The sequence below is a fragment of the Rhipicephalus microplus genome, chromosome 8 (assembly GCF_043290135.1).
Source record: "Rhipicephalus microplus isolate Deutch F79 chromosome 8, USDA_Rmic, whole genome shotgun sequence".
In the NCBI taxonomy this organism is placed as follows: domain Eukaryota; kingdom Metazoa; phylum Arthropoda; class Arachnida; order Ixodida; family Ixodidae; genus Rhipicephalus; species Rhipicephalus microplus.
In genome coordinates this window covers 122,228,914-122,485,668 of record NC_134707.1, presented here as the reverse complement: position 1 = coordinate 122,485,668, position 256,755 = coordinate 122,228,914, and the positions used below count along the sequence as shown (strand labels likewise).

The window sequence follows — 256,755 nt, the reverse complement described above, 5'->3', positions numbered from 1 at the left end:
AATGGAGGTGTATAGAAAGATAACCGATAGCCTAGGAAAGTGTGGTGCTTAATGTAATGCATACAACGATTTACATAAACGAATTTATATTTGGAATAGATCAATAATCTAATTTTATACGTATTTATGTTGTGGAGATGTTAGGATAATGAAAGAGGTTAATCAGCCAACCTATTAGATTCATCAATATAGTCCCGGACGGCCGCGCGTACTAATCAACCGAGAGTGGAAAGAGACAAGGGTTAATCCCCTCTTCTCCCACCTCGCCTGGTAAAACTGCTGGACTTCAAATAAAGTATCTTCATTCATTCATTCGTTTTGAGCATCCCATCGGTGTACAATAAAAATGGCTCCATGTCCGATATACAGCCGGGCTTGGTGGTTGTAAAGTGAAATAAGGTGAATATAAATACATCTATTTATTTAACCTTGTTAGTGCAAGTTATCGTTGTGAAACTAACATACAGCAACCACGTAATAGTTACAGCGCCTAAGCTGTCCAATAGTAAGTCTTTGCGTTCGTGATACACAGCTCCTCATTGCACTTGAAGGGCCACCATCTATCTGCTTATTAACAATTTGTGAGATCCAACATCATAAAAAATTGTCGTATCCTGATTTGCATGCCAGAAGTAAGTCCGCCCATGTTTGAAAGGGCAACCTGACTGAACTAGACTTCATCGTCGTCTTGTTCTAGCTCCATTACGCACCATTAATATATTTCATAAAACAAAATAAAATTCATTACGTACTATCTCGCCTTTGGACACCCCTTGCACACTATCTAAGTGATGTGCACGGGCAGGTTTGTCGACAAAAATAACACGAAATCGGGAGCTTTTACGAGAGTTACACACGTGGATTAGCCTGAATGCATTCAGAAGTTGGACAACCACTAAGCCTGGTGTCCTATATTTAAGACATGGAGGTTCTCCACTGCTGCGGGTGATACGTTAGTGTTAGGGAAGACCCACTCTGTAAATAACAAGTTACACATCTCAGAAATACTATGAAAAAATGCGATAACTGCTGATCTAACAGTTCATGAGTAAGGTGTAATATATTATTTGGTTTTCAGGAGCGTTATCAATATCGCATTCCGCCATTTTGTTTTCCACATTTCAGAGTTTCAAAGAAGGCGACGACGAAAAAATTACTGCATATACTTACGCAGGTGTATGATGGATATTTCGGCCACTTTTTCAATTTCTGACTTTGTTACGTCACATTTGGCCTCAAAATTTTTTCCTGTTTTTTTTTTTTATAAGACGCCATGGCGGAAAAGGTTAATCCAAGCGCTAACATAACTAATCCAAGCACCAACTCCGTTAGGCCACGTGCCAGCAAGTTTAATTACAGTGTCTAGAATTATACTGCTTATATAGTGTGCTGAGCGCGGGCTGGGAGATGGCCCCGCAGCTGATGACTGCTGGCAGCGCCCGCATGGTGCGCTGCTGTGCGAGTGGGTGCATTTGCGTTCAATCCTTGCGCTCCGCAAGCACTGCGAATATTTCAGGAGGCCGAGCCGCACGAGGCCAACTATTATTTTCCTGCATTATCGGAGTATTTTTTTACATAATTCATTACTGTATAAAAACTACTCGATTGCTTTCACAGTACTGGTGCTTTGCAATGCCATTTGAAGATCATTTCGTGGCATACGTTTCGCCATCCTCTACTGCCCGCAAAAAAAAAAAAAAAGATTCAGATCCCACGTAACTTGGGAATCAATGCTATGCAAGGGGACCCTGTTGTAATTTTTTATTAAGTGAAACAACATGAAGGGGTGCTAAATATATGCAAGAAATTGGAGAGTCAACACTTGAAACCAGCATTGGCGTTTCACGAAGATTTGGCTCTTCTTGCAAAGTATTTCGAAGACCCTTAGTTAAGGGGGTGATCGAGAGGGCACCAAGACGTAGGCGATTCGATAGATAAATAGATATATAGATGGACAGATAGATAGATAGATAGATAGATAGATAGATAGATAGATAGATAGATAGATAGATAGATAGATAGATAGATAGATAGATAGATAAATAGATAGATAGATAGATAGATAGATAGATAGATAGATAGATAGATAGATAGATAGATAGATAGATAGATAGATAGATAGATAGATAGATAGATAGATAGATAGATAGATAGATAGATATGGCGTCTCTCATAATCATATAGTGGTTTTGCGACGTTAAACCCCACATATCAATCAATCATTAGATAGATAGATAGATAGATAGATAGATAGATAGATAGATAGATAGATAGATAGATAGATAAATAGATAGATAGATAGATAGATAGATAGATAGATAGATAGATAGATAGATAGATAGATAGATAGATAGATAGATAGATAGATAGATAGATAGATAGATAGATAGATAGATAGATAGATAGATAGATAGATAGATAGATAGATAGATAGATATGGCGTCTCTCATAATCATATAGTGGTTTTGCGACGTTAAACCCCACATATCAATCAATCATTAGATAGATAGATAGATAGATAGATAGATAGATAGATAGATAGATAGATAGATAGATAGATAGATAGATAGATAGATAGATAGATAGATAGATAGATAGATAGATAGATAGATAGATGCTCAAAGTGGTTGCAGTACGCAAATAAATTATTTTCCAAAACCATTGACAGTATAACCACCAGAGTTGTTTTTTTAAATGTGCTTTGTTCTTGAGAGCAAGAATTATCACAGAAGACCCTAAAAGTTTTACCTCTTAGCCTGCATTCCATTAAGATTCGAGTGAAAACAAAGAATGATAACATGTCAATGTTATCATTCTGACACTCGCCGCATATGATACTCAAAACATTGTTGGAAAGGGGGTCCCAAGTTGACATGGAAGAAAAACTGTGTGAATGAAATTCGAAAGGGTATTTTAGATTTTTAGATAAATATATAATATTTGAAATTTTGCTAAACGACGATTTCATTCCCGACACCGTTCAATAATTCGAAAAGATAGTTCGGTGGAATCACTCTCAGAATGCTTTTCTCACACGACAGCCTTCGGATTCAGCCTTCTGTCTGCCCTCTTCATCCTACTTTTTTATTCAGGAAACCATGCTGTGTCCGTTAGTGCGGGGAACAAGACACATTTTCCTTGTTCTACCGATAACTTCTTTGACACAGCGGCACAATACACGTCCTTTGTTTGCATTGTCACTTAGCTTTTAACATTTCAGGGTGTTGCAGTGTACGTATGGCGCGGTTGAACTTCACAGTAAATTAGATGGCAGCTGTCACACACTGATTTTAAACGTGGTGAGGCACCGGCAGCAACAGGACGAGAGGAATTTCGCGCGTTCATGCACCCTCTCGACACGCACCGCCGCTTGTGGCATCTGAGTGCAGTCATCACATGCGCGGCCACCCACTCTCGTACTGAATGGACGCGCTCAGCACACTAGGTGGTATATTTCTAGACACTGTAGTTTAATTCAAGTGCCACCACGTTTAATCCAATTGCCAACGGCTTTAATTCAGGTGCCAGACAGTTTGATGCGTGCACCGGAAACACATGGTTTACCACTTTGTACAGTCTAAATGCCGTAATAATGTAAACATGAAGCGACAGGAAGAATTTTTCGCTCGCCTATACATGCTAGTGCTTACGAAATGAGGTGCAGTGCTGTTTACTCCTTACGTATTGGATTCATAGTTTCAAATAAAAAAAACAGTGCGTATTAATTGGATTTGCGTGTACTAAATGTATTTGCTCACAGAGTACATGTTATTGTATGCTTCTTCGCTACTGCATTATCCCGGCGAATCATCTACACCATTGCATATGCAGAGACTCGTGTCGTCTGCTCAGCAGACGGCATTTGGCTACTTATTCGCTAAGGCATTCGCAGTTGTCTTCTCAGCCCGGTTGAGAACGATGGTGACCGACAGAAGATATTAATCCGTTCTTAAAATCAAATAAACATTTAAAGAACTAAACTTGCACTCATTTGGGTTCATGTGGAATTAACGTTTTTATAAAAGCATCAAAGGAGATACTCTCGTTTTCATGTAACGGACGATGCTAGTGTTGCTGAGGCGTGTTTTCTTTAAACGCGCGTGTTCCGTCGGATACACATAATTTAGTTTGAATGAAAAGATAACAGCTAACATGAATGTAAAATATCACTTTTGTGTTCTGCATCAGGATTATGAGTTTATGTATTATGTGCAATGCACGACGAGAACCATTTCGATTTATCTCTAATTCGCTCTGCCCTGTGAGGGCCTTCTAATTTCTTGACTATGTACCTTCTTTTTACCCATCGCTACCCCTGGCCAGGTTTACCATATTTCTTGGCGAACTTCGGCGACTTTAAGTGTATCTATCATTCAAAGCGCCGGCACCCACATGAACCTCTTGCGGTGAACTTCCGCACCAAGCCGCTGCTGCGCCGGACCCGTGGGCTTTTTGCGCTCGGAAGCGCTCGGAAAGCGAGGAGCGTCTGCTACACGCGGTAGGTTTTGCGCTGTATTTGCACGCAAAGCGCTTGAAGTATGCTTAACTTTAATAATGAGGTGTGGAATGGAGCTCACCCATCGTTAAGAGTTGTGTTAGTGCCTGGGGCAGCCAGGGAACGCAAAAACTGATCTTTGAAATGGCATCAACGTGGTCATGTTCTGGTGCTAGAGTTTGCATTCGCTAACTTGGTAGCTGTGCGCGCGCAAAGACGCATAACATGAAAGGAAAGAACGAAAACAATCTGAATCGCACGGGCAAGCGATTAATAACACCATGCATGCGAGAAATACGAGTAGTGAATAAAGTAAATAACCTTTTCAGTCAGATGAAATACTTGCGTGCAGTGACCACTTGGCTCATCGTTACGGGCTTTTTAGCCATTGTCGCCGGTGGTTCGCAGCCACACACACATGTCCTAGTACATAACTTGCTAGCCTTGACCACCAGTTTTTAAAAACAGAGAAAAGCTAGAAGAGAACACGGCGGTACCACCGCCATATCTTTTAGCTTATTTCACTTTAAACATAGCGTAGAGCAACGAAGTTTGCCATGCGTCAAGCTTGTTTTCGATTCAGAAATTCCAAAGAAGACCAGTGCCCGAATCACAAATTTTATTCCATGTTTACACTATAAATTCGTGATATACAAAAGCGCCTTAAACATATCCACACAATGTTGAAATAAAGATACAAACAGCAGCACTCTCGCTGTGCAAATAAACCTTACTGTAACAAAATACGTAGAGCAACTACAGATGTAAAGATGTTCCATCGCTTCAGGGAATTCTTGAAATACGTGTTTCCACATACCCTAGCCTCACAAAAATGTTCCATGAAGTAACATATATTTTAAACAGGTATAGCAATTCTGTGTGTTTCGGTGCGATCTGAGGTCACTTATTTATTTATTTACTTATTTCTTTATTCAAGTACATTAAAGGCCCACAAGGGGCATTACATAGGGGGGCGGACATAAACAGAACACAATTTTTACAGAGAAGGAGTAATTGCAGGTTAATACAATGCTATGTATATAGTACAGAAATTCGTAGAACTTAGTGACAAGGCAAGCAGGACAACAAGAGGAAACATCAGATAAAGTAATTATGAATGAAAGTAACAGGGCTGCAAATAGGTTAGTAATGCTGAATTAAACAAAGAAAGCTCAGTATTTGTAGCAATCCTGGAAGGTAATTCATTCCATTCCTTTATTTATAAAAGTAAAATCGAATTTTTGAATTTTTCTGTACGGGCGAAGATAGGGTTGACTTTGAAAGAATGATCGCTGCGACTAGAAGTATGAGGTGGCGGTAAAATATGCATTCGCGCAAATGATGTGTTGGAGTGATACAGGGTATGGAAAAAGAGTAATCTGGAAAATTCTCTGCGCACAGCAAGCAGTGGCATATTCAGCTCTGCTTTCAAAGATGAAACGTTTTGAAATCATGAGTGTGATGATAAGATTAACCAAGCTGCTTTATTCTGAACGGCTTCCAGTAGATTAGTAAGTGTGATCTGGTGGGGATGTCAAATGTTGATGCATATTCCAGTGGAGAGCGCACAAGGAAATTATATGCTTGAAGCCTGATGTCCCTATCGGCTAGACATAAACGTCATTTCAGAAAGCCTAGTTTCTTCTGCGCTTTACAAGTAATGTGTTCTATGTGGTCAGTCCATGTTGGTCTTGAATTGATAAGGACGCCAAGGTATTTTACTGTTGTAACTGAGCCTAATGTTTTATCGTTTAGTACATAAGTATTACATTGTGCCTTCGAATGCCAAGTATTTAGTCTTTTCTACATTAATGTGCATCTGCCACCTGCTGCACCATTGTGTTAACTTATGAAGGTCAGATTATAGAGCTATAACGTCGTTAGGACCAGCTACTTTTCTGTATGTAACGGAATCGTCGGCGAAAAGGCGAATGGTTGAACTAATATTCGATGCTATGTCATTATATCTATTAAAAATAAAAGCGGACCTATTACTGTTCTATAAGGGACATCAGACTTGACAAGTGTTGGAGCGGATATATAACCATTTATTTAACCACCTGAGAACGATTTTTTATAAATTCCTAAAGACATCGTGTTGTTTCACAGTCAAGTTCGAGATGACGTGTTTTTAGTGTTAGTCGTTTATGAAGTACGCGGTCGAAGGCCTTTCAAAAGTCAATAAAAATTCCGCAACAATAAGGGACGAGTGCAGTGAGGTGTGAATGTCAGTTACCAATTCGCGTCGGGATTGCGTCGGTATTGTCCTTATCTAGGGGAATCGCATCAGCATAAAGTTTTCAAATGAGGCGAAACATATGAAGAATATTCCCTTGTTATTAGTCATTTATTTTCATAACTCCAACTATTTATTATTGACAGCAAGGTATATTTACGAAACCCAAAACATCGAGTGTATGAAATAAATCAATAAAGTTACTTACACGTTAAAATTCGCCGAGTGTTACGCTTTACTACCACGCGGCGAAAGCCGCGTCAGTAATTAATGCCCCACGTACGCTTGTTTTCCGACATTCGCTCGTAACATGAAGCTCATTTATCTTATTTGTCTTGTTTCTCTGCGTACCTAATATTTTTTGTACAAATTTCACGAATGCTCTCAGCACTTCGAAATCTATGGGTAACTTTGTAAACAAGATAGGTGATGACAACGTTTCCATCATCCGGTGGAGATAAATCAGACCACACATCATATTTTAAGGCCTTAGATTCTCCATGAAACGTGCAAATTGACCGTCGGCATTGGTGTCCCGCTTCAGCGGCGACAGCATGTTCGAGCATAGGCGTGCACACACAGTTACATGGTTACCCGTCAGGGAGGAGGGGGTGAAGATTCATCGCAGCGTGCCCCCCTACATAATAGGTGAACGTTTGGGGCTGGCTTTCAGCCCACCACCCACGTGTCGCAGCCCCCCCTCCATGTATTGTCAATATACGCAGGTGATCACTTTGTGCCCCCCCCCCCTCTTAGGAGACTAGGGAGGTGCCCCCCCCCCCGCTCCACGAGCACAACTGTGCGTACGAGTGATGCAAAAATTTATCACGTGATGACGTCACCATGACACAAACGATGTCAAAGTTTGTGACGCCATCATGTCGCCTCAATATGGCATCGTCACTTTACACTCTCTGTGATCGGCCAACCAATCCCGGATGCACTGCAAAACAAGGTGAAGGGCCGAAGCTTGAATTAAATTACTCAAGACCCTACAGGTGGTGCCACACCACGTTCGATGCAGAAAACTCTCGGGGGGGGGGGGGGGGGGGGGTGAAGTTAAATTTATCGACTGAAGAAAAACAACGTGTGTTCCCCAACGAGCTGTCTAAGGCGACAGCACAATTAACGACCTTGCGAGTTGTTTTTGTTAATGGTGGCGCAAAAGGTAAACATGTCCAGTTATTGATCTCGTCACCGATTAGTCATGTTAGTCATACTATGGTGCCGATGAGGAACCAATCGAACGAGACTCGAGAGTTAGGCCACTTACCTTTTTTTGTACCGCGACCACACCGACGGGCACATACCATTCGTATGAGCTAATTGAGGCTTTCAACTATCCGAGAAAACAGGATAGGGCAGGAGGAAGACTTAGAAAAGAAATCTAACGCACAAATTAAAAGAGATCTCAAACGCATTAGCATGAGCTAGCCAATTACGGCGCACACACCTGCTATGTTCTAATGGTTACTTATGCGATTCCTATCTTATGATCTTCTGTAGCACGTCTACATTTGTCATCCCACACGTAACTGAATTAAGCCTCCTTCGCTTCCTTAGCGTTCCTCAGACGGCCGAGTATGTGTGTACCTTTGCGAAATATACCAGTTAGACGTAAAAAAAAAACAGATCTCCCTTTCGCACCCCAACAAATACGTTCTAAGCGTGGTGAGTCAAAGCCGTATCACGTTGCAGGGACATAGTATTCAATATCGCCAACATTATTGCATGCTTGGCTAACAGCCGCAAAAATATCAGGCGCGTAGCAGACAACTGCCGCTTTGCCGCGGCTTCCATCGTGGGAAAAGCCCACGGATAGATGGATGGATGTATCCAGCTGTGCCCTTTAGATTGGGTGGTGGCTCACGCCACCTAGCCATAAAGTTAAGTGCTATCACTGTGTGTTTAGGGATTGAATTTCACTTGCGCCTCGGTTGTAGCCACCAATCAGTAAGCCTCCTCCTGGTTATTTCTACCCGTTTAAAGTCTATTTTGCCTTCGCTGTTTCTAAACCCCAATGCTTTGAAAACTTTGGCGCCATTATCTTGGACCATAGGCTGGAGCCCTTTACAGAACATTATCAAATGTTCAGTCGTTTCCTCTTCCTCTCCACACGCACTACATACCATGTCTGTGCCTTCGTATTTTGCTTGGTACGTCTTGGTCCGCAATACTCCCGTTCTAGCTTCGAAGAGCAGAGTACTACCCGGAGAAGTACCGTAGATCTTTTCCATTGCAATTTCCTGCTTAAAAGTTCGGTAGGTCTCCAGTGACGATTTCTTAAGCATTCCCATCTTCCACATGCCCCTCTCTGTTCTCTTCACCTTCTCCTTAACCGATGTTTCCTTTCGGCTTGGTATTCTGCTGTTGTCTAAATACTTGCTTGACAGTTTTCGAGTTCGTTTCCTCCAATTACAGTATCGACATTCTTCATGTACAAGTAACTGAAAACTTTCCTAGCCCAACGCTTCTCTCCCATTTACCTCAATCGCTCCTCAAATTCTATCTTGCTGCTAGTTTTCTTTCACTCAAATGATGTCCATCCCATGTCTACCTGTACCCCCTGATTTGGGGTATTTTTGTGTGCTCCCAAAGCAAGTTAACCTATGCCATGTTGCTTAACTTAGAATCTTGCTTGAACTTCTGATTTTATGCACAAAGACCGCATTGCCGAACGTCAAACCCGGGACCATAACACCTTTCCAAATCCCTCTCACAACGTCATACTTACTGTAGTGCCACAGTGCCCTATTTTTCATTACAGCTGCATTCCTGGTGCCCTTAGTCATTACGTATCTTTCGTGAACGCCGAGTGCTTACGGCACACGCGACTGCATAGACTGGACACGTCTCGTCGACTCCGGCCTCCGTCTGGACTCTCTCGACTCGAGACAACGGTGCTTTGCCGACTATGGTTTGGTGTCGCCTTCACCAAAGCTTTCGCCTTCTGAATCGGCATGGAAGACAATGCTGCTTGCGGTCATAGCGGCAGCGATGAATCTATAGAGCACGTTCTCTGTCACTGCCCTCGTTACAGCGAGCAAAGACGGCAACTAGCTGCTGCGTTAGCTCGCCTTGACGACAGACCTTTGTCTGAACAATCAGTGCTGGAAAGACGACATGATTTGTGTGCTCACAGAAAATCAGTGAAGGCCTTACTGAACTTTTTGCGTGGCAGTGGCCTATTGTATAGACTGTAGCACCCCAGCTCCCCCCCCCCCCTTTTTTTTGCGCGCGTCTATTTCCCTCTTCGCTTTCTTTCCAATCTTTCTTCCCCATTCCCCCTTTCCCTAGTGCAGGGTGGCAAAGCGGATGCTCCATTTTCTGGTTAACCTCCCTGCCCTTCCCTCAATTTATTCTCTCTCTCTCTCTCTCGTGCTCCCTTGGATTCTTAGCCCCGTTATTTATCCATACGCCCAAGTATTTGAATTTATTCACTATTTCTAGCGTGACTTCCTGTATCTTATGCTTACTGTTTTTGTTGTCATTAAAAATCATGATTGCCAATTTTTCTCTGCTGAACTTCAAATTTAACCTATCTCCATCATTACCACAGATAACTATCAATCCCTGCAGATCTTCCTTGTTGTCGGCTATTAATACTATATCATCTGCATACATCAATGCTGGCAATGACTGTTCGATGTGTTTTCCTTGCTTGGTCAAATAGAGGCTGAATCCGAGTTGACTCCCCTCTAATTTGGCTTCTAGTCCCTGGAGATACAGCATAAATAACAAAGTTGACAAGAGACATCCCTGTCAAAGCCCACGTTGCATCTCTATAGCTTCGGATACCTGTTCTGCCCATTTGATAACTACCTTGTTACTTCTATAGATATCCTTTAAAAGATTAGTTATTCCATTTTCCACATCTAGTGTGTCCAGTATTCTCCACAAGTCTTCTGGAATCACACTATCGTAAGCTTCCTTAATATCTAGAAATGCTAGCCACGGAGCCCTGTGTTTTTTACGCTATTTCAATACACTGCATCAATGAAAACATATTGTCCTCCAACCTCCTCCATTTATGCAACCCATTTTGTAGTTCTCCCAGCACCCCCTCAATCTCCACCCATGTCTGTAGTCTTTCCTTTATCATCTGCATCACCAGCCTGTAAACTACCGATGTCACTGTTACAGGACGGTAGTTGTTTATATCGGCTTTGTCTCCCTTTCCTTTACGTATCATGCTCATCCTGCTTAGTTTCCACTCATTGGGAGCTTCACCCTCCATTATTGCTTTGCTCACTGCCTCTCTTAATATTTGCTTAAAGTTTGGTTCTAGTTTCTTTATTAGCATGATTGGGATGCCGTCAGGGCCTGTTGATGTGCTGCTATGAACTCTTTTCTCTGCCCTTTCCCACTCTCGTTGTCACAGTGGAGCCACTGTACTGATTGGTTCATCCTCATCTGGCACGGTGCATCAAGCGCTTTCTTAGTGTTTAAATGTTTCTGTCATCATTGTTTTTATATATTCCATTGCCTCATCCCCTTATAGTCGGACCCCTTGAACTGTTGTAGTTATAAACCTCTGTTTCATGCTTGTCTTATTGCTCAGAGAATTGAGATGGTTCTAAAACTTTGCAGGTGCCTTTCTACCCTTTTTGTTTACTTCCGCTATCTATTGGGTCCCCCTTTTTCTTATCTTTTTGCTGATCGAATCGGACGCTTCCCTTCTGCAGCTCAAAAACTTATCCAATTTTCTTTTGACATATTCTTCCGGTCCACTCCTCTGTTTAGCACGCCTGTGTTCCCTGGAGGCTTCCTGACATCTTTCTATGGCTCTCTTAACTTCCTCATCCCACTTGCTCTTGGGTTTGTGTCTATTTCTGCCGGTTGCTTTGACTCATACCGTAGCAACCTCTAAATCAAACAGTCGAGTTAGATTTGTGCATGTCCTTTGTGTTTCAGTACCCTCGATACTTATTTTTTCAATCTTTTTAGTTGCTCTTTCTATCTGCCTTGCTGAATAAATATTTCCACGTGGATACTCACAATGCGTCCTTTTCGTTTTGTTTCTCTCACAAAACTCAGCTTGATACGCTTGTGATCATTACCTAGGCTTCTGAACCCATATTCATCTATGTTCATCATCCTTAGCCGATCATACATCCTATGTAACATCATTGCGTACTTTATCGTCAACTGCAGCCTTCCCACCTCCTTTGTTATCTGCACTTCGCATTTCTCGGTACTGTAATTGCGAATGATTAAATCATGCCTCTCACACACATCCCTTAGCATTCTGCCTGCTGGGTAAGTATATATCCATCAATTTCTTCTATTTGCGCATTCATATCTCCTGATATAATTACCTTCCACTTTTCTCCTAGTTCGTCAATGTAATTCTCTATGCAATACAGAATTTGTTGGTTTTCCTCTCTGCTTTTGCCCCTTTCCTCAAGTATACAAAACCCAAGAGCGTCGTCCGCCTTGCCGCTTTCCCTTTAAGCCCTAAATGTTCCTTGAACTCCTGCTTGACCCATTGCCAGTCTGTACTTTTATGTATGAATGTCCCCAATACCACCTTCTTTTCGCTGCTTTCGGTTCTATTACAATATTCCCACGCGTAGTCTGCATTGTTAGGAGTTTGTTCCATGTCCCTGAGATGTGTTTCTACAAAACCGTAAACCATCGGCCTCTCTTCCCTTAGCTGTTCTTCTATCTCTTCCTACTTCAGCCTGTTCCTACAACCCTGCATGTTAATATACCCTATGTCTGAATTGGCTCGGCGCTCGTGGCTACGTCTATTTCTGCCCCGGACTCTACCTATCTTAGATACTGGTGCCACTTTGGAATCGTATCTGTCCATACCACCTGTCAAAGAGTCTCCCTGGTTGTTTTCCTCGTTACTAGCTATCCTGCACCCCGAAGGGCCCGAGTGCCCCACAGAAAAGCTACTTCACGTCCAGCAAGTCGCCAACCCACCTCATGTTCTTGCCTCCCATCGAAGTGAATTCTATCTTTTTGAGAACCACCCCACCTATGCACCCTTCTGTTTACTTCCACCACCTCAAAGCCTTTCTCTCGACTCATCCGCCATATCTCTTGGTTTGCGTGGACAACTGCTCTTTGCAGGTTGCCGTCACGCACCGGTGCCTCCGGTATCGTGCATATCATTACCTGTACCTGAGGAGAAGTGGCGCGCGTGTCATCGACCCATTTCGCCAGTGTGGTCGCTATTCCTGCCGTATCTTCATTTAAAACATCATTTAAGCCACCTGAAATTATCACAAGGTTCCGTCTATCAGCTGTAGTTTAGAGTTTTTCCAAACAGAAATGCCACTCATAACTGGTTGGGATGAGCTGTCAAAATTCGGGCACGCGCTCTATCGGCAAGCATCAGCGCATGACTAGTAAATTGTTCTATGTGGTGCGCTCGAAACGAGAATAAATTGTGCGATAAGAACGTTTCTCCCTGTAGCGGCCGTACTTATTCTCTTAGACCAGCGCTGTGTAGAGTGTCATGATGTCGGATCCAAAAGAGTTCACTTTTAGCCTTCGTAATGTCACGGGGTCGTGATGTTGACAAACGCCGCAGCCGCTGTTTGCATGAGGGAACTTTATTTGGGGCGAACATCGCCCGGAAAACGGAACGTCACTCTACAAGCAATACACGCTGTAGACTGATAGCAGCAAACTAGAGCGTCGGCCGTCGATAATCTGCTAAGTAGCAAAGTGCTTCGGCATTTACACTTGTGCCATCAAAGATTCCAGCGTTATTGCTAGCAGATGCGTAAGCCCCAGAACAAGCTCTAATATTCGCGTTGTGCACGTAACCTCATCTAAAGGTTCTAAGATTATCTAGGTTGCTAAAAGCAATGGACGCTGTAGACTGATAGCAGCAAACTAGAGCATCAGCCGTTGATAATCTGCCAAAAAGCAAAGTGATTCGACCTCTATACATGTGCCATCGAAGATTCCAGTGTTATCGCTAGCAGCTGCGTAAACCCCAGAAGAAACTCTAATATTCGCGTTGTGCACGTAATCTAATCGGAAGGTCCTAAGATTATCTATGTTGCTACAAGCAATACACGCAGTAGGCTGACTACCGCAAACCAGAGCACCATCCGTCAATAATCTGCCAAGCAGCAAAGTGCGTCGCCATTTATACATGCGCCATCGAAAGTTTCAGCGTTATCGCTAGCAGTTGCGTAAGCCCCAAAACAAACTCGAATGTATGCGTTGTGCGCGTAATCTTATCGGAAGGTTCTAAGATTATCTAGATTGTTCCTAGTCATTCGGGCACAGTTTGCGCGAGGCAGCATTACACGCGTAATGGCGCGGTAGCAAAAATGGAAAGAAAAAAATTCCGCCATATCCACGAAGTGAATGATGATTGGTGGGCGAAGCTCCGGAGGTAAACCTGGTAAATCATGAATCCTCTGTACATTTTGCCCACTCGATTTTATTACATCGCTCCCCCTAGCGTACGTCGCCGTACTAAATCGAACGATTGCCTTCAACCAATGACACGCGCCATATGTGACATCATTCCTATTTTATAAGATCTCGCGTCTTTCATCAACTACAAGTACCGCTTTCTAGTTTATAACATCTTGCATCTTTTCATCATCAGCTACAAGTACCACCATCTAGTAAACACTACAAGAACTAAACGAGAGGTGGCTACATGGATGGATGGATGGATGGATATGGCTGTACCCTTTAGATCGGGCGGTGGCTAGCGCCACCAAGCCGTAATACTTAATGAACTTAAAACTATATTTTGTTTCCTTAAAAAGTGAGTTTGAGGATGGATGGGATGGATAAATGGATGTGGCTGTCCCCTTTAGATAGGGCGGCGGCTAACGCCACCTAGCCGTAATACTTAGTGAACTAACCATTACATTTATCTTTTTTTTCCTTTAAATAATGAAGTTGAGGATTCGTACTTCGCAGTGAAGGGTTTAATTTTCACTCGTGCCTTGACTTTAGCCACCAATCAGATAACCTCCTTCTAGTTAAGTCTACCCGCTTAAAGTCTATTTTGCCCTCGCTGTCCCTAAATCCCAGTGCTTTGAAAAACTCTGCGCCATCATACTGAACTATAGGGTGAAGCCCTTTACAGAACATTATCAAGTGTTCGGCAGTTTCTTCTTCCTCTCCACACGCACTGCATACTGTGTCGACCCCTTCGTATTTGGCCCGATATGTCTTGGTTCGCAGTACTCCCGTTCTGGCCTCAAACAGTAGAGAACTACCCCGAGTATTATCATAGATCCTTTCCTTGGCAATTTCCTGCTTAAAAGTTCGATAGATCTCTAGTGTGGACTTCTTAATCATGCCCAATCTCCACATGTCAATCTCCGTTTCCTTCACTTTTTTTTTCCTTAACCGATAGTTCTTTTTGGTTTGGCCACCTGCTGTTTTCTAAGTATTTACCAGTCAACTTCCTGGTTCGCTTCCTCCATTTTGTATCGACATTCTTCATGTACAAGTAGCTGAAAACCTTCCTAGCCCAACGCTCTTCCCCCATTTCTCTCAATCGCTTCTCAAATTTTATCTTGCTGCTAGCTTCCCTGCCCTCAAATGATGTCCATCCCATATCACCTTGTACTCCCTGATTTGGTGTATTCCCGTGAGCTCCTAAAGCAAGCCTACCTATTCCACGTTGCTTAATTTCTAATCTTGCTTGAACTTCTGATCTCATGCACAAGACCGCATTGCTGAACGTCAGCTCAGCAACCATGACCCCTTTCCATATTCCTCTCACAACATCATACCTATTGTAATTCCACAGTACCCTATTTTTCATGACTGCTGCATTCCTGTTACCTTTAGTCGTCACGTATATTTCGTGTTCCCTCAGATACTCGGTCCCATTGCTTATCCATACGCCCAGATATTTGTATTTATCTGTTATCTCTAGCGTCACCTCCTGTATTCTAAGCTCACTACCTTCGTTGTCATTGAAAATCATGACTGCTGATTTTTCCCTACTGAATCTAAAATCTAACCTATCTCCCTCATTACCGCAGATGTCCATCAATCTCTGCAAATCTTCTTTGTTGTTGGCCATTAGCACTATATCATCTGCGTACATTAATGCTGGTAGTGCCTGATCAATAAGTTTTCCTTGTTTGACTAAAGAGAGGTTGAAGCCCAGTCCACTTCCCTCTAATTTTGCCTCTAATCCTTGTAGGCACATCACGAATAATAAGGGCGACAGGGGCACCCATGCCTAAGCCCCCGTTTTACCTCTGCAGGCTTGGATACCTGTTTTTCCCACTTTATAACTACCTTGTTACCTTTATAGACACCCTTTAAAAGATTAGTGACTACATGTTCCACGCCTAGTGTGTCCAGTATTCCCCACAATTCCTCTTGAACCACGCTATCGTACGCTCCCTTGATATCCAAAAATCCTAGCCACAGGGGCCTGTGTTCTTTTTCTGCTATTTCGATGCACTGCGTCAGTGAGAACAGATTGTCTTCCAACCTCCTGTGTTTCCGAAACCCATTCTGCAGTTCCCCCAGCACCCCCTCATCCTCTATCCACGCCTGCAGTCTTTCCTTTATAATCTGCATCGCCAGCCTGTAGACCACTGATGTCACTGTTATAGGACGGTAGTTGTTTATGTCAGCTTTGTCCCCCTTTCCTTTATAAATCATGCTCATCCTGCTAAGTTTCCATCCATCTGGAACTTCACCATCGATTATTATTGTACTCACTGCCTCTCTCAAAGCCTGCTTAGACTTCGGACCTAATGTTTTCATCAACCTAATTGGAATGCCATCTGGGCCTGTTGATGTACTACTAGGAACCCTTTTCTCAGCCCTTTCCCACTCTTGTTGTGAAAATGGAGCCATTGCACCACTTGATTCGTCTTTGTCTATTGTGGTGCATAAAGTACTTCTTTGTTGAAATTTTTCTGTCACCCTTGTTCTTATATATTCAATAGCTTCGTCCCCTTCTAGCCTAGCACCTTGGGCTGTAGTTATAAAGTTCTGCTCTAGGCTCGTCTCATTTCTTAGGGAGTTTAGATGGTTCCAAAATTTCGCAACTGCCTTTCTATCTTTTTTATGTACTTCTGCCAGCCACTGAGCTCCCTTCCTTCTAATCTTTTCATTGATCAGAAGGGATGCATCCCTTCTACAGCTTAGAAAGGTTGCCCATTTTCTTTCCACATCATCTGTAGGTTCACCCCGCTGCTTAGCATGTCTGTGTTCCCTAGAGGCTTCCTGACGTTTTGCTATGGCTCTCTTAACTTCCTCATCCCACCAACTTTTGGGTTTGTGTCTTCTTTTCCGGGGGTGACTTGTCACGCTACATACAGGAGACGGTACCGCCATCTAGTGAACACTGCAAGAACTAAACTAAACGTGGCTACATACAGGGGACGGTACCGCCATCTAGTGAACACTGCAAGAACTAAACTAGAGGTGGCTACATACAGGCTACAGGGGACGCACAGCCCACGCCCTAAGGAGCTTCGCCCCTAAAAGCGCGTGCGACATTACCATCACAACATTACGAATTCTTGCCTTTGAAGCCATCGCGCTTCGCGGTGAAACTGATTTTTATTTTTTTCAGTTTATATAGTTCGGCTAAGAGCTTAGCTATTAAAACAGTCACATGATGAGGTATGCACACAAACGCCACCTTAACAAGATTCACCGAAATACGACGTGGCGAACTATTTTGATATAGACGCGGTTGCGTCATTTGTGTAGCCCACGCATGTTTGCTCAGTCGATGATAAAACTCGACTAAATTTGGCGTTGCACACGCAAATTGGCGTTTAGGCGCAGCACGTGAGATTAGCACATAATGGCGGAAATAGCACAGCACTTCAAGTTCTGTTCCAAGTAAAATTTCTAACGTTTCCTGCAAGATCTGTTTTCGAAGTAATAAATTCCATTTTGAGACTTCTTATTCGCACTCCCAAGTGTGTTTCACTCGTTCCAGTGAACATACAAGAGCGCCACTAATACTTCAGATTCGTGACCTGCGTGTCATGTATTGTATGTCACATTCCCTACGTGTCCTGCCACATCATCAGTCTGACTAAACCGACATCAGGGCAAAGGCCACGGCCATGTTTCACCAATTCACCAAGTCTCGAGCTTGGTGCAGTCACATTATTCCCGCAAACTTGTTAGCCTAATCTGCGATTCCATTTCACGTATGTTGGCTTCTCTTGGAACATATCTTGGTAATTATGCATTGGCACTATACGGCCTATGCATAGCAATTTTTTCTTCTTGATATCAACTATGTTCTAAATAACCACTCGCTCCCTAGACCCTTTGTTGCTTAAGGTCACACCTACGGTTTTTTTTTTTCTACAACTTGCTGCATTGTCCTCCATTTGCATGAAACCTTTCTTGCGAGCCTCCAGGCTTGTATCCTATAGCATGGTGAGGTTTGAATATCAAGGCTTGTATCAGAATTTCTGTCTATTACCATGAGAAAAAGAAAACACAGAAAGAATGCCACAAATAATAGCACTAGAGTAGCAGAGAAACAGGATGCCTTGTTTATCATAGTTTCCATTTATTTAAAATCTGAGAAACAAACAACACACACTCTTATAGACAAAGCATTTGCGCTTACAAACAAGAAGCAAGCATAACTCCTTCAATCTGCACCGTTTGCAGAAACTTTTCGCAAACTGCATGAGATAGACACAAGTGTCATGCATTTTGCAATTGGGGCAGTAGCAGCATAAAGCAGTGGTCTGAAGCAATTCGAAAGCTGAAAATACGCTTCAATGGCAAAGCGGCAATTAGCGTTCAGTCGGCTACACAGGCAGCCGAGCAGAAAGATTAAGACATTCGCCAAGTGGCACGTACAGCTCGTAAATATTTTGGTGGTCGCAGGCACCAAGCAGCTGAGCCTCGTTCACGCCGAAAATTAGACATTTCACGCGGTCGACTTCCTTAGGTACTCCGCGTGTTTGTTTGTCAGCCATGGTTATATGCCAAAATGCAATGAGATGATCAATTTGGCATCACAACTTCTTAGGTGGAAGCACTTGAACAATGGGTGCCAACAGTGGTATTAAGAAAGAGTGGTTGAAGAAAAGCCTGTAAAAAGCTACACTTTATGAATGACCTGCAATCATAGACATCACAACATGCCCAAAACTAAACAAGGTAGCAGTTTCACACACAAAAATAGATGCATTTAGCCACTCAGACATCCTGTTCAAAATAAGTGTGCATGTTGGTGCATTAGTCTGGTCTCAAGGAACACAAGAAACGAATATGTTGTTTCAAATTTATAATTTTAGAATGCCACAGATTTGCAGAGGCTCTACAGAAAACTAACGTAAGCAGGAGCTTCATAAGCATAGAAATCACGAAACACATTTTCAGAACATTAACTGGAAAGGTTATGCATTTAAAAGGTTATGCATTTAAAGCCATCCATTATGCTTTTGTAAACAAGGTCCATAGCGCATCCAGATGATATAAAAAAACACAGAAAATAATAAACTTTTTGTGGAGAAGGATGGCAAGCATTGAAAACGGGTTGAAGTTAAGGATGGCACAGTAACGTATCGAAAATGAACTTAGGAACTGAACTCAAGAAAAAAAGAAGAATTTTGCATGTTGTGCGAACTAAAAATAAACATTTTTGTCAACTCACAACCGCTCACAGCCTTGGGAAGTATGTTTCTTTGTGCCAGAAAATATATTTTTTAGTGGCTGTTGAAAAGATGCAAGAGAACGCAAAGAATGGACTCTTCAATGTAATAGCTGTCAAAGGTGAACACAGCTAACATAATTTTAGAGTTTTGAGAAAAAAACTTGTGCTTCTGGTTAGCAATAAAAGGTGCATTTATTAAAAATATTTGGAACTATTTATAAAATATTTGCATGTTTCTAGGCTAGTACGACAATGGAATTCTTATCATTGCTGTTCGCCTAACCAGTGAAAGACACCCCAGTATTTTTCAGAGGTAAGATGAGCAGCTCTGTCGATATGATCAGCTCGCGCTAGTCTATCTTCTGTCATCCTCCTCTTCCTGTGTTTTATCACGATGGCACTATCACGTAGCATTGTTATGCCCATGTGCACCTTGACCATTGATGTTGTGCTGATTAAATGATGGTTTTATGTGGAAGTATTGCACCAGAGAGATTTTCAATAAACTCTGTTCTCAATAAACTTATACCTGCTGTTCACTGCTGCATTAAAATGAAGCCAAATAAAGCCTGTCCAATTATGCCAGAAGTGCTCAAACCGCTTTTGGAAGAATATTCAATGATTGTTTAAACGATAGCTGCAAAATGCATTTGCCTCGCCGCGGTGGTCAAGATGCTAAGCTTCTCGGCTGCTGACCTACAGGTCCCGGGATCTAATCCCGGCTGGGGTGGCGGCATTTTCGATGGAGGCAAAAATGCTGTAGGCCTGTGTGCTCAGATTTGGGTGCAGGTTTAAAAACCCCAGGTGGTTGCTATTTCCCGAGCCCTTCACTAGGGCATCTCTCATAATAATATGATGCTTTTGGGACCTTAAACCCCACATATCTATCAATCAAAGTGCATTTGATTACGTGCTAGTGGTTCGGTTGACAGCACACTTTTTTGAAGTACTGCATTGAAGATCACAATACAGTAGTTCCTTGAATACCATATCAAAATCCCATAAAATGTAGAATGTCAGGGGGCTATTAGGTACCGATGGATTAAAAAGACGTCAAGTTCCAGAAACTGTTCTCAAAGCACTATCTACATAGTCGAAGCTTTTTGGAATCTCTTTCGTTAAATAATCGCGCATGTTCCATATGCACTACTAGACTGAGAAAATACTAAAGAATTTGAACTGATCGCTTCATACGCAGAGAACAAGTATGACCACAAGGCACAAAATTTAGGCCTGAGATTGTGAACATAAATTCACTGTGCTCCTGATTGTTTCTTGAATCGATGCTATCAATCAGGAATTTCATGCATAACAGGCAAAATTATGCATTGATATGCAAAAGATTATATTAGGCTCAATACATAAAAAAAATTTACAGTGTATACTGTAGACATTTTGTAGGTAAATACTGCATGTAGTGCACAGTAGTATAGACCATGCAGCGTTTGCTGTATTTATTTGACCATACTTACAGCCACACACACAGCGATTTGTCATCATAAGGTCAGAGCTTAGATTTTTGCACACAACCTAAACACTCATATAAATGTACAAAACTTCTGTAAAGGAATATATGTAAGCTTAAAATACAGTACTGTACCACTATTTCTTCAGAGAATGCTGCATTAGTGAGGAGATTAAAATACAAACACTTTTGACACTATGTAAACAAGGTTTCTACGTTCACCTAATTAGCATTAAATTAAAAGTACAACTTCAAGAAAAATAAAGTCTCTAGAGGAGTTTCATTTTAATTTACTGATGGTTGCATTTTAATCCTTCAGTTGTAAGTTATACCCGATCGATTTGATGCTAACTTTGGCAACCTACCCAATTCCAAAACGCATACCTTAAGCAATGCATCCAAGCACTTTTTGCACACACTGTTAAAATGTGGTTGCCAGGTGACAAATACATTTTTTTTCTACCCTGAAGAATGGAATACAATGGCCAGTGCAGTAAGGTTCTAACTCAATCTAGACAATGACCTGAACAGAGGTGTGATTATTTAAAATGATATAAATGCTTTTGTACAACACAGCACTCTTCCTTGAAAAAGTTCCAGTGAAAGCACTACTGCTGGAATTTAAAGAGTTTAAAGATTCAGCCTACATAGCACACTGATGTGTGGATTATTGTAAAACTTTTCCTACTTTTTTGTTCTGGCTTCTTACAGCTTTCTGAACTGGTCAATATTTTTAGCATGCGCTGCAAATTCAGAAGCTCCCCAAGTTGTAACGGTATGCTTAGGTGCAAAAAGTTATGGCCTTCACGTATTTAGAAAAATATTTGCTGGCAATTCAGAAAGGTATAGGTCATGTTTGACGGCAGAGGGAACGGGGAATATTTTCATATAGAGACCGACTCTTTCAAAGGCTGCCCAAAAAATGTGGCACTCTTGCAACTTTTTGACTCTTGTGGAAATCAGCACATATATGGTTCGTCATAATGGTTTGTAACAGTAAATATTGTTTTAGTGTTTCACATACAGGTCGTAGCCATCATTAGACATAGTTGTGTTTGTCATTGTTGTAGAGTTGGGTAAATAGGTCTACGAGACTCCTGGGAGCATAGAGATTTAAATGCATAATAGTTACCATGACATGGCTCCCTCTGCAAGCAAATGCATTGTTCTCTCAAGTTACAACGAACACGTATGTAACTTCTGTAATAAATGCATGACTTTAGAAAAATTCTGATTATAGAACACAGTCATTAGAAAATACACTGAATTTCAAGTTGGAGTACCATTGCATAGTTCCATATATTAACACGATCCATAGCACTGAACAAATATTCTGGCAAGGGCTGAGCTCACCATTCTAATTGTCAGGCCTTATACTTAACTTAAATGAATTTCATTATTTATTATTTGTTTTTATTGTACACCAGTGTTAATTAGGAAAGGTCTGTGTACGTTGAGGTTCCTAACTCGCACAATTGCTTGTAAGTTGTATATCTATTCATTAGAGATGCTGCGCATGCCTGCTATAAAAGCATACTTGGGAACAACATGAGAACAATCAACAAACAAAAGGGACACCAACGGCAATGTTCATGGCAGAGCTCATTCGTGTCCCTTCTGTTCTCTCCGTCTTAAGTCATTTTTGCGCTGTACCCTGCCGTACTAACAAGCGCAACTTTCACTACTGTTGTAAAACACATCTGCAAGCATGCCTCCAGCATTGCATTTTCTATCCTGCTGTGGTTCGCCAGCATTTAGCAAACTCGGCACTCCAGAATTGTACGAACTAAGCCTACCGAGTGCTGGCCATCACAGCACTGGGCTTTTGTGATCAGCATGGCGAAAGATTATACATATTGACTATCATTCATTAAGAGACTGAGGTTCTATTGTATCAAATGCAGCATTTTCATTCTGTGCCACTTACATTCAGAACAAGTATTCTGCATTTTTCCATTCTGATACTTGAAAACACAGGACTGATCCAGGTCATTGCTAACAACCACCATTTATTTGAAAACGCCCCTTAGTATGACGTGTCAACGAAAACAAAAAGCATGTGTAGTAGTAGTAACTGAACCTCACCAATATATGCAAGCTAATCTATTCCAACTACAGTGAACTCCCCGTAAACGGAAATATGTTAAACAGAACTGCTGCTTAAAGTGAACAAATGCTTCTGGCAAGATTGGTTTCATACTTGCTTGCTGCATCCTTACTAATTTCCCAGTAAACAGAACTCCTGTTAATTGAAACATATGTAACTTTCCTCCTCCTTCTAGGTTTCGTTTATTGAGCATCTACTGTGGAGCTCTAACTCCACATTGTTAATGCAGACTGCCAGTTTGGATGCCATCAAGTCAAGTTACACCGTGTCGGGGTCACCGCGAGTCAGGCACATAGCCAGCAATTTTTCTTAGGGAAAGGGGACACTTGTTGAAGGCCTTGACTATTATCGAAAAACACGTACTTTTTATTCTTTTTAGTTCTGTAAAAAACCACTCCCCTCAAAATTTCAGCAAGAGGGAGCTAGGAAAGAAGAACAGAAGTTACTCAAACGATCAGCTTCAAAGTACGCCCAGCAATTTGCTCAAAGAACCATTCAATTGTGAATTTAAAAAAAAAACTCATAGTAACCATCACCACACTCCTCCATTATCTTCTATTAGAGAAAGTGAAACTAAACCTGAGGGCTCTTAAAAACGAAAAATAACATCTTTTTTTCAAACAAGGCTATGTGGTTCCAGCTTCATATGTAGAACTAATTGATTCTAATTTTTATAAAAAAGCTGCGTCATAACAATGCATTAACACTGGTCATATCAATTAGGGCAGTAAGAATTCTTAGAGAGCTGCGAGCACATAAATGGCATTACTGGTACAATTCACGCAAGTATGTTTATTAATGTAGCATGAGTGCATAATAGAAAAGAACTCTATGGTTACCTTAAAAAAATGTCAGTAAGCAAAATGAGGCAGAATAAAATATCTTCACAGACTTTACTGCAAACAAAAAAAATACAACATAAACATTGGTTTCACTTTTTTTCTAAAAAAAGGCAAGAAAACAGGCTTAAATTTATCAAAACTTTGTCGTTCAGAATTGTAATTTGTAGAAACAAAGAAGCAATAGTTTATAGTTAGAACTGCTTTGCAATTCACTATTTGAAGATTTTATAGCACATAATTAGAGCCAACCATCCAAGCTTGCCATATCAGGGCAACACACCCTGCTTATTCCACATTTCAAAAGTCTAATTCTGGTCCGAGTAAAAAATCTTGAACCGTTGTACAAGACCACAGGTACTGAAGTAAATTACAGACCAGAAAGTGTCCAAATAAAAGTATGTCTAGCCAGTAAATAAAAACAATAACATATATTACTGCATGTTGTTTACCACGATGACAGGGCCGTCAGGCAAAAGAAAAAAACACTATGCTGAAAGAATGAACACTTTAAGCGATTTGTTAAGATCTCAATAAAACTCCCTGAACAAGCTGGAAAACTTGCAAGTAACCAACAACCACTGCAGACTCAAAATGGTTCATGCCACACACAACTATCATCCTAAAAGTATCAAAAGGAAAAAAAAGCTCTACACATCAACAAGAAGCAAAAGTGCGGCTAAAAAGAGGCAGATCAGTGACAGAATGTCCACTTGAAATAGAACAGCTCCTAAAACGATCTGGATCAAGCATACCAAAATAGTAATCTAATAGCTACATCAACACTTCATATATACATAAAACCATTCTTTAATACAACAAGCAACTACTAAAATGCGCATGTTTCCTCGATGCCTAAGTTTTACAGCCAAAACAACACAGCGATTTCATTAAATCTTCACAGATTTCACACGAAAACAGATCAAACAGCTACGTTATGCTAATGACAATGGGATCACTTCTCAATTGCTACTCATTAGTGAGGAAAAGTCTTTAAAGAATACTATCTCACACAGTTCATTAAGCTGCCACATCTAGGTAAGGCAGCAAGCATAGCTACTTTCATGCTGTCTTTACAAGTATAGGCACATAAATAAAAGTTTCTCTTTGGGCATGCAATAAAAATGCGCTGTCATGGCAGTGAACAGAGATATTAAGCAATTGCAGATAAAGTGACAAGCTTCTGTGATGCAGTTTTTAAGTTGGGCAGCACTTTTTTTCACACAACAAGCAAAGCACTCTCGTTTGCAGTCATAAAACAAAAGCTCAAAATACTTGCAGTGCTCAGTTCTCACAAGTGCTGAAATTGTGCCGTGCCATATGCTTAGAGCAATAATCAAAGAAAAAAATGCAGAAGTCTCGTTGCTGTGGAGCATAATGAAGAGCTCTCAAAAGTGTGAATCCAAATAATGAAATAATGATTACCGACTACTAAATGATTTAGGTGTAGCAATGGTGGAGAAAGAAGCAGGTTGCAAAAATAACCTGTAGACAACAGTGATGGGATTAAAAAAAAAGATAAACCAACAGGACAGAGGAGATACCTTATGGCTATTCTGAACAGAAAGTAACGTGCAATGGTAAGCAGAAAAAAAATGTTTTAATTCTGCAATATACTTCTCTAGTCCTAAGTAATGTAAGCTATGCTACGTAAATTTCGTACCTTGACGCTGATACTCACACAGGGTCTGTGACTTGAAAGTACTAGGTAATCAGTGTTAATGAAATGAAATGCGCACAAATCGTCCTTTCAAGTTTAGATTCGAACGTCAATATGCCGTTTGAAAAAATGGTGAGAGTATGTTACGCCTCAAAAGGTTATCGTGATTTGCTACCTTTTGACGGTGATACATAGTAAGATTCTGCTAAAACATAGTGCAAAAGCTTTTGTGCATTAAGCAAAATGAGAGAAGGGATAAAACTAAACTTTACAAAAATGTAAGAAGGGAAATTACAGCAAAAGTTGTTGAATAGAACAGAAGGTACCGACGTCTTCAGACAGCAAGTTGTACACACATTGAATGAGTGCAATAAGTCGTTCTGACATCCATCAACAGCTGAGGGTCATGGTGCACTGAAGACTCAAGAAAATGAGACAGCTCGAAAGAGACAGGATGTCATGCAAAAAAAAGAGTTATGAAACACTTTACAAATTCAATATTTCTAAATCACTGCAAGTACAACCATGGACAGCTGGTCCGTTGCACATTTCGTTAAGAGCACCCGAGTTCTCCCTTCTGAAATTTTCAGGCCAGTGGGCAAAGCGTGGGAACAGCTTTCTTCAAAAGATTGCTGGATGGACCTAGCATACAGCATGAGAACAGAGTGCCCAGCTGAATATTTTCAAAAGTGCTTTTCTTTTCTAGCATTACACCTAGTAAAAGGCAAAATTTCAAAGATAACCAAGTAACCAATTTTAATAGTCACATCTTGTTTATAGTACATGAACATCCACAGTCTGTATCTTGAACTTTATCCTTTCAATAAATGCCTTAAACGTGAGTACAGCAACACACAAAAGGCACACACATCTTTTGTCCTGTGCTACGTAAGTTACGTCAAAGGCATTTAATACAATGCACAAGAATGCCCAAAATACAATCACAACTGGAACATCAAGTATCATATGTAGTTAGGGAGATACACAGATTTCAAATATAATAACCTTAAACTAATATTTGAAGCCTGAAAGTTATCCTGATAACTTCAAAAAGTTGCTTTCTAACAAGTGTGTATTCTATTTAGGTGTTCTTATAATACTTAATGCTACTAAAGGAATGTATTTGTGCATCACCTACTTAATGCAAAATTTGTCTGAGGGTTTTTAAGGTAATTCACAATGATTAAGACTACAGAAGCACTTGATAGAAAAAAATTGAAAGTCTTAAATAATTCAGAATTTCAAAAACAGAATGGAAATTGTGAAGTGTGTGCATATGTAAGTGCTCGCATGATTTACTATCTCCTGTATCCCTTTTAGCTTAAATTATTTGATGGCAAATGAGATGGCCTAAGCAGAGTCTGAAATAAGAACTCTATCAGTCAGTTTCCACTCTCTAGCAAAAGCTTTGAAGTGCTACTTTTTTAATTGATGCAAATTATTCTGATCATTTCAAATGAAAAGCTATTATTACACATAAAAATGAACAGGCACAAATGTGGTTGCATAGCAAGCAATTTCATTCTGAAAACTGTATACAGATTTTCTTTGCAGCTAACTGCTCCAAATGCATGGATGACAGCATATTCACTTTTGTGGATATTTCTCAACCCTGCAGGTTCTTGCTAAACAGATTTGGAAAATATGAGACTGCCAACAGTAATGTCCATCATTTTAATTGTAGCTTGCAAAGATTGCAGTAAAGTTGTCACATTGACAAAGCTGTACTTCTGTGCATACCTTTAGGTGCACGTTATAAAATCATAGGTGGTCAAAATTTCCTGAGCCCTCCTCTACAATGCTGCTCCTGATATCGTGGTTTTGGGACATAAAATGCCAGAGAATATAAAAAAATAATGACAAATGTTAAAAAAGAGAATTGGTGATGACTTCTTAATGACAGAAAATGAGGTGGTCAAATTATAAAAAAAATTGGCTTTGAATGAACAACAGTCGCAAAAGCCTGTTGCTGAGATGACTGAAAAAGCTACATATCTATGAATCAAATGAATGACATCATCAAATGCACTTGTGGGTACATTCCACGCTAACAGCTGGACAAATGAGGATGAATATAAAATGGTGGCATGTCCCTTGCAGCAATTGGACACTGAGCCAGGTTAAGAACCCTCTCCGCAGCAAACACCAATCTAGTTTGACCGAACGAAGTCATTCACATGTACTAACAGGCATTTCCTCTTTAGCCAGATCTCGTGGCATCAAAATATAGCTGGATGTTTGCTGCCTCGCCCATCCATCTAAAGCCACCGAAGAAAGCTGTTCCCATACAGTGTTACTGTGCAATCCTTATGGCCAATGAATGCAAGGAGATTCCCCGCTCACAACTACCCCACTTGCTTGGACAGCGAACTGATGGCACTGAGAGACACGCTGGACGCTGGGCTCCGGTACCTGGGACGCGAGAGGCCCATACCGGCGGGCGTCGAATTTCCCGAGCTCGAGCCCAGAGGCGACGGCGTGCCGCTGAGGAGAGAGCAGGTAGATCCTGAGGAGGGCGAGTGCGAGCCATCCTCCGAGGCACTGGAGGATCGCCGGTTCAGCAGGATGACGTTGCAGGTGTCGTGCCGGGACAGGAAGTGCTCCAGGGTGTCCCAGCCGCCACCCACACGGATCATGACGTGCTTCTCTTTGAGCAGCTGCGATCAGGTGGACACAAGGCACTGACTACCAAATTCTCATAATCCAGTACAAATTCGAAAATGATTTTTTTATTTTATGCTTTCAAGACTGAGTTGGGAAAACATACACCTGAATTTTAAAAAGTGTGCAATGATTCCACTCACGCCCCCTAGAAACAAGAGAAATAATTGCCACAAAGCAATATGTGGGGTAGTTTCTAGCTCCCGTATTTACAGCGTGAGACAACACTGCAAAGAAGAACGCACAAGGGGCACATCACTCCATGTGTCTTGAATGCTTTCTCTACAGTGTTATCTTACGCTATAAATAGGAAAGCATATATTAAAGGTGTTATAAATGAACAAGGTAGATAACAAGTGTATTAGGGTGCCGTATACTGCCCTGTGCAAGCAATAAACGTGCTGTTTACGATTAGCATGATAGCAATGTGCTAAATATTTATGATGGGTTTTAGGTTCTGAATGTAATGGGTGCATTTTCCCTGTTAGCTGACTAGTTAAACGTTGTCATCATTTGCAGTAATAGAGAGGCACATAGTTGTCATTATACAAGGGTAATTGAATATTAAAAAAATGATTTCGAAGTTTTCAACCATTCATGACATATTCACTTCGTCCTTTTTTTAAGATGTTTTTTTCAGCTAAGGAAAAACTTGGTACATGTTTAGTCATTAGAAGGTAAACACAAAAATCTGTCTGGCTGGGTAAAATAAATGAATAAACAGACTCTTCAGCAATGTTTAGTCTCAAGTTTTTAGTGATAACTGGCCCTACATTTCAAGACCCAATCGATCTCCGCTTCAGGGGGCGACAGTCCAGCTGGCTGTGACACTAGCGACATTTTGCAAGGGGTTGTCTTCCTATCTACTGTGGTTCTCGCCATATAATAATGCCGGCATAAATAGTAGCTTTCCGTCACTATGCCAGCAGATGCAGGGTGTATAGTAGAGCTGCCTAACTTGTCACACTGCAGAGCAAGGGGTCCTTGGTTGGCATCTCTAGTACTTTAAAATTTTTTATTTTATTTTTCTTACTGACTTTTATTATAATATATGAATACATATACATGTAGAGAACACGAAGACAACGATGATGGCAAGAATATGCCAACAGTGTTCCTATCTCCCATCTCGACATTCGTGAGCTCTGACTAATTTCTTAAGTGTGCTCTGTGGCACTGATGCAATGGATCTTGGGGGCCACATGGAAGAAAATAGGTTGTTGAAGTGTACCTGCCAGACACCACAACAATTGCAGCTGCTCCAAAAAAGTTATGCGCTCCTTGAATTAACACATTCAGTTAATCTACATTATTTATCCTGACAGGTACATGGCCAATATCTGAAGCAAACTCGTCCTACAATATTATCTGCACTGTAATAAAACTTTTAACTTGAACCAGGACTGTGTATTTCATACTAGATTTAGTTCTTTTTTTAAATTTTGATGAATATCTGGCAAACAGGACAAGGGCAAGCGGAAGTGCTTTGAAAAGGAAGAGAATGTCTCTCATTGCTCATGCCATTAGGTGAAAATTCGGCAGATCCCACATATCATGGCAATAGGTGTCACTCAAAGCTACTAACTGTCTGTGCTGCATATTTTAGCTTTGAGAAAAGCATTTTGAAGTGAATCCATGTTATCAAGTGCAGCAGTTGTGTGCACCTCATGGGTTTACCAGGACGGTTTATTACACTGGCATCTGCTGGCTACTACACTGGGCAACCTTTGGTTAGATATAATGGCAGCACTCGCATTAAAGCACAGACGTCGATATTATTGAAACGAGGTGTGCGTTACGGTAAACAATGGTAATGCCACATTTTGGTCATCATATATTACCCAGGGGTCGAGAAGCGCCTAGAAGTAGGCTGCTAAGTCGCAGGAACCCCAGTGCAATATTTATTAGACTGATATAAATTGGAGCCAACATTGGAACCACAGTTGATGTTAGCTTGGTGTGAGATCTGCATAGTATAATTTTTTAGGTAATGTTTATTGCTTTCTTATAACGTTAAATAGCCACAACTGCAAGCAAAAGCTAAGTTGCTCGAACCTTATGCCTGCATACTACTATATTTTTCCGAAGCTGTCTCAAGCTTTGCCATGGCTCTGTGGTAGAAAGCTTGATTGTCATGCAAAATTCTTGGGTTCAATTTCTTTTGAGATCCTGAATCTCTGTCCTTGAATTCATTGGGTATATGCTGCCAATGTCAGTTTCTCTTAACAATCTCACAATTACGTTATTAACATCCGTCCTCACCGTTCCAGCGTAAGTATAAACTGTCAATCCCATGTGGCACATACATATGTACTGCGGCCCATGTTATTTGGGTATGTGCTACACATGTGTGCAGGAAAGGATTTGACGGCATACACGACAGGATTTTCATGTGATTCATGTCGTGGCCAGAGAGTTGTATATCTCAATTTCTCTTACCCTCCCATACTAATATCGGTATACCCCAAGGTAAACAGGCGATTATGAGAGCACCCGATGTAAGCAGCTAAATATACAGTACGGTGCATGTGTGGATCAAAACGCTCACAGTGCCTTCAGTTCACTAAGCAATCCTTTCGCAGTTAATATTCAATAGTCAGTGCATTCTCGCAGCAGTGAGGCAGGCGGCTTAAAATTGCACCATGTTACACAAAAAAGTGGCTTCACTGCACAATGACTCACCATGTGGCAAAGCCAACTTTCCAAATGAACAACATGGTTGTTGAGTACAGGGAAATCTCAATAAAACGAATCTCAAAGAAACACTAAAAACGTTTATTATTTTGAGAAGTTGTTGTAGTGGAGGTATTGAAAACGTACGTAAAAATCGTAAACCCAAACACATCACTCGCCCACCTGTGTTGTGTATAAGTTTGCGACTGTGTTCTGCTGTATTGAGCAAAAAAAAAAAACAAACATGAAATACACTGCAACCCCGCTACAAGGAACGCCGCTTCAACGAAATTCCCACTACAACGAAAAATTCACGGTTCCCCGTCAGTCCATAAGATCCAATGTATAAATATTGTCACCACAACGAGCACTTCTTCTTCTCCCGTGCTGCTTCAACGAAATTTCACGATGCAATTCTAGGCTCAGATATTTAATGCTATACAGTAAACCCGATCTTTAACATTTTGATGCATTTTCAGAACATGAAAATACGTCCACAAAGTCTAAAACACGCGTTGGCACCACCAGAAAGCACCACTATTCAGCAAGCATCAGTGTCGCCATTGCTCGATAGCGATGGCGGCATCCACGCTTGCTAAACAGCGGTGGTTTCTGGTGGTGCCGATGCGTACATTAGACTTCGTCGACGTATTTTCGTGTTCTGAAAATGCATCAAAATGTTAAAGGTTGGGTTTACTGTATAGCCGCAGACGATCCAAAGCTGAAGCTCAGTTGCTTATTTCATGGTTTTCTTCGCGCCGCTGCTGGGTGCATCTGCCGAACGATGCCTGATGCCTTATCTGATTCCTGTACTTATCACTTTGTTCGCGCTTGGCCAGTAGGGTAACTAATCAGAGCGGCTGTTTGTTCGCATTATCAGTGAAATCAGCTGATAAAATAAGACAATAGTCACCGCTCAACGATACCCTGCTGCCATTTTGATGTTTTGACGGCGGACAGCTGCTCATGGTAACAGGTTAGTGCAACTGTTTGGTTCGTTCACGAAAGCGGTTTAATCATTGTTTCAGCATGCTTTTTACCATGGTCTCGCTATGCATGGGTGAGAATCGCGTCGTAACGTTGCTGGGATAGAATAAAAAGCAGCGGGCACTTTTTTAATATGGAGAATAAACGTTCCTTTGTTTTGCTAGTTCAGATTGGCTATATTTTTTCGATTTCACTACAACGAAATTTTCGCTTCAACAAAAATTGTTCCGCACCCCTTCAGTTTCATTCTAGCGGGGTTCGACTGTATTACGTAACTAGCAAATGTATATACGAGGAAGAGCATGATCATATGTTATGTGGGCAACTTGCAGCTCAACGGCTGAAATTTGAACTCCTAAGTGTGCGCATCCTTCTTAAGCGCGTGCGCCATTGTAACGCCCTGTTTGCACTCATCACCATTTCCTTATCACGAAAAATAGTATGGTCATATCGGTCATCAGCTACGCCCAGGGGCCTGCTTCGTCGTCCCACTGTGCATAGTGTTCGAGCCTTAGTGAAGTTCGCACGGATAATGTTTGGCGACTCCATCTCATAAGTCACTCGCATTGCATTTTTCACTGTCGTAGCATTCCTCTCGTGCTGCTTCCGGAGCTCATTTTGAATGACCAAGCACCAACCAAATGCTTAAAAAAAATGTGTAACAAGCGCGCAGGTAAAGCTGCCCGACACAAACAATGGCAACAGGGCAATGCCGATGGCAATAGAGCTATCATTTATTTGAATAGAACAAGCAAATGGAGAAATTCAGAGTGCTCTGATGATGATGACAATGGCAAATATGAATTCGGAGATTATTTCTAAGCTGTGAACTTTTAAAAATGGCTTTTCCTTATTTTGCAGTGTTGTGGAGATCTCCAGAGGATGAAATTTGATACATTATTTTGTTTCTGAAACACTCAGCACTCTGAAATTAATAGTAGTCATATATTTTTCCATTATACTGGTGGACATTTAGAGTGAAATTTTTAAAAAAGTTATTAATCTGAAAAATCATTAATCTGAAACTCATTATAACAATGTTTTACTGTATCTTCTGCATCATGGTAAAATAATAATGCACAAAAAACAAGCATTTCACTGTGTTATTCATTGCAGGTAACGTCTTTGTATTACATAAAGAAACACCACTTTCATGTTCAGAAAGTGCAACGTGGGTAATCAGAGAAACTGCCATGAACTACTCAATAGCTTGATTGCTCCTCAATCGAGGCCCCTGAAGGTTTTGTAAAAGGGGTCATGACATGGTCGCCCAGCCGTTAGTGATTTTCAGCAGACACTAGAAGTAGATTGTCTATTATGCCTACAAAAATATAAAAAGTGTGCTTTAATACAATAATACAGTGCAAGACAAGTCATATAATTCGCCGGCAGTAAACTCCGCCCACCGCCGATGACCACCATTTTGTCATGGCGCATGTGACATCATGAACTGAAAGTAGCGGGGCCATCGTCTTCTAACGAAGTTTCAGTCGCAGCAAATTGTTCACCTGCTTGTTTGTGAACGCACAAGGATTAATTCACGTAATAGACATTACGATTAAGAATTGGCTGTTATGTCCCCTTTAGGACAAAGTGAAACCACTGGTTGAGAAAGAATTCCTTGTTATAATATTATTAAACCATTTTGCCAAAATGTGCCTCTTCCTTCTCACAACCCAGTCTCTCGTGGCTTCAAACAAGAAATTAATCTTATTAATAATAATCAGTAGGGCTTCACATGATAAATTGACAATATGATTATAAGACACACTTTCGTGGGAGACTCCAGATAATTATAGACCCCCAGAGGTTTATCATCAAGTACAGTGAAAGTTTGCTTATACATCATCCAGTTTCGCCACGACTCACATTGTCCTGGCACCTAAACATTATGCGCGTGTTGAACCATGTTGCCTGTTAAACATAAAGTGTACTCACCCTGACAAAGTAGATGCGACCTCCGATGCAGTATCGTCCCTCTGAGATGCGTTTGATCTGGGTCTCACTTTGGCACACACGACTGGCTATCTTGCGGACCTGCGATTCGCCAAGAACAAGAGCACAATGAGTGAATCTGTCATACTAAATGTATTACACCAATTTAGTTGGAGCTAGAGTTCATGAAATTGTTCAATGCTGGCAAGTCTTTTTCAGCGCATGAACATAGAAAAAAAACGACAGAGTAGACAGAAAGAAGCTCTGTCAGTCTACTCTTTCCTTTTTTTTTTTATGCTCCAACGATGAAAAAAACTTGCCAATATATATTTTATCTATTTATTTATTAAGTACCTGCTTCGCCATAAGGCATTACAGCAGGGAGGGTACAGTATATATGCTCTAGCACATAAAAACATTCATAAAGCATGGAAAAAATCATCACTTGAATCAATAGACACTATTTCCGGTGGCAGAGCGTTTCATTCTCTTGTAGTGCGGACAAAGAAGGAGTAGCGAAAAGCATCAACCCCAAAAGGAATCTCGCATATTTTTAAGTGATGATTGCGTCTTTGAGAAACATGGTTGGGTGGTTCAAAATACAATTGCCTGATGATCCCTGTTCTCGAATGATAAATGCTATGAAAGAATTTTATAATTTGAGGTTTGGACGACAGTTTTCAAGTAGATCCCAATTTAATTTTATTCTGCTCTCTGTCACACTAGGCATCCTGTCGTAATTTCCGAGGACGAATCGAATTGCTCTATTCTGCACTTTTTCAAGTTTATCTGTAAGTTCCTTAGTATATGGGTTCCAGCAGACGCACGCATACTCCAGTATACTGCGGACATGTGTAAAATAGAGCTGCTCTCTAAGTTTTTGTGTAAACCACTGAAGTTACGTTTCAGAAAACTTAATGTTCCTACCGCTTTGTTTCTAACGTAAGTGACATGTTTATTCCACCTCAAATCAGCAGTGAAAAATACGCCTAGATATTTATATTCCATGACATGTTGAAGATTAACGTTATTAATCGCGTAATGATTTCTGCAGTGTGAGTTTTCTGGTAAAGGTGACGTGGACGCTTTTTTCACATTCAATGACATTTTGTATTTTTCACAACATGCGGCAATTAAATCTAAATCACTTTGCAGTGCTTTTTTGTCAAGGTCGCTATTGATGACCCTATATACTATACAGTCATCTGCAAACATTCTAAATGATGATGTGATACCGAAAGTGATGTCATTTATGAACAAAAATAAAAGCCGACCTAAAACTGATCCATGTGGTACACCAGAGGTCACAGCAACATATGTAGAGGAACAACCGTTCAGAGCCACAAACATCTGCCTTCAGCGAAGATACTCAGCTTGCCCTATCATCTAATTTGTCATACCGAAGTTTAGCAATCAAGAGACCATGCTTAACGACGTCAAAAGCTTTCCTGAAATCCAAAAATATACAGTCAACACTTTGCTGCTTGTCGACAGCTGAGGCAAGGTCATGAGTAAATTCTACAAATTGCGTCGTACAAGAAAAGCCCTGTCGGAACCCATGCTGACTAGGATGAAGAAGGTTATTTGCAACGAGGTGAGACATGATGCTGCTATAAATCACATGTTCCATAACTTTGCATACACACCAAGTAGCCCAAGCTCTCACTCCGGTGTAATGTGTTTTGTGTGTACGGACATAACTTGAATCACGCCACACTAAGAGAGCAATACATTACGAGATCCATTAATGCAAGGTGGTGTATCACCGCAAAGAAATCCGAACGAGCATGGCACATTTCAAGTAATCAATAACAAACTAGCAGGATGTTTGAGTTTAGCTTTCAAGAATTGAAGTGAACAGCGCGATTGTGCCTTGTTTGCATCCCCTCTTATTTGCTGCTTCTGAGTGGACGTCATGCTGCGAGAAAAGAAACATCTATGCTAGTAGCACAGGCCATTTCAAGCTATCTTAGAATGAAAGAACAGCTTCGAAGTGCAGTGATGCCATAGTTATCCCTTTTGTGAATTGGCAAAGTACCCGCTAAGCACCTATCGAACAATACGTGTATCTGCACTGCTTCATGTTTTGCTTATCCAGCTGTGGATAATGATAATTCTTTAGGCTTGTGTGCTTTGTAATAGTTGGACCAACTACTGCCTGAGCAATTCACATGTTTGACGGCTGGTGCTATTGTGTAGTTATTCAACATAATATTACATATGTTAAGGAGATTGCTCAGACTACATGACGTTTGTATTGCTTTTTGCCGAGGCACCTTGGAGCACAACTATGGCAGTGTGGTAGAACACCAGCTTGACTGGCAGGTGTTCTGCGTTCAATTCGCATTCGAACCAAAGATTTATATTATTCATTTGCATGTATCTAATCTTTTTTTACTCACAGCTAACGACGACGACACCACCATTTTCGCAAAAACGAATATTCAACACTGTTGCGTTCAAAAGGTGTCTCGTAATGTCGGTTTCCATTCTTTGGTGCCCGTACTTTCAAGTACCCGTGAGAAAAATTAAAGGGCTAGAGGAAGTACTGTTCCCAGTAACGTGGCAAGAGACCAGCGGTAGGCACCTCCGTGCCGGATAACCTCGGCGCATTGCGTAAGCGCGCCGCCGGCGGTCGTTGCAGCGACCACCGGGATTAGCCCATAGGCGGAGGGGATACATGGGTGGCTGGGGAAAGACGCGCGCTCCAGGTCCTCTTCCCTTCCTTCCGTTCTCTTCCCTTTCGCTCTCCCCAAGGTCACTCATCCTGGCGACTGTCTGGCGTCATCGATCGTCGCCCGCGCTACAGCGATCTTCACCGAAGCAGCTGCACAGTGCTCCGCGAGAGAGAATGCCACCTGAGTTTCCTTTTTCCGCAGAGAGATGGCGCCACGGTGCCAACATTCGGGAGCAGCGGAGGAAGACGGGTCGCCGCCATAACAGCTGACCGCGCCAATGCCGCGGGAAGGCCGTGTCCCCAATTTCCTCTTTTAGCATCGCGCATCCCTTTCACCGCGTTCTTCACGCCGTATTTCCTGATGCGACGGCGGACATGCAACAGTCTCATTGATTTACGCACGTTACCGAGAGGAGTATGGGATCACATATAATTGTGGCACATATGGATGCGCAGGCGAGCTAGAGATTTTGGTTATGGTAGAGGATAGACGCAGGATGGTGCTTGCATCCGGTGCAGATGGCCGGGAAGTACACTAGAGCGGCAAATTGGTAGTCGAAAATTCCTCTGAAGGTCAATGCGTGACAAAATACCGGTTTGGCAAAATACGAGTGTTCCTGAAGCTAATGCAACAAATTATGAGATTGCTCTTGCGGGCTGAACAGAACATCAGCCACATTTCACGCCCTTGTTTTGGGGGGAAGCTAATACCAAAATTTCCGGGCTCTGCACACCATAACAACGATCCCATCGTGAGCCACACAGCAGTCGGAGAGTATGGATTGATTTCGACCACCTGGGTTTCTTTGCGATGCAATTAAGGCCAAGTGCACAAACATCTCTACGTTTTGCCCCCATCGATCACACACTGCAGCCCCTGGCAGCCACAAAATTGTATTTCCTAATAAGCAAGTGTATCTAGCATTCTAGGGACGCTATAGCATCGTTCGAATACACCGAGCTAGGCTGAGACAGACTTGAAATAAATATAGCTACATATGCTAATAAGTATTGTACTTATATAAAATTGTTTAGCATTGCAGCTTATGTCTCTTTCGAAAACGTCCAAAGTTCGACTATCACTTTAAATATGTGAGAAAAAAAGTAGCCCAGGCAGAAGCAAAAATGTTCGGGATTGCGGCTTCCCGAACAATGCACTCGCACAAGGAAGGGACGTGCAAAAACGAAATGAGTCCGCGCAGTTCGTTATATTAATCCTGATTGACGACTATATACTCAAAGCAGATAACACATCGAGTTCAGTCTATTTAACATCACCATTTCGATGGGATACTGTTTAATTAAGGCTTGAAACTCAACTGTCTCCTTCATTTCCTTTCGTTCTTTTCCGTTATATTATGTGGTCATTAGACGCGCTCACCCTAATCGTCAAACGATGTCCTTATCTCAAATCGGTAAACCTGAAGATCTTTTTCTAAGAGCTACTGAGAAAAAAATTTGCGAACAAGATAGTTTGTGATACACTGCACCCCAATGACAAAAAAAAAGCCTTTCAAAAAGATGGCAGTGTGTCAACCCTGTGCATATGACGCAAGCGCGTCACACGCCAAACTTACAATATTGTCACAGGTAATGGGTATGAGCCATCAACTGTAGGTGAAATCCCTTGGAAGTGAAAAAAGAAGAGGGCTTTTGCGTCCTGGTCTGAGGGCAAGCAAGACGTCGATTCGTCGCTATCTGTTATTACGTTCACGGCAATATGTCAAGGTACCGTGAATTAAACGCGCTTGGAAGGAAAACCAAAACAAAATACATTGAGCAGGGTGCTGCAAGACACAGATTCCACGATTCAGGGGTCGCACCCATTTATTCAACTTTGAGCATTTTGGTTACTTTGTTTTTTGTAGTGCTTACGTAGAACAGAATGAAAGGCACGCGGACGACGAACAGGCCACCGGAAACGGCCCACATCCGGTGAGGGGCCAATAAATACTGTGTAACAGCACCGGGAGAGTGCGGCGCGATTTCTTCATTCGCAAAGGGAATGCAAAATGCACCGCCGCTGTCCCGGCGTACAGCCAAAAGCACACCGGTTGCCCCCATCAGATCGGTGCACTGGTGTTATGCCCCAATGGAAACACCCGACACATGCTCATGCGCATTACGGGTAGGAATTGCAAGTTAAAACAGATAACAGATGAAGTCAAAACAGATAGCATACATTTTGAAACGCGATTTCGTGAAATAACACTAAGTTCCATTCTGCAGGTTAATTACTTTTGTGCAACTCTTACCTAATTATTAGAACTATTATTATAATTATTATAATGAAATATTTCAAGCATGCTAATGTTATTGCATATAACAGGTTGCAATTTTTCTCATAGACTGTCTTTGTTGCTTATTATAGCGATCTTGTTTTGCACCACGCAACCCGAAGACTTCGCGGTACCTGCTGAGAATGCAAAGTAAACGACTGAATGATGCCTGATTATTATTACCCGTACTTACGATTTGGCACCAAGTGCACGTAATGCATCGATGTTATTTTCTATAGTGACCTGTTTATAGAAAAGCAGTTAAAATTGCAGCAGAACGCCCTTAAACCCAAGAACAATTCAGCACAATATGGTCCAAGATGGCGCCACAAGCAGCATGGCTTTTGCCTCAATAAAAACAAGCTAAGGTGATACACAAGAACGAATGCGGAAGGCTGAGCGCAAAATCGTGTACATAGCCGGACTAGAGCGACCTGCGAGGCCTATGTAAATGCTTTTCTCCAGGCAGACGTAAAGTGCACGGAAATTGTGAATCGTTTCTCATAAACTCATGGAGTCTCTGTAAGGCTCTGGCGCAAACAAGTGGTAAAAAACTGGGGACCCTTAAGCTTCGCCTTTGAGAGTTGAACGCGATAGCGACTCCTGTCTACAGGGGATACTTCAAACACTTAGCGCATGAAATCTTTCGAAACATGCTACGCATCCAACACATGGCCTTAAGGGAATAGGCAATAGGTGCAGTAAACTGCATACCTTTTGTAGTGGGTGACCGGCTTTGAACCACGAAGCTGTTATGACATTCACATGTTCTGGCGCCCACTGGCGATGGGCGCTTGTACCATGCGCTATTACTGCACCATATCATGTTGTATTGTGAAGCATGTACACCGACACGTGTGTTTGTAAAGTATAGAAGTTACTTTCACTGCATTTCCAAGCAGATGAAGTTATCATTGTACCAACAAGCAGGCACGTGGCGTTCTTGTAGAACACTTGCTTGATACGCAAACCACCAGGTTTAGACCCGCCCAGACATGTACAATTGTAAAAAAATCGTTTATTACATTTGTATCTTAATTTTTCGCTCGCACACGACATGATTTTTCACTCGCAACCAATGACACCGACACCGGAATTTCTGCGAAAGAATCTCTAACGTTATCGTGTTAAAACGCAGTAGAATGCGCACATTGCACGCTCTCGGGCCACCTATAGGCGGCCCATCTTCACTCGAGCTGCACGCAACTGTCGTGGACTGACCAATATTGGCGCCCACTGCAGAAATCAACGCCGATAGCGCAGACGAAGTTATGGGGAAACGAAGCGACAACCCCCGAATGGCAAACCAAAGGATGTACACGACTGCATAAAAACAAGGACAAGCAGGACGCCGGACATGACGGCACACACAATCTATACACTTGACCCAAGATCGGGAGAAAGTGCGCGCGCGCACGCTTAGTTTCCATGCACGTCATGAAAAGCACCTTACTTATACTGAAAAAGTTATGCACAAAACAAAGACAAAACAATAATAAAAGTACAATGAATAAAAAACATACAAAAAAATTAATAACTAAGCCCTATAAAAACGGGAGCAAGCGCACGGAGATGATTCACTCCCGGGCTTAGTAATTCCACTTTCCCAGGCATATTCGATCGTCGGCGCGTCATCCTCTTTGTCATCATAGGAGGCACTTCGGTCGGTATCAGGTTGTGGCATGCTTTTTTTTTGCCTGTGACCTGTTTTTTTGTTTGCTTGTCATTCGGTAAAGTAATTTTTTTAAGTATTCTTGTAAAGGAGTGAAAAAATAGGGGAACAGCCTACCAAATTTATGGTCTTTCTTGGGGCAAAAAAATATAAACATAGTTTAGCGCTGTTGCGGTTCGGGTGTGCTGATAACACATCGGCGATAATTGAGTAAAACAGAGAAAAGGACAACAGGACACGCCTATAGATTTTCGCGTGAAGTTGCGCTACACGCACTTTTAATACCCAACCACACAGGCACAGAAAATGGAATTTACCTCTTTATTTCTTCAAATTTAATGTCATTCGCGCGGTGCCACATGAACGGACGAAATGGCATTCGCCCTAATGCCATTCGTCTCCTAATGCATTCGCCAGAAGTTTGGGCGCGTAATCAGAAATTTTTTTCGGCGGGGCACCACCCCCTTGAAATTTTTCGCTCTCTATGGCATGGCAAAAAAATTGGGGGGGGGGGGGGGGGGGGGGAACGTGCTCGGTGTGTTACCCCCTGGCTAAGCTCCTATCCAGACATCATTAGACCGAGAAATGCATACTCTCGATAGCGCAGCTGACGAAGCGCGATATACCCAACGATATCACATTCGGCTGCACACAACTTTTTCGCGTCTAATCACTCAATCAAACGCCTCTAAATTATATTTTTAGCTGATAGACGCTCTTTTTCAGATGCGACAGGCGCCATTTTCTGTTTACGCTGTGGATCTGACAAGCGTTGGCTTAGGTTCGTCGCGAAATAAAGCAACAGGCTAAAGCTAACGGCAGCGACATAGGCTCATTTCTGCATATAATTATTCTCGTTTGCGTGTAAAGCTTGTAAACGCATGTTTATTTTTTATGACTTCTATACAAATGTTCACTAAAGACGATGCTGTGATGGACATCATCAAGTCAAATACCCTTCAACTGCGTAGTGTAGCAGCTCCACCGAAAACAAGAAAGACCGCGTTTAAAGGGACACTCAAATGATAGAATGAATTGGTTTATATTGATAAAGTGTTCGCTGAGAACTTTAGAGCCCCTAATTTCACCGTAATAACATCCATATCAGAGGATAAAGCTTAGGTGAAATAGTATTTTGAAATATGCCACCGAAATTGCGCGCGCGAAGTTACGAAGTTTGAAGTGCTTTTTGTCGTATTTCGCCAATAATGGCAGAACGATATTTTTCCGAAAACTGGTACATTAAGTCTCCGGGTCCATCAGAAGACATTCTGCTTCTTTTTTATCTATATATAGGAGCTAGTAGGTCTTAGTAAACACTGTAAATGTTTATGACGTCACGGCACTTGGTGCCGGTATTTCAAGGTGGCGTCGCCCCACGTTTACTTTTGGGCATTTTTTTTTTACGAACTCTCTTCTCGCGGCGAGCGCGGTGATCTTGGAATTGTGAAAAGGTAACGTACTGATAACCGAAAAAAAAAAGTTTTTCCCTTTTAGTGTCTCTTTAAGTATGCTATAGGCTTACATTAACTGTTGATTTTTGTAGATGATTCCTGCAATGTGCTCGCAAAATATTTTCCAACAAGATACGTCTCCTTCAAAGTTTTGCATTAGTACTAAATTATGCCACTAGAGCTTAGACTTTTTCGGCGTGGCGAATAATCTCAACAGTGTTGTAAATACACACAAAAAAAAAAACTCGAGGAGGCCATTATTAAGCAGAACTCCTTTTAGGGCACAGAGGGAAAAAAAAAAAAAAAACTTGAAGTCGATTTGACGACCGCCGCGTAAATTGTAGCCTATGATAACGATGACCTGAAGTTGAGCGCAAGTTACGCCTACGACAACAAAAACAATGAATATGCTCACTTTGGCCGAAATTTATCCCAATGCCGTTCTTCGACGGAATCGAGCTGTTCCGCGGTATCACAAATGCATCCTAGTCAACATAAGTGACTAGCCTAAAAACACACACACACACACACACACACACACACACACACACACACACACACACACACACACACACACACACGCACGCACGCACGCACGCACGCACGCACGCACGCACGCACGCACGCACGCACGCACGCACGCACGCACACACACACACACACACACACACACACACACACACACACACACACACACACACACACACACAAACGCACGCACGCACGTCTTTTATGCATTCACCTAAGACGACTAGCAGGCAACAGCCACGTTTTTTTGGTCCGATTCGATGCATTGATTCTACCCCGCCCCTTGCGACACATTTCTGAACTAAACGTGGTTGTCCACTGCCTCCACAATCGGAGCATGGCAGGCCTTCTGGAGTTGCCCATTTTTTGCAATGACTCCGTGATCATGACACATATGACCAAGCGACGATATGGTATTGATGTTATCACGTGACAGCACGTCAAGTGGGGTCATGAAGTCACAATGACGTCACAAATGTTGGCGATCTGTGACGTCAGGATGTCTTAATATGTTTACGTCTTCCAGTGATTATGATTTTGTTTTGCATCACTCAAGTTGACGCCGATGGTTAGTTTTAGCGTTTGACGAGATATTCCAGGCTTTTGCCTTAATCAGTTGAAATAGACCATAAGGCTACAAAAAGAAACGTAGGAAGAAAGAAGCTAAAGAAAAAGTTTTTTTTCTCTCTCACATGATGTCACGCGCGCGAGTGACCATCTGAGCGTTTGGAGGAAAAAAAAAATAAAGTGAAACTTTTTACCGATCACCACACTGTGTAGCTACATAAAACTAGAACAGCTGATGATATGACTGATTAGAGCCAATCTATGCGATTGTGTAAACATACCAACACTAACGCCTTCAGTCAGGAATTATGACGCATTATCCAGAGATGCGTCCAATTCGCATGACATGATGCCAAAGCACTCAGTATTACATTAAGAGAAAGGAAATCAAGGAGTGGTTTGTTTTGAGTGAGCTTCAGTAATTATTTTATTTAGCATGCAACTAACTATAACTATTCTGCAATCAGTGAGCTTCCACACTTGCATAAAAAATAAACTATCAGGTCTAAAAAGCACGCAGGCTTTTTTGTTGTTGTTGAATTCACTTCGATTGAAGAAAAAACGCCAGCCCTGCCCGGAAGGCGCCGCACAGTCACAGCGAGAGCTAAAAGCGCGGCCTTTCAGAGCCTTTTTTAAACACTCATTGAGTAACTACTGCGAGTACATTTGCTTGATGCCCACTATGGCATTAATAATAAAAATTTTAGGGCAGTAGGCCGGCATTTTCCCCGCGTTCACGCGTCCTTATCTTTCGCTGATATACCATCACGTACAACACGTATAGTACAGACGCTTTGAACCTTGTACCCTCTAGGGCTCGTTTGGATTGTTTCGAATTCTCTTTTTTCCGCGTGTGGTGGAAATTTGGAACAAGCTTGATGGTGCATTGCGTAGATTGAACACTGCAGAGTTCGGGAAAAAGTTAATGTGTTAGTCACATAAATTTTTGCGCACTATTGTTTGTTTCTGTGCTTTCGTTGATTTTTCTGTACCCGCTCTTGCAATGTCCTAGGCATGGGACAGCAGTACTTGTAAATTAATAAATAAAAGCGTCGTATCCGCTAAACGATTGCGAGGAATTTTATGCCAATTGTTCATGCAGTGGCTGACGACGATGAGGAATTATGCCTGAAGTGGGTATGCACCACAGTTAATAGTTGAGCAAAAAGCAAGCACTTGTAATGTGTTGAGGCTTTGGACGACCCACTTGTTACACTATTCGGATTGTGCGACGACTGCTTGTTCTTTCGCTGTTTTAAAACGCTTTATAAGTCGTATTAACGCGATTGCTTTCCCGACATCAAGCCTACCTAAGGCAAGTTTGCCAACAAGTTCCAAGCACTGGCGTAGTTCAGTGGTCGAATACTTCGCTGGCACCCAACGGACTCGGGTTCGAGCACCACTGCGTCACTAGTACTAGGTTTTTATGCTAATTTCACGCAATGTGGTTACGGACACCGGCGGCGGCAGCGAACAACTACGGCGCTGCGCGAGACCCGAGTTGTGATCTCATAACAGTTTTCGCTGGAAAAGTTTCGTTGTTGGACCTGGAACGCGGCACATTGAAAAATCCAGCAATGCGATCCTCTGCACCAACAGGCAGCAGAATGAAGGTAAACGATCGCTAGTTAGGCACTAAGCACGCCGGCACAATTATGTACGCTAAGTTTCAAGTAATTTGAAGATACACACGGTGCGTGACATGCCAGCAAATTTGGCGCGTACAATTGTACACACTGCGACCGATAGGGCCAAACCATCTTAACTGCCGAGACGATAGAAAAACGAAAAATAAGCGCGTGCTGCTGGGCCCTGACCTTTCGGTCCAGGTCCGAGGGGGCCTTCTTCTTGCCCTCGGCCTTCTTGGCGGCTTTGGCCTGTACCGGCGGCTCGGGCGGCGGCGGACTGGGAGTGGAAGAGGTGCCGTTCAGCGAAGAGCCGTCCAGGGAGTCATCGGCGCCGCCCTCGTGAGGAAGCCCCGAGTCTCTGCCGTCGTCGTCGTCCTCGTCCTTGTTCCTGGAGGACCCGTTGATGGGCACGCCGTCGACGACGTCCGCTACGGCGCCCGGCAGCTGGGGCTCCAGCGAAGTCTCGACGGCGCTGTCAGTGCCGCCGTTCGAGGTCGCCAACCTTTGATGTCAGCCAAAAGGTCAAGGTTATTTATACCGGGCTTATCTATCCGAGGCCAAGAGCAATTAAACATTTCTGCACTCTACAGACAGGAACCCATACCAAGCTAATGGTAAATTTTGCATTCTTGTTGCCTAAACATATACCCTTTTTCACCGAAATATTTTCTACTCCAAATCGTTTTAGTGTAGGCCACATGGCACTCAATAATAATAATAATAATAATAATAATAATAATAATAATAATAATAATAATAATAATAATAATAATAGTAGTAAAATTATCTGTATGTTAACATTCCCGGACCGCGGCGAGGGCGCAGGGAGGCGGGGAACTCACGCGTTGTGTTTTGGCAATGTTTGCTTTAGAGAAGGCGGGAGCGGGCAAAGGGGGGCGGGGTTCAAGAAAAAAGTTTGTGCAGTGTTTGAACTTCTCATAGCCTTTTGATGCCTTCCTCTGAAGCTGCTTTGAGCTTTAGACGACGTGCTGAACGCCTGAATTGAAAGGCACTCAAAGCTGTCACGTCGTGATCACCGCGACTGCCTGACAGCACGCGTGTTAAATGAAGCACTACGCTTTATGCCACAGCTGACCCGGCGCGCAACTCTTCATTGAGAACTCGTCGTACCCTGGCTGGTCACCGGTGCTGGAGGCGACGTCGTCGTCCGACAGGCACGAGTGGGCGCGGGACAGCGCCGGCGACGAGCACGCTGAGGAGGACTCCTCTTCGTCTGCGACTGCGCCCAGGAGGGCCTCTGGCACGTCGTCCTCTTGCTGGAGAAGCTGCTGCTCCTGCTCCTCGATCTCCTTCTCGAGCTGCACGAGGCCCGGCGGCTCGACGCCGAACCGAGACGCGATGCGACCAAGCTCCAACAGGCACAGCACCACGCAACGAGGCTGGTTGTGAAGCACTGCGGCACGTGGTGGCGTGTGTCAGGACAAGCACATTACACCGAAGGAAAAAGAGAGAGAAAGAACATTATACACTTGCAATATTTGAATGGTCATTAAAGTGAAACAATGAGTCACATTGTATTCATAAACTGTTCTCCGAGATATGAACTTCTTTTTTGTCCTGCCGGGCGCGCTTAACGCGTAGCGGGCGTCTACCGGGGGGGGGGGGGGGGGGGAGTGTTTATGTTTATATAAGAAGGAAAAGAAGAAAAAAGTGAGGCCCGTAACTGTCTGCATCAGGGTGCGACACCAACAGTAGCTCACAAGGTATGGGGGTGGGGAGGGATTAAAAGGATAGGAGTAGAGGTGTAGAGAGAGAGAGAAAGAGAGATGCGCTAATCCAGCGAGGGAGGACATATCGAGGGGATAGGAGAGGTAGGAAAAATGGAAACACGGTCACAGGAGTCCGAGGACGGGGCACCACTTGCGAGAGCTCTTGTCGGCCTCAGGAAATGGCGTAGAGCAAGTCCAGTCGGTCAGAGCTACACTGTAGTCGGAGGTCGGCGTCAGGAGACGACGTAGGTTGAGCCTAGTCGGCCAGAGCCACGCTGACGTCGGAGATAGCGAGGGCACAACCGGTCAGCACGGAATCCAGCGAGCGAGTAGGGACCGATAGGGAATACCTGGCGGCCGCTTCGTGCTGGACGGCCCATTGCTTGGTCGGCGAAGAGTGAGCTTCTGAGGGTGGTGGTAGTGGTTAGAAGAGGAAGAAGGTGCCTAATTTCTGCCGCCCGGTAGGGAGCACGGTGCAGCGCCTACTTTACCACTTGCTTCTGGTGTCTATAGAGTCGGGATAGGCGTTTCTACACTCGCATGTATATGCGAGTGTCGCCCTGTTTCCGCAAGAAGGAGCTGTCGCTTGGGCACGCATCGGGATAGAAAACGTGAATATTGGCAAGGTTTGGGTATGTGGCATCTGTAATAAGCGGAAGGTTAGCGACTGCGGTTAGTTACGTTCCGCCACCACATCCCATACTCTGAGGTATCTAATGCCATTATTATTACCTTCACAGGTTTGTTTGTAGAAGAGAAAATCAGTCAAAAATTTGTTTTAAAATTTCGCGCCGAGTTCTCAAGCATTGACGTCAGAGGTATGAGAGTGAATTTCTGGTATTTGAACGACATTAGTTCACAGGATTTTTTAAAGCTCGGTGCGGTAAGTCTGAGTTCCTCTCGGGGAACAATGTAGCTCATGTCTATCGGTTAGGAAGTACGTAGCGGTTAGCAGGCGCCGTCAAAATCTACGACCTAGCGGCGTTTGGTGCGGGTATTTCACGTTGTCACCACCACATTTTCATTTTGCCCCGTTTCTTGTTTGCCAAGCATGTTTCAGCGGCAAGCGCAGCGATGTTGGAATTGCGCAAAAGTGATTTATTACTATAAGACACATTACTTTTTTTTTCGTCTTTATTCTCACTTGGAAAGATATGCCGTTAAGCAGCAAGCAAGAGCCCCCGTACTTTTAGGTGAAGGATAACCGATAAGATTGAGAGGGAGGGGAGACATGTTCCAGCCATGCAACCGAATTCAACAAGGCGACTGGAGACTCACTGAATATAACCGTCGCCCACCCGTCTGAGGGCATGAGGAATAACGAACGGCATGAATCTTCCTCAATTAACGAAAGATACCATGCGTTCACAATTAAAATGCAATTACCAGAGAAGAGGCAATTTACAGCTCTTTGGCAGTACACGGTAACGTTATTTCTGCATTATTTCTTGGAACGCCAGCTGATCACTCAGTTTCTCTAGCAAAGCAAAAAAAAAAATGAAGTGCACAATCTGTTCCGAGGAGCCGTCAGGCAAGTCATCAAGTAACTTGGAGATGATTAACACACGATGAAAAAAACATAACAAAAAGAAAAAGAAAGCGACGTTTAGTGGACCTACTCTTTGACACGCCACTCAATGTGAGCGCGCGTAAAGGCGGTGAAAACGAAAGAACGAAAAAAAATACTAAAAAGTTTGCCTGTGTACTTCGCTTTTGGCAACGTGTGGCCGCTCTTTGAGGTGAAGAAAAAAAAAGACGCATAGAGTAAAAGGAAGAAAGAAAGAGAGGGGGGGGGGGGTGATGCTCTGCGAAACACTTCGAACACTCTGCCAAAAGCTGTTGACAGTTTGCCAGCGTGCCAAAGCACTTGCCCGGACAACTTCGCCAAGGAACGCCTCGTTTCGCGCTCTTCACTTGTAAAGGGTTTTGGAAGATCCTTCAAATCTGTCGCCGAAAGAAGCAGACAACTTGTCCCTATAATGAAGGTCGGCGCGTCGGAGTGAGTCTGCAGCAAGTGACAAAGAATTACGAGTCACGCTAATCTTAGCGCTCGAACAGACCTTTTTTTGAAGCTCACTATAGCCCCGCCAACGGGGGCGCGAGCGATTATGGGAAAAGTTGGCACGCCGCATGCAGCAGCCACCGCGAAGAGCGCGCGGGCCTCGCGCATCAACTCTCCGTTTGCACCGTGCCAGCGCTTATCAGACCAAGTGAACTCGGCAAGGCGAGATGTATTACTGTGTGATTCACTGAGAAACTTCACTGTTTGGTTGAGATGGCCCGTCTACGATTGGCACTTGCCCCCTGTTCAATCAGCTGAGCGTCTGAGATGCATCGGTTAATTATTATCGTCCTTTAGCGTCAGTTTGCCTTCAGTATAAATAAATAAAAAACAGCACAACTTGGTTGCCTAATAGGTGCAAGCACTGTCAATGAGTTCACGGATACATTAGGGATCAATGTCTTTTGACGCTGTTTACGCGTAAATTGTACGGTTCTGGTATATTCAAAGAGTGCTTTAGCAATAAGCTCAATTTCGTGAAATAAGATACATAGACCACTGCGCGACACTCGCCGCATATGCGTCTACCAACTACCCTTGGCACTGTAACTGCAGGTTGGAATAAAGCCTCCAGGGGAAAAAGATAGAAGTAGGACCAGCAAAAGAAAGCACACCAGAAACGCTCACTCACAACTGAAAGGTTATCGCACGTGTGAACAAGCATATATAAGAAAATAGGGGCTGCATCTTGCATGTCACAAAAAGGTACAAAAAGACTAACAACCGAGGCGCGTGTTTGAAGTTGATTAAGAAAGTTGCGTTTCTTGAGTTGTAGCCTAGCAAAGGTTAATTGACTTAAACAAGGTGCGGTGTTCTTCAGGATATGTCTGCGCGAGATTTCTCGCGTGGTCCGGTTAGGGAGACTGCGCAAGATTACCAGGCCTACAAAGATGAAATTGCATTTGCATGAATGAAAATGCGAGGTGCGATGAGATGGCGTTATTCAATGAAAGTTGATGCTCTCTGAGGCGCGTGTTGACCCATCAACAAGTCTGACCGATGTACATATGTGAACACAAAAGGAATTCGGTTAGCAAATCTTGCACAACAATCGAAACAATTGGCATGCCTCTCATAGTATTGTCACGTAAGAGTGAGAGTAGCCCGAAGACAGGAGACCGGGAGGTTAGTAGAAGTAGAAGGAGATCCGTTTATTTGGCGGACTTGCGCCCACTAAAAGAAGAAAAGACACACTGGCTTAGCGGGAGGCGAACAGCGCGTTCGACGGCCGTCGGGTAACAGAAATGTCCCACTGGAACGCAAGGCGCGTTCACCATCCGAGACACAGTCGCCGTAGCGTCTGGTGCTATCTCGGTATCAACGAATGGTCGACGTGCGGGCCATGATCTTCGCAGATGAGTCGCGGTGCATCCTGGACCACGATAAGGCCGCGTGCCGGCGGTATCGGCATGCGCGACACTATCCGCGATACGCCTCGCGGCATTGCTCTCCTCCTCAACGTAAGCATCGACCCCATGCTTTGTTTAAAATAAAACCAAAACAAAAGGAGAGCCTGTGCGAAGGTAAATGTCAAATAAGCACGAATCACGCACACATAAACAAAACAAGAGATGCAAACAGGGAGCCTCCTTTAGCGCGCATGATAGGGCTTCAAACGGGCGACGTGTACCACTTCTTGTCGTGCGCGGCGTCGTTGGGATGAGATAGCCCCATCAGGGACCACTTCATAGTCCACTTCACCCACTTGACGGATGACTTTGTATGGGCCGAAATAACGGCGCATGAGTTTTTCGCTTAATCCTCGGCGGCGAACGGGCGTCCAAGCCCGGATAGTGTTGCGCATGCCGATACCGCCGGCACGCGGCCTTATCGTGGTCCAGGATGCACCGCGACTCATCTGCGAAGATCATGGCCCGCACGATAAGGCCGCGTGCCGGCGGTATCGGCATGCGCAACACTATCCGCAATACGCCTCGCGGCAGTATTATTCTCTGCCCACTGCTGATCCCTGAGAACTTTTGCGCTCTATACGGAAAAAATATTACTAAGCTGATTGTGTGGAAAACACAATTCCCCCATTGTATCGCTTCCCAACTTCCTTTCAAACTGTGCAGAACGTATGCATGGAATACATTAAATATTCCTAGTTTCTTCACGGGTAAAGATCGTCCGTATTAATCTTTGTTTGCAGTGCCAATGAGCTCTTCACGAACCGCTCCTTCTCGCAGCTGGAAACTATTGCTCATATAAGGTGCCCAAGTTTCTTTGTTGTTTTTTTCACCGCCGAGCGTAAGTACGACATCATTATTCTCCAATCAACAATACTTGAATACGCCGATGCAAAATTCAATAGTGGTCTCACCCAATACGAAATACACTGCCGGCAAACTTGCTACACCAAGACACTTAAGCATCTTATAAAAAAAAACGCAAATTATCAGAGCGATGTATCTCGCACGTGAATTATAGTTACATCCCTTCGTCTTTAGACACGTTTAGAATGTGTTTACTTTTCCTTTTTTGAGCGCGTGGCTTGTCATAAAAATTATAAAAGAAACGTATAGCTGTAACACCTCTCTGCAGTCTTGTGTAAACGGCCCAATCAAACTGCGATGGCGATTAGAACCACAGCGCTTTATGAGCAGTTCATCGGTCAACAACTATGAATCAAAGGTTCCATGCAGTTCAAATTCCTCACGATAACATGTTTCGACCACATGTATCGGTACGCTGCAACTAGCATGCCACTCATCTTCTACGTTCAATGTACACCCGTCAAGTGATACCTACACTAACTGCGCTATTCATTTCTCATTTCATGCGTAGATGTAGATGCAGGTGCGTTCGGACCCTATTCAACAAGCGGCAGCATGTTCGTTTTGTGCTCGCACGGCGTCAACGAGCAGCGAGCGGGCGGAGGAAGAGCCGGTTCTCTGGACGTACCAACTTTTCCCACAGTGCACCGCGCGCCCGTGGGGCATTGTGGAATTGCTTCAAAAAGGTCTATTCGCTTCAAAAAGGTCTATTCGCTTCTAGGCAGTATGCTACATAGGTAAGCATCACTTGAGGTCCAGTCCAGCTGTAGTTTCACCCACGCACGTCTTTTTCAGTCTGCGAAAAGACGTGCGTGGGTATCGCACAGCACATGAAATTTTAGATAACACCACCCAAACAAAGAAAAATAAAGAAAGGGGGAGAGGGGGACTTTAAAGTTTCACCTTTATGGGGTAAACGCGACAGAGATGTCCTGTTCCTGGTGCGTACTTCAAACACCTATGGCGCACTTCATTGGGTGAGCAAGAGCACTCAAAAGCACGCTGAAAGTCCTCTCTTCGAAGCCCGCATATTGCGGTGGTCAAACGGGTGCAGGAGCACTGTCCCCCATTGGTAGAGGGAGAGCAGCCAGGAGCAGTTTGCAGTGCTCTCGCCTAAAAAGCGGAATAGGCGCAGAACGACGAGTCACGTAGTCCTTTAACGCCACAGCCTCCAAATTTTTCTTCAGCCGGCGAGCGCGGCGCCAACGTAGCAACCATGTGTAATTTGACACCGTTGTTTTGTACGGGCTGGACGTCTGTCTAATGCGTCGTTAACGTCATTGCGCACACATACTAGGTAGTAGGATAATGAAGAGCGTGTGGCTGACCGGTTTCACGTGTATTTTGCTGCTTCCCCACAGAGAATATGCCGGGGCTTGGAATGTTTCGACCACATGGTATCGCCACTCATCACCCCCTTTACCTGCCCTCCGGGAGCGCACCACATTCCAGTGGCAGGTTGAGTGGCCCTGTTCTCAGTGCTCTGCGCCCCACTGCTCAGTGCCCTGCCCCTCTACTACTGCTCTCTCAATGGAAATCGTCATTGGTGCATGTAACATTTTCTAACTTGCTGTGTACCCACCACATGGCCTTCAGGGAATAGGCGCAATAGCGTGGGTGCCTTTTGTAGTGTGTGACCGGCTTTAAACCACGAAGTCATTATGATGATTACATTTTTTGACACCCACCGGCAATGGGTACTTGTGCCACGCATTATTATTTCAATATTTCATGTTGCACTGTGAAACATGTTTAAAGGACATGTGTGTTCGTTAAGTATGCAGCCTACTTTCATTGCATTTACAAGCAGAGGAAGTTATTTTCTCTGTGTTCACAAGTGGACGCGTGGCCGTGTGGTAGAACACCCGCAAACGACCCGGGTTCGATCCCCACTCAGACCCATCGGTCGCGACTCTGACCAAGGTACTTTTATCATTTATACTTATTTGCGGCGTTCTCAATTTTTTGATCACGCACGAGATGATTTTTCGCTCACAACCAACGACACCGACACTGGCGCCGGAGTTTGTGCGATACGCGCTCTTCACCACTATCGCGGTAATAAAGCAGTGAGCCAGGCTTCAAAAAAGTTTCTAGAGCCTTTTCTCCACGTGTTCTAGAAATACAGTGCAACGTTAACCGAAACTAGCTTTCGAAATCGTATTGTAATTTTTCAGGACGACCTCACGCTTACCAGAACATTTTCGCAGGTTTTGGAGCCTGCTCATACACTGGACGCAAGGAAACGACAATTAAGAGATGCCGAAACATGTATTTTCATGTAATGCGGTACGAATGATATGTGCTCATATTTGAATGTAAACATTCGACAGAAGTCTGTCTGGTGCTTTATTATCCACCCCGCGAGTGTTTTGAAGACGCCGCTACTACGTAGTCTCAGCAGTAACCTCTGAGGAAGGAACCAAATCTGCTTCGAAATGTCGGGTTTCTTCAAAACTTTTGGTAGGAGTCTAAATCAACTCCCAGTGCTCAAATTTTTAAGCGAAGCATCGCTGTAACGACCTGACAGCCTACACTGTGCTGAAATATAACTAACTAACTAACTAACTAACTAACTAACTAACTAACTAACTAAAATAAATAAATAAATAATAAATAAATAAATAAATAAATCCACTCGGTCTACGACGTGCACAAGTTCTCACCTACAGTTGTCACTGTTAAGGTAAAGTGCGAAATATACACGAAATACGTCATCAGGAGGCAGCAGCAAACTAATGATAAAAATGGCGCGAAAGACCAGTGACTATGGCGAAAACTAACGCACAACGTGCTTCACCACAGCGCACACGTAAAACATCTGGAAATCTCAATTTATTTCGTAGAGCGCTAGCTGTTTAACAATGCGGAGGCTGCAGGCCGCTCATACAGCGTCGCCATTTTGCTGATGCGAAAATGAGGCTAACGAACGCTCCTCGAACGTTCGCGATAGTTGTTTGGGGAGGAGAGGATGGAACGAAGTCGCTCACCAAGTCCGTCCGACTCGAACATGACGGATTCGTTGACGCCAAACTTGCGACACCATCGCAGGAAGTTGTCCACGTTGTCGCGCGCGAAGAACGTGCCCGACTTCGCGTTCTCCCAGCACTTGAACTCGAAGCTGGGAACCACCTGCGCAGTATACGACGAAAGGGTGAAAGATATAGTAATGCCAGTGCAAAATATAACGCGACATATTAGGCTTTTATTGACTGACTGAGAATGACAGGAGGAGAGAGAAGGTGAGTGAGTGGTAGACTGTGCGAGTGACTGGTGAGTTGGTCAGTGACAGTGTTTGTGTGTGAATAAATGACTGAGTGGTATAGACTGAGTGAGTGGTTGGCGAGTTCATGCGTGATTAAGCGGCTGAGTGGGTGCATGAGTGATTGAGTATATGGGTGACTGTGAGTGATTGAATGTGTGGGTGACTGTGAGTGAGTGAGTGAATGACTGAGTGTATAGATGACTGAGACTGAGTGAGTGAGCGATGACTGAGTGCATGGGTGATTAAGTGAGTGACTGACTGATCAAGTATATGGGTGAATGTAAGTGACTGATTGAGTGTATGGGAGACAGTGGTTGGTGAGCGAGTGATTGTATAGGGCCATTGATTGAGTGAGTGAGTGACTGATCTGGTGTATGGGTGACTCTGAGTGTCTGATTGATGGAGTAAACAAGTGACGGACTTATTGAGTATGGGTGACTGTGAGTGACTAACTGACTGAGTGGTGATTGAGTGTGTGAGTGACTGTTAGTGAGTGACTGGCTGAGTGTATGGATGACTAAGATTGAGTGAGTGAGTGATGATTGAGTGTATGGATTATTCAGTGAGTGACTGAATGAGTGTATAGGTGACTGTGAGTAACTGATGTGTATGGGTGACAGTGGGTGGGTGCGTGAGTGAGTGTATAGGGTCATTGAGTGAGTGAGTGAGTAAGTGAGTGAGTGACTGAGTGTATGGGTGACTGTAAATGTCTGATCGACTGGGTGTATATATATGATTGAGTGTATGGGTGACTGTGAGTGGGTGACTGTGAGTGATTGACTGAATGACTGACTGAGTGTATGGGTGATTGAGTGAGTGAGTAACTGAGTGCCTGGGTGACCATAAGTGAGCGAGCGAGCGAGAGGTATGCACCCGTGTGTGATTAGCTGACGAAAATGAAATACTATAGAGATCCTCGGGTTGGTATGATCTGCAATAGTGTAGGGTGCTTCAGAGGAAATGAATCACATCAAACTAAGCGTTGAGTGCTTCGCATAACATCGATTCCCAAGGGACGTGGGATCTGCCAAATTTCTTTTAATCTTAAAATACTACTTCAAAGCAAGAAAAACACAAAAATACCATCTCTGAGATGTCAACACTTCAATCACTAAAACTTTCGCTTAACAAATAAACCCTTAAATGCTATAATTGCTGGGCTTTAACATTGCCCCCCCCCCTCAAATAATATCGTAAATGAGGAAGTATTTTAAAGCTTTTCTAATGAATGCACTTTTTCTAGTCATAATGAAGCTTAAGCTAGATTAACTTTCGGCGTAGAACTGCGCAGGCGTTAAGAAATAAATTTACGAGCTGTTTTATTCTCGAACGGCCATCACCACAATTTCCTACGAAGGCACTATACAACTTAACGTTAAGACACCAAACAAGCTTATGATGTTTCCGCTTTATACACGTATAAGCAACTTCAGGCTGAAGTGAGAGGACAGATAACAAGGCTAGTGCGTGGGAATTCAAGTTAAAGCGGCTAGCAGAGAAAAACAACGATGCACAAGCAAGGAACAAGTCGACGGTCTGCCGAAGCATTGTCTGGTCCGGAAGAAGCATGAATTACAAATGAAATGAAAGAGCCGAAACGTATTCTTTGTTTTAAAACTTTGTTCATTTTGGTCGGCGCTCTTTCATTTCATTTGTTCTTGAAGCGAGGAACAAGTGCATAAGGCGGGTGCTATCTTCAAACTAGAGTTTATTCTCATAATTCATGCCTATTCATCAAAAATCGAAACGCGACATCGTAACCAAAGACAATGTCGTGTTTTGACATTGTTTTGTTCCTGGCTTTTGTCATCGTTCCTTTGGCCTACCTGCTTTAGCATAAAGTTAGAGGTTAAGTACTCGTGAAAGTACTAGTGGGAGGTGAAGTACTTGAGAGGTAAAGTGAGGGGCAAGTTACTTTACTTGTACTAGCAGGCACATCCACGAGCACTAATAAAACGAAGTAACAACAATAAGCAATATGAAAATGTCGGATGCTGTTCAGAAAGTGGAAAGCCCGGAAATAGCGACGAGCGAAATGAGGAGCGAGAAACGCCTGGTGATCGTGCAAAGCACTCAGATCGGTTATATTTAACTCCGCGTGCGACGGCAAGCGCTGAAAGCAGAAGTAGCACGCAGGGCACTGAAGCCAAGAACAAGCAAGTAATCACAGCAGCAAAGAACAGAGCGGCACCGACACTAGAAACGAACTTGACAATAAAAGAGGAAGGCAGCGCAAGCGCTACGCGAGGCTGACATCGTAGAGACAGCGACGAAGAAAGGAAGACCAAGCCGGGGCGGTTGAAAAATAAAAAGGTTGGCCTTGCGGTTGGCTGCGGCGGGCGAAAAGTTGCGACAATCATATGACGCGCATCGCTTGCTCCTTCTCGTACGCAGAGGGGGCGGTGAAGATCCTTAGACTCGCTACTACACAACACTTGTGAGACCTATTATGGGACAAGAGCTATAGCTAGACACACGGCCTTGTTTTGGCAGCCTTGAGACCTCCTTACTGACTCGGTAAGGTCTAAAGGGGCCATGTGCACACGAGATTCCGCTTGGTGGCGGTTTGTAGTTACACAGACTAGAGGAAAACTAAAGAGGCCCACGGAAAAAGCAACACGTTTCACTGAATTTTATTCTATTTTATTGACGTGAAAACATTTGTAATAATATTATCTGGGGTTTAACGCTCTACAACCTCGATATGGTTGAGATACGTCGTTGTGGGGGGCCCCGGCCATTCCGACCTCCTGAGCTTCTTATTGAGCACCTAAATCTGAAACATGGGCCTCAAACATTTTCATCTCCATCAAAAATGAAGTCATCACCACCACTGGGATTCAATCCAGCGACCTTCGAGTTAGCAGTTAAGTGTCACATCCACTAACCACCGCAGCGGGGCGTAGAAAAAAAAATCCTAAAAACAGAATTGTAGTCAATGGTATCAGCCTCACTTGCATGCGGCATGCCGATGCATTGCACACATTTAAGAGTACTTTTGAAAAATAGAAGGTTACGTAACAAAACAAAAGTCTGCAAATGTTATAACAGCCGACGACATAGTGCACGAAAGAATGAAAATAGATCAAAGCCTTGTCTTCTCTGTTGGACACAACCAATTGGTTTCATTAGGTTGCGCCTTAAAGAAAATATTACAACACGATTACTTCCCTCTAATGCTATTTCAAGCATTCTTTGCTACTATATTTCATGGCGTTTGTGCACGTATTACTACAGTTTGCACAAGCCGAAACGTTCATGTATGGCCGCACTCGGTAGCCAAAGCGTAATAGCACGACGCTCATAGCCGGGGCAGTGAGTGCAGGGTATTTTTTTTTTAATGCCGTCGCGACGTAGAGCACGTGGACTTAGGAAGCCTAAAAAAAGGAACGGTACAGCTGGGATTAACCCACGCGAAATTCATTGTAGCTTAGCCATGCTGAAATATGCAAAGTATGTAGAAGCGGGCCGGTTTCGGCACAGCCTGAGCCAAATGTACTTGTTTAAAACCGAGGAAGCTACCAACAACTTTGCAGGATTAATATGCCTGTTCTATACAATGACAACAATAAGTGCGGTGCTATGCTATTTCACGCAAGCCTGCGAGAGGAAATCGCTCACTTCTATATTCTGTCTCTTGTAGTACAGTATGCACAACCGATCAATGCTGGCACACTAATATATAGAGCCGTTAAGCAGCGAAAAAGGAGCAAGATATACATACACAGAGAAAGCGTGGAAACATAAGAAGCGCTGGATTGTGGCCAAATGCGAAGGCAGCTGGCAGTGCAGGGGAAAGAGCGCGCGCTCCGCTTTCACCGTTAATGCATCTAACGGATCGCGGGGCGAGGCCAGCGACCTCTGGAGACCCCGGACGGGAGGGAATAAAAACACTGCGAAGAGGAAGGAGCAGATGAGCACAGCTAGCGGTACGGAGTGCGGGACTGGGTGAAGGAGGTGCAGCAATGCGCGAACGACAGCTCGCACACAGTCGACCCATCCGCCCCGTTACTCAGGGGGCGCCCGCACGACCACGGCGTCAAGGAGGTGCAGAGGGAGGGTCGCCCAGAGCAAACAGATACGTCGCCCTCGACGCTGATTCCTCCCGGCCGACTTTCCATTCTCATACCGAGCTCCACGAGTACTTTCTTTCGAACGCCTCCTTCTATAGGCGTGTCGCGGCACTGCATTTGTGGACGCCACTGACGGCGTAGCCTAGTAAACCCCATCACTGAACATACCAGATAAGAAATAGAAAATGCAACCGTCGGCGTCAAGACGAACAACGTAATGAAGTCACATGATCACTGACAATGACGTCTTCATGTCGTAACGGATCGTAAAAAAAAAAAAAATTGGGCAGTCATCGTGGCGCCACCGTCACTTGCTATAACGTGACGTCACATAACGAAGCTGTCATTTGACATGATCGCTTGCTCAATGACGGGTCGGCCATGAAGACTGTGCAGCACCACTGGACGTGCAGAAGAGCTTCAGGGGGAGAATGGAACCATCACTAGAACCAATAGACTGATAAGAAGGAGGTGGCCTTCTTCTCCAAGACCAATACATAGGAAACGATGTGATTTATTCGCCGTTGCCTTGAACGAGACAGTTGACGAGAAGGCATGCGCATTAAGCGAGATTCCTTTGGTATAATGCCGGAGGTTGCCGGTGACGCTAACTACAGTGATCGCACCGGCGGCGTAGGATTGAATGGAGAAAAAGGTCGAGCTACTATTGCCTTAACGAACAGTTCACTCGTCGAACAACTTACAACAGCGCGAATATATGGGCGAACAGTGATTCCAGAGCCTCTGTCTGCAAAAGTCCGCGAATCAACGACCTGCAATGAGCATACACAGTGCAACAACAAAATCTAATAGTGACACAGTGTCAGAACTGTCAATCGATCGAACGGCGCATAGCTTTGCGAACACCCTCAATAGTGCCGCACTAGGCCCGCTGTACAATGACCCCCTCACAGAGAACAATATCCTCGGACACTGGCCAACCCTGTCTGCAAAAAACGAACCGCCCTGACGGCGTTATTGCGCTTTCTGGAAGCAACCAGACGGAGCGAAGAACTGATTGTTCGGGGAGAATGCAGTCACGAGTACTAGAACGATTCCCAAGCCCCCCCCCCCCCCCCCCCTGTTTTCCTATACTACCATGTAATCTTCTTCTTGTCTCTCATTCAGATTCTAACTGTCCACATTGCATGAGCGATATTCTATTTAACGGCGTATAGCAAGGCTCGGAAACCTCCTGTCCACTGCGGTCATCGACTCGATGCCAGTACTCAACCCATTTTCCTTCTTTCTTCGTCACATCTCGAGGCTCATTCGGTATTGAAAAGACATGGCTTCTATGACAGTTCAAATAAGCGTTGTTTCCATTGAAGGTCTGTACATAATGGCCGATTCTCCACACTTTTCTCTCTGAAACGCTCCCTTCGTCACCTAGCACCTCCTGATTAGCCGTCCGACCTTTTCCAAGTGGGTTCCATGCAACTCGGTCGTTCGCTTTAGAAGGTTCGGCCTCTCTCTCTCTCTCCGCGCGCGCGTGTGTGCGTGTGTGTTTGTGTGTGTGTGTGTGTGTGTTTGTGTGTGTGTGTGTGCGCGTGTGTGTTTGTGTGTGTGCGTGTGTGCGTGTGTGTGCGCGCGTGTGTGTATGTGCGTGTGTGTGTGCGTGTGTGTGTGCGTGTGTGCGTGCTTGTGCGTGTGTGTGTGCGTGTGTGTGTGTGTATGTGCGTGTGTGTGTGTGTGTGCGTGTGCATGTGTGTGTGTGTGTGTGTGTGTTTGTGTGTGTGTGTGATTTCCAAACGAATTCGCAGCGTGGAAATTCACTGCAATGGGCTAGTCGCACTAGGCACTCGAGTCGCGGAAGACCCCTTCGCAGACGTCAAGAGGGATGCAGCCAGAAGACGGGGGGACGGACCGGCAGAACGCGCCGCACCCAGGCCGTAAACCGATTGGGGGGGATATTGTTATGAATTTTGCCCTGTCGCGATGGTAGCGGTGGCGAAGAGCGGCGAGCCGTCGAGCGGACTTCGCTAAAGCCTTAGCCCGAAGGCGAAGCAGGGAGGCAATCCGTTTGGAAAACAGCAACAAAAGGAGCGTTTACTGTAGCAGGTTGTCGTTTGTACAGAGCCGGCCAGCACGACAACGTCGGCTGGGGCAAAATCCCTCCAACATGGGGCCGGCACGGCCTTAAATAGCGTTTTGGGACTCTTCTGCGAGACCAGTTCCCCGGAACGGCACAGTGGCTCGGCTGAGGAGACGCAGCCATACCCGGAACTGCAAGGTGGTTCGGTGGAGGAAGCGACGTTATCCCCGGAACTGCACCGTTCTTCTGCACGGAAGGCGGCGCTGGGAGTGGGGGAGACAGTTCGTCGGAACAGCGCTAGATCTCGTGAAACGTGCTCCCGAACGAGGAACATGTCTGTGGCACAACAATATGCATTCCCGAGTCAATATCTTGGAGCCCGCGTAGTTTTTCGGAGGCTCCCGTTAGTGGCAACGCGGAAATCTCGTCCGGAAAGAACTCGACAGGCAGGCGTCGTCTAGGCGAAGATGGTATACGATGGTCCACTCGAATACGTTCGACGTCTCAACGGGAAATAGAAGTAGCTGCGTAATAAGACTAAGGGCAATCACATGGCCCCTCTTGGATTCGCATGAGACGACGTGAAAGCGGAAGCCATCTCCCTTTTCTTCTCAGCCGATGTAGCGCTGACCCCCAGCCCCCTTATGAAAGCTTTGTGAATTTAACGTCATTTTGCACGTCACTTAATTTTCCATTGCCTCCGTGATCGGACCACCCATTACCGAGCTCAGGTGCGATGTGATAACGTTATAATGCGGTGTTACTTACGTCACTGCGACGTCGTTGTGAAGTCAAACACTTCGGCGATGTGTGACGACATCATGGCATCACATAGTAACGTCAACTCGAGACAATTTTCCGCGAAATGCCGCGGGACGCAGCCGATGGTCAAATTTCGCGTTTGATGCGGCATCTCGGACTTTCACCTAAAAACAACCGGGCCTGGGTTGACAATATTATTAGTGATTTGGGTTGGTGCACGTTAAAGAACCTAGTTGGTCGAAATTTTTCGGCACCCTTTACTATGGCGTCTCTCGTAATCATATGGTGGTTTTGAGACGTCAAACCCCACATATAAATCATCCAATCATCGACAGTATTATTAGTTTAGGTTGTTATGCCAGCGAGTCCCCGTCAAACGTCCGTGCCTCGGAAAAAGGCAATCTGGGTCAAGGCCAGCCCGCAGTCCGCCCGACGCGAACATCTCAACGGCGTGAACACGCGCGGCGCCTCTCTCGCCCACGTGCATTGAGTCAGCGGCGCACGTGACAGCGAGCCGGCGTTCTCGTGCCTGGTGGTCTGACGCATGGCGCGGCGGCCCCATTGGCGGAACCTGCCCTGACGACCAGCGGCGCTTCTGATTGGACTTTTTGGTTGGACCCGGTGCAAATAAAAGAAGCCCTGCGGCGCGTCGCGATCGGCAGTCCTAGAGAGAGGAGTCCCCATGTCGGATAGCCGACATGTGTGTGAGTCAGCGGTCTTAGGCGAAAGACTGACCTATGTGTTAGAGAGAAGAGCTCGGCTCTTCGAGTCTCTGTCGGCCCCAGTGCCGAAATTGTAACGCCTCTGTAAATATGCTGTACATAAACCTTGTTTAACTCACCGTCGTCTCGTCCGCTCGTCTTATCAGCTCTGCGCAGAAGCAGTCGCGAGCTGATAAACATACGCTACCAAACGGCTGGTGACCTTCCCGGCAGAGTTGAAAGCAGTGGCGCCTCCGGGGCCGTGTTGGCGTCGCCGTCTTTCGCAACAGTGGTGGCTTCGGCGGGATCGGTCCGTCGTTCGCAACAGTGGAGGTCAGCGGCGGGATTTCAGAGGTGGCTTCGCAACAGTGGTGGCAGCGGTGGGATCGGTCCGTCGTTCGCAACAGTGGTGGCAGCGGTGGGATCGGCCGGCGTCAGCGACATCGATGCGGTGAGTGCCTGATGTTTTCCCCTCAGTTCACCAGACTACTCTAGCTCAGGTTGTAGTAGTTTAGAGAAGGGCTGTGTGAAGCATTAGAGTGAGCTTTGATCGTTTCAAGCAAAGTCGAAGTGCTTTGAAACCAAAGTTAATGCGGAGGGGGTAAACACGGGAGAGTGAAAAGTTGCTTGCGCGTCTTGCTAGTTGACTTATAGTGGGTACGGCAAGTAAATTGTTAACAGGGGCAAACAGCAAGAGGCTAGTGTGAACGATGGAGAACCTTAAAGTGAAGGAACTCATCGAAATTTGTGAGGAACTCGGCATTACTTTGGGCCGTGCGAAACGAAAGCAAGCGATCCTTGAGATCATGAAGGATGAGGGAGTGTCGGCTGAGGAAGTCGATGAGGCCTGGGTGGATATTAAAGCACGCCGCGAAGAGGCTGAAAGGCGCGAACGTCGCGAGCGCGAGGATGCCGAGAGACAAGAGCGCCTAGAGTTGAAACGACTAGAATTGGCAATTCTACAGTGTTCGCAGGCGCCCAGCGCAGCTTCTCCGACGATTCAGGTCAGCGGTATTAGAATTCGGGATCAACTGCCACCGTTCGTAGTAGGCGAGGACATGGCGAAGTATCTCGTCAAGTTTGAACACGTCTGTGAGCGAAACGCTTTGGAGCGGTCTCTTTGGGCGCGGAACCTGCTAGCTCTTCTTCCCGGCGAAGTGTCCGACGCGATAACTTGCTTGTCGAGGGAAGCGTTTGAGAGCTATGACGAGGTTAAGGAAGTGCTCTTGAGACGTTATAAGTTGTCACCCGAGGCTTTCAGGCAAAGGTTCCGGTATGCTAGAAAGGGGAATGAGTCACACGTTGACTTCGCGTTTCGTCTTAAAGCCGATTTGATTGAATGGCTCAAGGGCGAAGGTGTTTATGACGACCGCGATAAAGTGGTGGAATGCGTTGCACTGGAGCAATTCTACCGCTGCATCGAGGAGGATGTCAGACTTTGGCTGCAGGACAGACTTAGTGAAGTACAGCTAAACAAGGCAGCAGAGTTAGCTGAGGAGTATTATACTCGCCGAAAGTTGCACAGCAGGGCAGTGCGCGTTGAAAAAGATGAGAGAAAAGAGGGCTTTTCAAGGAAACCTGATCAACGGAAACCCGTTCCGCACCGTAATTTCAAAAAGGACCCGTCTCTTACGAAGGACAGTGTAGGGGAAGGGCAAACAGAAGCGGAGAAATCGAGTGAGGTTTCTACCACACAGGCATTAGAACCGGAAAACAAACGGAAGCCGCTAATCTGCTACAACTGTAAAAAGGAAGGGCACATCGCGAGAAGCTGTCAGGAAAAGTTTGCCTTCGCAACGATCCGAGAATCAGAAAAAAACATTCGGTTGTTGGAGCCGTATCTCCAAGAAATTAGGGTCAATGAGAAAACGTGCCGAGCACTTAGAGACTCAGCGGCAACCATGGACGTTGTCCATCCTTCATTGGTGTCTCCGGATGACTTCACAGGAGAATGCGCGTGGATTAGGCAAGTCGCCGAGGTGCAGAGTGTTCGCTTACCAATCGCCACGGTTGTCATTGAAGGCCCGTTCGGTAAGCTTCGCACCGAAGCAGCTGTGTCTGCCGCGCTAAATGATCGTTTTCCTTATCTTTTCTCCAACAACTCGGAGCAGCTTCTCAAAGAGCAGGGCAAATCGTTCTTCCCCAACTTAGCGTGCATGGCTCTCACGCGATCGCAAGCGCGAAAGCTTTCGCGGAAGCTTGACCTGGTTCCATGCGGTGAACTCTCAAGTGACCTTGTCGGCGGGTCGACGGAACCCCAGAAAGGAAAGTTTCCGCATGAGTCATGTGAGCAGTCACGCGAGCGGCCCGTCGCCGAACCTAGCTGCGCGGTTTCCGGAGAAAGGGGAGACGACATGGCGCCATTGAGTCAGAGCGAGAGGGTTGCAACGCTCTCGCCTGTAGCGGAAAGTTGGAGCGAGCTGCCGAGAGTTGATCGAGAGACGCTCATTCGAGAGCAACGTGAGGATTTCTCGATTGAAGCGCTAGTGGAAAGCCAAATTGAAGCGCGAGTGGAAAGCCAGAAAAACGCGGCAAAAGTGCTGTCAAAGGAGCACTACGAGAAATCGGGGAAGAAGCGCGCTTTTGAAGTTGATAATCAGGTAACGCTGCTGCAGCCGTCCAAGAGTAACACGCTTGAGGTTGATTGGGAAGGGCCCACCAAAGTATTATCGAAGCCTTGCGATACAACTTATGAGGTGCAAGTAGGAAGGCGGCAGAACAAAATTTACAACTTGATGAAACCCAATGTTCAACATCAAGCGGTCGTAAATCAGCTGTTGAAGGCTTCAGAGGAAGAGGAAGCAGAAAATTTGAGTTCTAGTGAGGTGATCGAAGGGGGATCGAAAGTAATCCGGGAGCAGATAAACCTAGAGCCTAGCTTAAGTGAAGGAGGACCTGAGAAAGAGGACCTGAGAAAGATTGTTTCCGAGTTTGGGTATGTGTTGTCGGACCGTCCCGGAGACACGACGGTGATCGAACACGATATCGAGCTAAGCGGTGAGGAGTCAATCAGTAGCAAGCCGTATCGTTGTTCCCCTGTGCAACGTCGAAAGTGTGAGCCGCTCTTGGTGCCGCATAGGTATCGTCGCCTAAAAGTGGCCGGTTACTGAAGTGGAGCATGTTGCTCCACAGCGCAACTTTGACGTTCGCTATCAAAAAAAAATAAAGGAAAGGTAAACGCTAATGCAGGTGCATTGAGCAGTGCGTTCCAGCTAGTAACTTCTCAACCTTTCGGTTTCTGGCTGGCGATTCGGGGCAAAATTTTGACCTCATCACGACCTGGGCTGAGCGCTCTCGTTCAGAGTGATCTCAAGGGGCCAACTTTGTGGTATTCTAATTCGTTACGTTGTTGTACGTGGAAAAAAAAATTGGAGTTGTCATTTTAAGAGTTTTTTGTCCCACATGTGCCTCTTGATGTAGTGGGAACAAAATTCCAATAGACACGTAGATAGGTATATGTTGTACTATACTTTGTCTGGTGTTCTGTCGGGTGACCGAGGGCACTTGCTTGTGTCGTGTGTTGTCTGTTGTCGAACCGTTCTTAGCAAGTTGCAGAACCATCGACAAGTGCTGAAACCGAAGATGGTCAGAAGAGACGAGTGAAGCTGGTCGACAAGTTGTGGCGACAAGCCAGTGGAGCTGGGATCCGTCGTCAAAATGGGATGTGTTCCCGGAACAGTCTGGAGCTGTATTCTCCCCATGGCCCTGGAGGCGAACCTGGAGGGACCTGGCAAACGAGCGCACCTGACATCCGAGCCCCGTGGAAGCAGCTCGTCTTTCCGGTGCATTGTCTGGCGGCGGGGGTGCTGTTATGCCAGCGAGTCCCCGTCAAACGTCCGTGCCTCGGAAAAAGGCAATCTGGGTCAAGGCCAGCCCGCAGTCCGCCCGACGCGAACATCTCAACGGCGTGAACACGCGCGGCGCCTCTCTCGCCCACGTGCATTGAGTCAGCGGCGCACGTGACAGCGAGCCGGCGTTCTCGTGCCTGGTGGTCTGACGCATGGCGCGGCGGCCCCATTGGCGGAACCTGCCCTGACGACCAGCGGCGCTTCTGATTGGACTTTTTGGTTGGACCCGGTGCAAATAAAAGAAGCCCTGCGGCGCGTCGCGATCGGCAGTCCTAGAGAGAGGAGTCCCCATGTCGGATAGCCGACATGTGTGTGAGTCAGCGGTCTTAGGCGAAAGACTGACCTATGTGTTAGAGAGAAGAGCTCGGCTCTTCGAGTCTCTGTCGGCCCCAGTGCCGAAATTGTAACGCCTCTGTAAATATGCTGTACATAAACCTTGTTTAACTCACCGTCGTCTCGTCCGCTCGTCTTATCAGCTCTGCGCAGAAGCAGTCGCGAGCTGATAAACATACGCTACCAAACGGCTGGTGACCTTCCCGGCGGAGTTGAAAGCAGTGGCGCCTCCGGGGCCGTGTTGGCGTCGCCGTCTTTCGCAACAGTGGTGGCTTCGGCGGGATCGGTCCGTCGTTCGCAACAGTGGAGGTCAGCGGCGGGATTTCGGAGGTGGCTTCGCAACAGTGGTGGCAGCGGTGGGATCGGTCCGTCGTTCGCAACAAGGTGTTTTCTGCGACTATAGCTGCCGCCGCTAGAATGATACACTTATTAGAGGTTCTCAGCAAGCTACGGAAACGCATTACGGAAATGCGACACGGTCCCTTTCGTATGCGCGTACAACGTTCGCGCATGCGCGCTACTCAGCCGGTTCCGTATTGCCTCCTTTCCGTAAAGTGTTCGCGTAGCTTACTGAAAACCTGTACTAAGCCGACTGGCTGCCATGTTGTCCACGTCACGGTAACGTTGTAGATACCAGTCGCATGTTCAAGCCCTCTAGAAAACTATGGCGTCACAAGCACAGCGTCGTACTCTTGTATCTATTTTAAGAAATTCCGATAGAGCGCTTCCAGGTTTCAGAGTATTCGTAGGAAGTCTTCGATAGAGTGCAAACCAACGATATCGAAGCATGATTAATGAAAAGGCCATTCATTGGGCACGCATTTCTCTTCGCCTGATTGGCAGTGTGACCCCGGTCTGCTGCCGAGTAGCCCACCTAATATTCGGGCAGATTTTTTTTTTCTTGGTTGTACTTCATGGTGGTCCTATTTCTATTAGGTATTTCCTTTGTAATGCCGGCGCATCGCGCCGTAAGTGCTACGGTGCTGCAACGAGTCACTCTATATATATATATATATATATATATATATATATATATATATATATATATATATATATATATATATGGGATATGGCACAACGGGAGCGTTGTCAACAAGGATAAATATATTTATTTCCCAACAGTTTCGGGAGGGGACCTCCCTTCATCAGCGGATGAGATGAAGGGAGGTCCCCTCCCGAAACTGTTGGGAAATAAATATATTTATCCTTGTTGACAACGCTCCCGTTGTGCCATATCCCATACCTTCACGAAGACTAACTGGCCCATTGAATTATTACTCCCACTGACTATATATATATATATTTATATATATATATATATATACACACATTTTTTTTGTCGCAGTCCCCACAGCTCGCCGAGACAGCCGCTAGCTCTGCTGAGTTGACCCGTCTTGACGATAGACCCCTGTCAGAACAGTCAGTGCTATAGAATAGCAACCCGAACTGTCGTCGCACCGGAATTCAACTAAGACCTTACTGAACGGTTTGCGTGACAGTGGCCCACTGAATGGCCTACCGCAATCTCGCTCTACACCTTCTTTTTGATTATTTGTTTCTTTTATAGCGGACCTGTGTGCTCTCCGCTGTCCTTTCCATTACACTTTTTCTGTCCCCTTAGTGCAGCGTAGCAAACCAGATGCTATTTTCTGGTTGATCTCCATGCCTACCTCAGTTTATTCTCCCTCTTTCTATTTATTTGTGGGAGTTCGATACATGTCTTTATTTCGTTACCTGTTCATTTTTTTTTCGCAACTCTTTTTCTTTTCTCTGCGGCAGAACTGAGAAATGGAGTAACCGAGAGGATATACACTTCAACCTGTCCACAGCAAACCAGCTGGGACAGAACAGAACTTCGCAAGGCCCGCATGGTTTCTTAATTGAGATAGAGGGATGCAGGGAGAGAAAAAACAACATCGACGGTAGCGCTTGCCGTACTTATGCAACAATTTGCTAGAACAAATTCTAACAAAATCATTATTCCCATACTAGCTACGTTTTCTTGTCGCTATTGCTGACAGATATCTAACTAAATTAAAGGCGAGTAATCGTAGCGCAGCCTCGACGAACGCAATTACTCTTCTTTCCCTTGTGCCTAGTAATAAAGTGTGTCTACAAGAAAGAAAGAAAGAAGGAAGGAAAGAAAGGAAAAAAGAAACTTCTACCACTGTTGTCTTCCTCAGCAGCAGGCAATTAGAGCGAGCGAGCCCTAGCTCCCACGCCACCATATGGCCAGGCCCGGCCGTGTCTGCGCAAACAAGCAGACGTCAGCGTGCATAACTAACACACCGTCCGTCTGCCATAAAGTCAACGTCCGCGAGAAAACACACACACACACGGAAACCTAGCGAAAAGCATCGGCGTGCCAAGAGAAGCTAAGCCTAACGAGTGCACCGCAGCCGATAGAGGAGGACGAGGAGAACTGGAGAACGCGGTAGTCAACGGCGCCAATCTTGGGAGGGGTCCAGGCTAGCAGTGCCCGGAGTGGAAACCATCCGTGTTCGGGGCCACGAGGGTGCCAGACCGCGTGTCGTAGGCTTCCGCAAAGAAAGCAAGAGGAAAAAAAAATGCTGCCATTATGAGCTCGAAGGAAGAGGGAGGGTGCGTGTTTATAAACAGCTAGACGGATGACGCCAAGACTGGGGCGCCGCCATCTGGGAGACGCGGCGGCAGTAGAGAGGAGGGGGCCAGTGTCTGGGAGGATCGTCATCGTAAAAAGAGCGGCTGACGCTACGCGCTCAGCGGAAGTGACGTTGGTGCACGACGGGTCGGCAGCTGCCAGGGCACGCATACGGTTATGCGAACAGGGCACCGCAGCAGTGCGCTATGCGCCGACCAGCTGCTGCCGTCCGTTACTGTCCGCAACGCGAGATAAAGATAGAAGCAGGGATGAAGAGCTATGGCCTTTGAGGCCCAACCGTTAATAGGGAACCAGTACATTTTGATTGACACAAGGACTAACGCAGCTTCGATGAAACCCCAACAGTGCTGTGCTGTCCACGGTCTTTCTGCGTGCCTCTTCCCTCGCGAGCGATATATATCATACCGTATTTTTTTCACATCACAAAACTGCGGTATGATTATGAGAAGGGCTCCAGAAATGTCGACCATGGTGGTATATATATCACCATGGTCGACTTTATATGCAATGACATCGTGCAGTTCAATCGTATCGCTTCCATCAAAATGTGACTGCCAAGGCCGGAATCGAACCTGCACCTTTCGGGTCAACAGCCGAGTGCCGAAACCACGTACCACCGAGGCGGAGACAATGACACGGTCATATAACGAGGGCAAAACGTTATACACTTTACGGCAAGAAGATAACTTTTCTGATGATAAATAAAATCACAGCAATGTTCCTGCGACAAGAAAAAATATTTGTTCGCCGTTAAGACTTCTTTTTAGTTTTTTTTTTCTGCTACATTAAAGCATCCGACCAACACCCTAATGCACTCATTTCTTTTACTTCTCTGTAGATAGCGATCTAATCATAACGACATGCAGGATATGGATACCTTCATTATACATTCCTGTACATTTCGTGCGTCTTATTAAACGACATCAATTGCTAGCTGATCAGAAATCCCGTCAACACAAGCTACAGAAAACTGAGCGCGCTCTCACCCGCAAAGCTTGCTAGGAGAATCAGAACGTGTATGTTATACGCTATAATGCTTTCGCTATCAGTAGCATCTCCGCATTCTCACGTCACCACGATCAACATCTACGCTAATGTTGTTTTTTACCACCTCATACGAAGGTACACACACATGAAGCAATTCTAATTGTTTAGCTAAAACTATTGCCGAATTCTTCATTGACAAATGAGCGTATTTACAATGATATGCCTGATAAATTCAAAACGTTTCGATATATCTAGGAAGAATCAGAAATATTCATACCACGTCTAAACACAGACAACTAAAGCACGCGGCATAACTTTTTTTCGACGCTAAACAAACATAAAGAAGTAAAAATATTTGACTTCGACGGAAACAACTTCTGTACTAAAACAGGAACTTCTCTTCCTGGTGACGTTCCGCAATATCCTCCAAACAATTGCCCCGCCATGGTGGTCTAGTGGCTAAGGGACTCGGCTGCTGACCCGCAGGTCACGGCATGAAATCCCGGCTGCGGCTGCTGCATTCCCGATGGAGGCGGAAGTGTTGTAGGTCCGTGTACTCAGATTTGGGTGTTCCTTAAAGAACCCCAGGTGGTCAAAATTTCCGGAGCCCTCCACTGCGGCGTCTCTCACAATCATATCGTGGTTTTAAGTCGTTAAAACACAACAAATCAATCAAACGCCACGGATGTCGCCGTGCAGATTCGCAAGTTCGCACGATGCATTCGCTTTTTTTTTAACACTAGGACAAAAAAAACAGTATCAACAAAAGCGATTAAAGTTGTGACCTTCTGATTGCTTATGGCATATGAAACGAAGCAAAGATGTCACTGTCATCTAGTCCCCCTTTCCTCACCTACCTTAAATTTGTTTCGCCTTGTGCTGATTCAGGTAACGCTGAAGACTTCGAACGTCTTTGTATAACAAATCGACCAAGCTGCTACTCTTGCGAAGTCATAGGACTCTAAAATGCATAATGAAGGCAGGCGATACCCGTGACAAATGAAATACGATGCCCAGCAGGATGATCCACCAGTTCGCGCAGTGCAGGAAGTGAAGGAAAAATGTGTGGGTCGAGGAGGCGGGGGTGTGGACGATTACTGCGACGATATGTAAACCTTCTTTGGCTCTAGAGAAAACATAGCCCTCTTCCCCCTCTAGCAGGATGACGCGTGGGGTTGGGTTTCTGAAAATGTCAGCTAGCGCCGCGTCGTTTCAAAGATTGATCTTCCCATATCTCATATATGCGTCGTATGAGCAGTAAATTTGGCATACGTTTCGAGAATATCGATACCGGTCTGCAGAATGTATAAAGTTCTGAATAAGATGATTGTTTTGTTTTGCTTTTTTCACAATGATGTTTCAACAAGGAAGCACTGCATGGGGTGCCTCAAGAAGAAAAAAATGCCCGTCTGTGTAACTCCCACGAACAAAGCGCTGTTAACAACAATACGTGGCAAAATAAGACAAATATCATTAAGCTGAATCACAAAAATGTATGCCTTGTGGAGCCGAGGCTCAATGCGGCCCGCGGGGCTACGAGTTAGAGGCCCCTGGCTTTTACTATTTCCATCGCATATTCAAACAAGCAAAAGTAATACAGAACAAAAGAGCATGCACACGCGCACAACCGCACACCGCGGCAGACACACTCGAAAGCAAGCGAAAAGAAACAAACGAGCAAGCCAAGGTCGGGGCAACCGCCGAAAGCAGTAGCTTTTCAACGCCATACAGCGTGCCATATCGAGACGTGCTATATCATGGCAACCATACTCGCTACTCCGGCCATCTGCCTACGAGTTTTGGAGCTCTGAATCTGTCTTTCCTCAAACGCGAAGCCATCGCTGGTTTTCAGGAACAAGCCCGTCACCGAGAAAGTATATGGGCGTGCATGAAAACAGAGCACTTCATTGAGCAGCACACCGCGTGCTTCCGAGATATTTCCTTCTTTTCCTTTACGGACGGAGAACTTTCCCTCTTTCGCCGAGTCGTAAGTCATTTGCCCTGGGCCAGCCTTAGCAAGCTATCGCCTCGCTCCTTTCGCGGTATTGGAACGAGAAACAAGGCCACGCCCCATGCGCCATCTTTCTTGTGCCGTTTGGTACTTCTGAACCTCAGAACAAAAAAAAAACAAAAAAAAACAAGGCCCATTCGTGTATGCATGAAACTTAAAACATCTGCCAGTCTTTGCAGCAGCTTTCTGTATTTGCGTGTACCCCTCTTCCTCCCACCCCATATCATTTTCTCTTGGTCATACCTTATATGATTTTTCTCAGATTTTTTAACAACCAGCAGCGCTGGTGTTCTGTCTTACGTCACAGCACTACGACAGAGGCCATCTGCGCACTTCCCCAGCGGAGATATCCACATACCACCGAAAGTTTACAAAATACTTGACTCATACGCCTGTGCCCTGCGTGGTGTTTACGCAAACGTTCGAGCACGCTTCAATGAAGCGTTCTTAAGCATCGCTTTGTGTTCTGCTCCCGTAACTGCGCATTTATTACAGAAAGTGTTTGCATAATAACGATAGTAGCTAAATAAGGGAGACGGCTGGGGTTGGTGAGAAATGAATCCACCGACGACTCGGTAAATCGACGACTTGTCTATGACTCGGTTCCGAGTGTGATAAACACAATTTTTGATTTAAAAAAACTAATTTCGGAACGAGAACATATTTCTAAACGAAAGCAACGTAATCTGTCATCAGCAGCATGGTGACGTCCACAGCAATTCTGACACTCACGCAATTAATAGATTCCAAAGTTGACAAAAAAAAAAAACTAGTTCTTAGAATATCTTTACATACTACAAAAAGCGTTTGATACAGTTTCTCACTCCATTCCATTGCAAAAACTAGAAAATTGCGGTATCAGAAATGGCTCCCTCGATTTTTTTCCCAACTATTCACTGTCGCAGAAACAAAAGGTAGTAATGGGCGATCATTACTCAAAATACAGCCCACTCACTAGTGCAGCCGCACAAAGATCCGTACTCGGCCCAATCTTACTCTCATTGTACATTAATGACCTCCCCGATGCTCCCCATAGCTCAAATGCTCTAATGTGCGAGGACTACACAGCTTTATTATTCACTGGAGAGACACTCTCGGCACTGAAGAAAGATGCGACGGCTGAGTAGGCCAGAATGTTCCCATGGTTTGCAGAAAAGACATGACCTTTGAACAGCAATAAAACGAAACATGCAGTTTTTCGATCATAGACAACAATCAAATAAATATTGGCCTAAATAACGGTTTCATACAAGAAGTTGCCTCCATTGAACATCTGGGCGTCATATTTGACCAACATTTGCATTGGGAAGAACATATACAAAATTTGTGCAAGAAGCTCGCGTGCAGTTTTTATTACCCCATAAAAGCAACGCAATATTTCTCTCCGGATATACTGAAATCCCTTTACTATACGCATGTTGTCATAGCCATATTGGTATTGTTTAGATTAGTTGGGCGTGACCTACCAGACATACACACAACTTTAAAAATATTACAGAATAGGGTTCTGAAAATAATTAGTAATCAAAAATCACTAATAATATAGATCAAGATATTTGCCAAATACAGCATTTGCTAGGGGTAAATGCTTTATGCAATAAAAAATATCAAGTTAAGGTAACTGGAGCTACAGAGGTGCAACAGCCGAAATACAATTTGGCGCAATTTTTGGAGCAGCAAAATGTAACTTTTGGAGCACTAAAATATTCCGAATTTGGAGCAAAACACGGGGGGGGGGGGGGAACGTGCATTTTTCTTTATCGCGAAAGCCCAAACTTGAAGCAGTATAACAAGGAAGGCTCACATTATATATATATATATATATATATATATATATATATATATATATATATATATATATATATATATATATATATATGTGTGTGTGTGTGTGTGTGTGTGTGTGTGTGTGTGTGTATAAACCATTCAACATCACCTTTATCGTGCAGAGTGAACATGAGCACTGAATGAAAGTGGTGTTTCGAACCACGCCACTTACTGTTCCATAGCAGCCTTTGCTGCACCTGTCAAATCATTTCACAGACTTTGCTGCTTTAGATACAGATCAGCCCAATTCGCGACCTTGAAATTTCAGTCGTATAACCAAGGAGTAGCTAGGTGGGGTGAAAAAAAAAAACTGGCACACAATTTAGCTTGTTATTTTAGGGGAGCAAAAATGTAATACACAGCTACAAAGGATCGCCAGTAGCTTATTTAATCGTCATTGATTATGCTTGTACTCTGAATTATGCGGCGTACAAACGCACGAGTAAGTGAACAAAATCTGCAGTTTTCCGTGGCTAACAGACAGTAACAGACTCTTTGAAAATTTCAAGACGCTTTTTCGCAGGGCACCGGTGTAATGAGGCATATAGGTATCTTAAGCAGCCTCCTCTGCACTCGTTGGAATCCAAAGCCAAGAAATTTTCAAACCGCCACACCTTAACTCCCCCCCCCCCCTTCACGTTAGGCGCCGGTTCGGCCCCAATGCAAGGCGCGTTCGCCCAGGTAAAGTATAACAACAGCGCGCACCCATAGGCCCGGCGACGGTACCGGACATCTCTCGCCAGGAGCGTGGCCGGGACGACGCAAATTGAAGACAAAAAAGAAATGTTTTATGTGCCATTGCTAAGCCGATTAACGGGCATTGCCGGCGTGCGCAACGCGCCGAGCTTGTTTGCGCGAGGAAAACGCGGTGTGCGCTTCCAGCTTGATTTCCTAATAAGCCATATCCGCGTTTTCAGGCTAAAGGTGGCTACAGCCGTATCCACTGCGGTCAGCGGACCGATGGGCACGCAGCATTGTTACTTTATCTGGTCGATCGCGTCTCGCGAGCATAGGGAGGGTGCCTAGAATATTTTAAGTATATTCCAGGCACTAAAGTTAGCGTCTGCGCGCTTTGACTGATGGCGCAAACTGCAGGTGGCCGACGTGGCGTGCATTTCTCGCCGAAATCAGCGCAGCTGAAAAAAATTTTGAGGCAGGCTAAGCATTCTGGCGCAGTGTGCCTTCAATTTAAGCAAATTTCACAGTTTTGGCGCAGCTCGACACAGCGGTCGGAAATTGTATCAAATTGGCGCAATTGGCGCAGCTGTTGCACCCCAGACAACATTGCTTTCCGATTCCTTGCGATTCCCTTCGAACAAGCCGTACTTGACGTGCTCTAAAAGGCAACTTGAACTTACCTAAGTGTTATAATGTATACGGCGAAAAAATACTTTAATTCGGAAGAATTAAAATCTGCAATATTTTAGCCCTAAAGGGTAAAACCACACGGGACTTTAAGCACTTGAGTAAATACAACTTTTATTGCGTAGCAAGATATCAAGCAGACTTACATTGACTACGAAGGTGTACATTATGACCTTATTCACATAAAAACAGCTCCAGAAACGGAGGACAAAAAAAAAAAGAAAAGGAGACAGAAAGCGGCCCTGACAGTGTCTCCTTCTTTTTCTTGTCCTCCGTTTTTGGCGCTGTGTTTGTGAATAATGCAGAAGCTCGCCCATGCAGTCATTTTTGTACATTATGAAAAATTTCGTGTATTAAGAGTATGTCTGTTTTAATTATGATGTTATTGAATACCGTTCTGTTAAAACTCTGCAACTGACCTGTGTTTAATTTTTAGCACTGGACCAGAAACTTGCCTTTCTTCAAAAGCACTTCACTTCAAAAATCGTTACAGCAAAGAAATACATATACCGTTACACATGTTTCTTCAAGAAATATGCGGAACCTAAGCCAGAAAAGAGAGCGATGTATGAGTACTGAAACAGCGACATAGCAATAGCCGTTTGCTTTGGATATTTGCAGGCTTAATGCGCGTGTGCATAAGCGACAAATCTGGAAAGATCAACTTTTGTGCTTACACGTTATACTTTCACGCACGCTCCCATTGCCGCAACTCTCTCTCTCTCACACACACACACACACACACACACGTACGAAACAACAGCCCGTATTCGCCAATCATAACTACACGACACACAGGCAATCAAACTTAAAAAGCCTATAGGGGACATGATCTGTCTTCCTTTAAATGTGCTGTAATAATTGTGGTAAATGTAAATCAATTAAAGTGCACGAGAAAGGTCCATTTCCTGCAATAGAGTCCCTAAAAATCTCGGGCAGCCCTATAAGGCAATAATAGCTGCTGTATCTTAGCATACCAGATTCACGACACGATTACGAGAGACGACGTAGAGGAGGACTTCGAGAATTTCGACCTCAGAGATAAACGCGGGCCTAGATCTATATGCATAAGGCCGTTATACAGCATTTCACCTACACCGACATCCGGAAGCGGCGTAAGCGATTCTACCCAGAGTCTTTCGGATAAGAAGTAAAGTACCAGAACAAGAGTGTGCCTCGTACCAGTAGCCAAACAAAACCGTAGCGGGTAGTATATGATGCGTACCTTCGTTCTTACGCCAATATCGAAATGCTCACTCATATGATTTCAAAATGTCTTTATATCACCACCAACAGCGGATCGAAATACCAGGCGGTGATCCTCAAGTTAACGACTTCTCATACTCAATGAATACCGGAGAAAAGAGACACACACAAAAAAGCAAAAACAAAACAGCTATATCAGAGAAGCGAAGAGTGCGCCAGTTGTGTCGCGCCATTTGAGACACAAAGACCGTAGTACGAAGTCTCACAGTGCGGCGAAACAACCACACTTATCGTGATGGAAGCAGGAAGAAGTAGTATACCGCGAAACGCATGGCAGAGCAACGATGCGAGAGAATGAGAAAGAGAGAGACAGAGCAGTGACAGCGCGTCTGCTTCGCGCCTTTGAAGCTCGCCGCCTCCGCGCCGGGACACGCTGCAGGGTTCTCCGACGCTCCTGTTTGACCGGAGCTGAAAGGAGGAAAACAAACTGGGCGCCTGGGAAATTGGCCGCTCCTGTCCGAGCGTGGGATATATAGTTTGTATACGCCAAGTGCCCATGTGGTACCCAAAGAGAATCGCTTATATAAAAAAAAAAAAAAGAACTCACGGAGAAGAAGCCGCCCGAACGAGCACTGTTTAATGAGTTGCCGAGTGACGGCAGTCTACGAATCAGCGGTTTTACGGTCCTTGTGCGTGCTTATACACAAGGCCAATTTGTGGCGAGCGCATACATGTTGAAGCTAATAGCAGAACTAAGCGGAGCTTTATTTATACCGAAGCAGCTTTTAATAATGTGTTGAGAGACGGAAAGACAGAAAGAGGGCTAGGCGTGTCTGTACGTATTTCCAGAGGCTAAAAAAGGGAATGGGTAGCTCATCAAACATCCCCCTCCCCCCTGCCCTAAGTGACTTAAAGCCCTGTGCATGCGTAGTAAGATAAGCGGAGCTCGAAACGAAACTTAAACAAGACTCAGTGCTTGACGTCCTTTCTTTTTTTTTCTCTCTCTCTCTTTTCGCTGTATTCATCTTCATTGGTTATGGACAGACTCGAAAAGCAGTACCTTTTTAGAAGTAGGCACATAAAGTTGCTTAGCCTATTCGAAGAAACGACCGCGCAGAAGTTAGTGACAGATGCTCACATCTATATGCCGCCCAAGCGGCTAATGCTGATACAGTAAAGCCCATACATGCCGCGTCGCCAGACAAGATCAGCCGCAGGAAGGAAACCCCGACAAAATAACGAGGTGAAGGCCCACAGTGCAAAAGGAAGGCAAGGCCGCTGCTTCACCGGGCCGCGGTGCCGGATTAGGCTAAACTCGATTAGGAACTGCACCGCACGTCACGAGGACTCGCTCACCGCATCATCCGCCAGATGAGGATGGACGGCCGGAAAAAGGACGCGCTCTCGCGTACATACATTAATGCTGCGACGCGCCACTAATTCACCCAGTTATGGTCTGTACGAAGAAGGGGGCGCATCGTCGATTAACCGCGATTGGTGAATGACGTCGGAACGAGAGGACCAGCGCAATGAAGATTGAGACTGACGCACACCAAATGGGCGAATGGGCAAGGCCACCCGATACTGCATGCACCCCATGCGCATGCCGTTAAAAGGGCCAACAACTGATCTTTTTCGGCCCAGTTATTTCCGCAGCAACCGAAAGCTTACCCTTCACAGTGTTAGCAGCTGCAGTACTCTCAAAAGCACGTAGTTATTTTACAAGCAGTATTTTTCGATTTGAAGTGCTCTGAACACGGACGTGCCTTTTTGTCCAGCAGAGCTGAGACCTGATACCAACGCCGGAAGCGCTTCTAGCGACTTGTGCATACTGTCATTGTTCTGCTTTTTTCAGGAGTTCCTGTAACTATGCTTAACCCCGTTTATTCTGAGCTTAACAACTATTTTTGAAAATACCAAGCCGTTACAATGAGGCGATGTGGCTTTATACAGCTTCCCTGTATTTGTACCGCGTTGCATGCGCCTGCACCCATCAAGGTTGTTACGCCTGTGCCATGGATGGCTTGTCCCGTCATCGTTACTCTCCCGACCCGCGAGCCAAGTCACGTGATCGAAAACATCCCTGCGCGTCATTTCTGAGACAAAGTGTAATGATATGTGGGGTTTAACGTCCCGAAACCACCATATGATTATGAGAGACGCCGTAGTGGAGGGCTCCGGAAATTTCGACCACCTGGGGTTCTTTAACGTGCACCCAAATTTCAGCACACGGGCCTACAACATTTCCGCCTCCATCGGAAATGCAGCCGCCGCAGCCGGGATTTGAACCCGCGACCTGCGGGTCAGCAGCCGAGTACCTTAGCCACTAGACCACCGCGGCGGGGCTGAGACAAAGTGTAGGTAACAGGCCCAGTCACTCCAAAATCTCAGCGACCCACGGCTCCATGAGCACGTATAAAAGTGGCTCAAGACGCGCTGACGAGCACGAGATCATTACGTGATGCGAAGGCAGCGCCACTTCATTGCGCACTACTAACGCAGTGCGCAGTAAGTTCATTTTTATGGAGTATACGTAACATATTTTACTACGAAGAAGCAAATAATGTCTATACAAACAGGACAGTTGTTGACCACGTACACTAGATTACGGTCACGTGAGAGGGCAGCTCGAATAATTGAAGTTTCGTCCACCAGGTATCGCCACAGTCTATTTTCGCGGTCTTCAATGAAGAAATAAAAATATAACTCCATTTCTCATTAGAAAATATGGTAGGTTTGAGTCACTATGAGGGACAATCTTCCCATCCATGCAGTCATTAAATTTCATGTTCTGAGCAACTGTCGGTTTATTCACCGAGTGGCGTCTTACGGGAACGCATTACCGTTGCAATGGCGCGGGTTAATCGCGCCAGCCACACTGCAGGGAAGCGCGTGTCAGTGAGTAAGCTGAGCCAACGGAGGGCATACCAGTATGCACACAAAGTGGGAAACGGACGGTCAAACCATCGATACTGCTGAGAAGCGCAGTGGCCTGGATCCCTTTGTTTCGTTCAGTCTTATAACAATATCAACTTCTTGCAAGTAGTCTTACATATATACGTACAGTCCAATCACAATAATTGCTTCATCTCCAAACTAATACTCTTTCACATCGCCAACATTTTATCGCCGCCGTTTCTTATCTGCGCAATGATACTTTATGTGCTTTGTTAGCGTGCATGTTAAAACGTGAATGTCAGCATGCCATGCTAGCGTGCACGTCAAAGCAGAAGTTGCTCTATCGGGGCCCACTTTTAAGCCATTCTCGCCAACTCCGCGCAACAGGCGCTTCTGGTCTGGCCAACAACCCGTACTCTACCACAGGATTTAAGAACTCTACACCGTTCATTGTTAGACTTCACACGTCAAGAAAACTTGCAAGTGTATTTTTGATACCGCGAATTAGCATGCCAAAGGCTACAGGTTTTCGAGGAAAAAAAAGAAACATTTGCTAGTGCCTTTGAAACAGATGATGGGACAGCTGCAAAGAAAATACTTGCACGAAATGGCCGCAACGTCGTTGTCTGTTTCTATTCGTCCCTTGTTTTTAGACCAGCCGCTTGAATCCATATTACTAACGTGACCTTATGTGCTTAGCATATATATTTCTAACGTGTTTTACGTTGGACGTACACAGCCGCTATCGCTTGTGGAACGCATATTTTAGTGCAAACTTTACTTTTTGCATGCAACTGTGTACGGTCAGCCTGAGAAAGGTTCTACATTCTAGAACACTGAGGCACAACCGCGCAGAAAACTGGACAAAGAATATACAGTACATAGCACCGACCATTCAGTGGCTTCTTCATGGGAAAGGCTGAGAATATATAGTAGCGGCCGTGGTGATAGAAACCCCTTTTATTTCAGAAAAGTAACCAGAGAGTGGCGGCATATTGCATGCTTGAGTGGCCAGACCGTATTTTAGGACGTCAATGGTCCCTGCCCGACATCGAAAAATGGCACAAACGCTGTAACGCGCTTTGAAAAATAAATTAGCTACACTGAGCCTCGATTGCGATCACGCAGCTTGGTGGCTCATGCTTACGTCTTCTTGATTTCCTCTTTTTTCTGTTTATGGTTTCAGCTTTCTAGCTTTGTTGACACTTGCTTAAAACCTTTTTTGGTTAGACTGATTCCCTTTTTTTTTGTTGGTTTTCTAATGTCCGGCCTTAGCGGCAACAATCATTTTCGTACCAACCGTCAAGTCATGGTCCTCTTTCGTTCAGTTTACGTTTTCATGATTTGCATCTTGTAAACCCTTATTCACAGTGATAGTAAGGTGAGGCGGCCACGTCCCTCAGCAGCTATGCCATTTTTCGGTTTTTCGTCTGCCTCCCAATAAAGAATGAAGCAGAGAGTGCTGTATGTTCATCGTGCCGCTGTCTGCACTCTGCTGCAGCAATGCAAATTCTTCCACCGTCTCTTCGCTAACCGCCACTTTCCTCTCACTTCATGCTGAGCAAACACAAAAGATCATGCGTAATGGGCTCGCGATGCGAGCGAGAAACACCGGGAAGAGGCAGGCGCGCCGCGCGGCGGTTGTTAAGCCGGGGTGCGTTCCATTGGAGGAGGACTCTCCTCCAGCACGGGCGGCACTCCACATCCCGAGTGATGAACGATTCGAGGACGGAGCAGCGGGAGCCCGGCTATCACGCAACCACATCTCGCGCGCCCAGAGCACAGAGAGACGCCGACGCTGCGGCCCTCGTCCGCAGAGCTCCGGAGAGTGCGCGGGGCACACGTGGCCAGCACACGGAGACGAAGAGCCGAAGGAACCTCCCAGTTTGTCGCCGTCGTCGTGTCAAGGACCTCTCGGCCGAGCGCCAAGACTGGCACTCCCGTTCAGATCGGCAGATTTCCAGCGCGCATACGGCGCATCTGGCGCGGGATTCGCAAACAGGATTTCAACGGAGTTCGCGCAGGTAGCGAGTTGTTTGTTCACCGAAACAAGTGCTACACATTCGACTCGGTTTCAAGAGTATGCGGCGAGAAAGGAAAAGAACAGCCAGACAACTAAATCAGTGGATTGAGGGCGAATGAAGGCCGTGCGGGTTCAGTAACACTTCAGACTCAACACAAGCCGACGCAACCGATCCCCTGGAGAACATTATCCGCCACAACAGATTCTTAACAGTACAGCATTGAAACGAGAGGATCGTCAGGCTAGACCTGCCGGTCCCCACGTGGGAGTAGCCGGGTGGCGCGTGGCAGCCTCAGCGTCTGCACTGGACCATAATAAAGTTGCTCTCACTCACTCTATCAATCAATCAATCAACTAGCCACGTGACTCAGCTGCGGGCCCACGGCCCCTCTTGTGCGGCCTTCGGGATCGGTAAATAATTAAGGTCAGAAATCCGACATCAGGCATTCTTGTCCCCCGTTCGCAGATAGCGAGTACAAGAGCGTTCCTTTTCTTTTTCAAAATTAATTTCTGGGGTTTTCCGTAAACAAACCAGACTGGGTCATTCCATCAAACGTTCAAAATGGCTGGGTTCTAACGGCCCAGCCATTTCGAGACCTGTATCAGAAAAAAAAAAAATATGTACTCATTTATTGCCCTGAAAACAGTCAACTGCTAGAATATATCTGCGAAGGAAAAAAAAATCTCATGGGAGCCATCTGAATTTTTCAGGAAGTCGTCCGAGTGTTGTCAGAAAACTTATTCTGTGAGTACAGTTTCGCGCTTCAATACCGAATGTGGTCTACAATTCTACATAATAAGGAAAGGCGTTTGTGTAAGCATTTTGAAGATCAATATTATTACTATAGTTTTACTGCCACGCCTTTAGAGATATTCCCAGAATGCTCCATGTTTACTACATTTTAATACTTGTCCTACGTATGAATATTTTAGCAATCAATGCTTACTCTTGAGAAGATATAGTTTTAATTACAAGCATTTTCAAATAGCTGAAGGTTTACGAATTTGCGAAAAAACCATCACTGCTATCAGGAATCATTCTTTTGGGAAGCATCGACAAGCACTTTACACCACGTGGTGCTCCAATTAAAAACCATAATAAACCTCAATTGAAAACAAATACTTTTTTCTTATTTGCCAACTCTTATCATTAGAGCTTTTGTTTTATAGAAGATAAAATATAATTCAACATCCCACTGATAGCACTGTTCGCATTGGATCCCACGGCAGCTTCCTCTTTGAAGTTTTCCATGCCATCATGTTTTCAGCAGATTTTATCTTTTTTTTTTCTAATACATCTAGATGGTCGCCTAAATGGTTGGGAGGTCAGGCATGGACTACCCCATTCTGTTTGTGAGGCGCACCGCAGTGGAGAACTCCGTGTTCATTTTCAGCACTCCTTAACGTCGACTTGTATGTAATTACACAATACACTTGCCCTACACGAAAATACGGCCGCCGTGGCCGTACACCGAACCCACGTTCCAAATCTTAGCTGAGTAATGCAGTAAGCTAGCGTCCTATCTGCCCATTGTCTTCATTAGTGCTTGGTAACCACTGCAAACTGCAAACTTGTCCTTGCTGCTTAAGTGGCGAACCGAAATCCTTTGGAAAGCTGACGATGAAGGTGGTGTTTTACGGCGCGAGGGCCAAATTTTAGGAAGAGTGGAACCGTTTGAAGTTACCTTCAATTACGCTAGTTCTATGGACGAGCAGTAGGAGGTCGGAATTAAGCCGTGCTACCGACCTTTGAGGAGCCGCTCAGTTGGCAACAGTGTTCCGCCCTGGCTTGGATCAGCTTGGCTAGCCGACAGACGATCACGCCATTGTCGAGTTTGTCCAGAAAGTTGTCTGCTGTGATGTCCTCAACGTCTGCGCAAAAGACAGAAAAGGACACAAGCTCAGTACACTTTGATACAAGATGACACCTAACCGCGAAAGCTAAAGCGAACAAAATTCACGTTAGCACACACTACTAATCAAATAGCCCTCAACTAGGAAACAGAATAGTTGAACGCTCATTTTTATTACCATGCTGCCAATTTTAAGCGAATAATAAACACGCACTCAAGAAACCCTGCCGCGTCTAGAAGCAAGGCAGATTTTCGCTTCCTCTGCTGTCAAACTTGCCACAGAAACATCGATTATGCTTTGACATTTTGGTTCAGTTATTGGAGCCGCTTGGCGTCGGAATATGCCACCATCAAGAACGAGTAAGTAGCTTAAAGTCAAGGCGCATCAGAAAAATCTGGCTGCAACGGGCTTTTCAAGTGATTTCCGCTACTAGACTTTCACACTTTCTATACTTATTAGTCTTCCGTACTGTAATCATACAGAAACAAAATTGGGAAACCGTTAAGCTTCCCCTTTAAGAGTTAATTGTACGTGATAGCAATATACGCACACCAACACGCATGAACACACACTAACACACGCAATATATCCTTCCCAGTCACTAGATTGTCATCTTTTCTAGGCGGAGACCGAAACTGTGCCGCAAGGAAAGCCAAAGTGCAAACGCACTCCGGCTGCTACCTTTATATGCATCTATCTCAAACTTTCGCTCACGGCCAACGCATGGTTTTTCGCTCACAACCAAAGACGCCGCCGCCAACACCAGAATTTCTAATGGAGGGGATTGAGATAAAGGTTAAGCACGGAGGTCAACCAGAAATATATTAATTCAGTTTGCTACACTGCACTGCTCTTTTCATGTGGATAAGTGTGCTCCACAAATGCGAAGGGTTTCGAATCAGTGGCCCAGCAGAGAGCAGAATAAATCTATACTGTGTTTGTGCCTTGTTACGAAGAGGAATTGACGAGATATTATCGTGTGATGAGCTGAGGTGGTAGGCTTCGATAATAAGGGCCGTATTGATTACCAAACTTCTATTTCGTTTTTCTTATTGTTTTTGCATCCTCAACACGCATAAAGTGCATGAAAACAATAAGTAGAGCAAAAGATAACTGAATTTGATTTGTGAACACCGGCTTCATACTTGTTTATGGGTCACGTTAATGGCCCTAGAAAGATATGCTAAATGGGAGATAATGGTAAGGTTGGTTTGTGAACACGGGTCTAAGTGTTAAGTGCATTCTTTCCCGTGCCCCCCCCCCCACTCTCTTCCCCCTCTCGTCCACACAGTTTTTCGTACTACATTCTTCTCGTATAATGCGCGCATCGGGCGAAAACAAACATTCAAATAAAAAGTAATACTTCCCTGTTGATCACGACCTATTCACGTGGTCTATTCAACGTTTTTTTCTTGCTTTTTTAAATGTAACTTTTTAATGCATGAACGACTAGAGTCTTGTGGGACTTGAAGAAAGTCAGCAAAGGCCCGGAAAGAAATAGGCAGTCGCAAACACCGTGTTACTGTGCTTTTGCTGGCTTTGTTCAAATACCATGAACCAACTGGCCCAGATTTCAACTCCTCTAAATCTTGCACACTTTCGCTAAAATAAATAAATAAAAACAAGTTAAACGGAAAAAAGCAGTCGTCAAGTCACGTGATGGGTATACACGCGTGACTTACGGAGGACATCACGTAGCCACCTAGCGGCGCTTCGCTTGTCCGCCTCGAAGTGCTCCACGTCGTCCTCCTCGTACACCTCGTCCACCGTGCACCACCAGCGCATTGTTGACGGCAACGACTCGAGCGGTTTTCACACAGTTTGTGCAAGGGATAGCGGAAACAATGGCGGAGTAGGTTACGGCAACTAGAGTTGACGCCAACGAAACAGCAATAAGCAGCCGAGAACAGCGCGGGAAGGACTGCGAGAAAGACAAAAGTGTTGCCGCGGTTGATGACATTTCGTTCCGGGCTCTCCGAATATCGCCACGCACGCTTGTTCGTTCATTTTCACGTGATCACGGTCTCCATTCACTAATGACGCGTTACCGATCGGTGACTGCTGACAGAAACTTCCGCGGTGATACACGTATGGCTGTGGTGTTCGACTGCTCACCCGCAGGTCACGGGATCGAATCCCGAACGCGGCGGCTATACAGTTAGAAGGAGGCGAAATGACAGAGGCCCGTGCGCTCACATATCGGTGCACGTTAAACCAACACCAGATGGTCAAAATTTTCACAGCCCTCCCCAACAGCGTTCCTATTATGTGGTTTGGGGACGTTAATTAAGCCCGAACATTTATTATAAACAGCGACAGCCAAACCACAAGATATGGAAACCTTCGCGGTTGTTTTAAATACGCTAAGATTTCGCGCAGGGCGCGATCGAGAGGTCGAGTTGATTCAGGAAGTGACAGCAGTCGTCAGAACGCACGACCACGAATCCATGAAAGACGACGCGTTTCGCCGGCGATCAGGTTATGGACGCCAGGCGACAGTGTTCACCGCTACTTCCCTATAACGCGAGTTCTACTTTGTGATACTGTGAGTGTCACTCCGTTTTCTGAGCAAAATTTCGGCCCATTGACTGCGACCCGTCAAAAGCACGCTGTATTGAGTATTAACCGTATACCGTTCCGGCAAAGTAAACGCGAGTTGTAACTATCCTTAAAGCCCCGCTCCTTAGCGAAGGCGCCCACGAAGCTGCCATTTTTCATTATCAACACGGTGGCTGTACACTTATATCAGCCAGCAAGTGGTCCATTCACCCATCATTATTAGTCTAGTTTTTCTTTTAAGTTCGCTGCACATAATTAATAAAATCGCAAGAATTGGCTCCCTTAAAAAAGTAAATAGAAGAAGATTGTAAAATTTTTTGAGACATGATCACGTGTATCTGCAGCTGTACACTTGTCAATTTCCAGTTTTCATTATCATTTGATGTGTACACGCAGACAAAGAAGGACCAAGAAGAAACAGGGAGCCGGCAGGTTGACAGGCACCACGTCTGCCTGCTCTTGCCAGCGGCCCTAATAGATATACAGATGAAAGCTGAATCGGAAAGAACGAGAAAGCAAGAAACAAAAACTTGGAAGTTAGTGGATGCGAGCTGGTTGGCGCAGGTTCACTTGAAAAAGGAAGCGCTAATTTAAACACGCTTTAAGACGCATCACACGAGGACCAGCGCCCGTCCTCGGTGTGATGTTTTTTAGAGCATGTTCGTGTTAGCACTGTTTTTTTTTTCAAATAGAAACAAACGTAGTAAGTGGCAAAAAGTATAGAATGAACGCTTCGGGAAGAAGTCAACTCAACGCGGACAGGCTGCTATTTAGAGTGAAGCGAGCGACATCGTGACGACGTATATAGACTATTTTACCTAAGACATATGAACGCCGCCATGTTGGGCTATTAGATTGATGTGCTCTCGTTTTTGTACATTGCGATGCGAATTAATGAGGCCACGGAACGTCGCGCACACCAACTCCACCATTTTCATTTTTATGCGTCTACCACAACACAATTCGTTTAGTTATTAAACATGCAAAACACGAAGGCTAACAGCCCAAAATGGCGGCATTGAATCCCCTGCGTAAAATAGTCTATACGGGGGCTCCCCTATTTAAAGGTTCTGCAACGCAGCCCACCCATGAGCAAAATGGCGACAAGATAGGAACCTATATACAGGCTTTCCCATGGGACAACTGCTACTGGAACGTTTCCCGTCAAGCGTATACGTCATAACAGCTTATCGCAGTTGAGGCATCTCCATGTAATCGAGAGCTCCTCGTTAGAGACAAACGGACGCCTTGTGCCTTCTCCGCGCTGAATGCATGCCATTGACGAAATCGGAAGGGAACGGAGTTGTCACTTGTCACGATAAAAGACAGGCGGTATATGCGTCGAAGGGAGATGCCGCCAGAGCCATGTCGGGGTGATCTGACAGTAATGCGATCTACGGTCGCTGATGCGTGGAAGATGGAAGACGCGGTAGACGTCTACCACTTCAGAGACAACAGACAAGGTTAAAGGAACGCGGAAGAGCGAGCGCGGAAACTGTGGGAAACACGTGGCTTTCGAGGGTATCTTTTTATCGAGTGGTATAAACAAGAAAATGTTAATGAGATCAAAAGAGCAACAGGATAGAAAAGGGATAATAACAACAACAGCAATAATAATAATAATAATAATAATAATAATAATAATAATAAACAAGGCTTCACGTGTGAAAACCATGACGCGATTATAGCGCACGCCGTAGTAGACAGCTTTCGAATTGTTTGTTTTTTTTTCTAGCGTGCACCGTAAACCAACTAGCATCCTTAAGGGTGCTTTCAATGTCTACAACTCACATAAGGGTGTTGTTTTGACCAACCAAGACACCCTTACCATAGGTTGTTACAGACATGGCAAGCAACCATAAAGGTGCAAATAGAGTGTCTTACACTGGATTTTAGCGAATCGCCTCCATCGAAATGAGACCGCCAACAATCCACGTTCGGGTCAGCAGCTCCGCTGCGTAACTAATGCACCAAAATGGCGGACCCAAGAGGTAAGAAACAATAAGTCGCGTGAGTGACAAAGATTTATGCTATTCTCCCCCTTTGTCAATTATCTCACAAAGATGTAATAATAAATAACAGAAACCTGATGAAAACAGAAGATCGGAAATCACATAAAAACTGCAGTATACCTGAAAGACTTTGAAGACATGTTAAAACAAACATGTTATGAAAATGAAAATTGAACCATAACGACCCTTCTCTCGAATCTCTGCAGCGAAGTCGAAGTCCACTCGAGAAAGCGCGCGACTTGCGGTATAGACTGACCGTGAAGACCAAAACACACTATTTTTGTCGCATGCGTATATAGTGAACGCCAAATATACGCAACACTTCGCAAAACACTAACTCTCACCCACCCGGGGCACGAACTCCCGCCGTTCGCGAAATAACCTCCGCCCTCGAGCATCAACGTACCGCAGTGCTAGATGCAGATCTATTCTTGGAAAAAGACACACTCGCCAGGAGCCAAAAAGGCAAGGACCGTTACGCGCAGCGGGGAGCAAGAAACATTAGAAAAAAGGGAAAAGTGATCGCGTAGCTGGTTCACAGCTGTTGCCGTCCTGTAACGATATCCCTCTTCCGTGTGCCGGCTCGCCAACGCGCAGGAATGCGACGGACTCCGTGTGTCGGTAGTGGGGACAGAGACGAACTGCCACAGGAGTGGAGGGAAAAACGACGCTGTTTTAGAGGGTCTGCAGTGCGCTTGGAAAGGGCTTAACCGCTGACTATAAGAAGATGGCGGCTGCTGAAGAAACGGAACCGAGTCCACCGAGAGCTAGAACTGCTTTTTGCACGTGTAAGAGCGGAGCACAGTTCGGGTGTTCTTCCGAGCATGAACAGCCTTGAGGGGGCGGGCGGTGATGGATGTGGAGTGTGTAGGCGCAGAAAAAAAAAAGAGTCGAGATATCTCAGCAAGACCATTGGGCCACGGCAAATTGGTACAATGGTCAACAATTATTTACGGGACGGCTTTATGCTCTCCCATAGTAGAGTACCTAGTACTCTAAATCGTTAACTACTTTCTTTAAACACACAATGGAAAATTTCGTCATGTCATTGGATCGAATATAAAAAGAAGTGGTTAGTAATTACAATCACGACTGCGGCAGAACACATAAAGCAGCATTTACAACCAATTTCCAATCACAATGCGTGTTATGTGAGTTGCTCCTTGCGCGTTCAAAAATAGGCTGACGAAATTTTAGCTTACTTGGTCAAGCACCTTATAAATGAACATGTTTGTTACGTAGGTGATTGTGTCGTGGCTCCTTTGAGCTCTACCAGACAAAAAAGTTATCACAGCTTTTTGTACCGATAATAGTGTATACAACAAATCAAAACATGTAGATAAGTTTCAGCGCACCATCGACACGAGTGCTCCGAAACAGGTGTGACGAACCAGCGAACGACAGAATGGCTGACGAGTCTAAATCCTTAAACAACCAACGAGACGGCGCACGTGGAATGCCTATAGAGGGGTTAGTAATGATTATCATTGCTTGAGGACTATTTATAAAACCAAACTTCTTGTTCGTCAAGGCAGCGCTGTTGCACGTCTTAACCGACGCACGGTCCTTATAAAAAAAACGTTAGGTAACGCTAAACTGCACTCCTTTCGAATGTTTACGCTCGAATGAAAGTGCGAAATCATAATTGGAAGAGAGGGAATTGATAGCTATCTTTTGTTATTTTGTAGACACAACGAACACAATTGACACTGAAGCTAAGGAAGCCGTCGCGAACAATATTTGCTGTTCTTGATTTGATTTGATTTGTGGGGCTTAACGTCTCAAAACCACCATATGATTATGAGAGACGCCATCGTGGAGGGCTCCGGAAATTTCGACCACCTGGGTGGTTCTCCACTTTGGGAACCCTGTGTGCTCAAATTTGGGTTCTTTACCGTGCACCCAAATCTGAGCATACAGGCCTACAAGATTTCCGCCTGCATCGCAAATGCACCCGCCGAAGCCGGGATTCGATCCCGCGACCTGTGGGTCAGCAGCCGAGTACCTCAGCCACTAGACCACCAAGGCGGGGAATATTTGTTGTTCTTAACTGCCGTATATTAATGATAACACAAACTGGGGGGAATCGAAGTTGCATCCAAAACCAACTTTCCCTAGGTATAAGAACCACAAGTACATCTAACAGTTCATTTTCATCTGTTTTAACTGGTTTTTATTCATGCCATTATTTACTATACAGGAGTTAAAACATACAACCATAACTTCCTCCATAGTTCTCTTAACTTCTTTGTCTGCTGGTTTCCTTATATACCGTGCCCAGCGAATGATATTTGGGCCACGTAGAGAGAACAAACGATGATAATATTCGCGTCGAACACAGAGGGTTATTGGTAAGAAATGCCGCCGGCTCACAAGCCCCTCAAAAACATCTCAAGAAACAAGAATACCGTCGGCAAAGTCGGCTCGGTGCAGCCACGGCAGCGACCTGGTCGCTAATTCCGGAAGTGTCACCGCGGGACGTGTTCGTGCACTCTCAACGTTACCCGTCTTCTGTTCGCAGCTGTTCCTGTCGCTTATAAAGACAGATATGGGCCGCACGGGCGTTCAAGTGAACGGGGATACTGACTGATGACAGGAGCAAGTGAATGAACAAAAAAATAAGTAATTGAAACAAACAACCGATGAGTTTGTATTTCACACGTCTCTGTTACAGGGGCACTACAGTGAAACAAAGAATCCGTTTAGATTGATAAAGCATTCTGTCAAAACTCTAATGTCATTGATTTCACCATCATCAGTTTCTAATACAAGCGAAAAATCCCCACGGAACTTTCGTTTTTTTTTTCTTTTAATTTCGCGCTGTCTTCTTCGTGTGTGAGGTCACGGGTTTCCAAATGTAATTCTCATAGTTTGGTGATATTGGCTCAGTGAAATATCCCTACACTTGGCATGTCAAGCCTATAGGTTCATAAGAAGTTATTGGAATATTTTTTTTTACCGAATAGGATCAACGTAGGCCTTATTAGACGCCGTTAAACAATGTGACGTCACGGCAGTTGGTGTGGGATTTAAATACCGTGACGTCACCCACATTTCTTTTTCGCCGTGTTCTCGTTTACCATGCGTGTTCTCGCGGCAAGCACGCTGGTTTTGGAATTTTCAAAGAGTAATTAGGCAATAATATAAAAATCGTTTTTGTTTTTCCAATGTGCCTCTAACTTTGACGGCTCCCTCCCAATTGACTTGAAGGAATGACAAAAAGAAAGGTTCGCATTGAAGCACCTAGAGGAATAATGAGAGACATAATTCCTCTAGACCTACAGCGCCAGAGCCTCACTAAGAGCAAGAAGGTGGCTGTAAGTAATGGAAGACCAGTACTCGTGCCCATTGCTCAAAAACTGCCATGCGATGTATGTGATGCATAACCGAGGACCCCGAATAAATTGCAGCGTTTTTTCTTTTTTTTTTCGTACATACGTAAATCCAGCCGCGACCTTGAGGTTATTGTCTCAAAAATTGCGAGAACTTGCGAATAGTTGTCCGCTATTCATTCTATACGTGAACTATAGACGTTCCCCGTTGCTGCGGAGAACGATTCTCCGTTTCAAATCCCAGTTCCAATTTAGGAAGTCAGAACTAGCAAGTCCGAGCAACTTAAAATGTAAGATTTAAGTATTGTTATTTTCTGCCCACTTGTGATGCCACAAAACTATAGGCGTACATTTTACACGAACGCCCATCGACCCCAACCAATTGTGTGTCGTCCTATCATCTTGGAGACGTTGTATACTCCTCAAGTAACATTTTTTTTTTACAAATGCAAGGCACTAAACAAAAGGCAGCGCATTTAACTGCTTTAAAATCTGTTCACTGGCATTACAGTATTAACAAAGTTCCTTCATAACAAACGTAGAATCCGCATTCACCGAACAGAAGTGGACACCAAGGAGGAGGAGGAGGAGGAGGAAAGTGTAAGCGGAAGGACAGGGAGGTTAGCCAGTTCTTAGACCGCCTGGCTACCCTGTGCTGGGGAAATGAGTGAGGGAAATAAAAGATGATAAAAAGAAATGTTGCGAAGACAGAGGAAGTACGCGTAAGGGGCGCAGAGATGACGGGTGAGCGAAGCGGGGCCGAGGCGCCATATGCGGAAATGAATAAAAAGAGCCCCTTCACTAGGCAACTTTTCGTTTCCGCAATGTATATATGTGTACGTAAGCGGGCGGGCGAGTGCATTAGGCAGATACATGCGCGTAACGCGACCCAAGCCATTGGCGCAGACGGACGAACTATCCCTGCACTAGAGAAACGCCCGCCGAGATCTGATAGTTTGCTACAAAGTTCAGCGCGTTCACTTGACTGCAAAAGAGCGCGAAATTTTCGGTCATTTCCCAGGAATCGAATTCCCGGGTAAATCACACTCGCCGAATAAGAAAAAAAAACACCTGAGTGAAAAGCGTCGTTTAGGCAGGTAAGCTGCGTTTGCACCAATGGTGCTTAAAGAAAAAAAAAGTATTATTCGGTCAATCAGAATGCGTGCGCAATACGGAAAGCACAACTTAAAAAAAAAAAAAAAACGAAGAAGCTGGCAGTTGCCAGGGAACGATAAACAAACTTGGACAGCATTGGTGGATTAACAAAACGGGATTTGGCGAAAAGGCGCATAGCTATTTGGTGATCAAAATATTTGCACAGCGCAAGAAAACGATGATGTAGGGAAGACAAAACACGGGCGCTGACTTCAACTGAATTTTATTACCGAAAACCATAGAAATATATACACACACTACAAAGCGGCACACCACAGTTCAAAAACGCGCAACCTCATGATCACGTTGCAGTCAAATACTCGATTTCTTTATTAGTGAGCGCAACCGAAGGTATGCTAAAACAAAGGTCACCCAGCAGTTGCGTTTGATTTGCTTCGGTGATCTCACGTGTCAGCTGCCTAAGATGTTGTGTAACAACGGTGCGGCAACAACGGTGCAGCAGGGATGTACGTTGGACAAATGGGCAGGTGCTAGAATGAGCGTTTAAGGGAGCATCACTTAAACACAACTGTTCAAGGCCATCTGGATACGCATTGTAGACATTGTGTTTGCTAACCACAATTTCAAAAGCGCCCCATTGTCGCGAAACTTCGTCAGCAGCTAACAGCTAAATCACCGAGGCTAATCAAACGCAACTGCTGGGTAGCCTTTGTGTTAGCATATCTTCGGTTGCGCCTACTAAAAAAAAAAAAGATATCGAGTATCTGGCTGTGAACCAGTAGGTATTGAGTTCCGGCTGAAGTGTGGTTTTCGCCATCGTGCGCAGATTTTTTTTTTTTCAGCGTTCTCGTTAATTAAAGTGTAGTTGAAGTCAGCGTTCATGTTGTGTCTTCCTTACATCCTTGTTTTCTTGCGCTGAGCAAATATGTTGATTCCAAATCACCAACTAGCCCAAGCATCCGTTTTATCAAGCTATACTGGTGAAACTTCGAGCTCTAAACGAGACATTCACTAAAGCAGCCATTTTGCCTGTCTTGTTCTTGTGAATGTGTAATCTTGAGCTCTAGATTTCCTCCGACAGCTCAATTGGATGTTTAGCAAAGACGATCGACGAACGAGAAATAAGTTTAGTATGTTAACCACACAGATAGGCTGTAGGAAAGTTCACAAATGATGCCTTGAAGACTACAGCATTTATATCATTTTGTCAACATTTAGGCCTCGAAATCAGTATCTGGAGGTTTGATGTACCAAACCGGGACATAAATATGAGGCGCGCCGGAGGGCTCCCCTAATATCGACAATCTGGTGATCTTCACCACGTAGTGACATTGCACAGTATACACGGACCTCAACCCTGTAACCTCCATCGTTAAGCGATCGTCGCTGCTGAGATCGAACATTCGATGCTACAGTCAATAGACGAGCACCCACATATGAATCATTGTCGGGGACGAAGTCTCAAAGTTATCCCATCGGTAAAACAAAGTCGCTTTACATCATGTGCAAAATACTGATCACTTCAAGGTCACTGGCGTTGCTGGCATTCGTTTACCAAGCAACAGCGACGGCTTCAAACATACAAAATTATCGAATGAGGTCACGAGTCAAAGAACATTCGTCATTCGACCGGTCCGAAATCAAAGCAGCCAGGAAAAAAATAACTACACCGAAGGTCGCTCTGGAGTCTTAGACTATGGGACCGCAGTCTGTGCATAATTTGCATGAAACTGACAGCATACGAACAGTAATCAAACTCATTTCGAACTCGACATAGAAACGCGCAAGCATGCACAAATAAAGTGTCATTCAGAGACGGCCACAAGAGCAATCTGATCTAAATACCGCTGGTCGACACGATACAAGAGATCGCACATTTTCTACGGGGACCGCGGACGCACAACGACAATGCACAACTCACGACTGTAGATATTCCAAAGGCAGTTGCGCTTCGGCTTATTCCAACACACGAGAACGACACGCACACACGCACAACACACACTAACACACTACACGGACGATTCGGCGAAACACACGACGACCCCTACGAGCATCGTATCGAGACACAATTACGGCAATAACGTATAAAGGGCGCAACGATCCGACACGTTTAAAACGACGACGATCACAGGGGTCTAGGGATCACCGAGACGGCTCGACGGACAGCGACGCAAAAACAAGGCGCTTTGGCACCGAACGAACTGAACTGCCGAGCAGAGGAGGCAGGAAGCGAGACTCGCTCGGTTTGGGCAGAGCCGAGCGTGGTTTCGGTTAATACGCCCAAGCGCGCGAGAAACGAGGCAAGAACAAACAGTAAAACATTCGGGGCAGCTAGCGAAATCAGTGCAAGCAAGGAGGCGGCTTCAGTGAGAGCGTCTTCCTGCCTGCCTGCGCGTCTCGACACGAGGGCGACCGACGCGGAATGATAAAGCGGACGACCCCGTCGACGCCAACGTGCAAAAGAGTGGCGCGCGTCGCAGGTGAACTCCCACTAGACCGCCGCGAAGGATGAGGAGTTGACGTTTGGCTCTTGCGTCCTTGCGCAAAACTGTGCTGCTGCGACGATTTCGCCGTGATGAACGCCAGCCACGCACGCTAAAGTCGGAAAGCTAGCGAAACGCGGAGCCAGGCATTCATTTCTGCTTTGTTTGCAACGAAGATGTCGGGAGGGTAGATGGGGAGGGGACGGTAATTACGGCTTTTGCGGGCACGAACAGCAGGCGGGGGGTGGAGGGGTAGACCTGTCGGAGTGTTCTCGCAAGTAGGAAGCATGTGCGCACGCAAACAACCATACACAAACGCACAAAAACACGCGCACAGCTATATGCACACATGCACACACACACGCAGACACACAGCGAGAGAGAGCAGAGGTGAGAGACAAGACTTCGAAGCCCGTTCAATCAGGGTCAAGAATACGGCACGTTACTACAGACCAAACTAGCATAAAATGTCAAAATAAAGGACGACGTTCACAATTTGACGACTTGGGTATTCTGCGGAAATTGCGAACGAAACGTAATATGGAATTTTATTAGCCAAAATCACAAAATAATTATCTCACAGGGCGTATATAATTTCTCAATAATTTTGACCATCTGAACCTCATTAAATTGTACCTACTTAGGTCTTAAGAGCAAGCTAATTATGACAATGTGTCAATGTTGCCTGATAACTAGTTGAAGCCCATGCTTGTCCCATTAGAGGTTGATATGGGTAATGGTTAGCGTTCCATTCTTTAGCTCCTACAGTAAGTCACATGTCCTCATTTGTTCTAGATCCAGCTGATTCTGCCAGCAACCCTCTGGTCACGCATTGCTGACGCCCAATGCGGACGACATGTTCCGATTTCACGTGATCGATCCCTAAAATGCGAGGTTTCATGGAGGCTATTTCTCAAGCTAAGAGGCGGGCAAAAAAAAAAAAAAAAACAGAATTCGGCAGATCCCACGTACTGGGAACCGACGTTATGTGAAGCATGCGGAGGAATGGTGACCGTGTTGCGATTTCTTTATTGAGTAACACGTCATGAAATGACGCTAAACATATCTACAAATACTGCACAAACAAACATACGTTGAAGAGTTGCGGAAGTTTATATAACCAGTTTTTTCCACTTACGCAAGGATGCCAACTGGAACATGCGTATCAGCAACACCAGAAGATGCAAATATTAAGCGCTGATGCTCGCGAGGGTGCTGATCCTGGACACTGCTACATAAATCAACTTCAGCGCATGGCAACTGACCACAATTGACGTTAACTTGACGTGACAGCTGTATCAAAAGAGCACATATGCAATGTTTATAAAAATTGGGTAGGCAGCCCTGCAACCACTACAGACGTTTCACGTAGATTCTCCTCTATTTGAAAACTATAGGTCCGAGACCTGGCGTAGCTCTGCGGTAAAATGATGCGTTGCCACGTAGAATACATGGGTTCGATTCCAGCCGGGACCCTGACACTTATTCTTTGCATTCGTCGAGTCGACGCTACCGATGTCGGGTATTTCTTAACGCTCATGCTCTAAAATTGCCCATGTGTGCTGTCGTCGTTCCTGAGTCGGTACTACGTGTCAATCCTTTGTGGCACATACCCACATACAAGCGGCACATACCCGTCCTTGGGTATTTGCCACTGTCTGACGGGAAGTGTTTGACGACGTACGCGACGGGATTGTGACATTATTCATGTCTTGACCTGCGCGTCATACTTGCCGAACCATCTTACCCTCCCATGCTAATTTTGGTTCACGCCAAGTTGAGAGGGTGACCACGAGAGCACTCAAGCGTAAGCGGGGATTAGAGATTAGATAGATAGATAGATAGATAGATAGATAGATAGATAGATAGATAGATAGATAGATAGATAGATAGATAGATAGATAGATAGATAGATAGATACGCTCAATGTCACCGAAGTTTGCTAAGAAATGCTTCACATTTAATATGTTCCGATTAAGATAAAACCTGTTAAACCGCTCTCTTATAACTTGCCCGAAGGAAGCTTACATCTTTCTTTACTTAACCTCATTTTCTATAACGATGCTGATAGCGATAGAATGTGGTTGAGCCCTTTCCATTGAGAGGGCATATCTCGTTCGCTATGGGCGGAAAACCGGCAAAAACGTCACTGGGCGCTATTAGCTAACGCTAAGAAGGTCACAGGCCGAAGCCCTTCTTCCACCGTCCACTTTATGGGGTATATACATACATTTAAGCGTGACAGCATTAGTCAGCACAGTTGGTGGCGAGGTCCTTCAGCGATTAATTGAGGTGTTGCACGGCTCCTTTGAGAGCACTCCAGATAGACGCACATTCTCACTACAGTACATATATATACGTCTCCAGTGGAGGAATACGAAGCCTAGCACGCAGGGAGTTAATTACATGCACAGCGCGGTGGCGGTGAGTGCATGTGCGTTTTCTTTCGGCACCTGACAACTGTAGCACGGTTTCGCAAAAGTGGGCAGGAGATCAACGTCGACCTGAAACGCCCCACCGCGCCTCACTTTTTCATTCATTAGCCGCCGTCGGTTCTCTGGCAGAGAGGATCGCTCGGCTTTCTCCGCCGGAGTGGAGCGAGATTCTTCTGCGGGATGAGGTCAACAGATGTTCTCCGCCGCTGAAGACGCCTCCGCGGCGGCTCGGCTTTTGTAAAACAACGCGGGCGAGCGCGCGCCTCAGCCGACACACGCGAGCGGGGCTACAGAGCACGCACGCATACAGACCAGCGCGCGCCATTTCGCGCTGCCGAGCGCGATTGCGTGGTACCGTGTTTCACGCCACATCACCCGCTAACATTTTCCAGCGGGCAGATAACCTTCTATCATAACGTCCGTGATGCGGGTGCACTCTTGAGCATTCACAAACAAGCAGGCGAAAGTTAAGCGCATTCGGTCGAGAACTTAATTTATGGCTGAATATTTTCACAAACACGCACGCAAGCGGCCTGCGAGTCGGGCAACACGGGCGCACTCGAGAGCCGTGACGTAACAAGCAGCTGGCTGTGCCTGCGCCCGCATTCCAACGGACGATATTGTTCCGTCGTCAGCTGCAAGTGATGTAGAGATATATGAACTTTCCTCTGCTAAGCACTGAAATCGAACAATTTGCAGCGTCTTAAACTACGGTCGAAGACGACGGCATCATTCCTTGCTTCACGTGACTTTACAGACGCCATGGCACCATGTCATGGCCTGTTTAGCACTGAAATATTACAACCCACTTTCCATATATGTGTGTAGGTATAATAGACATTTACTTCTAGTTCACACTGAGAACGACAAATTGTTGTGTGACTATGTCATGGCCCCTTTAAGGTCTACTTTTATTGACAGGGAGGAGGGGGCGGGGGCGCTCATAGAGCGTAAGAATTGCTGATGTATGTTATACGAATAAAAATATCATCCTCAAGTCACTCCGAGCCTTTGTTTAGTATGCCCATCAAACCAAGCATCCAAATATAGCCTGTTCATCCAATCTGTTCTCGAGAGTACAGCCACGGCCACGCCTCTGTAAAGCACGCGAACAGCCGGTTTTTGGTCTGCGGGCCGAAACCTTGAGACAGTTTCGGGCTCTGAAGTGGTGTATCAAGAGCATGCACGGCCTAGTTGTCAGGCCGATCACGTCAGAGCCTGATACTGCCCCAAATTTCGCTCCGCAGAGCAAAAACCGGCTGTTCGCGTGCTCTAGACAGACGTGGCAACGGCTGTACAGATCCATGTTTACAAGATCAAGTATAGTGGGGAACGCTGCGCCAACAAATACCTACGGCAGTTCATCCTAACACATTTCCAATTCATACGAACTGCAGGTGGCCACATGACCCGAAAGAAAGGTCGAGTATTTACTTTCGTATACACAGTCTGACTGTTGACTCATTGGGACACGCGGCGGCGCACCGGTCTTATGGGGATTAGGGAGCCTTCATGTGCGCACATGAAGGCTCCCTAATGGGGATCGCACTTCAAAATCGGCTTGGTGCCACTAGTCTAAGGCATATTAGAGACACGGTTGATCGCTGATAGCTCAGTGATGGCAGTGCCAATCGGTTATGGATGGCATAATGAGATTGCATTTCTATGTGCTGAGGCCAACAATAAATTTCGCTCAAACACCGAGAAAAATCGCACGAAACAACATGTGTGAATGCTTCCCGGGATATTTCTTTCTCAAGCGTACAACCGTACTAAGTGGTCCGAATCAATGCATCGTACATGCAGTAATTCGGAAGATTTAAACATGTTTTCAATAAGCACCAACTTCGGGGATCAATACAATAGACTAAAAAGAAAAAAAAACTGGCTTCCGTCAAAGATCGCATTTTTTTCGGCAATGTGAACTCACCACCTCACCCAAGTGTGCCGTTTCGAAACGAACGCTGGTTGTACGAGACGAAAAACGGAATCTCGCGGCCCAGCCTTGCGCACGAGGTGCATCGCCTCGCCTCTGCTCCACCGCCGCCCCGTTCGTTGCGTCGGCAACGCACTCCCGCGCACTCGTAAATGGAACACCCGGCAGAACAACGACGAGCTGGTAGGCGGCTATCATTCCACCCCACATCGCCTGCCAACGCTCAGCGAAGTTTTCGCGTGTTTTCTTTGTTTCCATTCGACTCGGCATTAGGAAACACGCGACAAGTGTCGGGCGCATTCCAAAGAAGCCGAAAGACGATGGCGCATTCTTACGCGGAGTTGCGCACGCTATTGTTACAAACGAAACCCACGACTTTATGTAAGTTCAACAGCCGAGCAGCGTAACCTTTGCATCAGCGCGGTCGATCGGTATGTTCAGCCATGACGTAGGTACGCCTCTACTTGAGACGTCACGCCCATGTACATATTCTCGTTTTGGCATCTTAGCGGCTATGAGCGAATTGCGCTGCCAAGAATGTTGTCGCGGGTAGGATTCTTCGCCATGATGGCTGCATTTTAGCGGGAGCAAAATGTAAAGGCAGTACACGACCGCAGAGAAGCGCACGCGTTGAAAAGTCCCAAGTGGTCATTAAATTTATCCCTAATATCCCCAGATCACACGTGTCGTAAGCACATCCTGAATTTCCCACGTGAAATCCGTTGCCTTGTTTTTGTTTAACGGGACCTTCAAAAGTTACAGTGACTTGTCTTAGATTGACAAACTGCACTCTGAAAACTTTAACGTTATATGTTTGATTATCTTAAGTTAATCCTTAGTGGAGAAAATCAAGACTGCAGCTTACATATGAAATTTCGCGCCGAACGAAACATCCACACGTGACGTCATAACTTTCAAATTGTATTTGTCCCATTTTCGCGACATTCGTACAATAGAATTTTCTGAAACTCCAAATAAGTCTATGCACACTAAACAAAAATGACCTGAAATAACCTCAAAAACTGGGTAAACCATTTGTCCTCTAGCGCACTACCTTTCCTGGGTTTTTTTTACCACCTCCTATCAAGGTAAAAATTTACTCTCGTGCTAACTGAGTTTTTGAACGTAGGGAGAGTAGTAAATATTTACCCCAGTGAGGTTTTCAGCGAGTATAGAGAGAGTAAATTTTTACTACCTTCACAAGGTTTTTGAGGTGATTACTGGGAGTTATTTCTGGTGGTAAAAAAAATAAAAATTGACGGGTGCATTCGGCCAGAAACGACAAATTTATTGAATAGCAGGACTGCTTGAATTTATTGAACGGCAGAATTGGTGACACATAGATTCACATACAGACAAACACGCACACACAACAAATGCAGAATAATACACCACTAGAACAGACTGCACGCGTTGCTCAACTACATTTTTTTTTCTTTCTTTATTGCCTGTTTACATACAACATTCACAAACATATATACATCAAACACTTCGACAATCCGGTGTATATATAGGCACGACTTTTTGACCGGCCAAGTAGTACCGATAGGAGAGCTCTTTTTTTCCATCGATTAACAACAACGCTTGAAGGTGCAAGCGTAAGCTTCAGGTGGGCTGCAGCGCACTAAATGTCACACCGACCTTTTATTATAAATCTACACGATCTCACCTTTTTGATTATCCAATAATTTCTTGGCACACCGAGCTCTTTGCCCCACGCATGTTAGCACTGCTGATGCACAAGTCCATAAAATATACCTAATTACACACAAACCATGGTAGCTCAATGATTTTAATTGAGCGACGGTGCACAAACACAGTAGCAGCACGTATTCATCACAACGGGCGTAGATGAGCGGTGCACGCCTGCACACAAGCTTCTTACCGAGGGCGTTCTAGGCCTTTTCGAGGAGCACGGCTATCCGATGAAACACAGCTGGCAATCACAGAACACATATCCTGTGCGAATTTCGTCGTCGTTTCAGACACAAATGAACGCGTGACCGCTATCTTGCGGAGACGGGGTGGTGTATGCATACTTCCAACGAAAGGCCACCATCCGGGCAAGTCCGGGTTTTCTTCGTGCTCACCGGCCGCCGCTTGTTGGTTCCGTCTGCCTCTTATCGGCTTCGTGCTACATGTTTGAGAACAGTTGGTGCATGAGGTGGGCAATTCAGGCAGCACTTTACTCGTGCAGACATCGCCTACTGTGGAACAAAATAAATGCGATGCTTCTTTCACCTGCCCCGGCGACACACTCCCACTGGTCACTGGTGGCCGCGGCTCGGTGCCGACGACAGAGTGAAGCATTTTGCTTATTGCTTCTCCAGCAGGCAAGCACGGACGACGACACCAGATTGATTTTGTTACCACTGGCAGATCTGGAGTTATCCGCGAATAGGAGATATCCGCGACGTGCAGGTTCGGAGGCGCTCGGAAGAGCACGGTCGCTCGGTGACGTAGGAAACACGTGAGATCCATCAGCCCAGCCAGACACACAGATACCGAGCTTCTTGCACTGTCTGTCTCCAAAGCCACCGCCGAGCAAAAGCAACAATTTGCGAAAATATGCAGGACAACTTTCCACAGCAGGTTTTCTTTCTTTTTTTTTTCTCTTTTGAGAGCCCCCCCCCCTCCGTCTTTTTCTTTTTTTCTTTCAAAGAATGCTGTTCTCGGTTGTTGTGCTTATGCTGCCCCCAGTTCCAGTAAAAGTGCGCTGACTCGAAGTCAGTCCAGAGGTACGGCGATGCAAAAAACAAAAAACAAAAAAAAAACATCTGTGGGCTTCGCGTACCTTCAGTATTCACTGAGAGCGTCACAAGGGGGGGTTTGGGGCAAAAGCCGCCGAAGCAGCTGCACCTTGCAGTCACGTGGTAATAAACTCTGAAACGCAGGTTAAAAATCACGTGATAGAAAACTCCCTAAGTGGTAAAACTGGATTTTGACATCCTTTTACTACTTGCCTGAGAGGTGGTGGTAAAACTATGTCATGTACCATCTTTTACTCCTACGCGAGGTAGTAATTTTAAACGCAAAGGAGTTTTCAGAGGTCATGAGCCGGAAAAACCCCAAACTCGGATAGTTTTTGCTTACAGTGTGACACCCACAGATGAAAATGTACTCAATTTTTATTGAGTAGAAGCTATGTAGAGTCCAGCAGATATTTTCAGAGAAAAACGTCGCGGTGTTTGGTGCGGGAACGTGCCACCTGCCGCATTTTCTTTGGGCGCATTTTCTCGCTTACCAAAGATCATGTCTTGGTAAGAGTGGTGCTTTCGGGAATGTGAAATTGGTTTTTGCTAATGTGCTAAGAATCGTTTTCCTTTTTAGTGCCACTCTAAAGCCAAGCTTGCGTTTAGAAATAGTGGTTAACGATTTAGAGTACTTAGTACTCTACTATCGAAGAGCTGAAAGCCGTCTCGTGAACACGAAGGAAACGAATGACTTCGACTTCATCAGCGGTGCCACACGCAAAAATCTCGGCGCGAACGAGCATGAAGAAGAAATGCCACCCTTTGATCCATCGATGATGCACCGGTAACGTGCGCATCTGATCATTGACGCTTTCTCGATCGCTGTCTGATACTGGACCACTGTCTGACCACTGTCTGATAATTGACGCTTTCTCGATCGCGGACTTGTCTGCGATCAGTTGCTTCCGATACGGTAATGTGATCTTTTATCAGCGTGACGCATCATTTCAAATGTGCACATTTCGTTGTTGCCTGATTATAAACGCACGACCATTGTTATTGCCTCGTGCAGAAACAAATGTACTGCGCTGTTAACCACGTGGATGAAGGTGCTATGTGCCAGGCTGGAGGAAGGAAACAATAAGGTGGGAGCATTGTGCAATGCTAAAAAAAGCAAAGAGGAAGCGTTGCAACCGAAGTGTTGCACTGCTAAGGAGGTGGATGGAGGTTAAATTCTCCGCATAGAGGAATGAAGCCTATAGAATGGTGCATTGCGGAATGCCATAGGAATAAAGGAACAAAAAAAAAAGAAAAATAATTGTAACAAGTGGAATCTGGAGCGGCTAAGCACGTGAATGTAGAGGCGATTACCGGCTTGGAGGAAGGGAATACAGTTAGGAGGAAGCATTGCGCAATGCCGTAGAATTATAGAAAGAAAAGCAATAAAATTAGCAGCCGATCCCCTAAACGAATGCTGATGATGTAGCGAAGCTATGGCTTCTAAAGTCCAGAATGCCAATAACATAGTCGTCGACTATAGTATACGAACGGGCGCACAGACAGACGAACAGACAGAAAAATGCACAGACGGACTACGGTCTATCTTTTTAAACCATATGCGCGCTATTAACACTATCTACGGTGTAGACGCATGACCGACGGCAACAACGAACATCGTTCGAGCATCAGGAGCTTCGCTCCTAAAAAAGAAGAGGTAGCTCAGACCGAACGCAATGTTTATGTTTCCCTGTCCTGCTGAACTGACTCATTTACTCTGTTCTTTTGTATCTCATTGCGCAACGCTCATTCCTAACATTTGCCCTTTTGCCATGCTGGAATTGGACCATCACACACGTGCTTAGCCGCGCCACATTTCTGTTGCTAGGGGCAATCAAAGACGGTCGCAGGAGAAGCAAGAAAATGCCGCCGCGAAGAAATAGGGGGAATGCGAAATGCCATGTGGCCTCGATGAAACATGCGATTTCAACACGAGAAACCGCCGATAGGCCACGAGACCACGATCGAGAGAGCATCATTTATGGGAAAGCGACGCGCACAAAGACACGCATGTCACCAGCCTTCCTTCGAGGAGGACATTTGTGCACACCCGCGTATCTGAAGCAGAACCGACGCCGGCTTTCTCGCGAACTCACGCTACAGATGCCACAGAAACACGCAACTGATAAGGAATATAAAGTACAGATGGGTGCACTGCTAAAGGAAACAGCTGCGTACACAACATGCTGTGTTTTCGCTGTCTTACAGAAGAAGGTGAGTCAGTTCCACTTTTCTCTGGCGACTCAGTAGCATGATTATCCCTCGCCACTAGATTTAGATTGTTTTTTTTTTTGCGTTTCACTTTAAGGTTTCTGTTTTCTAGTAGTTCTTATTGGCTCCATTTCAAAGGGATAGCGTTGAACTCTCCCATAGTAGAGTACCAAGCACTCTAAATCGTTAACCACTCTTTCTAAACACAGTTGTTATTGGCGTCGATGGAAGCCATCCTACATTTAATAACAGGAGCCTTCCGACGTCATCGTTCATCACGTCGCCTTCGGCACTGCTTAGACACACGCTGCCAAGAATAGAAGGCTGGGCAGAAACAACATCACGACGCGTGGCTGACTGTACGGAGGCCCGACGACGATGGCCGAGACAATGGCGGGGAAGGTACGTGCGTGTTCCCAACTCTTTAGCCGCCGTCGCGATCACACTTAGGCATCGTCCTTGTTTTCTGGTATAAAGGCGGGCTCTTCCGCTGTTTTGTCTCGTCTCGGGACGAGCAGTGAAACACCTATAGGTTTGTCTCGCAAAGCGCAAGCGTTTCACGGAAACGAAAAATGCAGCGCAGCTATTGTTTATATACACTAAAGCTCACCGTTAAATGGAACATTCGAATAATTGCCATCAGAAACGATGACCCTCTAACAGCAAGTGGATACGAAAACAATTTTCATGAACGTCATTAACGTGCCAAGAGGAGTCGGAGCTGTCCCCCACCCAGTAGTCGCTCACTGAAATATTTCCAATCCAGACTCACTCAGGACCCCTACTCACGGCTAGATTCGAGTCCGAGTGAATCCGAGTCAGTAGTCCTAGGAGTGAGTTCACCGACCGAAGCTACTGAGACTAGGTATTTCATTTACAATCAACACTGTTCTGCTTCCCCGAATCGACAAGGGTTATGCACTTCCACCAGTCCACGCACAATCCGTTATTAAACTTTCTTCTAAGGAAAGGTAATTCTAGCAAGGTTAACCTTTCTGCCATTGCTGTTTCTGTCTCTCGCCCATTTCCATCCTCTTTTCTTAAAAAAAAAACATTTCGTGAAATTTTACGATTTAACAATTAGGCACGCCGGAGAGGAGGACTCCGCAAATTTCAACCATCTAGGATTACAACCTACAGTTACACTAGCCTGTGGTCCGAGCGTTCCATCGAAATGCGACTGTAGCGGCTGGGACCTGACGAGTACTGTAACGGTGAGGTCAGCAGGCGAACACTGTAACGACTGTAGCCACAGGAAGGACTCGAAAATACCATATGAACCTACAAACACGAAAACCAGACAAAGATGTATACGGTAAACTAACCATCTTTCGCGTGGCAACCCGGCGATCACACCGCTGGGGCGCTGACGTATTTGTTAATATGCTATCGTACAACCGCAGGAAACGCTACGACTGGAGCGTCCGGTATGTCAGTGAAAATACGAAGGTTTCGCCATAGACCCGGCTGAAGGGGGGTCAGGAACGGGTAAAACAGCAACAGGTGAAAGTACCTTTCGCTTTCGTAGACGCTCCGAGTGGACGCGGAAACGGAGATAGAAAAAAATAAAATAAACGCGGTATACGACAGCGTGTAACGATCACGAACACCATATACCACTCTATTCCGGGGAACGCAGGAGGGGGCGGTGCTCACGAAGTGTCATGAGGTGAGGTCTGAGGTCACTCACGCCCCGTCGGTACAGGTTCGCCCAGCGGTTATAGCCGGCAGCCTTTGCGGCAAGAGCTGTGCGTTTGGCCGTTGACGAGCGTGCCGGCCGTTGACCGCGTTTATTTTTCAACCGCAGACACACGCGCGTCTTCTTTAATATACAGGGGAAGCCACATGCTCCTCGAAGCCATTACGTTTAATGCCGGGGGAACTGTACCGAGAGCTCTCTACAAAAGGAGCCCTTCATTGTTTGACCTTTATACTTTGGTCAGGTATACGAGGGAACTTTCTCCCAGAGTGACTGTCCAACCTATGCGACGACTGAAACGCTGTTAACACAGCTATAAGTTCCTGAACAATGCCTTGGCGACTGCGCGGCTTTACGCTACCTGAAAACGAGGGCACGGGTTCGCCTCCTGCAGCCGCGACGGACGCATATCTAGGGGGGGGGGGGGGGGGGTCTAATGCAAGAACGCACGCCTGCTTTACGTACTTTAGGTTCACGTGTGCTTCAGGTTAACTCGTGTCCGCCCGTGTGCTCAGTTGCACGTGTATTTTGGGAGCATCCGTGTACAGACGTGCCTTCTGATGAACATCTACGAAGGTGAAATCGTGTACAAATGTGTACATAAATAAGCAAGTATTTTAGATGCACCCGTCCGCATAACTGCACTTAGCTGAACATGTATTTTAGCTGTACTGCACTTAGGCACCAGCGTACATTTAGTGAACCCGTGTGCTTGAGCGCAGTACTGTAGGCGCATGTTGAATAGCCCCAGATGGTCAGAATTTTTCAGGCGTTTAGTGTAGTATTTTTACACGCGACTTTAACTGCAGGAACTCATGAAAACACGATACATACATGATTACCTTAACATACCAGCTCCTATGCAGCCTACAACAATTACCATATACGTGCAAAAGCTGAAGATAAAATGCGCATCGGCTTATATGTTCCTACAGAAATATTAGGAAGAGTTGGGTCTGGCTCAGTGCTAAATGATGATGGCTACATTATTGGTGTTTTACAGCGTAAGCTGTTCTGTGTGCACCGGAGGTCAAGCTGTGTATGTGCGTATACAAGTACCATGCCCCGCTACAATATTCAAAGGTCTTTATGCGAATTATATTTTCAATGCCACTGCGATTTCTTTCTTCTATATTTTCTTTGAAAAGGCTAATAGCTCACACTGGCCAGTCAGTTTGAAGCCTCAGAATAAATAGACGCAGGCGAATACACTTACGCGTTCGCAGGTTGTTCTCGTAATTACGACTTTAAGGACGTCCACGCGGCCGAAGTTATACCACGTTCAAGACGCAGAGACTGGCACGCAAACGACGCATGTGTGGTGTGTAAACTGCCAAATGCGTGAAGTCATACACAGTAGACGCAAGAGTAATAAAAAACGCCACGATGCCACACTGATGAGCCCCAAATTGTCCGTTGCGTGCCGCAAAGTTCTGGCGAGGAGCGTTTATTTATGCGTGAGGGCTGCGCGCTTTAGCCAAGCGGTATACAGCTATTCTACACTATGCGTCATATTCTGTATGCGGCTGCCGAGAACGGCGACTCACCTTCAGACATGGCAAATAAAGAGAATGAGACTGTAAACGAGAGCGCAAAGAGAGAGAAACACAAATGCTTGAAGTAAAGAGCGGTTTCAGTACGTACTATTCTTTCAATATGCATAAGTTCATGTTTAAGACGAGGGTCTCCAAAATCAGTGAAAGAGTGCGTCATATCAGGCTGCTTTTAGAGTAATCCGGAAGAGTCTTCGAGCAACCGCAGCGGCCGCGGTGCAAAGCACACTGCGAAGGGTGACCAGACCGCAGCTGCGCGCCGCTTAGCCTTCGCACGCTTAACTTTGATCGCACATATATAAGTATCTTGTAATTAAACCCTTACTTCTATATAACCTCCGAGATGGCGAGCGCGCAGCGCCACGCCCGCCATCTTGGAGGCCATGCTTCTTTGTTCGCTATCTCGGGAGGCTATACCTTTTTACCCTGACGGCAGCTCCTAAGTAGACAACAGAATGAATCCTCGGAGGAATGGAAATAGAACGGCTTCTAGAGGGTAATTTCAGCCTAATTAACCTTTCGTACTACGGTATACCACGTCCCACGACCCATGCACGGTGGCCTCTTAAATACCCATTCATTAGCATAAAAGACACAAGGCACACACATGTACTTTTCATGAGTGAATAATTCCGTGTCACACACGTTGCCAAAGCTGGAGTTTCTGCCTTGTAAGCAGTCCGTTGAAAGCTCGACTACGGCCAAATCATTTTGTGGCTGCCTTGAGCGATGTCACAGTCAGGTACACACGTAATAAAAGCTGTAATGTACGACTCGAAAACATACGCCGCGACTACTTCCTCTTTATGAAAATCAATTTGAAGCGATACGTTCAATCTACATGTTGAGACTTGCAGCGCTCTTTCAAAGGCGCATCTTAATCAGTTGGGTTTCATAGAATAAGTACGACGCTCTAATGAAGTCATTACGTGACTACGTGAAAAGTACTAAGCGGCATTTGTATCGGACTTTTATCTCGTAGTCCTTTCTAAACTTTAAAGCTTGAAGGATCACATTGTTTGGTAGAGTGCGACAACGAGGTAACGTTACTAACGTCTGTTGGGTAAACGCGCTTCATTCATTCATTTATTCATTCATTGATTCATTCATTCACTCATTCAATCATTCACTCACTCATGTCGTATTGTAAGGCTCAAAACCCAAGCAGGGGAGTCGTAATTAACATAAGAAATGAAAGGTTAATATGGGCGAAAGGTAAATGAACAAAGGGCAGGGATGTTGGTGGTTAATGTTTTAACGGTAAGCATTGGTCTGAGGGACTAGAAAAAGAGCGTACGGTTAGCAACCACAAAATGCACTGCAAACACGCAACAATACTATAGAAACACGTTATATAAGCAGATCTTAAGCGAATAAAAACTCTGAGAACACTCAAAATGTGAAAACGTTAACGTTTGTGAGAAATTGTTATAGGTTCGGTGCAAAGACGTATTTCTTACGAACGTTCACTTAAAAACAAGCGTTAACGGAAGAACAAGGGCGTTTCCTGAACTGAATCCACTTGCTTTTTGGAAACACTTGCGGCAAGATAAGCTAATCTGCCCACATAAACTGATAGCGGATTTAATTTAACGTGTCCTACTTTTAAAATCCCTGAGACATTTCTAGTCGCGCACACGTTAACAAGAGCGAATCAACAACCGATAATAATTTTGCCATTTTAGTAAAAAAACCACCATAAAACTATATGCTGGACGCCGTACCGCAGGGCTCCGGAAACTTCCACCACTTAGGGCTCGTTAACGTGCACCCAAACCTAACAATACTGATTGTTGGCCCAGTTGGTACTTGCTCACTGACATGATTTGGCCGCAAATAGAACACACACAATGTAGAGAAACACTCAACGACAAGCACAAGCCGCTTGTGCTTGTCGTTGAGTGTTTCTTTACATTGTGTGTGTATTATTTGCGGCCAAATCATGTCAGTGACCCAAACCTATAGGAACACGGGCTTCAGGCGTCTCGCATCCATCGAAATGCTGCTTCCGCAGCAGGGATTACATCCCTCAGGTTGAACAACCGAATGAATGAATGAATGAATGAATGAATGAATGAATAAGAAGAACGCTGGGACAACAATTCTTTGGTACGAAGCTGCCATACATTTAACTGACTGCGAAAGGGTGCGTCGAATTAGTGCGCCTGACCATCTTACAGGCCACGAAGAAGGAAACGCGCACACGAAACGCACAACGAGTCGCCCGTCGGGCAGCAGAAGCATGCGCAGTCTTCCGCACAGGCTCGCGCCTCCCGTCCACAGCACAGCGGCGCCTGGTCGAAGGGGTTGCGGGGGTCACCGGGGTCAACTGTGAGAAAGTTGTTCCGAATGGCTCTCTCTCTCTCTTAGGCTAGCTGGCGTGCGACGAGAGACGAAGGAATGAACGCACACAACTGGCGACCCCGCGCACTGGCCGACGCTAATGACCGTTGTTCGAGCAATGATTGCTAACGCGCCTCCTTCCTTCCCGAACGAAAGGCGGCCGCGCACTCCGCGCACTTCGCGGCACAACTGGGAGCGCTCGTCGTGCCCACGGTTCACCCGCGAATCGGAGCCCCCTAATCGAAACGCTGCAACCCCGCGAGTACACGCAGTGTTACGAACGCCTACGTGGCCGCGTTCAGCAAACATACCGAGACCGAGGTGGCGAAAGTTCACGCCCAACGAACGCCGTCCTTGCTACGTGAACCGTTTGTCCAAGCGAATCACTCCGAAGGCCGCGACACTTCGAATTACGACGATTATTAAAGCGAAAGCGTTACATGTCCGATCAGCCACGAAGATTTCGAGAATCGGCGAGGCGCGACGATACTTAGCGAGACCTGCCGAGATTACGCGACACCTCGCGATACATCCTGAGAACTTGTCGGGGGCATCAGCGCCACCATGAGAGATGAAAACAAGCCGAAATAATAATAATAATAATAATAATAATAATAATATGATTACGAACTTGGAGGGCTCCGGAAATTTCCGCCATCTCACCCAGTACACGGACCTCTACCATTACCCTTGCATCTAAATACGATCGCAGCGGCCGGCATCGAACCCGCGACCTTCTAGTCAGCAGCCGAGCACTGTAACAGCTGAACAACAAGGGCGGACAGAAAACTGCAGTAATTGAAGTCAGCCAAAAGGCGTGATGCTGAAGTGAACGCTTGTGCCTTTGGCGAACCGAGTCACATGACCTGGATGTTATACGACCCTATGAATGACGTCATCGCACCACATTGCCGCTTGGTCAAAGACAAACAAATCACAGAGGCCTTGCAAGACCACGTAGGTGCAGACAAAAATCGGAGCACTTCAGATCTCCGAGGCAACGCCAAACCACGTTACGTGAATGCTGCAAGCGTGCGCGGGTGAACGGGGAAGAATCAATACTATAGACTCGCAAGAAAAAGAAAAAGAAGAAGGTTTACACTTTTCAGTTCCTACTGCGCTCTTGTACTGCAAGTGCCTACTTGCATGAGTATTATTCCAGCAAAAATAATTTAACATAAAAAGTTTTTTATTTCCGCTGATTTCTCTCCAACCACTATACTAGCTGACCTGGACGAGTGAAAAACACTTATCCTACATGCATCTCCGTTTATAAGTAGACGTGTTCTTTTTTTGGGGGGTGGGGGGTGGAGTATAGATATTTAACACTGAAAATGTCTCACTAAATTACACAATCAATACTCGGCCGATACCCCTGAATGAGTATGAGCCATGTTTGCGGATACGTCATCTTCATCATCCTCCCCTTTCATTCGACTCAGGTAAATGCAGAAAGAACCATGCCACTTTCCAACAGTGGTACGAACTCCTCAATTAAGAATGCGCTGAAAGGCACCTGGTATTACAATGGTATTACGCTCAACAAACGACGAATTATTATACAAAAAAAAATCACTCCTGATTTAACAAAGCAAACTGCCATTGCAGGTTGGGGGCGGGGGGGGGGGTGCTGTATACGTATATGGCAACAAAAGGACACGCGATATGGCGTCAAGAATATCCGGTGTCATTGGTTAGATCATAGCCACCCATTTCATGTACTAATCAAGAGTAATCTGACTCTACGTATTGATTACAACCGCAATGTATTGGGTCATCACTTCATGCGATGCACGCAGATTACCTGAGCAAGGTGTAGGCACGCACCATCGCTTACGCCGCGTTATGAATGCGACCAAAGCCGGCAGCGAATAGAATCCGCGTTTTGACAGCAGGTCCCAACGCAGCAGTTACTGCAAAAGCCTAATGAACAATTTCGGTACGGTGTGTTCTAGTACGCGTGTATTTATTTCTAGCATACGCCTAATTCAGGTGCACAATCATCGGTTAATGCTGGAAGTTCACATCATTACTTAGTGATCTCAGCTGATGTACAGCGTTACCGGCGAAACTGAATAAAAAGCAAAAAAAATGTTTCGCATCATAATTCTTCCAAAAGATACAAAAGAAAGAATTCTGTGCACCATACAACGGCACCAAAACCTTTGAAGTACGTTCCGGGGGAGGGGGGGGGGATGGAACAAATATTTCTTGCAAAGCAGTCGCTATAGTTTGTTTCAAGTGACAAGTAAAGCAACTCATTGTTTCTTACTCACAGTGTGGAACACTTCCTTACAGTTGCACGTCGCCGCACGCCGAATGAATGCAAACAACCGAACAAAAAGTCAAGGCGCCGTTTAGAAAAGTATAAAAAATTACCGCATTTTGTCGAATGCAAGCATGACTTTAGGACCTGTGCTTTCCATCGTCGAGTAAGACAGAATATCCCAAAACAAAATGAGCAATCTAATGTACGGTGCTTGTCCTAAATATAACAAGTTGAGTTTGTAATTAGCTGTTTGGTACAGCTTATCACAGTGGAGCCAGCTTGCAGAGTTTTTTTTTTCTTTTTGCTTATATGCCTCGTCAAACGCGAAAATGAACCGTCAGTTTCAGAAAGAGTGATGCAAATATCGGCATCACACGGTGACATCACCCTATGAAGTCAGGATGACGTCACAGATCGCCATAATTTGTCACAAGATCACATAACGACGTTGCCATTTTCATAGACCCCACGTCGTACTGTTGCTTAATTAAATGTGGGCCGATGTCTGCACTGCTAAGAAATCACGTGAGATTCTAAAGGTTTGATAGGGACTGATGTGTACAAAGACCGGGACACAAGAGGGAACACCGATGCATAGACGAAGCGTTCCGTCTTGTGTGCCTGGCGTTTGTGAGCATTAATGCCTATCAAGATGAATCACCAGCATGCCCACCAAACCCTTCTAATGCGAAAAACATCCAATGCCTCTGATCCCGGAGGCAAGGTTTAAGGGGGGTGAAATGGGGCGGGACATGAATGCAGTCGGCTTGGAAGAAAAAGAACATAGCATCTTCCTTCCAGTCGTCTTACAGAAATGCATAAGGAACCATGTGACTAGTTTGTGCGTGCATACGTAAAGCACAATTATTCCATGAATAAATTGATAAATAATGCGTTTTATTTTCATGATTGACAACGCGTGGTTCACGTAAACCCTTGTCAATTTCGATACTACAAAAGTCCCATGCCTGAAGCACGCAATGAGCGCGCGTTAGACGCCATGCAGTCAAAAAGTAGTGTGCGAGGGGTTATTTAAGCAAACATGCCGAAGCGCGCACACACTGACACACGCTTGAGGGGGGTCGCTGCTTACGACACAGCAGACATGGTACACCACGCCGGAGGGCTTCACGTTTTCCACATACACGCACGCAGGCAGGAGGCGGACAAAAGAAGTGCCGCTCATCGAACCAAAGAAGCGGCTTCGAGACGCAGAAACATCGTTAGCGCCAGCCGCGCGTGCGGGTCGTGTGGTCCGCAGCAGCAGCCACGCAAATGGCGGAAGCCACTCCGCAGAGCACAGCCGTCGTCCTTTGCATTCGAACACTTGGCACAAAAGCGAAGGGGCGGGCTATTCGAAACGAGTCACGACTGCGGTTGAACCTTTCACTGAACAAAAACAGCCGCTGCTGCTGCTTTCCGAAAGCGACTGCGTGTACGGGCCTAAAAGAAAAGTCGCAGGAGGCAATCCGGCAGTTGGAATACAGAAGCGAGTGGGCCACACCGTTCTTTATTTCGGGCGTGTAGCGAGTGTGGACATCGGTTTACGCGACTGTGTCGGAAGTCGAGTGCAACAGGCTCCTACCAGAATGAGTTCAGGCGGGAAAAAGAAAGAAGAATGCAGTGTGGAAGTTATTTTCGCGCGCACGTAGCAGGCGACACTCACACAAATACGTACAACTGCGCTGCGCCGAGCTCCCGACCGGGTTGCAGAAATTAGGTGCCTTTTCTCATCTTCTAACCACTACCACCACAACTGGCGTCAAATGAAACGCGCACAGGGGAAGCCATCCGGTCATCACTACGGGCATGCGAACTGCTCTCAAACGGGACTGCTACACACATGTAAATGGCGATGACTTGTACCTGATATTACATAAACACAAACACACACGCGCGCACGCACTGGAAACGGTCGTAGAAGTGGTGTCCGGGGTTCGCTATCGCTGTGTTGAGCACAACGGTACCAATTCGGCATCAACAAACGAATCGATGCTCTAACAACTCACACGGCCCGTTATGTATTTCTGGAGGACGACTGGACGACAAAATTTATATTTCTGGTACGAATGCACGGCAGTATGGCCTGGATTTCCATCCAGGGTCTCATGTAGCACGATCCCTCAAGGATCGCAACACCCAAACCCGGGTTAAAGCCCGGGACAAAGCCAAGTTAAGGGCGAATCAGATAAAGGCAGAATAGTAGTTAGGCACATTTGAAATGGATCCGTGGGAGTAAACATGCAGCGCGAAGAACGAGCGCTCGTCCTTGTCAGTCCTCCATGCGTACTTCGCGGGAAAAAAGGCACCGATGCGTTCGCTCGCAGCAGCATAGAACCCGGCTGGTGCAGGAACGGACGAAGGTCATCCTAGATTCTACTTCGCAGCTGGTTGACGCTCTCAGCTTCTGCTGTTCGCGAAATTTGGGCGTTTCTTCTCCAACGATGCCAACCTTCCTCGTATGTTTTGAGTACGCCCCCACAGATGCGTTCAACCGATATCCCCCCCCCCCCCCCCCGGTTGGCCACGACATCTTCGAACACTCCCTTTGCTGTAGTAGCAGTTTGGACAAGAAGTGATGGTCCCCCAATCGGCGCGCACACATGCGCACCAGATGGCACTGCAAATCGCTCGCACACACGCCAGTTTTCTGAAGAAAACACACCCTTTGCGTCGGTGAAACCACAACCCACCACAGTATACCAGGGACTAAAAGCAGATAAAGACCCAATAAAGTACGCAGACGCACACTCCATCCTATAGCATCGGTAGATCATTGGACGCTGAAGTCAAAAGCTTGTGGTTTCGGATACGCGCAACGAATGAAGCTTCTTTTTGCACAATAAATTCCCATAAGTGTCGGTCCTAAGAATACACTAAGGTGTTAAAAACAACAAATAATACCTGTTACCTTTTCGTCGGTTCAATTTTCCACTTGTTGCACTGGTTGCCTTAAACAAACGAAAGAGGCCCTTCCACATTTCCCAGAACAAATGGACGCAAACTATGAAAACAAGCAAAAAAAAAAGGACACACACTGATTTTTAGACGTGTGTCATACGGGCACTTTTGCATGTTGAATGGCTGCAGCTACATTTAAACGTACGCAAGAAAGAAAGATACGCGAGGGCAGTGGTGACACTAAAAGCTGACATTTATTGAAATCCTCCGCTGAATATATAGCTGCGGCAAGCTACAGATAAAAAAAAACATGTGGTCAAAGATTACATAGACTAAGCAAGATTAAAAAGATTAGTGTCACAAGAACCCTGTTTCTTTCTTTTGTGCTTATGCGTTTGAATTTAGCTCCAACGACTCGACAAGCAAGATCACTAACTATAGGCTTAAATACGTGGCGCAAGGTTGACAAAGAGGAAAAAAAAGAACAGACAGAAAGAGCGCCAACTCACAACTAAGTTTATTTTCACAAAGCATTCATGACAGCCTAATGTGTACCAACTAGCCCAACATAACGTACTATTACACTAACTATAGCCCCGATGCAAACCATTCTAAGGGCACTTTTGATCGCCATCGGGCAGACCCGGATTAAGCACAGTTACACCGTTATATATAATCACGATCAGGTCAGATCAAGATCAAGACAATGAAAATCAGCGAATCGCGATCTGGATCACTGATCGCAATTTGGCTGTTGCCAGCGCCAAATTGGATCCGAACCACACTGTACCGTGTAGCAGCTACCAACTCGTTATCGTGATCAAAGTTCATTCGGATCAGCCCTGCTCGCGGTTATTAGTGCCTGTGTAACACTCGTGTTATACCTGTGTCACACGGTGTACCGCTCACAGAGATTAGGCCCGATTTGTATCAGATCTCTGAACAATGACTGTCTCCTTTCTGCAATTTTCTTAAATGGGACCACTTATGTTTCAAGAAGTTCAATTCGGATCAGGCCCGATAACGATCTAAAGTGACCGTGTGAGAACGGCAGAATAGCCACTTTCGCTAATAATCAGATTTGGGCTGTTTTTTTTTTTTTCCCCTGAGCCGCTTGTAAAATTTTCCAACCGCCTGTAGCCTTCTTCTTGGGCTCATTTGCGAGCGTATATAGATACTTTAGCGACCATCAGGTACCCCAATATACGCCTGTCGTTCACTAATGGCGTGTTTGTTAACTACTTTGAGAAGTGGAGCGCCGAGGTCAAGCAGAGCTGGGGGCAATACGTAGTAACCTGCACCATCCACCGACAAGTCTGTATCCAACCGATTGATTGATATGATTGATATGTGGGGTTTAACGTCCCAAAACCACCATATGATTATGAGAGACGCCGTAGTAGAGGGCTCCGGAAATTTCGACCACCTAGGGTTCTTTAACGTGCACCCAAATCTGAGCACACGGGTCAACAACATTCCCGCCTCCATCGGAAATGCAGCCGTCGCAGCCGGGATTCGATCCCGCGACCTGCGGGTCAGCAGCCGAGTACCTTAGCCACTAGACCACCGCGGCGGGGCTCCTGGAGACAATCTTAGAAAGTAAATATGTGCGTTCATTTATGAATAGCGCATAGTTTCGCTGTACAAGTTAGGTGATTTTAGAGCGATGTTTTTAATTAAGAGTGAAGATATTGCCAAGCGTGGGAAAATTAATGTTTCCTCTTTGTACAGGCTTGTGTGTGTGTGTGTGGGTGTGCGTGCGTGTGCGTGTGTGTGTTTGTGTGTGTGTTGCATCTTGCAAATCTGGACGCCGGTATTATGATGTCAAATGAGGTAAGGTTTAATAAATAAAAAAATTACACGCGGATAACTGAAGCAAAAGAAAACCGGTCGTTGTACCCACCTCTTTTTTTTTTTTACATACGTCTGTATATATAGTGTTCTGATGCAGTCAAAAATGCCAGACAAGAAACAAGGCCCACTCGTCTGAGATGCTGCCACATATGTATCGGCGTTTATCGACGAAAGGCTCTTATTGATTCTGATTGGGCTGCTGCGTGTCTAAACAATGAACGAAGACGGCAACATAAACAAAAAAAGAGGCGGATTACTGCCATCAATGCGAGGAAGAACGCAGAGAATAGCAAAAGCGTATAAGGAACGAGTGGACTTCTGAAGGAACGTAAACAAAAGGGCGTGCAAGCCGCAATCGTTCATATATTTACAAATTTAAGGTCGGTAGGCGAAGGCCAAGTTCAATCTTCCTGAAGAACGATATAAACAATAAGCAGTTGCGACACAATGCAAGCCCGGGGTCGCGTATATAGGTTGCGCTGCTGCGTCGTCAGTCATACCGGTAAGAGGAATATTAAACGTTGGAAAGACGGAAAGCTGCGCTTCTTCGGTCTCGTAAACAACGCGTACAAACACGGTACGCCAGTGCGGCCGATGTTATAACGAACAGGAGTGCCATTCAGATGGCTGTCCTACGCTCTCCGAAATTTCAACGCGATATACCTTTATAATTTCAGGACTACGACAAAGCGGGCGTTCTGAGCCAAAGGTCCATATTACCAGCGATTCTAGGCTAACTTCTTATCTCCGCAATTACAAAAACAATGAAGGACTCACAACACGCGAACAGGCGCGATGGTGATCAGAACTAAGGAAGTGCGGGTTATACAAACAAAGCACAAAATGACGTCACACAGACACTCGAGGAAATCACTGAAAGAGTTCAAACTGATAAATTATCATTTCCCAATTCTACTGTCTTTGATGTCACGATCCTTTAGAGAAGAAGACGTATAGGTGAAAGATATGTACTACAACTTCATGCCAGAACTGCAGTAGCGGAATTCAGGGTGAGTAAAGTTTTTGATGTGCTTTTTGTATTTGTATCTCAAAACGCTTAGGCTGAATAAAATGGTGCTCGTACATGCGTTCAGGACTTCCGCCAGGAGTCAGCAGCAATTGAACGGCTCCATCAAAACTCTTTATTATACTCAGCACGCGGGACGTCACGCCACCGTTTTCCAAATCACAAATGCAATGTCAAGCAGGTATGTTTATGACAGAAAAACAAAAGAAATTAAATAACTTGCCGCAAATCGCCGGGCTTCACTGCAAAGTACGTCGAAAGACGATAGCCTTTTGTGTGGATGCGCTGGGTAAGACACGGCGCCACCTGACAGTAATCGTTTAGAATGCAGAGCCAATGGTATGTGGTAGCATAAGGTCGTTGTAGCGAAACGCAGGAAACACCCGTTTTCTCGATTATAACGTAGTCGCATTGTGAGCGTAGCGTAATAAAGACTGCGGTTTATATATTATTGTTTTTTTCTAAATACAGAAACAAAGCAATTTACACGTATGCATTGATGTTGCACCTGATACATGCTTAATATATTTTTTTTGCTTGACAATGCTCACAAGTATAAACGCCGCCACCAGATCAAGATGGCTGGGCGTTGAGCAAGTGCCTAAACTTTCACCAGGTGCCAGAATTGTTGGACAGGAGGACAACAGACAGACAGACCAAAATTTCACCTTAGGTACCCCAAGATGACTATCGTCTTTGAAAAAATAAACACTGAGATCGTGCAGGTCAAGTGGAACGATGATTAACTAATTATTAAATGGTACGCGGAACTCCACCTAAATCAGAGCGATGTTGGCAGAGTTAAACTTAGATCGAAGTATGAATAAAAGGCAACACAATTACACAATTTGTATTACGAGCAATACTACATTATCTGTAGTTACTAAATTTCGGAATCAAAACTTCAACAGCCACTACAACGCTCAAACAACGCTAAATCAAACTGGACATTTTCGGAGACTGAAAAGAACCACCGTTGCGGCCAGCGATAGTCTTGGTAAAAAAAACTGCGCATCTGACTACGAGAAACGAAGACGAGAAAAAAACACAAAACAAACAAGGAGTGATGAAAGAAGTATTGAAAATTTGGCACACGGAGTTCATTACAAAAAAATAGTCGGGAAGGCCTCGCGATGACACTTCCCTTCTTCGTTTTTCTTCATACGTTATAAATGATTGTAGCAGCCGAGGTCAAACAATTTTTGCAGGAGGGAACAAAAAAAAAATTAAAATAAACGCCAGCAAGGACTGCCCGGCGCGCTCGAGGCACGGGGTTGGTTGCCCGAATTTTAACGGAGAAACCAAGATGGCGAACAGGAATGAACGATGGGGCGTTGTTGGTCCACTTCGGTAATTGTTTCCTAAAAGGAGAACTACGCGAAGAAGAGGAGCAGGAGGAGGAGAGAAAATAATTGCCAGAGCCCAGCGCGTGGCCACCACTTCCACTCTGGCCCAGTGAGAAGGAAATAAATACAAGCAAATGTAAAGACGAGACGCAGTTAGATAAGCCCCCTTGATTAACCCGGTCAAGTGCACGCGTTGTGCAGAGACAAGGCTTGGCGTGTGTACGCAGATTTATTCTGTACGCGCCCGCTTCGAGGTCATTGCGAGCAATTCTCGAGGATCCTTCGTCTATTCCAAGGTCGCTAAATCGCTTCAGTGCCTGCACATGTTGGGAGAGCCTGTGTTCAGGGTAGCATGCAAGGAAGGGGCACCGTACCCCCCCCCCCCTCTCCTTACTACTATAGTAATAGCGCCTATTCGTCGAGCGATACCCGAATCAACTCTTAAATGGTGATGTTGGAGAACATGAGGGTCCAAATACTTGAGCCTCCAAGACGATCATTTAAAGAAACAGCGATGTCGCTATAGAAGGTCGGCTACAATTTCCTCAGAACAATAGCTCCAAGTGGACGAGGTTTCAATCGATAAGGGCCCCACTCTCCACAGGTTGCATTCGAATATCCACGGTACGCCAGCCACTGGCACTCGGAATGCGGGGCGGCAGCTGACCACACGGTCCAACCCGTGCACTTGTCTTGAATGAGCCACCCACGAATGGCATGGGTGCGCCGGGGATGTCCCACTTACATACGGAACGCGCCGTACACAAAGGACCGATACGGTTGGGCCTGGCGGGGTGCACATGCTGCCGCTGTAACACCGGCTACGTATATAGCCCACGTAATTCAAGACCAGACGGGGCTCTTGCACTACTCCGCAGCGGTTAGTCGTCTATATCGTTACAAAAAGAAGAGGATGTTTCATGGGCTGAACGCTCGAACACGCAAGTAGCTGGTCGTGCTTGCTCTAGTTTGTTTTTTTTTTTTTTTGGCCTAAGTTTGTGTAGTGGCTGTGGTTTCTTTGTCTTTATTAGGTGTTCCTATAGTGCTTTTACAGCTAAGTAAGCGCTTTTAGCGCTAGAAAGTTCACTTAGATGCAGTTTTCTTCACCTGGACCAGGGGCTTGCCCCTGGTCTGCTTCACTTCCGCCACAGGAAATACCAGTGGATCAGTTTCTACGCAACGGCATTCCCGCAGTTCCTGTGGCCCTCGTCCCTAGCAATGACGGCTTCATTCGGATGAAGAATCCGAAAGTGGTCCAGGCGGAGCTCAGAGCTGCGACGTCTCACTTTCACAGCATCGCAGAGGTCCACCAGTTCAGCAGAGGTGGTATTCTATGTTTTTCATCTGATCAGCTCTGTGTTCAAGACCTATTGAAGTGCTCGAGTATCGCGACCAATCCGGTGAGCGCCTTTATTCCCCCGCATCTGGCATGTGTGAAAGGTATTGTTCGCGGTGTCGATGTTAACTTGACGCCGTCTGAGGTATTAGAGATGTTTGCCGTGACTGGTCCTATTTCCGTTTATAGGTGTGCACGACTAGTAGAGAAGCAGAAGACGCCGACTGAGTCGGTAATTGTAACCTTTGCTGGAGCGAATCTCCCAAGCGAAATCAAGGCGTGGCCACTAATATACAGAGTGGAACCGCTATCACCGCGAGCGCTCCAGTGTACGAAGTGTTGGCGATACCGTCACACTATTAAAAGATGCAGGTCAGAACTCAGATGCCGAGTGCGTGGTGACAACGACGAAACAAATTACTGCAAAGCAAAAGAAGAGAAATGTTGTCTCTGCAACGAACAACACTGTGCAGATAATCCTGATTGCTAAGCAAAGGCTCGAGAAACGCAAATTCTTGAAATTATAGGGCGTAGGCGCTGTTCTCGACGAGAAGCCCTAGCGGAAATACAGACTAGATCTCAGGGGTATGCCAGTGTTGCAGCACGACATCTCTCGGAAATAAATGGGTCGATTTCCCTGAATATAGCGGAGGCCATAAAAAAGGCTCTAGAAAAAGCTATGGAAAGACTGACTTCTAACCTTTGCGATTCTCTATCTCAAATTTTGGCTAACCAGATGACTCGCATATTTGGTACAGCGGGAGAGTCAGGCCTAGTATCCCAACATGTTGAGAGTTCACGACCAATAGCTGACGGTGAATCTGAAACTGCGCCATCGTACTATCAGCCCGCAGGAGCCTCAGCAATAGGCGTCCACAGCCAAAATGAGAAATTTGAAACCGCACCATCGTATTCTCCGTCTACAGCACCCTTTGCAGTAGATATACAGAGTGTAAGTGAGGACAAAGCTGCATATACAATAGATTCCGATGACATGGATTTGGACCCTAGGTCCCTGAAGAGATCAAGATCCCCTGTGTCAAGGAAAACTAACTCACCGAAACAAACAAAGAAAAAAAAGTATCTGAAGGAAAAGGAGAGCCTTTCAAAGAGGGATTTCTTGAAAGAAAGCATTCTAGAGAAAGCTATAGCGGAAGCAGCTCTTTCGAAACCATAGGGTCGCTTAAGATTCTCCATTGGAATTGCCGATCAATCCATTCTGCATCTACGGATTTGGTATACTTGACTTCTAAATTCGCTCCTGATATTATAGCATTACAAGAGACATGGCTATCTGTAGATAATTTGTTCCATTTAAATAACTTCCAATCTTTTCGATTAGACCGTCCATCGAGAGGTGGGGGTCTAGCTCTCTTTATTAGTAATAGAATTAGTATGAAAGTCAAATGCTCATACAAACATATGTCGCCAGAATGCGAAATTTTGGCAGTAGACATTACACTGCCCAACTGCACTCCTTTCACTTTAGTTAATATGTATTTTCCGTATGGAGTTCAAGACACACGAAGTTTGGATCTAGCTACAAAATCGTGGTGCAAAGACAAAGTTTTAGTTGGAGACTTTAATTCCCACCACTCGAGTTGGGGTTTCAGAACTGATCTTAGTGGGAAACGCTTGTGGGAGTGGACAATGGCCAATGACCTGACGTGCCTCAACGTCAGAACCCCCACATTTATTCGTAATCACACCAGGTCGGCCTTAGATTTAAGTTTTGTCAGTTCAGCTATTACTACTTCTTCTTGGAAAGCGCTGGACTGTGGCACCAACAGTGACCACTTACCGATAAGTTTTGAAATTTCTTGTCCGATAATTCCATCTTGTTCAAATGTAAGAGTATTTGTAAATTACACTAAATTTAGGAATGACCTGAAGTCAGCACTGGCTTTTCACTCGGAAGAGAGCGATGATAAAAAAGCACTGAAAATAAACGCAGTCATTAAACGATCCTACAAAAGAGCCGAATTTACTGTTGAATCCACAAAAAGAGTATATAGCCGTTGGTGGAATGATGAATGTACAAGAGAGCACCGACGACGTCAGGCAGCTTGGAAGCAGCTCTTACATAATCAATCCCCACAAAACTGGGCCGATTATAAATTCATTGCTGCGGGCTTTAAAAGAACGGTAGCTCAGGCTAAACAAGATTATGACAGAAGACATTATGAATACCTGTCGAAGCCTAAACATATGAAAGCACTGTTCCGATATATGAGAGCTCGGAAAATCTTGCCATCACCAGTTAATGTAGCTTGTGATAATCTGTCGGCACAAGAAATGACCACTACCTTAGAGGCAACCGGTAAAGGTCTGGAAAGCAGATTCACTTCAGTAGTGCCAAACAACTGGCACAAGTCTACGACAAAGTCTGACTATGAAGAAGTGACACAGACTGAAGTATCCAACGTGATTAAACATTTACCCTGTGCATCTCCTGGCCCAGATGGAATCACAGTGCCCATGATTAAAATTCTGTTCAATTGATCGCCTCGAGACGTCGCCAATGTTATTAACTACTCCTTAAAAAACTCATGGGTGCCGCAGGATTGGAGGATAGCAAAGGTGATTCCTATACTAAAAAATCCGGGTGGAGGATCAACAGTCGATAATATCAGACCAATCTCTCTAACATCTAACATGGTCAAACTAGTAGAGAGGGTCCTACATAGCCGAGTAAGTATCTGGATGGCAGACAATTTAGTAATAAAACCGAACCAAATCGGCTTTCGTAGTGATTTCTCAATTTGGTGTGCCCATGCTGATTTAGAGAGCCGAATACAGCTCGCGCGTAAAAGAAGGCAATACGCTGCTTTAGTAACGCTTGACATAGCCAAGGCGTATGACAGTGTGGAGCACTTCATATTGTTAAATACGCTAGAGAGATTGAACTTCCCACAATATTTTATTGAGTGGGTGGCATAATTCTTAAAATCAAGAGAATTCTACTGCGTCAAGGATGGATGTTCCTCATCTAGATTTAAACAAACGCGCGGAGTTCCCCAAGGAGCAGTCTTATCTCCAATGTTATTTAATGCTTTAATGAGCACAATTCCAACAGATCAAGAAGTTATTGTCTACATTTATGCTGATGACATCGCACTCTTTGTTGCTGACTGTGGTATTTACTCATTAAAACTTAAATTACAAAGATATATTAACATGTTAGAAATTTGGTTGCAGTCGATTTCGTTATCGTTAAATGTCAACAAAAGCGCGCTCATGGCGTTTTCGCTTGCAGAACCAATTTTAATTTCAATTCTATATAAACAGGAACCCATCCAGCAAGTAGACTCTATAAGATATTTGGGAATCATTTATAATGACAAACTTAACTGGAGTCCACACATAGAGTATATAACTACCAAAGCACAGCGGGCTTCAGGCTTACTACACAAGCTAAGTAACCGGAAATATGGGTTACGGAGGCACACCTTGATAACGTTGTACAAGATGTACATGCGCCCCATCATGGAATTCGGCTGCATATTATTCTCGCCCCGCCGCGGTGGTCTAGTGGCTAAGGTACTCGGCTGCTGACCCGCAGGTCGCGGGTTCAAATCCCGGCTGCGGCGGCTGCATTTCTGATGGAGGCGGAAATGTTGTAGGCCCGTGTACTCAGATTTGGGTGCACGTTAAAGAACCCCAGGTGGTCGAAATTTCCGGAGCCCTCCACTACGGCGTCTCTCATAATCATATGGTGGTTTTGGGACGTTAAACCCCACAAATCAATCAATCAATGCATATTATTCTCGGGTGGCCCTGCTTATAAAACGAAACCTCTAGTTGTCTTGGAGCGAGAAGCACTGCGAATGTGTCTGGGACTCCCTAGATTTGTGGCTATCAACGTACTGTACCAGGAAGCGCGCCTGCCTACACTACTTTGTCGATTTCGAATTTTGACCGTACAAGCATTTTTAAAATTTTATGGCTTACCGGCAAGAAGATCTCAATATGCTTTTATCGCAAACCCAGACGCCTTCTTTCTTGCTCATTGGCCACGGTTTCACACACCTCAGATAATGTTTGTACAAAAAAATCTACAAAGTATAAATGTGAACATTAGAAATGTAATTGAGACTAATGACTCGAATTGTCATGTTATTATTGAGTATGATGATATATTCCCCCAAAACGCCAAATTACAATCCCTCAAATTTTTAAATAACATATTATTAGATTACTTGGAGCATGCAAAAACTAAAAATATAATAGCCACAGATGCTTCCGTAAATAATCAAAAGGCAGGTGTAGGCATTGCCTCTGATTTGCTTGACTGGTCCTTTTCAGTGAGACTGCCTGATTTTACTCCAGTTTTTGAAGCGGAGCTCTTGGCGATTATTTTAGCTCTTCGAAAACTTCCATCAAATCAAAACAATGCAGTGATAATGACGGATTCTCTTTCAGTTTGTGCAGCTCTGACAGCTTCAGAGAACTCTCGAATTCTAAGCACATTCAAAACATTAGTACCGCCGCAGTTGAGACTCCTGAGATTACTATGGGTTCCGGGTCACTGTGGATTAAGATTAAATGAATTGGCCGATTCCTTAGCACGAGCCGCACTTGATGGGCCAGTTTTGTCCATACTGCCAGATGTTGAATATATCACGGCAATAAGATATCGAAAATCACCAATCTCCACTGATACGATAGAAAAAGTAACTACGTGGACAGACTATAACCACCTCATGTTTCCATGGCAACCCCACTGGAGTCAGTCCAGAAAGCTCGAAGTCTTAATTACTAAATTTCGATGTCGTGCCCCCCCCCCCCCCCCCAAAACCTGTATCTACACAGAGCTGGTCAGACAACATCACCCCTCTGCGCATTCTGCGGAGAAATGGAATCACTTGATCATTATTCTTTGTATTGTCGCCGCTACGAGATACTTAGAGAAAGGTTACTAGTTATGCCATTTCGGAAAATAGGCCTTAGATTGACGGCGGAAACGGCGCTAAGCTTTGGCGCCTCAGCTTTGGGACATTGCCACAGGGATGCTTTCAATGCCGTTTGCGATTATATTCAGGCAACCAAGCGTATACCTTTGTGATCTTCAATCAAAAAAAAATTATTTATTACTCCCAAGGGCAGAGTGAAGTAAACGCAGCTGAGTGGTAAACATAACACCTCAAATCTCAAAATTGCTCAACTTAATTTTTTTTCTTTTTCGTTTGCTCTTTTTATGTTGTTTTTATTTTTACATTAGTCTTATTATAATACCAATTCATTACACATAGTTAAAATGATCACAGAAAAACTGCACTACACTTTCTTGGCCAATCCCCCTGAGTGGGTATGAGCCAACCTCCCAGGAAAACAAAACAAAACAAAAACAAAACTGCAAGTAGTCGCTGCACATGCAAGATGATTATGAGTACGCATTCGTTGTATTGTTACCACTCTGAAGACAGCTGTGTTTATATCCTAGTGCACTCAACTCATTACTCTGTTTAATCTTGGAACCAATGCAGATCGATATGCACTAGTGCCTTCTGTACTATAAATGCTTGTTGGTGTGTTTGTTATGCTTTGCTGTCAGTGTGACACGACATAGTAAGGCGTTTACTCAGCCCTCAGACGTGTCAACCAAGACAAATTGTAGCAATTTCACCTCGAATAAATCAATCAAAAATAAAAAAAAACATAGCTGTAGCAGGCACTTTCTTACCACAGCAAACACAGGGTCCGAGGCAGCAAGTGAATCGGACGACATGGGGTGAACGTCGTGTGATGTTGCGAGCGGAGGAGGACCACGGTGACGGTACACATATAGTGGCGGACTGGGGAGACTTCAGGTGGGTACTTTGCAGTGGGCAAGTGTACCCAACGTTTATAGATCTATAAACGTTGGGTGTACCCGGGTGGGGTCGGTAGCGTCACGCATTGCAAGTACACGCTACCTGTACATATATGTATACACAGGCGCTGGTGAATGTATACGCCGCGCCCGCATTCAGTCCAATGAAAGCGGTAGCTCACCTATAACTGTGTGTACGCGTGGATTGTCTTCTATTGAGCATGTTCCTCACCAAACAAAATGGCTGCCCCGATACACACATATGCAACACCAAGACTAATGTATACAAAGGGATCACGAAGTATCGTCCTATTGCAGCATACACACCTCGAACGAACTTGCAGCAAGAACCCTCCGTTCAGGTCTCCGCCGCGAGAAACTAGCGAGAGCAGGGACATCTCCGACTCCCGGCAGGACGAACGTCGGCGACAAGGGGGAGAAGACAGGGCGCGGGAACTTCAGATATGCGTGTACGCGAGAATACGTCCGCGTGCCAGAAGAAGTGTACACACAAAAGGGCCGAGCAACCGAGGTCCCGTGGACGTATTGCGTAGATAGTGTCGAAATGGTTCCAGTGCGCTCGACAAAGGCGGGGCGAAGTGTCGATGGCATTGAAATTGCAAGGAACGAACTGCGAAAGACCAGTTTAGGTACGGGACATTCCACGCTTTTGTGTTGCGACGTTTGTGTTACTCAACACTTGAATTATTGATGTGGAACCTCATACCTGCGATACTCAGGGGGATTACTCATAAAGACTTGTTATCCAAAAATCACCTCATCCAAAACACAGCCAAAAAAGATGACAAGCTGCACATACTTGGCACACAACTCGCTATTATTACAGAACTTGAAAACAGCCCGCCCTTCTGAGCTGATCTTGCTGTTTTGTGATGTCTCGCTAGAAGCCTTTTTTTTTTTTTCGGAAATCGTATAGGAACGAGTAGCTGTTCCATCACATAACGGCATGCTCACCTGCTACAGGACTACGAAACGCGTCGTAAGCTTGAAGTGCATATTTAGGATGGTTGCTGGCAGAACATCACTGGTTCGGTCTCCCGACTCTTTATATACAGTAGTTATCTGTGACATCTTTAACAGCAACATTCGCTATCATGTTATAACCACTGCCGCACGTTGCCAGTTGATAGTAGTGCAAGTTGACAGCAGGGTAAGTTTCTCAGAATGTGTGAGTGGGTTGTTGCTCGCAAAGTTTTTTTCGAACTGTTAGTTCGCGGCAGATGCGAGACCATGGCGCCGACGCCACATGGGCCCGTCGGGAGAAGTGGCTGAAGAGCCGCGGCGGGTTTTCCTGAATTGTTTCTATAGAGACTTTGTGTCGGGGAAGTAAACCACCACAGCAGATTCTCGGGACGGTCAGGCGAGCCCCGCGTTCCGGGCCATGTGGCCGAACGGGTGTATTGGGTTAAGTCCGTCGGCGGTAAATAGTAAACGCGGGTGATGCTGCCGAAGGAGAGCGTCCCGTGATTTTCTTTTCTTCTTGCTGGTCCGCCGCGGTGGGGCGGTGGTCGGGGCTCGGCTGGAAACCCGAAAGTGGCAGGTTCGATTCTGGCTTCGACGGTGGCATGTCGATGGAAGCGAAATGGTAGAGGCATGGGTGCTCTGCGTTGTCAGTGTACGTTAAAGAACACTACATGGTCTCATTTCCCGGAGCCCTCCACGGCGTCTCTCATATAGAATAATATCTTCGTTTTGGAACATAAAAGCCCAATTAAAATTAAAGTGTCACCTTTCTGACAACAATGATAGGGTGAACGTGCTTTGTTTGCATGGTTGTTGCACAGTTGTAAGACGGATCAATAAGAGTTTGCCAGGCGGCGGCCCCATCGGACGGTTGCGTCGAATAAAGGCTGCCTTCAACCCATACAGACTCGTCATTCGCGTTGCCATCGTGAACTTGGATCACCAAGATGTTGTCACCAACAGCCAAAACATAGCTGTACTCAGCCGAGCGATTGAAAACGTGTACCATGCACGTGGGCTCGCATGAACGACGTTTCACCACTATGCGGTTAAACACCACACAGTCGAGCAAACATGCTTAGACAACGCGCGTTGTCTAAGAACTGCAGCAGAAGGCCCATAGCTTACCAGGGTTGACTGAGTGATGCAACGTTTTCAGCTCGTGTATAACTTCGTAAATAAGAATAAGAAGGTTTTGAGACCCACTGGGTCGCTAGCTTCTTCAGGGGGATGACTTAGTTGTGATCATTTTGCGCAACCAGACATATTTCTGTCAAACAAAACAAATACGTTTACTTAAATGCCTCATATAGTTATTTGAACTGTGCGATAGCGCGAAAAACGAGGAAGAAGAAATAACGACAACGCGAGCGCTGTGTTTTCATTGTCTGGAACCGTTAGCAAAGCTGAAGGTTCATCATCATCATCATCGTCTGGTCATCATGTTGTAGTTTGTTCTTTCTTAGTATTCAATTTACGCGCTTGCTGTCATTCGCTTCAAACTGTGCAACATCAACGAACCCAACGTCGTATCTTTTTGTACTTTATAAATGGCCGCATCCGTTATTAACACAGCAGAAAGGAGGCGACGACTGTTAAACACGAGAGCGGAGCGGAGAAAGCGAGGTAAATTTGGAGCCACGTACGTGCACCCGTTCCCATTCGTTTTCTGCGCGCGCCGCGAACGGGATGCGATGCTTGGCATTCGCCTGAAAAGATCAGGATGACTGATCACTAAATAGGCGAGGATGCATGGTACACGCTTAAATTCAGCTACGGACACGATGCCAACAGGCCTTGTGTGTCATTAAAAGCCGCATAGCGAACGCTCAAGCTGGTCTTCCATTGTGATGCAGGAGAAAATTTCACGAAAGATAGCACGTGTGCGTGAATGACGGAATGGCGCTCCCCACCTTTATATAGCCGCTATTTTTAAGGATCGTGCTTAATCACTTTAGTAGAACTTGTTGGCCTAGTTGGTACATGGAACAAGAAAGTTAGCCGACGCAAACCACCGCATAAGAAAAGCGGAGACGGTCAGACGTTCGAAAGGCCAGACGTTGGTGTCAGACGTTCAGGTCCAGGTCTCTTGTTTGTCACAGTGCATGCAAGTTGTACGCATGCATAGCAGCGCCTGTTTCAAACGCCTCAGGCGCAGATCAAACGCGAATAATGCGTCCGTGTTTATGCATTCACCACTCCCATGAACAGGTGTTGACAGCATCTCGCGAACGTTGCTACACCGCTGTTACGCAGCATGCATGTGGTGTTGATTGCGAACAAATCCTTGCATGTGCACAGGCGCCCACCAATATATACACTGCCACCGCTCTGACGGTCGTCGACTGAAACGGCCACCGTCAGCATGATTCGACGGCACCGTTCACGGCGTCATGGGGATACAGCGTACGCTACTCATTCTTTTTTTAGACGGCAATCTAACATATATGCATGCTATATTCAGATTGCCGTTTTACATGTAACGGCAAAATATACGTGTACAAATCTATTTCTTTTTCTTTTTTGCTAGAGAGTATAACGAACTACTTAATTACGAAAAAAACATTTTCGTTTGGTCCCATAACAGTATGAACACGTAGTGAGAAACAGAAGAAACGAATTTCGGTGGAGTGTGCTGCATGACACCGCTAATTAAGTTCTCTACTAATGACGGTACGTTGCATATTTAACGAGGCAGCAATTACACTTCGCGGCTTTTGAGAAAGTTCTTCAGGGCCAGAACGGCCCTGCAAACTGGAGCGAACCTAAAATTCGGGAGGCAACCTTAATCCTTATTTCTGTGTCCAGTCAACTCCTCCTCACACAAGCCCGTCCTCCTCAAAAACCACAAGAGAGTTTTCAATACTTTGCGGGCCGTCGAGAGATGTAGAAAGTTTTATGATTGCACCTGCACAGAAAGTGGCCGTCGATGCAGTCGCTGCATTGCGTTGGCAAGTATACTTGTCTTCTCAAGGCAAAAGGAGAACAGCTGAGGCGCCGTTCTACACGTTGCAGCAAATTTTCAATGTCTTGCCTTTCTTTTTAAAAAGTGAAGAAGCGATCCTAAGGAACTTGTGTGCAGCCACGTCGGCCAGACGGTCATGTCCCCACACGTCACCACTGTCCGTCGTGAGACACCGTGCACAATGACGCTGGTGACGACGGGGAACTAGCGCATTCCAGACCACGTGTTCCCTTTCGGCCATGGTAAAAAACGATCATGAAAGTGTTTTCACCCGCGAAAGGCCCTAGCTCAGTTGGCCCTCACGACGCCCAATAAAACAAAATTGTATATAATGTACACGCGTGTTCTCACTAATTTGCATGTTAGAGTAGGCAATGTACGGGGTTACCCTAATGATTTCCGGAGCTTCGCCAACTCGTCATCATTCACTTCGTGAGTGTGCTGAGATTTCTACCCCTTCTCTCCTCTTTCTTTCTCGTATTTATATTCCCCTTTTGCAATCTCCCAGTGTAGGGTAGCCGACAGGAAGTATTTCTGGTTATCATCCCCGTTTTCTCGCTCTCTGTTCGCTCCCGCTCAGAAGCAGCTTCGCCTCATTTATACCGACTAGGAATTAAGTAGGTCCTTGCAGGCGCCATCAGAACAGGTGACGTCATGGCGGGTGGTGCGCTAACTTCAGGGTGACATCAACAGCCAAATTTTCCTTTTTGCGTATTCTCTCACTTACCAATCGTCTTCTCACCAATGGCGCGATGTTTTTGGTAGCCTTAAAGAGGAATTTACTAGCACGAGAAATATTGTCTGGGTTTTCAGTGTCCCTTCAAGCAACAGCGTAACAAAAAAGCACAAATGCAAAAGGAGAATGGGAATAAAAGGTGAGCGTCACAATATTCACTTATTACCCTCTACTCGTAGAAAGCTACGCATCATATGCGTACATAGTAAGATTAGTCTTTATGCCCCAGCGGTGCACCAACCTTGCAGTATTGTGTAGGCAGTAAATACGGGCCTTCCAGCTGCCGTTTTTCGTGAATATCGTTGCGATGACGTACCATATCTACAGCCTGCCGTGCTGTAACGGCACCGACCTGGCGAAATTTATGCCTGCACCGATGAAGCCGTGATCACGGTTCTCGGCATGCTTATGCGACAGTCACGGTTCCAATGGCGGCCGCGGCAGCCACATTTTAGTCGAGGCGAAAAGCTAAAAACCCGCGTACAGTGCAATGGCATTGCACGTTGAAGAACACGAGATGGCCTAAATCTCCGGAGCCCTGCTGTACAGCATCTCGCATAATCATGTCATGGTTCTGCGACGTAAAACCCAAGATACTCTTGTGGCGAAATGTTGAAATGGAGGCAACGATCTGATGTAAAAATATTTTCTGTACATTATTCTGAAGCAGTAGATAGGGCTGTGCACCTGCCAAGCCTTCTAAAGCCGCCCTGCCGCGGTGGTCTAGTGGCTGGTACTCGGCTGCTGACCCGCCGGTCGCGGGTTTGAATCCCGGCTGCGGCGGCTGCTTACGATGGAGGCGGAAATGTTGTGGGCCCGTGTGCTCAAATTTGGGAGCACGTGAAAGAACCCCAAGTGGTCGAAATTTCCGGGGCCCTCCACTACGGCGTCTCTCATAATCATATGGTGGTTTTGGGACCCCACATATCAAAGCCTTCTAAAGCCGTGTCTAGCCTTACACATTCTCCTGACACACAAATGTAGATTCGTGTTGATATTTTAACATCCACTTTATAGGTTCTCTTAACCATGCCACACCCACCAAACTAAATTAAAAAACGGCTTCACTGCCAAGAGGCCCTTTTATATGCCAAAACTGACTTGGTGTTTCGCTTTTAGCGTCTCCTAAACGTGCGAACCTAGGAGTATAGCATTTATGTTTGACCATTGCCCCTAGTTTGCATGGGACGGCAGCGGCCGACCCTGCAAGGCTTCCCGCAACGCTCATTTCTCAGCTCTTTTTTAAACACGCTGGTCACACCCACAACTTTCACAGAACAACGGGCCGCTTTACCAGATGCAAAATAGACGCGCGCAACAAAACGCGAATTTGAATACCATCCGGAAAGCAACAGCGCTTTCGGTGCGCCTCGAGAACAATTTGCTACAGAAGATGGAAAGTGTACGATAACAAAACAAGATTATACAATGAAAGAGTGACAAAAAGAAACCGGCGGCGGGGCATAAGACGAAATCGCGGGCCTCTCATGCGTGCACTCACGAACGCTGGGACAGTACACTCGGAGAATACGAAACTGCCCCGAAATGTCGGCCAGCGTGCCCAACAATGGCGCCCGTATACAGGCAGGAGTAAGGCGCCATTGTTGTACCGCGGTGACCGAGCTCTTCAAAAGAGGGCGGGTGCCGGTATTCGTTAGCCTTGCTCGCTATTTATGCGGAAGGAAACTACTACCACGAGAAAAATATTCACCACAGTTTAACATAACGTAAACAATCAAAGGCCGAATACCTGGAGAACACGTTTGTATGACTGACACACGGAATACAAACGATATGACTTTAGAAAAACAACAGTTGACATTTATTAACAAATTTAACTATTCTCATTACTAACTTTTGCCAAATATGTCGCCAACGTACTTGATAAGGATAAAGCATGAGATGCCCCCATAAACACCAAAAGTGGCCGTAGCCGGCGCCGATATGAATGATGCAAAAATAATGATCACGCGTGATGACATTCCCCTATGACGTCATTATGATGCAACACATCAACAGAAGTTTTCTAACATAACCATATGACGTTACCGTTACGTCAAGTCGCCACTTTGTGAAAAGTCTACCGATCCCAGGGGCCACGTACGTGGCACACAGAAAGCCCACGACGCCCCGATTCCCGAAGTCAATGGAAAACCATGAAGTGTTCAGAAAGTTGCCGGTGTAAGGTCAATGCAATCGACTGCGAAGACAACGAACAAGATGAAGGCTAGCGCTTTCGAGTCGTCACAGGCCAATGCTTAAAAGGCCATGCATGCGGGGTCCTTTTTTTCTATCTTTCTTTCTTTTTCATGCAATCATGTGCTTGATCGTTATATTTCGTGTTCTTACAAATTCTTTCTTCTGTGAGCGCATTGGCTTGTAAGTGGGCAGTCTCACTCACGAGTATAAACCACGTCTCGAGGTTAGAACCGCCACCAACACCATTATAATAACGACAATAGCGTGAGTGGTCAGTTAAGCGCATCCATACACTTCGTCCTTGCAGCGCGTTCATTGTGTAAGGTCCTTCAATGTCCAGCCGGCGACAATACCGCGCACTTGTACGTTTCTGAAGAGCACTGAAATTGACTTTGGCGTTTCTCAAAGAATACTACAAAAAACATCAACCACTCAATCAAAGAAACATGAAATTCCCAACGGCCGGAAAGGCAAGAGGCACATTGTAGTGGAGGAAATGAATCTGGATACCTTCTACGAGAACCAACTTCACCATTCAAGTTTTCATTTCTTTTTTGCACAAACGTTCGTAGCAAGAAGTGAAACGTAGAGTACCTATACGCTGGTGGTTTCTGCCCTTGACCATCGTTGAACGCCTTGCTTCTTCACACAGGCGCAAAAACATGATGGCCAAGTCTACTTGCCTCAAACAAAAAGAAAAAAAATATCATATGTACAGAGGATCCAGACTTTGTTCCATCGTACACTGCCCTACTGTGCCGGAAGCTTTATTTTGCCTTCGTCAAGCCAAACCTTACCGGTACACGCACTTTCACTAATGTTTTGGGGACTGACGTGAGTACCAAGGATCTATGAAGAAAGAGTTAAAAAAAGCTAAGCAGTCGAAAGGATCGAGGCGTGCGACCGTGACTAAGAAGAAGCAATAGAGAGTGATCGTACAGACAGCGATACGTTGGTGGGAAGCCTGGAGCGTTAAAATAGAATCCCCAAGGTGGTTCCAAACGACTCACACGGCTAGCGCTTCACAAAGTGCGAGCCGTTTAAGCGATAGTCGAACAACACTACGATCTGTTCAGCGTTGTACACCCGAATGGAAACAGAACAGTGGCCTATCCCAGACGTTCATTGTCTAGCGGCTGGCTGGCGACGTAGTAATGGTTTTGATACAGCGAGTGTACAGTGCAAAACGAATGTACGAGAGCCAGAACGGACAACAGATGGGGCCCGCGGGGTAAGTTCACGCCTCGGCTGTATAGAGGACGATCTGCGCGGGAGGTCCACGAGACGGTTTTCAAAAGACGTCCGACAGACGTCCTTCCTCGTCCCTTTTAACTCCGGAGGCTGGCCGCACCGCGGCAGCGTATATAAGTGCCAGGCGTTTAACGCACTATACGCTCGAATAAGGAAGTGGTTCTAGTGCGAGTGGACGTTAAACGTAACGACATTGGCCTTCAAGCACGTGCTGAGAGAAAGAAAGAAAGAAAGAAAGAAAGAATGAAAGAAAGAAAGAAATAAAGAAACGGTTGGTATATAGCTTGTTCAAAATGAGTAGTCATAAATGTATTTTACTTTAGTCGACACTGCGACGGAATATTGTTTGGTCAGGTGAAGGCATTTTTTGAAAAAAAAAACAAAAAACAGGTCACTGAAAAATGCAAAACGAAATAATTATGACGTTACGGGATGCGTACGGATGAATTGTTCACAATATTGTTGATTATTGTCGTTCATTAATCTGTTCACAAGATCGTCAACAAGGGATTTGTGCGGATCCCGAAACATCATTTTGTTTTAGACATTGATCAGCGACGTATTTTTTCAACAATATATTTAATTTGAAACTCTTTTTCATCACTGAATATCCACGCTTCATTTTCATCGATCTTCGCGTCTAATATTTTAGTGGGAGATAAAACCTAAGGAGATATTGTTAGATTAACTAGAACATGTCTGCTATGGCGTTTACCACCCAAAGGAAAAGGTGCCTGTGTGGTTGGAAGACAAGAGTCGCGTAAGCCTATTAATAAGCACCCACGGTCACCAACTTTCACAAAGAGCGCTGGGACGTAAGTGGGGTGCAGGAAAAGTGGTTTCCAATATGGGCGTCGACAGAGGTGGGCGCAAAAGACAGGTTTGAAGGAAAGTCGAAGCCCTTGGGAAGTCACGCACGGGTCAGGAAACGAACAAGCGAAAGCAACCCGAACGGCACATGCGTTCGGAATGCAACTACACGGCCGAAGTATAGATGAAACGGCTGTCGGGGATTTATCGTGACCTGCCGCAGCTTGAAGTCGATGGCGCAGGCAGGCCTTCGTCGGCTCATGTATACGAGCTGACACTGATGCTCAGATGAGAAGTCGAAGCTTTTCACGACGCTCACACGGAGGGAAAGTGGCGCTACAAGCAGGTGGCACCTAATCGCGCCGGTACAGAAATCCAAATAGTCTGAGAAAGTGCCTACCAAAATGCGTTTTATTGACAGAGATGAACACTTCTATTTAGGCAGTGCTCACTATTACAGACACTTGTCATAAGTCTTTAGTGCTCTCTGATCATTCAGACGGTTTCTTTTTTCATTTGCCTCGGTGCGATGAAAGTAACCAGATTTAACTCTGGTTGACTCAACCATCTATACAATTTTTTTTTTTTCATATCCTCTACCTGTAAGCTATCAAGATGGCGAGAGAGAGAGGTTTCCTTACAGGAAGGCAGACAGGTCGACCTGAGCGATAGTATAGCTAAAGCCTGCCACGATGCAACGGCAGTGGGGAACAGAGAACAACAAAATATCTAAAGCAAGCCGCTATGCAGCGCCAGTGGGGAACAGAGAACAACAAAAGTAATGAATTACGATAACTGAGCTATAGAAAAGCGAGTATTCATAGTCACGTCAGGTTAACCAAACAGCATAGCCGCGCATCGAGTCCAATGGCTTGTATACCAACGCCAAAACCACTGTGCAGTTCCACTGCTAGCATTAAGGCCCATATTCACATATCAACCTCAACCTTTCTTCGAGTTCTCCTTATCGGTTTTAAACTTTTATTGCGCATGATAAACAAATTGGACCAGTATTCATAAACCAGTCTTGTCCTTATCTTTCACCCTGTTACGATTTTCGCGCACTTATAACGCGGGTAGAGAGAACAGGAAGTTCAGGAAAACGTGAGGTAAGGCCGAGTATGTTTTGTGAACGCGGGCCAAAGCCTAACACAACACCCTTAGTAAACAGCCTAGAATGAAGCCATTAAATAAAAAAATATCAGTTTCTGTTCTCAACGTACGTATGCTGGGAGGCACAGACAAAAAAGAAATAAAATAAAAAGAACATAGGGTTCAATATGCATTCGCTTAACCCGAAGGAAATTTTCCTTCGTCTACCTTAGAAATATTTCTGAACCTCACCTGGCTTTGTTCTACCTCCTGTGACCAAATGACTATACGTTGTGCGACATAATAACCTCATAGTGACGTCACAATTTTTGGACACCTACAACGTCGTAATGACCTCAAATGGTGACGTCACCACGTACAAATTTCTTTATCGTCGCTTATGTTGACTTCGACGGTCGATTTTCGCGCTCAGTAAGGCATCAAAGACACGCAAACCTTAACGTTTGCGAGTCTAGTGGCGAGATGGTGACCCCTGTATTAAGTTTTTTTAGATGCGAAGCAGCTCTTTGACTACTTTGTTTAACGCTGTCTTCGGGTGCGTCCGTACAAACGCGCCGCAACGCGCTCCCCTCGCTGCAGGTCTTGGAGCGGTGCGAAGTAGGCCAGCCGCAGCTACGCGTTGACGTGACGCTTTCCCCGCAGATCGCGCTGATGTCACTTTCTCTCACGTTTCCCGCGCGCTCGCCGAAGCTACCGCCTCGTTAGTACGCCCGCAATACCTACAGCTACAGCAGCTCGCTCTTGTCGCGGTTCGCTCTCGTCGGTTTGTTTCGGGCGCGGCACTCTACTACCGCGACAGCCTCTCGCTACCCCACTGACTCGTCGGTTTACGCGCAGTAAACTTGACGCGCACCTAACGTCCGTGTTGATACATGTCGGTACGTGTCACCTCTCTCTCGCTTCACCCTTCCCACCACTTGCAACGCTCGAGCCCACATGCAGTGGTAACACTACTTCGGCTCCTTTATCTGCGATAGAAAGGGCACCGGAAGACGTCACTCCTTCACCCGACAAAACACCCTCCGAAGCGATTAGGGCTAACCGAGTCGTCGGCAACGCTGCTCCTTCGCATCCCATCGGGGTTCGATAGAGTTGACTTTTTTTATAAAAGAAGCAGCGAAGTGTTAGCGTAATTTGGTCTTTTATGGCTGGTCTCTTGATGCACCGCATGCTCAGAAGTGTTCGAAAAGCTATGCGCCACGCTTTTAAGAAGAATGGCTATTTGGGCTAGAAAAGCGTGGCAATAAGAGCTGCAGCGCGAGCACCTTCATGCTCGCGCTGCAGCCCTTATTGCCACGCTTTTCCTACGATACTCTGGTGCAAGTACAATACGGGCGGCAATATAACTCGTTAACTTGGCTCGCCGTCTTGCGAAGCACTCAACTGAACTGGGTCACGCGTATGCAGTATCCAGAGATGATAAGGCAGGTTCCTTTGGGCGCTCACGATCTCCTCAAATCGGCACGGAGGAGTGCCGCATCTGTGTCTCGAATGCAGGATGCCCCCCCCCCCCCCTCCCGTATTGCCAGGTCGTAGGTCGCTGACGCCGCTGGCATAATACAGACGCTCAAGTTACCGGGTGCGCGAAGGACGCTTTCGCTCTCGCCGTGATGAGGCTCGACAAGACTGCTCAATAAGGTGACCCAGGTCCATTCAACTCGCCACACAAAGTATCTGAGCGTAAACTGGTACAGGTAAGCCACGTACATCGCGAAAAAATAAAAGAACTCTATAACTGAACAAAAATGAACAATGAATTCCAGGTGAGACAAACTCGACCTTCTAATCTATGGGTACGCGAGAGTGTTACTGCATTTGGATTCAGTGACGACAGTGGGTTTGCTAAAAAAAACTACAGGAGATCGAGCTAGTATGCAGTAGACTTTATTTGAGAAGGCCGGTATATGCAAACAGGTCTGTGAGATGTGAACGAGAATGGCGTTAGTGCAGTCTCTTTACCTAAACGTGCTTCAGTGTTTTCACGGCAGCCCTCTATCATGTATATGCTACGGCAGCGGATATCAAGCACTTCCCGACGTACAGCGGTGAACACTGTTAGGGTGAGCACGCGAGGGCGTGGCCGACAAAACCAGGCAATAGAAAACCACGCTAGGTGCAGCACAAATCTATATACTGCAGGGTGGTTGGGCCCCACCATGCATTCACAGAGAAGAAAAATAAAGAGAAATCTCCTTCGACTCGTTTCAAGTGACCATGCAAGCGACACTGAGTTTTTGTCACTCATAACCTCATTTTCATCCAACAGGCATTTTGGGTCAGCGTGCGAGGACTTACAAGCTGCTTGCGCACATACCGTACAACGCACGCCTTTTCTACCGAGCAATCCACAATGACTCCACCGGGGTGTCGAACCAACGCATAGAACTCGCGCACACTGTATATGTGCCGACTATTACGTTATTGTGAGAGAACAAGCACGCAACAACGCACACTCGTGGGCCACCATTGGATTGTCAGACACCACACGGCGACCATTCATTGACCAATCCAGTTTGGGAGACCCCTGGCGGAAAGTAGTCATGAAGCATACGTATGCTGTGACAATGGCCAGACTTTGTACACGATCCCGGTACGCGAAAGATTGCGCCTCTGCGAAATTCAACTGCGGTAGGTTCATCAATAGGTGGATCTACACATTTACCTTCCTATTTTGATGATTTCTTGGAAACGACAAAATTGAGAGTGATTAGAACGTACACAGGCCGTCGGAGAGCCCTGAGGCTGCTCCGCGACGCGCTGTGCTTGGAAGCAGCTTTTCAAAAAGCCTCAGTAAACGTTGTCACGTAACCACAGAAGGCGGTGACGAGCTGGCTGGGCGGAGCCCACACACCACTACGTCACTTCAAGCGTCTAAGCATATCGCGGGCGCTCACCGATGTTTAGAAACACAAAAACTAGCTCTACTCGAAACTTATTTCAACAGCCCAGCTATGAATGCGTAAATATCATCGCCTTGAATGCGGAGAACACGGATAACCAAAACGCGAACGCACGCGTATTCAGCTCGTGCCAACCGGCATGCAAATTAGCGAAAACAGAGCGGTGTCACACTTCCCTGTTACAATTGTGGCGCTCATTCTCGAGGGGGGGGGGGGGTGTAATGAGCAGCTGCGAGAAGATGCTCCTCACGCCTCGAGGCTTTACACACGGGCGGAAGGGTTGGACGTGAGCCAAGAGAGCATTTCGAACACGACGACGACGATTGGATACGTGGAATCGCCGTCGTACATCAAGAGATCAACACCGTGTCACGGAGTTTATGGACGACAGGCACAGAAACCGAAATTAGCTTCCAAGGTCAACAAAAGTAAACAACTGCCGTTCCGGTCCCCCAGTCACCCATGCAGAGGGAACTGTAATATTAAGCTGCAGCGCAGTACAGAGGGGCGTGCTTCGTGATCGGTGTTGCATATGCTTGCAAATTTCGAGAAAAAGAAAATTTACTTGTTATGCTTACCAGGAAGTTCTGACCATAGTCACTTATGACTCCAGTTAGAGCTGGGTGTCCTCTTTCTGGTCTCGAGACTCTCTTAAGACAGTATAAATCTCTCCAGCAAAATAGTTCTCGTGCATCTATAAATATAGTCGTAAGTTAGAAGTCAGAACACACAAAATATTGTGGAAAGGGGCGTGCAGGGACGGGTGTCTCAGCTTCAATGACGTGAAACGTAACCTAGTTTGGGGGGAGGGCGGGGCATGCAGAGTGCGCTATAGTGTGTCCCACAGAAAAATTACTGCTTCACTCGCCGCCGGTCCACTAACGCACCAGCACTTTTCAAATACGTTTCAGGACGTAGTGTTTCAAATGGATGACTTCAGCGCAGAGGTGAACGTTCATGTCATTGGTTTCAGATAAACTTGAGCACCTTGGTAAATACTTTTCTCGGGGATTCTGAAAGGGTTGCTAAAGCAAACAATGCTTTATACGCAGCAACCTTGATCCTGCCCGCGCCTGCATGTGTGTATGTGTGCGCGTGCGTGTGTGTGTGTGCCTGTGTGCACGTGTGTGCGCGCGCGCGTTTACGGTTTTGTTGATGATTTTATGTACACACCCTTCTCCGAGGTTGTCACTGTCATGTTTACCAGGGCTGCCACATGAATAGACTATACCATGGGTATACTTTTTTGTTTGAGCTTGTCAGGGTAGTAACATTGCACTATTAAATCCGTGTACGTGCCAATACGTTCCTGTATATACTAACACCAAGTAGTAAGTGCCGAGATTGTGAATTTACAAACTTGTCAGTTACTACCAGCAGTTACTAAATTAGTAGTATATGCTAAGACAAGCGCTTACTACCTCTCCGTTAAAACACGCATCTAGACGCATTTGTAAAGCGAGAACTATAAACTGACAATGAACGTGCACGAAAGCCTAGCCTGATTTACGCCAAGCAGATGGCGCCACTCTCCTCAATGTGCGATGACTGACGTTCTGGAAGACTATTAGTCCGTGGCATCATTACATTAAGTAGGTGGCGTCTATATTCTGCTTTGAGCGAACGCTTCCTCCTGGCTCGATCAAAACGGCAGCAGGAAAACGATCGCAGGCCCCGTATAAAAGCAGGACCTTTGAGATTCTTTACTCTTGCTCATGTTCACTATACAGTGCTATTTGGCACGAGGACATTCCGTGACGCCAACACGCGGAGCCATGCATAACTTGATTGCTTCGCCAGCCCTATAACACACAGGCCCCTTTCGAGTCTCCTTTCTTTACTATTCTCGTCACATCTTTCACTTCAAATAAATCAATAACATACTGCTGCAGCTTCTTCACTGACTGCGCGAAACGCTAATCAACTGCTCCGACAAAGTGTACGTTTCTCATAATGCCTGCTTGCCGGCGTCGCCTGCTATGGCCACCTAATATGAAAACCACGGGGGCCAAACACGCTGCTTTTGTAAAACGTAACGATCCATTGTGTGTCAAATTGAAGCATCAAACGCATATCGACGCGTGCTTGCGGAGAATAAACGTATTTTTGCTGCAAGAAACGCGCGCAACCATGCTACTGAATTCCTTGCAGGTTCGCATCTATCGACGAACCGTGGTTAATTGACACGAAAAGCATGCACAAATTTCCACTCCTACATGTATAGCACAAATAGCCCTACGAAGCACAGCGTAAGCCGACTCCCATGTTTGTGGGAGGCAACCCAGCATTCTTGGAGCTGCATGCAGCCACACACTCTCTGTTATGATTGCCTGCAAAACAAGAGTGTCCCACGCATGATCGCGCCTTACTCAGAGTGGCAGCTAGCTAAAATTTCACATGACGAAATGTTTCTCGGCTGCATTATCTCAATATTTATTGCGCAAATTTTCTACGGTTGTCACGCGTGATCATTCGATTGCCACCGAGCCCCACTGATATTTGCTTTTATTATTGCCTCTATTCTGCAGAATCTATAAAGCCAACCGCGATCAAAAAATGCGATACCCACCAGGCTCCATCACGAAAGTAAATGCACCACCCACCAGCCACTCGTACTACTTTGCGCTCTCAAATGAGCATGCATGCCACGATGCCTCGCTAACAGTATAATCTGGATGACAATTTTATGTTTCAGTAAAAATACCAGTGTCCAGTTTGTACAGCTTCATTCAGAGGATGTGCATTTTACGGCAGCTGTTAAAACGTGAATTTATTTTTGAAGCCGACCACACTTCCGCCTGCAGCTAAAAACATCGGAGGAAACTCGGTGCCAATGGGCCCGTTCTACAGGCGTAATTCTAAAGCAAAGAAACCCGTAAGCTAAAGTCGGCGGTCTCGGACGGAAACCCGCGTGGTTGGGAACACACATGAAGACAACTAGCACGTAGGGGTGGGGGATGCGCAGACCGTGCTAAAAGTTACCATTGTCGAGGGAAAAACCTTTAGCAAAGACTCAAGCGGTACATGTATGCTGTAAGGAAGAAGGTTTCGTCGGTCAAGCACACGAAATCGACTGGAATGGACAAAACTTTATTTAAAGCCGGCACATTAGCGGCCGGGCCTAGGCGATCCGGGTGGTCGCGGTAAGATTTAGCCTTTCCGCCGTTTGCGGGCCTGCTGGCTGGCTCAAATTTGGTCTTCGAATTCTGAGCTAACCAGAGCGTCAAGCCAACGCGTCTCCAGCAGGTCCGGGTTTTGATGATAGAAAAAACCGTGTAGTGTGCGGGCATTTTCTAAGAATGTGCTCCATGTCAACGCATTCGTGTTTACATAAAATACAGCCAGCGTCGGGGTATTGCCTGGGGTATACGCGGTTGACGTGCGTCGGGTTTCGAAACATTCACGTTTGTAAGTACATGCAGTCTATACTTCTTGTGACCAATGTAGTTTAGGGTGGGCTTGTGGATGTATCTTCCTTTGTTTTTTTTTTGTTTTTTTGTAGTGAGCCAATATGACGTGGAAGTTGAGAAGCTGATACTTATCATCCCCTGAGGTCAGGAGATGGGTGTTCTCAGCCCCGGATGGTGAGTTCGTGCACGGCAAGGCAAGCATTCTCATTCATGTTTAGGGGGGTCTTGGCATCCTCTTCATCTTCGTCCATGTGCGCCGGAATCCTTTTCAAGTACCTAGGCGTATAGCCTCCGTTCTTGAAGTCCTCTGCCTTGCTATTTAGGATTCTGGCCACTTCACTAGAGATCCACCCTCTTGTGTAGTTTCGAACTGCCGGTTTAGAGTCACTATGATAATTCTGCCGTGACTTCTGCTGTGTATGGCTAGGGCTATCGCTACTTCTTCCGCGGCTTCTGAGTGCCTGGTTTTTATTGAGCTGGACGACGCTATCATTCCTTTCGTGTCGATCGCCACAGTCGTGGAAGCTTCCTTCTTGGACTACCTGGCCGCATCCACGAATATGGAGCTCTCGTTCCTTCCATGGTTTTTCAGGATTGCTTTCGCGCGGCATTTTCTCCGTTCTACGTTGTAAGTCGGGCACATGTTTTTCGGTAACGGATCAGTGATAATCTTGGCTCGTACATGTGGGTCGAGCGTTTCCTTGGGACCCCTCATTCTATGGTAATTGATGTTCAATTTGTCCATGATTTCTCTGACTGCTTACGTGATAGAGAGCTTTTCAAGTTGGACTATTTGTCGAGCTTTAATTATTTCATTTAATGCGTTGTGGACACCTAATTGCAGCAAGCTTTCGTTGCTGGTGTAAGATGGGAGACGTAAGTCTGATTTGCACGCCTTCCTTGTGAGAGACTGGAATTGGGTAAGATAACGGAAACAAAAAAACTGGACTTCTCGGCTTTATCTTCAATCTCTGACACGTCAAACAACGGCGCGTCAAACAACGCCCCCCCCCCCTCCCGGTGTATGCATGCACGTCGTATTTCACGATATAATATGTAACCGGACATTAATTTTTGTTGTGAACGAGGCTCCCGAGTGGAAGTTGAAATGCTCAGCTTTTATGTAAACATTCGTGACCGACGTTCATTATAACCCAATAGGCTAGTTTCTCCCAGCATTGTCGAAAGAGCTTCGAGAAAATAGGGTGTTCGAATTCGCTCAAGGGAACCAATAACAATGCGCTTCGGGAGGGCGGTGGCAGTGGCCGCGGCGATGATACTTAGTCGGACTTCGCGATCATTAATTCCCGCTATAGCGCGCGTGGCAAGATCTGACTGGGTAAAGAACGCGCTAATCCTTTCAAAATTAACAAGTACTCTTCGTTTTTGCTTCAATTATTTCTTCTTTCTTTTCTTTATATGTATATACTGCGCGCGTTAAGATTATGACACAATATTTCGTAAGCGCTCGCAAAATCATCGTGTAATTTGGGTACCCCCTTCTCGGGGCACAAAATCGCGAAAAAAAAAGTGCGCAAATTATGCGACAAAATACGGTAATCGAGAAACAAATCAAGCGTTGTCAGGAACAGAACCAAAAGGTTTTGAAAAAAATATTACGTAATCACACATAAATGACAGAAAAAAAGGCGGATTAACACTACGTGTACACAATACAAACATGCGCGAATAACCACTATACCCTGTTCCTACAGTGTTCACATGGGACTTGCCTGGATTTTTCTTTCGCACGTTTGCCCTCCCTCTCTCGTTGCACAATACTGTATTGCCACTTCATGCATTACTGCGATGCCACGTGTGAGTTGCTAGGCGGATTCCAAACTGAACGGTTGTGCCGCCCGCGACCTCCTGACGCCGTGCAGCTCTCACGTGTGGTGCCCCGTCCTCAGACTTCTTCGACCGGCTTCCAACTTTACTATGTCCTCTTTCTGTCACTTGCCTGTCATACTTCAACTATATCTTTCCACTATTCTCTTTATCCCTCCTTCCTCCCTCCACTAGAAGGCACTGCGCCATGTGGCCCATGAGGCTGCTTTTTCCTCTTCTCCTAAATCACTCTCTTATGCGACATGCTACGTGACGCCAAAAATGATTGATATGTGGGGTTTAACGCCCCAAAACCACCATATGATTATGAGAGCCGCCGTAGTGGAGGGCTCCGGAAATTTAGACCACCTGGGGTTCTTTAACGTGCACCCAAATCTGAGCACACGGGCCTACGACATTTCCGCGTTCATCGGAGATGCAGCCGCCGCAGCCGGGATTCGATCCCGCGACCTGCGGGTCAGCAGCCGAGTACTTAAGCCACTAGACCACCGTGGCGGTGCGTAACGCCAAAAACAAAAGTGCTCCACACTATACGTAATGGCTACTGGCGGCGCCAGCTTTAGGTGAATATTACGGCCTTTTGATAATAGTTTGCAATGTATTCACTGACATCCCCATTACTCAATGCCATTTAATGGGCCTGTAAGGCATTTTGAATAAATAAAAAAAGTGTGGTAGCACACATCGGCTTGAATTCAATTTAAGATCTTGCGTTGTTTTTTTTTTTTCATGCGGTGTGCACTGCCGTATGCCGTAGTGACTTACAAACTAGCCCGCAAGCATGTTTTAATTCATTGAACATATGTACCTATAATGTGGACGGGGAATGAGCGCCACCATAGCTCAATGGTAGATCCCTGTCAGCGGCAATCCACTTTTATTTGGTCAGACTTACACGTTAATTACAGCTGATAAGTTCCGCTATGCTTTCTTCTGCGTCATCGTCTGTTGAGGCATTTAGGAAATCGTATCCCTTCCACATTGGAGTGGCCGACAACGCTCTCTGCGATGCGTGTCGTTGCGAGGAGACGACACGCCCCATTCTGTGTGATTGTCCATGCAGTATATGATGTTCTGAGACGGTGACTGGCATTTGTTGTGGCGTACCAGACAATAGACAACACGTTTGTTGAAAACTGCCGAGTCTGTTGAACTTGAACTTGCACGTCTTCGAAAGAGGACATCGCAGCTGAAGGCGACCAATGAACTGCTGAGCTTTTGGAGAAAAGAGAACCTGAAGCGGCTGTGACCGTGATGTCACGTACCAAGGCACAGTGATAGACTGTGACTGACTGCGTGTTTGCATTTGTGTGCTGTGCTATCTTTCTCTTTCTTCTACCTCTATCGGTCTCCCCAATCCAGTTGTGACGTGTAAATGTTCTCGGTTGTGTTGTAGTAACAGCGCGACAACTGTAGGAAGAGACAAGGACTGTCGACCTGGACTGGTTGACATTGCTACCTTTCTTTCTCTACCATTTATTCTATTATTTGCCGATTAGTTCTCATGAATATAGTGCATATGAAAAAAAAACCGACTTTTGAATGAACCCTTCTACCCTTCATTACCGTGACACATTACACGCAATGCTCAATGCCACCTACATGTTGCGATGTTACACGAGCAATCATCGAAGGAATGGAATCCGGTAAGCAGACGACGACAAATTCGCATCGTCTGCATCAATCGAGAGAATTAAAACACGCACGTAGATAAAGCTGGCCAGCACAGGGAGCGAGAGAGAGAGCCCTGAAGCGTTGGCCGTCCTCTGAAGACGTCACACCCCACAATGAGAACAACGAAAGCCCCGAGGCATTGTACACTGTGCGACCGCTGCAACAGCGTATACCGCGCCACCCAACACAGCGGTCTCACATGCATGGCCAGGTATACGACTAACAACAAGCACAGATACGGTACACGTAACGACGCATTTCTCTGAAGCGCGAAGGGCGAAATAGCAAAGGAGGGGCAGTAGGAAAAAAAAATACGCCGCGTGTATCGGCGGCGTATTTTATTCATTTCGCGCACGCTCAAATCTGGGTTCTCGTTCTCCTAGCACGCAATGTGTGCGAGTCTGTGCAGGAGGAGGGTGGGGTAGGGGGCAGAGAAACGGGTTGCTTAATGGCGGCGCGATACAAAAATACCGGGTCGGCAAGACCGATGAGCTGCGTATACGCCCGACATATATGTGTACAGGCGAGACAAACGACGTTCTGCAGATTAGGGTGACCCGCCCCGAAGCGAACCGTCTTCAGGGCCCACACGCAGTGCGGCTATAACCTGCTCAGAGTCGCGGCTATAGCTGGACGTTCCATACATACACACGAGGAGGTATGCCTCCGACAGCGCGTAACATGTGCACGATCTAAAGTTTGCGAGCGAGATTGGGCGCTTTAAAAACGAAGCGCGAAGTGTGAAAGAAATACGGGACGCAGTGGGACGTCCTGAAATAAGGCGATTTTAAACGCCCCTGAAATCCCACGGTACAGGCCACGACATGGGAGGCCGTGATAGAGATCTCGGGTTTAAGCTTGACCACCCCGCGTTCCTTTACACTGCGTACCATTTAGAGTGTTGACGTAAGAGCCTATAACCAGAGCCCGCGCGCTGGCTCAGCAGCATAAAACCAAAGGGAAGGGTCCCTGCACATCCTACTAGTAAAGATAACGGACTGACACTCGACGCCGCAGGGAGTGGAAAGGAAATGACACTTTCAGCGGTCGCGCTGTCATGAATTGTCACTCTTGAGAGTTGGTCACCGTGGCGCTGTCCAGTTATCACCCTTAAGAAACAAATTCATTTCCGCCACAGAATACAAGAGCCGATATATCCGAGACAGATACGAAGAGGCGCCGAAAGTGTCCCTCAGGCCAAAAGTTTTACATTAATAAACGCGAGTGTTTACAAATGTTCGGGCAAATTCAGTTAAATACTAGAGAGTTTTAGTACTGCGTACGCTGCGTACGTGGCGGCGTTGCGTCCGTAAGGACGCCACGTTCTGCGTAGTGCGCATGCGCAGACCGCAACGCGCACGTATCGCGTTACGTACGCAGCTGCTACGTACGCACGCATGAGATGCGTGCATGCGTACGTATGAGGTTATCGCGCCGCTCTCGAACAAATTCGCGACAGCGCGAGACTTCGTTTTGCAAAATGGCGGCATCGAAGGCAAGCACCGACCGGCTCTGTGGCTTAAAATATGGCCATAATCTGGCTATAACACTTGGATTGGCTCACATTGGCTGTCAACAACACGTACTTCTATTTTGACATACCAAATGACGCAACACGCTTCACGCTCGTTACGTACGCGGGTACTACGGCATACTAAAAGCCGATTAGTGGCAAACGACGCCACGTAACGCAAGGCGCTTGCGTGATGCGTACGTAGCGCCATTCCGCAGTACTAAAACTCTCTACTGATTTCACGTGCACCGCCTGTTATTCCTATACAGCAGGTAAAGGCGTACGAGGACTGCCGACGGCAGTGGCTCAAAATCTGATGAAACTCACCGGTGGACTATCGGCGAGAAAGGCGCGCGGATAGGTACCGAAGGAGAGCTTCGTTACAGCGGCAAAAAATGCGCACTTTTACCGGCCGGAAGTACAAACCCACTGTAACACACGTCGTATATTTAGAGGGTATTATCAAGGCCTGACACGTAATAAGGCGTGACACGTAGCCATTGCAGCGCAAGGTGATTTTTTTTTTTTGACGTGGAGCCACGCCCTCTTCGTTTGAAGAAAGAGAGACACAGCTTCGCTTAGCCACGCATCCTCACTCTTTGTAGAGAGAGATCGCGACACTGTGTGAAAAAACAACGCGCTGACAAGCTACAACGGCTTGCGTGTGGTCAGGCTTTTCGACGCCTCATACCCTTGCACGTGTCGCGCTTTTATCGCATGTTTTGCGACGATGGTATTATTATTATTATTATTATTATTATTATTATTATTATTAGGCCTAAATCTATGCCTCATCAAACGTGAAAATTCAACGTCACTACCCCACGACGTCGGCGAGAATTGATGCGAAAAATCATCACGCAATGACGTCTCTTTGACATTGCGCAAAGTCAAATGACGATGTTCACAGTATATTGCAAATAAAAATTAATAAAACCGGGAAATAATTCTACAAATAGATGAAGCACGGTCACCTGAACCGGCAAAATTTCGGCTGAGTGACATTGTACGACTACCCAAAATGACAAAAATAGGGAAGAACAGGAAATTTTCAACAAAGACTAAGTTGATGAGGAGTTGACCAACAAAACAAGGCAAATATGTCTTTGTGTAGTTTTTTCACAGTCGTAATAAGAAAAACAACTACCGTTACGTTAAAAAGTCTTGTCCTGACACAATGAGATAACACGGGCATTAAAAAACGCAATACAGGAGGGCTCAGCACAATTCGCTTTACCGAAATCGCCCACTTTGTTCGTTCTTTTTTCAAGGTGCACGGTTTCCAGAGCGCCCTCAAGTAACGGCGACAAACAAAGCGTAAAAAATATACTGAGATCAGAAATCCGCGAAATTGATAACTCAGACTCCGATCGAGTCCGAATTGGCCTGGTTGAAAAAATTTAAGAGAGTATGAGCCGGAATGAGTCAGGTTGAAGAAAATTCTGGTGACTCCGGTTGCTGGAGAGTCCAGAAGAAGAAAACTGCCGTGTTATGACCGATTCCGGTTTAGCTCGGTTGCGGAAAACGGATGAGCCTGAGTGAGTCGAGTTGAGAAAGAGTCTTTTGGCGTCTCACCGGATTCGGTTGAGGAAAGTTCTAGTGAGTGATCGAGCAGCTATCTCGCGATTCTGAGCCCGGTTCAAGAACATTTCGGCTAATCTGTATGCGAGTCGAATCTCGTTGAGAGAAAACTTGTGAGCAAGTCCAAGCGAGTCAGGTTGAAAAAATTTGGGGGGAAGGCCTAATACGCATGAGTCACTTTGAGAAATGTTTGGTGGTGGGCTCTCGAGCACTACATACTCTCTACTCCTCACCTGCCCAGAGAGCCCGTCTCCAGCGCCCACGGTCTAGTTCATACTTTCTGCCGCTAGGGCCGTAACCTACGAGCGGCGTGGCGCTAGTCCACACCCGTTCGCACACGTCACATTCAGCGTTTGTGGTCATATTTTAGCCAACAGAGCACTCATAGTGTGTAATTAATATGCAAAAATAAGAAAATAGTTCAGAACTAAATGAATTAAAAGTCATGAAGCATTTTTTGCAATTAAATAAATGCGACAACACACAGGCTGTCCTACGTCATGTAAGCCTGCGGGGCTACGGGTTCCCATGTTTGTAAACTATAGTGTACAATAAATACTTTAGCGCACTGAACAGCTTACTTGACCTAAGTGAAGAAATAGTCACATATATGCCGGTAGTTCACCACAGAATGCAGGCATTTTTACTCCAGCGCCTTCAAAATAACCGTAAAGTAGCAGACGAACAGGTAGCGCCGCCAACGGTAAGCGGTTGAACGAGAGCGGGGCTAACTGCGAAGGTCAGGAGTACAGTACTTTTACTTGACTTTTCAGGCACGTCTATCGGGCTAATCGTTCACACAGGTCGGTTAGTTAACATTAAGAATATAAATGCTTCGAACGCTTGCAAAGCATTAGCAGTGTCGCATCTTTCGTAGCAGGAATAATGTACTCTTGCGAATAATAAGCTTACCCTGACAGCACCGGGAAAACAGCTCTAATTGTATACCTTGTGGACAAGCCGGATGTACGAAGAACGAACACAAGCCTTCCGACGCATACGCTTTACCGCGACCAAATTAATATTGGTTTGAACAGTAACTAACCCTTTGCAGACATGGGTCACTACATGCGTTCTATAACAGGCAACGTGGATGAACCACTTGTGCATCTGCATGCCCATCTTTTGGGCGATCATTGCAACACCTCCATGCAACCAACTCAATAAGAAAGACCTTGAAGTCGCGGCTATCCACGGCTTTAAGTGGGTGTCGCGAAACTACAATAAAAAAATAAAAAGCTCAAAGACAACGGCTATTATCACGGACGGAAATTTACACAGAGTGATGCGGAGGACACCGGACCTACGTTTTTTTTTCTTTTTTGCCATCCACCAACACACGAACAGGCACTGCCGACCTCGCATGGGGCAAAACAGCGACGCCTCGCCCAAGTACAATACCGGCTACGCTAATATCGATCGCCGCCGCATCACGGCGCGCCGGCGGTTAAAACCTTTGCAAACCATAGCGAATCGAGTTTCGAAAGCGTGCACTCCCAAGCCTCGCCGACGGTTGGTGTGGTGCAGACGACGGCGCCAGCCGACGAGACAGACGGAGGGCGACGCAGTCGTCTGCTCTTTTCTCCAAGGACCAGACGACGACGACGCACATCTGTAAAAAAATAGTAGACGACCCTCAATTTCACTCGGAGTGGCCCGGCGCCACGCGCTGGCCTTTTTTTTTATTTTTCTTCTCGGGGCCGCATCATTTCTCTTTTCGACTTTCACGCAAATTCCTTTCTCTCACGATCCCATACAGACGAGAAATAGAAGAAACGTAGGAACAAACAAACGAGAAACCGCGAGAGCGCGTGCCAAAGAAAATGTGGTTCACCTGCCGTTTCACCTTCGCACGAAACGAGCAGAACAGGCTGCCGTAGCGGAGAAAATGAAAGTCAGGCTCCCACAATTAAAAACTGACCGTGAGCGCCAGCGCGTCGGAGGCCGTGGTGCATGAAGGGAGTGTGCACGTCTAAATTCGGGAGCCTCGCACACGCGTACGCGGGCTCATTGTGCGTTTCAAGAACGCCGCGCGTGCGCAGTGGATGCCATGGGAGCCTTCGCGATCACGATCGCCATATTGCGCGTGTCGTCACGAACTGGAGTGGACCGGGAGGTTTTTTCGTCACGCTTTCGGCGGGTGTATCGTCTGCTACGCGGTAGCAGACGGCAGATGCACGGACAGACGTACAATACAGCAGCCGCGCAAAATATACCAGACCAACGCGTACGAGTCGGCGGGCCCATTGGGAGATCACGCTCGCAGCCCACTTTAATATCATTTATTTATTTCTTGGCAGACGAGACGACGGCCACGTCGATCTATTTCAATGACGCTTAGCGAAACCCTTTGTCCGATCGGAACGTACAAGGTCGAGCTAAAGTGATTCCGGTCAGAAAAATGCAAACGTTGACAGCTAGTTGAGCATGTAAATTTTATCTGTCATCAGACACTTGGCCATACAAGATAAAATGACAATGAAGTATTACGAAGATGTGAAGATGTTCTTATCTCATGCGCTTTATAGCCACTCTATGATTAAAGCTATGTATAGCGTATTTAATCAAAGCACTCACACTCACTTATCAGGCTTTTCTTAACTGTACAAGGCCGTCCATACTTACAGGAAACAACTCTTCAGTATTGAATGCTCCATACGTAAAAGAAATTATTTAACTTGATTACTTTTTCTCCTGTTTTTTTTTTGTTACATCTTGTCGTTATCTTTTTCCACCTTACCCCTTCCACGGTAGAGGGAAGGCAGGCGGAGAATGGGTTAGGCCCCCTTCACGACGAAATTATGCCTTCTACGCGGCATCTAGTAACCACGCTGCTGAGTGGAAGCGACCAGTGGTTCAAATGCTATTAACTTTATATGTATTTCCTCGTTTAAGTTTCCCACCGTGACACCTCTTCCACAGGCATGGATAAGATTGTTGCAATTGCCGCTCTCAAGCTGTAAAGTGGGTCCTAAATGATGGTGTATAAGCCCGAGAAGCGAGATACACGACATCGTAAAAGAGCCACCGCTCTTAAAGTAGAAACAAAAAGAAAAGAAAGACAGCTTCGACATTGTAAAGCCGGCCAACGTTTCGTCGGTCCCAACACGGTACGCCATCTCTGACACGAATCCACTTGAATTTGTTTGACGTTGTCTGCGACATGAACGTTTATTACTTGCATGTTGTCACAAAGAGAGAGAGAGAACAGAAGTATGCTGTTAAATCCAGAGAGACCTGCTGGAGCACAGTAGCTCGTAATATATTACAGATTAGCCAGCGGTAGCTATAGCACTGGCTGTGTGTGGCGCGCGCTACAGGAGCTTCAGTTTGCGTAGTCGGAAGGGAAGATCCGTGTAGAACGAGTGACCGCGCGGCAAGCAACACATACCAACGAAACGCTATAGGATGTTCACCTATCAAGAGCCATGCAGGGTGCCCATTATGCAGAGGTGGGTTTGACAACAGATGGAAGAATTAAGTAGCCACATAAGCAAGACGCATTTGGAAAGAACACTGCATGGTTAAAAAAGAACAAGGATGAAAGTAAAAGAGCAGAATCCATTACAGGTACAGATAACAATATTTCAGTATCAATGTATACAACTGGCCAGCTTTTCAATCCTTCTGCGCCAGGTTAGTTGGCCCTGTCAATAGTTCAGTACGTAACTTAAAACGCTGAACAGCGCCGATGAGATACCGTATGAATAGAAACTTGTACAAGCTACATTATGTATTCACGGGATGCTATAGTGAGAACTAAAGTTCAAATTAACGCCAGAAGCGCCGCAGATGATGACTTCCGTGACTAAAGAAATAGTCCTGCACATGTACTGTGCAGTGTTCTTCGAAGGCGGTGCCAGCGGCAGTTCTTCTCAATAACCTCAGCGCGGAGTGAGCGCCCAATGGTGCAAGCTTGCGTGCATCCCCCCTTACTGAGGAAATGCCGTGGACTACTATAGATATGCAGTTGTATTCGGCTATAGGCTGCTAAACGCAACTATATATGCATGACTCTAACGAAGAGGTCGGCCGACTGTTACATGGACGCCTAATAAAAGTTTGTTACATTAACGAAAGAAAACTTTCTGGCACGAAGACCGGTTCGGTACCAGAACACTCGAAAAAATTTCATGAGCACTGTGTACAGCGCACTATAGAGCCTTGTAAGACAGTCCACCTATAAAAGTCAAGAAATACCTCAACAAACAAACAAGGTCCTGCATGACAATCTCCGAGCGGGCACACTGGTCTGCACGTCATATTACAAGGGCACGTTTATCGCAATCAGGGCCGATCTCGATAGAACTTCTTGATCGCTAAATAATGTAGGTCGCTGCTACACGGTATACCACTTAATCCAGATAGAATTTTGCGCAAGCGTCATCAAAATCGCGATCACTGAGCCTGTTCGCGATGCGCAGATCACCATCGTCTTGATACCGATTGGGCTTGATCGCGATTAAATGTGACCGCGTAGCCGCAGCACCCGATCCAAATTTATTTATTTATTTATTTATTCATTGATATGTGGGGTTCGACGTCCCAAAACCACCATATAATTATGAAAGACGCCGTAGTGGAAGGCTTCGGAAATTTCGACCCCCTGGGGTTCTTTAACGTGCACACAAATCTGAGAACACGGGCCTGCAACATTTCCGCCTCCATCAGAAATGCAGCCGCCACAGCCGGGATGTGATCCCGCGACCTGCGGGTCAGCAGCCGATTACCTTAGCCACTAGACCACCGCGGCGGCCTGATTTGAAGAGGCTAACCCTAAACATCCCTGTTAGCGATCAAAAGCGTCCGCGTGAGACCAGCATTAGACTAGAGTCACAAAATCACTATACGTACATAGACTATTTTATGAGTGGTTTTCAGTGCCACCATGTCGGGCTGTTAACCTTTGTGTTTTGCATTTTAACAAATAAACGAACAGCGCTACGGTATTGACGCGTACCCATAAGTACGGTTGGGTTAGTGCATACGATCTGTCATATTCTTATTAGGTCACATCGCATTAAACGGAAACAAGAAACATCCGACTTAACAGCCCAAGATAGCGGCACCCACGTGTCTAAGGCAAAATAGTCTATACTATGCATGCACCGGTGAAAAGAAATCAGCGCATGCGCACAAAGCACGCACCGCCACGCATCCCGAACAACCGAAGCCCGCGTGCGTCCTGCATCCGCCGTATACCACCAGCGTCGCAATTATCACACATTTCGCGCTCCACTTGGCAGATCGCCGGCAAAGCGTACGTGACGACGCATCGGAAGCAGAGGAACAAACACAATGTAAGCAGGAGCCCGCTTTTTTTTTCGCGACGCACGCGCCCGGAATCGCATCGCGATTCGCTTCACCGCGAACGCTTTCATCGCAAAGCGGTCGGGACGGCGAGGTATAAACAACCAGCCGCGGTTCGCGCATCGTGGGTAAATAAGTGAGCCGGTGGATTATGCAACGCGTGCTTCCGTTCGGAATGTTTTCCGAATAGCATGTGCTCCTGTCTGCGGGCGTTACGATGTCTGTCAGACACGCGGTTTCGAGGCAAGCAACGTTAACACAACCGGCACTGCATGCGTAATCTGGCTGTCTTTAGTATTCAGGCGACGTATGTTGCTGCACTCGCTACAGTGTAACGAGGGCAAAAAATATAGTAACGCTCACTGGCATACGGCAGACTGAAAACAAGAGCTAACAATTGAACAGCGGGAAGTTACTTCAAAGAGCGTAGACATAAGTTACAGTTGGGGTATCATCACTATCATCATGAGCAGCGGCCAGACCACGCCCTCTGCAAGGCAAACGCCTCACGTGCACATATCGCCAATTCGCCCGGCTCTGTGCTTGCTGTGGCTCCATTATCCCGGCGAGCTTCGAAATATTCCCTAGTGAATCCCCTCGCGAGATCGAAACTCGCCACATTGGTGCAGTACTACAAACCACTATATAAGAATGCACCAGTTTTGGAGTGCGAGTACCGAAAGCACGACGTGTTTGTAGAATGGGGCCCGCCGTATACGAGACAGCGAGACAATTCACTCCCCTTGGAGGATTATGTTGAACAAGCCAATTTCTCATGACAATGAAACATGAGCACGGTGCACGATGGGCGATCGAAACCGCGACCTCTAGCATAGCAGAAGATCACCACAGTCAGAAGGAAGAATGAATAGAAACGCAGTAATGAGGGGAACTTACGCGAGCGGTGGTTGAGAAAAGGTTCCACATAGTGACACACGACATAACATTCTTGATAGGATCACGAATGGCATGCACAATTTCTCAACGTAAGTTACGTCATGTCACGATGAATGTAGTCTCTAAAGATAATGTTGGCTCTGATAAGCGTTCCAGTTCCAAATCACCTCGATATGACCCAAACTGCAGACAGCACAAACAAAAGTATCTGCTCTACTAACTCAGCCCTAAATTAGTCCGTTTCAATTCACGTATATACAACAATTACGGTAGCTCTATAGCAACAGCCTCAATTAATCGATCCGCCAATGATTCCCAGAACAGCGCTGCTTCAACTTATTTCATTCCGGGACTATCTGACACGTGAAGTGACTTGTTTAGTTATGCTATTCAGTGTAGGCGTGCGTGCGTGATTGTGTGTGTGTGTGTGTTTGTGTTTGTGTGTGTGTGTGTGTGTGATTGTGTGTGTCGAAATTCCAGTCTTAATCGTAGTATTTGAATACAGCTATAACAAAGCCGATATTTATCACTGAAAAAGACGTACCGGACCTTGACAGACAGCGTTTAAATCCACGAAGTCGCGCATACGTGATGCGTAAACTTCCACATGGGAAAGTGTGCGCTAAAGTCTCATGTAACAACCACACACCTTATGACGAAAAAGCTCACCTTCTTTAATATGAATTTACTAATAAAGGAACAATGCGTATTTCGAGCTGAAACTTCAAACGGACACTAAATTAAAACAATGAAATGGTTTAGACGGGTAGATTTCACTGAAAAAACAGTAACGTCAGTACCTTCACCATCACAGGAACTTGAAGATATGAGAGGGAGGGCATAAAGGAGAAAATAAGTCACAGTTTTCATTTTTAAATTTTGAGCCGAAATCTCCGCGCATGGCATCACGGATTCTAAAGTGGTCTTTTTTTTTAATTTTGGCGAATTTGAGTGTACAAAAATTATTTGAGCTTGGTATGTTGTGTCTGGCCCCTTCTGAGGACGGTGAACGAAATTTTTCCCCATGAGGTACTACGTAAGCTCTAGTCGCCACCAAAACCGTGACGTCAAGGGGATTGTTGCAGCAAGATGTACGGCGTCACCACTAGCGATTTGTCGTTTCGCGTTCCCTTGCTCACCAAGCGTCTTCACACGACAAGCATGAAAATTTTGGCAAATATTGCGAAAGATTATTTCAATACTGGGAAAAAATATGGCCTTTCTTTTAGCGTCCCTTTAACATCTAGAAGCATCACAGGGCCGACGGCAGACACTGTCGCGAGGTAGAAAGCAAACGCCAGACCCCCTGTTCTTCGCATGCTGTCGATAATTATTATGTGGGAATTAACGTCACAAAACAATATATGATTACGAGACACGCCATGGTAAAGCGCGCCAGAAATATCGACGACCTGGGCCGGGTTATTTATAACGTGAACACAAATCCAAGTACACGAGCCTCAAACATTTTCGTCTCCACCGAAACCGCAAGTCCCGCCGACGGGATTCGAGTCGAGTGTCATAACCAATAGACCACCGCGGCGGGGCTTGCATGCAGTCGAGGCAACCCACTTCAATATAACACCAGCGCTATAAAGAAGGGAAACAAGGGCAACGATCACACGTAGGCTTTTCTTCGTTTATTTTTCTCTGTCGACAGCAGCAGTTCCCGCGGAATCCAACAACTTGCATCTGCCAAATCGTCCAGTTCGTCCCACGCCTCCACGAGGCTTTCCGCTCACTCTTCCCAGCATCGCACCTACACGACTTGTATGTACGCGAGCTGTCTTCGTTGTTGTTTTGTTGGTTTCCACGTCAACCCGTTATAGTTCTTTTTATTGAAGTGTAAGACAAGGACGCATGCGCGTTCGCAAAAATCTTTAGCTATAGCGTGTGGAAGCAGCACTTTCTTGCAGTTCAATACCCCTGTCACACGGCCACCACTAAACTCCGTTGAACACCGTCAACGTGAATCTCCCCTAGGTGGTTCGACGGAGAAGGAGTTGTGGCAGTGTCACACGGCAATGAAAAGGTTGTAACAGTTGGCGCGAGGGGGCTCAGCTGGCGCTGTTTGATTTTGGGAAAAGTATTCTAATTTCATCTCTATTGATTTTTTGTGAATCCTCGTTCTAGGTTTTTTACAAAAAACCACTATTAAGGAGGTAAGATGCTAACAAACCATAAAAATATTTTCAAAGAAAAACAAATTCGCTACATGTAGCGATGCTGCTAGTGACGCTGGCCACATTGTGCTTATAGTTGTTTTGTTGCCTGTGTTCATGTTTGTGTACGAAAGTTCTTGTGCTTCCTTGCCTCGTGAGCGCACATTTTGTGTTCTTCAGCCATGAGTGACACAGCGACGACCACAACCACATGCATGGACGAAATATTTTTCAATGGCGCCGGCCGGCCCGACTCGCGAGGCACCACGTGCGAGGCACGGAGTGTAGAGCATCGGTGTTGAGAGTAAGTGAACTCTGGCGGGCGTAAATATATGTAAACAAACACGCGTTGTGAATGAGTACTGCAACGAAAGAACGTTTAAGATTGCCAAAATGTATTATTCTTTCACTGCGGCCACTTAGTGCTCAAAATTTTCCTCTGACCTCTAGACTGCTGGGGACGAGAGTACCTCGTTTCGCTGCGAAGGGAGATCGTTGAACGTCCTTTGCGAAACGCTCCGTTTCCCTTCGTTTGGGTAAGGGTGGCCGTGTGACACGCACCGCATCTTCGTTGTCGTAAGGACGACGGAGTTAAACGGTCTTCGCGGGTGCCCGTGTGGCAGGGGTATAAGTTCACCTTATGTCTGAATTAGGTTCCTTCGAAGTGCGTGCCCAGAAGGCACATGTCCACAAAATGTTTTGCTGTTTCGTTCCGTCATATGGAGCCGAGCGCAGAAAACAAGCGGGAGAGGCTGCCCGACGCGTTGTGCTTGGAGGCAGCTTTTGCAGATATATACTGGGCTGTCACGTGATCATAGAGAGCGGTGGAGAACTTTAGGGTGGGCGAAATCGACGCGCCACGACATTGCCAGAAGCGCCTCAGTATTTCGACAGTGCCCACCATTGTTTACAAACGTGGCATAGGTCTATAGACTATACCTTACCGTGGGCACCTTGGACTATTAAGCTGATGTTTCCTTGTTTTTTGTTTTTTTTTTGTAGACTGCGACGGGAATTAATGAGGCCACGAAACATCTTATGCACCGACTCAACCATACCCATGCGTATGCGTCTACTGTAAGACTGTTCGTTCAGTTGTTAGAGGTACAAAACGCAAAGGTTAACGGCCCAACATGGTGACAGTCTATAAACCCCTCACATCAAGCACCCGCACGTTTCATTGAATTTGCCTTACACGACTCGAAAGCGAAAGTGGTCTTTCTTTAGTCTGTATTCAAGGGTCCGACAAAGGTTCGTCTGGTCTGGTGTAATGATGAGGATGTAGATGCGGTCACTGACCAAGCAAACCCGTTATATATCACACTTCAGCAAAAAAAGGTGAAATACGGCCCTTGCCTGATTAGTGTAAACAAGAAACCAGTACGATCCCGAAACGCCTCGGTGTTTTGTTTTCGTTTTTTTTTTTCACTCTGACTTGGTAAGTGACCGCATTTACATGCTCAATCATCTTTTTCTTGAAGAAACAGAGAGGCGAGCGAGTTGGTACTAATCCATAAGAACGTAAATGTAGCACAAAAAAAAAAACACAGACAAGAAAGGGTGCACCACAAGCGCTTGTGGTGTACCCTTTCTTGACCGCGTTTTTTTCGCGCTACATTTACGTTGTTATGGATCTTTCTCTTCTCAAGGCTAATATCCGAGAGCTTCACGCACATGACGTGATATACATGGGGCATGGGAGGTCCTCTGCTATTCCCTTGGTTAAGAACAGCCTCTGGGATCCGCCCACTCATCACCAAACGAAGATCCGATGTGGTAACAACACGATGACGTTGAAAGTTTCGCTATCTATTGCGTCACCACGAGACTTTTTTTTTTTTGCATCTCTCGTGTTGACGCCGACTCAATGTTCGTGTTTTGATTGATTGATATGAGGGGTGTAACGTACCAAAACCACCATATGATTATGAGAGATGTCGTAGTAGAAGGCTCCGGAAATTTCGACCACCTCGGGTTTTTTACCGTGCACCCAAATCTGAGCACACGGGCCTACAACATTTCCGCCTCCATGGAAAATGCAGCCACCGCAGCCGGGATTCGATCCCGCGACCTGCGCGTCAGCAGCCGAGTACCTTAAGCCACTAGACCCCCACGGCGGGGCAATGTTCGTGTTTGATTTGAGGCAACAAGAGTTGGTTCGTGACGAATGTCGTAGGTGCAGCGTAACAACAGTATAGGAAGGAACAACAGAGACGGGAAAGAGCGCCGACTTTGTACTGAGTTTTGTTTAAGGTTGGCGCTCTTTTCTGTCTATGTTGTCTTACTGTCGTTGCGCAGGGCTGTACCTAAGATATTCAGCCATGATCTCAGGCTTTCACCTTCATAATCTATTTTCAACTGAACTGCACGCAACACACACACACACACACACACGCACACACACACACACACACACACACACACGCACACACACACACACACACGCACACACACACGCACACACACACAAATCGTTGCGAGCGAGTGGCTGTGCTGAACCCTGCCGCTAAATTGAAAATCTCATTCATTCACGACGGCGGCTAACGTTATCTCCTTGCGCTGTTCCTCCTGAGGGCCCTTCCCAGACTTCCGCCGGGCACCTCTGGCGTGTTCGTCAGCGAGAGGGGCCAAGGAGGGGCAGCGCGCATTCTCGACGCCCAGACGTCACCTGCCGACGTTGGAAGGTCGCGCCCACAACCGCGGCAGCTTGAATTTCGCCGGCCGAGAAAGTTAGATGCGCTGCTCTGCCGACCGCCTCCAGATTGGGTGGCCGTTGCCATCTTCTATAGGACTAATCGCAGAAGCGTGCCTCGCACTAAGGTGTTGCGCTACGTTATTGCAGACTTGGTTTCATGAACGTAGTATGACATCACCTGTCGGGATAGTTTATCTATAGTCCAACAAGAAAACTGGAACTGCCCAACGGCATAGGCATGCGTACATGGCAGGAAGTGGTTAAGGAGGGGTTGCGCAAAGTCTGTCCCATACATGGCTTTAATGGGAAAGGGAGGGGGGCGTTGCGATGAAATTTCTACCCGCTCCCCAGGCTCGTAGCCAGAAATCGTTTTCGGGGGGGGGGGGCAGCCCCTTGATTTCGGGTGGGGCACCTTCTTGAAATGGTCATTTTCAGTCCCTATGCCACGGCGGAAAAAAAATTTCGAAGGAGTGCACATGCCAGGCTTGCCACACCCTGGCTAAGTTCCTGTGTCTCCTAAAATTATTGCGCAAGCTTATGCCGAACGGTTATAAATACCCACTCGTCAATTACGTTCAACAAGATCAACAGAAAAACTGCAAAATCCAAACAAGGCGAACCAGAGAATGGTGGTCATTGCGAGCAGTGATCAAAAACTAGCTTTCCTTAGCAGGCGGTCTGGACATCTGCATAATAAAGTTTATGAGATGGGAACTAGAACACTCCCCGTTGCACAAGAAGAAAACAAAAAGAAATAAAGTGAATAACACACAGAAGAAGTTGATCTGCATGCATTGAGATGCATGTGTGGACTGGCTAGCATTGCACGTCGGCCTGTTAGCGTCTCAGGGTAGCCCGCCGAACGAGACACGTGACAATTCATCTACATAGTAGAAAGCCAATGAAATCAATGGAACCAGCGAAATACAAATAAACTATTCGAAATTTCCGGTCTAGTGACATTGTCGACTTATTTTCGTAATCTAGAGCTACCACATTTCCCTACGGAGTACTTTAAACGGCGTGCATAATTTGGAAGGGAGAGCTTAGAGCTCATAAGAACATGAGAAAAGGAAAGGAAAAAAAAAGAATCACATAGTAGAGAAATAGTATTCTAATAGTGCGCGCGACCGAGAAAAGAGAAACACATTAGCGGCGGGACAAACAACCGCGGAACAACAGCCGAGACACGAGTCGGAGACTAGCGCAGCAACGGGCGGACAATATAAGCACGCGCCGCGAGTGGGCGTGGCACACACGACGACGCCTTCCAAGAGGAAAACAGCAACAAGGAGGAGGAGGACGACTCCATCTTCTCAGCCCCCTCTTCCTTCACCGAACCTGGGATCGCGAGAAACAGAGCGGCCGCCCGGGTCTCTCACAGCCCCGTGATGTTCTTATTTTATCTCTTGCTGCGTCGTCTCGGATAAAGAGAGGCCCGTATATGCGACGACGGAGCAATCCGCCCGCAAGGGGAACCTGGACGGGGTGCGCGAGCCCCCCCGTGTGTTCGTCACCTGCCTCTCCCTCTTCGTGTGAGTGAGTCACCAGCCCCCTGGAGGCAACGACCGGGAAAGACTCTTCCTCTCGGGATGCCCAAACGCCGCGCCCGAAACCCGCAGCGCCCCGGAAGGAGTGCGGTGCAGCGACACAAGAAGGTGCCGAACAAATCCGCGCGAAAAGCTTCGACACGGTAGAGTTGTCAGTTCTTAACGCATAAGCGCTCGTGATGAGATCCCGTTCGGCTATCGAAAAATATACATTAAAACATGAAGAAATTATGAACAAGCGCGAAGTTTAATACTTTTTCTTGTTCTGTCAACAGCCATTAACTACAAAAATATAAAGCTAAGGCTACAAGTGAAAGTTGGGCGCACAAATCCCTTGCTCAAAATAAAAGGTTACTCTTTCTCTCTCTCTACTTTGAACATAATTTAAATAGCAGAGGGAAAAGACCAACACGGACTCAAGATGTGAAAGCGCTGTGGTGTGTATCGTCAGCTAGCTCAGAGCCTACCGGCTTTTTGTTTATTTTCGCTGTTTTTTTTTCTTCATTATGTTCAACTCAGTCAGTGAAACTGCAAATTGATATCTGTACTTGTTTGCATATTAGAAGTTTTATGTTCTTATCTATCCCAGCACCTTCATGAACTCACAATGCGATTTCGACGTCACTGCGTTCATTTACATAAGCACGAGCGCTTGTGCGTACTCTGCAACGTCGCCGGCCGCGAATACGTAAGAAATTGTCAAGTGGAGTGCTTCTATTGCAATCAAATCAATTAGGTTCTGCAGCACAGCAAGCGAATGCTACAGCAAGCGAATGGCATGAAATCCGCTTCCGCGAGGCCTCTGCAGCCCGCTTACTTCACACAACATGCTTATACGCGATTCTGCCAAGTTTGCGCTGGATTTGTCTATAGCATATTGTACACGATTCTCTCTGGCTGCGGAGTGAAAAGTCCGTAAAGCTAAATATATCTCGCATGGAATAATCTGGCTGCCAGAAACGAAAGTCTTCAACCTTAAACGCACACTAACAAGCTCCCATTTCATTTTTCTTAGCTCACCCAAGCGTATACCCTGTCTTTGCCTCGTTTTTGTCTCTCCCACTCAGCTCTACCCAACTTTGCCTGTAGGCACCGCAGGTTTATCTCTCCTTCTCAAGCATAGGTCGGACTATATTGCGTAGCTCACTCAGGCTCATCAAAATTCTCCCAAACTGGATCCACTCGGACCCACACTCATCAAAATTTTCTTCAGCCGGACTCACTCGGACTCGAACTCACCAAACTCCCTGCAATCCTTGCTTAGACGACCGAGTTCTCTATCACTGTAGGTGTTTGCTGAACAAATCTTGTTCGTCTGTGTCAGCTCTCCTGGAGCTACTGCAAATCTACCATTGGCTTGGTGCATGCTAAACTGCCACTCTGCAGTGATTAACTACAGTGACTAACGCGCGTGAACTTAGCAACGTCGCATCAGATGCACACTTGCCCTGTAAGGTTATACATTAACATAACAAGAAATATCAATATCATCTGGCCTCCAGCTCGACAGCAGTGCTATGCAAAGTAACCAGCCGGAAAGACTTGTGCGAGAAGCCGCTGCTGCATGTTACTACCGAGGCACGACGCTTCCCTCGTCTTCTCATTCTACAGCACCCTCTCTCACGCACTCACTCTCTCTCCCCTGCCCCTGCTTCCCTTTTTCGGCGTCTGCGCAGACTCGTCGCGTCCGGAAACTTTACGCGCGCGCGATCTTTCGCGGGGCGACGCCAACGACCCTGTCGTCGTAACACAAATTACTGCACGGCCCGTCATCCTCCTGCTTCCCCTTCACGCGTACAAATCGTTTTTTTTTTTTTTTTGTGAGACGACACCGGCGACATAATTCCCGCGCAAGTTCAAATGGCACCTCCCTTCATTCCTGTTCATCAATAAGATACGAGCTGGGCGTGGTGTAGGCGCCGCGCGACCACGCTCCGAACGCTACGCTATAGCTCGTTCTTCGACCATTGTCTAGTTTTGTTTCTTTTTTTTTAACACTAGTTTCTGGTAACATTAGCGAGGAGAGATAGACGCTGGAAATAAGAGGAGCGAGAACAAAGGGATAATCCTTTGTTCTTTACGACTGGAGCTCAATCAAAGGACAGTTCAATTCAAAAAAGAATGAAATAACCAACCTGGAGATTCTGGAGTCGCATACGCATGAGAAAAGGGGAGTTCCCAGGGGGAAGGGGAGATACCCCGACATGCGTATATAGTTCGAATTGCTGGTTTCTGCTGATTTAACGTTTGTTCGCTCGCTCGTACCATGCGTGCGTGTATGCGCGTGCGTTTGCGTGTGTGCGTACGTGTGTGCCTGTGGGCATGTGTGTGCTCTCGGTTTGAGGAGCACTGTATTTGCATATTCTTGCTTATTTATAAGTGTACTCTTTATTGATCAGTTCAATCGAGATTACGGCCCAGCGACAGGCCCAAATGCATGATCACTGAAGTGAGAAGTAACTTTTGAACTTTCAATGGCAAACGAAACATATTATTACGAAGCTAGCCATAGTAAAGGGTTCCGAAAATTGCAACCGCCTTGGATTCTTTGTCGTGCACATAAATCCAAGTACGCGACGCTCGAACATATTCACCTGCATCGAAAATGCGACCGCCACAGACGGGATTTCGTCTCGCAACCTTCAGGCCCGCAAATTTGCCGTGCTCGTTGTTCAACAAGCTAAAGCGATAAAAATATATTATAATCAAGCCTGTTAGTTAAAGACCGTGAAGGGTCACATAGTGCTAGTGCCATTTTTTTTTTAAATTTTATATGAGGTGAAAGAAATTGTTAGCGCAGATATAAGCTACCGGCTACACAGTTCTTGGCTGTTGAACGGGTCGCGCATAAAACACAACAAAATAAAGACACAAATAGTGAGGTATAAAAAAATGTGCGTATCAAACAGCACGACCCATCATAACAAAACAATCATATTTTCACCTCGCGTAGCAAAAAACATTTCCTTTAGGAATGAATGGAATCATCTGATTTGTGCAATTAACTGTTTGTAGCTTTCAACAGTTCAGTGTTAGTTTTATATGAGCATTTGCCTTTCTACAACTTACGCAACTGATAAAAAAGTAGTTGCATTTGTCATGTACAGTTCTTTGATTTTGCTTCATTCTAGTTTTATCTCCTGTTATTGATAATTTTATGTCTAATTTCATTGGTAGTATTACCATCACGTTACGTAATAATTGCATTGTTACTCTTAATTAAGCTCATTAGAATTTGCTCACAAATTCGCACCTTATTTGCTGTACTTTTTTTTACCCCATTCACGCCGCCATAGGAGGTTTCCCCCGTCAGTGTCTGTGAAACTTTGGGACCTCTCCCTGCATGTACTTTTCCAACCATGTCACCGACTGTGAAACATGCGATAAACTTGACTCTTGGTTGGAAACTTGGCCTGAAAAAAAAAAAAAAACGCCTTCTAACTTAATGCGAATGCTATCCGTCTGAGAACATAATGATCCAAATTGTTGGTCCACTGACATGGTGATGCGCGGCGTGTCAGAGGCGCTCGCGGAACACTGCCCGCTGACAAGACATAGCAGCGCTGCACGAGAGTGTACAATATGTGTAGCGGCAACCGCGGCTGCACGGTGATGAGCTTGCTTGAGCGCGACCCAGCGACCGAAAATAGAAGCCCAACGACGGCGGCTGCGGTGAGGAGGAAAAAAAAAAAAGACGCCTTCATGGTAAAGGGAGCCGCCGACATACGAACTTACAGGAAGGCGGACGCGATAAAACGTCCGCGCCCGTCCTCGGCATTTTCGCACGCGCACGCGAGAGCGATCAGAGCGAGCTCTTACGTCGTGGCATTGCCGCTGTCAGGCAAACACCGGCGTGTCCTGTCGACTGCGCCACGGTCCATCAATACAAAAGAGACGATACACGGCGAAAATCGCTTAGGCACTCTTCAGACATCGGATATATATATAATGCAAAAAAAAAAAAGAATCCGCTGGCTTTCTTCCCCTAAGCGCTGACTGACGCCATAAAAGACTCTTTAGGAGACGCATGCCATCTTTGGGGATCATTATGGTCTCTCCGGGAAGTGGTGGCACCCAAAAAGAAATTAATGTGTCTTTTTAAAGGCAGTCATGTGTACGTCGCAAATGAAGAGCCACGGGAAAGAGTAAGAAATGCGCTCTCTGTTTGCTTTCTGAGATATAGCTCCCGCATACATTTGAGCACGCCCATTGGCTAGTGAAATCTCAGTTACGACAGAAAAAAAAAAGAAAAAGCATGAGCCTTCATGTATCTAAGGAAAGCACGGAAACAAGACGCACCAATTTATCTGTTTTATCATCGTCCTTCGCGTCCCGAAGCGAATTCTTGGTCTTTTCAACTATCTCACAGTTAGTTTCTTTGACGATCCCTCTACGGAAATTCAGCGCGTACCCTTTTCTTTGACTTGCTTGTAGAAAAAATTAATGCACGCTAATTTCTTCCGTATATCATGTGTCATGAAAACAAAAACAACATGTCCCAGCTCATCCACGAGTCCGTGAATATGCCTAAAAATGTCAACACGAAGCCAGGATTTTACGAGGCCGCAGTTAGTAATGAAAGACCCCTGGTCAACTATGGCCCCCCGAGATCTCTTAACATGTACCTAAATGTAAACACATTTAAGAGCATACAAGTTCGCACTTCACCCACATCGAAAGGCGCCAAGCTGAGTTAAAAATGACAGCCATCCAACTGCGGCAAGTAAGCATGTGTACTAAAGAAAAAAAATGCAGTCTCCACTCATTGCTTGTACAGCTTACTCATACCGTCGTCCTGTCTCCAAGGGAAATGCTGGGCAATCTTATTCTCGTCCTCGACAGCTCGAATTCATGTGATAATTAACAGCATCGTCATCATCATCATCATGACGGCGCCAACTGCGGGGCAGAAGCCTCTTCCATGCCCTGCCCATCAACCCGGCCATTTGTTTTCTGCTGCCCCGTTATACCCGCAAAGTCCTTAATCTCCTCTGCCCACCTAACTTTCTATCTCCGCCTCTTCACGTATAACGCTACAGACTCAACACACGCGTGAGAATCATGCCCTCCAAACTTAGAAAATCGGAACGACGCCCTTCCCACGGCGGTGTTTACATTTCCCTCGTGCGTGCGCATCCGACGACGAGAAGGCGCGTGGGAGCCGAGCGCATCTTCAAGGGACCGAGGAGAGGAGTTCCTCGAACACCCACCGGCGAAAGCCGAGCACCGACGCCAACGTAGTACGTAACGTACGTGCCTCCTTCCTCCGCAAGTAAGCGCTGCCGCGCTTACGCGACTCCTCGTGCGTCGGAATGTGTCGCCGACTTATCTGTGCAATAAAGACAACGTCCTAGACGGTAGACTGCAGGTACGCGACGGAGAAGTGACACGTACCGTGCCAGTTTCCAAACGACGAACGCGGCTTCGCAATCAACGGCCTGAGAACCGGGCCACAGCCGCGGCAGTAGCAGCGTGTCGCCCTACACGTTTCCAAGTTGCGCAGCTTGTGTACCCTATCGCTAATGACGCCAGAAAAAAAAAGCAAGAACAGCTAGGGCAATAAGGTTCGAAACGGGATGCTCCAAGCGTGAGTGTGAAACGTCTTCGCAAACGTTAGCTCGGGACGTTACGGTGATGTCACCAGCGTTACGGTGACAACATGGTTCCAAGTGCATCGTTACTTGAAAGACCTGGCGCATAGTTTAAAAAAAGAGATGACCGTTCTTTCTGTTCTTTCGGTCTCGTCTTCGTTATCCTCGTCTTTAACCTTGCGCCAAGTTTTCTAAGTAAAGATGTTTCAATGCCTTCAGTTTTGTGTGATCGCTCTATGTGTCCAACGCATTCAACATGCAATTTGAATGTCTTCATTGCAATGCTGGTGACATAACATGGACCACGGTAGCCTGGACAAGAGACATGCTTCACAGTACCATCCGCTTCGTTACAGAGTACAGGCTTTCTCCCTACTACGAATCTGTGTGCAATACAGAGGCAGCCTGACCGAACCAGGGCAGCAGCATACGCTGCAGCCTCGCTCTTCTGCATCCCAATAGCCAAGAGAGGCCGCGCACATCGAAGTTACTCGTACACTAGCACTGATACTTGGGCCAGTTGGCGTGGGCCCATGGCTATGAACGGTGCAAGAACACGAGGCACCGAACGATGAAAACACAAGCACGGGCACCTGACTCTCAACTAATTTTCATTCACGTCGACTGGCACATATTGAAATACCACGGTTCAGCGCACGCTTTATTCAAGCAAACGCAAGATGGCGCCGATGACGAAGAGGCACGACCACAACGTTGATGATGGTTATTGACAGATGAGGAAGATGAAGCCCAATGGATTCTTACAACATATACAGACACGTGGACACACACACACACACACAAAACAGGTAATACAAAACACAGTGTTTTATCATACTTTATCAAAGCTACATTCATCGCCCAGCAACAAAAGGCAGTGTCGCATTTGAGAAGGCAAATATGATAAAACTTTGCGTGCTGTATTACCGGATTTCTTTTTTTTTTTCGTGACTACGTGTCTGCATATATGTGTGATTCGACGTAAATTATTTACGTAAATTGTTTATTAAAGGCAATCGCGTGTCCAGCGCCAATTCTTGTGTTTTTTTTTTTCGTTTGGTGTCTCGTGTTCTGGAGCCGTTATTTACGATGTACTCGTACAGTGGCGGTTTGCGCAATGAACAAAAATAGCGTCGATGATGAGAAGCACCACATAGCACATCACCATATTATCGCAGCTGACAGCCCACATGGTGTAAAACGTAAAACACAAGGCACGAAAAAAAAAAACAAAAACGTCACGCAGTGGGAGTGCCAGGTCAAGCTGGGTCATCCAGGATGCAAAATGTGGGCTGGCTCAATCGCACTCCGCTTTTGAGAAAGCGAAGTGAACGCGGTGGGGCTACCACATGCCTGAGCTGGACTGTATCGCGCGTCAAGTTCAAGCAAGAAAAAAAAATCTCGGGCGGCATGAATGTGCGAACGACTGCCCAGCACGGTCCATGCAAGACCTCGAACAACAAAGCGGGCGTCGTATCGATACGAAGCTAGACTACTCGATAGAAAGATGGCGATTATGGACAAGTACTAAACTCACTAATATCTGCTATAGCGACACCTCTCAAGTTGAGCCCCATTTCATCGTTTCAACGGAGCATGCGTACACATGACCAGCACGTTGTCCTTGAAGCAGATCTTTGATGGTGCTGCTGGGGATCTGCTACACACCAATGAAGATAGCTACATCACGAACACTGAGGAGCACGAGTTCGTGTCTTGAAGATTACGAGTTTTTCGGTGAAAGTCACCCTTTGTTGCAGAGGCTGCCCTGATTTATTTATTTATGGATTGATTGAAACAACCTGATTGTGAAACGATGCTGAAATGAAAGTCACTGGTATCGCTATAGGTCCTATAGTGCGCACCCATTGCAACTTGCCCTTAAAGACACAGTCAAGATGCTGATTTAGGAGTCCTTGGTTTCAAGAAACGGGCACGTGGATGTCGGAAAAAGAAAAAAAAAAGATTATGTAATGGCCGTGTTGCCATTCCGAACTTCAGCTGAAAACTGCGCTAAACGGGAAAGCAAAAATTAAGATTGATGCAGCACCAAACTCTCGTAGTCTTCGTTGACCGGTTGGTGCTATTTCGACAAATCAGGCTTAGCGAGCAACTAATTATCACCAAATTTACCCAGGTAATGATGCTCGTCTAAGGCTTTGAACAAGTCAGCCCGAGCAGGGTCAGGTATGCCTAGGCCTTGTCTTCGGCGGAGCATCAACTCAACAATAATCGGGACTCCATGGTACCTATAGACCACCCCAAGTGCTTTAGGATGAATGCGCGCTGGGCTGACTGAATAAAAACTCACAAGCGTCAGTCACATTGAACGCGAGCAGTGGTGTGTGCAAGCTCACCGAGCGACTTGTTGAGCCAGTCGGCCAGGTCTTCCTTGAGCGGAATAAGGTGCTCCTCCTGGCGTTTCGTGACACGAAGGTAAAACTCGTCCACGTCACGGGCACGGTGCGCCGCCGTCGCACTGTTGCAGCGGGGTTTCACAACCTGCGATTTAATTACATCCCCATGAGATGATTGATGGAGCGTAAACGACGGCGAATGAATGAATGACAACTTTCGGGTTTCCAAGTCCTCAAACCACGATATCATTATAAAAGACGGCGCAGAGGGCCTGACACTGCGCAGGACGCCGGCTGGGAGCGTTTGAACTCTATCAAAATACAGCCACCGTAGCAGAAAAATGAGTAATTCATTAATACCTTCACCCGTCCGTCCCCTCCGTTTCAGGCCAACCACTTATATAGTAGGGTCATACGTGCAACCGAGTAGAAAGAATTGCAAGGTCAGAGAACAGCACGTGCTCAGTGACGCGCGACCGAGCTAAAACTCTCTAAGGTAAACAGGAAGCAATACATTAGGATGCGATCGCAGAAAAGAGCCACTTTAACCAACAGCAGCAATGCTGAACCGTTCCGGCTACCTGCCTTCCGGGTCTATACGGCCCCAACAAATTGGATCCACCACCCGATCGGCGCTACGCTATATAGCGTGCATGCCGCAAGTCTTCACACACGGGCCCCGTCTGCAAGAAATGCTTCATTAGTCCTACGCTTATTCATTTTTTTGTGGATCTGCGATGTGCGGATTACCGGCAAGCTGTTAGAGTGAAGTCCTTTTCGAACATACAACATATGGTAACTTTTCATGAAGAATCGTTTATAACTTGCCTAATATTTATCAAATTTTGATAAAAAAAAAATCCGTGCCTCCTAATGAGAGAACTTATTGCATACCGCATTTATGTTAATGAATACAGCAGAGACATAACCTCAACATAAGTTGTCGGTCCAATTGTCATTCAGAACAGACTTTCCGGGAGACTGGTCGGGGCGTCGCGGTATATATGGTAACGTGTAGTCCTGACTTTGAGCGACTTATTCCAAACGGGATGGGCTCAGGGGAAGCTTCTCACGCGATACCAAAGAGGTATCGATGAATTTGAGGAGCGAATTTCGTTAACTTTTGCTAAAATAAAGGAGTACTTGCAGAAGCCAGTAGCGGTGGTGCTTGTATATATAGAAGTAATTTTAGCGATTCAATGCAACTCACTTGGCAGTTACGAACAAAAGCCCTTTTATTTCATAAGAGTTAATGATGTCATAAATGTTATAAAAACATCAGGCAGTCTTATACTTAGCAGACACCGACAATATGACGAAGCTGGTGGCCTACAAAGAAGCCTTCTATTCGCCAATTACTTTAGTTGATAGAATGAGGTGGGATTTGAATGAAGCGGGGTTGAATGAAAAAGAATGAAGTTTACTAATGAAGCGACATGAAGTAGGTTGAATGAAGCGAGAATAAAGTGGCATAATGTGGATGATTGACGTGGGAGAAGTAGCGAGAGTAGTCGTGGGCGTACTGCTGAGTTTTGAGTGTAGTGGGAGCAGTAGCGCATATACGTAGTGACACTTGACCAATATCTGTGGCCCATACCAGCTCATATGAAAGACCCGACTAACAGCTCCTTCCCGGTTAAAATCTCACTGTATGGAATCATTATCCGCTCAACCTGTAGACGAAAGATATTTTGAAAATCGCTTCGTGATGACCTTTACGTGGAGTTGCATGAACGTCCCCACATGTTATCCCTTCAACTGTTGCGTGACGTAAGTTGTTTAAAAGAACTGTAGACATCAATTCATGAGCACAGCAGTTCAGAAAGAGGTGGATGCATAAACGAAATGTATGGGTACACCAGAATCATCCGCATACTCGGGAGTTGCATACATCTATCTGAGTCGGAGCACCCAATGCAGTCGCAAACGCACTCACCGCATCCGCAGCGTGCCTATCCTCCCTGGCGAGGTCGAGGCAAAAGTCGCCACTGACCCTCCGCCAAGGTGGGTAGCCACCGCCGCCAGAGACACCGTGGCCGGTCCTGACACTGCCGGCGCTGCGAACGCCGTTCCTGGCCGCGGAGGCAGCGCCGCCGCCATTGGAGGCGAACGCCGTCCGCACTATCGGTCCTCCACTGGACATCGGTGTGATTCCTGCCCGGCCGGCAATTGGCGGATGTGGTGGTGATGACTTCGGAAGACAAGCCACGCCTCTCCTCTCACGTGGTTTCCAGCCGACACACGCGCACTGATGGCCTCCGCCTATTGGTCTGGTCTTCAGTCATGGCTTGGCTTGGTCTGGCTACGGGCGCTGATCAGGTATGAGTACGGCCTCTGGTCGTAGTTCCGGCTGCGAAGAATAGGAGAGAATGACCTTAATCAAGCAGCTTTTACTGGAAAGAGCTCGTCATAAAGCGCACAGAACCATGTCTATTTCACATCATAGATGGTTTACAAGGTTTAGATGCACATAAATCATAGGTAATGTGAGTGGTAGTGAACTCCCCCATGTTTTTCTTTTTAATTTTGCTTGCGCATATATACACGCACACGTACAAACGCACGCACGAACATGCATGGAGTATAGTTGAGCCACCTCGAAAGGCAATTTTGGCTACGCATCCGGTGTGGCAAAAGATTATTGTTTATTGTTTTTCTTCAATATCCATTTCGTCACAGATTGCAAAGTGTCAGCGTTCTTTAGGCTCACTCAATACTCCACTGCGGAGCGATACAGGGGCAGGGTGGAACAATTAAAGGGGCAACTTAACCTGAGCATAGACAGCCCACATGAACTTCTTGGACCAGGTGGCCTATATACTCGTTATAAGCGTGTTATTCCGAGAGAAATGCTTGAAAGATGAAGAAAGGTCAGAGAAGAGACAGAGGAGCGCCAGCTACCTTTTGTTTATTGACGGTCAACGCTCGACAACGAAGGAAACTTCCGAGCATACGCAGAGGCACAAGCTTGACGTCATATGTGTTATTACGAATCGGTTCACAGCCGGTAGCATGCCAATAGTATAAGGCAAAAGTGACGGTAGGCCGCCGCGGAAGACGTTACATTCTGCCCATATAAGTGTCTCGTTTGGCGCGAGTAAATCAACCCCGACCGTGGCAGCTGGAGGCGAAATGTTTGAGGCCCTTGTGCTTAGATTCAGGTGCACGTCGAAAAATCCTACGTGGTCGAAATTTCCGGAGCCTTCCGCTACAACTTCATATGTTGGTTTTAGGATGTTAAACACTCAGAATTATTAGTATCTCGCAAGTAAATATCGGCTAAAACAGACACCAAACGAAGATGTTATACTGTTACAAGACATTACTGTTATTAGAAGGCAAGGGTCCGCCTGCGTCACGGACAAACTAGTTGTGCTACGTGGATCTGAATAGGGCTTTTTCAAAGGGCAGCTTACGCGACTGCATGTCTGACGTCACGTCACGCCTACGCGCTACTTAGCTTCGTTTTGCGCACTCGACAGCTGAAACAAAACTGTGGAGGCTTGTGAGGAGGGTTCGGCTTAAACTGAGGACGACGCAGCGAGCGATGGAAAGGGAAATTATAGGTGTACCCTTAAATGACTGGAAAAGAACAGAGCGGATCAGGGAAATAACGGGTGTTAAAGACATCATAGCAGATATCAATTGATTGATTTGTGGGGTTTAACGTCCCAAAACCACCATATGATTATGAGAGACGCCGTAGTGGAGGGCTCCGGAAATTTAGACCACCTGGGGTTCTTTAACGTGACCCAAATCTGAGTACACGGGCCTACAACATTTCCGCCTTCATCGGAAATGCAGCCGCCGCAGCCGGGATTCGAACCCGCACCCTGCGGGTCAGCAACCGAGTACCATAGCCACTAGACCACCGCGGCGGGGCTAGCTGATATCAAGAACAAATGGACTATATATAGGTTTGGCGCCCGTAGCGCGTAGGCAGGATAACCGCTGGTCATTAAGGGTAATCGAATGGATTTCGAGGGAAGGCAAACGCCTGAAGGGGGAGATAGAAAGTTCGGCGGGCAGATGAGATTACGAAGTTTTCAGGTATAACATGGCAGCAGAAAGCACAGAACCAGTTTCATTGGCGGGACATGGGAGATGCTTTGCCCTACAGTGGGCGTATCCGGATTGGCGATAATAACTACATAGTTGCTGGCTGGAGCTTCTCTGTATATTCTTAGTCCCTTCATGTTTCAATCACTGCGCCCACAATGACACGTTCATTGAGGCTACAAGTTAGAGAGCGGAAAGTGGCACATAATAACCACGGAAGTATAAACTTAGCCGTAGAAACTAAACGCCAAACACACAGAAAGCAACACTTTATTGCACCGCTATGAAAAAACAACTTCGGGAACGCTGCAGTTTTGGCCTTTTATAACTGGGGAACGTGATAAAAGGCAAACAAAAAGAGCAAAAATACAATTTTCAATTTTCCGCACTCTCGTCTCTCGTGTAGGAAGGCGCGAAAGACGCCGCCTTACGACAACACGCGAGAAAAAGACGGCAGGCTATAAGCGAGGAAACAATCGGCCGTTGATCAGCGGACCATACGGCCGACGCCACTCACACCGACTGCCTCCGCTCGGCGCCCACTCGTGCCGGTGGAAGCTGGCAGTACAGCCGTGCAAAGGAGTAAATCACACATCCGAGCCACTCCTTGGAAGCGAACAGACGGCTCCGCCGTTACTTTCACGATGCGACCCCGATTTCCTCCGCTTGCCACGAGTTCTACGTGAAAGCAAAGCGAGCTGCGTGGAGGAAAAAAAAAAAAAAAGCTGAGGTCTAACGCCCGAGAGCTGAAAAAATACCAGACTATCACGGGAGCTCTATAAAAAACGCATATACACGTGTTTGGATATTTATTTCTTATCGGAATGCAGAAATAATAACATCTAGGGTTGTACGTACTAAATCTACAGTGCGATTAAAAGGTATGCCGTAGCTGCGGAAAATTTCACCATCTGGTGTTCCTTACCGTGCCACGACATCGCACAGCACAAAGGTAACTAGCTCCTCCATTATAACGCGACTGCCGCGGCCCGGCTCGGAGCCGAAACCTTCTGGTCAGCACCACCCAGGCTAAAGAAAGCAGAGAGAGCGGGAGAAGAAACTTTATCGAAAACGTGCGGTGGTATATTGAGCCGAATCGAGCTACAAGCACGCCGACCTAGGTATAGCGGCCTCCATTGAAAAAGAAAAGAGAAAAAGAAACTGTAACACGGGATCTCGCTGGAGCTGACCTGACCGCATGTGGTCTCCCCTCAATCAGAAGCGGTATTGTATTCTTCAGACGAGAAGAACAGTCGCCTAAACGTCCGCTAAGGCGACACTTCCCGATCAAGAATATTGTGACATTGTTGTGACGGTGAAAGAGAGCAGTTACAGTAAAGACCAATCTTGGCCGAATTTGGGACAGACGTCTGCGGAACCATTTATAGAAAAGGTTCTGTTAACGTTCGTCGTGAGCAGAAGAATGACACCAAAAGCCTACAACACGTACCAGCGCTCACAGTGGTCGGATGCCAAATATTGTGAATTTCTAGGAGTAAAGCGCATCGGATTTTCATACCTGTGAAACCGAAGCTTCCAGCGTTACCCGTGGTGGCCGACTCAGCTTCAGATCATTTTCAAATGCGCAGCACTTCACGGGCCGTCGTGGTCGCCAAGGATGCCGGGTTTGACTACTTTTCGGCTATTAGGCTAATCTTCTAGGCCGGTGGCGACAGAAAAATCGTCGTGGCTTCTTGGCTCTTTCTCTGGCTACTTTTCTGTATTCTGAATTAGATCTACAACATCGACATCTAACGACAGTACCGCCGCTGGTGGTGTTCAAGTATTGTCACGAGGTGTTGACGTGTACACGAAGGAAGCAGTCGGCGTGTTCAAGACTGCTCTTTTTATTATGGCCAACCTGTGGCTCGAAAATGCAAAAGTACAAGGAATACACGCTGTACACTGACCCCCGTATTCACAAACGCTCCTCGACTCGACAGAGTTGAGCAGTGCACCGCCGCTCGGCTGAAAATGACGCTGCGCTACTCAATAATCGCAGAAGATTATCCCTGATATGCCCTGACTTCCCGTTCTTAGAGATGGCGCTCCCATCGGCTTTCTCGAGTGAAGGTGAAGCGTTGAGTGAAGGGACGTTCTAGAATACGGGAGTGAAAGTGTCGTGGACAGTCGTCGCCAATCGAGTATTCTGATCAGCGACACCGACACTTAGGCATGCAGCGTCGAAACCTTATCACTGGTGGCCACGTTATTCACAGAATATGCTCAGCTGCTCGCGTTTGTGCATTCAAGCCTAACAGATATTCCTGACATGACTTATGGAATTTACCGACGCATTCTGGTGCGGCTTGTCCAAGGCAGTATCTACCCGTCCAATGGGCCCGGTTACATAAAAACAGGATGAAAGCTCGTGTGGAAATATGGCGGCCAAACATGGCAACCACACCATACTTCCAACTCTGAAAATTTGGCTTTACACTTGGATGGTGGAGCTAACGAACTTTGATGGAAAGAATAGAACAGCACCCTATAAGAAGGCGTAAGGGCCAGTGGTGGAGGCAATAACCTGCCAATCAAGTAAGCCTCGCGCACATAGAAACAAATTCCTTTTGAATACCGGCCTGGACCTCGGCGAGAACTGCTGCACGGGCCTCGTTTTGCCGATCGACAATTGCTGAACGCGGCTTTCAACCACAATCGGGAGTGAACGGGAATTGAAAGCGCAACATATCCTTAGGCAACTATAGTCATCGACGTCGTAAATAGGGTATCCGGCATTTCAAGTAAGAACTTAAAAACCAGTACACTAGAAGCTAAGGCGGCAGCAATAGCGCTCATTAACAACAATTGTTAGTGACACGTCTTCTCTTGCCGTCTTTGTCCGTTGTGTTCTGCCTTTTTTTTTTTTAGCGCTCTCTTTTAGGTCTCGTAGCAACTCGATCACCAATGCATTTCTCAGGATATCCGACGAACGATTGCATGACTTCTTAGGTCTATAAATACCGTGCCTCTGGATTCATCACGGAAGAAATTAAAGTGAACGTGACTAGATATTTAATGCTGCAATGCCAGCAAGTATGACTGAGTGGACTCATCATGCCGTAGACTCAATTTTATTGTAACAACTTTTAGACATTTAAAAAAAAACAAATAAATTATGCAACACACGCGAAGACCACCTTGTTTTTTTACAGCTGCGCAAACGCTATAGTTCATCTTGCTCATGAAACGATTGCGAATTTATGCTGCAGCCCAGGAACGATAATACTGGCGTGTTCGTGCTGCGCATCGTTACATTTTGATCGAAATTGTTTTGCATACAGCCATTGAAATAAAAATGTGGCAGCGTTTTTCACACAGGTATGGCTACTGCTGGCTACATTTAATGCCCTTGGCTCTATTTCGGCACTTTTGGGCTAGTTTTCCCCATTTTCAGACTACATTTTGTCTTTCACGCCTGCAAACACTGCCTAATATGTAGCCGTGTTTATGCGCACAATCATCCGCAGCTACATTCCGCTCCTGTTGGGTTTTCCTATTGAACTGCGCGCAAGGTTCTCGAAGCTAGCAGTAAACAAAAGAACCAGAATATCACAAGTAACAATCAGATACAAATACCCGTACCACCCGATTAAAGCGATAAGGTACACGGTTCCCAGAGCACAAAGGAACTGCGCACGCGCACTGAATTTCGACTCAACGCGGCAGATCGCACGCACATTTAAAAATGGGGACGAACTCGCGAACTTACGATTTCATCTTTCGGAACTATGTCAGGCGCGCTCGCAGAACCCTATGCAAGCAACCTTGTGCACGCGAACACTACGCGCTCATGAAAAAGGTAGAGAGATGATATCGCAACTACGCGATGGATCATCGTATGGTCGCTTTCTTTGCTTTCTTTTTTTTTTTCAATGAACACACCCAACGGTGGTCCCCGTTCCAGCCGGTCGCTTTTGGGGAAGGAGGGCGGGTTGATTAAATGAAACAAACACTTAGAAAACGAGCGACCGCGAAAGAACATCGCGGAAGAAATGAATATACGCGACCACCAAACAACAACGTAAGAACAAACAAAGCGCCATCAAATCTTCCCCTTGCGGGTTATATATTTGCTTGGTGTTTGGCTTTGGGGGGCCAAGATAGGAAACGCCGATAAGGGGACGGGCCGGGTGCCGCCCCTTTGGTAGTTTATCGGCGCAGCATTGTGCGCGTGGGACGTTTTCGCGAAGATTAAGGCCGTGCAGGCGGGCCTCTGCTCGGCTGGGACACGCCCGAACCAAGATCGCATCTCTCCGAGACGACTTTATCCGAGTGCTTCGAAACGACGGCGCGACTTGTGCACAGCACACGTCAGATGTTCAGAGACCGCTAAAGCTATGGATTTTCCAGAAATGTGTGTCTGTGTTCAGTTGAACTGCACATTAGACTCGTGTGTTGTTGGCGCACGTTTTGAACAGAGCAGAAACCTAAATTAAACGCGCTTCCTGCTAAAGCAACACGAATCGTCCACTGTTTGTTGTTGTCTTGTCTTGTTCCTTTGCACCACCTTTGCAAATGTCCCTCATAGAGTTTCTCTTTCAAACGTCCTATATCTGAATGGCTTGACAGTTCGCATATTCACCTTTCTTCTTGTCTGCTATCATATTTTATTTTTTATGTTCTAGTGCGTACCAGCGTTCAATATCCCCCTTAGCCACGTGAAACTATCGAAATTGCAACTGCCGCCCATTTAGTTTCAAAAACGACTCAACAGAACAACGCATATACGCGGGTTAGGAACCCTTATTCGTTTTACAGCGAAAGCTGTTACGAGATCACAACAAGGGTCGCATGCTACCTAGTTGTCCGCCGCCACCAGTGTTCGTAACAACTATCACGCGAACACGCGAAATGAAAAAAAAAACTAAGTAGAAAACACCAATGACTCCATCAGATTAGAACCCGGGTCCCTGCTGCCAGCCCAGCATTCTACCACTGAGCCACCTGGGCGCTTGAGGCTTCGTTGCAAACTGACCCTAGGCAAGCTTTTTTTCAGGAAAGGAATGACGCTAATGTGAGTGTAAAGAGTTTTAGAGCAGCAAAGAAACCACGAGGAGTAATACAATGTTAATTGGGTAACTAGTGGGTCGTGGAACGCTCCGAGTCATTACGAAAGCCTGCGCCGAAATTTAACGTCGTCAGGCACAGCATCAAGAAAAAAAAAAGCGCTAAGTTCAGTGCGCGTGTGCAGCGGGCCCTACGCCTTTCCAAAGAATGGCGACGAATTATACAAAAAAATGTGACAATTTACAGCGTAGTAGGAACCCTGCAAGTGTTCTGGTAGCAGTTACCCAAAGAATGTTTAAAAGGGGCCCTAGAAAGGCCGCTCTTTCGAGCTTTCGCTGTGACTGGGCTGCGCAAACCGCGCAGGCGTGGCGTTTTTTTTTTCCCACTGAATGAAAAAAAAACTAAGTAGAAAACACCAATGACTGGGCTGCGCAAACCGCGCAGGCGTGGCGTTTTTTTTCCCCACTGAATGAAAAAAAAACTAAGTAGAAAACAGACGTATCAATACATTCTTTAAACTAACCGACCATGCATAAGTCAATGAGCGATAGCGAAAATTTGGCTGCAGTTACGTGATCGGCAAGTTGCACGGCGATGTAATTTATTGGCGATAAAGCAGGGAGAATAGAAAAGAAATTAACAAGAATCCACACGCAAGAAAACACAAGAAAGTGCTTATAAGGTGTCACGGCGGCTCCCTCTCAAGGGATTATTACCAAGACGAGACCGCGGTTTCCTTCTTCGTCTCCGCACCGGAGACAGCTACACCGCCGAGCAAAAACATCGGCACTCCGGGCGTGGCAGTGCATACTGCATAGACTGCGGCGGCCTGGAGACTCCGGACTACCTCTTGCTTCATCACCCAACTGGTGACGCGCACACAGAAGTGATGCTCGCAGCGTACAAAGCTCTCGGCCTACCTCAAAGAACAACTGAGCACCTCTTGTGGTGGTGGTAGTGGTTCGGCGAAGAAAGGAAAAAAGACGCTTATTTCTGCAGCCTTTAAGGGAACACGGCGCAGCGTCTCGTAGAGGAATGGGGGAAGGGAAATATAGACAAAGTAGAAGGTAAGGTTAGAAGCAGTCAGCAGTTGAAAGCTATAGCCTTCAACTGCTGACTGCTCCGAGTTTGGAAGGGTCCGAGTCTGGAGTCTGGAAGGGTCCAAAGGTGAAGGCTTCACCTCTTGTTCCCGAACAGCTGCCGCGCGCATATCAAGCGTGCCCTTTCAGTGCTGCTGGACATTGTTGACGGAAGCGCACTGTGTCAGCGAATTTAGGGAATTCGCGCCATGTGATTTTAGTAGACGATCTGTGCGTCCTCTCCATACCTTTTGGGTGTCTTCGATCGCCCTCTCTTTCCCTTCATTGACTCCACTGTAATCTATTACCATCCACTCCCCTTCCCCTGCGAACAACTGCTGAAGTGTCGCACTTAGTCGGCAGACAGTCGCGGGGTTCACTTTTCTTTTCCAATTCGTAAGAACCACTTCCCCAGCTATGAACGACGTCACGGCTTCGTCACGCAGTGCTCCTTCAAAAACCAAGCGGAATGGCTTACCGCGCCACAGTTCCCCGCCCGATAACGAGTTGCAGAGTAACGCCAATTGGCCCTTTGGAAATACGCAAAACATACACGATCTGTTATGCGTCTGAAAAAACAACACAAAGACGAAAGTCAACTTTTGTTACTTCTCAGCCAATAGTACCGGCTCTTTTAACCTCTTACCCCTCTTTCTTTTAATAAGCTATCTGGAATGATCTGGAATGTGCTCCTCTGCAGCAAATTCCAGAAGCCGTCTGGAATGCCCTGCTGCATTGCGGCATAAACCGGAATCATAGGACGCTATTTTGAATATGCGCCAACACGCGGTATTGCAGGGCATCGGGGATCCGCTCCCGTTCGGCCAAGCCATGATGTTTCGCGAGAAAGCCATGCAGTGAGGCCACGTTATCTCACGTCACATATATTGGCTACATGTCACATGACAATGTTATGCAATGACGTCATCGCACGACTACCGTCCTTTTCATGGCTCGTGTTGACGCCGACGGTCACTTTCCGCCTCTTACGAGAAATCTGGGGCATTTTCTTTCAAAAACAAAAAAAAAATACCACGAGCAACAAAACCTAAAACCTAGGCCATTGTTTTTTTTTATTTACCTCGCTGCGTTATTACAATGACTATAGGGTTGCTGCCGTATTTACCATCGAACACATCAACCTTTTAACTCGGCACCAGGAAGGGAAATTCCCTTCGGTCAGACAGCACGCGGTCGTTGTTGTCTTAAAAAGAAACAAAAGCGGGCGTCGTCGTCGCTTCAGACGACTGACGTTGTCTCGACCTCCATGGTTAACGGCGCGGCGTAGTGTAACGAGCGCTTATCGCGTCAAGCGCAAACCAAGCCTGACGGACGGGCTCCGGCGACTCGAATGCCGAAGAGCACGAACTGCCGTCCCGCATCTATACGGACGCGCGCCACAGATCCGAGACCTCCGCGGGACATTGATTCCGGGCGAAACACGCTGCACGCGCATCGAGACAAGCATTTTACGTGCATGAGAAACCCGCGACCCTTATTTCGGTGCCATTTTGTGGGCTCGGAACTGAGAGTAGAGAAGAATCGTAATGAACACGAGGGGGCAGATGTCCGAACAATAAAATATAAAGAAATAAAAAAATTGGGCCCGTAGCCACGTGATTTCGTTAGCATTCACAAAATTAAAAACGTTATTGCGCTAACCTCTCTAAGAGTGTTTTCAGAGAGTTATTTATGTGTTACAAGTTTTTTTTTCTTATTTTCCAGCATATAAAGTACATATCTATTTTGTTGCCGCTGCTGTCTGAGTAATGTAATCGACTTTGCAAATGTTTAATTTTCTGCTTTCTTATCTATTCTTTGTATAACTGCCTTGCCCTATATAGTCACTGCACAAGTGTATTATACAAGTGTATTATGGGCCCTACCATATGCAGCCATACCGCATGCACTATAAGGGGGTGAAGGTCTCCCTCAAGCCGCGTTTGTGCGGCTTTCTTTTTCACTCACCCACCTCCATTTACCACTATGTTGCACATGTGTGTGAATGTAAAACAATAAATCAAATCAAATCGATACACTCGTGTGTTTACAGCTTCAATGTGCCATGGACAGTTCTGAAGACTGGCGAACTTTTTCTTTTTTTCCCGTACCCCTTTGTTACGTGTACCCCTACTCTATCCGATGCATTTTAGACCCGCCTGAGGGTAGTGCAAATGAATAAGAATCAAGCCTATAAAAACAAAGAAAACAAGCCCCATAGCGAGTTAATGGTTTAAACCTGAAACACCACATATAGACCTTTCCAAAATGAGCAATGAGCGCTGCATACGACCGAGGGGGCTTTCGTGCAACGCCCCTTCTCGTTCAGCACGTGCGCGAACAGTGTAAGTCAGACCAACGGCTCAAACTCGAAAGCGCCTCGAAGTGCAGCCATTCGGGCGACATGGTGAGCAGTCGCAAATTATTAAAATGAAATATGCCGGCTGCAGCGTTCACTGGCCCCGTTCTGCAGCCTCAAAGAACACGTGCCACGAGGTGCACCAAGCACGCCTGAGAACGCGCCTCCGTTGAGAACACAAGAAAGCAGCCGAGAATAAGCGAGAGGCTGTAAACAACGCCAGTACTTTCCCACGCTGATGCCGATCATTACGACGCATAAGATGCACCGAGCCGAAAGCGAACCTCGGCAGCAGGGTTGGGCGCAGAAAGACCAGCGTGGGATTATAGAAACTGCGCGCCGAATTGCGGACAAGTGTATTGCAGCGGAGAACCTATCGTAATGCTATCATTACCGCTCGTTCCAGAGACGATTTAGGTTGGCTGTGTTATGAATAAAACAAAAGGAACTCGTTTTGCGAGACAAAACTGCTTTTGTGAAAATAAATAAGTAAATTATTTATTACGCGTGCATGTTTTATCACTTTTAATGTCGTGTGTTCGTTATTGAGAAGCATATTTATTGATTTATTTTCTTTTGCTCGTCGATTGTGCTTTACGACTTAAGTTATCAATAGCTGTATGTTTTATTGTTTGTACTGTTTTGTCATGATATTCCCACTCCTGCTTGAACCCGAGTATATGACCTGCAGTATTTGTAAATAAATTAATAAATTAATTAATTATATGGCCATGTACTTTCACCAAAGTATGATTTAGACTTCCGCGGGACACACGAGAAGGGACACTGGCACTCACCACACCCGGTATTATCACTGACAGAGAGAAACGAGTGAACCAGACGCAAGCCCGATTCTCTATCTTACGCATAAGGTGAAATGCAACAGGATCACGCCGGCACCTTTCATGAGCCAGCTACCTATTCTGACCTGTTAAGGTTAGAATGGGTAGCTGGAATGAGGCGCAAGCTCCTCAATAAGCGCACCACACAGCTTTAATTATTTAAAATATTAAATATTTAAATATTGAAATATTAAGTATTAAGCGCGAAAAGGGACTGTCGGAGTCGATGTCACCCAATGACGTCCCACAACGTCACGTGACATCTTGACGTCATGACATGACCCACTTTTAGTCAAGCGCGGCCCGATAGTGGAGGCACTCTAAAACAACATTAGGTACAGAAAGCCTACGGGAAGTAAGAAAGGCCTCAACACAATCTATTGATAAGAAAGTGAAGACAGATTCACCTTCGATAAGAAGCGAATGCATGAGGCACAACGTTTCTTACAAATACCCAGAAAAAACTTTGGCACTGCGATAGCTCTGGTTCAGACATTGTGGCAATAATGGGCAGTACACGGATTTACATAATGTTAGTCCTGGCGGGCTTCAAAGACCCGTGGCTTTGTTGTGTTTTGGCATTTGTTTGCGATAAATGAGTTGATTGATTGATACAGGGGGTTTAACATCTCGAAACCACCATATATGAGTATGAGAGACGCCGTAGTGGAAGACTTCGGAAATTTCGACCACCTGGGGTTTCTTAACGTGCACCCAAATGTAAGAACACGGGCCAACAGCATTTTCACCTTCGTCGAAAACGCTGCCACCGCCGCCAGGATTCCATCCCGTGACATGCGGTCGGATAAACGAGTTGATCGCTGTGAACTTTCCGAGCTGATTTGACTTGGTGAGGCTAGAAAGCAGAGAAAGTGCTGAAGCAAAACTGCTGAACATTTACTGAACTTTCGTCTAGCGACAAAGCGGTAGCAGGCCACACGGAGCAAAACGGAGCCGAAAGAACGAAGTTTAGACAAATCCGAGCCCTTCCATTCATTCCCATGCTGGCTGAAGCATAATGCATTGCAGCTCCCGCAGACACTATAACGCCAGGGTTATCTCTTGTAAATATTGCACGCAACTATGGAATAATTGACCGCGTGACTTTTTTCAGCCCTATACTTCATCCGCAATGCACCGAACTGGTGCTGCTAGATATGTAGAACACCGTGCAGCGTTTGCGTTCTACAGCGCTCTCAATATTAATTGCACGCACGAGTACGAGCCGAATTGCAAGCTCGCCAAATGAATCCCACACGCGCTGAGGAAAGGAAGACAATGTAATACGGCGCACGATGGGCTCAATTAAGGCGCGATTTCTCTTTTCTGAGGCGCTCGAGCATGACGCATACGAGCTCAGCGAAGCACAACCACGTGGCGACCGATGAATGCGCGTGCATAAATCAACAAAGCTGGGAAGCATTCATCGATGCACGTGTATACAGACAACTGGACAGCTGTGAAAAATTCTCGCGCGATATAACGTGCCGCTTAAGGGACAGCTTTCTTTGAGTTATGCAGAAAAAAAAAAAGATCGGTATCAAGCGCAATGAGCTACGCGTTGAAACGTGTATAGAGGGATCACAAAGTGGATGCATTTATATTACTTCATTATTAAACAACTCCCGTTTCATCATCTGCTCCGGCTCTTATTTGACAAGTAGGACCATCATATGAGCATAAATTGAAATCACACGTACAAACAAATCACAGCATATCGACGGAGTAAATGATAATGAGTGGATCGAAGCGTCAAAGGGTTTTATCGGTAAACCGCGAATCGTCCATCCGTCCGTTTGTCTGTCCATCCACCAGCCCTCTCGCCCGTCTGTCTGTCTGTCTGTCTGTCTGTCTGTCTGTCTGTCTGTCCACCAGCCCTCTCGCCCGTCTGTCTGTCTGTCTGTCTGTCTGTCTGTCTGTCTGTCTGTCTGTCTGTCTGTCTGTCTGTCTGTCTGTCTGTCTGTCTGTCTGTCCATCTATGAGCCTGTCCATGCGTCCGTTCGTGTTTCTGACTATGCTTGCGTCCGTATGTTTGCTCATTCGTCCACCCATCTGTTCACCCATCCGTCCACCTGCCCATGCGACCGTCCGTATGTCTGTCTGTCCATCCATGCTTCCGTACATGCTTCTGTCAATCCGTCTATTTGCGACTTCCTCCGTCTGCCTGTCCGTCCATGCTTCGGTCCGTTCGTCCGTCCCAGTGTCTGCCCTATGCTTCCTTTCATCCATGCATCTGTCCGTCTGTGCTTACATCCGTCCATGCTCCCGGACGGACGGATCGAGGCATGGACGCACTGTCGGGCCCTTCACCCCAATCATAATCATTCACTCCGTGAATGTGCTATGATTTTTCGTAAGGCAGCTTATGAGGTCACGATTAGTTGTTTGAGGGAGCTTACGCAGTCACATTTAGTTGAAACTTAATCACGGCACGGAATCTCCATATTTCGGAATTGGCGTTCAGATTCGAGCCATTCAAGATAAAAGTATCTATATGTTCCTGCAATGCTGACACCAAGACACCTCCAGAAATAACCTATGAGATATGGGAAATACACTGTCAATTGGCAACCTTGGGTGGCATTTCAGATGCGAAGCAGGTTATGGCGAAGCTCAATACAGTGTGCGTAATTACCCTTAATGCACATGTGCAATAGCTTGCCCAAGCGCTGTCAGAACGCCCCCACGCGCTAGCGCGTTCCAGGCTTATGTAAAAGACTTCGGTGAGACACTGTGGCTGTGCCCCTTTACACTCTCTCAGAACCACGTGATGGCGTCGGCAAACGAGACTGGACAGACGCGCGACAAAACTACAGAGAATTCATGGCGTGCTCCACTTGGAGGACGCGTTAACATGGGGCAAGCTGTCCGTGATGAGCGGAACATTTAGGTCGACTCATGCGCTGGTTCGCATGATACTCATGATTTCCTACAGTGGGAGATTATGTAATCATTCACGTGATCCACCCCCCTCCCTTCTGCCCACATCAATGTTGTTCACTGACCCGGCCACTTCGGGACTAAAGAACTGCGGCTCGCTAGATGACGTGAGTTTGAGACCTCTCTTCCACAAGCATCACCTTATTTATCGTTTCTGCCCGCCTCACTTTCGTTATTCATGCAGCTTTATTTCTACTTTGTTGGTGTTCACGTAAAGCCACAAAAAGAAAAAAAAACACGGTATATCAGTTTCGGCGCATTAAAACCCCGCATTGTCTCGTATCGCCAACATCGATTTTGCAGATAGCGCGCGCACTTCCATGACAGGAGACGGGCGACGAGTGATTTATGGATAGCTGTCATGAGTGTGCGCGAGACGCATTCAGGGACGAGCCATGCGTGCTCCATCAGCACCGAGCTCGTTGAACGTGAGATGCGAGGGAGTGGCCGTAACAGACACAACCGCGTCAAATGCGATTAGCAGCCACTCTCGCACTGATCGGTGAACCATTTAAAACATCACCGAGGAGATCGATACGGCGCGACCTACTTCTTGTTTGTCGATATTTAGGGTGAACTACTAGTGGAGAGCTGCTTGCGTGAAGAACTGAGAGAACACCCGTCGCCCCACTAATGCCGTTTAAGTACTGGCAGTTAAGTTGCTGATAGCCTGAAGTCTACCTCAATGTAGAATAAGCAGGTTACGCAGATAGTGAAGTGGTTATTGCGGAATGGCGAAGTGGTTAAAAAAGTCGCGGGTGCAATCCCGGCCGCGAAACTCGCATTGTGATGGAGGCAAAAAGCCCATTTACTGCGCGACATGAATGTATACTATACTAACGAATCGAAACATGGCCATTTAGGGCTAAGTGACGGATTTAGTTTCATTTCCACTGTCGTTAATTCGGGTCATGCAGGCGTATATAGTTTCCATTCAAACGTGTAGAGCAGAACCAGCGTTATATTTACAGTACCCATACGTCACGAAATGACGCCGTTATCTCGAGATATTGCGCATGCCAATCACTACACTAAAAAAAAAAAAAAGGTGCCGCATTTGAACACATCAGTACTGTCGTTAAAGAACGGGTTATGGGAATTTTCTGAGCCTACATATGCCGTTCCCCACTGGAATGCCGTGGTGTAATGTTTTTATTCATATATCGTGAGCGACCGCTTAGGCCTTACATTGGAGTTTCAGTTACTTATACAACAAGCCGGCAAATAAGCACATTATTATACAAGAAAAATCGAAAGCAAAGTAAGATACAGTTTCATGAACAATGGGAAAAAAAGGGAAACAAAAGACATTTGTAACATAAGAATAAAAAATTCAGCGAGGGTAACACTGCTACAGCGAGAAATAAAAGTGAATGAAAGCTGCAATCAGAAAGGCAATGAATTTACAATGAATAAAAAAGTACAAAATTACACACACACACACACACACACACACACACACACACACACACACACACACACACACACACACACACACACACACACACACACACACACACACACACACACGCGCGCGCGCGCGCGCGCGCGATCAGTAAAGCGATATTTCTCAGCACTGTGTTCCAGTTGTGCATGTATGGAAGTAATGATGAGCGTTGATGAGCGTTGACACATATTTGTGCATGCTGCATGCTAAGAAAGGCTGTACTTTGAATGCGTGATCAAAACGTTGGGCAATACAATGAAATGTGTTTATGCGGGCTTTTCAGAAGCAGCATTCGCTGTGTATGAAAATGCGAAGACAGTGCTAACAGTGCGTTCCTAAAGAGGGGCTACGAAGGTGAGTAACATCTGTAATGGTATAGCTGCGTGACTATTTCTCGGTGATAAATTTTGCCGCATTATACCGTATTCATTCTAGTTTATCGATCAGATATGATTGATGCGGACTCTAAATGACGGAGGCGTATGACGGATGACAGGTGCAGATAACGGATGCATGTATACAGTATATATATATACAGTATATGGGAGCGACCGAAAACACAACGACCTAACGCAACGTCGCGTCCTCTCTGACGCCGCAGTTCAGCTCGAAAATAAAGACGCTACATAAAAAAAGTGATCAAGTATACTTTCGATGCCAGTGAGAATGCTCCTAGTTCATTAGTCAACGTTGAATAGCGTGCAATTCATCATTAACAAGAAAACTTCCTATCTGGCTGGTGGGTGTTGTATGCCAGACGTCATATTTTTTGCGTGCACAGGAAGAAAAAAAAAAGGCTGGCCCAGAACAAAAGGCAGTGCACCGTGCATTAGCGCTTGCTTTCAGCACTGTCTTTCTCTCTTCTCGGCCAGGTATTTCTTGCTGTTTGTGCTAAAGAAATATGACGGCTCACATCAATACCAACTTCCTCCATGTGGCCGGTGATTACTTAAAGCAATGCTGACGCCTAGATTACGTGGTGCGCTGAAATTTTATTCGCACGTGCACGAGCCCTGCTGTGTAGAACGGGGACCTCGTGAGAAACAATGTAAACGCCGTAACAACTACAGTGTTGGCTAGACCGTCCACGATTATTGGCCCGGAAACTTGAGGTGTCCCATAGCAGTCACCTTTTTTTAGGTGACTTCAGCGATTTATCGTATCGCCATATCCTCTTCTATTGTATTCTTTCATAGTGCACATGTGACTCCTTCAATCTACAGTAATTATAGGGCTATAGACCGACACAACTTCAAGCTGCCCAATTCGTCCTGCACCGATGCGAGAAGCAGACCTGAACCACCTCTCATCAACATGCCCTGGGTTTCCAGTCGATCGTCTACGCAACCTGCGGTGTGCGGGACTTTCAACACACCATGGCCGCCTGACTTAAAGCGGTGCATGTACGGTCCGAAACATGGGTCCCTCTTGGACTTCATGGAAGAAACGAAGCTACACAATTTTTTGTAGTACGCACTGATACAGTAAAACAAACTTGATAAAGAAATAACTTTTTTTTTCACAATGTCTTTCGAAGAGCACGGTGGCCATCTGTAGATTCTACTTGGTCAGCTTTCCTTTACTTCTTCCTGCCTCACCTTCCTCATTTGTTATTCGTATTTTCTTACATGGAAATAAATCACCAGGTCTGCTTCGGAACACGCAAGCAGCACGACCACCGCGAAAACTGAAACCTTGACCTTTCTAGGGGTCGTCGTTGGCTCGACGTTGACCTTTCTAGAGTCGTCATTGGTTTTGTCATTCTGCAGAGAACCACGACAGCTGCTACAGCTATGCGTGTGCTGTGGATGACTACAATGAAGATTTACGGCAAATGGATTGGAAGTGTAAATGAGTTGGAAGCATTCAACGACCCAGTAATATAGCAGTTGTCACTGTGTGAAACCTGGTTGCTATTTTAATATTCTCCCAAGCTATATCACACATCACTACGTGAATCCTTGGCCGACATGACCTCGTTATGAGATCTTCACTTCTTTCTTTTTTTTCTCATTCATTTTTTTTCTTAATGCGAGTGATAGAGATTACAGACACCGGAGGTGGTGGCGCAAATTATTGCACGAAAACTGGCTGTCGTTAGGATGTCGTAAATATGTTTGCTCTAAAAAAAGAACAAAAGAACGCGCGAGTATATGACTATTTCCGTCGATACTCGTTTAACGTGCTAAAACTACTACCTTGAAAGCGAATCACGCCTACGGTTGCTCTCATCACCCGTAAGCTGGGATCGCAAGAACAAGTAGCCGGTCGCGATCGTCTAAGGGCACGCGGCGAGCCAAGAAAAACAATAAACAAGCAAACAAACTTGCACAAGCTTCGGCGAGGACGACGCAGGGTGCATTCTGAGCGATGTGCCACAGTGGGCGCGTGCAGAACGAGAGCGACGCTCCTCTCAAAATTAAGGTCGACTCGGTCATTATGCAACGCATTGCATCCATAAGCGAGGGTCGCACACGCGAGACGCGTCGAGAGCCCGGCATGCATCGCGAGCGGCCTCCGCTCTCATCGCCTCCCACGTCGTCATACGAAGGTATATATACATTGTAACGATGTACGTGGAGGCAGCCGAGCAAGGAGCAGAGGGCGCGCCATTCCACATTACGAACACACGCATGAATCGAGCATTGCGAAGCAAGGCGACAACAGAACAAAGCCGACGCAACTGTCAAGGTGTGCGCGCTACGTAGACCAGTTTACTACTATTTAAACAAAACACTTAATAGCGCAGGTATTACAGCACGAATGGGTAGATAATATATTCGAGAAAAGAACCTGCAAGAAAAATAAAACTAAACATTCGCCTTTGACGATGAGGGCAGTGGCCTATGTGTAAAACTCACACCCACCCTGGCGGATTGGCCCAGAAACAATTGACTAGATAGAAGTGATCACAAATGAGTGGTACATGTAATTAATCATAGAATGGTTAGAAGAAACATGTGACAGCTCGAAAGACAAACCATCTTCGGCGTCTATTTCTTTTGAGGCCATCGAATTGATTCCCCCGGGCCCCTCCGAAAGATTTCTGAACCTCCCCTGCTTGTGCACGGCCTCCTTGATAGGCCGGTCTTCAATCAAGCGTCATTACGTAACGCCGTACTGTGATGTCACTGCGGCGTCACCAATTCTGGCGATCTGCGCAGCCACGATGACGACACGTTACACTGAGGTCATGACACTTCAGGAGTTTACCAACTCTATTACATGCTTTTTAAACGTTTTTTTTTTAACTTTTGGAACAATTTGTCAGGCGCTAGTTTGTCATACATGTTCGTTTGCATGCCACAAGGAGTAGTTATAATGGCACTTACTTTCGTATATATTAACGAGATTGCATATTTTGATTCTTTGTCTTTCATGTTCAAGACTGAATTGATAGTAATAACTGTAAAGGTACAACGTCTCAAAACCATGATACGATTATAGCAGACATAATAGTGGAAGGCTCCGGAAGTTTCGACCACCCGGGGTTATTTAACATGCACCTAAATGTAAGCACACAGGTCTCGGGCTTTTTCGCAGCCATGAAAATGCGGCCGCCGCCGCGGCAGGCACTGGATCCGGCGACCGGCGGTTGAGAAGTAGAGCCCCATAACGCCCACATCACCACGGCGGGTACATACAACTGAAATACTCAAATATATGACCGAATAGTGAAGGTTTAGGTAGAGGCTGACAATTACTTTGCCGAATTACCGCAAATCGCTACTAGCCTAATCGACTGCAGTTATAATAAGAAGAGTGGCCTCCGAAGGTAATCAAGGAAAACACAGAGGGGAAACACGACAGCGAAGCAAACACAGGGAGGCGTAATCTGCGATGACACGCATCCTTCTTCCAAGGTGAATCCCTTTGTGCAACGCGCTGTGCAGGCGTGACAGCGTATCCGCGCGAACGGAATAACAACAACAACGAACCCACGCAGCGTCGCCCGTACTTTTCTGTTTTTTTTTTCTTTTTGTAGTTTTTTTTTTGTGTTTCTTCCCCACGCTCCGAATTGCGGCACTGGCAGCCCGCGCCGCCCACGAGGAAGTCTTCGCCCGCCCGCAAGAAACACACACGAACGCCGGCGCGCAGAAGCGGAAACCGGCGAACATTGGTCCACCACTGCAGAACGGAGGCCTGTCGCCATGGGGAGGTGGGGGGTGGAGGATATCGTCCGAGCAAAAATTTAGCTTCACTTTATTTTTTATTAACAAACGCTTCTCAGGCTAGCGTAGAGGAAGGAGTATTATGTGAGAAAACTACAGATTTGTTTTCGGCAATAACACGAAACAAAGAAAACATATTCAAAAATCGGGTATCATAGAATCGCAAAACCGTAAGGCGTAACTTGGGTGTAGCGCGGTATAATTTCAGGACCACGGTGTTAAGACAGTGTGCGTCATACATATTCATTATACATTATACAATGCATAAACACAACTTCAAGAGATCAAAGTTCAGTAACCACAGTTATAAATTAAAATATATCTACCATTTCGTTCGTAAACGCCGCGTTATCGTGAACGGCCGGATCATCAGGAAGAAATCATTCCAATGAAATGAACACGCATTCGCAAAATCGCGTTGAAGGTGAGGCGCGACCGAAAAGACGAGCGATATACGCTGAATATGGACTCATCTCAAGTATAGCAGATCCATCGCAAAACTAAGAATATAAAACTGTAGATAACGCAGCACTAAATAAGTCAAATAATTTCCATACAGCTATTTTTTTTCATAAAAATCAATACCGAAAGATAGGTTTAGGAACGCCTCCGTTTGCGAAAGTTGGTACGACATCAGCTAAGCACGGAGCAGCACGCAAGAAGAAAAAGACGCCACTGAATTAAGACGCAAGCACTAGGCCAGTGCTGACCCTGTGCGAGTGTCCTCATTTTTGGTGCTGCTTAACCGAACAGTTGCCAAATAGCTGCCTCACTCGAATACTCAAGGTCTTCGGCAATAACAACAACAACAACAACAACAACAACAACAACAACAACAACAACAACAATAATAATAATAATAATAATAATAATAAAATTGCTACCGTTGCTACATAGGTACTGTTGTTGTGTCAGACGGTAGTTTTATGTCACCGTTGTGTCAAGACAACTGGAGAAATCACAGAGGCGTCGAAGATAGGTAGAGCCGGCAACGAATGTGTCAGAATGGTTTCTGTTTTGTTATAAAGGAAAAAGCTTGATTGAGAGGCATATAGTCCAGACGAGTTCATTCTCAAAAGAGTTGGCTGTTGCGCGAGTCGGTGTTATGACATAGAAACCACGGTGAGTTGCGCAGCTAAACAGAACACGCGTGAGAAGGAAGAGACGAGCGCAGAGCGTCTGTGATCGTCTGCTCCTTTTAAAATGTTCTCAGGATGATTTCTACGAGTTCATTTTCCTTCTTTCGCTTCATCTTGCTGCTTCAGACGGGTGTTTAAATCTGCTCACGATAGGCGGTAGAACGGCTCAGTTGAAAGTGTACAAGCACTTGTTGCGTCTTCTTGCCCCGTCTTCCTCATTGCGCTGTGGTTTCTGAAAGTGCGACACCCTCCTCTGTTCGACGATTTGTTCTACCCACCCGAGCCGAAGGATAAGGCACAGCAGAGAGGTGAAAAGGGCGGACGCGAGTCCTTCGACGTAACATCCAGATTTGGCGCAGTGCAGGCGGCGTCAGCAGCGCGGCGTGCGCGGTCATGCGAATTGAGCCGTGACAAATGCAATTTTCGGGACAGCGATTCTCGAGGAAGGAAGGAAGCGGGCGTGGTGCAAGGCGCGGGAAAGCAGTCGGATGCAGCGCGCCTTCCTGGTTCAAGGTCACCCTGCAGGACGAGCGTTTGTTTACTTTTGCGAGCTTTCTTTTTGACGACGAGTAGCGAGGAAGCGCTCATAAACAGCCCCTATCGTAGATGTCAGGAATACACAAGAAGAAAGCGTATAGACCTAGAACATGCTTGTTAGCAGCGGTAGGCACCGTCGACATACAGATGCGCCTGTATAGCGACGTCCTCGCGCTGCGCTGGGAAGCAGCCTGCTCGGAGGCGCTGTGCTCGAAGGTATACCTTTGCAGCTGCTGTGCCACTAGTCATGTCGGCACTGACTGCGCTGTCGAGCTCTGGGTTGGACCATCACGGTGATAAAATAGGTGCTACCACCGTGGGCTCGGCGGAGCCCGCACACCGTGAAGTCGCTACAAGCGCCTCAGTATGTCGACGGCGCCTACTGGTGTTTACAAACGCGTAATAGATATATACACTCTTGAAAAAAAAAAAAAACTTCTTGCTTCTTGCTATTAACTGTAAGGACTCTATCTGCGATGTGATTGCACTGCATGAACTGCGCTAAGCTCGTAGACTGTGCTTATGCGTTATAAGCCCCATAGTGCATACATGTACGTAGTGCCTCCGATTAATTTTGCTTCTTTTATTATTCTAAACTTTTTGTACCTTTGTCTGTACGCTGTACATTACTATCATAATATTCGGATAGCCGGTTCTACCTTCCCATATTTTTGCCATATATATATATATATATATATATATATATATATATATATATATATATATATATTGTCACGTTACAACGTAACTGTAACCTGTAGATAATGGCACACAAGGACGTCAAGCTGATTCGAACAACGGCAATACGACTTTACCGTTTTTCTCTGCACGCGCATCTTCCTCCTCTTCAAAACAGCGGCACATACTATATACATATAGGCTTGTATATATAGGCTCTACAAGCATATATATAAGGCACTGCGCCGTGCTCCCGACCGGGTTGCAGAAATTAGGTGTTTTTTTTCTCATCTTCTAACCACTACCACAAGCATATATATATATATATATATATATATATATATATATATATATATATATATATATATATATATATATATATATATATATATATATATACAGTGCGAGTAATAATTCAATGAGCCAGTTAGTCTTCGTGAAGGTATGGGATATGGCCCAACCGGAGCGTTGTCAACAAGGATAAATATATTTATTTCCCAACAGTTTCGGGAGGGGTCCTCCCTTCATCAGGGGATGAGTTATCCATTGATGAAGGGAGGACCCCTCCTGAAACTGTTGGGAAATAAATATATTTATCCTTGTTGACAACGCTCCCGTTGTGCCATATCCCATATATATATATATATATATATATATATATATATATATATATATATATATATATATATATATATATATATATATGACGCAAACAGGGCGGCGAAAAACGAAAAAGTCAAGACACGAACTGACAATAAATAACTTGTCAAGTGACGAACCAACTAGCTCAGCACCAAACCCTCGGAAATCGCGCAATCTAATGACGCAATTGGGCTGATTAGGGAGGAGATACGTGAAGAGAGGCCTCCAATACTGCGGCTGTCATGATTATATTGTGGTTCTCATAACGTAAAACTTTCCTTAGCTCTATTCTGAAGTTCATGCGCGTGCACACACACACACCACACACACACACACACACACACACAAGTACGCGCACGAAGAGACATTTTAAAGTAGTTACAGTTAAACTAGTTAAACTGAGCGACTCCTTTGAGGACCGTTCCACTTCAAACACTGCACAAACAGAATGAGAGCAATAAGAAGAAACAAAAAGTCAGTAAGTACAGTCCCGAGTGGAACCACGCCATTCTGCGAAGAAACAGCCATTCACGACAACGTATGTAGGGCATGCGGCAGCTCAACTGCATGCATGCCCCGAGCTGGACATTTATGAATTGTCAACCAGGCACTATGCCCCTAAAATCAGGCGTACGAGAGGTGAAATGTGTCCGAAAAATGCAGGCAAATTACAAGCCTTTCTTTGTTCCCTTTTGAGGGGGGGGGGAGGGGGGTCGACTGGGCGCACGGCGAGCTAACTATAGAGGGCGCGCGCGTAATAAGTGGCACATCAGGCAGACGGTCAGGGGAACTCAACCATGGCGACATGACGTTTTCCGGCGGAGCTCCGCGAATGCAAATCCCTCCGCTTGCACTGCTTGAAGAAACGAAAACAAAACACAAATCGACACCGCACGTGCATGAACTTCTTGAATAAGTTCGCAGCCAAGCCAAAGCAATTCAGATCGACCGCCATCAACTTTCTTAGAAATTTTGAACTTCCGCGATCTGATTGAGTTCGACATCACAACCGAAACACGCACACAACTCATCATCCCTCACTGAGATACGTGTACACGACAAACACACATGTGCGAAAGAGTTATTCCCAGGGATTCGTTGAGGTCTGTCGAGCATAGGTGCGCGAAAAATGTGTAGCTCACTTCGACTCACTCACGAAATATATTTCGAGCTTAAGGCTTATTCGAGGCGCAGATTCAACAGATTTCTTAACGGGGCTCACTTGGACTTTGTTGTTGTTGTTGTTGTTGTTGTTGTTGTTGTTGTTGTTTTCGGCCGGGCTCACTCAAACTCAAACGGCAGAAATTAATAACACGTGCTCAGTCAGACTCACTACGCGATCGCAGTCCTAGTAAGCTTGAATAGGTCGACTCGTAAGTGAGCGTGCAGAGACCTACGCTGACGGGTGTAGACTTCCGAAACGTGGATCAAGGTCCAAAGGTGCGCGGGTAAACACAGCACAAACCATAACAATACACCAATCATAAGGGCATTTCATAGTGATTGACCTCGCGAGAGTGCTGCATTTCGGCCACTCCGAGGTCTCAATTTACCTTTTCATACAGACATGTTTGAACCATTAGGTCCTGCGGGCATCAAAACGTTATACGACTTTGTTTTATTTGTTACTACAAACACTGGACAGCTTTCAGTTCTTGAAACGACGTCAGAATAGCCAATCACGGCCTCGTTTTTTTTTTTTTTCGCACGGTTTTTCTAATACTGTATTTTATGTGAAAGTGGAGTAGCCTCTTGCTAATATGAATGATCTGCAGAATTGCGTGACTTTTTTGTTTATTAATTTATTCCTTACAGTGCTTTTTCGCATGAATCTCAATACACCTTAAATTTCTTTCACATGAAGTCTGAAGCTACAAGATTGACGTCCTTGCCTTTTCGTTTAGTGTGGCTCGTTAAATAAATCTTCGCCAAATGTGGCAGCTTCAATGATTATTTTGATATTATCTATCGTACACCACACCACGCTTCATAAAAGTGTGCGGTAGGGCCCTTCACGCAGTTTAACGACCGCTTTCAGCACAGACAGCCATCGACAACTCTACATGTGGTACGGAAGCGCCACTGGTAGCTAACGATGCTTTATCGAACTCCAGAGAAATGCAGCACTGGTAGCGGAGTCACCAGAAAGCGCGACAGATGTACCATGGCCTCCGGGAACTCGGAGGCCATTGTTGTACAGCGGTAAAACCAACCACATCTCCGGCGGCGCGTTTTCTTCCTGACGCTTCGCGCATTGGAAACCGTCCAAGAAACGGGTCCAGTCGCTAACCCACATTCATCTTTTACAGCGTTTAAAGTTATTGCTTGTCTGGTGTTTTTTTAATAGCTTTCAGGCACCAGGGTTTCCCGGGTAATCGCATACGGTGCTGTAAAAGAGGCATGCACGCATTGTTGCGGTGTGACGTCACCTTGAACTCTCAATAAGTAATGGTGTATTTGGGGAGCAGTTCTGCAACGCAATAATAATCACCATCTGACTCGCACGCATTTCCTCTTAAAAACCCGGCGCGCTGATCCCCTATTCCTGTCAAGAATGTTACGTCACCCTGACAACGGCGTGCCGTTCATGACCGCGAACAACCGGAACCATGGCGACAACGCGAGATGATGAATATTGTGGCGTGGCAGAAATACTCCCCAAATACTCGTTTTTTGTTTTTTTAAAATGAAAGGTGCAAACTCGAAAAAAAAAACGGAATGGCGCACCACTTATTTCCTTACACCTACATTCAAAGAAAACAAACAACAAAAAAGAACGACAGCTCCACGGCAGTGAGACCTGAGGAAGTACGTCGCACGCGCAATAAGCGTTTCCCTTTCGTACAGATCCTACTGCTCCGTTTGGCAGAGCGTCGATGACGTCAGTGTTTTAGGCAAGTGTGCACGGCTTCCATGGCATGAGTGGAGTTTTGCTTGAAGGACCCGCCAACTCCCTCTACGACATGTACGGTACTCTTTGCGGCGCTTTCTGGCCATCTTGCTCGTTACAGGCAGTTGGGATTCGCGTCGTTAGCAGCGAGTTCCATCAGCTTGTTTCCCACATTAGATGGAGTCACGTGACAACTCAGCGCCGACACACGGGAAAGGCCATTCGCTAACTCGGCGAGACGGTGGTGCCCTCTCTTCCGCAGCGCCTGAGTCAGCCCCACATTTGTGAAACGTTTCAGCGATTTTAAGTTAAAGATTGAAGTTGCGTCGTGGCTATTTCATTAAGTATATTATTTTGAACTTCGTTCCTTTTCACCTGACTTCATGAATTGCTAGTAAAAAATATGGCCTGTACAGAGCGCTTTCCTGTGAGCGTGATCAAGTCACATACAATCAGTTTACGGGTCAGTATACCAATAGGCTACACTCCTCGAGGCTACGACGTAGTAGGTCCTAAAGATAGAACAAAATGAATGGAGAATAAGGTCACTCATGATGCACGAAAAAAGATCGGAAGCGCTCGCAATATAACTATTTCGTCAGGCTTAACGTCCAAAAACCACGTTATAAGAGACCGTAGCGGAGGACTCCGGAAATTCGGACATCCTATAATTATTTTAGCATGCGCCGAAATCCAAGTTCATGGGCCCCCCGCATTTTCCCCTCCTTCATGAATGCCGTAATGTTTTAAGCCATAAAATGTTACCTCGCCAACACCCATTAACTTCACGGATGTGTAAAGCGGGTCGTGTAAGCAGTCATTAGGGTGCCTCAGAGATCGATTTGTGCATTTTTCGCTCTTGTTTCGTAAACAAGACGTATAGCGCCCTCTAACTTGCTCTTTGACAGCTGTGAGGCTACGATCATCATTATATTCCTATGCATGACCTTTTTAATGGCATAGAGAAAGCTTTTGAATTTACCGTAGTCCTAAACATACACATAACAATAAAGCTTCTGACGATCAAGACAGGAAGCTTCTAATTGGTAGGACCTTCGATTCTTTCCCATCCATTCTGCTTCTACAGCATGGATCTACTATCGCGTGATCCCGGTCAGGATAGTCATCATTCTGTGCACTGCGAAAACGGATAACTGAACAAGTGCGCATGAGCTACATCTGAATGTCAGCTTGCCTTCATTTTCTGTGATGGTGTGCGTGCGTCAGGGAGATAACAAGTGTGTGCGTGTGAGAGAGGATCGAGAGAGCATGTGTGTGTGAACGTGTGTGTTTTCATTTACTGTGCTTGAGCTTCTTTCTGTAAGCGTGCCTTCCAGTATTACTGAAAAAAGGAAGTGTAAATTCAAGAACTAGTTTTTTTTTTCCTTTGCGAAACGCATTATTAATCAGAGCCAACAGACAAAGAAAGCGAGGAACGTACACGGTGCATGTAATTTGTAGCCATTGTACTGTGAACACGAAGAGAGAAAAGCGGACGAAGCGATTACCTGCCGCTGACAATAACCGCACCTGCGACCTTGCAATATGGCGCCCGATGCTCCACCAACTTAGCTACCACGACGGTCATCCCAACCGTCGTCCACTTGAAGGATAACAACATATCCTACTAATAACATATACCATGTACTTTCCTCGGCATCTTTGCCGGTTAGTTATCATTATTATTGTTCCACCAGTATTAGTGCAATACAACTGCACAGAGTATACCCCTGTAATTATGAGTCGAGAATCATAGACACCTCACCAAACGCGAGATGTGACCGGCGACATTAACGAGCGATTAAAGAAAAACACTTCCTAAGATGACGCCACCATATGTCACCAGCATAACATCGCAAATCCACAGGATTTGTGCAAGCATCATCATCGCGTCACATCACACGAGGTCCCATGACGTTCCCTCGGTCAAACGTGAGCCAGTCTCTGAGTCACTGCAGAACCACGTGAGCCGCTGAAACTTCGTAATGCCTCCAATGTCGAAATCTGTACAAAACCACGCTAAATGCAGGAAGCTACCGGTCACGTGGGATCAATACAATCAACTAACGAGAAACAGGAGATGGCTTTCACCTTAAAGTAGTTTCAGGCGAGTTTGTGAGGAACCGGGTGACTTGGTGAGCGTTCACAAAGCGGCGCATTTAAAAGTTCAGTTTACAAAACCGTTCGCCCCCTGTCAGCGTTTCCGTGCACAATGCCGCGTCGAGAGATGCACGTCATCGAAAAGATGAACGCGCGCTAGTGTGCACTGTAAAAAAAGCTCTACGGGCCCCGACATTCGCAGTGAAGCAGGGAGAGGCCTAAATTTAGGCGCGCTGCACTGGTTGACAAAGCTTCAGCCCCAAAACGGCTCCCGCAGCACGTCAAGTGTAAACGCGGAACACGGTACGAACAAGAATTTAAACAAGCCATAAACGTTAAACCGGAGCGGGACACGAACAAAACGCTCGCAGAATGTTAAAAAAATAGTGTAAATACAACGAGCCGAGGACATTTCTGGAGCGCGAGAAGACGCGGTACCCCGGATTAAGGTCCGCGACGTATGGTGGGAAAAAAGGGTCGCAGTGTTATTTTGGAGTGGCTCTTGGTTCCAAGCCTGCCGCTCGAGCCCAGGGCGCTTTGTTTGCAGAGCGACGGGTGCGATGCACTCTGCACGATGGGCGCTGTACCGGGAAGCATATACATGGACGCGATATACACGGACGAGCCGAAGAGACGCAAAAGTACAGTAAATGACCTGGCTGTATTCCAGCGCGTGCACACGTCTGCTCTCACCACTCCCTTTCGCATTCTTCCTCTCCGGAAAGGGCAGTTGGCCCGCTTAATCAACCTTTTAAACAGCCCCGGTGCCTAACGCGGGCTGTTGCTCCGAGGCGATGTCCTGAGATTATCCGTCACTGATCCATTTATAGAGAGCTCTACAGCTGACCCGTAAACTCGTTGCGGCTAATGAATAAAGGCCGTACAACAGACACGAAGTGTAGCGACGCTGACTTCAACTGCAACGAAATGATCTATCAATACGACGACCATGTTCTGCGTTTGTGGTGAAAAATAGTGCTATCTCTGTTAAAAAGGACACTAAAGTCAAAGAACAATTTACGGCAGAACGAAAGCTCAATGTACGAAAACACCTAAAACGACATCATTATCATTAGTACCCTACCTACCAAGAAATTAAGGTAAATGCACAAGAATAGATGCGCCATAGTAGGACATTCTCAAAACGATACCAATGACGTCAGATAAACCGCCTACAATTATTCACTAGTAATCGATCTAGCTCCACTAATTAAACAACCTTCAGTGCATCAAGAGACGCAATATAATGCTGCTTGTTCGTTTGCGTTTAATTTATAAAAAAAAGAACCGCCGGGAGTTATGAATAATGGTGCGAGTGGTTCAAAATTCAATTCTCGTGTGTTTACACTGGACAGGTCGTGCCATCTAGCGAGGCGCAGTTGAACGAAAACGCATCTGCGATCTCGGAGCCAATGGCAGGAAACTGGTCAATGACTGTTGTTGCTGCTGTGGCTCCCGCTAATTTCGCTCTGTCTACTAATATCGGCAACCACGCAGTAAAGCCGGGCAACGTTGTGTGCATCAAGAGTGACGTAAGTCGGTATGCTTGTTGAGACAGGTGATTTGAAGTGTGCTAGCCCAATGCGGGACACTAAAACGTGACATTATTTCAAAATATGCCCTTCCTTGGAACAAAAGTAACGCTACAAGGTTTCTGGACCGCTATTTTAAAAATTACCATCGACTTTATAGTTGCCTTTGTTGTACCTTTAATACAGTACAGTTGTAGTAAAAAAACTGTAGATTGAGATGCCTCGTCAAACACGAAAATTGACCGGCGGTGTCAACACGACTGATGCTTCTACTCTGCGAGAGAACAACTACGGAACGCGCATGCAGTAATGAAGTACTCTGGATAAACAAAATGCAAGAGAAAGTCCGGCGCACGTTCAATTATTGCACAATTCGGAGAATGCTCTTCTGGTATGCACCGACAACCTGTAGCGACTTAGTTTCGTAATGAATGATGCACTACGTAAATGGTTCATTCTATATCAATCGCTCTGCATCACACGCTAGAGTGTCTCAGCACGATGTACTACACGACTGTACAACGTTGTACAGCGTGGCCTGTGCCACAAAGTGCGCTATAACACATTGGAAAACACTGGAGACGCCGTGTCCAATAAGTGTAAGAGCATGTAAAAGACATTCGGAGGCACGACTTAATTCTAAGTACGAACAGGGCACAAGGTGACCAAACCGTATGCAAGCCGATCAAAACAGCAAAGCGACTGCATGCCACAAGAAATCAGTTCGACCACTTCCAAGATCGATGAAAAGGAAGAAGAAAAAGTTCTGGTTGACATTCAAATAGCTGCGACTTAACGGCGCGACTATGGGGACTGAACAGAATTTCGATAAACCGTTTGCAGACCCACACCGATAAAAAAAAATTTCATCAGAAGGAGAGGGTGTACGTTTCCAGTTATTATTTCAGCGTGCGCGCAAATAAATATTATCAAGAGCTCGTACGGGGCGAGGAGGTAGTCAAAGCGCTCTAAATATGCTGTGAAATAAACGATCTCAAAGTATGTTTTATTTATTTATTTATTTATTTATTTTTTTATTTATTTATTTATTTATTTATTTATTTATTCCAGTACCTTAAGGGCCTAAAGGCGCTACAGAAGCCAGTGGCTATACTATGCACAATGAAAAAAGAGCGCAAAAATGGCTGTTAAGAGTATACGCATTGAATTCAACAGCATTCGTTAAAGCACTGCCGTTGGTTAGTACGGCCAGAGCGGCGCGCAAACGGTACCAGTCGTTCGAGGTAACGGGAATAACGAAATCGCGGGAAATTTTGATACATGAAAAAAAGAATGTGTACTTCGTGTGGAAATTCTTATCTGTGTGATGCGTAGTATGGTTCAGAACAAAGATGTTTCAATTGCGGGAAACTTTCGTAAAAACTACATTCACTTGAACAGTGAACTCGAAGTGAAAGTTCTATACTTCACTGATTCTATGTTCCCACTTACCTTTTAGCGCTGACATATGCTCTGAATAGTTTTTCATGGAGAACAAACGCATTAGTGTGCGCATGCCAGTACTGCAACGGAATCCCATTACTGGGCGATTTCATACATCTACAGAGCTCACGTGAACGCTTCCTACTGCGTTTAAAGCTGAACGCCCAAAAAATGGTGCCGCCCAAATACCGACCATATGTACACGGACAAACGCGGAAGCATGTATTTGCAGCCTCACAATTTCGACGAAATGGCTCACATTCCGCGCACGCAAACGAAACAAGAGACGGAGGGCGTGGCTCTTTTCAAAGGCGGTAGTAAGACAAAAGAACGCCTCATTTGGGACGCCGAAAGCCCTCCACAACCGCCTTCAAAAATAACATTCGTTCTCATTCGAGTACGCTGTTTTTTGTTGTTGTTATTTTGCTTTTCGGCGTGGTTGGGCAGACAAACGCGATCCTCGCCGCACTTCAACTGTTAAATGGACCGTATCATTCCCGTCAAATGAAGAGAGATCGTAAGCACGAGTTCTCCGCAGGAACTACACGAATTGCCGAGTCATTCAGCGAGCCTTTCAGGGATAATGACACCAATTTTTACAATCTAAGGCTTTACGTCTCAAAACCACGTTATCATTACGAGAGGCACCGTAGTGGAGAACGCCAGTTTCGACCATCTGGACATCACTCACAACCCAGACCTCAACAATTTCGCCTGCATCAAAGGCGACCGCCGCTGCCGGTATGGAGGCCGCGACGTTCGGGTAGACAACTACTTCGGATCAGCAGCCGAGTGGCTCATATATTCTACGCTGGATGATGTACTCCGGCCATGGCCTCCGAGATGCGGCCACTCTCGGAGGCCATGCTCGCGCATACGAATTTCTCTTACGCAGAGACAGCACTGAGGAGCAAGTGTGATGCTAAGAAAATCCTGGTAAGACATTATCGTTTTGATTTGAAGGCCAACTTTGGCGTCACACATTTACTGCCATCGACACTATTAGCCCCGAGAAGTTGGAGTGGCGCCACCTGGTGAGATGACGACACGGCAAGGACTCTTCGACGCCCGCCCTTGCGCTCGCTTGTGTTTCCGTTGTTCGCATCCGCTTTTTGCTCCTCTCAAACTACGCTTTACGGAAACAGCATCAATAATCTTCTTGGTAACAAAATTTAGAAAGTTTGCTTTTCATTCCGCCAACGATGCCCGCGCTCGATCGTACCAAAATTGAAATCCGGTTTGCGTCACGATGCTAAAGATGGGTTTCATTGCTTGCCTCGGCAACGCAGCAAACTGGCGTGAAAAGCAAGAACACGTTTCCGCTTAGATACAGCAAAATAAATTGGCGCATAGTCATGCTGTGATTTCGACACGCAAGACGCCATATTTGCATCGTTAGGTCAAGTTCTTCACGGGTTATTTCAAGAGATATGCTGGTTTCGCCCGCACCGGGGTTGTTTGTATCGATAACGCATCCACGTATCTTGACAGCGTTTCTTTTTTTTCAAACCGTTGTGACGACCACTGCGCACGCGTGCAGTATCGAGTTTCGCAAAATATATCGAATGGGCTTATAACCTCGAATTCCGCCACCGATGTTCGTGTCCGTTTGTCTCGAGTTCTTTAGTGTCATGTTTTTCCGGTAATAATTTCGGTGCTTCGCTTCACCGAAATCACAGAGGTTAAATGTGGTTGAGGACAACGGCGAGAAGTCCTACTGCTGCTAAATTGTGTCATCGCGCTGCAGTGTAGCTTCTAAACACTGGTAAGTAGCACTTTAGATGGCCACTTCATGAATCAGTTTTACTTTCAGTTGATTACTCTTGAGCATCAACCTGTAGGTAGACACGACGTGTAAGACCACCCAGCTGTTTCAGTGATGTGAAGAATGTATATTTACGCGGGGCCCGTGACTATAGCTGGATGCGCCTTCAGAAAAGTCCACTTTGACCGTGGCGTTTGTTTTGCAAATGTCGACATCTGCGGTTCTCGCCCCTGAAGTTAACATCACGATTTGTGACGCCACAGTAGATCGGACCAGCATTTCACGCAAATTAGAGTTTACGACTTCGTAATGTCCGGTGACGATTGAGAAGGAATGTGTGTATAGGATCCGAGTATATGAAGATCACGGCATTTCCACAATCATTGTGTGCGTGGCCGTATAATTTTGTGTGATTTTTCTCAATGTGTTAAGTGATTGTTTAGGGCAGATTGATGCGAAGTCTCTCATTGCAGAAGGCACCATCCAGTCAAATCGCCTAGATTTTTTTGCAGTGGCATTCGTCATGTTCACGGCAAACCGTAACGCAGTTAATGAACTGATCATGTCGGAATGTCATATTTATTACCTCGACACACTCATTTTAACGGCGTATAGTCTGTGCCTAGATAAACCACTTAGCATTTCTTCATAGCACCGGTTTGTCGGAGTACGTAGTGAAAACAACAAACGTCTAGCTGGACCCCGCCGTGGTGGTGTAGTGGCCAAGGCACTCGGCTGCTGACAGGTCGCGGGATGGAATCCCGGCTGCGGCGGCTGCATTTTCGATGGAGGCCAAAACGGTCTAGGCCCGTGTGCTCAGATTCATTGGGTGCACGTTAAAGAATCCCGCGAGGTCGAAATTTTCAGAGCCCTACACTACGGCATCTCTCATAATCAAGTGGTGGGTTCTGCAAATCAAACCACATATATTAATATTGAACCTTTAGCTGGCCTTCATCACAATTTTCACAGTGAATCTCCCGTTCAGACGGGAGTTTGCCTACCCTAAACTATATTATCGGACCTTTATACAGCTTAAATAACTTTCACTAGTTATGGAATCTTCTACCTGGTGCCTTGAAAGATTTGCATCGCGAAATCGAGGAGTGATCATTACCGTAAAGCTGAAGAGCGGTAGCAAAAAAGGGCGAAAAGCTGCAGAAAAACAATAGTCCTTGCCATGACGTCACATCACCGTGATAGCAGCGACGCCAGTGTTCGTTCTCGGGGCTAACACTATAATGTGAGGTCAAGCCAGCAACATCACCAATTCTGGTGACTTCACGCACCAGTATGGATATACCTTTGCGATGACGTCAGGTGCTAAAACATGCTGAATCTCCACTTGCGCGTCACCAAAAGAAAGCCATGCACGGAGCGCAACGGTCATCGAAACGTCACAATGTTATGAGCAAGTGGGCAACGAAATGCTCACACCATGTCGTGACGTCACGGTTCGGTAGGAGCTGGAACTGGCGTTTACCAGCACTTTGTAATTCATTTTTTTCAGGGCGCACTCGCGCTTCCCAGCCGATTCCTTGGGTTCTGTAAGGCATCGCAGTTCATTGGACGCAAGAAAACGGCAAATGAAAACTCTATTAAAACTATAGGGCTACTTAAGGCTCAACCTACGCATTTATATGGCGCGCTCATATGGCTATATTTGCATTCGCATGTGTGCAAACACTTATAACTGCAGCGGGAAAACAAAGATGAATATAACAAACACGCACGCTAGAGAGGACAACGAGTCGTGTGCCGCGAGGCTCATCAAGTGTTTTCCTGAATGAGAAATGATCGCGAAATGGTGCGGCGCATGAAAGCCGCCAACGTGCAGCCACCTGCAGAGTGCCACGAGCAACAACGCGGGCTACGCCCTGGCGATACACCTGTAATGGACACAGGCAAAATGAATGTGCGCGGGAAAAGGTATATATACATACGGGCCTAACGAGGAAGCAGCGGCTATTAGCGGACGCCGTGACCGAGTACCCTCACGGCGGACGCCGTGAGGGTACTCGGGTGCGCGTGCACCCGAGTACCCTCAAGTGCGCTTAAAGTTGGAGGGGGAAATGCAGTTGATTGGGCAGACGAACAACCTACAAACAAAAACAGTAACTTACTTACATTGGGCCCTTTGGACCAAGCTAATGTACCTGGTGGTCTTGCTTACACGAAGATCCATATAAGCGCCAAGTGTATAGCATAAAGCTGCTCGAAAGAATGGTCCTTAATTGATGTGTGGGGTTTAACATCCTAAAACCACCACGAAAGACGCCATAGTGGAGGGCTCCGCAAATTTAGGCCACCTGGTGTGCTTTAACGAGCATGCAAAGCTGAGTAGACGGGCGTACGGCATTTTCGCCTCCATCAAAAATGCAGCCGCCGCAACCAAGCTTCGATCCCGCGACGGACCAACAAATACAAAATCAAGTAGCTGCCAACGGCATAATTCAGTATAAGTCATGCCTGCAAGTGCTCTTTAAAGTGCACATTCATTCAGGTATAAAGGCACGCGTTTTGCGTTTAGTACCCTTTGAAATGCGCCCGTAGCGCCCGGGTAACGAACACGAATCGTCAAGCTCAGCAGTTTGACGTTTTCGCCGCTAAAATCTGGGACGGCGGGTGACGCCTCAGCAAATAATTTCAGCAACCGCGCCGGAGCGCTACACTATCCAAAACTATTCGCCTCCCGACAAAAAAAAAACACAAGATCTAAATATAGATAGCACGGAGATTTAGACATTTCAAATACAAGGCCACGCGACGGAGAACACGACAGGGCGACGCGCGCTGTCGTCGCGTCAGCAGTCGACAGGGAAGCGCCAAAAATCTGAGCGCGAACCAGGCTGAACAGCGATTCCAGAAAGCTCATTCGAAAACGACACGCGACACATACAGCGCTGCGTACCCGCGAGAGTGCGTGTGTGTCCGCGCGTGCGTTCGCGGCAAGAACCCGTGCTCGACATCAAATCAGTGAGCGAGCGGTCGTCGGCCGAACACACTTCCCGATGAAGGAGCGAGAGGACACCGGCGTGCGGCAAACGAGGAAATGCTGCGAGATACCCATTTCCGCGAGTCAACCGAGACACACCACTTGCGCCTCGAAGTCACACGCCCGGGCAACGTGCCGCTGTCCCTGAAGACGTCGTCGGTGGAACACCAGGAAGTGCAATCTGTCAAACCAGCCGAGGTGCATATACACGGCCTCGCACGTACAGCGGGCGAGCTACACCGCTATGGGCGCCAGTCTATTTCTCGTAGTTTCAATTCTTCCTACGCGCGGCATTTATAAACTTCGTCGAGTCGATTCTTCCCTGTCGACCAGTTAAGCGTCGCGCGCACGTGTATATAGAGCCCCGGGCACATACAGCAATGAATGATTACACCGCGATTATCGGTCCCCCGTTTCTTTTTCTTATAAAATGTGGAGGCAATCAGTAGCCCCAATACCAGACCTGAGTGTCACAATGTATAGACGGATGTTCGCGAGAGCTGTCGTCCCTTCGACCCGCTGAAAAACAGCATACTTTATTTATATGATTTCAAATCCAGTTAGCTCTTCCGACACCAGGCCCAACAGAGATCGCGGTACGACGTCACCGCGGGGCCTTTTAGCTTGCGACGGAAGAGCGATCGCTTTAACTGTCGTCGTTTACTACCTATAGAGAAGACACGCGGTATGGTTGAAGCAAACCGAAGTGAATGTTTCGTTACGTGTGTTATATTATTCTGATGCAGGGCATGCAGCGCTAGCACCACGTTACATTCTATCATATAAAACGATTCGTCGACGCTTTCGCTTCAACAAAAAGAAACGATGGTTGTGCACAAGCTACTCAAGTTCAAAGAACGCACAAAAAAGCGCAGTGTATTTGTGCGCAACCGTTTTCGCATAGCAGGAAGTTCTATTGAACATTGCGATTACATGTCCCTTTTAACTCAACAGTCTCTTTTTGATTTTCTCTACTTCGCGTTTCCGTCCGTTTTTTTTTTTCTTTGCGCAGTACACTTATGGATGAGTACCAACTTGCCCAACTAGCCATTCTTCTATGAGCACTGTACGCTGATAACGCGAGCGAAAGTGGTGCTGCTACATGGTTCGAACCGCGTAACCACATGCTCATGCAGCGTCAGCCAGGAAGCCTTCTTACCGAGAAATCAGTTTATGTTCACTTGGTAGGCATGTATTGCTTGAAGGGACCAGGACCGAGAAATAACAGCAGTGGACTTGCGTTGAGTCACAAGAATTTCTTTTTTTTTTACAAGGACACATATATACGCACATACGACAGCCTTATCGAAGAAAAAGGCACCAAAGGAACTGCGTATCGCGGCTGTCATCTTGTGTGCGTGTGAGCAAGATATATATGGTCAAGATCCAGTATCTGGGGTTTTATGCTTCAAAACCATGACATGATCTTGAGGGACGTCGTGGTGGAGGGCCCCGGAAATTTAGACCATCCGTTGTTCTTTAACGAGTGCTGGTATTGCCTATATTAAGGTCCTCTAGTACTATATACACAAAAGCGACTGCCGTGGCCGGAATCTAACCCGCGATCTTCGAGACTGTCAAGCTCCCCTTCCCTCAAGATGACCCACCACAAGCTGACACATCCCTGTCATTTCCCTCCCATATGGAAGGCTTCTATTATCGCCCTCAATGCGCAGCACGCGTCGGCCGATAAAGCGATCATGTCCTGGTAGATACGCGCATGGGCGGATGTCTTTTGGCTATAAATACAAAAAAAAAACTCTTCGTTCAGTAACCGAGCGTTTATGATCCTAATGTAACACTCACAACGAAAACTTACCAGTCATTGATTGCTATCATCGGCCATCACAGCGAAATATATGCAATCGCAATGGCTGATATGGTGTTGGATATGATGAGACAAGTTAAGTGTTGTTGTGTGCCTTACTAAATCAACTATACGATGGAGGCGACACGTTAAAGACCCGCGTACACTGCTCATTGTCAGCGCACCTTTTGGGATCACCAGAAAGTCGAAATTTCAGAGGTCCTACACTTCTGCGTCTCTCCATTAGGTACGGTGATCTGAGACGTAAAACCCGACCAATTACCCCATATAAAGCAGGTTCGTCGTCAATTGCACTCGATTCGTTTTCATTCAGGCAGGGCGCACTGCTGCCACTCTGATAGAAGAGCGCGTGAAAGCATAGCGTTTCCTAATAATACTACTAGAGGGAACTCTGACAATGAGGTCTATAGGAGCTGCAATGCATGGCGCTTCCGACACCATAAAAATGATGGGTATAGCCCACGCATCTGTCTGAACTTCATTCTTTCGGCCCCATGCATGTGGCGTGCATCCGGTTTGTCGTAAGACGAAGTTAAGCAAACGTGCCGCCATTCCCCTTCCAGACCTTGACCTCTTTAGACTCACTAATTATAATTTCCTAATAAAGTTCGAAATTAGGTTTCATTTTATCCAAAGCGTTAGAGATCCTTCTAGTAAATACTGTATACACACAGCCTCCAAGATAGCAAGCACCCGACATCTCGGAGGCCACAGTAAGAAGAACTTTGCGCAAGACATGCGGCATCGGAGCAAAGTGAATGCGTCGCGCGTCCTGTACCCGGGGGCTGTTGCTTGCACACAACCACGCACGCGGTACTTAGCAGTCGCTTAAAGACCTGTTCGCTGCATTCTACTCCAAGAATACTTCGGCAAAATTGTGAAAGAAAAAGAAACGTACAAAAGCTCGTTTCTATAAACGGAGTCGCAAACGACAACACTCCCGGAGCCGGTTCACGCGCGCGACAGGCTGAGAATAAAACGGCGCCTTTCGCAAAAGGAAGAAATCCGAGCTTACTCTCTCGTTGAAAGCACGCATTTTGCGTTTGAAGTAGCTCACTTGTAGACCTATTTCTCGCATCTGTGGTGACAATTAAGCACCTCGTTGTTGGCTTTAATCGCTTATCACACAAACGAGGACAATAAGCTTTGAAGCACGGCTCAGCATACGAACTAAACCTTTCGAAACGTCCACCTCAGTGGAACTGTGGTGCTAAGGTGCTCGGCTGCAGACCCAAAGGTCACGGGTTTGATCCCGGTCACAGCGGTGGAATTTCGATGCAGGGGAAATGGTCGAGGCCCGTGCGATCTTAGTGCACGTTGAAGCACCCCTGATGGTCAAAATTTGCGGAGCCCTCCACTACACGGCGTCTCTCATTATCCTGTCGTGGTTTGGGAACGTAAAACTCAATACGCTATTATTATTATTATTATTATTATTATTATTATTATTATTATTATTATTAGGCCTTCCGCAACACGGTGCATTGAAAGGTGCACTGCGCGTTACTACAATAAAATGTGAATTGCGGTTCAGTTTTGAGATTATAGGGGACGCAAACGCAATAGTATTGAATTTACATCTTCCAATCCCGTAGTCAACATTGCGATAACACACAGCGTTTGGTGCAACATTTTTAACAAGCATAAAATAGTACCTTTCCGGTTAACAACACACAATCCCCGCAAAGAGACACAAGATGGCATAACAAGAAGTCGAGGATGAAAATTTAATGAACGAAATCGCGGCCGACAATATTTAACGACTGAGTTACAACGAACTACCTTTCCTCGCTTCATCGGTCGCAGAAGAAAATAAATTCGCGATAACAAGGGAAATTAGCGGGTATACGCCATGCATGAATGAAGAGTGAGAAGCCCCGATTACAGCCAAAAGCATTTTAGTACAGCAGGATAAGCTTCCTAACGCTGGATACTCCACGCTATAGCCAAGCTGCCCAGTTTCTACTCTATCCTCCGGTGGGGGTAGCCTTGTTAGAGGAACATCTTAATCGTCATCACGACCTCGGCTGTTCCGGGAGCTGGTCGTTGCTGCATCTTTCCTTGAAACTGCATAATAGACTCAATTTTTTACCTAACGAGCTGGTTTTTACTTTTTCTCTTGCCGTAAGAACCGCTCCTCAAACAGCATCAAAGAGTAGTCCATCATTCCGGAATACATTTGACAAGTCACACGGACGCTCATGCGTCCATCTAAGACAGAGGTCTCAAACTCGCCTCAACTAGCGGGCCGCAGTTACGAAATTAGTATCTCGCAAGGGGCGGAGAGAGCCAAACTGGGAAGAGGGGGGGGGGGGGGGTTATAAAAACGTAGTTCACAGTGTCATTTGAAAAGAGTTTTTCCTGTATGTATAAGTGTCATTCCAAAAGGGGATCCTGCGTCAGGTTCGGAGAAACGCATCTACACTGATCTCTTGTATACGACTGAAATAGGGACGCTGATGGTGAAAATAGTTTCTTCCGCGGTCATGTTTTTTTTTTCTTTAACTTATGATAATCGCTTGAGCGTGCCTCACTGAAGAAGTGCTCGAGTCATGGATCATTAACATACTTATTAAAACGAAAAAGAAGGCGTGTTTCACTACCCCAAGCATAGTAAGACTAAAGGCGGAAATATTTTTTGGCCTCCGAGTTCATTGTAATAATCCTGCGTATCGCGTGGTGTTGCGCCGCCTCAGTAATTCATCCACATTTCCCCAAGCAACGAGATCATGCGATGACGTCACCATGTCAAGTCGTAATACGAGTTGGTATTATTACATCATAGTTATGACGTCATCGCACGATTTGCCTCACAGATAGGGAAATCGTGCCTATCTGTGAGGTCATGATGACGTCAAATGACGGCGTTATGATGCGACGTCAATAGTCGGACCGTGTGCGTGACTCTTTTGGCAAGACTTGACACACCGCCATATGACCACGCAATGACGTCGAAAATTTCACCGACATGTGACGCCGCGATGACGTCGAATGATCACGTCATGGTTCGAGCAAGTTGACGTGGGTTTTCGGCAAGTCATTACGAAACTTAGCGAGACTATATTTCTCGCGATGTCTCGTACCAGTCTCGCAGATGCGATCGCTAACATATCTAGTCAAGACGTCCGCTTCAACGAGCAACACGGCATCACCCAACCCTTTTAATTCGGTATTCCTTTCGATTCATTTGGTGTGACGACATTCAATGCTTTAACAGTACACCAACATCCTGCTTGTCCAGTGGGCGTGGAAGCCTAAACTACCGAACCGAAGCAGTAAAGTGTCCCTGGTTGAGAAGAGGGGGTAGCCTCCTCCACACCCGGACTTCCTGCAACTCTCTTTCCCCGCAACTCCAATTTCGCGTAACTTAGGCGCCCACGTTACAAGGCGGACCGCGGCCTCCGCACGGGTCAAGGCGTCGCAGCAGCCGTCGCGACGCCACCGGCCCGTGACGAGGGGCTGCTACCGGTCGCAGTTCGGATGTCGCCGCCGCTGAAGGCGTGCCCGGCAGATGCGAAAGGAAGGCCACGGACGTGTGGCGAAGGGACTCATACAGTTGCAGAGACCCCAGCTGGAAAAGCAGGGAACTATGCTCGTAAAAGAAAAGCGTCGAGAATTCACCGTGAATTAATGTCTCATCATACGAGCAGGGCGACAACGAGCTCAAATCTTGTGAGGTAACTGAAACAGTGCACTGCTGGAGCAGCAGCGTGGGTGGAGTGTACCGCGGTGGAGCAGTGGGCAGTAAAGACGACTGGGAAGAAGGCTTTCATCTTCGATCCGTATTAGCGAATTTATAAGGAACAGGATGCGCCTTTTTTCTCCCCCATTTTCTTTTTTCCTTTAGAGGAATACTGACACAAAAGTTCGCGTCCGAGATAGCCTACGGAATCGATTCCCGTCAACATGCCTATATCATCCGCAAAATATCTACATCGAATATGGCTTGGAAGGCATTTTACAGTTATTTTGTTGTTTGAAATTTTAAGGCATTGTACCATCTCAATGAACCCGAGGACACCTTACTTCCCTCACGTCACCACTTTTCTTTTGCCGCGTTTGATCCCACAGTCTATACTTCTCAGCAGCTGTTCGCGAGTGCGCGGCCGTGGCGCACACGTTGACAAGTTTTGTGTTTGGCGACAGTGCAATACCGTTCCTTATACGAAATGAACTCTTGATGTCGACAGTGCTGAATTGCGTCACAGTTCTGTGCGCCGACGTGGTCAAGGGCTGCACACGCAAGGCGGCGATAAGTTTCGCCTGGCCGCTTGTTCTTGGAGCTCTCTAATAGCGAAACTGAAACTGCTCGATAATGAGGGGTCTATTATCTGTCACGTGCTGCTGCAAAACATGCGCCGTGTTATGACAAACAGACCCCCAGCAACACATTGCAGCGAAAAAAAAAGAAGAAAAAAAAAACGCGGTGCCAAAGTTTTTGTGTCAGTTTAAGGTACTGATTGAGAATCCAGAAGAAACACAGCCTTGCGCAAGAGAGCTTAAAAAAGATGACCGACTTCCAAAAACTCCCGAGAAGTGTCCTTCCTGCAACCAGTAAGACGCAACCATTTCGGTCAGCTCGGTTCACACGCGAACTCTTTGCGCATGCCGAAGTGATCAGGCGAGACGAGCTCATGTCTTTCTCACCTCTGAGCTCGACCAGAGCACCGACACCTCTTTCGCACGGCCCCAATGTGTTGCAACTCAGTCAACCTTTCACGCTGATGTTTTACCAGACCATCGAGGTAACGGACGAGCACAGCGACCGGCGCATTAGCCGACGCAGCGAGTCGTAATTTTCGTATACGTGTAGTAAAAAAAAAAAACTATCATTTCGCTTTGTATTCTCTGGGGTGCGCTGTAAACGAATGTTAACGTTAACCCAGGAGTTAAAGGTAACGGGAAAATCACCGAGCTTCAATATTACTTAACAGTGGCTGAGAATGAAAGCGGCTTGCCAATTAAACAATGTATATAGCTGACTAGCGCTGTAGATGAGACGTGTTACTAGGAAAGTAGCAGATTAGGTCCCTGCCGGCGGCAAGGTATATCGTTTCGTACACTTTAGGTGATTCGGTCGTTTTTACACCATAATTACAACAAATGAAACTCCCTATACTATCCTCGGCTTTTTTATCTGTTCTAATTAACATTGTATCCACGAATGAAAAACGAGCTCTTGAAATCGTAATGCTTTCGTTGTCATTTATCCTATATACCAGTGTGTAGAGCGAAGTAAAAAAAAAAGTAAGCAGTTGCGCATGAACTGTTTTCGCAACCACTCAGGTCAACCGGCTAACGCGAGATGACCAAAATGGAAGAAAACTGCGATGGGCATCTGAATGTGATGGGTAGACGACTCAATCAGTCGACTGAATTTTAATTTAGACGACGTTGCTGTCAGGACAACGGATAGGGGACACTATATAGACAACAGTTATACCAGGTGCATTTATCCATCACATGACGGACCGGTGAATGCCATTGCGAGTTAAAACATCGGTCAAAGAATTCCCGCCTTTTTTTTTGTCTGATGATACCCCCCCCCCCCCCCCTCCAGCGCTGTTATTTCTTGTTTCATACAAAAGTGTCTACGCATAGCTGACGTATGCTATCGCTTGGTGTTCCTGTGTACATGGGTCATCATTCTTTTTCTTTTTGTTTAAATACTGTTTCAGGCACGCGTAAAGCCACGTCAATGTTGTTAATAATACCCAGCGCAGTCTTTGTTATATCATATAAAGGTGTCCAAGCTTATCTGCCGTGTATACTATCACTTGAAAATATTTTTTGCAAGGATTCTATGTTCACAGTTCTATTCTTCGTCGCTAGAAATTTGGGCTTATATGAAATGCTGCTTCTAAAATAAAATTAGTTGCGAGTGTAGCGAGTGTCGTGTTTTCTTGTCCTCTGTGTCCCTGTCGAAGTTGCGCAACTACACCATGTTACTATGATAGCTCACCAACTAGCCCATTTCTAAGCCCTATACCGAATCTATCTTTATCGCGGCGGGAATACCTTATCGTAGAAAGTAGATATCAGTTTAGTAACCGACACTTGAGTTATAGTTGATGCCGAATAAAGAAACGCTTCATTTGTGCGACTGTCATACGACAGCTTCGTACGGCAGCGGACAAACACTTTCACAGCCCTCGCGCCAACTAACACGTTTCGAAGGTTTGTCGCATTTCAAGATTCAAGTACTTCATCTAATCTTGAAGAGAGAGCAAATGATAGTTTCATCGCGCGTTCTTCGTGCTCTAAATCCCTTATCGAACAGAATTCTTAGTTTAAGACTTCTGATCATTAACCGACCCACAGACAAATCGTGCAGCAAACTTGAAGCGCCCCGTAGTCGTGGTAAATGAAGCCACCGCCGAGAAAGGAGTGACAACGCGCCCGCACTTTAAAAATAGGTGCACGAGAAAGCAGTCGTTTTAATTGCACCCGAGGAGGCACTTCTGCGTGCATGCCGTAACGAAAGAAACGACGCGGAAAACGAAATCCGTAAACTATAGCATTTTCTTTCTTCGGGATGAGAAAAAAATATCACGAAAATTAGAAAACATGCAGGACAACAATACATTGGCAAAGCTATGCGGCTCTCGTCTCTCGCACCATACGAAAACAAAAAGAAAATTAGCAATACGAAAACAAGTGAAGCTATAGTAGCGCCTGCACGTTTCAAACGACCAGACTGCTCTATAAAAGGAAAGCGGAATATATATGCCAGCCTGAAGTAGGCATTTTATAAATAGGCTGCACGTGTCACAGCCGCAGGTTCTCGACACACTGGAATCACAACATTGCGGCTTTGAATATACGCCAAGACAGCATGATCAGGCGATAGTAAACCTGATTCAAAGCCACAGCGACAGCGCTGGAAGGTTTTCGGCCTCTGTGCACGAATTGATATGTAGGGTTTAAAGTTTTAAAACCACCATATGATTAAGAGAGACGCCATATAGTGGAGTGCTCCGAAAATTTTAACCACCTGGGGTTCTTCAACGTGCACCCAAATCTCAGGCCGCGGGCTTACAGCATTTTCTCGTGCGTCTAAAATGCAGCCGCCGCAACCGGGGTTCGATCCCCTGACCTGTCTGAGCACGAATATAGAAAGAACCTACATGCGGCATACTAATATACCGTTCACGTGACATCACAAAATCTTGCGTACCACCGACTTTCAGCATCGTCAGTGCAAACGGGACCTTCTATGTTGAACCGCGAAAAACGCGTCTGCGACGACGGGGATAAGCGATGCCGCCACTACATCGCCAATTCACGAACCACTCAGCAGCAAGAACGCCTTGCCAACAAGTTGGTAGGGCGGACTATAAGGAATGAATGAACGAAGTGAAGCTTTATTTCAAAGAAGAGGGCAGTTTTCGGCTGCAGTTTGTTAATATGTGTGGGCAAGGGATCATTGGGTACACGGCGTAAGCACATTCACGAACATCAGTTAGCGTTCGTGCGTTTTAAGTAGGGGTTCAGTAGAGTGCACTCTCGCGCATAGTACGAAAGAAGGACGAGTTGGATGTACAGACGGGTACATTGTTAAAGGGAGCACTTGAGTGAACGGTACGCTTGAATTTCACTCTCCCCCAAAAGCACAGTGGCTTAGATTTCCGTAAAACTGTCACTGATTGACAGCTTTAGGACTTTCATTTACATACCAATGCCAAGCATAAACATTGTTTCCGCATCATCTTACAGTTATAGAGCATGTAATTTCAACGGTGATCACTGTAGTGTTCTCTTTAACAGTGGACAGTACTGTACAATCGTGGTGAACCGCGCCAAGGTGCGGGCACAGAGAAGGGAGAACAACGATCTGCACGAGCCAAGCGTTTTCTGCAGCACAGTATACTCCATACAAATGGCGGCACGCGGTCGAGGAGTGGCCGCCGTTATCGTGCCGCGGCCAGGTTTCGCTCTTTAGAGGCGAAGAGGCTCGCTGTTAACACCTTCACTGGGCCGACGGCCAACTCTAACGAGGCCAAAGCGGCACGGCCGGCGTAGACGGCTCTGTATGTAAGACACGCAACCTTCACTCCGCATACTCGCTTCACCGATGAAGAGCGCCGATATAAAGAAGGGCTTCCCTGCAGCGCCCGCCGCGTACAACGCCCTTGGACGGGTGCATTGAACCGAATACTATGCGCGCAATAAGATTAACCTAACCAGCAGCAAACGCTGAAGAAGCTAAAGATGCTTCGAAGGACTACTGAAACGATATCAAGAACATTTTCCGCTTGTTGCTCCCAATAGAAACACGGGTGTCGAGAACGCTAAAAAGAGCGTCTAGTGCTAGGGAATGTATTGATTATATATTTATTATCTCTACCTTCACCGAGCACTTCTCGTGTAGAGGAGGCTGCGGCTCGGCGTGACGTGTCAACCCAAGTCTGACGTCACGGGCACACTGCAACTCGCGGAATACCAGCTCTGTCATTTGCCGACAGTCGCATGATATCGAGTAAAGAGCGATGAGCATACATAGATTGTCATCCAGCGACTCCGACAGCGATTTCTGCGATTAAGGCTCAGTGCAGGACAAGGGCTTCGCAAACCCAGTGAACTGTGTTGACACGCCATGAAGTCCATTACAGTGGGCTTGGTTTGCAGATGTTGGTTGACAAAAACATTATATTAGCGTAAAATATTTTAAGCGTATTGCCTGACTATCGCGTATGAAGTGCGTTGATATATCATCTACAATGGAAATGAAAAATGTCCTTTTTGGAGTGTCTTCAAGCCATATCAGTACTTCTGCAAGCGGCGTCAGAACTCGTATGCCTCGAATGAAGTTGGACACGACATGCCGTTCTATCATGCAACACTTATATTTTCTCGTGTTATGACATCAGCATATATTTTTGCGTGCTGAAGTGTATAGAATGCTGTATAGCTACTACGGGCAGCGTAGGCTATACTTCAGTAGCCACAACGGCAACTGTAGTAATTCCCATAGTGGCCACAAAGCCCCTATTGCATGCTGTATCTCCTATCATACCTATAGGTATGATAGCAGCTACAGCATACCTATATCGTACCTATAATACCTATCATGCCGTATATATGGTGGGGCTACCCTTACCGGTACAACATCCGTAGATACACTTCTTGTGTCCTGCCGCTGTTGATATGGCTATACACTTACCGGTTACTTCGGGTACTGCAACAGCGTGTACTGCGCGTAATCTATATAGAATATTCGGCATTATTGATCCGCAGACGGCTGCTCTCGGTTAGCATCGTTGGGAGCCCTCAACCAAAGCGGTTACTGAAACCGGAACAAGGCTATGGTTACTGATACAATTATTTTGTATATACATCTTCTGCGGCTACTCTGACAACTAATTTGCCTTTTGAGCATGGCTATACTGCTGGTCATTAAGGGTAACTGACTGGATTCCCAGAGAAGGGAAGCGGGTTAGGGGGAGACAGAAGGTTAGGTGGGCAGATGAGATTAAGAAGTTTGCGGGTATAAATTGGCAGCAGCAAGCACAGGACCGGGTTAACTGGCGGAACATGGGAGAGGCCTTTGTCCTGCAGTGGACGTAGTCAGGCTGATGATGATGATGATGATGATGATACTGCGGGTACCGCTCACAGAGCACGGCTACTAGAGGAGCCGAAAACAAAAACCCTTTATAGAATAAATACTGCAGCATAGATATCGCCACGTCACTGTTGCAGCTCGCGGCGAAGACACCATCACAGGAGGAAAGAAACTGTGCAAAACACTCGTGGCGCTTTCGGCACGCAAGCGAACTCACAGAACCGCTTCGACATCCGCGTAATGGACGGCAGTTGCGGTTACCCCCGAGACTGATGGTACTCGTGGGAGATAAACAACTCCTCGTGCGCGCTGGCCGCGAACTCGCGAATTAAAAGGGACTTCGTGAGGCTGCGTTTCTCTCACGCAAGCTGCCAGGCTTATCCTCTGGAAAACGAGTTATTAAATGAGACACCCAGCCCGCCTTGCGAGAGGATGCCCAGAAGCACCGCTTCGGGACGGGGGCACCCGCTGCTGCTGACTGGACGCAGCACACACCAGTCAGCACCCTCTTTTAAAGAGCAGCACGCAGGATACCCTTTTGGGGTCACATTTGTGGCCATATTTCGTGCTTGTAAATAGGAGTAGGTGCCGTCGACGTACTAAGGCGCTTGTGGCGACATCGTGGTGGAGCCTGTGCGTCACGACGTCGTTACAAGCGCATCAGCATCTCACGGCAACATATGCCCGTTGTTTTTGGTTGTTTCGTGGACAGATAAATGCTTAAACACTATGGCACGCCTTCAGTGTGAGATCGCGTACGATTTTCTTTTCCCGATGAACATGTAATGTAGTGGTTGTCGTTGTGGGATATTGTCTCACGTAACTCGTCGCATACCTTGCTCGCACCACTGGGAGCGCCTGAATCAAAATGTGCTGGCTAGAAAGCGCGTCATCTCTGGGAAGGGCCTGTTCAGTCAAGTGCATTCGGAGAGGCACACACCTTGTAAGTATTAAGGTCTAGCCAACGTGCCTTCAATCTCTCTATCTTGTGTGTGTGGGTGGGGGGGGAGAGGGGAGAACGTAGCCATGTGATGTCCACTAATGCAAATGTTGCTCATCAAGTTCCGTGGCTAAAGATAGATCTTCATAGATCATCCTGTGAGCGTCGCATAGCAGAGGTATACGGGAGGCAGCCAACGGACCTGTGTTGCCAGGCGTTAATTATGCACTGCGATTTCCTCATAGGGAAAACGCGGGGTACATCGGGGCGCGCTGTGTTGCAATTATACCGGGCTCTATTTCTAGAGTACCTGCGGTGTATACAGTCTACCGGTACTAACGAACACGTTCAAAAAGCAGCATAGATGCAATTCAAAGTGCTCAGGGCTAGGCACCCTGGGTTTGTCTCAGACTGCCACGCTGAACGTCCACACCAGAGGCTATAACCATTGCAGAGGACCATCCTGCCAGCAGTCACATAACCTTGGAAGTACATAGAACCCACATTAAAAACCTTACTCGCGCCCCTGCCAACCAACCTACACTCGTTTTCAGTAAATCGGCCCTGTGCCTCCATTTGCAAGAGGATTTTGGCTTACCCAGAGTGCCTTCCAATTGACTACACGCCCGTTGAAAGAAGACTGACAACACCTTGGTGCCTCGATAAGCCTATACCTCGTCTGACAGTGCCAGGAATCTGTAAGAAGGCGAAGCTGTCCTGACCAGCTTGAAAGCACCTGTCCCTGATCATGCTACACGAGGAACACGCAGACCACATTAAACTCCACACGAATGGATGGACAACTGCTGGGGAATCTGCAGGAGCTGTGAACTTCCCAGAAAAAGTCAAAACGTATAATTTCAGAACCTCTCATAGACTTACATGACTGTTGCGGAGTTGGCGGCACTGCGCAGTGCGCTTTGACAATTTTTTTTTTATATTCAAGTGCAAAAAAGATAAATTACACTTCGGAAAAAGAGTAAATGCATGGAGTAAATTACAAAAATGGGGCACGTTCACAGACTCCAAGTTAGCCATGCAGTCAGCTTTGCATTGTGGTGCACAAGACCAACTAACATTCGAAATCAGAAAAAAATTATCCGCGATTGAAAGACAAATGGCATAGCATTACTTTCCAGTGGCTTCCAGGCCACTGTGGCATTGACGGCAACGAATGTGCCGGTAAGTCTGCCAGAAATGTTTATTAAAGTGGCGTACAGGAATCGATTCTATTATTAAGAGTCGAAGCCGCATGAAAGATTCGTTTGCTCGCATGTGAATAACACACTCAATGTGAAACACGACCGCTTTTCTGCATCCTACAACGTTTGGACGCGTCCCTTGAACTTCAAAGTCTATCCGGACTATCCCGGTCCCAAATAACCATCGTCTGCCACTTGTGGTTTGTAGTGTCATTAACGAACAACTTTGCTTACCGAACCTAATGGCTGACAGTGCTGCGTGTGATCACTGCGGCAGAGTGGAAACCACTGCCCGCATCCGACCTGTCCTCACTATAGCTCCCAAAGATAAAACAGCTTTTGGCAACGTTAGCTCGGCTCGATGACTATAGACGACTTCGTATCAGTCAATTTCAGAGTGCCGGAACGGTCGAGCTTCCAGCGAGAAAGCGACGAAGGCTGCTTAAATTTCTGCGGTCCACCGGACTTGCCAAAGGACCACGACCCTCCCGAGGTTCAGTCTCTGCGCGATTGTTTTTTGTTTTAGTACTTCTTGTCTTTCCCTTCTGACCCTATTATCACAATTCCCCTTCCCCGGTGCAGGGGAACAAACCAAAAATTTTCTTCTGGTTAACCTCCCTATATATATATATATATATATATATATATATATATATATATATATATATATATATATATATATATATTTAGAAAAACGTTACTTCAAAGTAAATATGTACTTTGCACACTCTCATAGTACAAAATAATTAAAATGATTTCTTTAATTTTTTAGCTCCCCTCGGCATATCACTCGCACTTTTTATTATAACTATTTGTGCATTCATGTACAGTAAGGTATATTAAACTTCCACTTCTTTGAGGCTTCTGGCTCCCCACAGCCTTATTGCCCGGATTGCTGGGAAGATTTCCGTCATTCTAGCCCACATGCTCTGGCTGCACCCTGTGTTAGGGCTTCTACAACCGCGAGGACTAGGAGAAGGTCAACACGAGCTCCAAACTATACAATACCAGTCCAAGGAAGTTTTCGGATGGCCCGTGAGCGAGCGGAGATACATGGCGTCACGGTTACAATATCAAATTAGGCGACAGCAGGCCAGAGGTCCTTTGTAGGACTGCACTGGCTAGCTCCTCCAAACCTTGGTAAATTTCCTTATCCGTCTGTATGTTTTGGGCTACATTTAAGATGATTATTTGCTTGTTAGGCCACAGGGGTTTGGCAACCTTGCAGTGGACGCGCACCACACTGTTGCCAGAGCGGACATTCGCCAGCTAGCTCTCATCGCGGAGCAACACCTCGCGCACCCAGCTCACGTTGCGAGCAACGTGAACCCGACGTCACGCTTTTCCGAGGACGCGTGCGAATTGGGCCACTCCGCGAGAAGGGGGCGCACAAAAAGCGGAGTGCACAGACAGGGCAACACACTATGGCCTATGGACTGCACACACGTATACCGAGCACAGCTTATAACCAGCTCCAACACAACGGCACGAACCACAGCTGGGCGGCATAGTGGTAAGACCACGGGAGGGCGCTGTCATACCACACGGAGAGGGGCGCATGCGCAGAAACGTAAGTGGCCGACGTCCAACGGGAGCGAAGCCCGCGAGGCGGCCACGAGATGCGGACGTGATGAACCATTTCGTGCAATTACTGCGCGCGCGAACGCCCGCGGCGGGGCAGTTTTGAACTGCGCCGCGGCTATCGTTGCAGCCCGCAATCCCCCGCTCCATTCTTCTTCCTGGTCGGTTGGCGCGGATGCTGCTTGGTCCGCAGAAATGCGGGTCCTTATTGAATACAATGAGGGCGGCCATAATGGGGCGCCGGTGATGAGGAAGCGATGCGACGACGTTGTTTCGGCATCCTGAACCCGGCATCGACAAGCGCCGAAGAAAATTGCGCATCCATGGGGAGAGGTATGGCAGAGACCAGAAAACGTGCGGACGTCGAAACTATGTAACAGGACGCGTGCGTATTACGGCTGGGGCCGATACCGAAAGTCATGATCGACTCGCGACTCAGAACGAGCCATTCGCAAAGGGCGGTATCATTGAAAACTACAGCGGAGACAGGTGGAAGTTACAGACCCGGAGGCGCTAAAATTCAGTCTCTTAAGCTACAGCCAAGACCAGCACGAGCGAAAGCCCTACGAATTGTAAACTATTCAAACAACGTTGTTTGTTTCATTTCTTTTTACAGCGAAAATTGTATATGGCTAAGAAGAAACAAAAAAAACCGTTCGGCATCGTTGTCACGAGCGGTCTTCACTGGCTGTGCTATCAGTTACGTCATTTTCAACTTCGCACCCAAGCACGCGCGCCATTGGCTGCGTTGTGAGTGATGTCACCCACATCGTCGCAGCCGTGGCGCCGAGACGCTCGCATGTTTCTACTGAGAGCTTCCACATAGGTAGGCCAAAGACCACTCTAGAAGAGCGCTGACAGTGGAAACGTGAGGGAGCTCGCATTCGCCGGCCCAAAGGTACAGTCCAGGCCCAAAAACAGGCCCGGGTACCGAGTGCGGGCAGCAACTGCGTACCGATGATCCGGCACCCTTTCAAGCCGCGCTAAATCGCGAGCGGGAATGCAAGCGCCGGTGGCGAGCGGACCCTGCAAACCATGCCACCGAGTTACTTCGCGATGCCAAACCCTCCCAACAACGCCGCGCGGAACAAGCCGCGTTGCGGGCACGACAGCGCCAACGTGATGATTGCGGGGGCGCGGTCTCCGGGGCGAACGCCCTCTTTCGACGGGAGTTTCTCCAGCGGCACTTACGTATCGGCTGCGACGTCTGTGACCGCCTGTGGTTCGAGAACAACCACTGTGGTTAACGGATTGTGAAACGCATTTAGGCGCTCATTACACTCCTCCATGATCTTGCGAGGGACAATAGACGGCATGTAATATAAAAACACTGCGGTAAGCACAAGACAAACGTGGGTGTAACCTCAATAAAAAAATGGGCCGCATATCCACGGAGTGAATGATGGAGAGTGGGGCGAAGCATTCGTCCGTTCATTCGTTCTTGCTTCCATCCGTCCATGCGTCCGTTTGTGTGACCGTCCATGCATCCATCCGCGCGTCCGTGCGTGCGTCTGTTCGTGCGTCCGTCCCTGCGTTCGCCCATGGATGCGCCTCTGCGTCCGTTCATGCGTCCATCCATGCATTTGTCTGTGTGTCCGTTCGTCCATGCATTCAACACTCCAAGTACCACCATCTCGCTTCTTTTCATCATATATTCCCCATATAGAAGCACCGCCATCCAGCGGACATTCCAAGCACTAAACGAGAGGTGGGACACGCACACTTTCTTACGACTTGCGCTTCGTATCTACTTCCCACCTTTAACCACCTCGAGTTCATGGTATATAATACTTCATTGCATTCATGGCACTGCGGCCAAACGCTCGCTAAACCTTTCTAAAACCAAGGAGGCTACGCCCAGCGAGTATAACGTAGCAACCCTTTCTTGTCAGATAGTGCTCAATGTACATGCCAATGGCTGCTAATGGAGATCGCAGCGAGCGCGTAAACTAAAAGCCGAATGCTCGTGTCTCTCATTCTCCATTAACAGCCATTGGCATGTACACTGAGCACTATTTTTTATTGTTCCACAACGCACAGAAGAAATATGTCACCGGCACCACCGTGGAGGTCAAAATGTTATACTTGTTACAAACTACAACGGCTACGAGGGACGAACGGGTGCCGCTATAAGGAGCTTCGCCCCTAAAAGCACGAGTATGTAATCAATATATGTGGAAGCCTCGAGTGCTGCGTCGAGTTGAACCCACTGCTAAACACCGGTACTACACGCTTCAGCTTTCACTGGTTACCCATTTGTACGAGGTATCGGAGCGAAGGTCACGAAAGGTCGCGTGCACCAACCCAAGTGTGTCAATGCGTGTAGGCGTGTACAACAGCGTTGTTCATTTTGTTAAAGATACAAAACGGTTTCGGTGCCCAACATGGCATTGCCGGCACCCACCGGGAAAATACCTTATACAGCTCGATTGGCACGCGGATAGCGCGTGGAAATGCTCTCACAAAATCGAGTAACACAGATATCGAGCGGAATACGATCGCGTACGAGGTCGTCTTTCTGTCCTTTCATCGGAGACGAAGAAGACAGCGAAATATGCGCTTCAACAGGAGCCCACGATTCGCAGGCGCGTCGTACAGCGATTAAATGGCAGCCTACCTTCACCGTTCGGGAGGCCTTCGTGCTGCGTTTCAAAAGTAACTCTCCAACGTCATATCGGAATCACGTTGCCGATACCATTACCCACGCATTGCATTTGTCCCAAACTGAAAGCACCGGTGTTATTCGGTACTGCACAACAGACGCACCAATATGCACAGGATGGCGAGAGAAACAGGAAGAACTGGCCTCGATATCGAGTCGCTTATGCCACGAGGGTCGAAGGTGCTGGTAAGACTGAAAGAGCTCCAATCGGCACTGGCACAGTGGGTGCTGGTAAAACGGCGATTAACATCGGGCCACTCATTGTTCATAGTAAATGTATTGCACGATCCGATTGCATGACCAGCATCGGCTAACATCAAAGCATTTTCCTCCACATCACCGCCACTGCCGAAAGCAGGTGACAAATGTTCTTCGGGGTTAATTTCAGCATTTACAGAAACCCTTCAAAGCCTTCACTCGGGACAAGGGCGGCTTCAACGCTTTCTTAAACCGCGAGGCGATAACGAGACCTTACTTCACCTATCATTTATTGACGTGCCAATCTAAACCATATGCGTTGAGAGAACTCGCTGTGCCACTCTGGCACGCACGACATATTAATTAACGGGATACTGCAAATATAGACTATCCATCGCTGTATTGTACAGTAAGCTACAATGCAATGATACCGAAAACACCGCTCATACCACAAGAAGGCGCTAGGCAGGCGAGATAACACGGAAGAAAATCCGGGTGGCAACGCCCCTTTGAAATTCCTGCACCGAACACCACGACGTCAGAGATTTAGAGAGCGTCCGCTATGTCGTACGTACTTTGTAATCGGTAAAAAGAATAACCACCTTGTCCTCTGAAGTAGCCGATAGACTTATGTAGAGTTTCGGCAAATTTCATTGAGTCAATGTCGCCGAAACACGAAAAAATACATTGAAAACCCTGAAGCGAGCTGCATAGATTTCAGGGCAAAAATTAAAAAGTGTACTTCGTTTCTGTCTTCCGTTATTGAACATGGCGGTAAAATTAACGACATCAGTGAGTTGGGAGTACAATTTATCAATATAAACCTATAGATTGCTTCAATCAGGGTCCTTTAAATTTCAGCTGCCACCTCCCCCTTACCCCTGCCCCACCTTCCTAAAAATAAAGGAGAAAAGCAAGCGCCAAGGCCACATCACACGGAACGCATCTCTATACGGTTGGAAGAGCATTTACCTTGTTTCTTTTATTTCCTCGTGAGCACGTTAGCGCGCGCAACCTTCCCGAACGAGGCGTATAGAAGGCGCGAGCGGCATCGCGTGCCAGCGCGAAAGATCAGCGACGGCGCGGAGTCTTTCACGTCACGCAAATAGCCGCAAAGTGCAACATGGAACGAGCCCCGCTTGAGAAGCAGCTGTCAAGGGGGCGCGCATCGAAAGTGGCGAGGCGGCGGCCGACACGGCCCACCGGTCATCGGCCTTGGACTTGACGGACAGCCCGGCGCGAAGACGGAACACGCGCTGCCGGCGCGAGGTGCCGGCTAAAACGAGACCTACGAACACACACACACACAAACACACACACACACACACACACGCGCGCGCACGCACACATACGCACACACACACACACACACACGCACGCACACACACACACACACACACACACGCACACACATACAACGGCCGCAAACTGAGCGGCAAAACGCACGGGGGGAAGTGATTTTAAATGAAAAGAAGAGAAAAGTGAGCCCCTTAACTGTCTCTCAGTGGGAGGACATTTCAACAGTAGCTCACGAGGGATGGGCGTAGAGAAGGGATTAAAAGGCCAGGATTAAAAGCTGGAGAGATAAAGAGAGAGGAAGGAGAGAGCAAGACGCAGGGGCATCGAACAACGGAAGTAAGGAGAAGACGGGGAAGGTGAACACCGTTTCAGGAGTCCGAGGACGGGGCACCACTGGCGAGAGCTCTTGTCGGCGACAGATGGCGTAGGGCTAATCCGGTCGGCCAAAGCTATACGATGTCGTCGTCGTCGGGGACCGGCGTCAGGAGGTGGCGTAGGACCAACGCACGGTGGTCGTACCGGCTTTTCGATACAACCGTAACGAGTTTGGGGAAGTCAAACCACTTTTTATGTTAGTGCGAGCCTTTGTCGGTGTGCGCGCTTTTACTCTTATGTAAAATTTATTCAAGCACTTAACGAAGTTCTCTCGTCGTCCCAGTGGGAGGTTACTGTTACCAGCTCCGGACTCGGACAACAGTTATGGGCCCGAGACGCAGCAGAAAGACTTGGTCTTTGCGTTTTCGTAGGTGATATCACCGGCACCTCACGAAAATGAACATAGCGAAAAAAAAACGAAAAGAATGAAGTACCTTCGCAGGTCCGGGTGCCCGTGTACACAAAGGGATAACCGCCATCGTAGCTCAGTAATATAGAGCATTGGACAGGCTCGGTCCCTACCCAGAGCAAGTTATCTTTTTATTCACTTTCTTTCTATTTACTTACAATTACTTCTAAAGAACATCCCGTATACATCTCTTAGCATAGTTACCTGTAAGTCATCATTTATAATCATATCCTGCCTTTAACAAGTCAAAGCCAATAGGATGCCACAGTCTTCTGCCCTTTCTTTCTTCTTTTGAATGAAGTAAACTCCGACGCACCTGCGCTGGAAGCTTAACAAGCACGCAACCACAGAGCTACTCCTTATCATGACATAGTAAACCTGCCATTCGTACGAGGGTTCGGCTTCAAGCGGATTCTGGCGTGGCTTCCACTGCAAATACGATAGGCTGGCGACGCACAGACGAATGAAGCGTATTCAAAGAATACTACGCACAAATGGCGCACATTCCTGACGCTGAGTTCTGTGTACCGAAAAGGTTTAAACTAGTGCGAAGGACGCGGGGGGGGGGGGGGGGGGGAGGATAGGGGCATGGGTTGTGTGTGCACCATTTGCGGCTGTCCCGAAAAAAAAAAAAAGCCCGTACTGGCTACTTGTTCCTTTTCCTTTCTTGTAGCGGTGCGGCGAGATAGATGCCTTTCCACAAACTCCGTAAGGAATGCCAAACAAGTTTCCTCTAAGCGATCAATCGTTTGCTCGTGGGACACACACGTCCAGAAAGCGCTGGTCCAGCGTTTACAAGGGAGGCTGCAGGTGCTTTCTCTAACCCCGCGACACCCCAACAAAAGCCCATACCTTTGGTGCACGTGCCGCAAAGGTACCTGGTCCGTCTATCTTCTTCAGTGTCAGCTTTGAGGCGGGAAGCGACTCGCGGAGACAGCAGGACAACTTGTGGAGCTCACTCAGAGTCACTCAAGAAATAAATATTGCGCTTGGCACTCATTTGGACTCAGATTCGCCAACTATTTCGCGAGAGAAACTCACTCTAACTGACACTACTGCAAATATTGTTCACCCGGACTCACTTACACTCAAAATCACCAAAATATTACTAACCTGTACGCACGCAGACTCACGGCTCTATCTGTGTGAGTCCGAGTGATAGACTCACGATTTATGTCGACAAGCTGCGCTCGCCATTGCACTAGGAAGTGATTATATTACTTTCAGCACAGCGGGGCAACGCGGCGAGAGCGTTTGAATTTTTTTTTTCATCAACTGCGGCGACTGTGAAGTGGCGCGCACAACACGTGCTACAAAGTGAAGTGTGAGCGCCACAACGGTTTGTCATTGTGTGCTGCGGCTAGCTGCGCGCCCCTACAATCGTTTTTAATTGAAAAATGCAGACTTTAGCCGCTCCCGTTGATCCTCGTAAGCGTTAACTCTCATTTATAACTTGCTGGCAGAGGATTAGTTCTCCAATCTGTGTCTGTCCATTTCCATGGTATTGGCAAAATCAATATGGTAGGAAACGTTTTTCTTTTTGGGCTAGTTAGTATGTTTCCAAAATCAAATAACACTAGCGCTGTAACATATGACTTCTGCTTCGTTTATTGGCGCGCGGATGTGCGTGCGTGTGTGCTCACGCGTTGGCGTGTTCCTTCGAATAAACGTCGGTTCCGAGCAAACGCGCCTTGCATCAGTTGTATACGTTCATTTCACCTTGTCGAAGTTGCATAAGCGTACGCATATCCACAGTTATCAAAACGAAATGAGCCGGGAAGTAGGCACATTCCGCATTCCACGGCGCGGGAGTACTCGCTCGTAACCCGCGCGCATCGGCGCTAGATTGCCTCTCCGACTCGGCCGAAGAGGAAAGGAAGAAGGCGCGCAAACTGTCACGGAGGCAGGATATTCAAGCAGCGGGCGGTAAACGGAGATGAAAACGCCGACAGCGCCACTCAGCGAGCCCGCCCGTCACGAGGGTCGTTGTTGGCTTCCGTCAATCAACCGCGGCGGCAGAACGCATCCGCAGCGCGTAACATATGCGCGCTCCGAAAACATTAAGAGAACAAAGACGCGAATATATTCCCCTCGCGCGAACGAAGGAAAAGTGAAAGGATAGTTGGACAGAGGAGCGCGCTAAGTCATTGTCCTTGGCCTCTCCAGAAGACAGGTTTATAAGAAGGGTGGAAGGACTGGTAAGGTGGGTCGTCCGGCAGAGTAGCCATAATCCGATACACCTGCAGACCAGCAACAGAAGAGGAGCGCGACGCCGCTTTGTGGACCCCGTACGGCACCGCTCTGCCGTTGCTTCGAAGGGCCGGCGTGCGACGAGTATTCGCACGGACTTCCCGGGATGGGGGACAACAGGAGTGGCGCATACCGCATTTCCGCGGTATGTAGCATGCGTCGTTTGTACAGTCGGCCAAACCTTTAGCCATCATACACGAGCGAGAGTTCTTTCACGGTACCTTCACCACAATGCCGAATTAAGTTTCAAAAAAAAAAAAACGTGACAACTGCATGCCCACATAACAGTTTTTTGCAACTTATTTTTTTTATTCGTGAGGTTTAACGTCCCAAAACCACCATATGATTATGAGAGACGTCGTAGTGGAGGGCTCCGGAAATTTCGACCACCTGGAGTTCTTTAACGTGCACCCAAATCTGAGTACACGGGCCTACAACATTTCCGCCTCCATCGGAAACGCAGCCGCCGCAGCAGTTTTTTTTCAAACTGCCTTCCATATTATAGCGTTGACGCAAACGTCGCCGCTGTGCGCAGTAGTGTTTGGGCAGCTGTACGCAGCGCCTTGGTTGCGCTTCAATGCATGTTAATCTCACAAACAAAGACACACACACACACACTTGCCGTCGCAATACAACTGTAGTGGCCATATTCATGCGTTCGACGTGTCGCGAGGCTTACACCACTGTGGATGGAAGGCTACTGATGGAATGAGGGGCTCCTAAAGACGTGCGTTTGCGTAGTGTTCGTTTTGTGCGGCTCATTCATGAATCACGTCTTTAAAAAAGGGGGTCTTATTATATAATCATGGTGAAACCCAGCGTAACGATCAAGATGAGGGCGATAAAAACGAAGTAGTTGCGCATCATGCATCACCACCACGCCTCATTTTTTATGCTAGAAGCATGCATGTCTTTATGAACCTGTCATGGTAGTTAAGCGATCAAGGTGTTAAGCTGCTAATATCGAGCACACGGATCGGATGAGCGTTTAAATAGTTTCGAAATGGAGAGAAAAAAAAAAACGAGCAAGGAACGGTTTTTCTTTTTTTTACATTTTAAAGAGACGTCTACCGCTGTCAATATATATAACATTTCTTTGTTATTCAAAGTATAACGCGAAAATGGCACGTAAAAAAAAGACAGAGGTGAAAACTGTGGAAATCTTAGTTCTTGTGGTGTTATTTTAAACAATACAATACCGCAACACTAGAGTCGAAATAACCTACGCATGCGCAAAGGAAGGAACGCTGAAGCAGAGAGGGAAAATAAGTAAACTAAAAAAAAGAATAGCAGAGCGCGCCGAAACCCGTAAACCGCAACGTCGTTGACCCGAACGAGCACAGTTCGAGTGTCGATGGCCTGAAGACAAGGGATGCGGCCCCTTCGCTGTCAACGCGCAGTGAACGAACCGAAAATCCGCTTCCAGCGCCGTCGCGTCAATCATTTTCGGCAACAACTATTCTGTCAACTGGTTCGCAGAGGGCATCGTCTATTTTTGTCATCACACCTTCCTGCCCCTCTCTCTCTCTTTCTAGTCTTCGCAGTGCTGAACCAAAGCGCGACTAGCCAGTTTACAATCACGTGCCACCACAATCTTCTACTCATGGTGCAACTGTCTGCCACGCGGAATTCTCACGATTCGCTGCCAACTTTTAAGTCAGTTTTCCCAAATGCGCAACAACGTAAAGTGGACAACGCAACCGAGAGGCAGGATGTAAGGATACGCCTAGCAGCTCATGGAACGCGGAAGGCCGCGGACTACTATAACCTTCCGATGTTTTCTGTAGAGTAGGCGCATTTGTTGTGCAGGTCATTTCGACCCTGTGTGTATGTGAACTGCACCTAAATTTAGACCAAATCGTATCTCTTAGGTTTAACTATTTCGTCTTGGCTCTAAGAATTGCTTCCCTTAGCTGCTATTTTCTGTCGCGCAGGGTTTTTAATTTACAATTGATTTTAAACAGTCTTTTTTTTCTCTCTCTCTCTCTCTAAAGGACATTCACTTGGAGAAGAAACTAAACGTCTCAGTGAGTGGGCGCTGCTCCTCAGCACTTACTCTCGGGATGGGGCGCTAATCTGTGACGTCGTTACCATGTGAACGGCGATGCCCGTTTCTTGTCGGCGAGGATTCAACTCACGCGTGAATACTTCTTTACGTGCACAATCATTAAAACCTTATGATGGTTTTATTGATCATTGGTTCATTAGCTGTTCATATCATAAATGCAAATTTGTTCGCCAACAACCTCTCTCTCTCTCTTTTTTTTTGATCTTGTTGCTTCTAATACATGGCTCATACTCGCTCAGGATGACTGGCCAAGTGTTTGTTATGCGAGTTTTGTCAGACTTTTCAATGACTGAATTTCGATAACCAATAAAGCAACATACGTAAACAAAAAAAGACCACATTAATTCTTTCTAACTCATTAAGATCAAACACTACAAAATTTTTTTTGTTGCATCACTGCATCACTTGCCAGAAAAATCGGCGCATGTTTTCTGGTATGGAGGCAAAGGAGAAAGAGAAAGGCGACGAAGAAGTGGCCAATCCCCCTCAGTGGGTATGCGCCACGAGCAATACCCACTGAAGTGAACCCACAATAGGCGAACAAGAACAAGTAGACAGAGAACGCTCGTGCCAGTTCGTCAGGATAACTTATCCATGACACACGGCCAGCATCCACCTTAGCAGATGTGCTGTAAAAAAATTGCTCCAAGGCATCTTCCATACAAGAGCTTCCTATTGGGGAGTGAATTAAGCTTGGAAAATTATTGTGTAAGTACACCTTTACATCCGTGCAGCCTTCGTAGACAGACACAAAAACCCAGCACTGTGCGCTACTACGGAGGCCATGTCGAATGGGTTACAGTGCATCGCCTTTCGAAAACGCTCTGCACGCCGACGGCCTCAGACACCGCGCTAGACGACTCCGCCACAAGGCTTGCCCCACTGACGATTTACGTTCCTCGCAAGCACCTCTGTGTGGGTGCGGAAATCGATTGAGGCACACATGCCTTCATCGGGCTCACATATAGAACTGGAGGGACGGCCGGCAGCCGCCTTTCGAACAGCGGTCGCCCGACTCCTCGCCGAACAGCGACAGTCCCGCGCTTCGGCTCATATAGCGACGAGACAAAGTCACCGACAGCACGAGTCACCTGTGGCGGTAATAAGAGGCGGTAATAAAGCACGAGGCGGTAATAAAACGGAATGAAAGAAATCTCACGAGGTCGAGTGAAAGGCGCATGGTGCACACACGACAGCACATATCATGTACGTCTCTTTTTTTGTCAATCTCTTTCTTTGTGTGTCAGAGAGAGCGGCACATCTTTAAGTATGAAAAGATATCAAGTGGATACAGGTTACCGATGGCATCCAACATCAATTCAGCTTCAAAAATATTCCGACCCGCATCACGTTTTCCTACTTTTCAATGCGAGGCCAAGAAAGCAGCGCCCATTAATCAACCACGTAATTAGGTCACCTCTTTTATATCACATTCAACACACACACACGAACGCACACGTTTCCTCCACCGCAAGCGCGAAGCCACGAAATGCGAGCAAGTGACGACAACTGAGCGTTGCGGACGCTAATTCGCCAGGAATTGCGGCTGCAGCGTGAATCTTATAGCCATCACGAAACACGGATACTGGGCCGAGCACGACGCGAGCGAAACGTAATTGGCGCGCGTGCCCGATAGCATCGCGCCGCCGGCGATTTCTTCCCGAACGGCCGAAGCCCCAAGAGGTGAATACGTACGGGCTATGCAAATAAACGAACCACTTACATTTTCAGCGGTGTCCGGAAAGCGTTCGGCTTGCCGAAACCTAGCATTCGAATGGCGTAGAACAAGGAAACGAAACAAAAAATAAATACCGAAACCGGGGACCACGGCTGAAGCGACAAACGTGTTTCAGAATGAGCGACTCGTAGATAAATTTCAGTAAGGCTATATAGAACGGGCCGATCACTTTCCATTGGCATATATATGTATGTATATATATCACTTTATCGCACACGCGGTCTAACCCCTTTCGACTGTATCCGTTCGGAACCAGAACATGTGCATATATGGGGCACGTCGGACTGCTATGCGGGATTTCCTAATCATTTATAACCTAAGAAAAGAGAACAACAAATAAAAATAACAGGCATGCTACTTTCACCCCCCACGGAGAGAACGTGGCTGCCTACATTTCCCAGCTAGTCAGAAAATGGCGAAAGTTCACGCAAAAAAAAAAAAAAAAACAGAACGAAGAGATAAAAACGCAGCGGCAACATAGAGGGGCCGCAAACCGGCTTGGCATTCATCTCCTATTCCTCGTTACAAAGAAGAGAAAAGGAGATAAGATGGCGTCCCTTAGGAGGGAGGGAGGCGATTAGCACTCTATCAAAGCGGCCAACGAGGTACCACTGTTCGCTCCCGAGGAATTGGACCAATGTTCGAATAAGCTCACTGAATAATCGACCCTTCGTAGAATTCCCGCGCGACGCCGTATGGTCAATATTTCATCCTGTGTTAAAAAAGCCATAGCATGCTGAAATATTTACTTCGTCTCTTTAAAAGTGCTACCTTTATTGAATCTCACTGCCGAGTATAGAGAAGCCGAACGCGGTGTTAATCTGGTTAATCCCTTTGCTCTTGATATTTCGTAGAACATGACAAAGTGCATACTTGGTGAGGATTCGTCCTAGTTCAGAGCAAGCCATGCGGAACACGGTCGGAACACAAGACGACCACAAAAACACCAGATACCCGCTGAAAAGGTCACACTTTGGTGAAAGCAGCACAGGCAGAAAACTAATCTGCACGTTTTTCAGGAGTAGTAGCACCAGAATTAGCGACTCGTAGATAAATTGGCACATGTGCGGATCAGCTAATAATTAGCAAGCTTGAGGTCATTAGGCATATATTTTACGACGACAGGAGAAGATAAAAGCCAGGAATACAGCCACACCCCTTCCCTAAAAGGTAACTAATCCCCCCACCCCAAAACTATGCCACCATACCAAGACGCTGAAAAGCTAACCAAAGCTACGCGGCAAGCCCCTTCCTGCCCTGCTACAACCCCCCCCCCCCCCCACTCCCCAACACCACCTCGTGTTCTACTTGAAGGAATTCATTTGTCGGAGAACCGCGTCACCCATAGTAAATATTAAAAAAAACTATAAAGGAAACATTCTGGCATCACTAATGCTTCTAACTACAGTATATGCTTGGACTTGCTTGTTTCGTCTTTCCTTGCAAAATTTTGTGTAAGCTAAACGCAAGGTTGTAAACATAATAAACATACCTTAACATACCTTAATAAACAAGCCTTAACGAAGACCACTCGTATCTAACAAGACTTCTTCCCACGTTACTCAGCATACCACTCCCGACAATCGGCTTTCAGATAAGCGCCCAACAAAGAACCCCGCCACCCTTTATCCGCCAGCTCGCGCGCGCGTGAGTAATCGGCGAAGTTTCAAACTTCTCGCAACAGCGATATAGAACGGGAACGTGGTTACGGTGTAACGCCTTCACTGAAAGCAGCATCGAGAAGGGTCACCGCACGGGTCAGCAGCCTTCCTAAAGGCTGATGGCGAAATCAGAACGGCAGGCACCACGCCGACACAGTACGCGTATACAGGCGTCCATTGAAGCACGTGAAGAAAAGTGCTCGACTCCATAAGCGCCACGGCTGCTTAAAAAAAAAAAAATACGACGATAAACGGAGCGGCCAAAAAAGCGAGAGTACGAACGAAGCGACTTCCTGCTTTGGACGAGGCGCGCGCCACAGAAAGTGCCGCCACACACACACGGTCAGAGCTTTCTTCGCGGCTTTCTTGCCACCCAAACAACGGCGGGTCTTTCTTCCCAAACGCGGTTAGCGCAGAGGCGACGAGCAGCGTATGAGGGCGACACACGCACGTAGAGCTACGATGTACAGCTTCGCCCACAACTGCACACAAACACATGCCGGGATGGGAGGTTAGCTAACCAGCGCGGGATCACACGCTCTAGATACGAGGAGACGTCAGACAGCTGCTCGCGAAGTTCGAGGAAACCCCGCCGCCCCCGAAAGCTGTAGCGAGCACGCCAAACATTCGAGAAGCGAGACCTGTTGGAGTATGCGTGTAAGGCGAGAGAAAAGAGGTTCTCATTCATTCATGCAGCTCTTAACAAAAAGCCTAGCGGGGATAGTTGGCGATACTTTTTTTTTTGTTCACATCATTACAGCGCTACTGATGACGAGAAAAAGACACAGAACTGCACGAAGGATGATCGCTGACTCCAACTATATTTGAAAGACTCTCAACGGTAATATACGAGGCGCAAGGTTATAAACGAGAAGACACAAGGAGACAGAAAAAAAAAAACGACAATTCATTGCGCCACGTATTTGCAGTAACGACGCACAAACCGACGCAACATAACGTACTAATAAACTACAACAACCTTTGTTGATGGAAGTAGCGTCACGGAGGCAGCTTCGCGCCATGGACGCAACAATACGGCTCGAATCACGTCAGGCCATATAATCACGCAGCGGCTAATGACGCTTCATTGCGATAACGACGCAGCTGTAACGCCTTTTGACCTATGTGCACCTATAACGAAACAATCTGCACGGTATTCACTGCGTAACTTGAAAGGTGACACCACAGGCTGCGCAGCCAGTCATGCTGATATACTCCCACGTGGTGGCTTCTAGTGCCGTCAGCGCAAGCCATTTACAGAAACCACCGGAACCACACTGAATGGCAAATTACGCACAAAAATTGACCACGGAGACAGGCGAACGAATATATCACGCTGAAAAGCAACACGTATTGACCCACCGCAACTCTATACACCCTTGCGTGTAAGTTATCTTAGAATACAGAACAAAAGTTGAGTCTTGCACAAAGCCCACCCTATACCCTACTGTTAACAGCCTAATTATGACGAGGCTGTGAATGCATCCACTATTATTGTTTACTATAAAGCGTAGTGCTTGTAGCTTCAATAAGCGTAGCTGTAGTCAGCAACCGTCCTGTAATCCACTTCGCCATTCTGTCCTCGTCTAGAAGTACCACTGAAAAATTTCAAGAAATAACGCATACTGCGTTACATTCTTTATAAATTAGCTATTCCGTCGGAACTCAAGCAGAGAATACGCAGATAATGTATGATGTCTCTATGAATGCTGTCTCCATGATGATATACATAAGATAAAGAGATCTTCCTTATATTGAAAAGATAGGAAACAAAGAAGCGATGAGCTCTCAATATTCGAAGGCCTCGAAATCTATTTTCTTTAGGCTCGCAAAGACGTACGCGCCAGCAGCCCCGCCTCACGCAAATTTTTATTCTCGTAATCTTCACGCACTTAAAATAAACTAAGCGTGAAGCTTTGCTGCTGGCGCGCACATTTTCGTAATCCTCATGCTCCGGCGCTTTTTGGCCAAGTAGGGCCCTCGTGCCAATAAAAACCACACATCATCAATCCTGATGCACACACGTTTTGAACGAACTTTGTCAACACGGCCACTCTGTAACTTACAGGTGGGTGCTCCCGTAGTTGCTATGAAATAAACTAAGTTGTCGTAAATCCTCGTATAATTCAAGGCTACCTTGCATCGTGCCAATCGGTTTAATAAAACTGCGCAGTCGAGGTAATTTACGGAGTCACCGACTCTATACACAGCTATACACTCTTCAATACAGCGCTGGTTTGAAAGCTTCGCGTTATTTTTTTTCTTCGTTTGTCGGAATCACGAGTTTGACCTAAATTCAAGAAGCAACTTTACATGTAATTCCAACCAATCAGTTTTCTCAATGCACGAGCGAGCTCGAAAACCGTTTTGCCACCCGACGGCTCACACCTTCCTCGATTTAATTTCGTCGAAATCAAAAGCATACAGGTAATGGAGCATTCGGCGCGCAGGCGCTGTTCAAAGACTGCGATTCCGCATTGCTATCAACCATCTCCTCACGTACCAGCGCTTCCCATCACGCACCTCGGAGGCACTCAAATTTATGTTTCACTCCCGTTGGTGTGTCACTTATAGCCGCGCCACACGGGCAGAGAAAGTGGCGTTTACCTCTCAATGCTTTCAGATTGAATATCATTCACGCGGTGCCACACAGATGAGCGAAATGGCATTCGCCCAAATGCCATGCGTCACCTAATGCCATCGCCAGAACTCATTCGCCTGAGAAATGCGTACTCTCGACGGCACAGCTGATGAAGTAATTGTATAAAACGACATTTGATTCGACTGGGAGGAGCTTTTAGCGTATTTTATTTGCACTAAACACTTAAACAAGTGCTTAAAACGTATGTTTAGCTGGTAGACACTGTAAAATAAACGCGACAGGCGCCATTTTTGTTTTTACGCTGCGGATCTGACTAGCTTTGGCTTAAGTTGCTACACGGTCGGTTGCAACGTCGAGAAACCAAGTAAAGAACGAAGTCTGACGGCAGCGTAATATGCTTATTTATACATCGATTTATTATCTGATGTGTATGAAGCTTGTAAGCCCTTGTTTTTTTTTTTTTTTGTGCTACACACCCAATGTTCACGAGGAAGGTGCTGCGATCGACATCATCAAGTCAAATGTCATTCGCTTTGGACGTGTAGCAGCGCCGCCAAAGGCAATGTCATTCGGGAACTGAATGCCTTCGCTACCGAATGTCATTTTCTATGCCCTTGTGGCACGGGTATTATTCTAACGCCATGGTTCCCCCCCCGACACATGACCTTCTCGACAGGGCATCGCATTAGAGAAAAACGGTGCGCAGATGACCGCCCCCACCGTAGGACTCCACAGCCTGTCATCCGCAGCTGTTACAATCATATCAGAGTCGTAAAACGTGCCCCCACGATGCCACTTCTTTTACAACCGCGCAGCTGGGAAAGTTTGCAACCGCGCAACGCTCCCCTGCAGTTTCCAAGGCACGCGCTGTCCGCACGCCGATATCGCGGATTGCAATAGTCAGCCCCAGTCAATCGTAAAAGGCAAAGCTGATTTCGCGTTCTATCTTACAGACTCTTGAGGAAGCTCTTTCCTGAAAAGAGACGGGACACGGAATTCTTTGATTTCTTCGGTTCGGAACTCGGGTACCGCGGCAGCAGCACTTTCAATCTACCTATACGTCGTGGAGCGTAAAAGTCCTACTACTCGCTTTCAATATACCTGATCCGCGCCATTGTTTATTCAAAACATCCGACTTCGGTGCGCGCTGGCTCCTGGGAACAGGGCAAGCAAAATATTGAAAAAAAGCTTTTTTTATTGCGGTATTTGAAATCTGCAACCTTTCCTGAACCAGAATCAGTCGTTTGTTTGCCTTGGTACGACTTTAGCTTGCCATGCCCCCATCCTTACGTAACAAGGAATTCCTTGCAGTTCAAGCATCATAGCCGTATGGAAAAGTCACGATTAGCAAGCTGGAGTGCATTTGACACATTACAGGTGAGGATCTATGCAATGTAAACTTGGTAACCCTTACTCTATAAATGCACAAAATGAGGTTTATTAGTCAACAAGCTTAGAGTGTATTCCGAATTCGTTCGCGGGGCCCGTAGACACACCGACCAACCGACCTCATTGTAGCTGTTCATTTTCTTAAGCTTTTTTTTACTTTCCTTTCAATCTCCATTTTACACTTTTTTTGCCAGTGACCACTCCTTGTGCCTACTATATAGGACTTGCAAATAGAAAAGATTGAGTTGGTCTTACATCCACAAAACCAACCCACTGCAATGTAATCTCTGGAAATAGTCTTTCAAACTTGCATACGTAAGTTAGTGACGTTCTTCCGACGCTGTTCTTACTGGTTAGAATGTTGCTCTGTACAAAACATGTAAGATTGGCAAGAAAACTATCTTTTCCCCAGCTATGTTTAACACATGCCAATTAGCTATAACCCGCAGAGGACTTTACTTTCACCGGTATAAGCAACAGTACGCAAGGTCGTTATGCACCGACTCGGTCGCAAACGAAGGCTGCTCTTAGAAATGATACCATGCCATGTTTATTCAACGTCATGGCGATCTCGATTAGCATTATTTGACGATCCGCGTTCGATGTCGCAGTGTATGAGCATCCGTATTCACTCAATATTATTAAGAGCACTGTCAACGAGCGACTGCACGCAGAAATAGAAGAAAAAAAGACACGACCATGACTAAGAAGGCAAGATATATAACTTTCGTCTGCTGGTAGTCTTTGCGATTGCAACCCCACCGCGGTGGTCTATAGTGGCTATAGGGTACTCGGCTGCTGACCCGCAGGTCGTGGGATCGAATCCAGGCTACTGCGGCTCCATTTTCGATGCAGGCGAAAATGTTGTAGGCCCGTGTGCTCAGATTTCGGTGCACGTTGAAGAACCCCAGGCGGTCGAAATTTCTGGAGTCCTCCACTACGGCTTCTCTCACAATCATATAGTGGTTTTGGGACGTTAAACCCCACAAATCAATCAATCTTCGTGATTGCGTAAGGGACATTATTATTATTATTATTATTATTATTATTATTATTATTCAATCCATTCAGCCGCGCGTTGTTAAGTGAGGCTGACAAGTTTCCAGGCGCTCCTAGTACGACCGCAGTCATCAATTCCCGCTTTCTCTGCGGACCACGCTCGTTCGCTGGATGCGCTTATTTTCGACGTAGTGCCCAGAGCTGCGCACCCCGGCGGCGAAAATAAATAAACAGCACTGATGGAGTCACTACTGCGATCTGGGGCGTGGGAATGAGGTCACACACTACATGATCCAACACTCCTGCCCTCGACGACACAAGCTCGGGTTCTAACGAGCGAAACGCGAGACCGACTGGGCGATTCTTTACGCGACACTTCCCCGCTGAGGGGCTGCAGGGACTCCGGTTTCTAGTGATTCGCGAATCGCGGTATAATATATCACTGCACTGCACGGCCGTCGGCAGGAGGGACTCCGAAAAGGCACTCGGCCCCCTCCTGAAGCTACGCTAGTACTGGCCCTGAAGCACCAGCACGGCATCCCTTCCTTTTCCGCGCCGCGATGCGACACTGGTTTCTGCCTCTCCAAACCAAATACTGCCCCCACCCATGTTGCAACGTAGTCTACAAAAAGACTATGGCCCGCATTCAGAAACGCTCGTCGAACTGGAAACTCGACCACAATGAATAATTGAGACTATTCGCTATGCATAAATTGCAGCGCAAAACAAGTTCTCAAGGATTCCTTGAGACCGAGTTTGCAGTCGAGGAGCGCTTGTGAAATACGGTCATATGTCTCCTCCTACCCTGTACTGCCCTGGAGATTGTGCATTGCGATAACAGTGTTCGCTGTCTTCGTTGAAAGACCCAAGTGGAAGACTTCTGCGTCGCGCACTGCGTACTCCATACCTCCAACAAAATGTTTCACGAAGAAAGTAGATATACACGAGTGCATGCAGAGTTGGGGCATTCACAGTAAATACAGCCGCTGCTGCTGTTGTTTTCCTCTGCACATGACTCGTACCAAAAAAAGGCGATGGAGCGATTATAAGGTGAATTTGCCCGATACTTTTTGCATTGCTTCATTCCTAAAAAGCGTTAGTTATTTATAGGTTATTTAGGCGACGATAAACGTTATTTATTTATTTATTCTTTATTTGTTATTTAGGCGGCGATAAAAGACGTCATCCTCATCTAGTCTGAGAGAACTTCCTTGTCCTCTTTACCGCAATAATATAATAATAATGCCAGGGGTCTTACGTGGCAAAACCAATACATGATAATGCGGGACGCCGTAGAGGAGGGTTCTGGAAACCCCTAGCATTTGACGTTCATAGAAAGGCGACCGTCACGACCGTGATCGAGCCTGCGACCAAAGGTTCAGCGGCCGTTCGTGCTGGCTATAGCACAGCGGCGGAATGTGATGTGTGATGGCGGTAATTGTGCGTATACTTGAAGGGCCACTAAACATGGAAAACTATTTTTCGCGTATTAGCAAAGTTCAATTACAAATCCCCCCCTCCAAAAAAAAGCACTCTACGCCTCCAAACAACGCTTGGCAAGCGCGAAAACGTGCTAACACTAAAGGCGGGTGGAGAGGCCACCCTGAGATTCCTGCACCAAACACCGTGACGTCAAAGATTCTGAAGGCGTCAGGGCCTTGCATTTCTAATCGATTAAAAGAAAGCACAATGAGATCTGGGGGTGACATAGATCTGGCATACGAAACTTCAGAAAATGTCCCATGTCTAGGGGCTAAGGTACTCGGCTGCTGACCCGCAGGTCGCGGGATCAAACCCCAGTTACGGCGGCTGCATTTTCGATGGAGCCGAAAATGCGGTATGCCCGTGTGCTCACACTTGGGTGCACACTAAAAAACCCCAGGTGGTCGAAATTTCCGGAGCCCTCAACTACGGTGCCTCTCATGATCATATGGTGGTTTTGGAACGTTAAACCCCGCATGTCAACTAAATTTCGTCCAGGCAATGTTGCTAAATTACGAACAAAAAATGCGTTTTAAATTGTTTGACATCAGGCACGGAGATTTTATCACAAAATTTAAAAACTGAACATTAACCTTGATTTTCTTCGCTAATAATAACCTAATAGGATAGAGAAACAGATGGCATTAAAGTTCTCATAGTGCAATTAGTCAATATAAACCAAGTCATTCTTTGTGTTTAGTGTCCCTTCAAGAGGGACCAAACTTCCCTTAAACGCTAAATAACATTCTACCAAGGGTCTGAAATTCGCCTCAGCTAGCAAACCGCACTCACAAAATTCGGCTACCAGGTATGATAAAGAAGGTTCTAGTGGAGGGACGGGGCGGAGAGAGAACTGAAAGAACTGCCAGTTAGCGTTGGTGGTTGGCTTTTCCCATACCCCATATATGAGTATTTTTGAAAAAGTAAGGGAAGTCACGTGTCGCGATAGTCTTCTCCAGAATGACTTCAGTCTCGTGGTGGTCAAATATTTAAAATACAACCACTAAATGTTAACAGAAAAGTGATTGGGTTGAGGCCTCATTGGCTTCATCTCTTCACAGTACGGGGTGGGATCCACATTGCGGAGCTCTATTGGTACGCAACGCCACAAGCGTCCTTTTAACAAGGGCATTTTGGGCATCTATGTCCTCACAGCTGATCAGGGCCGCCTCCCAGTGCTCTTTCGTGGCGTTAGGGTTCGGGGAGATAGATGTATTTGACTGGCACGCCCAGATTATGTGGAAGGTGTCAGCCACCTCTCCACAAAACTGCCATCCAAGGATGAATTGAAATAACGGAGGCGCTCGTTAGCGCAATGCATTACCTTACTAGGGTCCGGATAGCGCCGGTGCGCCTCATTGTAGTAACTGGTAATGCCTTTGAATGAAAGGGCCGAATCAGTTGTCCGATTCGGAGTATGGGCTTCCAAAATCCAGGGGGATCCTCCGGGAACACGTAATCCAGACGCAAACCCTGAGATCGAGAGTTCTTGATTCGCAGTTATGTCTGACCGCGTGCACGGTGATCGCTTCGGGTGCCTCACGAAGAAAGAAAATTCTTTGAGACTTGTCTCACACGTGTAGGTCATGAACGTAGTGATCAAACAAAATAAATATAAAACGACGAATGTCATGTGCTGGCCGACGGATACCGAAGGGCCTACGGGTGGCGTGTTTCAGCGCTCTGCCTTCAGACTGATAAACCACTGCTTGCTATCCTACGTTGGGCGCTTTGAGAAGTGTGAACACGTCGTTGCTTCCCTGTGTCCACCTCCAGCTGAGAAGCGCTTTCGAGTGTCTGTTTGCCGACCTGTCGCTTCTTCACTATGTTGCCTGCATACAGCTTCACTTGCTCTAGCCAACAACGACGATCACGCGTTCGTATACATTCAAAAATTAAATTCAGGAACGCAAAATAAGAACTGCTTTTTATAAGACGTCAGATACCCTTATAAGGAAGGGCTGATCCCCGAGATGCCCAGGATAGAGTCCGCATCAATTATTGAAAAACAGAGCATGCAAATTTGCAGGTAACGGGCGCCACTTTCTTTTGCGTACAATACCGTCAGCGCCAAATGAACCTGCAACTGATGGCGAAATCCGGTTGAAAACGAATAGAACTCCCCGATTCGTAACAAGTGTGACGTCACCCACGGCGGTTTTCGAAGGTCACGGCCACGATGCACGATCGTATACTACTGGTCACCTTTAAGCATCACGCGTCAACCGGCGCGTGGAAACGAGGCCGCAATTTGTATTTACGCGCTGCTGACCAAAACACAGCCGTTCTCTCCACTGGCGTAGACAGAGCGGGGGTTTACCCCCGCCCCCGCTATACCGAGATCTTTCAATATTGCATGTGGACAGGGGGGAGGGGGCGAGGGGGTATGCAATGAGCTCCCTCCTGGTGGGAAAGTTAAGCTAACCCGACCTAAACTAGGTGGTGTTGGTTAAACCGGTGACATGTATTTGTCACAATGAACCAGATTGCCCCCATAAGGGTGCTTTCCGGGTCTCTAACCAGCATCCTACGATAAGGATGTTTTGACAAATCAAAACATCTATGACATTGGTATTTAGAAAGGCTAGGAAAGGGCGTTTTGACAAAACAAAACAAATGTCATGGCCACTTTTGAAACTAAAACAGTCATGGCATCGGTGTTTTCGCTTGTCAAAACACCTTTATCGTAAGGTCTTAGTTATAGACACGCAAAGCACCCTTGAGGTTGCAAACCGGTTTACAGCGTTGATTGATTTATCTGTGGGGTTTAACGTCCGAAAATCAGCGTATGATCATGAGAGACGCCGTAGTGGGGGGCTCCGGAAATTTCAACCACCTTGAGTTCTTTAACGTGCACCCAAATCTGAGCACACGGGCCTACAACATTTCCGCCTCCATCGGAAATGCAGCCACCGCATCCGGGATTCGAGCCTGCGACCTGCGGGTCAGCAGCCGAGTACCTTAGCCACTAGACCACCGCGGCGGGGCCGGTTTACAGGCGTTATAACTCATATTTGCCGCCACTGTACGTACAGGTTAAAAATTTGCATTAATTAAAAGAACACTGTGGACACGCCCGTGGTTGTGACCGGGACGGCATTCATCGGTTAACGAAAGAAGGTTCTACCGTCTTGCCTCTAAACGGAGACTTCACGGAGCGATCGAAATAAAACACTCACACGCAAGGGGCGGTACGCTCCGAACGACGCTTACGCCAGGAACACTATACACGCATCGGTAAATCTCGATTGTAGGGTGTTGCAGAACGCCGTTACACCGCAACACCAACTCAAGCAACAAATCAAGCGATTGCGGACACAGCCCCCCCCCCCCCGCCTTTGTTTTTTTTTTTTTCGTATGTAGGCGACCGCAATTGTTACAGTAGGAGTACCCGACCTTTCCACTCGGCCGATTTCTTTTTTTTTTCTTTTTTAGTGAAGTAAACCAACAGTTGTAAAAAAAGGCGGACGCCGAACAACAAAGCTACCAGAAAAAAAAAAGAACCGAGAATAACCCTGAGAAAAACAGCAACATACACAGACACGCCGACCAAGGAAACAACCAGAAAAGAAGAAAAGGAAACGCCACATGGCAAGAAAAATATACGGAATATAATAAAAATAAACGATAGGGTAGCTACCATGAAAACACACTCTTAGCCGGTTCTAGTCTTTTCTGCTTTTTTTTTCTTCTCCAGCAGCCGGGCAACAAAACACGAAGCAACTGGGGGAAGAAACGGCGCCGAAATTCGCAGGTCCGTGTCAGAGGCGGAAGGCACGAGACGCCGCCGTTGAATCGAATTGCGAGTAGATGAACAAAAATAAAATACAATAAAAATTAAATAAAGAGATAGACGAAAAGAAGTAGAGAGAGAGGAATAAAACGGGCATCGCATCGGGCATACAGAAGCGGTAGAGGAAAATGTAGGTCAGGAGTCCCACTTCACGCAGCGCTCTGCGAGAGGCCCGTCTCCAGGCAACGGAAGCTTGGATCATCCCGTAGAGGCTTCCGTTTTAGTCGCTGCACCCGAAACGATAACAAGTCCGCCAGGCGTTAATCTGTTTCGATCGGATTTTCGGCTTTCTTAAATAGAGCCCCTAAACTACAACGCAAACATTACGGAGTATTACAATACAATCGCGTACGCAAAGCGTTTGCAGCCACTGCCCATGCATCGTACCCAATGGTCTGGCGGAAATTGGTGGGCCACCGCTACGAACGGTGTCTCAGGGTTCGGTAGTCTAAATCTGTCTATGAATCAGGCCCGCAGCCAGGGGGGCTCACACCCCCCACTTCTCGAATGTTGAATGGGGGTGTGCATTATACTGAGGACATCAATATAAAAAAAGGTGTTTTCCAGGATGATTATGAGGGGAGCCGCAGTGAAACGTACAGTGAATCGCACAGCACACGTGCCTCTGTTATCTCGCCGAAATGCGACCACCACGGCGAGAATCGAAACTGCCACCTTCGGGTCGCCAGCCGAGCATCGTAAACGCAGCACGGCGGACAACGTGACAAAGTTGATGCACTTTTGTTTACTAGGAAAGGCACATCCTACGAAAGTAAGGCCATCTGTCAACTTGATGCATAAGAAACTGTTATCCCAGTGTTTGAAGTAGCGTGCCACATGCGCTGTCGTGCCCTAATGTATCGCAGTAGGCGCAGCGGGCAAAGTTCATGCTTGTGCGCATGAGAAGAAATGGACATGGGCTGAGCACGTGGGCAGGGTAATCGCTGGTCATTAAAGGTAGCCGACCGGATTACCACAGAAGGCAAACGCTCGAAGGGGTAACAGAAAAATAGGTGGGCAGTTGATATATAAAGTGTTATAACGTGGCAGCAGCAATTACAGCACCGCGTTGAATAGCAGCACGTGTTAAAGGCCTTTGCCTTGTAGTGAGTACACTAAGGCGGATGATGAATTCATGAGTATGTTCCCAAACATAAAATCTTGTTAGTCCCTATACATTTGCACGTTCTTGTCCCATCACCCAGCGCTTCTGTTTAAAACAACGCAATGGTTTTTTTGTCACCTTCAACGCCTTATGTACAAAGAATATGCCCCCTTTCGCGACATGTTTCTTCGTCAAACACGTTGACACAGTCAGCAGTACGTGTTAAGCCTACCCGTACTCCCCGTTGTAGGCTACACGCCATTATCTGCACTGAATGTGACAAACTTAACATGGTCCTGGAAAGCCCAACACGCCCCTGGGGTTAATCGGATATATAGTTAGTTACTCGTGCCATCACGCCTGCTGGCGTGAAGAAATTTTCCCCAAGAGACCGCCAACGCCAGGACAGAATAACGCGCTCGATCTTCGCATTTTCGAAAGTTGTTTAGGGGCCTTTTCGAGAGATTTGAAGCGTTAACAACTGTGCTAGAGCTATCGCCTGAATGCCACAAAGCAGCTCGCAAAAATGTCCAGGAGGTAAGCAGAAATCGAAGACTCGCAGCAGGCGCCACCGTAAGTCATGATCTTTTCGAATGACACGATAAAGCTCGAGTACACACGATACCGATTGGCTGCTCACGGACTGACGTCGAGTCATTATGTTGCCGGAAAATATGAGGATAAAGTGTACAGCGCCTTTTTTTTTCTTTTTACTTGAACGCGCGACCATCCACTGCCGAGGCTGTAAGCGCCTGTTCCGGGCGTCTTGGTGTCCGGTTGCCGGATTAGCCTAAAAGTAGAAAGCTGCACAGGACCGTTCATCGCAGGCATGCTCCTATTCCTGTTCATTTCACCGCCGTGCTCCGTTAAATACCGCTAATCGACTGAGCGGTCCACGCTCGCGCGTTCAGGTTTAAAAAATGGGTGGCTCTACCTGCGGAGATAACAGCCACGAGCAAACACGACAACAGAGACGGTGCTAGTTTGGGCCCCAAAGCCTTTTGCGAATGCACGCTTTGAGTAAATAAAGCAGGAGCGAGGAGTTTTCGAATAGGGTCTCTAACTTTAGTGTGTGCAGTCACGGTTGGCCGACGCAAAGCTTTCAGGGCAGGCTTAGGGGCTCCCGCTAAATTCGAGAAATGGCGCTCCCAACCCAAACGCGCTTTGGGGTTTCGCGCATGCGCAGCAGCCTCGACGCTATTTCTTTGGGGCCCCTTATTCGAAAACGCCCTATTAAGGGCGACATGATCGGCCACTCTCGGCTATTCAATCCCAACAGCTGGTAAGAGTGCTACTGGAATATTGCACGGATTAATTAATGTTGTTTTCATTGAATATGAACCCATTTATCAGAGGGCCCTTAACCTCAAATTAAATGTAAAAACAAAAAAAAAACACGGTCAGTTAGACAGCACCCGATTATTTCACCACTCTCACGCCATACCACAAAAGCAATTAGATATAAAAAGAAGTGCTATGAACTTTATAATTCAGAAGACGAGCTACCAATTAGTTGAACTCATTTGCTGGAGCAAGAACGTTTCTAAACATAATGTTCGAGGCCGGTTGAAGGCATTCCAAAAAGCTTTAAATTATGCCGGCAACCCCCCTCTTCCTCTTTTTTTTTTTTAGGATGCGCAACAGGCAGTTGTTCCCTGCGACCGGAAAACAGACCGGAAACAGTGGCAGTGGCCCAGAGACGCACACTCCTTGGGTTAATTACCGTTTCATTTCCGGTTCGTATTAAGTATTCGCCGAATAAAGAGGGGCGCAACTTGAAGTGGCGACGTTCAGCTGAGAGCATTTGCGTACCCAGGGCAATGAACATTGTCCCTGCCTTCTTAAAATGTTTACATTATACGTGTCATGTGCACTAAGGATGCGTAAAACGAATCAAACCACACCAACCCTCCCACTTAGCTGACAAGCCACAAACACCAAAATGAAATAAGACACGAAATGAAATGAGACACACACATGCATCCGTCATCGTTCTGCCATTATCTGCAGCTACGGTTGCGGAAAAAGTCTGCAGCGCGCTGCATCGTTGAAAAAAAAAAAAAAAAGAACTTTGAGAGCAGCCGGCTTCATTCATAACTCTCGACACAAACTCATGTGCTTTCATGAACTCGTGGCGCGCGCTGCAGACGTTGAAAACGTACCCGCTTGTGCGGTGCCTTGGTCCCCACGTGAACCGAAAAACCGGTCAAAAAAAGAAGAAAAAAAAAAACAAGAAACACGCACGCTGTGCATCGATACCTCCGTTTCGTCAATACGAATTTGTAGTGGTCGTAGCACCAAGTCGAAAGCCTTACCTGGTATCTAAAAATCCAGCAGATAGCGCCGTGAGGAACTGTTGTTCACGCACGACGCCAAGCGCGCATTGTTCGGGGCCTCCTCCAAGTCTGTGCAGAAACGCCGGGCACGACACACACACCACGCTGTCTGTGCAGCGAACAAGGCACTGGATCACGAGGGAAAAACGCACGGGCTCACACGACACCAACAGTGGAACACACGAAACACGAGACTGCCGGTAACGTAGACAGCCTAGAGAGACCACGGCGCGGAGCGGCGGAACAACACGCTACCGCCCGCTTCTTCGGAGGCACGCGGTGGAGCACAACAGACTGGCAGCGCGCGAACGCCGGCACACAGCCCCCTACCAGCAACACAACGACGCCGGTGCGAACGTCGTAAATGTTTTCTTTTTCCCCAACTCTCCAACCTCGTTCTAGGCCACGCTCTGCAAAACAATGCGTCATCCCTTAGCATGGTCTTCGTGCTGCCATCTTGTGGGGAAGCTACAAAAATATGCACCAAGCAGGTTTTAAAAACTGTTGGAAGATGGCGCTGCTTCAACAACTAAAAGAGGTCCCAGAGCTGAGTGGTAGAGGTCGGACGTGTTTTTGGAGAGCTCCGGAATGACAGCTACAGATAAGTGTTTTTGCATGTTTCCAGCTTGCCTCTATATGTAGCGTTATGAGAACGTAAGGCGCTAGCGTAAGGCTTGATTAGGTCTAGTACGGTGTACGGTTTTTTTTTATTAGTATTTTGTACTGTGTCTTTTTTTCTCCAGCCACCACGTGGCTGAAGCCTGCGCGTAGACAGACCACGTGCATGCGCAGGTGCTGTGAAGTGTAGCGTATTTATTTATTATTGTGGTTCTTTTTGGCTTAGACCAGTGTATTTTAGTACAGTTTTCTAACACGTGGGTATCGGTAAACTGAGCTAGCCATGGTCAAAAAGACCGTAAAGTGTTCCGAGTGCGGGGTAGAGCGGAAGGTGGAAATTAGTGCGGAGGAGAAAGCAGAAGATGACGCCAAGTGTAGACAGTGCGAGTTCGAGGAGAAAATGAAAAATATGATGGCGGTCCAGAGTGGGCTCATGGAGAAAATCGCAGCGCTGGAGAATGCATTGGCGAAGGAGCGAGAGAAATCGTCAGCCATGGAAGAAAGGCTCCGGGCAGCCGAGAAGGGCCTATCGAAGGTCGTGAAAGGGAACGAAGACGCAGGTGACGGCGGAAGCATTATGGCGACGACCCCCCGTGCGGGAGAGATGAAGGAAACAGGCATGACAAAGGCAGATACATTGGCCACAGGGCCCAGCTACCGGGAAGTAGTTTTGAGGGAGGGAGGGAGCAAACCAGCAGCCGTGACTCACGCTAGTCACCTAGTCAGCAGCCAGGTGCAGGTTTCAGAAGGAATGTCTGAACAGGTCATCATCGCCGGTGACTCAAATTTGGTCCGATGCGCAGCGGCAATCAAAGAAAGGGTGAAAGGCGACAAGAGAGTTGCGATAGGGACGTTCCCAGGACAAACGCTGGGGACAGTAATGAGTCAAGCGGGTGAACAACTCGCAGCTAAGGCTGGCAATCGTAACCTCGTTGTAATTGCGGGAGGGTTAAATGACGTCCTGAAAAAAGAATCGTCAGGACTAGCGACGGCCTTGGCGAGAGGGGTGGATGACATGCGCACCGTGTCCCCCCAGGTGCAAATTGTAGTATGCACAGTACCGGAAGTACCGGTGCGCAACGTCAACCTGCGAAGAGCGGTTGTCGACGCAAACAAGGAGATATGGCGGATTAGTCGAGAGAAGGGTTTCGAGGTAGTGGATTTAAACAGGGAAGTGCACAGGTGGGGTGGATTCCAAAGAGACAGGATTCATTTCGATAAGAGGCTTGGACACGAGGTGGGCTGGCGACTGGCAGGACGCGCAGTAGCTTTTTTGGGGGGCTCACGGGCCCTTCGGAGTCCGGGGTAGCTCGTAACAGGGAAAGCAACCAGGAGGACGCTTTGACAGGTAGAATTGCGAAAAACCAGAAAAAAGGTAAAAGAAAAAGGAAAAAGGCGCGTGTTGCAATTAGTTACATAAACATGCAGGGTGGCAGAAAGAAGGCAAAATGGTTAGAGATTGAGGAGCAGTTAAACAAAGAACAGATAGGCGTGTATGCGGTTACAGAAACACACCTTAGAGACTTGGAAGAGCCACCACATATTAAAAATTATGTTTGGGAAGGGTGTAACAGGACCATATCGGAAAGGAAAGGTGGGGGTGTAGGAATGCTAATTCACCGCGGAGCCAAATGGGTTAGAGTGAAACAGACGTGTTCAGAGCACCTCTGGGTTCGGGGCACAGTAGGTGGAAAGGAAACGTGGCTAGGGGTAGCCTACTTGTGGACGGGGAATAACTGCAGAGAAAAGAATCAGGAGATAGTGGATTGCATGAGTGCGGATATTAAGGAATTTGGTAATGGGGCCGAAATCATCCTTCTAGGGGACATGAATGCCCACATACATGACCTTGACGGATATTCAGACACCAATGGGAAGTTATTACTAGATCTTTGCGAGCAACATAGTCTGGAGATAGTTAACACGGGGCCTAAATGTGACGGCCAGATCACATGGGAAGTCGGAAACAAGCAATCAAGTATTGATTATTGTCTCATGACTGAAGGAATTTACCACAAACTGACAGAAATGAGGATAGACGAGGAAGGCATTAACAGCTTGGGTAGTGATCATAAACGAATAACATTACAAATGGGATACGAAACTGAAAATATGAGCATGGAATCAAAGTCTGGCAGCTCGTATTTAAATGACAAACAAATAATAGATATAGCCGCAAGAGTCGAGGAAGAAGTAGGCGAAATACCAGGCAAGGACTGGGAGTACAGTGAGCTGTTACATCTAATGACGAAGGAGATAGGGAAAGAGAAGAAAACTGTTTGCTGGAAAGGAAAAAGGAAGCCAAAAAGTTGGTGGAACAAGGAAATCCGGGAGGCGATCGAGAAGCGACGCGAAGCCTCACGGGAGCATAGAAAGGCAAAAAAGGAGAAGCGGCCGCAGGACGAAGTCAAAAAAATATGGGAAATATATTTAGAGAAAAAATCCCTTGTACAGAAATTGGTAGAGGCAAAAATTAAAGGTGAAAGTGAACGCTGGATGACAGAGATACACGAAAAAAAGGAGGCCGCGCCTAGGATTTTTTGGAGCCACATAAAGGCGCTAGGTAGGAAGTCTGTCACAACGCAACAACATATTCTAGATGAAGGAGGAAATCAATTGGAAGGGTACGAAGCGCTAGGTTACATCCAAAAGGTAACAGCCGATTCGTTTCAAAAGAGCGTCCAGGGGATCTCCCCGGTGAGTAAAAGTGTGGCGGAGAAAGCAACAGAGGAAGAGCTAGTACTTGATAATTTCAACTGGAAAAAGGCCGAAGGAAAAATTCCAAAGCGCACTGCCGCGGGTTTAGATGGGATTCCCGTTAGCCTCATTAACGAACTAGGACATAACACTAAAGAAGCATTGTTAAAAGCAGTAGAAAAAAAGCTTAAAGGACGGACAAATACCGGACAGTTGGCGACAAAGTAGAATGAACTTAATCTATAAAGGCAAGGGAGAAAAGGACAAGATTCGCTCGTATAGACCACTAACCATTACATCGGTACTATACAGGATGGCGATGCAAGCAGTAAAAATGAAAATAGAAACATGGGCCGAACATAACGATATTTTGGGAGAACTTCAGAACGGATTTCGAGTCGACAGGCGGTTAGACGATAACCTGTTTGTTCTCACTCAGTGTATAGAAATATCCAAAATAGAGAATAGGCCCTTGTACGTGGCTTTTCTAGACATCACTGGGGCATACGACAACGTTAATCAGGAAATTTTGTGGGATATATTGAAAGGAATGGGCATGGGCGACGACTGTATACAGCTTTTGAGGGAGATATACCGAGGAAATACAGTTTGCATAGAGTGGGAAGGAATGCGTAGCAAAGAGAACGTTGAGGTTAGCAGGGGTCTGAGACAGGGATGTCCTTTGTCCCCGCTGTTATTCATGCTGTACATGGTGAGTATGGAAAAAGCGCTAGAAGGTAGCAACATTGGTTTTAATCTGTCACACAAACAGGGCGGCATGATGATTGAGCAGAAGCTTCCAGGTTTATTTTATGCGGACGATATCGTCTTATTTGCGGACAGTCGAGATGATATACAGCAGCTGGCGAATATATGCGGAAGGGAAGGTGAAGCTCTTGGACTAGGATTCAGTGTAACGAAGTGTGGATTGATGGTATTCAATGATCCCTGTGATCAGACGGTGTCCATACAAGGCCAAGAAATACCGAGGGTAAGTGAATACAAGTACCTTGGAGTATGGGTAAATGAGAGTGATAGATACATGGAAGTACAGGAAAAAGCCTCGGCAGCAAAAGGAAAGAGGAATGCGGCAATAATGAAGCACAGAGCGTTGTGGGGATACAATAGGTATGAGGTGCTTCGAGGTCTGTGGAAGGGTGTAATGGTTCCAGGGCTTACTTTTGGGAACTCAGTGGTGTGCATGAGGGCAGAGGTGCAAGCGGGAATGGATGTAAATCAAAGGACTGTGGGACGCCTCGCGTTGGGTGCTCACGGGAAGACGACAAACGAGGCTGTAAAGGGCGATATGGGGTGGGCAGGTTTTGAGGCGAGGGAAGCGCAGAGCAAAATAAGGTTCGAAGAAAGGCTAAGAAATATGAAGGAGAGTAGATGGGCAGAGAAGGTGTTCCGTTATTTGTATAGGAAGAGCGTGGACACACAGTGGAGAAAAAGAACTAGAAGACTCACTAGTAAGTATACGGCTGGTATTGTAAGCCGTATGTCAACAAAGAGCGTTAAGGGAAAAGTCAGGGAGGCGGAGAGGATTTACTGGATGGCAGCTATGGAGAAAAAACCGGCTTTGAGTAACTACCGAAAGGGCAAAAATGAAATAAGGAGGGAGGCATTTTACGATAATTCAAGGGGAAGCGCTTTACTGTTTGAAGCGAGATCGGGTTGCCTTAGAACGCGTAGTTATAAAGCAAGATTCAGTAAAGAAGAAGAACAATGCACATGCTGCGGGAAAGATAAGGAAACGGCGGAGCATGTTCTGATTGAATGTGGAGATATCCACCCAGGTGTACGTTTGGGCACGAGCCTACAGGAAGCCTTGGGTTTTAGGGACAACAATGGAAAGCTGAACACACCCGCGATTGAAATAAGTAAGAGACGGTTAGAGTATTGGTGGCAGAAAATTAGAGAGAAAGGACAAAAATAAATATTGGAAAAATAAAATATGGACAGTGTGCCGTAAATGGCAGAGAACTTAAGCTGAAAATTTACCTTTTTTTCCATTAAGATAGAATTTATCGAAGTAGAGGCATTAGGCCAACATAAAAAGAAAAAAAGGTTTTTTTTTTTTTTTTTTTGTCGAGCCTGGTGGCATACTTGTCACCACCCCGTTATAAAGGGGACGCTCATAGCATCCATCCATCCATCCAAAGAAGCACTGCAGAAATTTGTACAAAAGTGCTTACAGGAGAAGAAAATACCAGACACTTGTCGCAGAAGTAGAATGAACTTAATATATATAGGCAACAGAGAAAAGGTTAGCATTCGATCGTATAGATCGCTAACCATTACATCTGTGCTAAACAGGTGGCGATGCTGGCAGTAAAATTAATATATATATATATATATATATATATATATATATATATATATATATATATATATATATATATATATATATATATATATATATATATATATATATATATATATATATATAAGGGAGAGAAGTGTATACCTAAGGGCTCGTATTTCCGTGGTTTAACACAATATTAATGAGATATAACAGACAGTAATGCCAAGGAATGTACAGGGAAGTTATTAGAACCAATGGAATGTAAATAAGAAGAAAGAAGAAAGAAAAGTGGATGAAAAAATTACCAGCTGTGAGCAGGAATATATATATATATATATATATATATATATATATATATATATAAACGTGGGCAAAGCAAAATGATCTTCCGCGAGAACTTCAGAATGAATTTTTCAAATTGGCACGCAGTTACACGATAGCCTATTTGTTCTCACTCATTGTATAGAAGTACCTAAAATCAAAAACAGGCCCTCATACGTAGCTTACCTGGACATGACCGGGGCGTATTAAAACGTTAATCAGTAAATTTTGTGGATATATTGAAGGAAGTGGGCATAAGTGACGACTGCATAGGGAACCAGCGCTACAGAGTTACTGTACCTGAAGGTAGCATGTAGGGTATCTCTACAGCACGGGTGTTTCCACGGCTGCCCTGGCGGTCAAAGTGCGCACTTCTCAGCCGCTCCCGCAGACGAGATTGGCGGTTCGTGGGGGCGGTGCGGGTAAGGTGGCTAGGAGCCACCATACTTCTAGCTATTACAGTGCGGGCGCGCATCGCCGTAACAAAACCAAATGGCGCTGGCGCTACTGCTGTGTATTCAAGTGCAACAATGTAAAAAGAGGGAGGGTGCATAGAGAAAAGGGAGGACGTATAAAGAGGAAACGGCTTTGCATCCAAGCGGTCAGGCGAGCGAAGTATGTTCTGCTCTCGCTCTCCTGTCTAGCGCGGTCGGGTTCGTTTCTAAACCAAATGGCGCGTGTATGCTATATTTATTCGATAGTTAAGGCAGCCAACAGTGAAAATCAGGGCCAAACAGTCGAATTTGAGCGGCGTTCTGCCGGAAATAACTCGAGTGTATTATGCAACATACGGCATATGTAAACTCCTTTCTTTTTTATCTGGCCCGCTGACCAATGAGTCGTTCACGTCGGGAACCACAAAGTTTCCTATGCATCCATCCATCTGACCACCACTACCAAACTCCAGCTGATGCCACCGCGTGAAGTGATTGATGCGAAAGGGAGGTAGTCAGTTTATTTGTTAACAGTGCGTGTAAAAGAAAGCTGTCTTGTTCACAAGATTTGTGCGGGGGCACTTTCACTTACGCCTCTGATAATGGATACTTTCGTGGTGAACAATCGATGCCGAGATGCCTCTGCTTAACTTAATTCGTGCAATATAATGGGTTCTTGTTACGAACAAAGCAGTGGACTACTCGAGGCTTAGCTTTTTGGAGTCAGCCGATGCGGTAAGCGTTTTTCTCACCGACTGCCATGGCTATGTAACATCGAAATTTATGCCTTGCTAGAGAAACATCACATGTATTTGATTTTCACTCGTCGTTTAGTTCACCTAACACGCAGTTTCAGTTTTTCCACTTGCCTGTGTCGGCTTAAAATGAAGGAGTCTGTTCAACACCGAGAATTGCTAGGCTTTCATGTGCCAAGCAAGATATGATATTGAGGCGCGCTGTGGTGTGCGTATTAGGATTGTGACCGCTTGCGGTTCTCCAATGTGCTCATATATCTTGGTTCACGGGTGTTCTTTGTACATTTCAACTCCATTGAAGTGCGGCCGCCGTGGTCCCTAATCTATCCCACGCCCTCAAGCATAGAAGCGCGACACCACACGTGCTATGCTGCCACGGTGGTTTGTTCGATTAACGCCCTCGTGCATACATACTGCGTACAAGTCGTACTTACGAAGACAGAAAAAAAAAATGACCTGGCTACCACTTGCTCTGTTTTTGTTTGATTTGTTTTACTACAGATGTTGGCAGCATGATGTCGTCGCAGCACGGACTTATCAATGGGGCCACATCAGCCAGTATTAGCATTAGCACAAAGCCCAGTACGCAACCGGAAAATGTCAACGAGGGAGTTGTTATCACGGCAAAGCACTGTCCCTTCGATACCATATATAGACGCAGTCCGTTTTGGAGGGCTTCTCTCCGTTTTTTAGTGCTTATTTTGTGAAAGTAGCCTTCAGACAAAGTTATTATTGCAAACCACAGTACAGTGCTAGTGGTGATTTGACTTTTCGAGCTGTTCGTTCCAAAATAAAGCACAGCAGGAGCGCGCGCACGTGTTCTCCCCGTGGTACACTGCGGCCCGTCGTCTGGGCGCGAGTGGCGGAGTTGTGTCGCGACTCTCCGCTAGGTGCTCTTTTTCGGCGCACCACCTATTTAGCGTTGGTTTCCCATACAGTTGTGGAGAGAAACATACCGATAAAATACAGTTTGCATAGAATGGGACCAATTACAGTGTTTAAAGTAGCAAGGGCTGAGACAGGGATGTGCTTGGTCCCCGCTTCAGGCTGTACATGATGAGAATGGAAAAAAGCGCAAGAAAGTAGCGGCGCTAGGTTTCATCTGTCACACAAACAGGCTTGCACGCTGGTTCAGCAGAAGCCTCAAGGTCTATTTTATGCAGACGATATTGTGCTATTCGCGGACAATCAGGTTGATATACAGCAGGTGGTAGATATATGCGGAAGGGAAGGCGAGGCCCTAGGACTAGGATTTAGTGCAACAAAATTTTGATTGATGGTATTCAATGATCACAAAGACGAGGTGGTCTCAAACAGGCCCAAGAAATACACCGAAGGAAAGCGAGTACAAGTACCTAGGAGTATGGGTAAATGAGGGATATATATATATATATATATATATATATATATATATATATATATATATATATATATATATATATATATATATATATATATGGAGGTACAACAAAAAAAAACCATCGGTAGCCAAGACAAAGAGGATCCAATGCTGCAATAATGAAGCACTGATCGTTATGTGGAAACAATAGTTACAAAGTGCTTTGAGTGGGATCGAATCCCGGCCGCGGCGGCTGCATTTCCGATGGAGGTGGAAATGCTGTAGGCCCGTGTG

General features: G+C 46.2%; 1 protein-coding gene and 1 long non-coding RNA gene across 4 annotated transcripts; one reads left to right on the top strand and one right to left on the bottom strand.

Moving 5' to 3' along the window:
* Positions 1-18,214: 18,214 nt before the first annotated feature.
* On the bottom strand, positions 18,215-248,383 carry LOC119164572 (growth arrest-specific protein 2). Of its 3 annotated transcripts, XM_075872538.1 has the most exons (9): positions 247,972-248,383; positions 170,818-171,231; positions 168,882-169,026; positions 82,255-82,379; positions 53,523-53,664; positions 45,596-45,878; positions 44,654-44,966; positions 33,663-33,761; positions 18,215-28,060 (listed from the first exon to the last, which is right to left on the bottom strand). In XM_075872538.1, exons 2-9 carry the CDS (start codon positions 171,022-171,024, stop codon positions 27,749-27,751), a joined length of 1,626 nt encoding a protein of 541 aa, XP_075728653.1. In that variant the 5' UTR covers positions 171,025-171,231; positions 247,972-248,383; the 3' UTR covers positions 18,215-27,748. The 3 variants fall into 3 exon arrangements, with proteins under 3 accessions (XP_075728653.1, XP_075728654.1, XP_075728655.1); XM_075872539.1 differs by lacking the exons at positions 168,882-169,026; positions 170,818-171,231; positions 247,972-248,383 and adding exons at positions 84,044-84,282; positions 93,302-93,691; XM_075872540.1 differs by lacking the exons at positions 168,882-169,026; positions 170,818-171,231; positions 247,972-248,383 and adding an exon at positions 113,971-114,180.
* On the top strand, positions 31,520-45,694 carry LOC142769363 (uncharacterized). The gene is made up of 3 exons (XR_012885795.1): positions 31,520-31,713; positions 44,666-45,078; positions 45,556-45,694. It is a non-coding gene; the product is annotated as an uncharacterized LOC142769363 (long non-coding RNA).
* Positions 248,384-256,755: the final 8,372 nt, after the last annotated feature.

Bases quoted from the DNA above. Each gene is read 5' to 3' on its own strand.
- LOC119164572 (XM_075872538.1), bottom strand. From the start codon at position 171,024: ATGTCCAGTGGAGGACCGATAGTGCGGACGGCGTTCGCCTCCAATGGC. The intron at 169,027-170,817 runs GTGAGTGCGTTT...ATTAAATCGCAG, and splicing joins ATAGGCACGCTGCGGATGCG to GTTGTGAAACCCCGCTGCAA. The intron at 82,380-168,881 runs GTGAGCTTGCAC...TCTTTTGCGCAG, and splicing joins CTGGCTCAACAAGTCGCTCG to ACGTTGAGGACATCACAGCA.